The sequence below is a fragment of the Lissotriton helveticus genome, chromosome 9 (genome assembly GCF_964261635.1).
Source record: "Lissotriton helveticus chromosome 9, aLisHel1.1, whole genome shotgun sequence".
In the NCBI taxonomy this organism is placed as follows: Eukaryota; Metazoa; Chordata; class Amphibia; order Caudata; family Salamandridae; genus Lissotriton; species Lissotriton helveticus.
The window spans coordinates 1,280,455,274-1,280,743,631 of NC_136070.1; the positions used below are offsets into that span (position 1 = coordinate 1,280,455,274).

A 288,358-nucleotide genomic window follows, 5' to 3' on the forward strand; every position below is an offset into this window, starting at 1 on the left:
TGTGCGACAGGCATTGGCTGTCCTCACAGGGGTGGTCCTGCAACCATCTCTCACTCCTTACAGTTGATGCCCATGCACAGCAGGCATCTCACGCCTATAGCAGGGTGTGCAAGAGGCTTGGCCATGCTAATATATGTATCTGAAAGAAACAGGTTAGTGTTAGATTCCTTACCTTAGAATATCCCCAGGCATCAGACTGGATCCGGAAAGTTTTGCATAGCAGTACCCCTGCGTGTCTGTGGGTGCCGTCTGCGGCTCCGCGTCTGTCGTCGGCGGCGTGATCGCCGGGATGACGTAGTCGGAATATTTTGACGCCGCCCTGGCTCGCTGACGTCAGTTCTTCTTTTTTCCGCGCCAGCAAGTGCAGATCCTGGATGAGCAGTACTCCTAGTAAATTTTTGACTAACTTTTTGATCTGTTTTGGATCCTTTCTCGAGTCGACTTGACTCGCGGTGCTGGTAGTAATTCTTGGGTTTAAGCCCTGCGAGGACTGTCACCGCTTGATGTCGGTGACCGACCCCCACTGTCGGTGCCTTTACTGTCTCGGGGCCGACCACGATGACAAGTCGTGCCCCGACTGCCGGGCCTTGACCTCGAAGGCTAGACGGTAGCGGTCCCGTAAGCGGCTCGAGCTCCGGCAGTCGGCCCCGTGCCGTTCGAGGTCCCGGTTGAGGAGGAGGTCGAGGGACTGGTCGCGGCGCTGCAGTCATCGCCGCTCGATGAGTCACCACCGTTCGTCGGGCTCCAAGTCCTCAGGTAAGTCGAGGCACTCAAAGAAGTCGAAGAAGCGTCATCGCTCTACTGACTCCCCCCGCCGCTCGCGCGACACGGCCGGGGGTTCGGGCGACACCGCCAATGCGGCTCCGCTAGAGCCGCAAGCGCCACATCCAGCTCCATACCCGACGGTCCCTGGGCTGCACGCAACGCCGGAGGAGATAAGTGCCTTCCTCACAGCCATGAGGTCGCGCTTCCCTCCGTCTGACCCTGCCGAGGCGCCTTCGGGCCCCGCGGGTCCGTCTGGGAGCCCTAGAGGGCCGGGGCCTCCGGCCCCAGCGCCATCGGGTGCTTCGGCCCCGGCGCCGTCGACGACTCCGGTCCCGACGCCGCAGGGTTCCACAGGATCCAGGCGTGGATCCGGGACGTCGCCAGTCTACCTTATGACCCCTCCGCTGGCGCAGTTCCCAAGGGTGTCACCCACGACGCCGTCCCCGGATGACGTTGTCCCCGGTTCCAGCCCCGGTCCGGAATCGGCGGCGCCTTCGCCGCCGATGGGTGAGCCATTCAGCGACGATCCGGCTCCATCATTTTTCCCTGAATATCAGGAGATGGATGACGAGGAGGACTAGGAGGGGTCTGAGGACCCTCTGGCAATGCAGTGCAAGTCGAGCCAGGACTGGGCAGATGAGCTGGGGAGGCCAGTGGTCTGGACACTGGATTTGTCTCCCCTCCAACTGTGGCTACGGAGGAGGGGGCTGCTTTCAGCGTGGTGTTGACTAGGGCAGCCAAGGCCTTAGCTCTTGAGCTCCCAGTCGTGGCCGTGAGGACTAACCTCCTCACTGAGGTGCTCAAACCGCAGGCAAGCTACTCTGAGCCTCTCCTGCCGCTTAACAAAGCCCTCTCTTACATTCTGATGGGCACCTGGTCCAAGCCCTCTTCAGGCTTTCCTGTGGATTGGAACGTGGCCCGATGCCACCGCCCGGCTCCAGGTGACCCCAGCTTCCTGTCCGTTCACCCCACCCCCAAGAGCCTGGTGATCCAGGCCTCTACATCCCAGATTGCGTTCCCGACCACTCCTCCGGATCGGGAATCCAAAAGGTACGATCAGTTTGGGAAGAAATTGTTCTCCTCACTTAGTTTGGGGCTGCGGTCTGTCAACGCCGCCCGCCTTTTGGGCCACTACACCCACTCTCTGTGGGATACGGTTGCGGATTACCCAAGCCCTAGCGGAAGGGCGGGATGCAGCACGCTATTCCATACGGTGTGGACTTGATACCACGGACTCGCTGGTTAGGGCGATTGCAACGACGGTGGCGGTTCGCCGCCACGCCTGGTTGAGGCCTGCCAACTTTTCGGGGGATGTCCAGGCCACCCTCATGGACATGCCCTTTGATGGCCGTCGCCTCTTCGGCGACAAGGCGGACAGTGCGCTGGAGCGTTTCAAGGACTCCAGGGCTACGGCCAAGTCCTTAGGCCTCGGCCAACGCCAGCAATCTTCCGCTTTTTGCCCCTTTCGTGGCCAAGGAAGGTGCACCCCCACACGCCCAGCTGGCCACAGGCCGCAGAACCAACCTCAATGCGGTTGCGGACGTGGTAACCGCCGTGACGGTGCCGGGGGACAACGGCAAGGTCAATCCACATCCGCCCCTGCATCATCTGCCTCCAAGCCATCCTAGTCCGAGCTTTCAGGCCCATTCAACGCCAGTGGAGGGCAGGATTCGCCATCACCTCCTCCACTGGCATACCATCACATCGGACAGGTGGGTGCTGCAAATCATCCGAAGGGGCTACTCCCTCCCCTTTGAGGCGACCCCTCCAGCCATGCCACCGCAGTGCAACCGCATGTCGGGGGATCACTTGCAACTTCTGCAGGAGGAAGTTATGGCCCTCTTGGCCAAGGAGGCCATCGAGCGAGTGCCTGGGCCAGAAGTAGGACATGGTTGCTACTCCCACTAAATTCTGGTACCCAAGAAGGACAAAGGAGGCCTACGCCCTATCTTGGACCTTCGGAGCGTCAACGGCTTCCTCCGGAAGGAGAAGTTCAATGTGCTGACTTTAGCTCAGGTCCTAGCTGCCCTGGACCCTGGAGACTGGATGGTAGCGCTGACTTGCAGGACGCATATTTCCATATCCCCGTCCTGCCGGCCCACCGGCGTTACCTGTGGTTCACGGTAGGCCACGAGCACTTTCAGTTTACCGTGCTCCCCTTTGGCCTTACCAGCGCCCCTCGGGTGTTAACGAAAGTGATGGCGGTGGTCGCAGCTCATCTGCGCAGATCAGGGGTGTCAGTCTTCCCCTATCTCGACCACTGGTTGAAGGCGGGCTCACCCCAGGCAGTCGTCAGCCACCTCCAGACTACGGCCGACCTCCTGCACCTGCTGGGGTTCTCCATCAATGTGCCGAAGTCACACCTGTGCCCCTCTCAGAAGCTCCTCCCCATCGGAGCGGTTCTGGACTCGGCGCAGTTTCGGGTTTATCCTCCTGAACAGCGGGTTCGGGATATTCAGGCTCTGATTCCGATCTTTCAGGCTTTATCCCGCGTCTCGGTCAGGTTGACGCTGCGGCTTCTGGGGCTGGTGGCCTACTGCATCCTTCTGGTGCATCATGCCAGGTGGCGGATGCGGGCTCTGCAGTGGGACCTGAAGTTTCAGTGGGCCCAGCATCAGGGCAACCTGTCCGACCACGTCTTGATCTCGGAGGGCACTGCAAGACACTTGCAGTGGTGGCTCACGGACCGCAATTGGGTCAGCGGCAGGTCCCTCTTCCTACCCCAACCGGAGCAAGTAGTTGTGACGGATGTGTCCCTTCTGTGATGGGGGGCCACAAGGGAGAGGCGGAGATCAGAGGCCTCTGGTCTCCGGCGGAGTCCCGGCTCCACATCAACCTTCTGGAGCAGCGGGTGATTCGGCTTGTACTGAAAGCATTCCTCCCCTCTGTCCGGGGCAGTGTAGTGCAGGTGTTCATGGACAACTCCACCGCCATGTGGTACTGCAACAAACAGGGCGGGGTGGGGTCGTGGACCCTTTGTCAGGAGGCTCTGCGCCTTAGGCGATGGCTGCAGCACCTGGCAGGTTTCCAGGGTGGACGAACTCAGCCGCCGGTGCATGATGGATCACGAATGGCGTCTGAACTCGGACGTGGCGCAAGGCCTCTTTCACCAATAGGGAGAGCCTTGGTTAGATATATTCACCACAGAAGAGAACGCGCAATGTCCTCAGTTCTGCACGTTGGAATTTCCAAGGCGGCACTAGCTCTGATACTCTTTTCGTTGCGAGTGGAGCTGCAGTCTGTTGTACGCCTTTACGCCTATACCACTTCTGCCCAGAGTGCTGAAGAAGATCAGGTGCGACCGGGCCCAAGTCATCCTTGTGGCTCCGGACTGGGCACGAAGATACTGGTATCCCGAGCTACTCAGCATGTCAGTAGATCCCCCAATTCGTCTGCCTCTTCGGGAGGACCTTCTGTCGCAGCAGCAGGTGACCGTCCTCCACCCGAACCTGTCTGGTCTCCACCTCCATGCGTGGAGATTGAGCGGCGACAGTTGAGGCCATTTGACTTGCCTCCTGAAGTCTGTGATGTGATTCTGGCAGCCAGACGTCCCCCCACAAAATCGATATACGCCTGCAGGTGGAACACATTTGTGGCATGGTGCACAGCAAAGGCTGTGGATCCCCTTTCCGCCTCCCTTTCAGAGGTTCTCCTCTTTCTTCTTTCTCTTGCCCAGCAGGGCTCTGCTCTGGGCACTATCAAAGGCTACCTCTCTGCCATTTCAGCCTTCTTGAGGCTTCCTGATCAGCCCTCTCTTTTCAAGTCTCCTGTTGTAAATAGATTCCTGAAAGGCATCACACACGTTTCCTCCTGTTCCTTTTGTGATGCCTCAGTGGGACTTGAACCTTGTTCTAACCTTTTTGATGTGCGCTCCTTTCGAGCCACTTCACAATTGCCCTCTTCGTCTTCTAGCTCTTAAACCTGCATTCCTGGTTGCCATCACCTCTGCCAGGAGAGTGAGTGAGCTCCAGGCTCTGTCTTCCAAGCCTCCTTTCCTCTCTGTCCATCCGGACAAAGTTGTCTTGAGAACTCGTCCTTCTTTCCTGCCCAAGATGGTTACGGCCTTTCATATCGGGCAGTCCATCACCTTGCCCACCTTGTTGGACCCGGCCTCATGGCGTGGTCCTACTCCTTCCGCATGGCGAGCCCAGAACGACATCGGCCCTCCACCCAGCATCGGGCAGCCCTTTTGCCCGACACTGCACGCCCCCACATTGTTGGTCCGGCCACCATCCCGGACCCCCACTACCGACATGGCTCCATCGTGGGCCCCTCACGGCCTAAGCATGAGGCCGCGCCCGACTCCATCTTGGGCCCACCACGTCACGACCACGTGGCCTCTGCTCCGGCCCAGGCCCCAGCGAAGCCCAGACATCGAGGCACCAAGATCCACCCAGGTGGTCGAGTGGCCACTCGACAGATCCCGGAGAAAAGGGTGTTTCGATGGCCCTCCAGCCGTCCCCGGACGACTGGTTTCGATCGCCCTCCGGCCTCCCTGGGCGCTGGCTCCACCCCCCTGCTGGGTGTCTGGACACCATCATCCCGGCCCTTCTGACCCCCAGGCGCGAGGGTCCGGACATCAAAGGACTCCAGTCCTATATCTGGGCCAGCCCTGGATTAGGACGTCAGTTGTATCCTGGACTGGAAGCCCTGCTGACGCTGTTACGGCCGACACAAGACAAACTCATCCCCGGTAACCTGAACCCTCTGAGAGCCTGCTGGCGCTGCCGCGGCCTACCTTGCTGAACCATCTGAGAGCCTGCTGGCGCTGCCGCGGCCTACCTTGCTGAACCATCTGAGAGCCTGCTGGCGCTGCCGCGGCCTACCTTGCTGAACCATCTGAGAGCCTGCTGGCGCTGCCGCGGCCTACCTTGCTGAACCATCTGAGAGCCTGCTGGCGCTGCCGCGGCCTACCTTGCTGAACCATCTGAGAGCCTGCTGGCGCTGCCGCGGCTCGAACCCCTCGGAACCCCCCAGCTCGAGGATTGAGAGCTGTGCGTAGGGTATCCCTTCCTCCGCCCAGAGCTAGACTGTCCCGCTACCTACCCCCTTCTCCGAGACTTTACGGATCCTTCGATCCATCTGTATATACTGCCAAGAACCAGCAACCTTTTCTACTTATAAAAGCTTAAGAACTTGATCTCTTGTGTGGTGTCCGTTTGTAGTGGTGTGATTACTCGGCTGTACGATCCTCGGAGAGGACCCTCATTCAGGAGGCCCCTCCGTACGCTCGGCTACTTCTCGAAGGAGAGGTGGACCTAGGGGTGGTCAGTCAGACCTCTTCTGCCTCCCCCGGGGTTGCCTTTCTAACATTGGTGGCAAACGCCGAGATCCGAGCCCACGCAGATCGTACAGAGAGTAATTCACTCACTACCAAGAAAAACCCACTACGACCATGAACACAGAATTCCAGAAAGAGAAAATGGAAGACTACAGTCACAAGGAGCTAAAGCAATTCTGCAAAGAGCTAGGCATCGCTACCACTGGCTTAAGCACCAAAGAAGACTTTAAATCGGCTCTGCAGGCCTGGGTGGACGCCGGCGAGGCGCCAACCCGAGTGAAGATAACCCGGGCCCGAACGGAGGCCCGGAGGCCGAGACGAACCCAGCGGGAGGGAGACCCGCAAACCCAGACACGGGCCTCTCCCACGAAGACGCCAGAGAACGAGAGAGGAACCGGCTCCACGAGTTGGATCTTGCTCGACTCAGACAAGAAGGAGAAATCCAACTGGCAGAAAGGAAGTTAGCCCTCGAGGAGAAAAAACTCCTGCTCGAGCACGAGCGCGTCCTCAAACAAATGGAACTTAAAGCCAAGGCAAACGAGTCTGCCATCGCCGGGGGTAAGACCTCGCCCCCGCCGGTGGACACGAAGGTGCACATACCCAAGGATGTCGTCAAAGAGTACTATAAGAACGACGACATCCAACAGTGGTTCAAGGCCTACGAGGTCGCCATGGCCGCCCATCGAGTACCCCTCAAGGACTGGGGCGCCGGCCTGTGGGGGAAGTTTATCAACGAAGGAAGGGACGCCCTGCTGGAGCTCCCTGATGCCGAGATGACCTCGTACGAGCACATGAAGACCGCCCTCCTCACTCGCTACGGGCTCACCCCCGAGATGTACCGGCAGCGATTCAGAGACTGCAAGAAAATCCCCGGTACCACGTGGGTGGAGTACGTGAACTTTTACAGCAGAGCCTTCGAGGGGTGTGTCAGAGGCTGTCAGTCCACCACCTACCAGCAGTTAATCGACCTCATTCTATGGGAACATCTGTCCAATAACTGCTTCATCGAACTCCGGCAACACCTCCTCGACAGCAAATTGACTGAGCCACGAAAACTCGCTGTCGAGGCGGATAGATGGGTGAGCACCCGAGTTCCCCGGAGTCCACTGGGAGACTACGGCCGGGGATCCCCGGGAAACCACCGACCACGAGGCGGCGGAATAGGCCAGAGCCGGGGTCGAGACGTCCCCCAGGGGTCCTCCCCCACCTCCACGTCGCCATCCCTGGGCCAGAGAGGGGGCCCCCCAGCCAGACCGGGGCCCCGCCCGAACGTTACGTGCCACAGATGTCAGCGACTAGGTCATTATGCGAATGACCCCCTCTGCCCAATGAATCAGCGACCCGGCACCACCGGTCCCCCAACCCGCCAGATCGCAGCCGCTGCCCTGGGTGAAGAAAGGAGTGAGGAGGAGGATGACAACCCAGAGCAAGCCGAGTGGGAGCCCGCCGCCATGACCTTAGCATGCCTGGGTACTCACGACCTGATCCCCCGAGGCCCGATCCCCGGCAACACCCAGAAATACCACCAGTGGGTCACCATCAATGGACGCCGGACCGAAGCCCTCCGTGACACTGGAGCCAGCGTGATAGCGGTCCGCTGCCATCTGGTGACCCCGGAACAGATCCTTCCTAACGTCCTGTGTCCAGTCCGGTCCGCAGATAACTCAGAGACTTTGTGCCAGATGGCCCGCATCCCCTTCGAGTGGGGGGAAGTGTCGGGCGTGCTGAAAGTGACTGTCCGCGACGATGCCCCCGTGGACTGCCTCCTTGGGAATGACCTAGAAAGTTCCCCCTGGGCTAACGTCGAACGGAGAGAGCACCTGGGGATGCTAGGCCTTCCTGAGTGGGTCTGTGCGACCACCTGCTCCATGACCGCCCGAGCCGCCACCCCAGCGGGGGAAGCTCCCACCGAGGAGCCGGAGTGGCCCGCCCCTCCGCCGCCCGTCGCCCCCGAGGACGCCGACCCCGAACACGGCCCCCAAGGGCCCGACCAAGAAAATCTCACCGAGCTCGACCACCTCCCAGAACTCGCCCAATGGCGCCAAGAAGGTGGCCCCACCCGCGAACAGTTCCGGCAGGAACAGAAAACCTGCCCCTCCCTCGAAGGGATTCGACAGCAAGCCGCTACCCAAGCAGCTGGAGACCCCGCGGGGTCCCACTGGATCTATTGGGACAACCACCTTCTCTACAGTGAGCAAAAGATTGCTGAACTAGGGGCCGGCCGGGTACTGGTCGTACCCCTCCGATTCAGAGACTTCCTCCTGAACCTAGCACATGATGTGCCCCTCGCCGGGCACCTGGGGCAGGACAAAACTTACAGCCGCCTGGTGACCCATTTCTTCTGGCCAAAAATGCGCACCGATGTGCTTAACCACTGCAGGACCTGCCCGACCTGTCAAGCCAGCGGGAAGAGTGGGGGGAAAGTCAAAGCCCCGCTCCAGCCATTCCCCGTGGTGACTACCCCCTTTGAGCGAGTGGGGATAGACATCGTAGGGCCCCTGGACCCTCGAACCTCGCAGGGGCACCGCTTCATCCTCGTCCTGGTTGACCATGCTACCCGCTATCCCGAAGCCATTCCCCTCCGAACCATCACAGCCCCCGTAGTGGGCCGAGCCCTCATGAGCATCTTCTCCCGAGTCGGCTTCCCCCGAGAAGTCGTGAGTGATCGAGGCTCCAACTTTATCTCGAAGCATATGCGGTCCCTATGGCAACAGTGCGGGGTCGCCTATAAATTCACCACCCCGTACCATCCCCAAGGAAATGGACTAGTGGAACGATTTAACAGAACATTGAAGGGGATGATCAAGGGCTTAGAAGAACCCCTCCGGCGCAAATGGGATGTCCTGCTACCTTGCCTCCTGTTCGCCTACCGAGAGGTACCCCAGAAGTCCCTGGGGTTCAGCCCCTTTGAACTCTGGTACGGACACCCGGTCCGAGGCCCCCTCAGCCTGGTCAAGGAAGGCTGGGAGACAGCAGTTCGAGAGGCCCCACCCGATGTCTACCGGTACCTCCTGACCCTCCGCAATCAGACTCGGAAGTTCCGGGAACTTGCCGAGGCCAACCTGGAGGCTAGTCAGGAGGAGATGAAACGCTGGTATGACCAGAACGCCTCGTCCATCGAATTCGAGCCGGGCCAGCAGGTCTGGGTCATGTCCCCGGTCGAACCTTGTGCCCTCCAGGACAAATGGACGGGGCCCTTCAAAGTGGTGGAACGCAAGAGCCCCGTCACCTATCTGGTGGACATGGAGTCCCCCCGGAACCCCCTCCGGGTTCTGCACGCTAACCGGCTCAAGCCACACTTTGCACGCACTGAACTGAGCCTGCTGCTAGCGACCGATGACGGAGCTGAGGACGACTCCGAACCCCTACCAGATATCCTCAGCACCACCGAGAAAGACGGCTCCATCGAAGGGGTCACGCTCTCCTCTTCCCTGACCCCAGAGCAGCAACAGGACTGCCGAAAGCTGCTGGGGCAGTTTGCGGATCTGTTTTCCCTCACTCCGGGGGTCACCCGGTGGTGTGTCCACGATGTAGACACAGGAGACAGCCCGCCTGTAAAACACCGAGCTTTTCGAGTGCCCGACCGGGTCTGGGCCTGCATCCAATCCGAAGTGGCCAAGATGTTAGCTCTGGGGGTAGTCGAACCCTCCAACAGTCCCTGGGCCAGTCCCGTTGTCCTGGTCCCTAAAGCCGCCCCCCCCCCGGAGCCGCTCCGGAGCTCCGGTTCTGTATTGACTACAGGGGACTGAATGCCATCACCAGGACCGACGCCCATCCCATCCCCAGGGCGGATGAATTGATCGATCGCCTAGGGGCCGCCAAATACCTCAGCACCTTCGATCTCACGGCGGGGTATAGGCAGATTCGCCTTACCCCTGGTGCACAGGAGCGATCGGCCTTCTCGACACCAGATGGCCACTATCACTTCAAAGTGATGCCCTTCGGCATGAAGAACGCACCCGCAACCTTCCAGAGACTAGTGAACCAAGTGCTGGCCGGTCTAGAGGAGTACAGCGCCGCCTATCTCGACGACATTGCAGTGTACAGCCTCCACTGGGATGAGCACCTGACCCACCTCTGGACAGTCCTGACGGCCCTTCGGCGGGCCGGACTCACCATCAAAGCCAGTAAGTGCCAGATAGGCCAAGGGTCCGTGACCTATCTGGGACACCAAGTGGGGAGCGGTCAAGTGGCTCCCCTCCAACCAAAGATAGACACCATCCGGGCCTGGGAGCCCCCGGTCACCCAAACCGCCGTCCGCGCCTTCCTGGGGCTCACCGGATATTATCGGCGATTCATAAAGAACTACGGGAGCATTGTGGGGCCCCTCACAGAACTGACCTCAAAGAAACTACCACAGAAGGTACACTGGACCCCCGAGTGCCAGGCAGCCTTTGAAACTCTGAAGACTGCTATGTGCACCGCCCCTGTGCTCCAGGCCCCCGACTACAGCAGAGAGTTTGTGGTCCAAACCGACGCCTCAGAGCACGGCATCGGGGCGGTCCTGTCCCAAGTTAACTCCGAAGGCATCGACCAGCCTGTGGCCTTCATCAGCCGACGCCTACTGGCACGAGAGCAGCGATGGAGCACCATCGAGAGGGAAGCCTTCGCCGTGGTGTGGGCCCTCAAGAAGCTCCGGCCCTACCTCTTCGGCACCCACTTCCGAGTACAGACCGACCACAGGCCCCTGCGGTGGTTGATGCAGATGCGGGGAGAAAACCCAAAACTGCTGCGCTGGTCCATTTCGCTGCAGGGGATGGACTTCACTGTGGAGCATCGCCCCGGCAACGACCACGCCAATGCTGACGGCCTGTCCCGATTCTTCCGCCTCGGCGAGGAGAATCCTCAAGAAGATGGGTGACTCTCCCCTGCCTTCAGCTGGGGGGGACGCGTGTTGGACCCGGCCTCATGGCGTGGTCCTACTCCTTCCGCATGGCGAGCCCAGAACGACATCGGCCCTCCACCCAGCATCGGGCAGCCCTTTTGCCCGACACTGCATGCCCCCACATTGCTGGTCCGGCCACCATCCCGGACCCCCACTACCGACATGGCTCCATCGTGGGCCCCTCACGGCCTAAGCATGAGGCCGCGCCCGACTCCATCTTGGGCCCACCACGTCACGACCACGTGGCCTCTGCTCCGGCCCAGGCCCCAGCGAAGCCCAGACATCGAGGCACCAAGATCCACCCAGGTGGTCGAGTGGCCACTCGACAGATCCCAGAGAAAAGGGTGTTTCGATGGCCCTCCAGCCGTCCCCGGATGCCTGGTTTCGATCGCCCTCCGGCCTCCCTGGGCGCTGGCTCCACCCCCCTGCTGGGTGTCTGGACACCATCATCCCGGCCCTTCTGACCCCCAGGCGCGAGGGTCCGGACATCAAAGGACTCCAGTCCTATATCTGGGCCAGCCCTGGATTAGGACGTCAGTTGTATCCTGGACTGGAAGCCCTGCTGACGCTGTTACGGCCGACACCAGACGAACTCATCCCCGGTAACCTGAACCCTCTGAGAGCCTGCTGGCGCTGCCGCGGCCTACCTTGCTGAACCATCTGAGAGCCTGCTGGCGCTGCCGCGGCCTACCTTGCTGAACCATCTGAGAGCCTGCTGGCGCTGCCGCGGCCTACCTTGCTGAACCATCTGAGAGCCTGCTGGCGCTGCCGCGGCCTACCTTGCTGAACCATCTGAGAGCCTGCTGGCGCTGCCGCGGCTCGAACCCCTCGGAACCCCCCAGCTCGAGGATTGAGAGCTGTGCGTAGGGTATCCCTTCCTCCGCCCAGAGCTAGACTGTCCCGCTACCTACCCCCTTTTCCGAGACTTTACGGATCCTTCGATCCATCTGTATATACTGCCAAGAACCAGCAACCTTTTCTACTTATAAAAGCTTAAGAACTTGATCTCTTGTGTGGTGTCCGTTTGTAGTGGTGTGATTACTCGGCTGTACGATCCTCGGAGAGGACCCTCATTCAGGAGGCCCCTCCGTACGCTCGGCTACTTCTCGAAGGAGAGGTGGACCTAGGGGTGGTCAGTCAGACCTCTTCTGCCTCCCCCGGGGTCGCCTTTCTAACACACCTCCTTTCAGCCCCCGCATCCCTCGAAAGAGGAAGAGAGGCTCAACCCAAAACGTGCGCTCTCGTTCTATCTAGACCGCACACGCCAGTTCTGGTGGACGACCAGCTCTTTGTTGGTTACGTGGGCGCTAAGAAAGGACGGGCAGTGCACAGGCGGACCATATCTAGGTGGGTCGTGTTGTGCATCAAGGTCTGTTACTCCTTGGCGAAAAAGGAGCCTCCTGTTGGGCTGAGGGCCCATTCTACTCGGGCCACGGCGGCTACTACTGCCCTGGGTCGGGGAGTCCCCTTGCAGTACATCTGTCAGGCAGATACGTGGCCTCGCTGCACACGTTCGCTAGACACTACTGCCTGGACAGCCAAGTCCGGAGAGATGGCTTTTTCGGCCGTTCCGTTCTCCAGGACTTTCTGGTGTGATCTTGGTTCTCAGACCCACCACCGGGGTTGGTATTGCTGGGGTATCTATTCTAAGGTAAGGAATCTAACACTAACCTGTTTATTTCAGATGCACAAGTTACTTACCTTCGGTAACGATATATCTGTAAGAAACAGTAGTTAGTGTTAGATTCCTTACTGCCCCATGCATCCTCCCCGTTCTGCGTACCGATATCTAGGGTTACGGTCATTCCTTTCAGGGCCCTAGTTTTATGGCACCAGTGTCGGTCTCTGGCATGGCTCTGCGTTCCTGGTGCGGGAAGCTATGTACAAGAACTGATGTCAGTGCGTGAGGGCGGCGTCTAAATACTCCGACGTCATCCCGGCGATCACAACGCCGACGACGGACGCGGAGCCGCAGACGACGCCTACGACACACAGGGGTACTGCTACGCAAAACTTTCCGGATCCAGTCTGACGCCTGGGGATATTCTAAGGTAAGGAATCTAACACTAACTACTGTTTCTTACAGATATATTGTTACTGAAGGTAAGTAACTTGTGCATTAGTGAGTGGGCATTAATTAGGGCACCCTTTATAATCCTGCATGGTGACGGTGCTCTGCAAGCTGTGTCAGCAGTTTCCCAATTTCCTGCACATGGCCGAAGGCCTGCCCTCATGTGTTTGGCTGCCTGTAGAGAGTTGGGCCCGCCCACACCATGCGCAGTGTTGGCATTAATGATTTCATTTTAGATGCCGTAAGTAATGTTATCAGTGATGTAAATGTCATGGGTGGGCTACTATGTGAGGTCATAAGCAGTGAATGGTGATGGTACGAGTTATAGTTCCTTCTGTTAACTAACTAGTGAATTTCAGTATTTTTTTAGTTTAAAATGTTATTTTTAAGCAACATTTTAACTTAAGTATTAGATCACTCAAACCATTGTGATTTTTGTCCAGCGAATTTCTAGTTAAAAAATATATATATAAAGTAATGTATTATTTTACCTAACTATAACATCAGTATAACATTTGTGTTTTTCTAGTGAATTTCTAAGGTTTAAAAAAAATGAGGTATTATCATACCTAAGTATAACAGCACTTTAACCTCCGGTTGTTTTTTTAAATTTTTTTATGGAGAGTAACAATGTAAAGTGCTGTCATTTTAAATAAGACTGACCTACTGGCTTTGTCAAAGGGTCAGAACACACTTATAAAAGGTAGGCCTATTGTCTTTGTCAATAGATCTGTCAGCAAATTAGCGTATTTAAAGCTGGTCTATTGGTTTTATCAAAAAGGAAAATAGTTTATCAATAACCAAGCTGTAATGTATTCATGAAAAATACACAGATGGCAATTTATAACAATTTATGCCACAAAATTATTTCAGTCCACTAAATGCAGCCATAAGACCATCCACAAGGAGTCGCTGTACTCCAGCTAAATGCAGCCATAAGACCATCCACAAGGAGTCACTGTACTCCAGCTAAATGCAGCCATTGGACCATCCACAAGGAGTCGCTGTACTCCAGCTAAATGCAGCCATTGGACCATCCACAAGGAGTCGCTGTACTCCAGCTAAATGCAGCCATTGGACCATCCACAAGGAGTCACTGTACTCCAGCTAAATGCAGCCATTGGACCATCCACAAGGAGTCACTGTACTCCAGCTAAATGCAGCCATTGGACCATCCACAAGGAGTCGCTGTACTCCAGCTAAATGCAGCCATTGGACCATCCACAAGGAGTCGCTGTACTCCAGCTAAATGCAGCCATAAGACCATCCACAAGGAGTCGCTGTACTCCAGCTAAATGCAGCCATAAGACCATCCACAAGGAGTCGCTGTACTCCAGCTAAATGCAGCCATTGGACCATCCACAAGGAGTCACTGTACTCCAGCTAAATGCAGCCATAAGACCATCCACAAGGAGTCACTGTACTCCAGCTAAATGCAGCCATTGGACCATCCACAAGGAGTCACTGTACTCCAGCTAAATGCAGCCATTGGACCATCCACAAGGAGTCACTGTACTCCAGCTAAATGCAGCCATTGGACCATCCACAAGGAGTCACTGTACTCCAGCTAAATGCAGCCATTGGACCATCCACAAGGAGTCGCTGTACTCCAGCTAAATGCAGCCATTGGACCATCCACAAGGAGTCACTGTACTCCAGCTAAATGCAGCCATAGGACCATCCACAAGGAGTCACTGTACTCCAGCTAAATGCAGCCATTGGACCATCCACAAGGAGTCACTGTACTCCAGCTAAATGCAGCCATAAGACCATCCACAAGGAGTCACTGTACTCCAGCTAAATGCAGCCATTGGACCATCCACAAGGAGTCACTGTACTCCAGCTAAATGCAGCCATTGGACCATCCACAAGGAGTCACTGTACTCCAGCTAAATGCAGCCATTGGACCATCCACAAGGAGTCACTGTACTCCAGCTAAATGCAGCCATTGGACCATCCACAAGGAGTCACTGTACTCCAGCTAAATGCAGCCATTGGACCATCCACAAGGAGTCACTGTACTCCAGCTAAATGCAGCCATTGGACCATCCACAAGGAGTCGCTGTACTCCAGCTAAATGCAGCCATTGGACCATCCACAAGGAGTCGCTGTACTCCAGCTAAATGCAGCCATAAGACCATCCACAAGGAGTCGCTGTACTCCAGCTAAATGCAGCCATAAGACCATCCACAAGGAGTCGCTGTACTCCAGCTAAATGCAGCCATTGGACCATCCACAAGGAGTCACTGTACTCCAGCTAAATGCAGCCATAAGACCATCCACAAGGAGTCACTGTACTCCAGCTAAATGCAGCCATTGGACCATCCACAAGGAGTCACTGTACTCCAGCTAAATGCAGCCATTGGACCATCCACAAGGAGTCACTGTACTCCAGCTAAATGCAGCCATTGGACCATCCACAAGGAGTCGCTGTACTCCAGCTAAATGCAGCCATAAGACCATCCACAAGGAGTCACTGTATTCCAGCTAAATGCAGCCATTGGACCATCCACAAGGAGTCACTGTACTCCAGCTAAATGCAGCCATTGGACCATCCACAAGGAGTCACTGTACTCCAGCTAAATGCAGCCATTGGACCATCCACAAGGAGTCGCTGTACTCCAGCTAAATGCAGCCATTGGACCATCCACAAGGAGTCGCTGTACTCCAGCTAAATGCAGCCATTGGACCATCCACAAGGAGTCACTGTACTCCAGCTAAATGCAGCCATAAGACCATCCACAAGGAGTCACTGTACTCCAGCTAAATGCAGCCATTGGACCATCCACAAGGAGTCACTGTACTCCAGCTAAATGCAGCCATTGGACCATCCACAAGGAGTCGCTGTACTCCAGCTAAATGCAGCCATAAGATCATCCACAAGGAGTCGCTGTACTCCAGCTAAATGCAGCCATAAGACCATCCACAAGGAGTCGCTGTACTCCAGCTAAATGCAGCCATTGGACCATCCACAAGGAGTCGCTGTACTCCAGCTAAATGCAGCCATAAGACCATCCACAAGGAGTCGCTGTACTCCAGCTAAATGCAGCCATAAGACCATCCACAAGGAGTCGCTGTACTCCAGCTAAATGCAGCCATAAGACCATCCACAAGGAGTCGCTGTACTCCAGCTAAATGCAGCCATTGGACCATCCACAAGGAGTCGCTGTACTCCAGCTAAATGCAGCCATTGGACCATCCACAAGGAGTCGCTGTACTCCAGCTAAATGCAGCCATTGGACCATCCACAAGGAGTCACTGTACTCCAGCTAAATGCAGCCATAAGACCATCCACAAGGAGTCACTGTACTCCAGCTAAATGCAGCCATAAGACCATCCACAAGGAGTCGCTGTACTCCAGCTAAATGCACCATAAGATCATCCACAAGGAGTCACTGTACTCCAGGTAAAGAGCATTGTTTACAATGGTAAAGAGTCCTGGGTCTGGAGACCCAGGAGACTTACTGTGTATTTTTTAAAAAAGAATAATCAAATAATAAAAACCTTCCTGGTGTGCTGCTGTGTTCCCCACACACTGTTATTTGTAGCTGCTGGTGCCACTGCCCCTCTTTGAATGCAAGGAACAAAAAAATGGAAAAAGGAGGAACAGATCTATACTGTTTTCTCAAATAGGAGACAATCAATTCGCCTATTTCTATGACCTAAGTCCAATACTAAATTAATCAAACATTCTAGACACCATCACTCACACAAGGGGACATGATTACACATTTTATTTTTTTGTCATCAAACCAAATTATTTTTATCTCATTTCTTATTTTCTTTTTTTCTTCAAACAAACGAAATGTTTTACAAGCACTTTATGCACCATATATAAATATATACACACCTATATACAATGTATACAAACAATCAACAACATAAACACTTTTGCCAAAAATAAAAAAAATGACAAAAAGCAAGAAACTTGTCCTTTTTCACCCTAAAGAAATATTGCAGCAAAAGCTGAGTGCCCTCCTATTAACTCTAGGGGGTGCACTAGGAGGTAGTCGGACACCACTGGTTCAATGCACAAATTTACAGAACCTAAATGAAAAAGTGTGTCACAAGGCATTAATTTCCAAGATCAATTCAAAACAAGGACTCCTCCATATGGAAAGTGTCGACGCGGTCGCGTTTCGGCCTTCCGGTAAATCTGGCCCCTTCAGGACAGGGCGATAAAGAAATCAAAAAGGTCAATTCGGCAGCAGCAGGTAACCGGTCACTCAAGAGACACCAACTACTTCTTCTATAAAGCTGGCGTAGGTGCGTGTTCACTCGCATCTCAATCTCGTTCCTTAACAAGGTCCACAAGGTCTCTCAAATCAACGTGTATCTCCTCTATTAACCAACAAAAGGGGCCGCCATCATGGTCGGAATCTCTTTGAGGCACCATTATTCTATTCACCTGTTCTGGCTGGAAGCGTGTTTAAAGTTCCTAGGGAAAATTGCCTGGGAAAACGATTTTTGGGACCCCTTCTTTTTCTGAGCCCCTGCGTGACGGGTCCCCCCGAAACTTAGACCAGACTTTTTGGCTTTTCTAATGCTTGCTTTTTAACCTCTTCGAGGCTCATGACGAGCTGAGCTCGTCATGAGCCACGGCGCCCCGGTGCTCATGACGAGCTCATGATGAATTCCCCTGCTGTGCTGAGCGTTCCACGGCAGGTAATGCACCTGTGTCGAGCTGAGCTCGTCATGAGCACCGGAGCGCCGTGCCTCATGACGAGTCATGAGCATGCGAGCGCTGGGCGCGCCCCCTTCCCCCCAGGACACCGGGAGATTAACCCCCCCAGCGAAGGGGTTAAGGAGCCATATAATACTATTATTTATTTTTAATTTTTTTACATTTTCATTTTACCTTAACATTTATTTCAAATATTTAAATAAATCTCACCAAATGTCCGTATATTTTTCTGTAGGTATACCTCCTGGTGCAGAGCGCCACAAACAGTCGGAAAGTTAATCATAGAAAGTTTACACTTGTAAATTCAGTCGTCGCAAGCTCCCCCCTGTCTGTTGAGGTGCTGTCTCTACGAGTGGTTGTGAATCTCCCCTCAGCAATGGAGAAGAGCAAACATTTGGAGGTCTACGCCTGGGGGCAGGAGTAGGGTAGGGTCACTGCTGAGTAGATCTTCTGCACACGCAGAGGTACCTTTCTGAATCCGGCCCAGCTCGTTGCAAGCGTGCTCAGCAGTTGCATGCTGACTGCGACTTTATGAGTTCATTTATAAATTCTGTAAACGTCACCAGTTCTTTAAACCTGCTGCTGAGTCGAGGTATGCACCTTTGTTGGGGAGGACCCCTCAGCCCCCTCCGCTGGGGCTCACTTGCCCCAGTAAAGTCTCAAACTGCCCTTGAGCGCGCCACATAAGGGGAGTAAACTGTAAACACTACTAATATTGCGATAACTTTTACAGGCCACCAGTTCCAAAAGTCCCAGCCGTCATTGGTGTTGAAAACTAAGGTATTGAAGAACTCCGTATTTAGCACTTGAGGAGTTTCAAATGTTTGGTAATAGTGCCACCCAGTGGAAACATTGAAAACTGCATGGGTTAATTAAAATATTCATGATGGGCCCGATTCACAGAACTAATTTAAGACAAAATCCTAAACTTACTACTTTTGGTATTCACAGAAGTTAGGATTTTGTCTTAAATTTGTCTTAACCCCTTCGCTGCGGCGGCTATTCCGCCGCAGCGCTAAGGGGGTGGGGCGGTGGTTCCGTGCTTGTGACGGAACCGTTCCGTCACGGCTCGCGGGTGAGCTGTGCTTGTGACGGAACGGTTCCGTCACGGCCCCGCCCGTTCTTTAGAACGTTAGCGCAGGCGCGGAATTCGCGATGCACAGGCGCGGCGGCAGGGCCGTGACGGAACCGTTCCGTCACCAGCACAGCCCACCCGTGGCTCGTGACGGAACGGTTCCATCACGAGCGTCGAAGAGGTTAAAACAGACTTAAGACAAAATCCTAACTTCTGTGAATACCAAAAGTAGTAAGTTTAGGATTTTGTCTTAAGTTAGTTCTGTGAATCGGGCCATATGTTTGCTGCTTATATGATGCACATTACATTTTAAGAAGTGTCTTGGACTAATATATGGTGTACATTGGTCTGTCGAATTCTCTTCCATAGGGGCGCAGGATATGTTTGGTTCTGTCCATGAAATTAAGTTGAATGGTCGTTTGTTGCTAACAAATCAGAAACCCTTGGATATTTATTATTTTACTTGTTCAATGTTTTTATACTTGGATATTTGATTTTTTGAATGTATTTCTTTATAGTATTTTTTTTTCGAGCTCTACATGTGTCTTGGTTAGCTCGGAGCCCACGGATGGGGCAGGTGAAGTTGAATCCACAAAGTGAGAGACCCTGCAGTCAGTTTTCCAGTCCAGTGCTTAATTTGAGCCGGTGGGGGCCACCGGAACTCTAGAGAGGGAAAAACACACAAAGCGAAAGACAGAGAAAGACAGAACACCCGTCGGAGATGGATAAAGCCGAAATCTGCCACAGTGATATAAGGGGGCAGGAAGTGTCTGGTAGTGGGTTAAAAGGCATGACGTGAATTTGACTGCACAGCCCTGCCCCCACCCCACCTCAGAGATATCTGGTTTCTTGGACTCCCAGAGATTGGCCTCCATGTTTATTCCAAAGCCAGTCGTTGCAAGGGTTCTTTCTAGGCCTGGGCGGTAAGTTCCATTCCGGTAGCAGAATTTGCTGAATTTGGGTAATTTCGCGTTCCGCGGAGAACGCGAAATTGCCCAAAATTCGGCATTCCTCGACTTTGCAAAATGTTTGCTTGTTGGGATTCTCAAAATGCGTGTTCGCAAGATATTTCCCCCCGAGCACGCAAACAGCGATTGCGAACAGTAAAAAAGCATCGCGAACAAGCAATTCCGCGTGTTTGCAGAGATTTGTTACCGTTTCGTGGAGATTTGCGTAACGCGATTACGCAAATTCCTCCCACCCCTAGTTCTTTCTAGCTGGCTCCTCCGCCTGTCAACGTAGTGGGGTGTAAGGGGTCTGCAGAGCTGCAAAGATGCCCTTTAGTTTTGTATTCGACTGGGAATTGATAGAAATGTCCAGACTGGCAGCGAGGATGGGTCTCCTCTCACAGTTCAGATCGACTCTCTCCGGTTCTCGTCTTGCTGAGAGCTGCAGCTTTGGACACTGAACTTCTGCTCAAGTCCTGCCATGAACTCTTGCCCTCTGCCCCATGCTGTATAGGAGATTTGACCAATGCCAAACAATGTTTTAAGAAACTGGAGCACCATTAAAGCTGCTTGGTCACACCCAAGCAGCTTCTCTCACTCGGGGGCATATTATCAACTGCCAGTGATAATTATCGATGACCGTGCTTAGCGATAATTTTATTATCGCAGGCTATCTCTGGAATTTATCAACCCTGGTAGCAAGTTATTAACAACGCGTTTCCCCAGGGCGATAAAAATTCCAGAGATAGCGAGGTTATCGCCATTTTGCAGGGAACATCGCTGGTTTTCCAGCTGTGTTCCCTGCAAAACAGCGATAACATTGCTGATACGACCCACAGGGTTTAAGCCAAAAAAGCAGAGAAAAAGCCCTTGTAAATATGCCCTTGGTTTCCCTCGGATTTCAAAGCTCTCCACTTTAGCATCCCACAGAGTTCCTCTCCGATACGTCACTCTTCAATCTTTATGTGGCTCCCCTGGCCAATACCCTTACTTCATTTGGACTTCACTTTTTTATTCACATGGATGACACACACATTATTTTTAAATTTCAAGGTGCATCCATTTCTCTCTGAGATGGGTTTACAAATTGTCTTTGTCCTCTGGGAGAATGGATGAAGTCCAATTTGCGTTGTTTAAATTCTGACTGGGTTTTCTTCTTTGGCAGCTGTCAGCATTGTCCTCCACCTGGTGGCCAGCCTCGCGGGTACTTGCCCATCCACATGTGCTGTTTTAATTTTATGCTCCAACCTGATACCGGAGATCACTTTTGAAGGTCATATTAACAAACTTTCTACCTCCTGTGTATTTTTCTATTAGAAGTTATGTGTAAAAACATCCCTTTCATCCCAGGACTTCCAAACAAACTCTGATCCAGTCACTGATTCTCAGCAGACTCGTTTGCTTCAACTCTCTGGGGCATATTACCAACAACTAGCGATAATTTTTGTCTCTAACTTGTTTAGAGACAAAAATTATCGCCGCACATCGGCGATTTTTATCGCAGATAAACCTTGCTATTAGCAAGGTTTATCGCAAATGCGATAAAAAACAGCCGCAATGCATGAATATCGCTGAAAAGTCAGCGATATTCATGCATTATCGAGCAAATGCTCTTAGCCATGTTATCCAGCTCCCATTGGATAACATGGTGAAGAACTGCTCAGGGCAGGTGTTAGCTTTTGGAGATATTCGCGCTTAGCGCGAATATCTCCAAAAGTTGGTAATAGGAGATAGCGATGTTAGCGACTGTTTCCAGTCGCTAACATCTTGGCACGCCCACTTTGCATGTCATTAGTGATAAATATCACTGACATGCAAAGCGGGGCCCAAGATGGTTGCTATCTCCTATTAGCTGTCACTAACTGGTGTTAGCGACAGCTTGGTAATAGGGAGATAATGTTATCTCCGCTTTCTTGGCTTTTAAAGCCAAAAAAGCGGAGATAAACCCCCTTGATAATATGCCCCTCTGTTCTTCGGCCTTCCTGAAGTTCTGCACAAACTTCAACTGATCCAAACACAGCCACGCCTCGTCTTCAATTGCAATAGGACCTCCAGACGTTTCCCTCTCTTCGAAGCTCTCCATTGGCTTTCAACCTGCAAGCGTGCCACTTTCCAGGCCCCCTCTTTCTGTGGCTAAGTGATTCATCACCCTTCTCCAATATCCTAAATTATCCCTCTTTTTAAGGGAAAACACACCCTCTAGCCCTCCCCCGCCTTGTTCTTGTAATTCCTATTCGATCATCATTGCCAGAATCAAGAAATCACACTTGGGTGTCTCAACGTTTGCATTTCTTACTGCAAAATGCTCAAGCATCCTGCCTCTGCCCATCTTCGCCAAACTGAGGGGCATATTATCAAGGGGCTTTATCTCCGCTTTTTTGGCTTTAAAAGCCAAGAAAGCGGAGATAAAATGATCTCCCTATTACCAAGCTGTCGCTAACACCAGTTAGCAACAGCTAATAGGAGATAGTGACCATCTTGGGCCCCGCTTTGCATGTCAGTGATATTTATCACTAATGACATGCAAAGTGGGCGTGCCAAGATGTTAGCGACTGAAAACAGTCGCTAACATCGCTATCTCCTATTACCAACTTTTGGAGATATTCGCGCTAAGCGCGAATATCTCCAAAAGCTAACACTTGCCCAGGAGCAGTTCTTAGCCATGTTATCCAATGGGAGGTGGATAACATGGCTAAGAGCATTTGCTCGATAATGCATGAATATCGCTGACTTTTCAGCGATATTCATGCATTGCGGCCGTTTTTTATCGCATTTGCGATAAACCTTGCTAATAGCAAGGTTTATCTGCGATAAAAATCGCCGATTTGCGGCGATAATTTTTGTCTCTAAACAAGTTAGAGACAAAAAATATCTCTATTGGTTCGTAATATGCCCCTGAATCTTTTGAGATTTCACCAACTCTTGAAAACAGACCTATTCCGCCTAACTTTGGAAGCTTGTCCTCTCTACTTGTGTCAAGAAACTCAAACAGGGCGATTGTGCAATGTATTAAATTAAGTTTATGTTTAATTCTATTTAGATTCAATTTGACGCATTATTGTTGCTGCCTTCTACGCTACATTTGCTTGATCTTTTCAGAGTTGGGAGTCTTCTTCGCCGGGGGTTGGTCAACCCTTCAGGTTGGTGGATGGTTCCTTTAGCACAGCCATGATGGTGGCATGTTTCAAAGAGACCAGCACGACTCTGTGCAGAAAGGAGGCTGTGAACAGGGCTGTGAGATGCCTTAAGAGAATGGCGTCACGCTCACCGCTCTGCGAGAATGGCGTCACGCTCGCCGCTCTGCGAGAATGGCGTCACGCTCGCCGCTCTGCGAGAATGGCGTCACGCTCGTCGCTGTACAGGGTTCAGCTGGAAGGTTAGAGTGTTGCTTCTTATACTTTCCATCATGCTTCTCCTTTAGCGACTCGAAGCAGGAGGTGAAGGAACTACGAGTCACATGTGGGCTCACTGGAGGATGCAGTGATGTTTCAACGTTCACAGATCTTGGTAAATGTTTGTTTGCAGAGCAGCAGAAAATCTTTGTGCCAAAAAAGGCTGTTCCTCAAAGCTTCTGGATTTGCTATCTCCTGATAAATGTTAAAAATCTTCCTACTATGTGTTTGGCAAGGTAGAAACTTCTTTTCTTTCATGGAATGCGGTGGTTCCTCCTGTTTCCCTTGCAGAGCATCTTATCCTGGTTTGTCCATGATTGTCGCCATTGATGCTCAAGACTATGGTGGTTCAACCTCACCAAAGCTCTAGTTCAGCCATATGTTGTAAATTTGATCCTGGTGTTTTTCTGGTTCTGAAAGGAGCGGCTGTGACGAGTAGGGTGTGGTAGAGGCGTAATATCAAGATGATGCACGGTTTCTGGATTAGAAATATCCAGGCAGAGGCTTTTCGTTGCGGTGTAGGTTGCTTTGTACTGAGTGTAACAGGCATTGTAGGTTAAGGGAGATCATCGAATGGTGCAGCCATGAAGGAGGGACTATTAACCCCTTTGCTGCAGGGTGTAATTCCCCCGCTGTGCTGGGGGGCGCGCACAGCGCCCCCATGCTCATGACGAGCTCAGAGAGCTGGGCTCCGGTGCTCATGACGAGCTGAGCTCGTCACAGCTGCACCCGTTCCCGTGGAACGCTTAGCACAGCAGGGGAATTATTCCTGTGTGTGAGCGTTCCATGGCTCATGACGAGCTGAGCTCGTCATGAGCATGAAAGGTGTGAACACATTGTCAGCATTAGAGTTGTGTGTCAGCATTAGGTTCAACATGACCCAAAAAATTAACTTATTTCCTTGCTGCCGCTACGGCATCTCTTTTCGTTATCCCTCGTTGTTGTCGCTTTGCTCTGGCCGGAAGCAGAAAGCACACAGGCTCACCTGAGCCAATCACAATGCTGCAGTGCAGCGTTGTGATTGGTCTGAGCACCTGTAATGCAGCCTGTGCGGAGAACATGCAAAGTGAACATGACGGTTTGTCCGGTCTGAGGCGGCTGGTCAAACTGTCATGCACACTGATAACAGTGCATACCACGCCCCGTGGGTGCGTGTTATTCCTCTGGCCCCACCCTCAAGACTCTGGGACACAAAATAAAATGATAATAAAACATGGTTTATTATTGTTTTATTTTAATTTTGTTTACACTGCTGGGGGGGGGTGACGCTCCTCTGCCATACGGTCGGATCCGCCGCTGTATGTGCTTATAAGTGCAGAGGTTTAACGTGTCATCAACTCTGAGGCGTGATCAATGAACACAGACAGGAGCATACTTACACATGCAGAGAATGTGGGAAGAGCTCTGTCTCACATTAGCCCACGGCCATCAATGAATGAATCTTAGTATTCTACTTATATGTACAGGGTGCAACTCTGAGGGTTCACCAGTGAACACAGACCGGATAATCTGTACCGCTGCATTGAATGTTTGAAGTGCTCCCCTGTCTCATTACCCCAACAAGGCCATCATTGAGTGCATTGTATATTTGCACAGAGTTTTAATCCATCATGACCTCTGAGATGCCATCAGTGAACACAGACCGGAACATCTGTACACATGCGGTGAATGTGGAAAGACTTATTGTGTCCCGCTCGTCTCACGGGCCATAAATGAGAACCCATTCTGTCTCTTTATGTACCTCAATGTACTCCACAAAATTTACCTGAAGCAGCTGTATTGTGGAAAATGGTCCTTTATAAAGCATAAAAACCGTTGTATTAGTACAAATATATTTATTAATAAAGAAATATCACAAGTTATAAAATTGTGTAATGAACAGTCTTCATTAAGTAAAACAATGTATTGCGGAACAATGTGTGATATTAAATATGAAATGTTACCCGTGTATACCATGTAATTCAGCAGAATTTAGACATTGATTTTAAGTAAAAACCGTTCATATATTGCACAATTAATATTAGAAAAAACAATCAGTGATGTCTCACACCTGAGAATAATTTGCAAACCAGAAGTATGTACAACTTCCAGATTACATCTTTGAGTCTTGCCTGAGCTGACATAACCATTCACCCTTCCAGGGGCAATTAAAGGCATGAGAATGAGTCGAGTAATAATAACAGCTATTTTTAAGGACCAGTGGGTATTAGCATATATTACTTAAGGGCCAGTGTGTGATGGCATATATTACTTAAGGGCCAGTGGGTATTAGCATATATTACTTAAGGGCCAGTGTGTGATGGCATATATTACTTAAGGGCCAGTGGGTATTAGCATATATTACTTAAGGGCCAGTGGGTATTAGCATATGTTACTTAAGGGCCAGTGGGTATTAGCATATATTACTTAAGGGCCAGTGGGTATTAGCATATATTACTTAAGGGCCAGTGAGTGGTGCAGTTTGTGACATGTTGACAATAAGTGTTCAGCATTGTTAATAAAAGAACTTGCATGGTAACAGTAGGACGTCAGATTATGAATATATGATTAGAGCGCACCGCAAAGGGCTATACCGGTGCTTAAAGGCCCTGACCCAAGTTATAGGCCCGAGCCACAGAGAAGGGCCATTAACGAGGCTGAGGGCCTTTCACTACGGGTATAGCCTGAGGCAGAAGGGCTTTAAGGCTATTAGAACATTTCCCCTGTTAAATGTAGAATGTTCTAAATTAAAAAGGAAGAAACAGAAAGCCAAACATTGGAATGTTGGCGCGCCAGGCTTGTACCTGCCGTTATGAGCCCGGAGCTGCTCCATTGTCTTTAATGGCGCTCTCATCATTCGAGTGTTCTAATAAGGAGTAGAAAGTTTAAAACCACAATCGCAAAAACATTTTAACGTAATAGGTATATTTTAGGCAGCACTTTCATCCTCATGGGTCAGGATGAAATGCTGGGTTGACCTGCAGTATTCGAACCTAAGACCCAGCTTTGGAATAACGTCTCTTGTAGTAGATGCATTAATCCACCAAACCCCCCCTCTCTCCCCTCCTTCACTTTCTGCCCCTGGAGAAGGGGTGACTTAATCAAATAACGGACAACTCGTAATGAGGCCCAGAGTAGTGTATGTGAGACCAAGGAATTTACGGTGCACGCTAGCTTTTTCTAGAAGTCAGTGTAAGGTACAAGGAGAGCGTCATGCTTCATGTGGTGAAACATGAACCTGTATCCCCACGTTTGAACTCTTGTGAAGCACAGAAGGCTCAAAAAAGATACAATCAGCAATGAAAATGTTCACAGAATCCAGTTTCCAATGATTCAGTGGTTCCTCAACTATTAGTCGTAGCAAGGTTTGGGACACTTGAACACTCCTTAGCACACGTTACAATATTAGCGCAGATTTGCATATGTGTATTCCACTCATACATAGGTTATGCAAGCAAAACAAATAAATTTTGAGGTCCTTGTCAGTCAGGTTGTTCCGCAGGTGTTGTTTTTATTTTGATCGATGTTACAGCCAACACGTGTTTCGTCAATAGGGAATGTAACCCTTGACTTTTTCAAGGCTATTCTCCTCGAGTGTTCCTTTTTCTTCCTTGAGGTGATAATTCCAACCCTCGAAGGGGTATCTGTTAGGGGACTTTGGTATCTTTATTGAGTTGTTCTTAGGTCATTTGCCAAGTGTCGGTATGTTGTGAGGCAGCTTTCGCCGTTGTTGTTATCGTGTCCTTCTGTGTCCCCTCTGCTCCGTGTCAGGTGCAGGTTTGGGACACACCATTGACAAGATATAGAGCCTGATTTAGATATCGGTGGACGGGTTACGCCATCACAACGGTGACGGATATCCCATCCGCTGAAATATAAATCCCACAGGACAGAAGGGGATTTATATTTCGGTGGACGGATCAGCCGTCACCATTGTGAGGGAGTAACCCGTCCGCCGACATGTACATCAGGCTCATACGTACGTACTCTTAGTCAAGGTCTTTTACAATGGTGGCTGCACCCCAGAAGAGACAGCTTAGTGTTAATGTCAGGTCTGCTCACTATCGGTGTGCGGGTGAAATGACAGTCTGGGGTTAGCGAGAGATTCATGGATGGAGACGTTCATATTGAGCTCCAGGGGCCTCATTTATGAGGCCTTACGTCAGTTTTGCGCCTTGTTGCGTCACTTTTTGTGACGCACCAGAAAAATGCGCCTTGTTGCGCCATATTTAAAAAGTGCCGCATCTAGGTCGATGCGTCACTTTTTAAACCCCTGCGCTACATTATACCTGCATCAGGTATAATGTATGCAGAGGGGGCGTTCACCCGCAAAAAGCCTCGTAATAGTGACGCAGTGAAATCTATGAGATTTCACTGCATCACTTTTAGGACGCTGTTGCGTCAAAATCTTGCGCCTGCCTCACAGCAGGCGTAAGATTGACGCAAGCCCCTTCACATGGGGCTTTCCCCATGTGAAAGGAAGCATTGCTGGAGTTGCGTCACTTTTGTGACACACTCCAGCAATGCGTCACTTTTGCGCCTACAAATACGTCAGAAATACTGACGTATCTGTAACTCCTTGCGACATGATGCGTCATATTATAAATATGACGCATCAATCATGTCGCAGGGAGAGCGCAGTAAAAAGTGAATCATCGCTGTTTTCACGCAGCGGTGCGTCACTTTTCATAAATGAGGCCCCAGGAAATCAACATAGAACTCTGTAAGCCACCACAATCAGTCCACAATCCCCCCTGACCGCACATTCGCTGACACCAGCAGTCAACAGGTGGACTGCTCAAAGGTGCCACAAGCTGAGGCGAGATAGAGCCGGGTGAGCCGGAGGAAAGCCCTTCCTCTCCCATCACTAGGGTACTCTTCCAGACCATCACCTCAGTAGAGTGCCTAAAGCAGGTCCCAGCCCTGGAGGGATTCAAACCTGAGACTGCAAGGATACCCAAACCTCCCTACAACAGCCACACTAACCCACTGAGCTGCTCCTCTGCACCGTAACAGGGTGGCTAAAAGTGGAAAGACCAAAGGGAGGATGCACACGGAAATCAAGGTATGTTTCAACAGGTCAGGCTGCCGGGTCTCTTGCATGTGGGATACGTCAGGTGGACGCGATACATTAAAATGATTGTACAGATAAAACTGTCCCAGTGTTGAGAGAGCAACACACTAGTCCTTTATACGAAGCCGAAGAGATCCCCCAGCCAGTCTTCAGATGGCCTCCTGCAGCTCCTTGACGACCGCAATCTTGGAGGACACCTCAGGAAGTTCTGAAGCTTGACTTACAACTGTTGGTATTTCAGGATCAAGTCTGTGTTTTTTTAATAATATGCGTCTGTGTGTAATAAGGTAGTACCGTTTCACGTCATCCATAAATTTGCTATTTGCTCCAATTGCAGCTTTTTCCCATTAGTCCTTGATTTTCTGATGCACGTGGGCTCTGCTGGGGTCTGGTCCACCACATGACTCTGTAAAAAGTGCATCCATCTTTAAAGAGTGACTTTGCCTTCCACTGTGCTGTTGTTGCGAGTTGTTCAAGGGGAGAAAACAGCTCACTGTGTGTCTTGCAAGTGTTGTGGTCTTCTGCTGTGTGGCATTATTCATTAGCTGTATTCCCCGTTTGTAGCAAACTTAATATTAACTAGTTACAAGATCAAGCAAAGCAATGTGTGATTTCCAGATTTTAAAATGGTGGCTGCAGTTCTTTTACTTCCGGGTTATCCCTGCTCAGCATGTGGCTCAATGGTTAGAGCGGCAGACCCTGATGCAGAGGTCTGGCCCGGGACCAGGGTTCAATTCCTGCCTCTGCGGGTCTTGGGCTCAATTTCTCGGACCTGATAATTCTCGCCTCGGTGCCTATTCTAATCATGGGTCCCACTCTGCGACTCTGGGCAATAGCTTGCTTAATCTCCACAACAGCCCCAACAACGCTGAGGATGCCTGGCTTTCACCCTGGGGGTGCCCAGGAGTGGGCTCCTCACAGGGAAAGGCCAGGAAGGGTTCCTCGGCGGTATTCGTACAAGCGCCGAGATGCCTACGGGTAGTCGTGCGCTATACAAGTGTGTAATCATTTCATGTTAGTGAGGGTGTGTCAACACTGCACGTGTGCTGTTGTACGTTTGACCCAGAGTCACTGCTTTGCAGCGCATACGCTGTTACCCCAGGCACTTGGCAGGAGTGGTTTTTCCCTCGAGACAACAATGTGATTTGTACTATGGGTTGTGGCACTGACTGTTGTGCAGAAAGAGAGCTTGCTTGTTCATTCCACTAATTGTACTTCCAAAAAACTAAAAGATTTGGGTTTTACATGCTATTTCAATTCTTTGTTAACCCACAAATATTGAGTTTTCTAAATCATAAGACACACAAAGAGAACATGCAATTCGCTTTCATTTCATGAGGACACTCCTATAAATCCTTTTAAAATCCTAAAACTACACGTTTAAAAGCACCTAAACTCTACTTTAAAAAGAAAGTGTTCTCCAAGTTGAGGTCTCCAGTTATTTCTTTGTATGCGTCTTTAGTTCCACCTCGATGGGGTAGTGATCGCTGACGGCCAAAGTCTGGAGAGAAAAAATGAAGTTTGTCTTAATACCAACATATGCAGAAACCCACTACAGGAGTTTATAATACAACATTGACTGTGCTAGACAATAAAACATCTGTACTCTAATACGTGTGATTTTGGTATAATCAAATCAACAACTACCTGAGTAAATGAGATACTATAAATATCTGAAACACACAAAAGAGGCTGCTTGCAATAAGTCTTACCACTGTAAATCGCTTGCGGTACCTCTCCAACCCTTCGTTATTTTGCTCACCTCGGTTGGATCCAGGCACGGAAAGGTGATGGTACATGATACTGGTCCCGGGTTGCTTGGTTCCGGTCCAGGGTGGACCTGACCTGGCAGCCGGGCTGGACCGTTCCCATTGGGTGCAGGGTCAAGTATAATTTGCATGCGGCTGGGTCCAAACTGAGGTGGCATGGTGAGCAAAGGGATGCTTCCGGGAGCGATTGGCAGTGGTTAGAAAAACCGCAAGCAGCCTCCTATCACCTTTTGTGTGTTTCAAGTACCATAAACATGTATCATCTTTTCAAGTGATGTTCCATGAAACTTTGAAAGGAGAACAGACCCCGCCCGCAACCTGCCTTCCAATTACAGCGATACCTTTAACACTGCTCGTCTATCACCCTGAGACCTTTCTCCTCCCGGAATGTCTGGTCTTCCCTACACACCTTCACAAAGCATTGCTACATGCACTTAAATTAAGCAAGGAGGCACAGTTTGGAGAGAAGGTCCTCACACAAAAGGGGAGGGGCTTCCAGAAGAGAGCAGAGGACATCAGGAAGACAAGACAATTCTTTGCCTCTTTTGTCCTAAACAGAGGAGCTCCAGTATCCAAAAGAGCCATCGCAAGATGTTTAAAAATGCTCTGTGAGTGTTATAACTTGCAGCCTAAATATTGTCGCCATGTTTCAGCCCTCCTTCCGCAGGCCACTCAGGGTCCGGGCTTCATCAGGACTAATGTTAGTACCCCACTCTGTTCGTCGCTGCATCCCGCATCCCTGGCCCTACTGGTCAGGGCTCCTTAAGACAATACAAGATTAACAAGCAGGAGACCCTCTCTTTATCTAGAAGTCCATTCACTACTCCAAGGGCGCAGAGCTTTCTTTACACTAATTTCCTCTATTCTCTGTCCCGTTTGTAGTGGCTACTGAGAAGTAGCCTGTGTTTTTCCAGGATTCATTGCGATTGCAGCTCGCTGCGTGCTGCTATGTCATCCAGGCCGTTTGTGTCCTTCTACGTATGTGTCTCCTGGATTATGGGAATTTTATTTTTCTTTTGGTTACCATGCATATGTCTATAGTCTTAACATATGTACATCTTGTACGCGAAGATGTGTTCTTCACTGCGATGCTAGTTGGAATTGTGGTTCCTCGAGCACTCTTGTGAGCATCTCGTTACCGGTGGAATCCCATTGACACATCCTATAGTCACCGGGCACAACCCATTCCCAAATTTTTCTACGTATGCTATCACTCTTTTTATACAAATACAGATGCTGCAAATAGCATTGTTCTTACTCATTATTGTGTAACAGTACTCTTTTACAAAAAACAATGCCCTAACTTCATGATATAGAGTATTCACTATTCTAAAGTACATTTTAATATAATTTTTATCTATTGTATTAAACATTGTTCACAGTCCTCCTGTCACTAGCCCCACCCTAAAGCAATTGAGCAGCATGTCTTATATCCCTTCTCTGTAAGCTGTTCATCCTATGGAAGTTCACAGAGGGAATGCAGGGCTCTTTGAGCCTCCCCATTCAGTGAAACCCAAATAAATGTCATAATTGAGGCCATTTTGATGGGTTCTCAATCTATAGGCCACCTTTGCTCACATTCCAGAAGGGCTTTAGTCATATTCCCCTTCTGTCCCTGTCTCTCATTGCTGTCCATCTCAGGTCATTTCCATCGTGCCCAACTTGTTGCTCTGCGTTTACACCTAACAGTGCGTCGACGTTCACCAATCCTCTCTTCATCTTTTCTAGTAGACATTCCTACATCTTTTAGTCCACTGGGTCGCACAATCAGCGATATTCCTTTGACCGAGTTACTATCTGTATGTTCCCTGGGGTGCTCTAGTTCTTGATAAATGCTAGTGGTGTGTGTAGTAAGCACACGGACAGTGGACCCCTTGCTTCTGGTAGACCTCATAATTTGTTCTCCTCCTGTTTGTCCCTTCTTCTAGGTCTTGTGTGGACAACTCTGTCTCTGATGCCAGTGCTATGTTGAAAGGAAAACATATGGAGCTCGACATTGAGGTCACTGCTATTTTGTATACGCCAATTCTTAGTTATGGTACTTTTTACGGCATTAGAGGCGTTGGTGTTGGTGCCTACACACATTAAGTGGTGTGGTTCCACTTTATTGTTATCTGCAAACAAAGTGTCTCTGTGGCTATACCTGGCTCTCTTTTCTGCTTCCATTACTAGGCTGCTATGGTAGTCTCTCTCCATCAGTGTCTTTCTCAATAAATTAGTCTCAACTCTGTAATCAACAAGATCCGAGCAGTTGCGCCTTGTTCGAAAGAATAGACCTTCTGGTAGGTTTCCTCTAAGTGCATGAGGGTGGGCGCTGTTAAAGTGCAGCAGTCTGTTCTTATCGTTGGGCTTGGTGTATACTGCTGTTGTCAGTGTTCCCCTCTGACCCAATCTTTAGCTCTAGAAAAGGGGATTTATGATTACTCATTGTCAGTGTAAACCTCAAACATAAGTTTTGTTTGTTGAGCCAGTCCTTCGAGCCGTGCCATAGGAAAAACACATCATCGATTTATCTGCGCCATAACTTTATGTGCTCATGGTAGGAAGTGTTAGTCCAAATGTGCCGCTGTTCAAACTGTTGTACATAGAGACACTCAAAACAAAAACGTGTGGAGGGTCAAGGGGAATTATTTAATGACCTGTCTACTCATACCCCTAATCACAACATAAGACACAACAAGAGTAGACCAGGTCAAGGAATGGCGTGTAACCATGACGGAGACAGTGAAATAGGCAGGTGTGTGTGTATGTCAGCAAGTATTATTGCTTGACTGAAGCCCAATCAGTAGCTAGAACAAGTCCCATCAGACCACCCTCGTGGTGGTATTTCATCATGTGGGAAATACCACCACGATGGGTCTACTCTTGTTGTGTCTTATGTACATAGAGACACACCAGACTGGGAGAAAATGTACTACCCTTAGAAGTAACGTGTTGTTGTTCATAAATGGTCCCTTCAGACTTGAAATAGTTTCTTTTCAGTGCGAGAATGCATTGCATGAAGAATAAGCGGAAACATCTCGAAGCGCTGGCCCCTCCTCCCACGCAGCCGTACCAATGAATACCTGACCTTTTTATAGACATCGATAGGTGCTTCACCAGGCTCGCGGCACTACTAACCTCTTCATCCGTCAAATCATATTCTTCCTGGAAGTTGAACGGCTTCGCTGAGTTGGGAACGATCCCCTCGTACATCTCGTTTTGGACCACGATCCTAAGAGAAAAGCAAAGGAAACCCCATTAGTCAGGAAATGTAACACTTTTGGACTTTACTGTGAAATGTGTCCATAAAACTAAATTAGACCTATATGGACTCAGTGTGTAAAGATACTGGAGTCAAATAAGGGCCCTTAGTAATGGCAGGTCATCGATCAGGGATCGCAATCCTTGTGCTTCACTAATCGCGTCAACATTCCTCTAAACGCGGTCCCCAAACGAGATCCTGCGTGGAGGTGTCTCTTTAGGACAATGGTGACCAAGGCTCGACCAAATGATTTCTCTGGAATTCTAGGGCCTGATTCACAGAACTAACTTAAGACAAAATCCTAAACGTACTTCTTTTGGTATTCACAGAAGTTAGGATTTTGTCTTAAGTTTGTTTTAAGACAGACTTAAGACAGACTTAAGTTAGGATTTTGTCTTAGGTCTGTCTTAACTCTGTCTTAAGTTTGTCTTAAGCCAAACTTAAGACAAAATCCTAACTTCTGTGAATACCAAAAGTAGTAAGTTTAGGATTTTGTCTTAAGTTAGTTCTGTGAATCGGCCCCATTAAGGCTAGAGCAGTGTTTCAAAGGACTTTGGGGAATAAGTATGAGTTCTGGCGCATCTCTGCATATCAGCAGGGATGCGGCAGAACAAATGCGTCACACAAAACTACCCTTGCGTCACGGCAGATGCGCCGCATTTACAATGCGGCGTGCCGTGGCGCAAGGGTAGACAGATGCGTGATGCATCTCGTGACGTAAGGGCGGTGCATCGCTGGAGTCGCGTCGCAAGAGCGACGCAACTCCAGCAATGTTCAGGGCCACCCAATACTTAACATGTTGCGTCAGTCCATACGCCTGCTTCAAGCAGGCGTAAGGAATTGACGTAGCAGCGTCGCGGAAGTGCCTGCGTGAAATCTTGTAGATTTCACGCAGGCACTTTTGCGAGGCGCACAGGCGCCGGAACGCCCACCCTGCGTGGGAACGCCTCCATTGTGGCGCTGGGCTTTATAACGTGACGCATCTCCCTAGATGCGTCACGTTGTAAATGCCTCGCAGGGATGCGCCACGTTTACGCTGCTGTTGCGTCAGGCAAGGCGGCGTAAACGTGGCGCAAGTGCCTTGTAAATCTGCCCCTATATATTCAAAATATGCTGTGCCGACCAATATCAGCAGGCACCACACTAGGGGTAATGACTGACTGCTTCCGGATCGCACTGGATAGCTAGTGGGGTTGGTACAGGCCCCTCTCAGGGCACAGAGAGAGTAATGTACAATGAAGGCTCAACCTTCTTGATTGTAAAGGCAATGGAGAAACTGCTTGACCCAGATGCCTCTTGCTTCTGCTGGTCAGCTGGTCAAGGGTGATCTTCCAGCTCTTGTAGTGTCGGTTCCTTGTGATGCCCCAGGATGGTCCTTCCAGCCATCTTGGCTCAGGTCACTCCTCTGGTTAAGCCCAGTTCAGCTCCTCATACCGGTCGTTAGACCTGTCTTGTCTCCTGATCTCAAACAGCTGATTCTGCAGGTTTACCCAACTTAGGCCATCTGGAGAGACAACAGCAACAGCACAGAGGCCCAACTCCTGGTCCAACACTCTTCCTTCCTTGCACAGAGGGACAAGGCGCCTCAGGGTTTGACTGACGAGGGTGAGCCTTGTACTGGATGACTGGTTTAGGGCACACACTTGTCTTGTGGACAAGCAGACTACCAGATCCAACCAGTTGGGCTGCAGTTTTCTAAAGCCTTGGTGTTCCCACTAAAACCAGCCTGAGCTGCCTCAGGTGGGATGTGTGCTTGCCTCACCTAGATTCTACATTGTCTGGGGAGATTGCCACAACATAGCAAATAGACTGGGCGTCAAGGGTGAGGAGGGGTAGGGGGTTGCTTTGGTGGGGAGAACCCGCTATAAATCTAAGTGGCTCGAGACCTCCCCCATCAACCAGATACATTAGTTTCAGGGACATCACAGTGTGCAGGTGTAGAGGGGAGTTGTCTGAGGCGGACCTAAACAGCCCATCACCCTCTGAAGCAAGGGGATCAAAGTATTCAACAGTCCAGTTACACGCACAATCCCACACCCGCACACACCTTATGGGCATCCATCCATCATGCATGTTCCAGGCATGATGAAGTACAAGGACCCCAGTTATGAGGGTCTGAACAGACCTTTCTCTGGGAGAACTGCAAGGCACTCTTCCCACAGGTGTACAGGTAAGAGATGCGCTTCTGACAAGAACCCTCTGCTACTCCTGGTCACCGCGCGGCCTGGATTGAGAGAGAAATAGCCATTCAGAATCAGCATAGGGGTATGCTTTGGGTGTCCGCTGACATCAACGCACTGCTCCGCGTTGACAAGAATCTAAAAGACAGGGAGCAACTCCCATGGGCTTGCATGATTTTTAAAATCTGAGACGGACAGCCTGGCTTCTAAATCATTTCACTGGACAAAAGCTGCTGGCTTGAGAACATGCCAAGGGCACCCTGGGTATTGAAACTTGAGTGGGCCCTATTCCTGTTAGGGCGGTAGTTTCAAGCGCTCTGTCCTTCTGGAAGTGTTGTATTGAGAACTAACTAACAAGGCCTCCAACCCACAGATATACGCAGCCTTACACCTGGATCCGCAAAACGTAAGACCAGAGGGACAGCTATATGGAATTCATTTGTGTGTCTACCCTGCTCCATTCACTGCCTGATGTATACAATCTATAGTAAAAAGAGATGTCTCCAGAAGGTTTCTATGAACCCCAGAAGGCCTCACCTTGGGTTCAAATTGAAAGCAATTGGAAGAATGCTTGAATAAATAAAGCAGACCCTCAGGGTGGCCCGGGCTTCCTCTCCTGCCCAGCACACCAAAAATACTGAGCCCTCAGTCAGTGTTGGGAAACCATCTTGAAACCAAGGAGGCCAGAACATGAGTGCAGGATGAGACATCTCATCAGCAAAGAACCCAATGATAGTGTTTATACTCACTCCAGACTGAGCTGAAGTCTTGGAAGCGTGATGAAAGCCCTGCGGGCGTGACCACCTTACCGGTCATAAGAGCAATCCGTTGTTTTGGACGCGGTTGTGTCTTGATCGTCACAGATCAGCCAGTGGAAGCTGGTGTCCTCCCTCAGACGAATATTCTTCATTTTTTTCTTTGAAACATATGATCCCTCCGCGTTGAAGTCACCCAGAATCATCACTCTCTAGAAAAAAAGTAGAAGGTGGGAATGAGAGAAGAAGACAAAAGACCCAATGCCCGCAGCGCATGGATGCATGAGATGAGGAGACATAAGAACCAATGCCCGCAGCGCATGGATCCATGAGATGAAGAGACAAAAGAACCAATGAACGCAGCACGTGGATGCATAAGATGAGGAGGCATAAGAATCAATGCCCGCAGCACGTGGATGCATGAGATGAGGAGGCATAAGAACCAATGCCCGCAGCACGTGGATGCATGAGATGAGGAGGCATAAGAACCAATACCCGCAGCACGTGGATGCATGAGATGAGGAGACATAAGAACCAATGAACGCAGCACGTGGATGCATAAGATGAGGAGACATAAGAACCAATGCCCGCAGCACGTGGATGCATGAGATGAGGAGGCATAAGAACCAATGCCCGCAGCACGTGGATGCATGAGATGAGGAGGCATAAGAACCAATACCCGCAGCACGTGGATGCATGAGATGAGGAGACATAAGAACCAATGCTCACAGCGCATGGATGCATGAGATGAGGAGACATAAGAATCAATGCCCGCAGCACGTGGATGCATGAGATGAGGAGGCATAAGAACCAATGCCCGCAGCACGTGGATGCATGAGATGAGGAGGCATAAGAACCAATACCCGCAGCACGTGGATGCATGAGATGAGGAGACATAAGAACCAATGAACGCAGCACGTGGATGCATGAGATGAGGAGGCATAAGAACCAATGCCTTCAGTGCATAGATGCATGAGATGAGGAGGCATAAGAACCAATGCCTGCAGTGCATGGATGCATGAGATGAGGAGGCAAAAGAACCAATGCCCGCAGCGCATGGATGCATGAGATGAGGAGGCATAAGAACCAATGCCTGCAGTGCATGGATGCATGAGATGAGGAGGCATAAGAACCAATGCCTGCAGTGCATGGATGCATGAGATGAGGAGGCAAAAGAACCAATGCCCGCAGTGCATGGATGCATGAGATGAGGAGACATAAGAACCAATGCCTGCAGTGCATGGATGCATGAGATGAGGAGGCAAAAGAACCAATGCCCGCAGTGCATGGATGCATGAGATGAGGAGACATAAGAACCAATGCCTGCAGTGCATGGATGCATGAGATGAGGAGGCATAAGAACCAATGCCTTCAGTGCATAGATGCATGAGATGAGGAGGCATAAGAACCAATGCCCGCAGCGTGTGGATGCATGAGATGAGGAGGCATAAGAACCAATGCCCGCAGAGTATGGATGCATGAGATGAGGAGGGATAAGAACCAATGCCCGCAGTGCATGGATGCATGAGATGAGGAGGGATAAGAACCAATGCCTTCAGTGCATAGATGCATGAGATGAGGAGGCATAAGAACCAATGCCCGCAGCGCGTGGATGCATGAGATGAGGAGGCATAAGAACCAATGCCCGCAGGGCATGGATGCATGAGATGAGGAGACATAAGAACCAATGCCTGCAGTGCATGGATGCATGAGATGAGGAGGCATAAGTACCAATGCCCGCAGAGTATGGATGCATGAGATGAGGAGGCATAAGTACCAATGCCCGCAGCGCATGGATGCATGAGATGAGGAGACATAAGAACCAATGCCCGCAGCTCGTGGATGCATGAGATGAGGAGGCATAAGAACCAATGCCCGCAGCGCGTGGATGCATGAGATGAGGAGGCATAAGAACCAATGCCCGCAGCGCGTGGATGCATGAGATGAGGAGGCATAAGAACCAATGCCCGCAGCGCGTGGATGCATGAGATGAGGAGGCATAAGAACCAATGCCTTCAGTGCATAGATGCATGAGATGAGGAGGCATAAGAAGCAATGCCCGCAGCGCGTGGATGCATGAGATGAGGAGACATAAGAAGCAATGCCCAGAGCACTTGGATGCATGAGATGAGGAGACATAAGAACCAATGAACGCAGCATGTGGATGCATGAAATGAGGAGGCATAAGAACCAATGCCTGCAGTGCATGGATGCATGAGATGAGGAGACATAAGAACCAATGCCCGCAGCGCGTGGATGCATGAGATGAGGAGGCATAAGAACCAATGCCCGCAGCGCGTGGATGCATGAGATGAGGAGGCATAAGAACCAATGCCCGCAGCGCGTGGATGCATGAGATGAGGAGGCATAAGAACCAATGCCCGTAGCGCATGGATGCATGAGATGAGGATACATAAGACCCAATGCCAGCAGTGCATAGATGCATGAGATGAGGAGACATAAGAACCAATGAACGCAGCATGTGGATGCATGAAATGAGGAGGCATAAGAACCAATGCCTGCAGTGCATGGATGCATGAGATGAGGAGACATAAGAACCAATCCCCAAAGCGCATGGATGCATGAGGTGAGGAGGCATAAGAACCAATGAATGCAGCGTGTGGATGCATGAGATGAGGAGACATAAGAACCAATGCCCGCAGCACGTGGATGCATGAGATGAGGAGAAATAAGAACCAATGCCCGCAGCGCGTGTATGCATGAGATGAGGAGGCATAAGAACCAATGCCCGCAGTGTGTGGATGCATGAGATGAGGAGGCATAAGAACCAATCCCACCAGCGCATGGATGCATGAGATGAGGAGATATAAGAACCAATCCCCAAAGCGCATGGATGCATGAGGTGAGGAGGCATAAGAACCAATGCTCACAGTGCATCGAAGCATGAGATGAGGAGACATAAGAACCAATGCCCACAGCGCGTGGATCCATGAGATGAGGAGGCATAAGAACCAAAGTACGCAGCGTGTGGGTGCATGAGATGTGGAGACATAAGAGCCAATCCCCACAGCGCATGGATGCATGAGATGAAGAGGCATAAGAACCAATCCCCAAAGCGCATGGATGCATGAGGTGATGAGGCATAAGAACCAATGCTCACAGTGCATAGATGCATGAAATGAGGAGGCATAAGAACCAATGCCCGCAGTGCATAGATACATGAAATGAGGAGGCATAAGAACCAATGCACGCAGAGCGTGGAAGCATGAGATGAGGAGGCATAAGAACCAATGCACGCAGTGCATGGAAGCATGAGATGAGGAGGCATAAGAACCAATGCAAGCAGTGCATGGATGCATGAAATGAGGAGGCATAAGAACCAATGCCCGCAGTGCATGGATGCATGAGATGAGGAGACATAAGAACCAATGCCCACAGCAAGTGGATGCATTAGATGAGGAGGCATAAGAACCAATGCCCGCAGCGCATGGATGCATGAGATGAGGAGACATAAGAACCAATGCCCGCAGCGCATGGATGCATGAGATGAGGAGACATAAGAACCAATGCCCACAGCGCATGGATGCATGAGATGAGGAGGGATAAGAACCAATGCCTGCAGCGTGTGGATGCATGAGATGAGGAGGCATAAGAACCAATGCCCGTAGCGCATGGATGCATGAGATGAGGAGACATAAGAACCAATGCCCGCAGCGCATGGATGCATGAGATGAGGAGACATAAGAACCAATGCCCGCAGTGCGTGGATGCATGAGATGAGGAGACATAAAAACCAATGCCCACAGCGCATACATGCATGAGATGACAAGGCATATGAACCAATCCCTACAGCGCATGGATGCATGAGATGAGGAGGGATAAGAACCAATGCCCGCAGCGCATGGATGCATGAGATGACAAGGCATATGAACCAATCCCTACAGCGCATGGATGCATGAGATGAGGAGGGATAAGAACCAATGCCCGCAGCGCATGGATGCATGAGATGAGGAGACATAAGAACCAATGCCCACAGCGCATGGATGCATGAGATGAGGAGGGATAAGAACCAATGCCTGCAGCGTGTGGATGCATGAGATGAGGAGACATAAGACCCAATGCCCCGCGCGTGGATGCATAAGATGAGGAGGCATAAGAACCAATGCCCGCAGCGCATGGATGCATGAGATGAGGAGACATAAGAACCAATGCCCGCAGCGCATGGATGCATGAGATGAGGAGACATAAGAACCAATGCCCACAGCGCATGGATGCATGAGATGAGGAGGGATAAGAACCAATGCCCGCAGCACGTGGATGCATGAGATGAGGAGACAGAACCAATGCCTGCAGCGTGTGGATGCATGAGATGAGGAGGCATAAGAACCAATATACGCAGCGTGTGGGTGCATGAGATGAGGAGACATAAGAACCAATCCCCACAGCGCATGGATGCATGAGATGAGGAGACATAAGAACCAATGCCTGCAGCGCGTGGATGCATGAGATGAGGATACATAAGACCCAATGCCAGCAGTGCATAGATGCATGAGATGAGGATACATAAGAACCAATGCCCGCAGCGCATGGATGCATGAGATGAAGAGACATAAGAACCAATGCCAGCAGTGCATAGATGAATGAGATGAGGAGACATAAGAACCAATGTCCGCAGCGCATGGATGCATGAGATGAGGAGGCATAAGAACCAATGCCAGCAGTGCATAGATGCATGAGATAAGGAGGCATAAGACCCAATGCCCGCAGTGCATGGATGCATGAGATGAGGAGACATAAGAACCAATGCACGCAGTGCATGGATGCATGAGATGAGGATACATAAGAACCAATGCCTGCAGCGCATGGATGCATGAAATGAAGAGACATAAGAACCAATGCCAGCAGTGCATAGATGAATGAGATGAGGAGACATAAGAACCAATGTCCGCAGCGCATGGATGCATGAGATGAGGAGGCATAAGAACCAATGCACGCAGTGCATAGATGCATGAGATGAGGAGACATAAGAACCAATGTCCGCAGCGCATGGATGCATGAGATGAGGAGACATAAGAACCAATGCCCGCAGTGCCTGGAAGCATGAGATGAGGAGACATAAGAACCAATGCTCACAGCGTGTGGAAGCATGAGATGAGGAGACATAAGAACCAATGCTCACAGCGCATCGAAACTTGAGATGAGGAGACATAAGAAACAATGCCCGCAGCGCATGGATGCATGAGATGAGGAGACATAAGAACCAATGCCCGCAGTGCGTGGATACATGCGATGAGGAGGCATAAGAACCAATGCCCGCAGTGTGTAGATGCATGAGATGAGGAGGCATAAGAAACAATCCCCACAGCGCATGGATGCATGAGATGAGGAGACATAAGAACCAATGCCTGCAGCGCATGGATGCATGAGATGAGGAGACATAAGAACCAATGCCTGCAGCGCGTGGATGCATGAGATGAGGAGACATAAGACCCAATGCCCCACGCGTGGATGCATAAGATGAGGAGGCATAAGAACCAATGCCCGCAGCACATGGATGCATGAGATGAGGAGACATAAGTACCCATGTCTGCAGCGCGTGGATGCATGAGATGAGGAGACATAAGAACCAATGCCCGCAGTGCGTGGATACATGCGATGAGGAGGCATAAGAACCAATGCCCGCAGTGTGTAGATGCATGAGATGAGGAGGCATAAGAACCAATGCCTACAGCGCATGGAAGCATGAGATGAGGGGACATAAGAACCAATCCCCACAGCGCATGGATGCATGAGATGAGGAGGCATAAGAACCAATGCCCGCAGCGCGAGGATGCATGAGATGAGGAGACATAAGAACCAATGCCCGCAGCGTGTGGGTGCATGAGAGGAGGAGACATAAGAACCAATGCCCGCAGCGCATGGATGCATGAGATGAGGAGACATAAGAACCCATGTCTGCAGCGCGTGGATGCATGAGATGAGGAGACATAAGAACCAATGCCCACAGCGCATGGATGCATGAGATGAGGAGGCATAAGAACCAATGCCCGCAGTGCGAGGATGCATGAGATGAGGAGGCATAAGAACCAATGCCCGCAGTGTGTAGATGCATGAGATGAGGAGGCATAAGAAACAATCCCCACAGCGCATGGATGCATGAGGTGAGGAGACATAAGAACCAATGCCCGCAGCGCATGGATGCATGAGATGAGGAGGCCTAAGAACCCATGTCTGCAGCGCGTGGATGCATGAGATGAGGAGACATAAGAACCAATGCCCACAGCGCATGGAAGCATGAGATGAGGGGACATAAGAACCAATCCCCACAGCGCATGGATGCATGAGATGAGGAGGCATAAGAACCAATGCCCGCAGCGCATGGATGCATGAGATGAGGAGACATAAGAACCAATGCCCGCAGTGTGTAGATGCATGAGATGAGGAGGCATAAGAAACAATTCCCACAGCGCATGGATGCATGAGATGAGGAGGCATAAGAACGAATGCCAGCAGTGCATGGATGCATGGAATGAGGAGGAATAAGAACCAATGCCCGCAGTGCATGGATGCATGAGATGAGGAGGCATAAGAACCAATCCCTACAGCGCATGGATGCATGAGATGAGGAGACATAAGAACCAATGCCCACAGCGCATGGAAGCATGAGATGAGGAGACATAAGAACCTATGCCCGCAGCACGTGGATGCATGAGATGAGGAGACATAAGAACCAATGCCCGCAGTGCATGGATGCATGAGATGAGGAGACATAAGAACCAATGCCCACAGTGCGTGGATGCATGAGATGAGGAGGCATAAGAACCAATGCCCGCAGTGCATGGATGCATGAGATGAGGAGGCATAAGAACCAATCCCTACAGCGCATGGATGCATGAGATGAGGAGACATAAGAACCAATCCCTACAGCGCATGGATGCATGAGATGAGGAGACATAAGAACCAATGCCCACAGCGCATGGAAGCATGAGATGAGGAGACATAAGAACCAATGCCCGCAGCACGTGGATGCATGAGATGAGGAGACATAAGAACCAATGCCCGCAGTGCATGGATGCATGAGATGAGGAGGCATAAGAACCAATGCCCACAGTGCGTGGATGCATGAGATGAGGAGACATAAGAACCATTGCACGCAGTGCATGGATGCATGAGATGAGGAGGCAAAAGAACCAATGCCCGCAGCGCATGGATGCATTAGATGAGGAGGCATAAGACCCAATGTCCGCAGCGCATGGATGCATGAGATGAGGAGGCATAAGAACCAATGCCTGCAGCGTGTGGATGCATGAGATGAGGAGGCATAAGAACCAATGCCAGCAGTGCATGGATGCATGGAATGAGGAGGAATAAGAACCAATGCCCGCAGTGCATGGATGCATGAGATGAGGAGGCATAAGAACCAATGCCAGCAGTGCATGGATGCATGGAATGAGGAGGAATAAGAACCAATCCCTACAGCGCATGGATGCATGAGATGAGGAGACATAAGAACCAATGCCCACAGCGCATGGAATCATGAGATGAGGAGACATAAGAACCAATGCCCGCAGCTTGTGGATGCATGAGATGAGGAGACATAAGAACCAATGCCCGCAGTGCATGGATGCATGAGATGAGGAGACATAAGAACCAATGCCCGCAGTGCATGGATGCATGAGATGAGGAGACCTAAGAACCATTGCACGCAGTGCATGGATGCATGAGATGAGGAGACATAAGAACCAATGCCCCGCGCGTGGATGCATGAGATGAGGAGACATAAGAACCAATGCCCGCAGTGCATGGATGCATGAAATGAGGAGACATAAGAACCATTGCATGCAGTGCATGGATGCATGAGATGAGGAGGCAAAAGAACCAATGCCCGCAGCGCATGGATGCATTAGATGAGGAGGCATAAGAACCAATGCCTGCAGCGTGTGGATGCATGAGATGAGGAGGCATAAGACCCAATGTCCGCAGCGCATGGATGCATGAGATGAGGAGGCATAAGAACCAATGCCTGCAGCGTGTGGATGCATGAGATGAGGAGGCATAAGAACCAATGCCAGCAGCGCATGGATGCATGAGATGAGGAGGCATAAGAACCAATGCCAGCAGTGCATGGATGCATGAAATGAGGAGGCATAAGAACCAACGCCCGCAGCGCATGGATGCATGAGATGAGGAGGCATAAGAACCAATGCCAGCAGTGCATGGATGCATGAAATGAGGAGGCATAAGAACCAATGCCCGCAGTGCATGGATGCATGAGATGAGGAGGCATAAGAACCAATCCCTACAGCGCATGGATGCATGAGATGAGGAGACATAAGAACCAATGCCCGCAGTGTGTAGATGCATGAGATGAGGAGGCATAAGAAACAATCCCCACAGCGCATGGATGCATGAGATGAGGAGGCATAAGAACCAATGCCAGCAGTGCATGGATGCATGAAATGAGGAGGCATAAGAACCAATGCCCGCAGTGCATGGATGCATGAAATGAGGAGGCATAAGAACCAATCCCTACAGCGCATGGATGCATGAGTTGAGGAGACATAAGAACCAATGCCCGCAGCGCATGGATGCATGAGATGAGGAGACATAAGAACCAATGCCCGCAGCACGTGGATGCATGAGATGAGGAGACATAAGAACCAATGCCCACAGCACGTGGATGCATGAGATGAGGAGACATAAGAACCAATGCCCACAGCGCATGGAAGCATGAGATGAGGAGACATAAGAACCAATGCCCGCAGCGCATGGAAGCATGAGATGAGGAAACATAAGAACCAATGCTCACAGTGCATCGAAGTATGAGATGAGGAGACATAAGAACCATGCCCACAGCACGTGGATGCATGAGATGAGGAGACATAAGAACCATTGCACGCAGCGCATGGATGCATGAGATGAGGAGACATAAGAACCAATGCCCCGCGCGTGGATGCATGAGATGAGGAGACATAAGAACCAATGCCTGCAGCGCATGGATGCATGAGATGAGGAGGCATAAGAACCAATGCCCGCAGCGTGTGGATGCATGACATGAGGAGACATAAGAACCATTGCACGCAGCGCATGGATGCATGAGATGAGGAGACATAAGAACCAATGCCCTGCGCGTGGATGCATGAGATGAGGAGGCATAAGAACCAGTTCCCGCCGCGCATGGATGCATGAGATGAGGAGGCATAAGAACCAATGCCCACAGCGTGTGGATGCATGAGATGAGGAGACATAAGAACCAATGCCTGCAGCGCATGGATGCATGAGATGAGGAGGCATAAGAACCAATGCCCGCAGCGTGTGGATGCATGACATGAGGAGGCATAAGAACCAATGCCCGCAGCGTGTGGATGCATGAGAAGAGGATACATAAGAACCAATGCCCACAGCGCATGGATGCATGAGATGAGGAGGCATAAGAACCAATGCACGCAGCGCATGGATGCATGAGATGAGGAGACATAAGACCCAATGCCCCGCGCGTGGATGCATGAGATGAGGAGACATAAGAACCAATGCTCACAGCGCATGGATGCATGAGATGAGGAGGCAAAAGAACCAATGCCCACAGCGTATGGATGCATGAGATGAGGAGACATAAGAACCAATGCCCGCAGCCCGTGGATGCATGAGATGAGGAGACATAAGAACCAATGCCTGCAGCGCATGGATGCATGAGATGAGGAGACATAAGAACCAATGCCCGCAGCGCGTGGATCCATGAGATGAGGAGACATAAGAACCAATGCCCGCAGCGCATGGATGCATGAGATGAGGAGACATAAGAACCAATGCCTGCAGTGCATGGATGCATGAGATGAGGAGGCAAAAGAACCAATGCCCGCAGCGCATGGATGCATGAGATGAGGAGGCATAAGAACATATGCCCGCAGTGCATGGATGCATGAAATGAGGAGGCATAAGAACATATGCCCGCAGTGCATGGATGCATGAGATGAGGAGGCAAAAGAACCAATGCCCGCAGCGCATGGATGCATGAGATGAGGAGATATAAGAACCAATGCCCGCAGCGCATGGATGCATGAGATGAGGAGGCAAAAGAACCAATGCCCACAGCGTATGGATGCATGAGATGAGGAGGCAAAAGAACCAATGCCTGCAGCGTGTGGATGCATGAGATGAGGAGACATAAGAACCAATGCCCGCAGTGCATGGATGCATGAGATGAGGAGACATAAGAACCAATGCCTGCAGCGTGTGGATGCATGAGATGAGGAGGCATAAGACCCAATGTCCGCAGCGCATGGATGCATGAGATGAGGAGGCATAAGAACCAATGCCCACAGGGCATGGATGCATGAGATGAGGAGACATAAGAACCAATGCCTGCAGTGCATAGATGCATGAGATGAGGAGGCATAAGTACCAATGCCCGCAGAGTATGGATGCATGAGATGAGGAGGCATAAGTACCAATGCCCGCAGCGTATGGATGCATGAGATGAGGAGGCATAAGTACCAATGCCCGCAGAGTATGGATGCATGAGATGAGGAGGCATAAGTACCAATGCCCGCAGCGCATGGATGCATGAGATGAGGAGACATAAGAACCAGTGCCCACTGTATTTGGATTATATATTTCGCATTACAGAAAGGCATGTGCTCCTGAGCACCGATAGACAGCCTAGATTTGAAAACAATCATTGGTTAGTTTGTACTTGTAATTGTATGGAAGAGTGCGTAAATATGAGAATGAGTATTTGCTTAGATGAATAAGTGACTTAGCGCATGGATAATTAATGGTGCTTGAATGGATGACTGAATTGATGAAAGAATGGTTGAATAATTGAGTGGATGTAGATAGACGTGCATACATGAAAACATGGATGTATGTGGAAGGAAGGTTGGGAGAATGCTTGAATGTATGAGAGAGTGAACATATGGTCCCGCTTTCCAGCCGTGAGGGAAAAGGCACGCCAAGCAGCTCACTCACATTGGGAGCTTGCCGTGGGGGAACGGCTTTGCCCTGCGAAACTGCCGCAAGGGAAACGGCTCGAAACCCGCCTACATTCACCCGGAGCCACACGCAGCTGGGGAACTACACCACCCAGCTGCCCCGGGGCTCGGCGCGGCGGCTCTGACGACACAGACGTGCCCGGAGGCGCCTTATCAGAAGGGAACACCTCTCTCCCTGAGAGTCATGCGCGGGAGCACCCGGGAGAAGCCCGGGACAAGGGAGGGACAGTCTGTGGCAGTCCTGGGCAGGACGAGGCAGGGCTGGGCCACAAATCCTGGCCTGTACATCTAGGGACTTATCTGCCCAAATCGTGAGACACCTAAATCTATTATTTTAAAGACTCTTATATGCTATATTTGTGTCATATAATTGTATTGCATTATTTCTGATAGCTTTCGGCTTTTTAACTTAGTATTGTGGGCCTTGTTGGTCGTTTTAATAATGTCAAAACAAAGATTAGCAAAAAAAACCCTAGCGCCTGCTACATTGGATAACTATCTAGTTAAAGTAGTCAAGAAAATTAACAATGATCGGCGTATATCTCTGGGCCGTGGTAGCCCAACGACTCTGTCTACTTCTTTAGGTGTTTCTATATTAGATGATAGCTTTGAGGTGGAAAATGTGGATGTCAGTAACAATGAGGCACTAGTGTTAGTAGCATCTGACCAGGCTGTGCTGGATGACTCCTCTGACCCTCCTAATACACCAGTACATGCTTCCCCGCCATGTAGAGTAGTAAGAGCCTGCAGGAAAGCTCCAGTCAGACGAGGGGGAAACAGGAATAAAAAGAGAGTTGGAACTCCCCCAAAAAGTAAGGCATGCGAGGAGGATGCCACGGAAAGGGAAGGTACTGCTAAATTGGATACCGAGCAATTAGATCTATTGGTCAGTTTTATCAATTCTAAGATAGAATGTATTATTAAACCCCTAGTGGCCAAATTAGATCTGATTTCTGCCGAAGTAACCAGATTAGGAGGCCTTTTGGACTCCCACATTGCCCGGGAAGGAAAGGCTAAGATCATCGAGAAGGGCACAAGAGAGAGTAAAGAGGTAAAAACCACAGTAGAGGGGAGGCATAGTGTAAATGAGACAGTCACACTAGCTAACCCACCTGGTATCTGTCAGCTAAACAAGACCACTCCTGTGGCTGAGAACAAAGAAGGGTGGACTGAAGTGAAGAGAAGGCATTCTATCAATCTTCCCCCAGATTGTGCACCCTACGTGGTTGTCGTAACCAATATGCTGCCTGTCGAAACATGTATGAGCCAGTCCCAACAAGAAACACACGACTCTCTAAAAAATAAAACAGTTTCCTGGTTGCATAGGCAATGTGGGTTCCCAGTTGCATTTTCTGACCAAATTTTAACAACTAGAAGGGTTAGCTGGATCGGCAACTCTATAAAGATATGTAGGGGTGATTGTGTCATCGTTAACTTTAAACCCCCCCAACACGTAGCTACTGTTTTGCTGAGGGCAGCATCTTTACCATCTGCTAATAACAGTGTCTATGCCCGTCCACTTGGTTACTTTTATAGCCACCTTAGTAAAGTCATCCCCAATGATAATAACAATACTAGACAATCCCCATCTACATATCGGCCTGGTCTGTATATCCCACTGCAAAACCGATTTCATGCTTTAAACAGCTTGGATAGTAATGATTGACTCCCTCAGGTTCCCGAGCCCCCCCTGTGTGAGTTTTTAGATGCATTGGTGAGTGAGGCTAGCGATAACCCTATGGTAGTTGAGCCGATTCGGGTGGTAAACTCTGACCTGACTAACGACCTTGGGACCTTACCTAGTGGAAATCAAAGGGAGGAAGACAGTAGTAATGTAATTGTAACATCAGTTAGTACTGGGATAAGTAGTAAAGGGATAACAATTGCTAGTTGGAACATTGCAGGGCTGAAATCAAAGGAGAAAGCCCTAGGGTGGTTGGACCTGATTAATACTCATGATATACTTTGCCTACAAGAAACCTGGTGCCGGGAGGATGTTAATTTTGAGGGGTTTGTTTCCTACAATCTGCCGGCGCAGGGTACTGGACCAGGGAGAGCCAAAGGTGGTCTATTGACACTGGTGTCCATTAATCGGTCGATCGAAGTTAAGAGACATATAACTGTGGGAGCACATGTGCAGATTCTTTGGTTATTTGAGGATCAAGGATGCAACATTCTACTGTTAAACTATTATAACAACATTATTGATAGCTCAAGGGTTACAGTAGTAAATGATCTGGCAAGTACTATTGAAAAGTTAATTCTAGAAGCAAACGTATTTTTTTTAACTTTATATGGGTCGGTGACTTTAATATCCCATTATGTGAATTTTCTAATCAAAAAGTCTGTGGCTTCACAAATAATGCCGGATTTGATGATTCGCATTTTGGCCATAGCAGCTATGGTGAGGCTTTAAACTCATTTATGGGCTGCTATGACCTGGAATTTCTTGGTTTTGCGAAGGGCGAAGAAGGTGAAACTATCACTACCTTTAAGAACCGGCATTTTAGCTCGGTCATTGATCATGTTATTATTTCGTCTAACATCAATTCTAGCTGTGCTGTTCCAAGGATTGAAGAAACTTTAATCAGTGACCATAATCGTATCATCCTGGAAACAACCTTATGGGGTGGAAGTTTTGTCAAAACCGGTATTACAGTTAATAACGTGGAACCACACAGACCCAATGGGGTTAGACTAAGATGGACAGGGGACAAAGCCAATGAACTAATCAGCTCCATTGTCAGGGATTGTATGCCAGATATCACCTTTATACTTGATAATGGCCCTAATGACGAGCAGGTTTTATATTCTTTTAACAATATTAATACATTAATTGATGCCAAGTTCACTAGGCCTAAAAGCGCTCAGACTAGAAACGGCCCAGGCTGGTTTGACCACACATGCACTAGCTTATTAACTGAATTAAAACATGCACTCGCCAAAAGGCCGAGGGACACTAATTATATAAGTAATTTAAGAACAGAATATAAGCGTGATCTGAAATGTAGGAGGAGTGAGTTACAGCAGTTGGCCTGGTATTCTCTTAATGAAGCTGCTGAATTATCTAACGGCATCCTGTTCTGGGCTACTGTCAACTCCCCTTTTTTGAAAGAAGAAAATATGCCAGAGCTAACCTCAAATATTTCGAGTGATGGTTGGGTTGTTCACTTCTCAACGATTTTTGATTCAAATAACTGTGTGGACTCCAACCTTGGAAGGTAGGCTGTTTTACCACGGGATATTTCGGTCAAAGAGGTTGAACTTGCCATACGTGCTAGCAAGGGGGTAAAGCACAGGGCCCTGATGGGGTCCCTGTGAACGTCTACAAAGCAGCCCCTGAGATGTGGAGTCCTATCTTGGCTATCATTTTTAACGCCGCGATACGTACCGAGGCACCCAAATCATGGGGGGAATCCGTCATTATCCCAATATACAAACAGGGCAGCCGATCTGATGTGAAAAATTATCGCCCCATTTCCCTTCTTGACTCCTCAGTTAAGATCATGAGTAGAGTCATGCTGGTTAGGCTAGAGGAATGGGTCGAGCAAGAGGGTATTCTTGCCGACAGCCAGTATGGATTTAGAAAGGGCCGGGGAACACTCGATCAGTGCATCAACCTTGATTTATTGATCGGGAAATACACTGAAGCAAAACAAGAATCGCTGTACCTTTGCTTTGCAGATTTAAGCAGTGCTTTTGACATGGTTGACCACTCTATTTTGTGGCCAACCCTGTTACAGCTAGGAGCACCAGAGGGTATTATCTTTTTCCTCGCAAGGCTGTACGGGAAATTACAAACCTCCGTGCGCTACGGCGTAAAAGGTGAATGCACTCCTAAATTTAATGTAAGAAGAGGGATTAGACAGGGCTGCATTTTGGCCCCCCCACTTTTTATTTTATTTATCAATGGTATCGATGTAATTTTAAGAAATGTTAACGTGGATGCCCCTCAGATCAAAGGCGTACCTGTCCCTGTGTTATTGTATGCAGACGGAGCTGTCTTGCTCTCTAGAACCCCTCTGGGTTTACAGCGTCTACTTGATAGATTTTCTATCTTTATTAAGGACAGAAAATTGATCATCAACAAGGGGAAAACGCACACAATGACATTTGGGGCTAGAAGTACATTTTTAAATACCTTTTTTATAGACCAGGATAAGGTGCAACAAGTAGATACATTTTGCTACCTGGGTATAACCTTCTCTAAAGATAGAAAATGATCCAATGAATTCAGTAATATTCGTATTAAAATGTCTAAGAGTGCCCACGGTGTCTTTAGATTTGCTGCTAAGGTGGGGGATCGAAGAACCAGGGACATGCTTAAGATATACCAAGCAAGATGTATTTCTATTGCTCTTTATGGGGCAAGTGTATGGGGTCACAGAAGAGATCATATTTTGCAGCAGGAGGAACATTCTTTTAAAAAAAAAACTCCTGTCTTTACCAACCACCGCCCCCACCGAGTTAATTCACCGGGAACTGGATACCAATTTCCTAATTGATCTGCTATCCTTGAGACCACTTATGATCTGGCGGTCAATTTGGCTGCAGGAAGAAAAAACTTTTAATTTTAACAGATCGATTATTGAGGATTGTATCTCGCTGGATAAACACCTAAATATACCTTGGTTAAAATATGTCATTGTTTGTTTTTCCGAGATATTTCATGTAAATATCTTGACTGACCCCACTGCAGCTTCTCAGATACCCAAAATAGAGCTTACATCTAAATTCTTGGCTTAAACTGCTAGGAAACGGGCCTTAGCCTATGGATCTTTATCAACTGTTATGTTTTATAATAGTTATATCACTGTTGAAGGTGTCCCCAATTATCTGGTAGGGGTGACAAGGCCATCTCACAAGTTTGTGCTGACCAGACTGAGGTTCGGAATAGCACACCACCTAGTGGCTCTGCCGAATCTTAAGAGACACCCACTAGGGCCATGTACGTGTGATGGCGTATATAAACAGACCACTGCACTTTTTACTGTTTTGCAAACTGTACATGAATCTGCGTACTGCCTACCTGAAACCTATGTTTATTAAACATGGCGTACGTACAGTTAATCAGGTAATGAGTCTGCTTTTTAACTTACAATCTGTCGATATCTGTTTTTATACTGCAACGTTTTTAATTCAGTGTATTAAAATTTGGGAAAGTATGTGTTTTTAAACAAATTATGTCTGTATTATCTTGGCCGTTCTTTGCCCTGAAATTTGATGAATTTTTATACTATGTATGACTTTATATTATGTGCTTTTATGGTCATTTTATATGTGCCGAATAAAGCTTCATGAATTGAATTGAATTGAATCGGATGCAGATAGATTGCACCACTCTTTCAGGCTGAGGCCTCAGCAACAGTGAGAATGTTATTAAAATTACACTAATGATCACTATTATGCCAAGATAAATGTTAAACGGGACATGGGCACCACCAAACCAGCAACATGGATAATATGTAAACAATTACCATGAATATGCCAGTGCTAGCATTAAAAAAAAGTGGGCACCATCTTTATGTGGGTGCCTTGACCAGCACTGTGCTGGAGGTGGCACAAGCGTGCCTGCAGGCCCATGGTCTTTTTATGCCACTGCCACCATAATGCCTGTGACAGCATTTTGCCAAAAGTAGGTATCCTGTAATGGATTTCAAGAGTATGTTAATAACAATTGTTTTCATGGCTGAGCCTGAATTATCCTGTCTGTTGCCACCATCCTGCCACAGATGCCAATGTTAAATCAATAATCAATAGCTCATAGCCCTCTTCTCTGTCACCATCACCATCACCTACCTCTGTAAGCAAAGATTAATGGGGCGCCACCAGTAAAACACACACTGAGCGCAAACCACCATGACATCTTTCTGTAAAAAACAGAAGTATAAACATTGTCCAAGCTTCTTGTTAATTAAAAAAGGAATTTTAAAAATGTATTTAGAAAAATTCTTTTTGCCCTCATACAAGTGACAAATGTTATGATAAAATGTAAATGTAGTATACTTGTAAAGCGCACAGCTGCCCCAGCAACGGGGCGTCCCGGCGCTGTATAACTCTGGGGAACCCGTCCTGGCTTTCCCTGTGGGATGGTCCCTTGCTGGGAGTCCCCAAGGTGGAGCCAGGCATCCCCGGCGTTGATGGGGCCGTTGTGGAGATGAGGCAAGCTAATGCCCAGAGTTGCCGAGTGGAACCCCTGATTAGAGTAGGCACCGAAGCGAGAATTATCGAGTCCGCTGACCAAGGTCCACGACCCTGCCGCGTCGGGAATTGAACCCTGGTCCCAGGCTGACTTCTGCTCTCAGGCCTGCCGCCTCTAACCAGTGAGCCACACTACTCCACCCAAACTACAATGAAAATGACACATGACACCCTTTTCCTGTCTCCTATTACTATATTTCTTCATTTGTCCTAATATTCTTCCAACTGTTAGGTCAGGCTTGTCGCATTGTTCTACTTCTTAACCCCTCCCCTGCTGGTGACGCAACCACTCCGTCATCAGCTGCGGTCGCGCTGTGCTGATGACGGAGCGGTTCCGTCACGGCCCGCTCGGCACGCCTGCGTGGATTCCGCGCCTGTGCTGAGCGTTCCATTGAGCAGGCAGGGCCGTGACGGAACCGCTCCGTCATGAGCACAATGCAACTGCGGCTGGTGACGGAGCAGTTCCGTCACCAGCATGCGCCCGCCGCGTGGCCGCCCTGCCCCCTTAGTACTGCGGCAGAATAGCCGCCGCAGTGAAGGGGTTAAAGGACATAGCTCAGGATAACGCTAACGTCCATGTCAATCTCGGTGGCCTTGAAATTTCTGCTTCAACCCTCTACTCCTCGTCAATCTATAACTGAGGAAGCAGAGTTTGACAGATGTAGACAAGGTGTAAACTTATCGTTACATACCTAATGCCTCCTTTATGAGGAACTGGCGTAGGGCAGCGCTGCAAATGTTCTTGCTCCGCCACCCCACGCCAATGTGAAAGGGCAAGAATGCGCCGTATTTATGAAATGTGGTGCATTCCTGTCCCTTCCCCCAGAGTTTCATCTGTATCAGATTCATAAAACGAGGATCACCTGGAAGGCAATAATAGTGTTTTATAGTGAAGTACCAACTCAAGGCCTCAGGAAGAGGTGTGGTGCCCGGGCTAGGGTGAATGACTCCGGGATCTGGGGATCACGGTTCGATCCCCAGCACCATCGGCAGATTAGCACCATGTGACTCTGGGCAATAGCTTGCTTAATCTTCCCGATGGCCCCCAGCACCTAGAGACCCTTACGGGTGATTGTGCGCTTTACAAATGTGCATTCGGTTTGTCCAAATCTGTGTCAGAAGCCATGTTTCCGACTGACTCAGTAACATTTCTGACTGACCGATTACGATGTTAGGTAACCGTTCAGTCTTTCTGACTTGGTTCGGATCGGCATTCAAAGAAACCAAGTCGGTCGCAGCCGGCTTGTACAGCTCTACGGACTGCCTTTCCAACCGAGGCATTACTATGTCGGATTCGGTTAGCCTTTCCGACTCTGTCTGTCCGAGATGGATCGGCTGTGGGAAACTAACTTTAGGAGCCCGTAGCAGGCCCCCCTTCACCCGCAGGCCTCTGGTTGGGTCCTGTGGGGGTCATGGGTCGCCTCTTTTCAACCATGCACGGTGTGGCAGGCACCCCATGGTGCAAGGTTTTCCACAACCACCCCGTTTTTCAATGGGAGCCTGTGTTGTCGGTCGAAACACAGGCTTCTATTGAAGTCAATGGGAGTCAGACTGGACGGTGTTCGGAAGCATCCTAATCGGTTAGTCGGACTCCCTGAATCCGAGTCGGTCAGAAACCATTCCAAAGCCATCATAATGAGGCACTCAAATGTGGTCTGAAAATGGTCTAGTGTGTCGAACCAATGTCAATCTCCTCAGAAATGCAAAAGTTGGTAAACTGAAGTATTAGGGTTGTAAGATTTATATTACTTTGTATTTCATTACACCTAACTCTCCCTGACACAACTACTCCCAGAAGAAACTGCAGGCTTTGGAGATGCACAATACAGTTATGCCTATGAAGGTGTGCAAGGGTGGGAAACTTTATATCGTCAGCAAATTGGAAAGTTTATCACCTTTGTAAAGTTTTGTCTGTGGGTAAAAAAGACAGACAAAAAAGGTTTTGCACAATATTTGTTTTACAAATACTACTTTGTGCAAAGATTATCCTGCAAAAAGTAGGGTTTCGCTGTTGTTCCTCCCACAAATTATACCCTTTAGTCCATTTTCACACTTTATTAAAAAACGCAGAGTTGGTGAAGCTCAACTCCTGATATTCCTAGAAACATTTTTACCTCTGATTTCCTACAACTCTTCGGCCTCAGGGATATTAGAACCATAAGTTAAATAAATAAAAATGAGTCTAAGCCTTCCATTGCATAATATGTCTGTGTGGACATCCATCTTTGGGAGTGAGTCGTGGGTGGTGGTTGTGGCCATCATGTCATTCACGGTCTTACCTGCGTATTCCATTTCTCTTTCACCGCCAGGTACACATCGTAGAGTTCATCGATCTCCTTCACGGAATCTGTCGGCGTCGTGTGCACTGGAATGAGTGCAAAGTTCTTGAGAGCTGGGAAGTGGAAAACCATTCATTAGTGTTCTGAAAAACTGATACCTGTAGTGTCAGCGTGACAGGTACCAGCAGGCAGCGCACTGCATTTACAAAATATATCTCTTTATTGATCTTATAATATTGTAACCGCACAATGCACACATTTCTGACCCACAACAGGAAACCCACACTGGCACTATATAGTGCTGTATTGGTGTACGGTGAATTGAAATGACTGAGGGTGCAGATAATGCACACAGGGAGCAGAGCCCTTGAGCATTATGTGTGTGAGTAGCTTATCGAATCCAGAGAGCACAGTGGGCCTTGTTTATGAGACGTGTTGCCACACTGCATGAAAACAGCGATGCAGCCCCTTTCAGTGGACCCTCCTTGCGACACCATGGATGTGCCGTATTTACTGTACGGTACTCAATGTCTCAAGCATTTACCGATACGTCGGTATTCCTGATGTATCTATATGTGCAGTAATGATGCATTGCTGGAGTGTGTCGTAAAAGTGATGCTACACCAGCAATGGGTCATTACACATGGGCAAGTCCCTTGTGAAAGGGCCTGCGTCAGTCTTACGCCTCCTATGAGGCAGGCATAAGATTTTGACGCATTTGCGTCCTAGAAGTGGCATAGTGAAATCTCATTGATTTCACTGTGCCACTTCTACGATACAACCCTTTTTTGCAGGGGAACGCCCCCGGTGCATATAATGTAGCGCAGGGACTTACAAAGTGACACATCTGCAGCGTCAGAAACAGTGATGCAACGGCGGCACAAAGGGCTCATCAATAAGCCCCAGTATATATAGGGTGCATTGCCCTCCTCTGCACCATGTGCACCCAGGGCAGACCCGACAGTGCACATTGTTAGAGTTCATGCGCTGCCACCAGGGCAGCCGCAAGCGTGCACCTGTCCTGGAGGCAGCACATTTGTGAAAATCCGGAATGACTGTTTGAAGCAGGTGGCCCGTCTTTTACTTTGCGGGGATCGAGGCAGTCTGCCTTTCAAAGAGGGACAGAGATGATCCCCGACAATTGTGTCTAGTGAGTGACTGCACCTGCCTGCAGGAGCACGTTAGGGGGGTCCATTTCAAGAGTTTTCTTCAGGGATACACTGACTGCATGCCACACGTTGGGGTATCAGAGGGGGCCAAACACAGTGCGGTGGATCAAAGAAGTATTTTCTGCTCAATAAAAAAGCGTACTCCCACCCTTTTAAAATCTGAGCCCTCTCCGTCCATCCCCGTCCCGGGTGTGTGGTTTATTTTTTTGGGGAGGGGTGGACCCCTTCCCTGAGCTTTTTTAGGCCTCGGGGATCCTATCCCCTAAGGATGCTTTTCATTAAATGTGGAGGGGGTACCTGGCCCCCCTCCATAAGCCATTGTAGGTCCATGGGGACCCCATCCCTGGGGCCACTTTTCGTGGAATTCGGAGGGGGCACGCAGCACCCCTCCCTGATCCTTTTAAGACCAAGGGGTCCCCATCCCCCGCGATCGATAGTATTTTTGGAGGAGGGGACGTGCAGGCCAAAGGGGGCACTGTGGCTTTCTCTGCATCACCAACAATTTGGCCTGCTGAAGGTGTCCCAGGTGGGACCCAAGGCACCCACTTTTAAATAATTGCTGTTCCCACCAGCATCCTTTATGGGTGCTGGCCGGGGAGCCAGCAGGAGCGGCAGGGGGCTTTGGGGCTCCCTCTGTGACACCCAACATTTGGACATGTTGTGAGTGCCCCATGTGGGCACCAGGGTGCTCACTTAAAATATATATATGTATATCTGAGCAGCATGAGCCTCTCTTTTATTATTCACTGCTCCGTGCAAGGAGTGCCCCATTATGCCGTAAAGCTTTTTGAATTATACTTGTAATTCCTGTTGGTGCCCCTAGAAGGGCCAAGGGCACCACCAACACTTTTTTTTAATGTTGTTGGTGACTGCAGCTAGTTCAGTAGCCTTCCGGCAACATTAAAAAACACACAATTAGCCCCCTGGCTAATACAATCCATGACTAGGAGAGCTGACTATAGGTTTTAAAGCACGCTGAGCTAGAACTATATGTTCTTCAGCTGGAGTGGAGTGCCCTCTTGTGGTTAATTCTATGACTGCACTTTGTGGCCTGAAAGATGTTTTGAGGTTTTTTTCTTTAGTAAGACCTTATTAAAAACATTTTATGACAATCACTTTTGTTAAACATTGGAATGTGTGCATTTTTAAATATATATTTGATTATTGTTACTGGTCTGCTTTATATATATTGATATGCTGACCCTTTGATCAAGCCAATAGTCCTGTGTTTTATATTTTGGTGTTCTGACACTTCGACTGACTTTGTCCAAGCTCTGGAGGTTTCTTTTTTTTTTTTTAATTCCCGGGGAGACGCGGAAAATCTTCCACATCTCGCCCCACCTCCCCTCCTGCACATCCCGTTGCAAACCCCTAACGAAGTGGCTTGGCAGAAGCAGGTGAGTTCTGCACCGGCGTCCGGATGAGTTTAGGGTAATTGCAGATGCCCCCGTGTTTGTGGGAGGCATCGCTGTAAAGGGGAGAGTCTCCCGTTTCCAGCACTCTATCTCACAAAGAGATTCAAGCAGCACTGCGATCCATTAGCAGGAAATCCTACTAGGCCCCACGAGGCCACCAGTGACACTGCGAGAGGAGTCGGCTCAGTTAGTAGCGGCTGCCCACCTACCTGGGGGCATAATTATGAAAATACATATTTGTGTTTTTCCTCTGGGGGCACGATCGTGCACCCCAGGGGACTATAAAAGAATGTAAAAATTATTTTTAATAAATTGAAATTGTCAGGGGGTCGGCCCTCATACACACCGGCCAGCCCTCTTTGGGGGCCAAGCACACATGTCAGTCGTGCTGTCCCTTTGCAAGCACAGTCTGTGCGGCGAAACTACAGTAGCAGGTTAGAGCAAACCAAAGAGGAGGCATGTGCGGCCGCAAGCACAGGCGGAGCGCTATGTTAGTAGCGTCTGAATTTAGTTCAGCCCCAAATTCCGCCTTTCACTGGCAACGATGAATGTAAAGTCAATACGGCCCATTTTTTGCAAATTGACTACGTCCATGTCTTTCTGGATATTAACTTCCTTGAGCAAATTGTGTAGCAAACAAATTTCATGGCGAACAATTTCTGAGGGAGGGTGGAGGCACTCTCGGGCCTCATTCTAGGGCACACAAGTGGACTTCCACTTCATTAGGGAAGCTGAAGACATTTTGGGCCTTACACTTAAAATGGGGGTAGTGCGTAAACCAGCTTTGCTGTCCTACTGGTCTACTCTCAGGGTTTGGGTATCCCCCATCTTTGCATCATACATGAGCAGAAATCATGTTTTTGCTATCTCAGCGAATGCTGCATTCCAAAGATAATTCTGCTGCATTGCCCCTGGACTACCCATACCATGACAGGCTGTTCAAAATTCTGCCTGTCGTGGAATATTTGTCTGCCAGGTTTCCAGAGGGTAAGACTCCTCGAAAGAATATAGGCGTTGATGAGTCCTTGATTCTGTACAAAGGGCGGCTCCTGTTCAGGCACTGCATTCCGAGCAAACGCGCTCGCTATGGCATCAAGCTGTACATGCTGTGTGAGAGCTCGACTGGCTATGTGTACAGCTTGAGAGTGTATACAGGGAAGGACTCCACTCTTAACACTATAGGTTGCCCTCCCACGCTAAGACTCACAGGAAAGATTGTACTGGAGCTTGTCCAGCCACTCCTTTACAAATGTTATAAGCTGTACAAAACTGGCACTGTGGCCTGCTGTACAGTTTGTTGTTGTTGCAAAGGATTCCAGCAGGAGTGTGTTCGCAAGGAGCTCCAGAAATCCCAGAGTACTGTGCTGCGTTCCAACAAACTGCTCGTAGTCAAGTTCTCTGATAGGCGTGACGTGTACGTGCTCGCTACAATTCATTATGAGAGCACTTCCCTCACCACAGTTTGGGGACAGATGGCCGAAGTTCATAAGCCCACCTGTATACTTGATAACAAGAAGTATGTGGGTGGAGTGGATAAGCATGACCAGATTATTTAGCCATACAATGCGCGTCGTAAAACTCGCACTTGGTACATGAAACTGTTTACCCACTCGATTGAGTAGGAAACATACCATGCATATGTTGTTTATCGTCAGACAATCACATTAAGACTCATGTCTTTCCTTGACTGTCCCACTTTGTAAAACCCTCTCTGCTACAGAGCAGCAGGCTCCATTTTATATTCTCTGGAGGACCTGGCAAGGCTGCAGGAGCAACACTTTACTAATCACATTCCTGTAACAGCTAAAAAGACTTGACCATGTAGTTATTGTAAAGCCAGCTCTTGGCATGGAACAAGGCAGGAGAGTCGTATTACCGCCTCCAGTTCTCATCTCTCCCAGCCCTGTGTTTTCTTGATTGCTTTATATTGTACCATACAAAAGTGAAGTATTGGGAAATTGACTGAAGTGGAACTGCCATTAAGAAAACCTTTCAATGGCTGTGCGTGGATACCTACCTTCCATAGGCCACTATTTCACGAGGCAAGCTGCTGTAAAATGGTTGTGCCTCTACTTGAGGAAATCATGGACTTGCTTATGGCCTGCTCGACACTTTTATCTGACTTCAGAACGTGGTTGGTGTTCTGTTTGCCGATTGACAAGTGACTTGTAGTCCCCACACTGCACACAGTGGTGGATGGAACATAAGCCACGTTGTCACAGAGTACCTTGAGTGGCAGAATTGTAAAGTCTTGACTAGATTGTGAAGTGTTTTTTAGGGAACTTATGTATACAACACCAGGACCACCCTGATTGTCCACGAGAACCAGAGTAAGTGTAATACGTCGAAGAAATGTCCTGTGGGACTTATTCGTCAACACTTCTACTTGCTTTGAAAGTGTGCAAACTCAATTAGTAACTTGTATCATAACCATGTGTTTGAAATAGGGGTTCAAAATATAATATCGTGTATGACGCTTGTTTTCCCATCTTTAGTACTGCTTATGATACATGTTAGTAATTGGGTTTTCACACTTTCAAAGCAAAAGTAGAAGTGTCGGTGAATGAGTCGCACAGGAAATTTGTGTGGCTTATTACTTTAGGAAACGTATCACTTATTTCTACAGGGGACTTAGGCAGTATTCCACAGCATGTTTACCTTCTTTTCAAATGTAGATATGCTCAAGAGCTCTCCGTTGGTGGTTAATAAAACTGGGGCAGACGACCAGGGCCGATTCACCGCAATGACCTGCCAATGGGAGGGACGAATGTATAACATGGTCTCAGTGTATGTCCCTCCGACACTCTACCAGGCAGCCTTCCGAGACCTTGGGAAACTCTACTTGACCTTCCAGTGGGAGAATTGATTATAGGTGGGGATCTCAACACAGTAATGGATGCGACTATGGACCGTAAGCCGCCCAGAGAGGCGACCAGATCCAACCAAGCCCTTAGGGAATTCATAGACGCTATGGGACTGACTGACATTTGGAGACTTACGCACCCTACTGAACACCAGTTCACTTTTCACTCAGGGGCACATAACAGTCTCTCTCACATAGATCACATATTGACGCTGGCGATAACCCCGGAACGAATTAGTGCGGTTGAACACTTACCGAGAGGTATCTCTGACCACTCCCCTATCTAACTTACATACCCAACACAGCTCCCTGTAAGACAGAGAATCTACCAACTCTACCCGGGATACCTAAAGAATCATAAGATTGCCAAGGCTCTAATTAAATCCACTGAACAATACTTTACGGAGAATGTGCTGTCCGTAGACTCACCGTGCACTTTATGGGAGGCGTACAAGTCCGTAATTAGGGGTCAAACTATCTCGACCATAACCCGGCACAAACGAGAACACAGAAACCTTGATACCCTAGAAGAAGCAGTACAGAAGGCAGAAGTAGCCAACTCCATGCACCCCACAGACACCACAGCACAAGCCCTGACACTAGCGTCCCAAGAATTTAGAGCTTATGCGGAGGAAATGGCAAAAACTAGGCACACCGACACCCTACATAGAATATATGAACTGGGAGACAAGACAGGGAAAATGCTAGCATGGCTAGAGAAGAGGGAGAAGGCAGATAGATGGATAGCCCAGATAACGTTAGAGGACGATACTACCACCTCAGATCCCCAACTAATAGTGGAGGAGCTGGCAGCATACTACGAAAAGGTGTACACACTGTGCGCCACAGCTACAGTGGAGGAAAGCATACAATTCCTACACGAGATACCAATGCCCCCGCTGCCACTAGAAGACATGCATACACTGGAAGCAGACTTTACGGCGGAGGAAGTGGGGAAGGCACTGGCAGCACTTCACACGGGGAAGGCAATGGGATCTAATTGCCTACCAGTAGAGCTATATAAAAAGGTTGCAGGGATAGTCATGCCCCATCTACTTAGCATGTATAACGACTGTCTAGTGTAAGGGACCCTACCCAGAGATCAAAGGTTAGCTATGATCGTGGCGATACACAAACCAGGAAAACCCCCGGAGACACCCTCTTCTTATCGCCCGATATCCCTATTCAACGCAGCGGCCAAGATATTGGCTAAAACACTGGCTCTCCGACTGTAACACCACCTTCGGACGTTGGTCCACCCAGACCAGTCTGGCTTCATGCCTGGGCGAAACACCTCCCTTAACCTAAGGAGTCTTCATGGTGTACTGGTCCGGACGCCGATGATCCAAGAAGATGCGGCCATCCTCTCATTAGACGCCACAATGGCGTTTGACCTCGTGGAATGGCCATTTCTATTCGCAGTACTCCGGAAGATGGGATTTGGGCCCAAATTCTGTGGGTGGATCAAACTATTGTACACAGCGCCCCTAGCGCACTTGGTAGCGAATGGACGTATATCAAGGGAGTTCGCTTTGGGAGAGGGACGAGACAAGGCTGCCCACTGTCCCCGCTCCTCTTTGCTCTAATATTAGAACCGCTAGCGGCATGGATACAGAAGAACTCGTCGCTCAATGGGATAAAATGGGAGGCAGATTGGGAGGACCGCATCTCGCTTTATGCGGATGATGAACTAATATATATGACATCCCCGACAGAGTCCCTGGGGGACCTACTGGACATCCTTACATCATATGGTGCAGTATCGGGATATACTATCCATTGGACAAAATCATTGCTATACGTACTCCATGGCCCTGTACCCAGGCTACCTCCGGGTTGCGCATTGCAAATTTCGACCAGGGGATTTAAATACTTAGGAATATATGTTACCCCACAAGACACTATATTTATGGAAGAAAACCTAATGAGACCCCTAGCAGACTTAGAGCAGACGTTAAACACTGACGATCCCTCCCAGTGGAGAAGTGTGGCTCACTGGTTAGAAGCGGCAGACCCTGAAGCAGAGATCGGCCTGGGACCAGGGTTCAATTCCCGACACAGCAGGGTCTTGGGTCAATGTCCGCGGACTCGATAATTCCTGCCGAGGTGCCTTCACTAGCCATGGGTCCCACTCTGCAACTCTGGGCAATAGCTTGCTTAATCTCCACAACAGCCCCAGCAACGCCGGGGATGCCTGGCTTCACCTTGGAGGTGCCCAGGAGGCACCATCTCACAGGGAAAGCCAGGATGGGTTCCCCAGCGGTATACAGCGCCAGGACACTCCGAGATGGAGTAACAGTGCGCTTTACAAGTATACTTACCTACCTACCTACCTACCCATTGACGCTTCTGGGAAGAGCAGCGCTATTCAAAATGCTGGCACTCCCCAGGTTCCTCTATGCTCTCCAGAATACCCCTTTCCCGGTCCCACTTTCCTATTTTAAAGCAATTGACGCAGACATTTCCTCCTTACTATGGGACGGGAAACCAGCCTGGATAGCGCAACATAAACTAGTGCTTAGCTGGTATGATGGGGGAATTGCCTTGCCAAGCGTTAAATTATACTACTGGGCCGCACAACTGATAATCATAAATCAATGGCTACATGTCCCGCAAGACGACCCGGCATTCAGGTTAGACAGGAATATACTACCCGTAGACCGATTGATGAAGGCCCTCTACACTAACAAGCGACGACATGCACTCACAGGTCCCACGGCCCACACGATTAAAATCTGGCACACTACACAAAGAGCGCTGGGTTGGGAGGGAGTGCTCACACTGGCCACCCCACTCTGTGAGACTAGACGCCTGGGCACCCTGGCGAACACTAAAGGATTCCGGCAATGGGACCTCATTGGCATTACGAAAATCGGCGATCTTTGGGTGAGGGGAGAAATCCTTCCATTTGCAACTCTGCAAGAAAAATATGGAATGGCAGAAACTGAACTCTACTGCTATGTCCAAATCCGACACGCCCTCCAGGGTGCCATCCCCCTAGCCACCAACTTAGCTGACTCCTCACCCCTTGAAGACAGACTCCTCACAGACTACATGGACAAAAAAGCCATCTCGCAGACCTACCGAAAGCTAGTGAATAATCAACCAGACCCTATGGTAGTCTTGAGAGACAAATGGCAAGCAGAAATAGAAGACATTAAGGACTCCGCCTGGATGGACGCACTAGCGTCAGCCAGGGAAGCAGTGATCCCCTCGCGGCTAAAACTTATACAACTTAAAGTGTTACATCGCGTATATTACCCTCGCACCACACTCCATAAGCTTGGGCACACGCTCGATCCACTCTGCTTCAGGGGGTGTGGGCAAATAGGAACCTTTTTTCATATACTGAGGGACTGTCCAAAGATACAAGCCTACTGGGAACAAGTGTTGGGTGAGATCTCGGAGGTGGGTGGGGTGGAGGTCCAGCGAGATCCTGGATGCTGCCTATTAAATATTTGGCAGCCTACTGACCTTAATCTGGGACTACAGAATTGGGCAACGCTTGGGATGACGATGGCCAAGCGAAATATAGCCAGGAACTGGGGCTCAGGGGTGGTGCCTACACAGCAGCAGTGGGGGAATGACAAGGATGCCGCTATGGTGGCTGAAAGAGCGGTTTACACCCACAAGGGATGCCCCAAAAAATGGTCCAGAATATGGGGGAAGTGGAATGAATCCCGGGGGAATGTCTGTGAACCTCCGCGAGCGACGTCAACCCCTGAAGATAGCCCATGAATAGAGACGGGGCCTGGTGGTCTGTTTACACTAAAAACTCGAACATAGCGCTGTGGGAGGGACACTGCGGGAATGGTATCATCTGTTAGGCTATACGACATGTGGATCAAGATAAATTGTCACGTATGCAGTGGAACATGTAAGGTGCTACGTAATCACAACTGGAGACGATTAATGTTTATTGATGTATGTGAATCTATGCATATGAAATACCAATAAAAAAGTTTTGAAAAGAAAAAATAAATAAAAGTAGATATGCTCGCTCAGTTCGAGGAATGAGCCTTGGAGAAACGCATACTCAGACACCGCCAACTTGCAACCACAAACTGATAGAGTTGGATTTAGCACAGTAAGTGCGCTGATGGCCCATGAAGGACACGTGTTCTTGAGCTTCAAGTAGCTATGGACGGAAGGCATTAGTATAGGTTCACTTGGGGATTATACAGAATTATTCAGCACTCTGATGAGAACAGAGACATGAACTACTAAGAAAAGCATACAGTAGGTGTGCTTTCCCAGGGATAATGCATAGGTAGAAGGCACATATGTCATGACTTCATGTTCACCTATGGTTTCAAACAGAGGCGCAACTAGAGCCAAATTTCGGGGGGGGGGGCTAATAAAAATTTCGGGGGGATAATTCTTTCATTCATAGGCAGAGTGGAGATGCAGGGGCTCTAAGAAGGGGTGAAAAAACAGCAAAGCCTTGTTAACAAGTGAATGGTCTTTTAAAGACCTGTGAAGTACTCGGTGCGGCTGGCAGCTCAAAAACTGTCTGTTTGTGTGCCCGGAAAGCTGTCTCAGCCTGGGCTGACACACACAACAGGGGGGGCTGCAGCCCGAAAAAGCCCAATGGGTGTTGTGCGCCTGTTTTCAAATCCATTGGTTCCACACTCACATTGAATTACTATAGTACGTATGGGCCAATGCTTGACCAGCTTGCAATGTTCATACTCCGATAGAAATTAGTAGATGTTCAGTTTGCTGTATGATAAGTGCATTATAGTCACAGCATTGCACATAACAGTGGATGGGACATATGCAATGTTACATAACAGTATTAAAGAGATGCACACCTTCTGTACTCCTTTGGTTACTGCTCGCTTTGTTCAAATCCACTTTAACCGATGTTGGCGTGCAAGCTCTCCGCGCTCCGCCCAATTGCGCTGCCAATTAGTAAGAACACGCCGACATCAGTTAAAGTGGATTTGAACAAAGCGAGCAGTAACCAAAGGAGTACAGAAGGTGTGCATCTCTTCAATACTGTTATGTAACATTGCATATGTCCCATCCACTGTTATGTGCAATGCTGTGACTATAATGTATCTCTTCAATACTGTTATGTTACTCAATGATCTTTCGCCCTAAACGGAGAGATTGCACCCACGAAAAAAAGTCAAGTGCTGAAAAACAGAAAGGACAGTGTTGATAACATCGTGAATACAGGAAGTGTTGGTTCCCCGGCCACACATGTAACTAAGCAGTACAAATAAATGGACTCTGATAGTGAGATTACAGATTTCACTAGAAGCATCAGGACGCAAATGTCAATAAGAAATGCGCGTGAACAGTTTCATTTCCGTAAACAGTATTGTAATTGTTTTTACGTTCAGTTATTTCAAGATTAGTGAATATCTGTCTGGGTGGGGAGGTTGGTTTTTAGCGTTCCCGAGGAACAGTCAACTGAGGCCTTCTGGTTAATGTAGTTTATTGAGAGATTAGTGGCGGAATCTTGACTGGGCCTGCTTGGGAGTCCGTGGTGGTAATGTGGGAGGAGTTTTCTTACACATGACAGTGCAGCTGCAGACATTTGTGGTTAATAAAGGCAACTACCCAGTAACGCGCTTTTAATGAAGGCATTTTTGGGCTCAAGAGTGGAAGCAGAATTCAGCTACTTAACAACTAGTGAGATACGGTCGAAAAACATGATGAAAGTCTGAAGACGAGATCTAAACACCACATGCCAAGGTGAGAGCGGCATTGAGTTCGGCTTCACTAAGATTAATGAGGGGTTCCAGGGGCCAACATAATCGTTCAGTTACGGACTAACAACTTGCTTAGATGCTCGGGGGCATATTATCAAGGGGGTTCATCTCCGCTTTTTTGGCTTTAAAAGCCAAGAAAGCGGAGATAAAATTATCTCCCTATTACCTAGCTGTCGCTAACACCAGTTAGCGACAGCTAGTAGGAGATAGCGACCATCTTGGGCCCCGCTTTGCATGTCAGTGATATTTATCACTAATGACATGCAAAGTGGGCGTGCCAAGATGTTAGCGACTGGAAACAGTCGCTAACATCGCTATCTCCTATTACCAACTTTTGGAGATATTCGCGCTAAGTGCGAATATCTCCAAAAGCTAACACCTGCCCCTGAGCAGTTCTTAGCCATGTTATCCAATGGGAGGTGGATAACATGGCTAAGAGCATTAGCTCGGTAATGCATGAATATCGCTGACTTTTCAGCGATATTCATGCATTGCGGCCGTTTTTTATCGCATTTGCGATAAACCTTGGTAATACCAAGGTTTATCTGCGGTACAAATCGCCGCAGCTTAGTGGTAAAATTTTCTCTCTAACCAAGCAATAGCGATAATTATCGCTATTGCTTGGTAATATGCCCCTCGGTTTGTAAAAAGTTCACTCGGGTCGGGGACAATCGATATTTGCCCGGCAGTATTGCCTCTGTGACCCTCTAGTTATTTAAATCAATGAAGAGGCAGGCGCTGGAGACTGGAAAGCAGGAAACAAGGGTTTTTATTCTCTCCGGAGGAGAACACAACGAAACGGACAGAAGGTATCGTTCTGAGGTGCTCTAACTGTATTCCTGAGGCCTGGCCTCTTATACACACATTTATGACTTTATTGTAGATTACACATACATGTTAAAGCTTTGATGTACGGAAAAGACATTCTCGGAACTCCCCTTTGGGCCCGTTCCCACACACATTTACAGTTGAAGTCCCCACCCTAGTCACAACAGGTGATGAGCATCGCGCAGCTGGATAATCCGCCGATTCACGGAATGTGGGGGGTTTGATCGGATCTCATGGGGTGGGGGCTTTGATCAACCCGGGGATTCTTTGATGGGGGAAGCTTTCTATTGTACGGGGAGGGGCAAGGATGGTATCGGCAGAGCTGGGTGTCGGCTTGGGAACGGGGAGGACAAAACGGGCACACAGGGAAAAAAGGGTTTTGCATCTAAGGGCCGGAGATCATGAAAGGAAAGCAGGGAGGTGTCGCGCTGGGAACAGGATGAGGGCCTGGGGCAGAGCAGCGCCGAAGAGGGGTTTATGACTCAAGGCAGGTGCAAGCAGGGGGTGGATAGCGTGCAGGCTTAGTGAAGGCGAAGGGCTATGTCAGGGGCCAGCGGCATGCAAAAGGGTTCGTTCTGATCGGGGCATCTTAGAAAATGGCGGGCGCGCACGACAAAAGTGTGGCATCAGGGGAAGAGGCAAGATGGCGCAGATAATGTTCACCAAACGTACTAATTTTCAACAGTCCTCCCTTTAACATATTCAAGACATCTTGCTGGTTCATTTTCCACTCGGTTCTATTGTGGTGGGCATGAGAAGGAAAATGGTAGGAACCCTAGATAAAAAGAGTTGTAAACGATACATTTTAACTTTTCTAGTTTTCAGGAGGCGGGCCTATTTGATAAACTTTGATAAACTTGTTCAGCAGGAAAGTCATAGGAATGTAATACAAAAACGGCGAGCAGCAAGTACATATCATAACGTGAACTGGCAGGTTAATACATATTTCAGATTCGGATTGGAGCAGGATCAATACAATGGCGGCTGGGAGAGAAATGAGGCATAAAAAAACGGTGATTGAGGATGTCAAATGTTCGAAGTTTTACGAGTTCTCATTGTTCTTTGTGGTCTTTCGTTGGCGCTGTTGAGCACCGGCGGTGGAGCTACAAGTCCAGCTCTGTTCTAAGTTCTGCGTTGCAGGGCACGACCCTTTCCTCGCGTTTCTGGTCGGAAAGGTCCTTTTCGCCCTGTGTCCTTTGAGGTGATTGTCAGAAAGTTCGGATGGAAGAAGAGCGTACAAAACAGTCCATAGGGTAGGTCAGAGGGAAAGGGGGATGGAGCAAGGCCAAATTAGGAACAAACTAGGGGAACGAGAGACTTCAAATAGGCGGGCGTGTGACCGAATTCAGAGAGCGGGGACTTGTCGACAGGCATTGGACATCGAGCAGGGGCATCAGGTCGACCCTTTCTTCTCATGTTGTCGAAAACAGTGCCTCGTCCTGCAGCTCTTTTCAGTCGTGGTCTCGCCTTGGCTAATGTCGCAGGTGTTCCTTAGTCTGCAGTCGGGCCTCGTGCTCCCACATCCGGTCCTTTTCTCCTCCAACAGCGGTACCCTTAAACAAGTTTGAAAAGACAGTCTTTAGAAAATTTGCAGATGAAGATAATCAAAAAGTCTATTTCTCTCCCAGCTCCAGGCAAAGAATGAAAAATGCCCGTTATTTTAGTGTTCACAACTGGCATATGAATGACCGGTGACGGGTTCTGTTGGATTTACTATGACTTTCCTTCATAATTATTTATTACAGGCATGGCAGTTCATCTGATGGTAACCCACCCTTGTGAGACAAATCTGGCGAAGATATGCCGTTCTCTAGAGTTTTACATTTACAAAAGGGTGCAGTGAGTCGTCAACATGGTACTACACAGGTATTTTGCTGAGAGACGAACATGGCTAAACATTTCCTTTCTATCGGTGCATCCTGTTTTGCAACTACTGCGGGGTTCATTTCGATGATTTCTTTACCTTGAACTAGTCTGTTAACCTTGTAAAACATCATTCTGGGTCCTACGTAACCTTTTACAGCCCGATTACTTAATTAGGAAGGACAGGGGTTTTATGGGAAACAACCAGGGACATATACAGGGGAGGTAACGGGGGTGGTCATTTTTCCGGTTTGGGTATTGCGACAATTCGGGGAGGGGAGGGTCGCGTATTCTGAGGTCCTTGTCTTATACTATAGGAGCCGTTGACATGTAGTTCCCTTATTTTCGGGTCAGATTAGGGAACCTCTGTCGTTTTACCTGTCCTTTCCCTTACGGCCCAACCTGGGTTCATTGACTTCTAGCGGAAAAGGAGAGGTAATGACGCGGTCTCAGGGTGATTGTATTAAAGACAAGTTTTTGTGCAAATACTGACGGTATTTGAAGCCAATTAGGTGGGGTGCTAGGGGTGGCAGTCTGCCAATTTCGGGGCTAACCACTCGGAAGAGTGGGAGTGCAAAAATAGAGGGAGAGAGAGAGAGAGAGAGAGAGAGAGTGCAGCGGCAGGCTAAATAGTACACGTGCAACAGAGAGGGTGGCAGTGTATTCAAGAAAGGCTATTTAGTGCATTACACAGTAAAGGGCATTCACGAGTCTGCGTTAGAATCTTGTAATCATGCAGTTTGAGCATTAGACAGGGTAGAGGGGACGTGCCTTGAGAAAAAGGAAAGAAGAAAGGAGGTACCATGTTGTCGCACTTTCTCGCATTCTCGGTCCTTCGACCAGTTGGGCCAACGCCTCAGTCACACACACACACATTCCCTCATAGTTTCGCATCATACGTGACATGGGTTCATTCGTCCGGTCTGGTTTAAGGGTGATCACTTTTTATCAGGTTGTGCTAATTTTTCGGGTTTGTTCGGTACGTGAGTAGTCTGCAGGCGTGCTTAGACACCACCTTGCGGCGCTAGTCCGCTTCGTGTATTAGACGTGGCAAGGCTTCAGATCTTCGCCACACCTCAGCTGTAATCTCTGATGTAACCTGCAGAAGGAGGAAAAAAGGGGGGGGGGGGTGGGGGAGACAGCATTCGCGCGCATTCAAATACATGGATTCATAAGTCCTTTACTTACCTCTTACTCGTCTTTCCTCCTTGGGGCAGGGTCCCCGGGGATATGGTTTCTGGAGTCGGGGGGGGGTAGTGTGTTCATGTAGGGCGTGTGCGGGGAAACATAAAAAGGAAACCAGAGGTGCCTAGTGCGAGGTATCTAGTCAAAGGATGTATCTCACTATCGGGGTCCTTAAACCTCTTTCAACGCTGTGGCGTTCTAAGGTTCTTCGGTTCTTGGGTCCCTGCTACTTTGGAACGTTGTACTTTATAATATTTACATTATTTCATTTCACCCTCCTTTTACATTCCCTCATTTACACCATTCGTTTTACCCATCCTTGGAAGTCAAGGTCTTCCTCTACGCGAGAGTTCATGAGTCAGTCGCGTACCTTGAAGGCGGAGTGTCGTGTTGTCGATCCGATCCGTCCTCCAGGGCTGGGCAACCATCTTCTTTTAACCTTAAAGAGAGAGCAGAGTAGGGTGCACAGAAAAGAACTTTCCCACCCATCCCATATTTTTTTAAAATAAAGCATGCAATACCCGTCCATAGTTTCAAAGACTTTATTTTGCAAAATCATTTCAGCATATGGATTATGAGGGTGCCGTCGTATTTTGCCGGTCGTGGCAATGGCTAAAGTGCGTACAGTGGGGGGTGTCGTTTGCAGCAATAAAAACATCGGAAAGTTTTACTCATTCATTTGTAAGAGACTAAAACGTCTATTAATTGGCTGGGGGTTCGGGGGCATATATTTTCATAATTTAGAAGCATAATCATAACAGTTGTAATCAGATTTCCTATATGCATACCGTACGTGTGCGTCGTAAATGGGGTTTACATCAGTTATAAAAATATAATACATTGTACATTCGTAATCAACATTTGTAACGGGGATCTTTTCATACTGTTCGTCGAGTAAGTTCTCCTTGTCTTTTCTAGCCAAGTGTACAAAGGATCATATAAAATCTCAGAACATCAAGTTTATATTAGTGCGAAGGAACACCACGAGGTGTTCGCAAGTCCCTCTTGATACCGGCGCCATTTTGGGCGGGGCCGGCTCAGTCCGGAAGCAGCATCAGGGGGAAATGTTTCCATTACTGGCAGTTTGGACCAGAGTCCTTTTCGGCAGTTCTAGAATTCACGCTAACAGAAGGTGTGGCAATGTCATGTTTGTTTCGTCGGCGATCAAGGCAGCCGTCCCTTACCGGAAACCTGCAAAGGCCGAAGGTTCCGCCGGGGACCCTTGTAGGATCTTCAAGGCTGCGGAGATGCTGTCGGAGATGGGGGCTCGTGCTCCAGAGGGCAAATGTTCGAGTTATATTGCTGGTCAAAGTTACTCTAGTGGCCGGGGCCCACCTTCCAGCGGACCCAGACGCCATTTTGAGGCCCTACCGGGGCCACTCTCGTCGAGTTTGCAAGAGTGGAAGAGACCCTTCGGAGTGAAAGGAAGAGGTCCCTGTTTTGTGAAAGCGGGACGTTCGGCTGGGGTGCGGCTGTGATGCCCCCACCTGGGGGCAAGGGAGACTCGTTCGCATCGTCTCCTTCTCCCGGTGTACTCCATGCCGCTCCTTTTCATCGCCCCGCATGAAGGCCTCTCCACATCCGGTGTTCCCCAAGTGCCACCATTGTACGTTCGGTGCTGCGCAAGTACTGGGGTGGCACCATTGTACGTTCGGTGCTGCGCAAGTACTGGGGTGCCACCATTGTACGTTCGGTGCTGTGGAAGTATTGGCACCATCGCCTGACTGGGGGTGTTCGGCGTCGGGCTGGGGGCTGGGAAACCTCCTACCGGTGGAGGTGGGAGGGGCTCGTCCGCGTCGCCTCTCCCTCCCAGCCCAACTTGGACAAATTGTTGTGGAGGTACGTGCAGGACATCCCGCCGTCCAGGACTGCTGCGGCTGTGACGGAAGAGAAAAGGAAGAGGTGCCTCGTTCTCCTCTGGACATGTGGCGGGACTACCTTAGTCTTTCCAGGCCCGTTGCGGCCGGCCAAGGAGACATGTGGCGGGACTACCTGCAAATGCCCAGGCTGCGGGCTCCTGCCTCTCCTCCGGCTCCCCCATACGTTAAGATTTCCTGACCAAGAGTTGGCGGCCGGGCTCGCCTTATATGGGTTGCCGTTGGTTGGGCGTAGCCGTAACCCTGCCCTACTTTGGAAGGTTCCAGAATGGGGGGGGGCGAATGTTCTGTTTGACTTTCATTTTCTACAGTTTATCGTTATTATTCCTTGTTTGTTGTGTTAAATTAAAAGTTCAAGTTCATTAATGGTCTACGGATTTTGTTTTACCATTTCTTTCTTTCCAGGTTGCTTTTATGCTAAGTTTCTGCTAACAGAGGTTGAATAACACGGAAACACGTGTAGAGGGATGACGCAGATTTGCACATTACATACACACAAACTCAGACGGGGGACAGTACAAGTACGACATACAAAGACCCAAGACAAATATAAAAACAGTTATTGGTCATAATTATCTCTTTCCGTCTGTGAATTTTAAACGAGGCTGGGTTCCCGTCTTGACATTGCCCGACCTAGGAGAACGTGAGCATGCCGCTGAGATTTTCCTGGCGAAATCTGTGCCATCGGGCATAATCAAACGTGGTGGTTCTGTCTGGTCTGTCTATGTAAGTCGGGTTCTTCTTTGTCTCGCGCCTTTTCTCGTACCGTCGGTCTGTCGTTCTTGTCGGCCCTTTGCCTTTACTCACGCTCAGTAGAGTCGGGCATTGGGCTTTCCAGTGTCCGACATACCTACAAAAAGCGCATTGGTCTGACCCTAAGTCTGGTCGTCCTTTGCATAGTGTCGGGGGATAAGTCGTGGGTAGCGGTGTCCTGGGGTTGTCCTGTCGGTATATTTCTCTACTTTGTTTGTCCTTGTCTTTTCTCTGTCGTTGCATGGCCTCTCTGCGCCACATACCGAGACTGTCGAGCATAATTGGCGTTGTCTTATTATTTCGAAGGGCTATTTCTAACGTTTCTATTTTATCAAGGTCAAAGGATCCTGCCAGTGGCCACTGTTTGTCTTGGCTATCTTCGGTATACCTGTGCCATAATTTATTATAGGCTATGGTGACTAACCCATAGTTTATGAACATGTCCTTATTAGGGGTGCCTTCTAATGGAGCTATATGGTCCACCTCTAATACGCGGTCCGGGCTAAACAGGCTATTTATCAGTGGGGAGAAGACAGACATGACGGCTCGTAACGAGGGACTAAAAAGTCAGCACTGCCTATCTTATTACTAGGTGCAAAGACCGTACAGAATATTTCTATTCAACGTTGTTTGCAGGCAGTGAATACCTCATGGATCAAAAAAAAAAAAAATAACAATAAAAACCAAACGACCAATAAATAACAATGGGGAGAATGAGTAGGTCCGCAAAGATCTGCGTTACCTACCCTTTTCACTATCTGCAAAAAGGGTGGTCTCTTCCCTGTTTGCAGACAGGGAATCTCCAGGAAACAATAGTTTTGCGAACAACAGTTCAGTTTCAAGCAATTATTGAGTGGGGGAGAAAAATAAGCACGGTTGCTGCCCTACCTATCCTCCACTGCTTGCAAAGAGAGAGAGCCTGTTGTTTCTCCGTTTGCAGACAGTGAATCTCCAAAATAAACAAAAAGAGAGCAATACTAGTATTTTTAACAAACAAGCAATCAAGCAATTTTCGCAACTTGTCGTGGTAACACGACCTTACCCGGACCGCATGGACAGTTTCTTGTCTTCCGAATCCAGCGCCCGATCGTCCTCTTTTTCTCGTATTTCTCACGGCACTCCTGATGGTTCCCAGTCAGGACCGTAGATCACTCGAGAGAGGTCTGTTCGGAACTAGTGAAGTTCGGATGATCGGCTGCCAGACGAGGGTCTATTGGGCAAGAGCTCTCCCGATCGTTGCAGTCGTTCACTCTGTCGTCGGGACCTCTCCCACTGGATCCACGAGTCGCTGATGGGCCCCACGCTTGGGACGCCAATTGTAAAAAGTTCACTCGGGTCGGGGACAATCGATATTTGCCCGGCAGTATTGCCTCTGTGACCCTCTAGTTATTTAAATCAATGAAGAGGCAGGCGCTGGAGACTGGAAAGCAGGAAACAAGGGTTTTTATTCTCTCCGGAGGAGAACACAACGAAACGGACAGAAGGTATCGTTCTGAGGTGCTCTAACTGTATTCCTGAGGCCTGGCCTCTTATACACACATTTATGACTTTATTGTAGATTACACATACATGTTAAAGCTTTGATGTACGGAAAAGACATTCTCGGAACTCCCCTTTGGGCCCGTTCCCACACACATTTACAGTTGAAGTCCCCACCCTAGTCACAACAGGTGATGAGCATCGCGCAGCTGGATAATCCGCCGATTCACGGAATGTGGGGGGTTTGATCGGATCTCATGGGGTGGGGGCTTTGATCAACCCGGGGATTCTTTGATGGGGGAAGCTTTCTATTGTACGGGGAGGGGCAAGGATGGTATCGGCAGAGCTGGGTGTCGGCTTGGGAACGGGGAGGACAAAACGGGCACACAGGGAAAAAAGGGTTTTGCATCTAAGGGCCGGAGATCATGAAAGGAAAGCAGGGAGGTGTCGCGCTGGGAACAGGATGAGGGCCTGGGGCAGAGCAGCGCCGAAGAGGGGTTTATGACTCAAGGCAGGTGCAAGCAGGGGGTGGATAGCGTGCAGGCTTAGTGAAGGCGAAGGGCTATGTCAGGGGCCAGCGGCATGCAAAAGGGTTCGTTCTGATCGGGGCATCTTAGAAAATGGCGGGCGCGCACGACAAAAGTGTGGCATCAGGGGAAGAGGCAAGATGGCGCAGATAATGTTCACCAAACGTACTAATTTTCAACAGGTTTTTTAAATACGTAAAGGGATTGGGATTGCAGATATATAGGGCCCGATTCACAGAACTAACTTAAGACAAAATCCTAAACTTACTACTTTTGGTATTCACAGAAGTTAGGATTTTGTCTTAAGTTCGTCTTAAGACAGACTTAAGACAGACTTAAGTTAGGATTTTGTCTTAAGTCTGTTTTAAGACAAATTTAAGACAAAATCCTAACTTCAGTGAATACCAAAAGTAGTAAGTTTAGGATTTTGTCTTAAATTAGTTCTGTGAATCGGGCCCTCAGTGTAGGAAGTGCGCACAGTTATGAAATAATTCACAGACAAAGTGAACAATACTGTTTCGTCTGCATTGTAATATTGATAATATGAGCATGCTTTTTGCTTCGTGGATAATGAAGATTACGAAACTGATTAAGATCATTTCTTTGTATTTTAGAAACCCCCGAAGAAGGGATTGATTCCCGAAATGCATTGGGTGACTGATAATAAAACGTGGCACGTGGAATCAACGTTACTCCTGTGCTCTTTGAAAAAGAAGAAGCAATGAGTGTAATGGATTGAAAAAATTAAGAATATAGAAAATGAGAAAATAATAATGGTGTAAACGATGAAATATACTAATGGTGGAAAACGAATTTTATTCATTAAATTCATTCATAATAGGCTGTGCAGCCTGATGGGGACCAGAAATAGATTCCCTTGATGTTCTTACATTTGCTATGTTCTCACAGACAACCCTGTGTTTCAAAAACTACTGTACTTCAGTTTATGATGTTCTCTTTAGGAAACTTTGGAAAATTCCCCAGCATGTTAGCTTTAGTCTCAACGGTAGATATGCTCGCTAGGTTTGAGGAATAGGCCTTGGGGTATACTCGGACACCCCCAACTTGCATCCACAAACTGGAAGGAGTTGGATTTAGCACAGTGAGTGCACTAAAGGCGCATGAAAGACATGTCTTCCTCAGCCTCATGTGGCTGTCATGGTACACATTGGTGAAGGTTCACTAGGCATGCACTCAGTAATGTTCAGAAAGAAGGAGGCGGACACGTGACAGGCGGTAAAATGTAGTCAAACTCATTCCGTACTGTGGCGTATGAATGTGATGAGCTCTTTCATTGCGGCCGTATGTTGATGTGAGTGCATGATCTGCTGGGTTGGGCCTGTGTCCGGCGGTATGAAAGTCATTTGTGTGATGCTCGAATGGCATGTGAATGGAGCATAAAGTGGTTGGTGCCTTGAAGTGGCTTCATGGCTCGCCTTCAGAAGGATTGGCTTCAATATTCAGATACTTTGATAAGTATTTGTGCTTTGAAGCCAGAATTTCTGGAGGTGCTAAAACCAACCAGTGTACGGGTGGATTAACTTTAACAAATTAGTTTCAGATTTATCTCTGTGGCGGTAAGATGGTCATTAGTAAGAACCCCAAGGCAGCATCTAGGCAAACCTACCATTTTTTGAAAACTAGACAACCAGCGGAGTCCAGGGGTTCATGACTTGTGCAGCTTTCGCCATTTTTTTTTTACCCCGAATCCACAGCAAAGCTCAAACTTTGCCTAACAAAAACACATTTTCCTTGCATTCCCATGAGGAAAAAGCCACGAATCTGAAGGCAGTTGCAAATTTCCTACCACCCAGCATTCCCCCGAATATCCCGAGGAAAACAGTGTCTCACTTGTGTGGGTGGGCCAAGTGCCCGCAAGAGGGAAGGGCCAAAAGTTATTGTGGAGACATCAAAATGATCTATCACAAAACAACCTGGTTTTGCAAGGGGGTCACCTGAACTTTTTGTCCCCGGCTTGGCGTCCGTCTAGTGAAACCTACCAAACCCAGGGCATATTAGCAAGAACCTTGTTAAAATTATCCTGCACAACTAACCTGGGCTTCTATTGGAATTCTATAACGCATATTAGCAAGCCCATTATCGCCGTTTTAGCGGCAGTTTCCTGCCGCTAAAACTGCGATAATTTTAGCGAGGTTCTTGCTAATATGCCCCCCAGACATTTCTGAAAATTAGACACCCGGGGGAGTCCAAAGAGGTGTGGCTTGCATGGAAACAGCTGATTCACGGTTATGTCATGGTTGATTCAGTCTTGAGCATGGAGCCATACCTCCTCCTTTTGGACATGTCTAACCACCATTGGCGTCTTTTAACACTCCTGAGGCTGAATACCTTTCACCAACTGTAATTTCCAAAGGGGTCTGGTTTTCTTAGTCCACCCACTCTCCTCTCCGGCATCCATTTAATGTTCTCCTCTTTATCCCCTTCCTCAGTCTCTCATCCCCTCGTCTGCCTCTCACTCATACTCATCCCGTCCCGTCTCCCCTCATTTCTGGTTCCTTTCTCTTCTTTTTTTCTTGTCCACTTTGCTCATCCTTATCTCTTTTATTTCTTGCTCCACATTATTTCCTTTTCACATTCTATCACTTTTTCCTGCCGCCTCCCTGTTCTTTCACCCTCTCCTTTTCTTTCATCTGAATCCTCTCTTTTATTGTACCCTTATCCTCCACCCCCTCTATGCCCACCCCCTGAAATATAGACACAGCCAAACAACTGGCATGCTCTGTCTAAAAACAAAATCAGAAAAGGCCATCTCTAAAATAACACCATCTGGTGCTTGGCAGACTAGGCCCCTCCCACCTCTGGGCCTGGGTGCGCTGCACCAGCTGCACCATTGGTAGCCACATCCCTGGGCATTTATTCTTTTACAAATTAAGCACCTATGAGACTCTCTTCCTTGTGTGCACCAAACTCACCTGTTGTTTTAGACTGAAATCTCACGACGAAAGGCTCTCGCGCAAAGGCGTCTTCGTCCCCTTTTTGGGAATCTTCGTATTGGTAAACATCCTTCACTTTCACTACATCATCTCTGTAAACAAAACAGGAGTAAGTAACAGAACTGAGCACACAGGAAACACAGAGAAAGGAGCAAGAAGCATACATGAACCATAAACAGGGGACCAGACATGCAGGAAATATACAAGCAATGAACAGCCCCCCCCCTCCAATGAGAAACAAAGAAAAGAGCAAACACATTAGAAATAACACAGAAGGAGCTGGCAAACATGACACAACAAGGGAATGAACAGACACAGTGGAAGCAAGAATTGGGAAATGAGCAGACATGGAGGAGTTACAACACAGAACTGAGTGGAGAAAATCAGCATCAGAGAACAAGGCAGTCATGGTGCAGAAAACAGCTCATGAAACAAAAGGCAGATGTAAAGAACTCTCAGATCAATGGGCAGAAAGCAATCACTAAAATGAATGAACATGCAAAACACAACCCAGAAAAACACTTCGACAGATAGCACACCGGACGTTCTACCTATCATACGACGAAACGTGCTTCTTGTTGTTCAAAAGCAGTATCGGACCATCCGGGGTCGCACCTATGACTTGCGTCATACAGACACAAACGCTATCTGCGTCTCCTTTATTCTCTCCGCAGCAGGCGCATTAACCTGGGCTATCGCACCGCAACAAAGAGCAATGGGAGTATTCATGGGTAATGAGAGTAATCTCCTCGGGGATGGGGTACTCTCATCATCCCCGCAGGGACTGGAGGCAGATTACCGAGGAGTGGCGCATACTGCATATTAGCAGGGATGCGCCAGTAAACATCTGATACGTAGGAATACCCTTGCGCCACCACGGATGCATAACATTTACAATGCGATGCACCATGGCGCAAGGCTAGTCAGTTACTTGTCGCATCTTCTGGCGTAAGGGCAGCGCATTGCTGAAGTCGTGTTGCAAGCGCGACGCAACTCCAGCAATGCTCAGGGGCGCCCTATACCTAATATGCTGCATCACTTCTTACGCCTGCTTCAAGCAGGCGTAAGGTTTTGACGCAGCATGGACGTAAAAGTGACTCATTGAAATCTTTCACTGCGTCACTTTTACGGGGGTTCCTTGTGACGGAACGCCCACCCTGCATACATTATACCTGACACAGGTATAATGTACGGCAGGGCTTTACAACATGATGCATCTCACTAGATACGTCACGTTGGAAATCTGTCGCATAGTGGTGCATTGTTTACGACGTCGCTGCATCACAGAGGTAACGCAACACTGTTGTAAAGATGACACAAGGGTCCTGTAAATTCGACCCTGGGAGTTTAGGTCTTACTCACCACTGGTGGGTCACAGTAGTCGGGCCCCCCAAACACAGACGGGAAGCACATGTTCTCTGCCGAGACCCAGGGTCTGATGACAGATGTGCTCAGCAGCACTCCACAGAAGCTTATGTCTTCAAGAGCTCTACATATTTATTTATTTATTTTTAATATTTATAAAGCGCAGCATATACCCTAGGGCGTCTTGGCGCTGAGAAACCAGTTACTTGTGGTAGAAGACGAGTACATACCCCTGACCAAACAAGTGCACAGCGACTCACACCACGGGTGCTAGTGTTCCGGGGAAAAAGAAATGTTAAAAGAGTGCACTACAAGTATGAAATGGCCTGAAGCTAACTGAACCATGTAACAGGGCCTGTCGCCATGTCCGTGAAAAACACACCCAAAGGAAGGACAAATGGTACCACTTCACCACACAAAAGAAAGGCGGTTGGAAAGGTACAAGAAGGAACCAAGTGAAAGTGGTGGGCGTAGCCAAACCACACAAACAGAATACTGCATGCCTCGCAGAGCAGCGCATGTGCGCTGACTCTAGGCTCGACCTAAAAAGCATTTGAAGACCTGCCTCTCCCTGGCCTCTGATGCACTGTGCGACTCCCTCATTTAGCCATCCATCCGCCCCTTCCTGCACAAAATCAGCCCCACAGCGCAAGCACCCTTGAACCAAGGAGCAAGGGTGCCTGTGTTGGCGCACAGTAGCCAATTGTGCACTGGCACAGGGGAAAAGGACAGGAATGCATTGTATCTTATAGATACAGCACATTTCTGCCCTTTTCTTTTGACGTAGGGGTGCACAGCAAGATTCCTTGTGGTACTTCCCTACGCCAAAACCTTATAAATGATGCCCATAAATTTTAGTCCCAGAGTACTCCATTTTCAAAGATAGTGGGCCCTATTCACAGAATGAACTTAAGAATCAATCCTAAATGTACTACTATTTTGGCATTCACAGAATGAACTTACTACTTTTGGTATTCACAGAAGTTAGGATTTTGTCTTAAGTTTGTCTTAGGACAGACTTAAGACAGACTTAAGACAGAATCCTAACTTAAGTCTGTCTTAAGTCTGTCATAAGACAAACTTAAGACAAAATCCTAACTTCTGTGAATACCAAAAGTAGTAAGTGCATTCTATGAATACCAAAAGTAGTAAGTCGAGAAGTGTGGCTCACTGGTTAGAGTGGCAGACCCGGAAGCAGAGGTGGGCCTGGGACCAGGGTTCAATTCACGCCTCGGCGGGTCTTGGGTCAATGTCCGCGGACTCGATAATTCTCGCCTCGGTGTCTACTCTAACCATGGGTCCCACTCTGCAACTCTGGGCAACAGCTTGCTTAATCTCCACAACTGCCCCTTCAGCGCCGGGGATGCCTGGTTTCACATAGGGGATGCCCAGGAGGGGCCATCTCACAGGGAAAGCCAGGACGGGTTCCCCAGTGGTATACTACGCCAGGACACTCTAAGATGGAGTCACAGTGCGCTTTACACGTATACACACATTTTAAGTGCATTTTGTGAATACCAAAATAGTAGTAAGTTTAGGATTGAGTCTTAAGTTCATTCTGTGAATCGGGCCCACAGTGCTTTATGAGTTTGGGATTCAGTCATTCATTCATTCCTTTATCCATTATGATTACTAAGCCAACACCTGTTGATCACACTCACCGCTGCAGGCATACACACAAGTCGCCGGGCATGCAGGAAACAACATGGAGCGAGCCTGAGCGTGAACTTTAAGGGCACATACATGACAATGGAACACTGTGAAAGAGGTGTAGATCATATTTGTTGTTTTTCTCTGGCAGCAGCACAGATGAGAGGATTTAGAAGGTGATCTTTACGTCTGGCTTGACAGTGCAACTGTCACCCGACCCTTAGACGCACAGCAATATCATTCTCGAGTTCTTTGATTCCACACAAGTGCATGTCTGTTCCCATGCTAATTACTTGTAATATGTGGATTCCCGTACAGCGTTCCTTTAGAGCCAGTTATACTGGCATTGCCAATGCTTGTTCATCATTTCTCTTTTTGTTTTGCTAACTGAACATGTCAACCCAAGGACCACAGCTTTAATGCTTCCCAACAGTGACAGCCACGAGCCTTCGTCTGCAGACCTGAGGCCAGAAGAGGCCCATAAATAACTATTCATTCTTTTACTAGGACTGAGTTCACCAGAGCGCCACGCCCAGTGGTTGCGCCGTTTACGCGGCTCGAGTGCGTGCTCAGATCACCAGGAGGCATGAGCAAAACAACCCAGAAAAAATGTTTGGTTGGCAGGATGGTGGCTCGAGGGTTGATGGCAGGTCATAAAAACAATTCTAGAGGGTGACATTTGTATTTAAGGATTAATAATGAAAAGGATGATGGTTGGTTGTAAAATAGGTGCATGTTCCTTTTCAGTGGTACCCGAGCCCATCCCTTGAGTAAGGGACAGTAGGGAACCCACAGGCAGAGGGTCCTGGACTGACACAACCTTTAATGTTACTGGAGCTGGAGAGATGCTGATGGTACTGACAGCTCCTCTACCTCTATCAGTACCGAAGAGCTCTGCACTTTGAGCATGTCTTAGCGGAATAACTACGGGCCCGATTCACAGAACTAACTTAAGACAAAATCCTAAACTTACTACTTTTGGTATTCACAGAAGTTTGGATTTTGTCTTAAGTTTGTCTTAAGACAGACTTAAGACAAACTTAAGACAGACTTAAGACAGACTTAAGACAGACTTAAGACACAGACTTAAGACAAAATCCTAACTTAAGTCTGTCTTAAGTTTGTCTTAAGACAAACTTAAGACAAAATCCTAACTTCTGTGAATACCAAAAGTAGTAAGTTTAGGATTTTGTCTTAAGTCTGTCTTAAGTCTGTCTTAAGTCTGTCTTAAGTCTGTCTTAAGTCTGTCTTAAGTTTGTCATAAGACAAACTTAAGACAAAATCCGAACTTCTGTGAATGCCAAAAGTAGTAAGTTTAGGATTTTGTCTTAAGTTAGTTCTGTGAATCGGGCCCTACGTGTACTGCCTTGATGCTCTACGGCAGGGTGTATATGAAAACATTCTAAATAGAGGAATCACACACAGGTGAATCAGTTATTAGACTACTGAGAGTGCATACATTTCATTGCAGCCATTCCCTTTTAAGAAAGGTACCACTTTGGGAATTAGAATTTAATATCAGAAAAGTAGCTACAGGGGATAAGCATTCACAAATAGCGCATCGAGTAAAAAAGATGGCGGATATCTGCTTTTGGAACACTACAGGGTGGCCACCTCACTTCATATGATTACAGACGGCTTCCTGTCCTGACCTTTTGTGTGTCAGCCTAAAGCCTTCTGGGTATTGTAGTCTTGGTTTCCTCCCAGTGAACTTATTAGACTGATACATCTGATAGCAGCGGTGCGTAGGTGCAAAGGTCAGGACTAGAGTACGGTGGTGGTCACTCTAGAACACGCACAACAACGCTAGTAAGTCTTTACATTTCCCGTTTGAGCGCCTAGAAGCCATTTCTTTAACCGTGGACAGACAGACATACATACATAGAGGTGCTCAACGATTCTTCTTACCGATAAACAAAGAGGTACTGCTCCTTGTAGTCTCCGCGCCCCAGAGGCGTGCTGATGACGTACTTGTAAGGGCATCCCTGGGTACAACTAATCAGAAAGAAAGACATAGGTCAGGTTGGTGGGAGGACATGTGCCTGACACCAGCTGCATCACTGAATGATACACACGTCTCTTCTAACCACACCAGCCACCACCCACAGGGATTCTCCAACAACGTCAAGGTCGCAATATCAACTATTGCAATATTTTAAGGCAATTGTATACAATTAAAACAGGTAAAACAGATGTGTTGTTAATAACATCTGGGTACCTTGAAGATATAGTGTATGTGTGTATGTATATAAATATATACGTGCGTTTGAGTGTTTGTAAATTTATTAATAACATTATATTCACAGAAAAATCATAGGTTAAATTGACGTTATAGTTAGCTGAAAATTCCAGTGGCAACGTAACGTTTTGAACTCAGATAACCACTGAAATTCACCAGTTATACTTCTATCAAGTAACTGTAACTCGTGCACACACCAGGCACAGTTTTCTCATCATTATTAATTTAATTGCAAACATTGCAGTGATATTATCAATGATGTCACAGAAGATGTCATGAGTGATGTAATATGTGGGAGTAATTATCAGTGTTTGGTGAGGACGCAAGTTGTAGTTACCTTAAGGCACAGGTTGTAATTACTTGAGATAATTGCTGAATTTCTGTGGTTTTTAGAGTTTAAAAGCTTACGTTGTTACTGAGATTGTCACATAACTATAACGTCCCGTGCGTGGTCCCATGCAAATGAGGGAATCTCTTTGCCTCTGCTCCCCGCGCTTTATTATAGACATGGATGCAAAGGTAAAGGAACTGTCAGGAGGGACCCTGACACACAGTCCCATGGAGGGGGCAAAGCCGATCCAATGGACCCCCAGACTTCCCCTTGCAGTCACTCACTGCACCCGCCTGCAGGGGGATCTCTCACCCCTCTTAAGAGTGCAGGCAGGGTGCTGCCTGTACAGCGACTCAAGGAGCGGCTGCTTTAAAGCCGCTCCTAATCTCACTCGAATGCGCTGCCCTAGGGCAGCACGCGTTCACCGCTGCCCTAGGGCAGCACGCGTTCACCGCTGCCCTAGGGCAGCACGCGTTCACCGCTGCCCTAGGGCAGCACGCGTTCACCGCTGCCCTAGGGTAGCACGCGTTCACCGCTGCCCTAGGGCAGCACGCGTTCACCGCTGCCCTAGGGCAGCACGCGTTCACCGCTGCCCTAGGGCAGCACGCGTTCACCGCTGCCCTAGGGCAGCACGCGTTCACCGCTGCCCTAGGGCAGCACGCGTTCACCGCTGCCCTAGGGTAGCACGCGTTCACCGCTGCCCTGGGCGCAGCGTAATCAATCTAATATGGCGCATTCTCCTTGTTAGCGCCGACTGCACCTTTTGAAAGTGCGCCCATTGCTAAGAAGGAAAATGTGTTGCATTGTATAATACGGCCCCAGCAGGCTCATGTCTAGGTCTTGACTGTGCTGCTGCGTTATGTGCCCAGTTCTGGGGGGCTCCTCCCTAGAATAAAACAAAAGTCCAGAGTCATTGGCCAAACAGGCTGAGGAGCCAGTCCCTGTGCAAGCTGCAGGAGAGGGTGAAAGGAGGATTTGATGAAATATCCAAACTCCAAGGGCAATGAATTCTGACAGAAGTAAATGTAATGTTTTATGAGTCAAAGAACTTACTGTGTCCTGATTCAGTGCACATTTGAGATGTAAAATAGTCCCTCGTGCATTGCAGGCAGTGGAAGGATACACTATACAGACAATGACATCAGCTGAGAGGGGTGTTTTCCTCTGGTCTGTTCCAAAGCCCACACCAAGAGTATTTAAAGCATTGGTAGCCTTTGGTCGCAGACAGATGTGCTGCCGAGCTGGGCCCTTAAAGGCCTGGAACTGACAACGGGCGCAGCTGCAGTGAGTACCTGAGGGGGGCGTTGTAACCTGTTGTACTTCGCCTGCTGCCGCTTTAACTACAAGGTGTCATCAGGGAGATTCCTGAGTGTCGGAGATCCCTGAGGCCGCAGTGGAAGAGGAGAGGTTGACCCGGAAGCTGTGTACAGCGTCGGCTTGATAGGGGGGTGGGTGAAGCCCTGCTGGGGGGGGGGGGGGGGGGGTGCAGCCCTGCTGAGGGGTGGGTGCAGCCCTGCTGGGCTGTGGTTGCCGCCCTGCTGAGCTGTGGTTGCCGCCCTGCTGAGGAGTGGGTGCAGCCCCCCTGCTGGGGGGGGGAGGGGGGTGCAGCCCTGCTGGGGGTGGGTGCAGCCCCCCTGCTGGGGGTGGGTGCAGCCCCCCTGCTGGGGGGTGGGGTGCAGCCCTGCTGGGCTGTGGGTGCAGCCCCCCTGCTGGGGGGTGGGGTTGCAGCCCTGCTGGGGGGGTGTGCAGCCCTGCTGGGGGTGGGTGCAGCCCCCCTGCTGGGGGTGGGTGCAGCCCCCCTGCTGGGGGGTGGGGTGCAGCCCCCCTGCTGGGGGGTGGGGTTGCAGCCCTGCTGGGGGGGTGTGCAGCCCTGCTGGGGGGTGGGGTGCAGCCCTGCTGGGGGTGGGTGCAGCCCTGCTGAGGCGTGGGTGCAGCCCCCCTGCTGGGGGTGGGTGCAGCTCCCTGCTGGGGCTTGGTGCAGCCCTGCTGGGGGTGAGGGGGTGCAGCCCTGCTGGGGGGGGAGGGGGTGCAGCCCTGCTGGGGGGAGGTGCAGCCCTGCTGGGGGTGGGTGCAGCCCTGCTGGGGGGGGTGCAGCCCTGCTGGGGGTGGGTGCAGCCCTGCTGCTGGGGGTGGGTGCAGCCCTGCTGGAGGTGGGTGCAGCCCTGATGCTGGGGGTGGGTGCAGCCCTGCTGCTGGAGGTGGGTGCAGCCCTGCTGCTGGGGGTGGGTGCAGCCCTGCTGGAGGGGGGGTGCAGCCATGCTGGGGGGGGTGCAGCCCTGCTGGAGGTGGGGGGGGTGTAGCCCTGCTGGAGGGGGGGTGCAGTCCTGCTGTGGGGGGGGTGCAGCCCTGCTGGGGGTAGGTGCAGCCCTGGGGGGTGGGTGCAGCCCTGCTGGGGGTTGCTGGGGGCAGATGCAGCCCTGCTGGGGGTAGGTGCAGCCCTGGGGGGTGGGTGCAGCCCTGCTGGGGGTAGGTGCAGCCCTGCTGGGGGCAGATGCAGCCCTGCTGGGGGTAGGTGCAGCCCTGCTGGGGGTAGGTGCAGCCCTGGGGGGTGGGTGCAGCCCTGCTGGGGGTAGGTGCAGCCCTGGGGGGGGTGCAGCCCTGCTGAGGGGTGGGTGCAGCCCTGGGGGGGGGGTGCAGCCCTGCTGGGGGGGGCGGGGTGCAGCCCTGCTGAGGGGTGGGTGCAGCCCTGCTGGGGGGTGGGTGCAGCCCTTCTGGGGGGGGTGCAGCCCTGCTGGGGGGAGGGCGTACAGCCCTGCTGGGGGGGGGTGCATCCCTGCTGGGGGGGAGGGGGTACAGCCCTGCTGGAGGGGGGGTGCAGCCCTCCTGAGGGGGGTGGTTGCAGCCCTGCTGGGGGTGGGCGCAGCCCTGCTGGGGGTGGTTGCAGCCCTGCTGGGGGTGGGGTGGGCGCAGCCCTGCTGGGGGTGGGGTGGGCGCAGCCCTGCTGGGGGTGGGGTGCATCCCTGCTGGGGGGTGAGTGCAGCCCTGCTGGGAGGGTGCAGTCCGCTAGAGCATCACTAAAGGACACAGGTGGACGTGGCCCCTGTGGGACCCCGGGGACTTGGAGGGAGTCAACCTTTGTACGAGTAAGACAAGTGAACGTGCTCTGTCATGTCAGTGTGCAAGACATGGTGCCAGACCCTAGGTGGCTGCCTTACAGAAGAACCATGGCCTCAGGTAACAACACACAGCGAGACAGCTCATTGAAGTATGTGACAGCAGCAAACATCCCTAGGCACCTGTAGGACACAAGCTGCAATCCCCTGGGGTGCTCAGCATTTTATCATTCCAGACTCATAACATCAGCAATGGGATATGGGATATTGCAGCCCCTATTGTTTATGCGCCAAAGAACACTTCAGCATGTAGTTGGCGCTATAACACTAGCTTTTGTTAATGAATGGCCTCCATGGGCACCTGTTCAGCTTTTCCATCAGGAGCTTCGCCGCCTTCTCCTTGGAATCGAAGACCTCCAGGATGACCACGATGTCGTAACGCAGAATGATCTAAAACGAAACAAGCGCAAAGCGTGAGATTGAGACACAAACCGCGACAGAAGAGCTCACGACTTACATACTTCTGTACATCTTAGGCACATTGTGTTTTCTCAAACTGAGAGATAACCACAAAGGAGTGTGGGGGCTATTTAAGGCATTTTCCATCAATGATCATTCTTTTGAGTTGCATTCCATTCCATTGTTTTTTACACACTGTGCCACTACAGGCAGAGAGGAACCTTATGCCAATCTGATGTGGGTCTGTCTTATAGGGTCACTCCTGCCCAAAACTGAGAGGCCGCGTGACCTCTGAGCAGGAGCACCAGCAACCATCGACACGTTTCGGCCTTGTTAGGACTCTTCCGCCAGGAGGAGCCCGGTTGAGTCTCAGGGCCTCAGTGAACGTTGGGAGGGGTGTCTCGGGGTACACATGCCTCTTGGGTGGTCCAGTCAGAAGAATGTGGGGGCAGCCAGGACTCAAACCTGTATCTGGTTGATGAATAAATCCACCCTGACACCTAGCAGGGACGCTTCTGTTCCCACGCAGGGCACAATCCTCCAGAATTAGAAGGGGAGATTGCTCATTTTGTTAAAATGGATTTTGGGTAGGAGTTCCCCTTCGGAAACGACGCAGTGAGTAAATAAAAGAATGGAATGGAATGCACTCCGTAATACTATTACAGAGACTCTTGTCCGACCTGTATCCATGTGCTAGTGGCCTGAAAAGGGCTCAACACGCGGGCTGTGCCACAACAATGAGTCTTTCCATTCAAAGTTATACAAAACTCATCTTTCCATTCAAAGTTATACAAAACTCATTACTTTTTGTTAAAAGGTATTTTATCACATTCCTCATTTTCTCATATTTTTATGAAATGTTATGATTTATGATGTATGGATGTACATTCAAGTTGATAAAAGACATATTATGATTTATATAAACAAAGACATGTTATTTACAAGTAAAAAGAACACGGAAAGACATAGAGAATCATTTTTATACATTCATACATATGACCCCGAAACAAACCATCAAACAATCAATCTCACGAACCAAAACACTTTGGGCCCGATTCACAGAACTAACTTAAGACAAAATCCTAAACTTACTACTTTTGGGATTCACAGAAGTTAGGATTTTGTCTTAACTTTGTCTTAAAACAGACTTAAGGTAGACTTAAGTTAGGATTTTGTCTTAAGTCTGTCTTAAGTCTGTTTTGGGACAAACTTAAGACAAAATCCTAACTTCTGTGAATACCAAAAGTAGTAAGTTTAGCATTTTGTCTTAAGTTAGTTCTGTGAATCGGGCCCATCCACCGAAACTTACGTTGACCATTGCATGCTCATTTTTTGGAAACCCTCAAAAAAACCACAATAGTGGAACATTTTGAGATTGAGTGAGTCCACAGGACCACCATCAGTGTATGTCACATAAATGGACAGAAGTTTCCCCAGGATTGTTGTCTGTGAGAGAGAGATTTGGTTGGTGAGATTGATTTTTTGATGGTTTGTTTTGGGGTCATATGTATGAATTTATAAAATGATTCTCTATGGGCCAGATGTAGGTCGGCAAATACCGGTAGACTCCTAAGTGCCTTCTGTGAATCCCAAAATGAGTAAGTGCCTTCTGTGAATACCAAAATGAGTAAGTGCCTTCTGTGAATACCGAAATGAGTAAGTGCCTTCTGTGAATACCGAAATGAGTAAGTTCCTTATGTGAATACCAAAATGAGTAAGTTCCTTATGTGAATACCAAAATGAGTAAGTGCCTTCTGTGAATACCAAAATGAGTAAGTGCCTTATGTGAATACCAAAATGAGTAAGTGCCTTCTGTGAATACCAAAATGAGTAAGTGCCTTCTGTGAATACCAGAATGAGTAAGTTCCTTATGTGAATACCAAAATGAGTAAGTGCCTTCTGTGAATACCAAAATGAGTAAGTGGCTTCTGTGAATACCAAAATGAGTAAGTGCCTTCTGTGAATACCGAAATGAGTAAGTGCCTTATGTGAATACCAAAATGAGTAAGTGCCTTCTGTGAATACCAAAATGAGTAAGTGCCTTCTGTGAATACCAGAATGAGTAAGTGCCTTCTGTGAATACCAAAATGAGTAAGTGCCTTCTGTGAATACCAGAATGAGTAAGTTCCTTATGTGAATCCCAAAATGAGTAAGTGCCTTCTGTGAATACCAAAATGAGTAAGTGCCTTCTGTGAATACCGAAATGAGTAAGTGCCTTCTGTGAATACCGAAATGAGTAAGTTCCTTATGTGAATACCAAAATGAGTAAGTTCCTTATGTGAATACCAAAATGAGTAAGTGCCTTCTGTGAATACCAAAATGAGTAAGTGCCTTCTGTGAATACCGAAATGAGTAAGTGCCTTATGTGAATACCAAAATGAGTAAGTGCCTTCTGTGAATACCAAAATGAGTAAGTGCCTTCTGTGAATACCAGAATGAGTAAGTTCCTTATGTGAATACCAAAATGAGTAAGTGCCTTCTGTGAATACCAAAATGAGTAAGTGGCTTCTGTGAATACCAAAATGAGTAAGTGCCTTCTGTGAATACCGAAATGAGTAAGTGCCTTATGTGAATACCAAAATGAGTAAGTGCCTTCTGTGAATACCAAAATGAGTAAGTGCCTTCTGTGAATACCAGAATGAGTAAGTGCCTTCTGTGAATACCAAAATGAGTAAGTGCCTTCTGTGAATACCAGAATGAGTAAGTTCCTTATGTGAATACCAAAATGAGTAAGTGCCTTCTGTGAATACCAAAATGAGTAAGTGGCTTCTGTGAATACCAAAATGAGTAAGTGCCTTCTGTGAATACCGAAATGAGTAAGTGCCTTATGTGAATACCAAAATGAGTAAGTGCCTTCTGTGAATACCAGAATGAGTAAGTGCCTTCTGTGAATACCAAAATGAGTAAGTTCCTTATGTGAATACCAAAATGAGTAAGTGCCTTCTGTGAATACCAAAATGAGTAAGTGCCTTCTGTGAATACCAAAATGAGTAAGTTCCTTATGTGAATACCAAAATGAGTAAGTGCCTTCTGTGAATACCAAAATGAGTAAGTGCCTTCTGTGAATACCAAAATGAGTAAGTTCCTTATGTGAATACCAAAATGAGTAAGTGCCTTCTGTGAATACCAGAATGAGTAAATGCCTTATGTGAATACCAAAATGAGTAAGTTCCTTCTGTGAATACCAGAATGAGTAAATGCCTTATGTGAATACCAAAATGAGTAAGTTCCTTCTGTGAATACCAGAATGAGTAAATGCCTTATGTGAATACCAAAATGAGTAAGTGCCTTATGTGAATACCAAAATGAGTAAGTGCCTTCTGTGAATACCAAAATGAGTAAGTGCCTTCTGTGAATACCAACATGGTAGTAAGTTTAGGATTTTGTCTTAAGTTAGTTCTGTGAATCAGGCCCAAAGTTCTCAGGGTGGGGACCTTTGTTGCTTGGCAGACACCAGCAGGGGAGTGCTGTCTGCTCAACCACAGGGGCCTGTTTACTTTACTCTCAGACATTGTTAACCCTCCTGTGTCCGCGGTTGAGGTGCCAAAACCCTGCAAGGGTGTAACCATGGTTACAGAAAAGAGTCCAGTCTCAGTGGGACCAAAGGGCTGTGCACAGTAACAGAGTGAGCGGAGGCTTTAGACAACTTCCGATCGGGGCGGGGTCGTATAATGTGACGGCAGGCTCCTCCCTCCTCGGCTGCGTCACAGCACACCCTCTCATCCCTGACCTAAAGTCACCTGGGTGGGCGTCTGTGGACCAACACGTCTTGTCTACAAAGACAGTAGGGAATTAGGATACAGAGCCCACTGTCCTTGAGCCTTGAAGGTCAAACCACAGCCCGGTGCCCCCTGCCCCCAGCAGTTCGAGTCCCAGGATGTGACATCACTGAAAAGGACCATACGAGGCAGCATACGCCACTTTTTTGGCTTAATGCACCTTGTAAATATGGTTCCCATTAACCCAGTTTTATACATTAAAGGGGCTTGCATTGGGTGTTGCTGGGGGCGTTCCCAGCAACACCCATGGCTTTTTGACACTGCCCCAGATTTATGAGAAATCGTAAATCTGAGGCAGCGCCAAAAACGTACACCTCCCGAGGTTAGGTGAGATGAGGAGAAATATCTTTATTTCTCCTTGGTTTTCCTTTTTAGGTCTCACCTGAGCCAGCACGCATGCACTGCTCTGCAAGGCCTTTAGTATGACCATTAAACTCTGCTGTGCTGCATAGTGCTGTTTTTTTTTTAATCACCCGCTATTGGCCTTTGCATGCGTCTTTCTAAGAAAGACAGAACGCAATTGGCCAAAGGTAGGTGCATGTCCCGCCTTCTCTCTCCTCTGGTCTAGGGAGCAAGCAGGGAGCAAGCAGCAGCGTGGCCAGGTGCCAGCTGCATACCTCGCATTCCTTTCGGGGCCGCGTGGCCCGCTTGTTTGCTTATGGACTCAGGCGTGTTCGTGTAGGTTTTTTTCTTCCTAACGTGCTCGCATTTTAAAGTGTGTAAACCTTCTCATGGATCAGACTCGATAATCAATCAAACAGAGAGAAAATTGTAAGGGTTCCGCTTAGGGCCACACAACCTTTAAGTGTGGACGGTTCAAGTCGAGCGCTCTGAATGTTATGTTACATTTTCTTTCTCAAACAATCATCATTAGTTGCATCAAAAGCACGCTGACAAACCTGACTCTAGTCCTCCTAAGTCAGCAAGTCTTGATGTTATGCTTTCTTTTCAAAAAGACGTCATTATTTGCATGTGTCTGTCTCTTTTTGGGGACTGGCACAGGGAGAGCACACCAAGATTTCGATTGTGTTCTCCATTTCTAAAATTGACAGCTCTGGATGGTGTGCTACATTCTTTCTCCCAACTAATCGTCATTTTTGGCATCCCAATGCGATAATCCTGTGGGAATTTAGTAAGCAATGCCGCGATCAAAGTACAGTACTTACATTTTTAATTTCAGCATGTTTTTACCTTTTTTCTAGGGGTAGGGTGTAAGGTTAAAAAGGAGAGACCTATTGGCTATGCTTGTTCTGCAGCACGCATAGAAAGAGGAAAAAGCTTCTTCTGATTGTTTCTGTGCAGGAAGGTTTTCCTTCCTGCGCCAAATAATCATCCCCGCATCGCAGGCACCGTTGCACCATGGTGCAAAGGTGTCTGTGTTGGCGCGCGGCAGTCATTGTGTGCCAGCGCTGGGGAAAAGGCCAGGAATGCGCTGTATCTGACAGATACTGCGTATTCATGCGCTTTTTCGCTACCGTAGGGCAGCGCAGCAGGGGGGCCTGCAGCGCTGCCCTGCGGTAAAACCTCATTAATGAGGCCCTATACCTGGCACAGGTATAATGTAATGCTCGGCTCTATAAACTGGCGCATTCAACCCAATGTGTCCGTTTTTAGATATGACGCAGTATGGCACATTGATTGCACAACCGTTGTGTTAAAAAAGGAGTGGTGCACCGGCGGCACATGGGCTTGTAAATCAGACCCTCCATGTCTAGCTCTTTGAGGCACTTTGAGGCCAACCACAATTGAATTCACTTGAATAACCTTGCACTTTTCCACCTAGACTTCCGCTGCTGACGTGTTTTTAATATGTAATATTAATAGGCTGAGAAGTCATATTTCAAATAAACGTTTTAGGTCTCGCCTAGCGAAACCAGCGCATGTGCTGCCCTCGCTATTGCGAGAACCTTTTGGAATCGATTCTGCGGAGGGCTTGCATGCGCGTGTCTGCATGGACAAACATGGCTGCTCTTGCCATTTGTCCATAGCAACCAGCATGCGCGTGTCCGTAGTCTGTAGGGACTGTGGACAGCCCAACGCCATTTTGCATTGCCATAGCAACGAAAATGCCGCTTCAGCCTCTGCTTTAAATTAGAGTCGCTTTTGCGATCGCTTTCACTTTCGCAGACGCTTCTTTTATTGTCGCTTCCACTCCGAGAATTGTCCCTTCCACGTGACTTTTCTGCAGAGCAAGAGCTGTGATTCACGTTCGTCCTTTCAGCGTTTAAACGTAGAGGACAGTTCGTAAACAATGGGCTCCGGTGAAACCAGAAAGCGGGGGAGGCGGGGCGACTGCACGATGGTGACTGCTCCGATTGACCAAAATATTTTACTGGTCCCACCCTCTGACAGTTGCAAAGAACAGTTAGGACCAATTGCAGGCACGGCCAGTCGTGTGGGGTTTCTGCCAGTTAGCGCTGATTGGTTGAGCTGCGTGGACGTCACTGCTGGTCGAGAGCCCCCGCCCATCCCCGCTGAGAGCTGTCCTCACGCGCTGCTTCCTGCAGCTTGATTGTTTCTGTTTCACGCCTCGGGAGGTGGCTTTTCTTGTTGTGTTTCGTGCAATGGGCTCCGCGGTGCTGCAGGTAGACTGCGGAATGTGATGTCATCACCTGTTGCACCTTATCTGTAGCGAATAGGTCATGTTTGAAGTGCTCGCACACTGGTGCACAATTCACAGTTTCTGTCAACGATTGTGCAGATACTATGTCATTTGTGGACGAAATAAATAATCTCGTTTTTAGAGTGGTGTGGATTTTGCTCCAACGCAGCTTCCAGCTTCATTAGCAGGGTGTGAAAATAGACAGAGGCGGGAAATTATGACGACTATTCAAACAGGGTAGTTGTGATAACCAAACTGTGTGGCTAGATAGACACCGGGACCGCAGTCCCAGTCCACCTTTCTTAGGTAGTCTTTCAGCCGTGGTGTGTTGAATGCCAGAGCTCCAGAGGAAACTTTTCCTTGTCTGAGCCGCATCTTTGAAGATACAAGACCAATGGCACCTGCGTTGTCGAAAAGCTGATTTGAAAGTGCTGAGTTCTGCACTCTACTTTATTGTGAACAAATACGGTGTGGCACTCGCGCGAATCAACCCCGGCATGGCCCGTACCCAGCGTGGCCATCATCCATATTCTGGTGTTTATCACCCCCCACCCTGCCCTCCCCCGCCCTGCCTGCCTGCCCCACAGCAACTCCCTCCACGGGCCGCGGCTGCCCGTACCTCTTCCCATCAGATGAAAAGAGCCGCACAGCCAGAACATGGTTACAAAAGGGATTACTTGAAAGCGCCCAATTCAGTAACAAAGAGGTACAAAAGGGGGTGGTGATGGACGGAGCATCTGAACCAATCAAACACTCACACCCAGTCAACAGATCTGGGTTTAATCCACTGTGAAAGATCTATGGATAAGCAAATTACTCTGCAGACAGACCCCTGCTACCTATTTACTTACAAAGCAGCTCACGATGTGTCCTGGTGACGAGCTCCATTGTTGATTCCGTGACGTGCTTGTTAAAGGTGCTGCCGTCATGGTATCAGTTGAGGGATGCAGGGAGCGCTGCCTCAGTGAAAGTCAGGTCCCCATGAGTACCGGTTCTCTCTTCGTTCTAGAAAAAGTGCCGGTACTTAAGGGGAGAAAATGAAGAAGTGGCGGTACTCAGTGCCGGTGAGTACCGGCCCATTTAAAGCTCTGCATATAATGTATTTTCTTCAGTGCAGACTAAATCCAAGGAGAGCTCTACGCACTGTCCGTTTGTCCGCGTTCAGACAAGTCACCAGCCATCACCAGTGCTGAGGAAATTGGAAACGTTTCTTTTTTCACAACATTCTGTAAGATTAACGCAACATTTCAAAACTTCTGCAGAGTGAGCAAAGCTTACAGGACACAGCATCGGAACATCAAATGGACCGCAGAGGACGTGGAGCAAGGATTGGGGCTTTCACTTGGGGTTGTGAATATTTCATTACTCTTAGAAGGTTGTACTTCAAGCATTTGGTACCCAATATGGCACTGGGACAGTTTAAACAGTTCTTACAGAAAAAAACTATTGTGCCCAGGTTGGGAAGTTTACTGGTGTTTTAACTGTCCACTTATTATGACACAAGTGTATTTTAAGTAGTTTGCGGATTACGTCAGAATACTCGCTCATTTTGTAGGGCCCGATTCACAGAACTAACTTAAGACAAAATCCTAAACTTACTACTTTTGGTATTCACAGAAGTTAGGATTTGTCTTAAGTTTGTCTTAAGACAGACTTAAGACAGACTTAAAACAGACTTAAGTTAGGATTTTGTCTTAAGTCTGTCTTAAGTTTGTCTTAAGACAAACTTAAGTCAAAATCCTAACTTCTGTGAATACCAAAAGTAGTAAGTTTAGGATTTTGTCTTAAGTTAGTTCTGTGAATCCGTAATGTTTGTCTTCTGTTGGAGCAGCACACTGCGTGCAGATCCCGCCCCCGCCCCCCTTGCACCATCCCGTGTTGTGGTGGTTGTGACCACGTGACCGGATGGAGACCACAGCCTGCAGTCGCTTCCTCCTTGTTTGATGAAAGACATTTACAGAGAGCGAGAAATTCCCACGTACACAGAGAGGCTTCCCCAAAGCCAGCGTCTCTCCTCTGATGGGACGGGAGGGCTGGGGCAGAGCCAGTCTCACATCAGTTTCAGAGGTAACGTCAGGAGCATCACGCCAGGCGCCGCCTGACGTGTGAATGAGTGTTCTCTTCGTCAGGTGAATGTGACGTGACTGTTATCACACTCCCTGCCCCTTGCTAGAAATGAGTTTGTGACTGACTCTGCCCCCACCCTTCTGGATTACTGACTGACCCTTCAATGCCTTACCACCTTCAGAGGGGAGCCTGACCCATGCCTGACTTTACCCAGGTGTACCGGATGTTAAGTGTGTGTGTGTGGGGGGGGGGGGCAGTGACGTACTCTTTCCACCACTAAACTCTGCAAAGAGCATAGGAGACCCTACGTTTAGAAGAGGGGGAGGGGGTCAGGGGGTGGTTGGAAGCACATGGCAGGTGGCTAGAGCACAGCCAGGGGTCAGGCTTGGTTTTGAGTCAAAACACAAACTGAGGCCTCCAAAGATGAAAACCAGACAACAAATGCCATGAGAAAAACATGACAAAGGTGTTAAAATGAAAATATATATATATTTTTCTCAATATTTCTGAATGGCTCAATTAAGTTCATACGATCGTATCACTAAATTGAGTGACATTTATTTCAAGTAATCAAAAAACAAAACAAAAAGAAACTTCAAGAATACCCCCATGAATCAATTTGTGATTCTCTAATTGAGAATCGCAAATTGAGAATGTCTTCCCATTCATTCCTATGGGCCTTCTAGCCCATAGGAATGAATGAGAAGGTATTCCTCGTTTGCGAATCTCAATTTGCGATTCGCACATAAGGAATAAGTGGGATTTGCAAAATATTTTGCTAATCCTACCTACATTGGGTTTTGCGATTCTCTAATTGCGATTACCTAAAAATCACAATTTGAGAATCGCAAAACACAAATTACCTACATATGGCCCCTAATCATTTACAATTTGCGCTTCACCGAGTAAAGTGTCTTAATTTGTTTTTAGTCTATTAAAATGTCTGTTTCATCACACTCTAGAATTATAAAAACATGCTTCATTTATGCTTTTCTAACTGTTGATGTATATATATTGAAATATTTGCACAGTTCACATACAGATATTTACATGTTCTTCGGTGTTAAAAAAATGACACCCTACAGCCTTCCGTTCACACTCTCTCTACACAAGATTGTCACGTGGTTCATTTTACAAAATCCTCTCAATTTACAGTCAGAGAAAGAAAAGTAAACACCAATCTCCATCAAAAGACTAAGCAGCAATTTGCTGGAAGATATGCTCTGACATTTGAACTTTAGCTTTCAAGGAACAGCAACTGTGACAAGATACATTTAAAAGCTTCTTTAATGCTCCTTCACCTTCTGAACACCTGTGTTGTTATTTTGGTGAGGGTGCAGCCCCCTCCCATTCTACCGCACCCATACCTCCAGCCCTATGGGTGGGATTCTCCAAAAATGTGTTTTCCCCCCCAAGTCAGGTGAGTCAGGGGTCGCATTAACATAAAATGGCATTACCTGCCTTCCCTCGGCTGAATCAGCAGTCACATTTATATAAAACGAATGCCACCTCCTGCCTTCCCCCAGGTGAGTCAGCAGTCACGTTAACGTAAAATGTCATCTCCTGCCTTTCCCTGGTAGCTCCCTGGTGCGCGTGGGTGTTAGAGGGGAGCCTGGTGACTGACCCTCTCTATGAACACTATGGGCCCGATTCACAGAATAAACTTAAGACTCAATCCTAAACGTACTACTACTTTTGGCATTCACAGAATGAACTTACTACTTTTGGTATTCACAGAATGAAGTTACTACTTTTGGCATTCACAGAATGAATTTACTACTTTTGGCATTCACAGAATGAACTTACTACTTTTGGCATTCACAGAATGAATTTACTACTTTTGGTATTCACAGAAGTTAGGATTTTGTCTTAAGTCTGTCTTAAGTTTGTCTTAAGTCTGTTTTAAGACAAACTTAAGACAAAATCCTAACTTCTGTGAATACCAAAAGTAGTAAGTGCATTCTGTGAAAACCAAAATAGTAGTACGTTTAGGATTGAGTCTTAAGTTCATTCTGTGAATCGGGCCCTGAGTGACTGACTCCGCTCCAGCCCTGCCGGCATTCAGAGGCAGCAGTCTGGTAGTAAACTTTCTAACCCCATTGTAGCCCTCAGCCTCGAGCAGCCGGAAGCAGCACTTGTCACATTACTTGTGTTAGTTAAAGTTCTCGACTCACCCTCGTGATGACGCACATGACCTCTTCATTGTTGCACTTCTTGATCCCAAAGCGCCTGGCGTTGAAGGCCGCGATCTTCATGGCGCTGTCTGCTCGGGTTCCTGCCCTGCAGAGGCAGAGAGAGAGAGAGAGGTGTCAGGGCAGCGCTGTGAGGTGTGTGGCATCTAAGCGCTTCCTGTGCGTGACAGATAAGAGGAAGGAGGCTGCGGGTCACAGCAGCACGTGACGTCAGCAGGGAGCACACACGGGAGCTGTGCTGTCTCCCCGTGTGAACAGATCCTGCCGTGTGCTGGCCATGGAGGAGAACAGCGACCTTTCCTCTGGCACGCCCCCACCCCCAGGCCCCAGCACACATGCACGTGCAGTACAAATGTAGATAGATATGTTATTGTGCGTGTCACTCAAGTGTTTACCAGGGGAACTCACCTTCGACCCCAGGCTCACAATGACACACATTCTTAAAGGGAATGTGGCCCTTTTGTTCAAAAATACCATTTGTGCTTTGAGTTCAGCACGCAAAGATCAGAAGAGTGCAGAAAGGCGCGCCACAGGGATGTGTCTCTCTCGTGTCTGCTCACCACAGCACCCAGGCCTCATTTACAGGAATTTGAGGTAGGGCCGTGCCCGAGGCACCCTGCTGCTCTGCCTCAAGCCAAAGTAAAAGAGCAAGAATGCACAGTAATGATGAAACGTGGCCCATTCCTGTCCTTTCTGCCTGCACTTGCGTTGTTTCGACCGCCCAGCGCCAGCGTAGCACCCTTGCGCCACAGTGTGAGGGCGCCCCCGTTGCACGCAGGATTATTTGTGTGAGGGACGGGACACCTTCCTCTACAAACACCATCCTGAGAGGCGTCTTCCTCTTCCTCTGTGTGCTGCATATTACAGCGCACATGGGAAGTGTTAAACACGAGATGTAAAGATATTTCTACTCATTACACCTCACCTCGGGAGGCGTAAGGATCTGGCGGTTCCCCAGGTTTACACGCTCTTGTAAAGCTGGGGCAGCTTCAGAATCCATGGGTGTTGCGTGGGATAACACACCGCAAGGGCCATGGAACGCCTCCCTGGCGACGAGTAAGGTGATGCAGCGAAGCATTACTCAAAATGTATGAGGCTCCTCAAAGCCACGCCGAGGCTCTGTCTCGGAGCCTTGTGACACGCATGTACCACTGAACGTGGTGCAAAAGTGACGCTAGGGTCTCATAAATCTGACCCCTACAGTGCTTGGGACTAGTGACCTCTACCCTGCACTACCTCTACGTCCCACGGCCTCGTACCAGTCATTACAAACGAATGAGTCCTAAAAACAGCCCGCACATCCCTTCCGCGATCTTCAGGAGGGGCGTTGGAGCTCTTTGAAGAGGAGGAAGGACACTTCTTCTCCCTTAGAATGGCAGCTGCCTGGAATTTAACAATTTATTCAGGATAGGTTATACAGGAGTGCAGTGGTTGCAACCTTGAGGGCACTGTGAATGCCAGGCCTCACTCCCAGGGAACCACAGGACAATGTTAAGGAATGGAAACCTTGGGTTGGGAGGCTACTAAACAGTTGTTCTTGGTCTTGTCCATTGTCACACCCTGTAGCCCCAGCCGTGTTGGTTCTAACCCTGGGCAAAGCACTACGCTACGCTCGCGTAGTTTGCGAAGATTGTGCCATTTCGCACTATGCGAACTGCACGTAGCACAGTGCAAACACGCGTAGCGTAGTGCAGCGGTCATTTTGTGCTTGCTCGCGGTCCTCAATGTCAAGTTGTCGACCGCGAGCGAGCAAAATGACATCCCTGTGAGACTTTTTTCTAGTTTGCGATCAGCAACATCAAGTTGCCGATCGCGAGCGTGTAAAATAAACCTCCCGGCGAGATTCTCAACGCGGAGAGGTCAGGTTTCTCATTGCGAGTGGTCGTGTATGCTCACGACCGCTCGAGGTGAGAAACTACCAGTCCGAGTTGAGAAATCTGCAGCTCGAGTAGAAATCTACTAGAGCGGCAGAAAACTTCAGCTCGCACAGTGCAAGATGCCGTTTTCAATGATTGCACAGTGCCGGATGCTTGTCCGCACTATGCAATCATTGAAAACGGCGTCTTATACAGTGTGAACAGGGTACTACACAGTTCGCGTAGTGCTACGCGTAGCTCGCGTAGTGCGAAGTGCACTTCGCCTAGCTACGCGTAGCGCTACTTCGCGAACTACACCCAGGGTTAGCTGGTTCTTTAGTACGACAATCGCATCATTTGGTGCAAAGTTCTTGACTTTGAAGGTCTCTAATTGAGTAGCAGTTACCTTGACTCAAACGGAACAAGCTCTGGGTGCCCGCCTCTGCCCTCCATTTCTTTCTGTTAGAGGAGGAGCGATTCTTCCTACAGATCCTGCATCAGTGGTGAATGCATCTCAAGACATTTTCTCACCTGAATGTTTTCTTTTGCCATCATTTTGAGACAAAGAAGTCTGGCCTTTGTTGGATGGCTACAGAACTCTTATAATACATTTGAAGAGCACCGGGAGCTTTCAAAATTCAGATTTATTTTATTTGTGACATTGGGGTTGGTAACTCAAGGTCATAAAACATCTAAATTTACTGTAATCCGATGAATAATATCAGCCAGAGCCTGGGCCTATCCCTAGCTGGCATTCTCCTCCAGAGGACACCCATTGGAGGTCTACAGGAGGCTTGGCTGCCTCCTGCCAGGAGGGCCAGGTCCTGGTGCAGAGATCTGCAGGGCAGCCATGTGCTCTTTGGCAAATATGTTTCCACCATTGTAGGCTGCAAGGCTGGGAAACGGACAACAACAACTTTGGTGGAACAGTTCTATGTTCAAGTTTATCTTAAATGTAGTTCAATAATAAATCAGTGCGGTGTAAGCATGACGTGGTTTGTCATGAGTATTTCTTCTTTGTTTATCGTCGTCAGTCAAAGGCAAAATGATTGCTTTGGTATTTCTCATTTGTAATGACAGGTATGAGAAGCGAAGACATAGAGGTAAGGTCCTGATTACTTACTGGTAGTATTGTTACAATAAGTCCTACTTGTACTTGCACCAGTTAATAATGATTTTCTTAGGAGAAAATGCAGGTAGGAGCATTTTCGATTGGACCTAAACATTAACGTGCATTTTGTTTGGTTATGATTTTTGAAAAACTTTATTATTAGGAGGACTGCTAGGCCCCCCCAAATAAGAGAAAAATCATTGCCTAGCAGGAAACATATTTTAAAAAGTGCATATTGCAATAGTAGTCTCTGTACTGGCGAGTACTTCTTTGTGTGTGCATGTACTGTTTGTGAAAGAGAAGAAAGCGGTCGCACACAGTGAAGTTAGCCAATGGCTGAAGCGGCCTGCTGGAGGCAGCATACTCTAGTGAGCAGAACAAAATTGTGAATAACACAACGGACCAATGGATGAAGAGCGCTGAGGCCCCTATAAATAAATACATGCGTCTATCATTTAGTGTTTTCATTCAGTGATGCAATTTGAGATGTCATCAGCGATGTCACTGACCATGTCATGAGTGATGTAATATGTGAGGTCATAAACAGTGCATTGCGGGGGCGCAGGTTATAGTTAGCTCAGGTAACTATAACAGCTGAATTTCACTGGTTTTGTGTCGGTGATCTCTGAGCCTAACTATAACTTCCTTTTACCCTTTGGATTTTTCAATTAAGTTCTAAGGTTTAAAAAAAAATCTATTTCCTAACTATATTGTCCCTGTCTTTCAGAGACATGATGTATATATATATATAAATATTCACAGCAATTGTTTACCACATATCCAAAAGAAACGATGTCAAGGCCACTTAATCCATTTCAGCGTGTTTTATTTTCTTAAACGCCCAGTCACAAGGCGTTTAAGAAAATAAAACACCCTGAAATAGATTAAGGGGCCTTGACATTGTTTCTTTTGGATACGTGGTAAACGATTGCTGTGGATATTTTGGGATTCGCGACCCCGTCAAGGCCCGCCACTGCAAAGCGGCTGGGGTTTCTGCGCGACTATACATTTTTGGATATATATATATATAATATATATATATATATATATATATATATATGTATACCGCAGAATGCAGCACACATAGGAAGAGATAAAAATGAGGAGATATAAAGTTATTTCTCCTCATTACGAAACCCGTGGGGAGGCGCACAACATTGCCGCATTCCAAGATATACATTGTGTTGTTAATCCAGGAATGTGTCCAAATCCATGGGTGTTACGTGGGAACACCCACTGCAACACCATGGCACACCTACCTGACTCAGGCTTGTAAATAAGCACCCAAAGCTCTACCTTGTGGCATTTACCCGTAGAGTATCACTATTCTCAGTTATACCAACGCATTTCAGCGCCTGTCCCGGCATCACTGCCCGAAAACGCATTCGCTATGCAAATGGGCTCGACTAGAACTTGCTGTCGTCTGCTTTGCATAAGGCCTGAGGCGCTGTAGCACAAGCCTTTTTGAGCATCTGAGTGAAAGGTGGGTCCACTTTCTTTACCTTTCTCTTTCCTTCCTCACAGGATGCAGTGACTGAATCTTAGTCACCCCAGTCAGTTCTTGATCAAGAGCTCAGTTGTGTTTATTTCAGATATGAAGACACTAATTGCCAAATTGCATATTGCACCACTGGGCTGTGGCTTCCGGACACACTTTCAATACCAAGCAATACATTATGCAACTGTTGGCAAATCATGTTGTACAAGGTTTGTGAACATTAGGGACAGAGAAAAGCATCCAACATCAAAACAAACAGCACACTGCTGCTGAGATGGGTTGAAGCAGGCACAGAGAGCAATCCATCTAACTATTACTAGCAGGACAAAGTGGATTCCTGCAAAAGACATTAATTGAAGTGATAAAAGCATGACAGCTGTATAAGACCCAAAAGAAATGGCTTGGGATCTGCAGTTCTGATCTTAGGGTGCCAACACATTCCAAGAATCGAAAGTAAAATCTGGACTGGACGAGGAACTCAGGGCCCGATTCACAGAACTAACTTAAGACAAAATCCTAAACTTACTACTTTTGGTATTCACAGAAGTTAGGATTTTGTCTTAAGTTTGTCTTAAGTCTGTCTTAAGTTTGTCTTAAGACAGATTTAAGACAAAATCCTAACTTCTGTGAATACCAAAAGTAGTAAGTTTGGGATTTTGTCTTAAGTTAGTTCTGTGAATCGGGCCCTCACACATTGACCTGGGCAGCTTGACAACTCTAAGCATGTGCCCTCAAGAAGCATTGCAGATGTTTTAATGCTGTTTCTAGTCCACAGTATCTAATAGAAGGGTACACTCTCTGAATTCTATCTCACTAAAAGGACAGAACTGTTTTTTTTCTAATCGCTGTAAACTGTCCCTCTAATTGTCACACATATCGAATTGAAATAAAATAGCGTGATACGAAGCCTCTGGTCTTGACATCAATTGTGGATGATGTAAGTGTTAATAATGAAAATTCCTAATTCTATTAAAGACACAGAGGCGAGTATTATCCCACCACATAATACTTGGATAATTATAGAAAATTCTAACACGTACCATGATCTATATCATTTTAGAATATTTTTCATAAATTCATGGATCTATGTTTTCCCACCCTAATCGTTTTATTGACAGGGTTCCTATTAGTTCTTGTCCCTAAATAAACCGATCCCCAGTTTGGACAGTAACTCCTCAGAGGAAAACACTTGTATCACCTTTCTATTTATAATTAGGGCTCCCGGTTTTATGGTATTTCTTTTTTGAGCATTTCCATCTGTATTTATCCAAATTTATTTTTATGCAATTTTATTGGTATTTTCCATATTTATTTTCTGTTTTGTGAACAGATGAAGAGATAACTTGTATATTTCTGCATTTATTTACTGGATAACCATGGACTCATACTTTGATGTATATCAGGTTTTAACAAATTTCACAGCCAAAAACAATAAAATAATAAACCCACATTTAAAATAAATACTATAATAGCACATATACATGTTGGGATACACAGTAATTTATGCACATCTCATTCAGCTTTGTTACTCCCCATGCTGCCTTTATGTACTGCTATTGGCCTGAAAGTCTTTATTCTCCGCATGGTGAATCACTCAAAAGAAGCCAAATTATCTGCATTTTTCCACTTTTAAAAATAAATACAGACAGGAAAGATAGTGTTTTCTGTCTGTATTTATCTGTAAAAATCAGTAAAAACAAAAACCAGGGAGCGCTGTTTATAATTGCAGTACATGTTCTTTTAATTTCAACTTTAAATTGACTGTGTTTTCGCATAAACAAGGAGGAAGGACAATTGAGCGTCCTTATATAAAATAGTTGTTGTACCCCCAGTATCTCATGGGATTTGTGGTACATGTCGTTTTTTTCTATTTTCACTTATTTCGGCCCTTTGTAAGTAGCAGCTATAAGTCTCAAAGTAAAGACGTAATGCATTAAACAGTTTCATTGGTTCAGATTCACGAGGTCCAGTAGATCGAGAAAGGAAACAATGTGGTGACATAAAACCATATAAAGGCCTTAAACGTGTTAAGGACAGGACATGGGATTATTCCGCTTGATTGAGGGGCCCGCGCCCCTCCCTCCCTCTCAGTGTATTGTCCAATAGTACTAAATTCTGTAAGGTAGTAAATCGCCTCGAGAATCATGTGTCGTAATACTGAAGATAGATGGGCCTCTCATTTTGGAGGTACTTATCGTTATGGAAGACCCCCCTCGATGGGGGGTGAAGGTATCTCTTCATTTAACTCTACACCTCTTGCTTTGTGGGAGGAAGTAAAGGTCACTACTTTGAACACAGCGGCTAATAAGGCCCCTGGGCCAGATGGAGTACCATCAGATTTGCATAAATCTGATATAGTTGTCTTGGTTCCTATCCCTACACCGGCATCGAATGCCGCTGTTTTTACTGGAATCCCTCGCTCTTCGTTACATTCAATTTTTGTTCCAGTTTTTAAGAAGGGGGATAAACCAGAGCCTCGTTTCTACAGACCAATTTCTCTTATTGATATAGTGGCCAAAGTCTTGGGACAGGTATTTCTAACTCGTCTCTGTGCCTCGGCAGTGAACTAAACATCATATCAGATTTTCGATATGGTTTTAGGGAAGGTCTTAGTACTATTGATCAGTGCCTCTGTCTCCATCTTATCCTACTCAAGTACGCTACGGTCAGGATGGCTCCTCCCACATGGCGTTCATGGACCTGTCATCTGCGTTTGACCGTGTGAACAGAGGTAAGCTGTGAAAGATCCTGTCGTCCTTGGGGGTGGATACGAACATTTTCAATCTGTTAAGTGACCTCCATTGGAACAAGACAGCTGTATGATCAGAGCCGTTGCGGCTCTAGACGCTTTAACATCCATAGTGGGGGTTCTCCCGGGGTGGTTTCTTGCCCCCTTCCTTTTTTTTCTATATATAAATCATCTAGAATAGAACCTGTTGGAGGGGACTCATGGACTCGATGTGTACTGGCCCTGTTGTATGCGGATGACGCTGTCCTCAGTGATGTCATCAAGTATATAATTTGAGATTTTATCAGTGATGTCATAAATGATGTCACAGAACATGTCTGGAGTGATGTAATATGTGCGGTCATAAGCAGTGCATGGCAGGGGTGCAAGTTATACTTAGCTCTGCTAACTATAACTGATGAATTTCTGTGTTTTTTCAGTTTAGGTCTTGCACATTTTGGGTCCCGCTCTCCTGTTACAACTTGTTTTGAAATGATAAAACCCAATGCCTGCGCTGTTCCTTCTTGAAATATTTAAGGTGGCAGCAACTAATGCTGAGCTTTTGTCACCAGAAAAAAGCTGCTCCTGGATCTGACACTAGAGAGACGTTATGCAAAACTCTTACAAAGCTTCTGACATGCCTGTCTTGAATCTCCTTTTTGTAAAGACCTTGTGGCCTCTAAACAAGTCTTCGCACCCCTAGTGGGCAGGGCTTATTTTGAGTAGGTGGTTGCAGGTGGGGCGCCCGGCGCTTATTTTTCCCCTTCAGACTTTAGCCCAGAGCAAGAGCTAGGAAAACACAAAAGGGGGAAGAAGCCGGAAGAGAGATGAAAAACAGTGACAAATGGAGAAGAAAATGTTGAAAATAGCTTCCTGGTGTGAGATAAAGTAGCATGGAGCATCTGGGGGTGGATTAAAGAGGCGTGGACCATCTGGGGGTGGATTAAAGAGGCACGGACCATCTGGTCGTGGATTAAAGAGGCATGGAGTATCTGGTGGTGGTGGTTTAAAGAGGCATGGAACCTCTGGTGTGGATTAAAGAGGCATGGATCATCCAGGGGTGGATTAAAGAGGCACGGACCATCTGGTCGTGGATTAAAGAGGCATGGAGTATCTGGTGGTGGTGGTTTAAAGAGGCATGGAACTTCTGGGGTGGATTAAAGAGGCATGGACCATCTGGTGGTGGATTAAAGAGGCATAGGTGAAGTTTGTGCAATATAAAACTCTGTAAAAAAAATAATTAAAAACATGGAGCCTCTGGGATACATTAAAGTGGCATGGAGAATCTAGAGGTGGATTAAAGAGGCATGGAACGTCTGGGGTGGATTAAAGAGGCATTGACCATCTGGTGGTGGATTAAAGAGCCATGGAACCTCTGGGACTGGATTAAAAAGGCATGGAATCTCTGGGGGTGGATTAAAGAGGCATGGAATCTCTGGGGGTGGATTAAAGAGCCATGGAACCTCTGGGACTGGATTAAAAAGGCATGGAATCTCTGGGGGTGGATTAAAGAGGCATGGAATCTCTGGGGGTGGATTAAAGAGCCATGGAACCTCTGGGACTGGATTAAAAAGGCATGGAATCTCTGGGGGTGGATTAAAGAGGCATGGAATCTCTGGGGGTGGATTAAAGAGGCATGGAACCTCTGGGACTGGATTAAAGAGGCATGGAGCATCTTTGGGTGGATTAAAGAGGCATGAAACCTCCGGGGTGGATTAAAGAGGCATGGAACCTCTGGGGGTGGATTAAAGAGGCATCGAGTATTTTAGGGTAGATTTAACAGGCATGAAACCTCTGGAGGTGGATTAAAGAGGCATGGAACCTCTGGGGGTGGATTAAAGAGGCATCGAGTATTTTAGGGTAGATTTAACAGGCATGAAACCTCTGGAGGTGGATTAACACCATCGGTGCTCATGACGAGCTCAGCTCGTCATGCAGCACGGTGGCGCTGTGCTGATGACGACCACAGCGGAACGTCCACGCGGGGATAATTCCCCTGCTGTGTTGAACGTACCACGAAAACGGGCATGGTCATGACGAGCTCAGCTCATCATGACAAGCTCAGCTCATCATAAGCACAGCCCCACCGTGCTGCATGCCGAGCCAAGCTCGTCATGAGCACTGCGGCGCCGCGTGCGGCCACCCCTCCCCCCCGCGTCACTGAGCAATTAGCCCTGCGGCCAAGGTGTTAAAGATTAATGGACCATCTGGTGGTGGATTAAGGAGGCATGGAACCTCTGGGAGTGGATTAAAGAGACATGGAGTATCTGGTGGTGGATTAAAGAGGCATGGAACCTCTGGAAGTGGATTAAAGAGGCATGGAGTATCTGGTGGTGGTTTAAAGAGGCATGGAACTTCTGGGGTGGATTAAAGAGGCATGAAACCTCTGGGGGTGGATTAAAGAGGCATGGAACCTCTGGAAGTGGATTAAAGAGGCATGAAGTATCTGGTGGTGGTTTAAAGAGGCATGGAACTTCTGGGGTGGATTAAAGAGGCATGGAACCTCTGGGGGTGGATTAAAGAGGCAAAGGTCAAGATTGTGCAATATAAAACTCTGTAAAAAACAAATAATTAAAAAATTAAACCTCTGGGATAAATTAAAGTGGCATGGAGAATCTGGAGGTGGATTAAAGAGTCATGGAACCTCTGGGTGAATTAAAGAGGCATTGACCATCTGGTGGTGGATTAAAGAGGCATGGAGCATCTTGGGGTGGTTTAAAGAGGCATGGAACCTCCGGGGTGGATTAAAGAGGCATGGAACTTGTAGGGGTGGATTAAAGAGGCATGGAGTATTTTAGGGTAGATTTAACGGGCATGAAACCTCTGGAGGTGGATTAAAGAGGCCTGGAACCTCTGGGAGTGGATTAAAGAGGCATGGAGCATCTGGTGGTTGATTAAAGAGGCATGGAACCTCTGGGACTGGATTAAAGAGGCATGGAGTCTCTGGGGGTGGATTAAAGAGGCAAAGGTCAAGATTGTGCAATATAAAATTCTGTAAAAAACAAATAATTAAAAAATGGAACCTCTCGGTGGATTAAAGAGGCATGGACCATCTGGTGGTGGATTAAAGAGGCATGGAACCTCTGGGGTGGATTAAAGAGGCATTGACTATCTGGTGGTGGATTAAAGAGGCATGGAGCATCTTGCGGGGGATAAAAGAGACATGGAACCTCTGGGGTGGATTAAAGAGGCATGGAGTATCTGGTGGTGGTTTAAAGGGACATGGAACCTCTGGGGTGGATTAAAGAGGCATGGAGTATCTGGTGGTGGTTTAAAGGGACATGGAACCTCTGGGGTGGATTAAAGAGGCATGGAGTATCTGGTGGTGGTTTAAAGGGACATGGAACCTCTGGGGTGGATTAAAGAGGCATGGAGTATCTGGTGGTCTTTTAAAGAGGCATGGAGCTTCTTAGGGTAGATTTAACAGGCATGAAACCTCTGGAGGTGGATTAAAGAGGCATGGAACCTCTGGGGTGGGAGAAAATTCTCCACTAAAAAGGGATTTATTACTGAGGACTTGTGCAGCCCATGCAAAGGTGGTAGTGCTTACAAAGCTTGGAAGAAAGTTGGCAAAAATCTGTATTTATGCAAATATGAGGTATCTGTTCAGCACAAACGTAGTCAAAGTGAGTGAAGCGCTGTCCAGGGTCAAAGCAAGCACAGAGTCAACGAGTGATCAGAGAGGTAGCCGGGATCTGGGAGCAGAAATAGACTGTTTGTGCTTGTGATGCAGGTTTGAACACCTCTAATTATGATGCTGCCAGTCTAGAGAGATTAGCTGTGTCTGAGTCACATACCAGACGCCTCCACCCTCAGGCTTCACATTCTCAAATCTAACACATCTTTTAGTAGCCACACCCATAAACAAAACACCTACAGCCCCAGGATGGAGCCAGACTCCGCCCAATCACTTGTCTCTTTTGTGTGGCGGTGGAAGTCAAAGGACAACAACACGCACATCACTCACCGTGAACATCACTCACCGAGCATTCATCCCTCCCACTCTGCACTTTCACCCGCACCCAAGCTCAAAGGGCCCGATTCACAGAACTAACTTAAGACAAAATCCTAAACTTACGACCATTTTGGTATTCACAGAAGGCACTTACTCATTTTGGTATTCACAGAAGGCACTTACTCATTTTGTTATTCACAGAAGGCACTTACTCATTTCGGTATTCACAGAAGTTAGGACTCCTAACTTTAGGACTCCCAAATGCCTTCTGTGAAAACCGAAAGTCTTAAAGTTAGGATTTTTCTCAGTTTAGGAGTAGTAAAGTTAGGACTCCAAACTTCTGTGAGTAAGTGCCTTCTGTGAATACCAAAAGGAGTAAGTGCCTTCTGTGAATACCAAAAGGAGTAGTAGGCTTAGGATTTTGTCTTAAGTTAGTTCTGTGAATCAGGTCCACTTGGTCATATCAGGCACCCTACAGTCACTTCTCTCACCCTGCAGTCACTCCTCTCACACCGCAGTCACTCCTCTCCCCCTGCTGTCACTCTTCTCACCCCGCAGTCACTCCTCTCACCCCACAGTCACTCCTCTCACCCCACAGTCACTCCTCTCACCCCGCAACCACTCCTCTCACCCTGCAGCCACTCCTCTCACCTCCACTCCTCTCACCCTGCATTCACTCCTCTCACCCTGCGGTCACTCCTCCCACCTTGCAGTCACCCCTCTCACCCTACTCTCACACCGGCAGATCGCTCACTGTGCCCTCACATGGGCACTCCCACAGCTACCCCTTCACTCTCATGGGCACACCACTCGCCCTGCACGCCCACCACGCAACCAAGCACATCCCTGGAGTTGATCAATGAAAAGTTTAACATACGGTCGTAAGTCGGAAAAACACGTTTTAATCAGCTTTTTATAACTTTATTGGTGGAAATGCACAGATCATTGAATGCATTACCAGAAGTCACAATTAGTACGTAATTGTATATTGGGGTGATTGCTCGAATCTGGAAGAAGAACCCAAGCTCCTCCTTAGAGGCTTTGGGGCCCATTGGATAACAGGCGGATCCTCACTGCCGGGCCGGTGGTTGCGATCCGCCTGCCAAATGCTCCTGTTGCACCCCTGCCATATTAGTATGGCAGGGGCACCACGGCGGATGGAAAGAACGTCCACCGCTTTTCCTCCGGTTGGATTGCCGGCCGGGCGGAAAAGGCATTCAATATGGTGCAGGCACCACTATCCATATTACTGTGCCGGCGGTGGGATGCCTTTCCATGGCGGAGACTCCACCATGACAAGGCTGCGGTGATCACTTTGGGGGCCCGTTGCGGACCCCTGGGGGTGGGGGCTGCACTTGGGGGGTACCTATGGAACCCCCCTACATTGGAATGAACAAGGTGGTAGGCACCGTGTGGTGCCTGTCATGTGCAGGCCAATGCACAGCATGCAACTTTTGCATTGCAGCGGGTGCTGCTTATAGCACCACCTGCCGCAATGTAAAATATGCAGGATGCGACCGCCAGGGTGGCGGTCGCATCCTAATGGGCCTGGCGGGACTGCCGCACCTCTGGCGGTCGGTCCCGTTCACCGTTACGGTCCGCCATCGTAATATGGCCCTTTGGGTTTGATCTCCTGCATTAGGTGGCACCAACTCTTGCGAAAGAGGCAAACACCTTAAAGTTGCTGTCGGTTGACCTGCGAGCCAGCTGCAGGCCTGGTGCTTGTGGTGATGAGTTGCTGTTGACTCTACTCCACAGCCAGCATCACTGCAAAGTGTTTTGTGTAGTTGCACTTATAGACTAATCGAGAGATCAACCCTGCATGAGCTGCCCTGAATCAGAGGGCTGTGTGCTATGCTGCCCTCAACCAGCTTCCATTCTCACATGCCTAGAGCCGGCCCTGGCTGAGGTAAGAAGAACAAAGTAACTTTAGCATTCATTGCCAGAGGAGGATTCGATTCATGCAGAAGAGAAGGCCGTGAAAAAAATGCTACAATATGCAAACTACGTACAATTATCCATCCACCGCTATTTCACTGACGGACAAAGGAAGGACAAGACTCTATTAATAGCATTAACTAACTTCAGTTCTCTACAATAAAGAAAATCTCACATCAATAAACAGCAACAGCTAGCGCCAAGTTGAAACAACACGCAAGAGTCAGTGAAGAACACTGTCATACAATTACAGTAGATATACCGGAATACATCGGAAATGTAACTAGGAGCAACAGTCATTGCGTTACTTATTCAGCCAATATTTACAAAGATACAATAACAATATTTATACTACTATATATATATATATATTACCTACTGGCGGTCGCCAGTAGGTATATATAGTTAGGATTTTTTCTCTATGGGTTTTTTGAAAATTCTATGTCTAATAACTTTGGCGTTTGTGGACGGAATTGGCTGAAATTTTCAGGAAAATGGCATATTTTGTTATTTTGTTTCTGAGCAGCCCCTGAAAATTGGGGGGGGGGGTTCGTCCAGGGGGGGTCGAGAAAAAAGGGGGGTCCCAAAACGTGTTTTTAACATTGAGTTTTCCATAGGGCGGTTGGCCTCACTTTTAGCCCGAACGGCTGAATGGATTTGCACGAAACTTGGCAAAATTGTAGGGACTGGTAGCCCGATGTGCCTTTTGTAGGTCTCAATATATGTGGATTTTGAGAAATTAACGTTCAAAAAAAGATATATATCTGTAACAGCGGAACGGGCAGCGCTCCGGTTCGCGGACTTTTCGCGCAACGGAGCTTTGTGAAGCGAAGCTGATTCGTTCTCCGGCGTCTGTAAACATTCCAAACAGTCCGTAGCGGCCGCCATCTTGTCTCTCGGTAGGATCGAGAGACAAGAGGAGGCCAAAGCGAAGGGGCAAATGACCATAAGGGGGCATAGTAGATCCTCGCTGACCCCCTAGGTTTGATGTGGAGGTTTTAAAAGGGCCCCGCGGGGCAAAAAAAAAAATAATAATAATAATCGAACGGCTGAATGGATTTGCACGAAACTTGGCAAAATATTAGGGACTGGTAGCCCGATGTGCCTTTGCTAGGTCTCAATATATGTGCTCCAGTGGATTTTGAGAAATTAACGTTCAAAAAAAGATATATATCTGTAACAGCGCTCCGCTTCGCGTACTTTTCGTGTTACGGAGCTTTGCGAAGCTGATTGGTTCTCCGGCGTCTGTCAACATTCCAAACAGTCCGTAGCGGCCGCCATCTTGTCTCTCGGTAGGATTGAGAGACAAGAGGAGGCCAAAGCGAAGGGGGAAATGACCATAAGGGGGCATAGTAGATCCTTCCTGACCTCTTAGGTTTGATGTACCATTTTGCCAAGTTTGGTGTAATTCCGTTCAGCCATTCAGGCTGTAGACGTATGTAAATGTCCTATGGAAAATTGCATGGGGAAAACACATTTGAAAGTGTTGAAATTTAGAACCAATTAAAATGTTACTTTGGTTTTGTATTTGTGTGTGATGAAAGTTAATTGGTTATGTATATATGTCAAATGAGAGGAAACCACAGCCATTTTGTGATACTACTGTCTGAGGTACATTTGTGAGGAATTTTTGGTGGTGAATTTCTGGTGTTTGATTTACACAGTACTAACACTTCTCCTACTTTTAAAAAGGTGAGTTGTTAATTTGTAAGGGGAACTATGTTGTACACTTGAAGATAATTTGAAAAATGTTTTCTGTTATTTATTTGCAGTCCTTCTGTTATACTAAATACTTGATAAAGTTAGTTTTATATTATGTATTACTAAAAACGATAAATGAAAGTGATTATTTTTTTCTGCAATTTACAGCAAGCAATTTCAAAATAAAATGGCTCACAATGAAGAGACCGTGGCAATTTCTTTTGAATTGTCCACTACATTGATTGAAATTGAGAGCACCAATAATGAAATATTGTCACAAGGAGATGACTTGAATGATTCCACTACATTGATTGAAATTGAGAGCACCAATAATGAAATATTGTCACAAGGAGGAGATGACTTGTATGATTCCATTAGATTGATTGAAATGGACAGCACCAATAATGAAATATTGTCACAAGGAGATGACTTGAATGATTCCACTACATTGATTGAAATTGAGAGCACCAATAATGAAATATTGTCACAAGGAGGAGATGACTTGTATGATTCCATTAGATTGATTGAAATGGACAGCACCAATAATGAAATATTGTCACAAGGAGGAGATGACTTGAATGATTCCACTACATTGATTGAAATTGAGAGCACCAATAATGAAATATTGTCACGAGGAGATGACTTGAATGATTCCACTACATTGATTGAAATTGACAGCACCAATAATGAAATATTGTCACAAGGAGGAGATGACTTGAATGATTTTTTTGATCAATCTGTTGATGGCGAATTTATCGAATGTTTGGAGACCATAGAGTTACAAGAATCATCATTGCAGACTTTTCATGAGGAAATTGCTGATGAGGACATGTTACTAGTTCTTTCAAATTTAGAAAATTCTGAAGAATAAATTTATATTTAGAAATCAAAAATTGTTTGAGACATTATTCATTTTTATTTTTAATTCATGAGGTTGTAGCGAAGTGATTGTAGTATAAAATGAGACTTATAGTATAGAGTGCAACATTTTTATGTTACATGGTAAGTTTACTCATATTTACTTCCCTTCTGCCACTATATTATCTCCAATGTGTATTTGACATCTCTTCTTCATCTCCGGCCTCCTTTCTCTCACTGTGTGTCTCCGATGCATCTTATCGCTGCTATTTTGTGTAATTACAGAAGAGAGTAAAATAAAATAGTTCGGAACGTGAAAAGGGGGCAAAGTAGAGTACCCCTCACCCCCTAGGCCTTTTTAGGCGGTCCCAAAAGGATCAGTTTCTGCTTTCCTGAGAGATTATGGTATGAGTTCCATATACCACAATAACTTGCATTACAACATGCAAGATATCTATCTCCTATTACCAACTTTTGGAGATATTCGCGCTAAGCGCGAATATCTCCAAAAAAATAACACCTGCCCTGAGCAGTTCTTAGCCATGTTATCCAATGGGAGGTGGATAACATGGCTAAGAGCATTAGCTCGGTAATGCATGAATATCGCTGACTTTTTTGCGATATTCATGCATTGCGGCCGTTTATTATCGCATTTGCGATAAACCTTGATAATAGCAAGGTTTATCTTCGATAATTTCTGACGATGCTTAGCGGTAAAAAATTCGTTGGTAAGCATCGTTAGCGATAAATATCGCTTAACTTTGGTAATATGCACCAACGTCTGTTAACGTTCGATTCGAAGGAAATGAGGAAGTGTTGAAAAACATTGTCTGCGCCATCTTGCCTTTTTTGAAATGCCACACTTTTGTCGTGCTCGGCAGCCATTTTAGATGCCTTGACCAGACCCACTCTCTGCACGCTGTCGATTCGTAGCATGGCTCCCCACCCTCGCAAGCATCTTCCCCAGGCACTGGTCACCCCCGCTCTCTGTCTTATGCATCGGCAATAAACCTCCCCCCATCTGCGCTGCTCTTCCCTGAAAATCACACTCTGTGCCCGCCCGACACCTCCCTTTCGCCCTATTCACTACCGCACCCTCTGACACTCCTCTTCCTCTGTGTCCGATTGTCCAGGCTATCACCTAGCCCTGCAGATGTAGTTTATGGCCCCAGCTGTAAAGAATCACCCCTCTTCAAAGGAGTTATAGTAGATCAAGGCCCACACCCGATGAGATCCGTCACACCACACGTGTTCCTACTATCTGAAAACCATCCTGTATTGTGATTGGGGAGGGGACCGAGCCTGAAGCGGAAGATTCCAGGAATGACTCTTTGTACATCAAAGTTTTTACAATTATGTGTCACATTAAAAATATATAGCACTCCAACAAAGTAGTAGGAATATAAAACTTTAATAACATATAAATATATACAACAAAACAAAAACAGTAAAAACATTTAAACAACGAAGAGACCGTGGCAATTTCTTTTGAATTCCTGATGAGGACATGTTACTAGTTCTTTCAAATTATGAAAATTCAGAAGATGTTGCCTGGGGGTGGGTCGTCAGTAGCAGTCTGTTGTGCGAATAGTTCCAAGGCAGCAGAACGCGCTGAAATCTAGATGGCACGAAAGTGATGTCTAGTAAGTTGCCGCCCAGCAAATAACGGCGTGGGGCGCCGCGGGGGTGAGTGAGTCCAGTAGGCACCACAGCTATTCTTACCGGCATTGCAGAATTACTGCTGGGGACAATGCCTGTGCTGTAGCAGGGTCACAGCAGAAACAAAAAGGATTCTGTTGAAGATGTTGTTGGTTTTCAATTTGAAAACAGTTCTGGTGTCAACTGCTATGCTAATGTAGTGGTTAATGTTTTGTTTTCTCTAGAAAATGTAAAAGAGGGGGAGGCAGTCCAAAGTTCCGTTAAAAGGGCAAAGGAAAGGATCGGTGGTTTGAACTATCAGTCAAAAAGGGGAGGGGGTGCAACAATTTTTCCTACCGGTTCACACTGTGCTTTCACCGGAACTGAGGTCTGCAGGATTCTAGTAATTCAAAGTGAGGCTGGCGCCAGCATGGGAGCGCCGACGTCCCGCGGATACAGTTTCGTCACTCCACGGGCGATCATGGCAGTCATTCCCCATCGGGGGTCGGAGACTCCCGCGGCTCCTCTAGAATCTTCAAGGTCGTGGAGGACTACGGTGGTGGAGTCAACCAGTGACCGGGCCATTTCTTTATGCTGGGCCCGCTCTTGCCAGGTCGACCGCCATTTTGAGAGTTCGGTAGCTACTGGCGATCGCGGGGTCAAATGAGCGGACGGGCTCCACCCTGCCGGGCGAGACGTTGCAGCATGGCCACAGTGGAAGAACCCTTTTCCGGGCGCCTGGAGCGCTGAGGGTGCAGCTGGGAAGCCTCCACCTGGGGAGGCGGGAGAGGCCTGTTCGCACCGTCTCTCCCTCCCAGTGCACCCCACGGCGTCTCGCTTGAGATTTGTTATGGCCGGACCAGGCGATGAGGACGAGGGGGGGGGGTCGGAGGCATGTGCAAGACATCCCCCCCCAGTGTTGTCGCAGCCATTATTCAAGACAGAAGAAGTGTCCCGTCCGTCTTCGGGCCGGGCTTCCGGTAGATGTCGGCCGGACGCCCCTGGCTCTGGCCCCATGAACGGGTTTCTTGGTTTATCGGCTGCAGCCGGATCCCGTCGGCCTCGGCCCCCCGACCGTTGGTGGCCGGACCGGAAGAGCATGTGGCGGGACTACCTGCAACTCTCAAGGGCCACCGCGGCCGGACTGGGAGAGAGAGGGGAGGGTCGAGGAGACATTCCCCCCCCTGCAACTGTTCAGCTTTGTAAAGGCAATCCCCTGGCCGGGTCCCGCTGGCCTCGGCCTCTCCTCCGGCTACACCCTACGTTAGGATCTCCTGGCCGAGGCGTGGCAGCAGGACCCGCCTTATATGGGCTGCTCCCGGCTGGGCGTAGCCGCAACCCTGCCCCACCTTGGAAGTTTCCAGAGTGGGGGCGGATGTTCTACTGACTTGCATTTTCCCTAGTCTATCGATTTTTTTGGCGTGGCAGGCGGTGGGACAGCGAGGGGTGATTTGGTTTCTCTTACTGTTTTTCTGGTCTCTCACCACTGGCATATTTTAACGTTTTCTTGTTTCTAGGACATTAATAGGTTTTATCATTACGTTATGTTATCGTTTCTTTGTTCGTTGTTTAATAAAAGTTCATGTTCATCAGTGGCCTACTGATTTTCGTTTTCCTATTCTTTTCTTTCCAGGTTGTTTCATGCTAAAGTTTCTGTTAACAGGATACAGTGATCACTTCGTTATTATTGCATATGTCCTTTTCACTAGGGGTGCTCTCTGGTCGGGCCAGATGACGTATCTCTAGTAAATGGTCCGGGTGAAACAGGTGTATCAATCAGTGGGGAGTAGATAGGCATGACAGATTACAACGGGGAGAAAGGTCCGCATTACCTACCCTTTCACTACTTGCAAAGATTTTCCTACGTATATTTGCAAACAGGGAATACCTCCAAAAAGAACCAATTCCCAAACAGTCAATGTTTGGGCAAACAATCAATCAATGAGGAACGAAATAGGCACGACGTGTTAAAGGTTTGCGTTACCTACCCTTCACTATCTGCAAAGGGAGAGAGAATATTCCTATTCTTCCTCGTTTGCAGGCAGAGAAGATCCTTAAGAGAACCAACTTCGAACAATTCAATGCTCGATTCAAACAATCAACAAGGGGTACTGTGAACACAAATGGACGCCGCTTATGTACATACACATTGCTATTTTCAACAGGTTGTTCTTAATGTTTCTATTTTAGCGAGGTCAAAAAGAGATCCCATTAGTGGCCTACTGATTTTGTCCATTCCTTTTGTTTTTTTACACGATTTTTCGCTATCTGCAAAGACTAAACAGAGTATTGCGACTCTGTGCTTGTTTGTAAATAGAGAATGAACCAAAGAGAACAATCAATCAAATGGAGAGAGAAGCAGGCACGATGGATTACAACGGGGGCAAAGGCCTGCGTTAACTACCCTTCACTATCTGCAAAGAGAGAGTACTCCTAATAGAAATGAGGGGTGGGGGGCAGCATTCAAAGCAGATCAGTGTGCATAAACACGAAAATGTTTTTACTTACCACGTACTTGACATTCGACAGCTTATGATATTTGCTATTAAAAAACCATTGAAATTCACTGAAAAAACCATAGGTTATAGACCATATATAGTTAGGAATTAGCATTTAAAAAACCTTATTTTACTCACACAAAACCATTGAAATTCCATATATAGTTAGTTGCACTAACTATATATCGCGCACCCGCAATCCACTGCTGATCATGTCACATATTACATCATTCATGACATGGTCAGTGACATCACTGATGACATCACTGATGACATCTCAAATGACATCACTGATGACATCACTGATGACATCTCATTTGACATCATTCTTGTGCTAATACGATAAACCTCTTCAGACTCTAATATAACCTTAGATACACTCAGTGTATACAGACACTCACACACTGTCACTCATCCATGGAGTTACTCACACACCTAGTCAGTCATGCAAAGAAACAATCTCACCTCCATTTCTTCAACTATACAGTTATACACACCTTACTTATTCAAACATATACTAACACATATTTACTCTCTTATACAATCCCTGATACAAATTCACAATGATCCATACAACCACTCACACATTCAGTGGCTCTCATGCACAGTTATTTATATATGCCAACTCTCACATGTACTGTGTTTTACATATGTACTTACTATGACATGTAGCATTGAGATATCCATTCACTCATCAATACACTCATGCACACAGTCAACTGCCCATGTAGCTGTTTCCACATGCACTCTTGAACTCATACACCTAGTGAATCAACTGCTCACACATCTATGCACAGAGTCACACACCTCCCAGCCACCCCTACACAAACTCAATCTCCCATACAAATACTTGGGCAACCAATCAATAACACATATAGCCTCTCGTATAGCTAATGATCAACACATGCAGCAGTTTACATCACAACAGACATAATGATGCACAAATTAAGACAGTTCAGTCACTAACCCATGCATTCAGTGAGACACATTTAATCACTCACTCATACAGTCAGTCACGCACCTACTAAATCCTTCATCCAGACACTTATACATCCACTCATTCTTCAATATGTAAGACATATTTTAACTTTACAGAAACATACAGTCACTGGATGTTGTCATCAGTGATGTCATCAGTGATGTCATTTGAGATGTCATCAGTGATGTCATCAGTGATGTCACTGACCATGTCATGAATGATGTAATATGTGACATGATCAGCAGTGGATTGCGGGTGCGCGATATATAGTTAGTGCAACTAACTATATATGGAATTTCAATGGTTTTGTGTGAGTAAAATAAGGTTTTTTAAATGCTAATTCCTAACTATATATGGTCTATAACCTATAGTTTTTTCAGTGAATATATATATATATATATATAAAACTATATATATATATATATATATATATATATATATATATATATATATATATATATATATATATATACACACACTTAATTTTTGGGGTAGCGACTCACCAAGACCCACAACCTCGACACCAAGCAGGTCCAACAGGTCCTGCTCCCGGTCCAAAATGTCGGCCCAGCGGTGGGACAGCTGATGGTGGGTACGCCGGATACCGGAGCAGCGGAAGACTGCACGGCGCACCTTCGCCCACCGCCGGAGACGCTCTTCAATGCGCTGGTAGCCGGAGCCGGGCCTGCCGCCTGCTGCCAAAGTCAAGGGGAGGTGGCGCTGGATAAAAAAGACCAGGGCAGCCACCTCCTCCTCCCCAAAAAGTTGGCGGGGCGTCACTCCTGCGGGGCGCATTCTGCCGCAAGGCAGCCGTTTTTTTTTCGGCACAGCCGCCTTGCCCTTTGAGCCGCCGATGCTGCTGGCACCCTTCACCATGGTTCTGAGTGGAGGGGAGAAGGAAAGTTGAAGACAAAAAGGTAGGGGAAGGAAGAAGCAAGGTAAAAGAAGGAAGTAATATAAAACAAGAGAAAAGTTGCAAAAAAAGTTGTAAAAGTAAAAATAAAATGAAAAATATAAACCTAGGCACAGAGAGAGATAGGTAATAAGTAAAGAAAGTTTGAAAAAGTGAGTGAAAAGACCAGGATGGAAGAGATAGGAGTTAGATGCTAAAGTAGGCCCAAAACCATAGCCAGAGTGTGAAATCCAAGATGGCTCCGCCCGTCGCGACCGCCGGGGTAAGTTAGCGCGATATTTGACGCGATCACGCACTTTGGCAGTGCGAACGAGAAGATGAGTTCCCGAACATGTCTAACACAACGCGAACACGTTACTTGTGACCCGGAACAGGAAATAAGGGAACGCAAGCGGGCGGGACAAACCTCTTGAGTAACTTAGCGCGCTAGCTATCTCGAGCATGCAGGCAGCGCCCCGAACACGCGCACCGTGCTCCCGAAGACGAAAAACGGCGCGCGAACGGGTCTAGCAAGCAACTACGCATGTCCGCGGAGCTACGTGTAGCTCGCGGAGTGCAAGTGCGTCTTCGCGTAGCTTCGCTGAGTGCGGCTACGCGAACTACGCCCAGGGTTAGTCAAGAGTCACTGTGTACCGGCTGAGAGAAGAAATGGGCAATAACCACCGACCTTAGTTCTGATGTCCCTTTTATCAGATTGGAACCAACATCTGCATGTATTTATATTAAGGTATGTGTGCATCCCCATATATAACTTCATGTGTAGGACAATATATTCATGTGGCTTCACTGAGAACACTATACGCATGTATCCACGTTACTTCACTCTGAAGACTCTACATCAGTGGTTCTTAACCTGTGGTTCGTAGACCGCCGGAGCCGTTGACACCTACTCAGAGGGTTGGCAATTGCTTTGAAAATTAAATATTAAAAACATATTAATAAAGTGTGTATAAATACAGAAGTAAAACTGAAAATTGAAAATGTTATGTAAATGGGAAGAAATTTGAAATTGGAGGCTAAAAATGTTGTTGGTGTTCTCAGATTGATTCACGGGAGCAGTGCGAGTGCATCAAAAAGAATACAGTATGTATGATGGGTGGCCACACCTGAAATTAGAAACGCTTCACCCTTCCCATTAAAATGTTAATTGATATTTTTTTACTTTTTTATTTGTGAATTAATTTAAAGATCTCACCTTATGCATTTGCTTGATGAATGTATTTCTACATTTTTTTGTGTGTTATTCTGAGGTTCAAATAATAGCAGTTGCTTAGGCTAGAGCCCCGGCATTCAGTTATGTCTTTAGTGGGGTTCCCCAGATTCCAGTTATAATTCAATGAGGGGCCCGGATTCCAGTAATGATTAAGTGGAGATCCACAGAAGTCAAAAGGGTAAGAGCCAGTGCTCTACATTAAGTTCTAGGCGCGTGCAGAAAACGTGCCCATGAAGTCAAAGAGCTGGGCTTCATATGTTTCAAAAATCATAAATCCCCTCCATGGAAATGACTGCAATACATGAAACATACACGGGTTAAGTTACTGCACTTGTTCAGAATTGAAACTGGGGTTTTATTTGATTCCAAACTTACTGAAAACATTCACCATGTGCCCCAACCTGACCAACTATATTTTGAAACATCTGTTTTGTATTCAGTTTTTTTTCTCCAACAAGTCTTTCTGATGGAAAACGCAGAAGCTCCCTGTTAATAAATATCCAGAGCGATTTGAATATCGCGTCTGCTCCACACATTATTCATCAGATGAAAATTAAAAGCAAAACAAATATATTCTATCGATTACCCAGAACTCTGCGTTGAAATTAAATTCATCTGTCTGTAAAATGAGTGTTGACGTCAGTTTTTACTAAAAGAGTGTGTTAGTTCAGCTGGCATCCTGGAGTCACTTGTTTGTCCAAGCTCACACTGCACGTGCACTAACACATGCTTCAGGCTGGTAAACTAGTCTCCAATCTGATGCTAACCAAGTAATACACCTATAATCTCATGTAAAAAGACAATGGCAGGGTTTATTATTGTAAACAAGTTTTCAATGGAATTGTACATGAGTAATACACTTAAATACATAATGATAACGTAGTAGAACGCGCAGGCTGTACCTCTGAAAAGAAACAATTTAGTGTCATGCTTATTTAACCAAGAACGAAGACACTCATGGTTCCATGATGCCTGTATTCTAACTCGGCTGACCTATTTACTATTTCACCCTGTTGACCCATACATTATTTCACTCTGTTGACCTACATATTATTGCACTCATCCCTGGAGTACACAGTAGCTGTTCTTAAGGTTACCAGAAAGTAGGTCATGTCGATTGGGGGAAAGCAGAGACTATGAAAAGAAAGGGGAACATACTGGGAAGAAAACCAGCAAAAGGTTTAACTAAAAGAAGAAGAAATAAGAACCTTTTTCCTGGAGGTTATGGGCGGTCAGTGGCTGCAGGCAGTATGCCAATGAGCCATCAATCTTTCTGCACTCTATACGGACAACTAATGTTCTCGCTTGTTAAATACTATTCAAAATAATACGGCAACTCGCTAATCCTGAAGGAGCCTGGGTTTACAGTAACTACATCAGAAGTGTGCTCCTGGCAGAGGCAGCTCAAAGTCAGACGACATAACAACAACTAGAGACCAAACTGCTACAGACGGGTGGAAGTAAACAAAACAAGCGCGGGTGTGATATGAAAACAAGCCCGGCAGTGGTGCGTGCGTACACGCAGTCTGCTCTTTTTGAAAGCACATACTCGTGCTTGTGGCGGGCTCCTGCTCGGTCCTGCAAGGTGGATGCCGCCACAAGCACAAGTATGGGCTTCCAAAAAGAGCAGAGCGACGGCTAAAGGTCCTCCTATGCAGCGCATGCGCGGTGCGTAGGCGAGACCTAAAAAGCAGTTGTGTTCAGATACTTTCGGAGTGTGGGGACAAAAGTAAATTATTGTGTCCGTGTGTAATGCAGGTGGCTCCTGTACAGCACTTCGATACCTTTGGAGTGCAGAGGCAAAAGTAAAACAAGAGAAGGAGCAGGACAGAGGATGTGGCGTAGCGGGCAGAAGTTTTGGCTCTGGAGCAGGGGAGCAAGGTTCAAGTCTTGGTGTAGGCTCAACATCCTTTGATTGTATGTCAACAAAAAATTAACACGTTCTTGTGTCATGAAGAGCACTCCAAAACCTTTGGGTTGAGTTTGCGCTAAATACAAAGAAGCACAGCAGCACAAATCACATGCAGCCACCAAACACGCTTTCTCACAAAGAAAAAAGTAGGTAGAAAAAAGCGGGTGAAAAGGAGTTCTTGGACCAAGCTCCACTGATAAGAAAAACACATGAAGAACAGCACAAAATAGCATGGTTGAACCACAGAAACAAAGGAAAAGCAAGAGGCAAGCTCCCAAACAAATGAAAAGTAAAGGACGGCTGTAAGATATATATATATAAGCGATTGTAAAGCGCTGTGCAGGCGAATCCTAAAAAATGGAGTAGCCAGGTGGCAATTGGAGATGCCCCTTAGTCCATGGAAAACAACGTTTTTGTTTTATAGAAAGCAACAGTGAGGAATGAAAGAGCAATAGAGGAGTGGGTTGGGAGAAGATGGCAACAGTGGGGTGGGAGGAGGGACGTGCTGACAGGAAAAGATAAGCTGTGCAATTAAATTAAATAACATTTAAAGAAAAGGATGGGGCGTGGCGGAGGAAGCAAAATATGAACTTGGAGGGGATGGAAAGGGCAGCAAAACTCAAAATATGGGGTTGGAAATCTGAGGGTGGGGGAGAAAGTCTGTGCACTTTTATTGAGTGCTGAAAAAAAAGAAAAATGCAGTTCCCTGAATGTAAACTGAGGAAGGATACAAGTAAACCAATCAAAAGGATGGCAACAAAGCCATGCCCCAATCAGAGGGGCAGACACAAAAAGAGAAAGGAAAGCCATCCAAAAGCGAACAAAATTGACAAGCAAGAAAACTAATGGCAAGGAATGGGCCGACCCAAAGCCCAGAGTACGAATTGGTATTGTTCACAAAGGACCTGAGAGCTGTCTGTAGGCAACACCTAAAACATACACTATGTATTAGAAGTCAGCCGAGTCAGTGCCGCCAACCACACACCTGCTCTCAAAGTGCCATCCTCCGTGGACAGTCCACATCCAGACGTAGGCAGCTACTGATAGTGTGAACCTGGGCAGCTTAGTATATATCGACTGTGCAGTCTCCTGTATCGACCACATAGGGAGCACATTGCTGCAGGCAAATACATACATGAATTTAGCTGTCAGTCTTTGTAACTTTTTTCTCCAGTTCAGTGGTAAGTGTCTGGACAGACAGTTATGTAAAGAACAGCAAGTCCTGGGATGGCCTGCAGCCGCTCCGGAGGCAGGGCTGCCTCCACCATCATGGGGCTCAGAAGCATGGTGCTTAGTCATGAATGGGGACAGACAGAGTTTTACCCACAGTGCATTGCGGTGTTTAATAATTACTGGCACTGGCCTTGGACCCGAATTTACTGGTGGTGCTGGTATATTACCGGGCGGTGGCAACACTTCCTCCAATATCCCAGCTCAAGTATTGCGCTATGAGTGCCCCGAATGTCTAGAATTAAATTAAGTAAACATTCCAATATATTGTTGTGAGTGCTCTTTATGTCAAGGATTAAATTGAGTAAACATTCCAAAATGTTGTTGTGAGTGCTCTTTATGTCAATAATTAAATTGAGTATAAGTTTCAGTATTTTGTTGTGAGAGCTCTATATGTCAAGAATTAAATTGAGTATACATTCCAGCATTTTGCTGTGAGTACTCTGTATGTCAAGAATTAAATTGAGTATACATTCCAGTATTTTGTCGTGAGTGCTTTATATGTCAAGAACTACATAAAGTATACCATTCCAGTATTTTGTTGTGAGTTCTTGGTACGTCAAGAATTACATCAAGCATACCATTCCCATATTTTGTTGTGAGTGTTTTGTACGTCAAGAATTTTATTGAGTATACATTCCAGTATTTTGCTGTAAGTGCTCCTTACATCAAGGATAACATTGAGTATGCCATTCCAGTATTTTTTTGTGAGTGCTCTTTATGTCAAGAATTACATTGAGTATACATTCCAGTATTTTGCTGGGATTGCTCTGTATTTCAATAATTACATCGAGTAACCAATTCCAGTATTTTGTTGTGAGTGCTCTGTATGTCAAATATTAAATCGAGTAACTATACACTCCTGTATTTTATTGTGAGGGCCCCTTATGTCAAGAATTACATCAAGCATAAATTCTTGTATTTTGCTGTGAGTGCTCTGTATGACAAGAATTGCATCGAGTAAATATTCCAGTATTTTGTTGTGAGTGCCCCGAATGTCAAGAATTAAATTGAGTAAACATTCCAATATTTTGTTGTGAGTGCTCTTTATGTCAAGAATTAAATTGAGTATACATTCCAGTATTTTGTTGTGAGTGGTCTGTATGTCAAGAATTACATTGAGTATACATTCCAGCATTTTGCTGTGAGTGCTCTGTATGTCAAGAATTAAATTGAGTATACATTCCAGTATTTTGTTGTGAGTGCTTTGTATGTCAAGAATTACATTGAGTATGCCATTCCAGTATTTTTTTGTGAGTGCTCTTTGTGTCAAGAATAACATTGAGAATACATTCCAGTATGTTGGTCTGAGTGCTCTGTATGTCAATAATTACATCGAGTATCACATTCCAGTATTTTGTTGCGATTGCTCTGTATGTCAAGTATTAAATCGAGTAACTATACACTTCTGTATTTTATTGTGAGGGCCCCGTATGTCAAGAATCAAGCATACATTCTAGTATTTTGCTGTGAGTGCTCTGTATGACAAGAATTGCATCGAGTAAACATTCCATTATTTTGTTGTGATTGCTCTTTATGTCAATAATTAAATTGAGTATACATTCCAGTATTTTGTTGTGAGTGCTCTATTTGTCAAGAATTACATTGAGCATCCATTCCAGCATTTTGCTGAGAGTGCTCTGTATGTCAAGAATTAAATTGAGTAAACATTCCAGTATTTTGTTGTGAGTGCTCTGTATGTCAAGTACTAAATCGAGTATACACTCCTGCATTTTATTGTGAGGGCCCCGTATGTCAAGAATTACATCGAGCATACATTCTAGTATTTTGCTGTGAGTGCTCTGTATGACAAAAATTGCATTGAGTAAACATTCCAGTATTTTGTTGTGAGTGCTGTGGATGTCAAGAATTACATTGAGTATACATTCCAGAATTTTGTTGTGAGTGCTTTATATGTCAAGAATGACATCAAGTATTCCATTCCAGTATTTTGCTGTGAGTGCTCTTTATGTCAAGAATTTAATCGAGTATACATTCCAGTATTTTGCTGTAAGTGCTCTATACATCAAGGATTACATTGAGTACACAATTCAGTATTTTTGCTGTGAGTGCTCTGTATGTCAAGAATTACATTGAGTATAAATTCCAGTATTTTGCTGTGAGTGCTCTGTAGGTCAATAATTACATCGAGTATACCATTCCAGTATTTTGTTATGAGTGCTCTGTATGTCAAGAATTACATCAAGTATACCATTCCAGTATTTTGTTGCGAGTGCTGTGTATGTCAAGAATTACATTGAGTAAACATTCCAGTATTTTGTTGTGAGTGCCTTGTATGTCAATAATTACATTGAGTAAACATTCCAGTATTTTGTTGCGAGTACTCTGTATGTCAAGAATTACATTGAGTAAACATTCCAGTATTTTGTTGTGAGTGCTTTGTATGTCAAGAATTTCGAGTATACATTCCAGTATTTTGCTGTAAGTGCTCTATACATCAAGGATTACATTGAGAACACAATTCAGTATTTTTGCTGTGAGTGCTCTGTATGTCAAGAATTACATTGAGTATAAATTCCAGTATTTTGCTGTGAGTGCTCTGTAGGTCAATAATTACATCGAGTATCCCATTCCAGTATTTTGTTGTGAGTGCTCTGTATGTTAAGTATTAAATCGAGTATACACTCCTGTATTTTATTGTGAGGGCCCCGTATGTCAAGAATTACATCGAGTATAAATTCTAGTATTTTGCTGTGAGTGCTTTGTATGACAAGAAATGCATCGAGTAAATACTCCAGTATTTTGTTGCGAGTGCTGTGTATGTCAAGAATTACATTGAGTAAACATTCCAGTATTTTGTTGTGAGTGCTTTGTATGTCAATAATTACATTGAGTAAACATTCCAGTATTTTGTTGCGAGTACTCTGTATGTAAAGAATTACATTGAGTAAACATTCCAGTATTTTGTTGTGAGTGCTTTGTATGTCAAGAATTACATTGAGTATACATTCCAGTATGTTGTTGTGAGTGCGCTACATGTCAAGAATTACATTGAGTATACATTCCAGTATTTTTGCTCTTGATGCAATTTATGCCACAAATTGCCACCAGTGTGCCAGCTAAATGCTAATAGTGCCCCATATGACAAGAATCACCTCAACTTTATCAGTGCCATGATTTCCAAGGAACGCTGCTGCAGTGCCAACATTTTGCCTCAAGTGTCTCATTTTACAAGAATAACCTCTTGTATGCTAGTGCAGTATTTTTCCAGCTGCAAATTCTGTCTTTCTGTCCTTCTGTCTTGCTCACTTAAATTCACTCACTCACTCTTACTTATTTATTTTCTCTCACTAAGTTTTACTCACAAGCCTCACTTGCACTCACACTTCTTACTCAGTCTCACTCATTCATTCTCATTTACTAACACTCTATTGCACTCACACTCACTCTCATTTTCATGTATTTACTCTCACACTCACTAGCACTCTTTCACTCACTCACTCTGACTAATTATTTTGTACTCACTCTCACGTCCATGCAACTACTCTTATTCTCACTCATTCATTTCCACTCTCTGACACTCTCACTCATAAATATTTGCACTCAATCATTCATTCCCACTCAGTCTCTCTTATTCTCACTCACAGTTACATTGCCAGCAGCTCATGGTGCTCAGGTGGCCCACAGGGCAGGCACACACCTAGTTACCTTCTGTCTTCACCTCACTCTTTCTAACTTCTGTAACAAGTTGGGAAAGGGTGGGGTGGCAGGCGGATTGACAGGCAGCCCCGGGTACAGTAGGGCGTAAACCGAAACGTCTTGGGCAGCCTTTACCAACAGCGCTGTGGCATGGATTTAACCCAGATCTCTTGACTGGGGGAGAATGTTTGAATCAGTCAGCATTCCGTCCATCATTTGTTACAGTTACACTTTACCAATGATGCTGAATCACAGCAGCACTAAGGAGTGACAGGCATCTGAGCCGTGCTTAATTTGAGCTGGTGAATTCCGGTGCTCAACATCGGCATTTAATCATCAGTCCTGGCACTTTTCATGAGCACCATTTAAGAACACATTCATTTACAAGGAAATTAAGTGATTTGCCCAGAATGACAGGATGTTGAGCCGATGCCGAGACTCAAATCTGGTTCCCAGCTCCGAAGTCGGCAGCTCTGGCCATTAGGCAACATCCTCTCCCAACTTTCATGTTTAGTAATTGGTTCTGTTTTAGTTGGCGCTAACAGGAAAAATGGAGTTGTGCATGCTGCCTCCTGACGGGAGCCCCGGCACTTATTTAAAAAAAAAAAAAAATACTGCCCGTAAAGGCCAAGGCTGGGACTTCGCCAGCCATAGAACTACAGTCTGAGGGCTGGCACAGGCACCTCCACCATCAGACAGATCTTGTGGACGTGGAGTCCATAACATGGGGCCAGGGGCACAGCAGGGCCGGACTGGCTACCGGGCATTTTGACATTCTGCAGAGCTGGGGGCAGATTTTGTTGATGGGGACCTGCATGTGCAAAACAAAATTCGTTTTGCATTGTTGATTTCGAAGCACACGCAGGTCTCCATCTTCGAAATTAGCCCCCACCGCAGTGACATCAGCCCCCAGCTCTGCAGAATGCCAAAATGCCCGGTAGCCAGTACGGCCCTGGGGCACAGTCAAGATGGTGGTAGTTTAATCTCAGAACACTGAGTTCACAAATGTTGACTTACTACAATATTGACTACAGCTGTATCATGAGTAGAAGAAGATGTATTCAAGTGCATTCTGTCAATATTTAACTTCACATCTATGTACCTCGAATATATATAGATGTACAGGTAAGAACAGTGACTCTATAAAATTACCTACATCAGCATACCTTTACCACCTAATTGTAGTTTATATTCCAGAAGTAGTGCTAGAGCAATTTTCCGGGGAGGAGGGGGGTTTCCATCAATGTTACATCACCCAAGTCACAGGGATTGTGAACAATCCAAGCCTCACCCAACGAACAAGTGCAGCATCTGAGCCTCGCCCATTCATCAGGAGAGTGGTAAGGGTGTGGTATCTCACCAATAGTGCACTTTGGAGCACACGGTGACAGACATATTGTGGTAGCCACCCTCAGTTACAGACACAGCGGTTTTCACAGACATGCAGTTTTCCCAATAAAACTTAATACAGCAGGGGGCGTGGCTTGGTGCCGGATGAGCATGGCGACACTGGAGTGAGCGCTCCCCCGGTCTGAGAGAGGACCCGTGGTTCGAGGCATTCTCCTGTTTCAACGAGGACAGGCCCTGCTCTCGGAAGGTCGCGAGCATGCAGTGAGACCCTCTCCGATGCCCACCGAAGCTATTACCACTCCTTTTTTTCACGGAGTAAGTTCGGCCGGGGCTCTATGTCGGTCGCGGACGCCATTTTGTTTTTTCTTTTCCCTCATCTAGCGTGAAACGCGCAAATTGTCTCTTTAGCTCCCGGCTGGATTATGCTTTGGCTTGCTGCCCTCAATTGCTCTACAAACAACCTATGTCACTCGAGATATTTTCTTCTGGCCACTGGATGCATCTTTTTAACTGTTTGTTGACACTGACTCTTGAGGTGTTGTATCTCTTCATATGTGGCGGCCATTTTGTGGTGCTCTTTTCACTTCCAGTTACTGCTTGCATTTTTCACCGTCTGTGACTTGGAACACGCGCTTCCTTCTTTTCAATGATTATTACTTCCTGCTTGTGGTCAATTTTTGATTTATTTCTTGTGACCTTGTTCTGCATGACTCTCCTCCTTTGTCACAGCATTGCCTTCAACGCTCCTGCTGCTTGATTTTGCCATAACGCAGCTCATTTTCTTCAGTATTTATATTTTATGGGCAGAACGAGGCCACACTCTGACTCTACCAATTTGAGGCACACTTTTCTTAAAAATTCTAAGCTGTTTACTCTTGCCAAGTTTGAGGCTTCTCAGCTGCCCACCATACAGGACACGCAGCCTATGATGGAATCATCCGTGCCAACCTCAGGGAAAGCAACCTCCAAAAGACTGAAAAAAGATCATCCCTCTCCACCTAAGTCGCTGTCATCAGTCTCGATGGAGCTTTTACTGGAGGAAATATGGGCCCTCCGTCCTTTCATGTAGGAAACCAACGCTAAATTGCAAGTGTTGACAGACAATTGGTCACAAATGGATGCCAGAGTCACATCAGTGGAACAGAGTGTCTCTTCTTTTAAAGAAACGTCCACTAAAGTATCTCACTTGCATTCGCAGGTCTCTTCCCTTCAGAAGCAGGTGGAGGAGCTTGAGAATCGCAATAGGCATAACAATCTGCGCATCTACGGCCTGGTGGAGGGTTGTGAGGGGAACGACCCCATTGCTTTCTTTAAATCTTTTCTCCCTAAGCTTCTACATCTACCAGAGGATACTGTGCTCAACATTCAAGGTGCCCACAGACTTGGCCGGATTTCCTCTTCGACTTCCACTTCGTCAAGGCCGAGAGGAGTTATCATGTATTTCTTAGAATACACGGATCTCTTGAAAGTCCTGTCAGCGGCTCGAGCCTCTCCTCGACTCATTTGGTCCAGATCCTCTTTGTTCTTTGCGCAGGACTATGCTAAGGCTACAGCGAACCGACGCAAGGCTTTTCTGGACATGAGAGCCGATCTTCGGTCCATAGGTGCTAGATACGGACTCTTCCACCCTTGTCTTTTCAAAGTTACCTACAACAACAAGACTACAACGTACGAGGATCCTGTCCGTCTTCAAAGTTTCTTGAACTCCTGCAGAACAACTGATATGATTTTTCTGCTCCTTCTTCCTCCTTCCCTCCCTGAATTTCTTGTTTCTCTTGTGAGGTTCTCTTTAACCTGTTTCCTTTTTTGCATGCTTCCCAATTTTTTGATTACAATTCATACGTTCTCCATGATTGTTGAACAATTCTGAAGTGATTACATAATGGTTGCAGTTTCTATTGTTTATTCCTTTCATCTTTTATTGTTTCTGTTATTGCTGGTTTTCCTTCCTTTCTCCTTTCATGTTTTTTACTCATCATTCTCCTCATGCTTTCTATAGATTTGATCATCGTTTCGCGGTGTTCTCCCGGCTGTGCTCCCCGCTGACCCTGGATGTCACACCTGCTCTATGCGGTTCTACCCCCCCCCCCTCCCTCCGTGCCTGGTCTTGTTCCTGGTAGTGTTCCCTCATCTTCCCCCTGTTGTAGGTATGTTTTGCCTTCATATGATTCACATATTCTTTCTTTTGTATGTCACTCCTTCCTCCTTCTTCTCATCTCCTTTCCTATCTTTCACAGGTGTCTTCTTGTGTTTTACTTCTTCAACTCTTCTATCTCTCTCTTTCTTCTTCCGTCTGGTTTATTTATTGGTGATATTGTTTTCCTTTCTTTATACATTTTTTCTTCTTCTTGATATTTCTCTCTATTCTTCTTCGGTCTTTTCTATTCTCTTTTATCATGCATTGTGTTTTATTGCACTTCCCTTTCTTTTCTCATTCTCTCTTAGTTGTGTATTTTTATTGGTTATGGGCTTACCTCTTTTCATGGGTTTTCTCTGTGACTTTATTCAATTTGTCTGTCATATTTTGTGTTCCAATATATGTCGCTGAAAGTTATTTCATGGAACGTTAAGGGTCTCAATTCTCCAATTAAGAGACAAAGGATTTTATCCCATCTGGCCAAATTGAATGCTGATTTTGCATTTCTTCAAGAAACTCATCTCTCTGATGTTGAATCTGCAAAACTGAAGAGAGGTTGGGTGGGTGAAGGTTTTTACTCCCCTGGCGATGGTAAACGCAATGGAGTAGTAATTTTATGTCGCAAATCCCTTTCTTATTCTTTCGTTACTCAAGACTCAGATACTGATGGCAGATGGTTGCATGTCAAATTATCTTTAAGGGGTGTTCCAATTTCTCTGCCCCTACAGGAGGTGATCCCAGTTTTTGGCACACGATGGCCACTCATATCACCACATTTATGGATGATAATTTCATCTTAGCGGGAGACTGTAATCAGGCTCTTGATCCCTTTCTCGACAGAAATTCCAAGGTTTCCTTCATCCCCAACAAACCCCAAAAACTCTTTGCTCAGGCAATTTCACAACACAAGCTTATTGATGCTTGGCTCCTTTGTAATCCGACAACTAAAGAGCTTACTTTTTACTCTCCCTCCCACCATTCTCAATCGCGAATTGATTATATTTTTGTTTCCCATAATATTGCACAAACTCTTACTAACGCAGACATTGGTCCCATCCTATTGTCAGATCATGCTCCTGTTTCGATTAATATTGATATTTTGCCCACAATTGCAGGACCTAGGAGATGGCGCTTCAATAACACCCTCCTTTTAGTTCCTAAATTTAATACCTCCTTTACTCATTTTTTTAACACATTTTTTGAGATTAACGATACTCGCTCTCTCCCTAAACACACCATTTGGGACGCCTTTAAAGCTGCGGCAAGAGATTTCATAATTGGTTTTGTTGCCAAAAAAAGAAAATCGCCCGAAAATGCACTGGAGATCTTCTCCAGAGAATTAAGAGATTGGATCACTCCTTTTATACCTCGCACTCTCAAGATAGTTTGCTGGCTCTTATCAATGCTAAGATGCAATTTAACAAAAAATCTACAGAAGATGCTTCTTTGTTTTTGTTAAAATCTAGTGCCAAATTCTATGAGGGTAAGAATAAAGTGGGGAAGATTTTGGCCAATTATCTAAAAGTTAAACATAATAAGCTAAATATTGAATCTATCTATGATGATAATTCTGTTCCATTGCATAAGGATACGGATATTTTAACTGAATGTTCTCGTTTTTATACTACCCTTTACTCTTCTGACACTCAGCCCTCCACCCAGTCCCTTTCGGATTTCTTTTCACCATACATCAACCTCACCATTTCCCTCTTGATTTAACCTCTCTGGAGTCAGGCATATCCCAACAAGAACTACTCACTGCACTTCAACATATCAAAAAAGACTAGGCCCCCGGACCGGATGGGTTCATGGTCGAATTTTACCTCCATTTTTCTAAACTACTGATTCCAAAATTGCACTCCCTAATAGACTCATTTGTCACACTTGGTAGTTCTTCTGGCTCCTTTTCTGACGCTCACATCTGCCTCATACCTAAAGAAGGGAAGGACTCTCGATACTGTAAGAACTAAAGACCCATTTCTTTGGTTAACATCGATTATAAAATATTTGCCAAGTCACTTGCAACGAGATTAGATCTCTATTTACCTGACCTGTTAGGCATGGAACAATCTGGATTCGTCAAGGGGCGTTTTATCACTGATAATACCAGACTTTTGTTTAACGTTTTATCCAAATCCTCACATTTACAACACCCCCTTGCAGCGATTGCCTTAGATGCTGAAAAAGCATTTGATAGGGTTGAATGGACTTACCTCTTTTATGCCCTTAAATGGTTTGGTTTTGGCCCTAATTTTTTATTTCTTTAATTTCTCTTCTCTACTCCAACCCTAGAGCGGCAGTTTGTGCTAATGGCCTAGCCTCTTCTTTTTTTAACTTAGGGAGAGGCGTTCTTCATGGTTGTCCCCTCTCCCCGTTTCTTTTTAATCTGGCTCTAGAGCCTTTCCTTTCCAAACTTCGTCAAAACCCTAACATCTCTGGTTTTCAAACGCCGCACTCTCATATCAAACTTGCCGCATATGCTGAGGATATTTTACTCTTCATATCTAACCCCAATGAATCTATACCTGCTTTTCTAGATGAGGTACGTACATACTCCATGATTTCCGGATATCAACTAAATAAAGATAAATGCGAGATTTTGCCCTTGACAAAATTCACTTTTAAACCTAGTTTTAGTTCATCTAACGTTAGTTGGAGCCCCTCTTACATTAAATACTTAGGATTGCATGTCACCCCTTCCATCTCGGGCACAGTCTCACTTTGTCTAAACAAGTGCATTCAAAAGTTATCAGATTTGACAAGCAAATGGCACCCTCATTATTTGTCATGGTGGGGCCATCTTGATACAATTAAGATGATGTTATCCCCCATAGTTCTCTACACGATTTCTAATATCCCAGTCCCTGTCCCTACAAAATTTTTCAGAAAAATCAACACAATCCTTTCTACTTTTCTCTGGAATGGCAAGAAACCCCGGATGTCCCTTCTAAGAATAGTACGCCCCAAGTCGGAAGGTGGAGTCAATTTTCCAGACTTCCCGGCCTACCAAAAAGCCTTCCTCTTACGACAAGCCTCCTTTTGGTTGCAGGATCCTGTTGCTACCTGTCCTTTATGGGTGACGATTGAACGTCTTTCTCTCTTCCCCTTCTCTTTTGCTGAATACCTTTCCTTTTCTCGTAAACCACCCCTGTACATAGATTTACTACTAAACTACTTTTGTCTACCACCCCCTCTCCTCCCACCATGGTTGCTGACTTTCTTGCTTCCACCATCTGGCATAATAAAAATGTGTTAATCAACAATAAGCCCTTTTATTGGAAATCTTGGCACCAAAGGGGATTACTTTGGGTTTCTCAATTATTCCCACACTCCACCTTCATACCATTCTCAACACTTAGCCAATCTTTCAACGTACCTGCTTCTTTTGCTCGCAAATACCTTTTACTTAAAGAGGCGTAATGACGACTCATAACAGTCTCTTCCATTCTCAAGCTCTTCCCATATCTCCAAATCCCACCTCGCTACTGCATTCCTTCTTACGCACCACCTCCAAAGATTCCATTATCTACAAATACCTCCATAACTTACACTTTACCAGGCCAAAATCGAAGGTGGAAGATAAATGGGAATGTGATTTTGCTACGTCTTGGTCTGTGTCTTTGTGGAATTAGATATGGATCAAAATCCGCAAATCATCCAGAGCAGCAACCATAACACAATCCTTGTTCTTTATTTATAATAGGCTTCCCTTCACACCACATGATTTGAACACAAAGTTTCTAACAGTCCCAGACCTTTGTTGGACTTGTTCTTCCCCGCATGCCACTCTGTTTCATATGCTTTTTTTATGTAATACGGTTCATGATTTTTGGAAACAAGTCTGGTCCCAAATCTATGTAATTTTCAACACTCAAGTTCCTTTTTCTTTCACTCCTATTTTTCTGGGTAGCCTTTCTCCCTGTTGGGAGGACAGTGCACTTAATGTTCAAATTGTTCACTTACTACTAGCGGTTGCATTTCAACAGATTACAGTTAATTGGAAAAACTTTTCTAATATTTCTTTTAGAGCATGGTGGTACAATGTTTGTCACAATCACAGACTGGACACTGCTTTTGTCTTTCCTATTCATATGGCGACAAAACGTATAGATTTATGGCTTCCTGTTATGTTATATCTCGATGTCTGTGCTAAACGTTCATTTTGCTTACAACCTGCTCAACAAGAAGTTTCGAAACCCCCTTAATCGACCCTAACGTTCCCTATCTCTTCATTTTTCAATTGTATCTCGCCATTTTTTCTTTTTTTTTCTTTTTGACTTTGCTTCGTTTTTATGATGTTTTACTTAATTTTATTCACTACCATTGATGTATTACTTTGTTTAACCGTTATTACTTCTTCCTTGTATTGCTTTTGTATTTTATATTGACACCTTTCTTTTGATTAATAAAATTGTTTCTGAACTTTAAAAAAAAAAAAAAAAAAAAACTTAATACAGCATGACCAACATGTGCAAGCCGGAGATTAATTATTACTTGCACATTCCAGAGTAACATGTCTTGGTTTATTTTAATCCTATGAAAAATGTTTGCTTCAATCAAACTTCTGAATTGCAAAAATGTGCTTCGTTTGAACTTTCTTAACTGCTGTTATGTTTTGAAATATTTGTGCAGTCCATTTAAAGATATTTAAATGTTGTTGTGTTAGAAGGAAATTTCACCCTAAGCCTTTCCTTTCACACTCCCTGCGCTCCAGCAGGACTGCACAGTCTTCTTTGCAAATGTCTCTCAGTTTGTAGTCAGAGAATGAAAAGTAAACACTGCTCGCCATGTTAAATGAAGAAGTAGCATTTTGTTAGGCAACATACTCTGACATTAATGTGGTTTGTTTCAATCACAGGTTGGACACCAATTTTGTTACTCCCATTACCCTTGCAGTCAAACGAGACCTCCTGTGGCTCCCATTGACCAACTATCTGTCCTCAGTTGCATCCTCCCCTCAATATCCCCATTCTGAAACTGTTGAAGTTGAAGTTCGTAAACCACCATGATTTTCTTTCAATGACTTCACCATTGATTTTGCTATTTAATATTGTTCATGACTGTATATTTTTATTTGCCTTCAATTATTATGTTTTTTTTTTTTTCCATTGCCTCTTTCTATATTGCATATTTTTTATCTTCAATTGTTTCTTCTGCTTTTTTTACGTTTATTTTAGTCTTATTACATGAGTTGACCTTCAATTGATTGTAATCTTTGATTGTTTTTTCACTTTCTGTCTTTGCCTCTTTAATTTTTAATAAACTCAAACTTAAAAAAAAAAACCATACTCTGACATTTCACCTCTGTCTTTAAATGCACAGCAAATGTAACCAGATAAAACACAATGTAAGGCATCTTTATTAAGTATTCCCCTTCTGAACTCGGGCAAGGTTCGTTCTGGGGCTTCGATATTTTTGTAGGTTGATGTGAAAAACTCTCTTTTTGTTTCTACAAATTCAGGTGCACTCCTACAATGAGGTCCTTTTTACGCTCCGCCTGGGCAGCACTTGCGCTGCTCCGCTAGGCATGCCGTATTGGAGTATAGACTTGAAGCCCCGCCCACTCTCCACCCATGTTTGTCATTGGTTTGCGTCATTATGCTTTGTAAATGCTGGCTTCTGATCTGTTAATAAGCTTGTTAGTCCCTTCCAAGTACTGCCTTGTCATCATTTGTAACCTCCAATGAGGACTCGCCCTTTTACTTCTGTTGTTACACTTGATGTCTTATTTAGTCTGTAAGCACTATTTTCTCCTACTGCAGGCACAACATGGTTCCTGCAACATTCAGCGCGCAGTGCATGGTTTCACTTTCGAAGTAGCCCGGGACAAGGGCAGCCGCTTCTTTTAAATGAGATAAGTCTCACATTTACAAGAGTTTGAACTATTGGCATTGTAAACGACAATGCCTTTTATATATTTGTTAATTTTCAAAACAGATAAATAAAAGGCATTGTCTTTTACAATGCCAATAGCTTAAACTCTCGCGAATGCGAGACCTATTGAATTGCAAAGGCTTGTTCCTACTGGAGAGGGGATAAAGCTCTGGTAACCGTGGAAGGCCTGGGGGTATACATGAAGTGACTGTGCTTGGTGAGAGAGCCCAGCCCACGCACAGCCTTGCAGAGTCTCGGCTGTCTCATTGAGTGCAGTGTCTGGGGGCGAGTACACAATGTCCCAGTGCTGCTGAGCCTCACTGGGGCTCTGTTGCCAAAGACAATACCCTGAGCGTGAGACTGGCACTGCCCTCAGGGGCAGGAAGTCCTCAGTCTGGGAGCAGGACATACAGGCGCCAGCTATGTCTGTGTGTGTCTATGCAAGGTATTTACAAAGTACAGCTGCGTCCCCAGGCGGCGCTGTGAGATAGAATCACAAACTGGAGAAACCAGAAGAGAGGCTCGCAGACCAGAGGTGTTCCAAAGATGAAAAGGCATTGAATCCCAGAGTTTGTTGACCAGGAACCAGACAGAAGGACCATCCAGATGACTCCTCCTGGTAAACAGAATCGGAAGGAGGCCCTGAGATTCATCAAAATGACAGAGGTAGCAGAAGTGACATCGCATGCCCCTTGTCTGCAATGGCCGTGTCTGAACTGGGGTGGTGGAGTGAGCTAAAGAACGGTGATGGATTAAACCCAGTTCAGTTGACTGGGGGTGAGTGTTTGATTTGCTCAAGCAATCCATCCATTATCCCCTTTGGTATTGCTTTGCTCGTCCTAAATTGGCAGGGTATGCCCAGATGTGAGTCCCTTGCTCACTGTACCACTGGATTCAAGATAGCCTGGCTGATGAGGATTATGAGTCCGAAACCGGTCCCAGGATGCTTGTTTCAGGTCCAGGGAAGACATGGCTTGGCAGGTCGGACTGGACTGTTCCCATGAGGCACAGGGTCAGACTGATTTGCATATGGCCATGTCTGAACTAGGGTGGCAGAGTGAGCTAAAGAATGGTGATGGATTAAACCCAGATCAGTTGACTGGGGGTGAGTGTTTGATTTGCTCAAGCGCTCCGTCCATCATACCCTTTGGTATCCCCTTGTCTGCAATGACATCACAGGAAGTGACATCATATGACCTTTCTTGACTGCCTCTTTATATCCTCTATGACCTGTCTCCTACCTCTCCCCCACTCCCTCATCCGGCCCTTTCTCCCCTGCCTTTGTCTCTATATCACCTCCCTACTTCTCCCCCACATCACAGCAGTTGCTGTTTCTTTCTCACCTGTCTATTTATCATTGCTTTCTCATCTATCTCACCTTTTTTAGGTTTCGCCTGGTGATCCTCTGCGCAGCAGCCTTCGCGCAGGCGAAATGTTTTGAGAATAGTATGTGGCTTTGTCCCGCCTCTCTTTTCCATTGGCTAGCTCCATAAATGGAGGCTAGCCATTGGAAGAGAGAGGCGTCCGTCATTGTCCGAGGCGATTCGTGGGCGTTCCGGCGATTTTTTCCCTCTCCGCCCCTTTGTTGCCTTCATTGCGGCGGTGGGTGTTGTCTTATTTTTTTTTTTCGAAGGATTTTTGCGGCCGCCATTTTTTTCTAGGAGCTAGGGCGAGCGGGTGGGTTCACGTAATGCTCCTTTCTCGTCAGGAACCTCCTGCAGCCTCTCCCTGCCCTGCCAGAGCCGAGGACACGCAGCCGCGGCATTTCTCCCCGTTCCTACCACCCCCCTCCCAGTCCGATGCCTTCTCGCTGATCACGCAGCCGCGGCATTTCTCCCCGTTCCTTCCACCCCCCTCCTAGTCCGATGCCTTCTCGCTGATCTTTTGTCATCAGGTAAGTGCAAAAATGTGTGCTGCGATTGCCCGTCTTGCCACGAAGGATGACTCACCGGCTTCCGTGGGGGGGGGAATCCCGGCCGGCCCTGCCCTGACGGTGGGCGGGGCCGGCTGGGACAGAGTGAAGAGCCTCGCAGGCTCCATTTCCGCTTCCCCCGGCTGGGAGGAAGCTATTGGCCGAGAGAAAGGCAGGAAGTCCACGGGAGCCTACCCCGCGCTCCTCCACCACCGGAGTGTAGCCAGCGTCTCTCCCCGAGGCTCCCCCAGCGAGAGGCCGGCGAAGGAAGCAGACCAGCAGCCAGAGAGTCCTGCATGCCGGCAGCAGAGTGACCCGATCGGAGCGGGACCGGAGCAAGGAGAGAGGATTCCCCCCCCACGGAAGCCGGTGAGTCGAAGCCGGCTGGGGGGGAAAGGGAGTGAAGTGGCACTCCGCCGATGCCTTCACCCTGAGCAGCCCCACTTGATAGCGGGCCACTCCAACGGTAGCGGGGCATTCTTGTTTCTAGAGCCCCGAGAGGCTCAGCGCCGCAGTTGTTTCTTCGGGTCCCCAGGCGGGGGACTCTAGCGCGAGCGTGACTCCAATGAGCGGAAGCATTTGTGCCGGACCCACGAGGGTCCCGGGGGGCATTTTTATTACCGAGCCCAAGAGGCTCCTGGCCCACATTTGTTGCGAGAGCCCACGAGAGGCTCAAGGGGCATAATTGAGTGAGAGCCTGAGAGGCTCCCAGGGGCATTTCTGATTTAAAGCCCACAAGGGCTCCACCTGGGCATAGTTGGTACCGAGTCCCCCGAGGAGGGACTCCAACATCTGGGCATAGTTGCTTTAGAGCATGCAGGCTCAAACACAAGTAAGGCCCACCTGCACCCTATGCCAATGAAGACTTTTACACTGAAGGGCATCCTGAGGTTCTTTACTCTTCCCTTCGGTACATAGGTGATGATGATGTTTTTACAGTCATTAACCAGTGACTGGGTGATGGTAACTTTAATTGCGACATGGAATATTTAATTTTTAGTATTTTACTTTTAGTTCCCTGCCCCCTCGCTGTGCTTGCTTCCCTGCCCCCTCGCTGTGCTTGCTCTCCTGAGTGTGTGTGTGGCTCTGGGTGGGTGTGTGTGGCTCTGGGTGTGTGTGTGTGTGTGGCTCTGGGTGGGGGTGTGTGTGTGTGGCTCTGGGTGTGTGTGTGTGGCTCTGGGTGGGTGTGTGTCTCTGGGTGTGTGTGTGTGGCTCTGGGTGTGTGTGTGTGGCTCTGGGTGTGTGTGCGTGGCTCTGGGTGTGTGTGTGTGGCTCTGGGTGTGTATGTGTGGCTGGCTCTGGGTGTGTGTGTGTGGCTCTGGGTGTGTGTGTGTGTGGTAGTAATTGCTGTCTGCTGAGCTCGTCCGTAGGGTACAATAGGTCTCACATTTGCGAGAGATTAAGCTAATGGCAATGTAAATGACAATGCCATTTATTTATCTGTTTTCAAAACCAACACATAAACACAAATGTTGTCATTTACAATGCCAATAGCTCTAACTTTTCCAAAGGCGAAACCGTTGCATTGTAAATGCTTGTCCTTATTTGTTTAATTAGATCACCTCTTTCACCTCCCTCCACTCTTTCTCCGAGTTATCTCTCACACCAGTCTGCCTCCTTATCCCCTCTTGTCTCCACCTTTTCTAGCGCTTTGAACTGTCTCTTTATGAACAGCCTGTCATCTTTTCCTTTGCTGCCTCTCTCGTAAATCCGTCTCCATCACCTCCTTCTCGCACCTGTCTCTCACCCTCTCTTTCTGTCGCTCCTACTGTCTTTTGATCATCTGTTGTTTCAACCTGTGTCTTTCCCTCACCTCTCTCGGTCTCCTCTTCAGGTCTTGCTGGCTGTTGCTATCACAGTTGTATTCTCTTAGTCAGCTGTCTCTTTAGTGTCTCTCTTGCACTTATGCACACACACAGACACCTGTCTTTGTCTTCCTGTCATTGATCTGCACCTCTGCAGTGTCCTCCTCCTGTCTTCTTTCTGCCTCTCCTGGTCATCTTCCCCTTCTTCACTCTCTCTCATTCTGTCTCTCAATTTCTTCTTTCTCTCCTCTTTCTCATACTTTGATTTTTTTTCTCTCCCCTGTCGTCCTCACTGACAGCCAAAAACACAGAGATTCCTTTTTACCTGGACGCTCTCCACTAGGAAAATAAGTGAACTATATTACAAACTGGTTGCGTTCCACCATGAGATTGTTTTTCTTGCCTTCCTGGACTGCACACTCAGCTGAGATGCCCCTCAGAGTCGAGAGCCCAGCAGGAATGATGGCGTCATTGCCAAGTTTCACGTGGAACCCCTTTGTTTCACGATGGCCGAGAGTTCCACTCCTGATCGCATTTATTCTCATAAAGAGTCTGTCTCAATACCCGCTGCTGCTCAAAGTAACCCAGACTCACAAGGGCCCCCTGTTGAATGTATGTGGCTCTCACTGCCTCTAGCACATCTGACGCCAGGGGTCGCAAAGGCAGGCCCAGAGGTAGCAGGGGCAAGTCACGGGTCACAGCTGCGACCCTTGGTGACTCCTAAATGACGTCCTTTTCTGAGACGCAAAGCCAAGGAGTGACTCGGTGCATAAAACTGGACGTTGATTGAAGACAGCGAGGCCCTTTCCTGTGGACGGCGCAGGGCTCAAGTCCTAAAAAAAAGAAGTGGGGGAACGCTGAGCTCACGACAGGAAGTGACGTCACGAAAGGTGGCTTACACTCAGTTGCAGTTTATAGTTATCGAGCTCCCGGTAAAATAAGTGGGGGGACGCCGTCCACCCGCGTGGTACCCCGACTCGAGCCCTGAGGTGGCATAGTGCACAAGGCCGAGAGACCTATACATGGTTCTGTTCTTGACTGGTACCCAGTGAAGATGTGTAAGCTTGTCTGAGACAGCTGCAGTAGGAGGAGCTTAAGCCACTCTGGCAGCAGAATTCTGCCACTCTTGGATCTGGCGGGTTCAGTATTCTGGTTCCCCAGGTAGAGAGCGTTGCCGTAGTCGAGTCTGGGAGTGATGAGTGCATGAGCTGCCGAGGTTCTGGCCAGAAGCTCGGGCAGAAGGGGACGCAGATTGTTCAACATCGCTCGCATCGCGGATCGTTTGGCAGCCACCGCTCTGATTTCCTTATTGAGAAGAAGCTGGTGGTCTACCACAAATCCAAGCTTCTTGGCCGGTTGAGCAGGCACGGCGGCAGGAGTAGGCTCTGGTGGCCTCCAGCTCGGGACCGGTCTATCGATCTCTTACTGAACACAAGGCTTTGGAGCTTCACCCACTAAGCCCGAGGACATTCAGCCAGACACCGCGTGCACACAGTGGAGAAGCGTGGCTCAATTCTAATTTCTAATTTAAAACACTTGTAGAGCGCGGCGTACACCTTGCGGTTTCTTGGCGCTGGAGGTTCAGAACTGAGGGAGAAAGACCATGGAAGGGTGGAATAAGTATTAGGTGGGGAAAGCCTGGCTGAAGAGGAGCGTTTTCAGGTCTCTACGGAAAGAGAGATACTGAGTTGCAGAACGGAGATTGTCTGGAAGTGAGTTCCAGAAGGTAGGAGCCAGAGTTGAGAAGTTGGAACCGCCCCATTTTTTGCGTGAGAAGCGGGGGATCTGGAGAAGGGACTTGGAGGAAGACCGAAGATTTCTAGCGGGGACATAGGGTTTAATTAGTGAGGCGATGAAAGCGGGGGCAGTGCCCTGGCGGGCCTGAAAAACCATGCATCCTATCTTAAAAAGGGAGCGTTGTTTCACGGGGAGCCAGTGAAGCTCTTTTAGAAGGGGGGTGGAGTGGTGATAGCGTGGAAGGCCGTATATCAGCCTGGCCGCCTGGTTCTGGATGGTTTGGAGTCTACGCAGGCTGTACGCTGGAATGCCATGGTAGAGGGCGTTGGCGTAGTCCAATCGTGAGATTACCAGGGCGGCTATGATGATCTTAAGTGCCTGGGGAGAGAAGAAGCGGGAGACAGAGCGGATAGTTCGGAGAGTGAGGAAACAGGAGGAAACCACGGAACTAATTTGTGAGTGAAGAGTGAGCTGATTATTCATTTTAACACCCAGTGTCTTGACCACAGTGGAGGGGGATGGTGCCGGGCCAAGAGAAGGGGGCCAGAAAAGAGAATTCCAGGGGCTGGATGAACCACCAGTGAGAACCAGCTCGGTCTTGTCGGGGTTCAGTTTAAGATGGTTGTGGTTCATCCAGTCCCTGATAAATGTCATAGTCGACTGAAAATTAGAGACCGAGAGAGGAGAGGGGGACAGATCAAAGATGAGCTGGAGGTCATCCGCATAATTGTAAACAGTGACCTCCAGCTGCTGGAGTGCATAGATAAGAGGAAAGATATAGAGATTAAAGAGTAAGGGAGAGAGAGAGGAACCCTGGGGAACACCGCAGGTGACAGGGAGAGGGGTGGAGGTGAAATCGCCCAGTCGGACCGCCTGGGTGCGGTCCCTCAGAAAGGAGGAGAGCCAGACCAGAGCTGATCCCCCGATACCAGCCGCCTTGACACGGGCAAGTAGGATGGTATGGTCCACCGTGTCAAAGGCGGCGGAGAGATCAAGGAGGACCAGTGCCTGGTGGTTGTTGTCATCCATACCCTTTCTGAGGTTGTCTAGGACTGAAACTACGACCGATTCGGTTGAATGCCTGGGGCGGAATCCTGCCTGGCGAGAGGCCAGCCCCCCATTCGCCTCGGTGTGAGCGCTCAGTACCGCGGTGACATGGCGTTCCATCACCTTGCCCAGGAAGGGCAGCAGGGAGATGGGGCGAAAGTTAGCTGAAATGGACGGGTCCGCGCCGGGTTTCTTCAGCAGAGGCACTATGGTGGCGGCCTTGAGTGCAGGGGTCACGACACCCTGAGCCAAGGAGCTATTGAGAAAGGCGATAGGGGGATCAGGGCAGCTAGAGTATATTTGCTGTAAGATGCGTGCGGGGCAGACGTCCGCCGGAGACCCCGACTTAACTTTGGGGAGTATTGCCAAGAAAGATTCCTGAGTGAGGGGAGGGATGAGGGTGAGAGGGTTTAGGACAGTGGGGGGGGAGGGATCAACAAAGGCAGACGAGGGTAATGGGATATTAGCCTTGATAGTAGTGATTTTGTCCAAGAAGTAGTGATTGAGTTGATCACAGAGGGGCTGGGAGGGAGGGATTTGGGACGAAGTACGGTCAGAGAATGCCAGGTCATTCACGATGCCAAAGATTACCCTGGGTTTGTTATCGGCAGACGTTATTTTCGTGGAAAAGTGGTCGGTTTTTGCAGCCAGGATTGCTGATTTATATTTAGCCAGTGATGCCAGGAAGTGGGTTTTAGATGAAAGGCTATAATCTTTCCTCCACTGCCTCTCCGCCCGTCGGGTGCTCAGTTTGAGTTCTTTTAGGTGGTCATTGAACCATCTATTAGAGTCCTTGAGTCGACGGATGGAAATGCGACGTAGGGGAGCCACTGAGTCGCAACCTCCCGCCAGCCAGGTGTTTATGGCCTTGGCTTGAGAGGCAGATGATAGGCCAGAGAAGGAGGGAATGGAATTACGGAGCAGGGAGGTCAAGGAGGGGAGATCCAGCCTGTTCCAGTTCCGCGCCCAGGTGTTTTTGGCACGCGGGGTTCTGGAAATTGGGTTGTGGAGGATGGAGAAGGAGATGAGGGCATGGTCGGACCAGGGGCATGGAGAGACAGCCACCGAGGCCAATGGAAGGTTGAGAGACCAGACCTGGTCGAGTGTGTGCCCGTGAGAGTGAGTGGGGTCAGTTATATGTGAGACGAAGTTGAAAGATAGTAAGGATTCTGTAAATTCTTTTGAGGCCGAGCACTCGTGTGGGTCTGAGGGCCAATAATTGAAATCCCCCAGCACCAAAACCGAGGCATAATTGACCACCAGATTGGCCAGTAGGTCTTGAAAAGCTGGTAAAAATGAAGGTGAGGGCTGAGGAGGGCGGTACACAAGAAGGCAAGTGATGGGAGGGGAGGATAAGAGGGAGCGGACTACTAAGAAGTCAGCAGGGAGCATAGGGGGAAAAGGAAGTGAAAGAAAATGCAAATCGGACCTGGCGATTAAGGCGACCCCACCGCCAGCCCTGCCCGCCGGGCGGTCGGCACGTAGGGCCACGTAGGAAGGCGGAAGGGTAGCCAGGAGAGCGGGGAGGGAGGAGTCGCAGTACCAGGTTTCGGTCAGGAGCAGTAAGTCCGGTTTCTCAGAGTCCAGTAGGACGTACAACTCGTGTTGGTGCTTGACCGCTGACCTGGTATTAAGTAGGATGACAGATAGTGCTGGGGTCGTGGGGCAGGGATCGGCGAGGGGGGGGCAGGGTGACAGGGGGGTGCGTAGCGGGGGAAGCGGAGGTGTGGGGAGGGTAGGGGCAAGGCCTAGTGCAGAGACGAGTCTAAGGACGGAATCCGGGAGAGGCCAGGGGCCTTGGAGGGCGACGAGGTCCTTAGACGTATAGGACAGAATTTTGGCATAGTGACGTGCCCCTGGCCCCGTCAATGGTTAGAGCGGCAAACCCTGATGCAGAGGTCTGGCCCGGGACCAGGGTTCAATTCCTGCATCGGCGGCTCTTGGACTCAATTTCCCCGGACCTGATCATTCTCGCCTCGGTGTCTAGTCTAATCATGGGTCCCACTCTGTGACTCTGGGCAATGGCTTGCTTCATCTCCACAATGGCCCCAGCAGCGCTAGGATGCCTGGCTTCACCTTGGGGGTGCCCAGGAGTGGACTCCTCACAGGGAAAGCCAGGATGGGTTCCACAGCGGTATGAATACAGCGCTACGAGGCCTCCAGGTAGAAGTGCGCTATATAAATACAATACAATACAATATAATTGATGAAACGAGGCTGCTGTGGTAGACGCGTTCCCTGAAACAGAGAAATAGATTTCTTGTCGCTTCATAGGATGTAGCGTCAATGCCGAATGACCGAATGATGGAAATCAGAGGTTTGATGTAGAGGTTGAACAATGTGGGGCTCAAAGATGTGCCTTGGGGTATCCCGAGGTGACAACAAGGGTGTCTGAATGATAGGATCGTGGAGAGATTGTTTGGATTCTGCCCGCCAGAAAAGAGCCATCCACTGGGCTAGTGATCAGTGTAGAGTGAGATACGGTGTCCAAGGCGGAAGACGGATCCAAAAGGACCCGTGCCGCAGAACGACCGCTATGAAGGAGCATCGTGCGATCCTCAGTCACTGCCCAGAGGGCTGTTGTGGTGGTATGACCCGCACGAAAGCAGGATTCATCAATCTAGCGGACAGGCTCAAGCAGTTCAACAGATTCTGGCGTCCCATTGGTGGAGCGTGGGCGTTCCCATGCACCCACCTATGGATTCTGAAGCATTCCCAGATTTAACATCACTGGTGGACCTGGGAATGTGTCGGAATGCTACGCCTACCCAAGGGAGGCGTAATGAGGAGAAATGTCTTTATTTTTCCTAATTTTTTCCTCTTTCTACATGTGCTGCGTTCTGCAACAGACGTAAACAGAGGAAAACGCCTCCGAGGACTGTTTTTGTGCAGGAAGGTGTGGCGTGATCTCTGCACGCTCTTCAGCGTCTCACACTGGCCCTTGATCGATGCGATCATATTAGCGCTCCTGCAGGAGATCACACGTTCAATCTGCGGAGAATGTCACAGAAACGTTTAACGCAGTGCCGCTCATTGAGACAAGAGTATTTCAGGTAATCAACAGTTGCATGTCAGAGTTAATGGTATTTTGTATACCTTTAGGATTTGAACAATGTACTTTACGATCAGTGGAATTATAACTATGCTGACAGTCAAGCAGGCCTGGAAGCAACGTGTCTCAACCTCCTGCTTTCTTATCTGAGAAGGGGAACCTCGTTCTTTCCTGAAAACACTGGAAAAAACCGGTTAGATTCCAATTTATTGGCCATTGGGGGCGAGAGATGTTCTGCAACCGGAAAGTAGGCAACATTATTACATAATTTAGGAATTGATGGTTGCAACATATACGAAATAGTTGATGTGATTCTCTTATATATTTTTTTTAATTATTTGTCAAACCAAGAGAGAAGAAAGAAAAGAATAAAAATAAACTGAATCATCATAATCAGCACATAGACATCTCTGAGAAGTGATTACAATATAAAATTAAATAATTTTACTTGTAAAAAGAGGTGAAAAAAGAAGAGAGAACCGAGTACATTTCATATATCATTGGTTAGAGTTTAGAACAATGATCCCCAAATTATATTACATTTACGTATAGAGCAAACTCCCTTTGATTTAGCTAGCGCTTGCTCCATATCATATATTTGTCTAACTCATGTCCACCAATCCATTGCCGTAGGAGAGTTTGGTGAGATCCAGACCCAGGCTACTGTCAGTCTTGCAGAGACCAGCAAAATAGTTAATAAATATTCGGTATCAGATCCCGAGTTCCTTCTTCCCATCATTATTTACATGTTGGTTAAGGGTACTTCAGCCCCAAACTTTTGAGATAGAATTTGGCCACCTTCTGCCGGAATATAGAGAGTTCTGGACATGTAACGAACATATGTTTTATTTCCGCCGCAAAAAGACCGCATCTTGGGCATTTTGCCCGGACACTGGCCTGATTGTTAGGTGACCATTTTGCTATCCGATCCGGCGTATAATATAATAAACATATTGATCGTAACTGTCGCATTCGCAAATTGGAAGCATGTACTGCTTTACCCATTGTGCTAAGAGCGTGTGATATAGTGTCAACCTCGTTGACTGGGACTGGGACTTGGTTTGCCCAAGATGCCGCCCGCCTGCCCTTCGTCACTGGTGCCTGCCGTGGTGGCAAACAATCCACGAATCATCAAGAACAGGAGGCGGCACACCAGTAGCATCCACAGTGGGTTTATTGCACAAAAGAACAGTGCGTTTCGGCCAGCTGGCCTTCGTCTAATAATTGATTGATTACGCTATTCACTGCACTGCAGTGCCGACAACAGACAGATTATATTCTATATATGAATTGAAAATGTATAACAGTTTATTTACGCAATACAGTCAGCTTATAATTGTTAGATATTCTAAATTTAGCCACGATAATTTGCTTTTACATTTATTGTAAATGTCGGATGTTTTCTATGTCCATGATGACGGCATGTATACTTTAACGGTGCACGGAGCATTGACCTTTGAACTTGACGAAGGCCGGCTGGCCCAAACGCGTTGTACTTTTGTGCAATAAACCCACTGTGGATGCTACTGGTGTGCCGCCTCCTTGTTTACGCTTATTGTTCTTGATGATACATATATATATATATATTTACCCTCCAAAAGAAACGCAGCACTCACTGGGTTACCATATACATATGTGGGTTTATTCAATGCAAATGTAGACGTGTTTCGGTGAAGAGTCGCCTCCCTAAATGTTTTCAACATATATAGAGCGCACAGTGGTCAGAGTTGATTTAAATGTGGGAACCTCATCCTGATTGGCAGGTTCATAAGTGTGACAGTAACTGACGGACTTCCAAAAGTTTGTATCCACATCGCAGCCGCCATACTAACGGTGGACGCAATGCAAGTTTCTATCATACACTACAGGTGGGCCAGGAACCGAGGGGGGAGACCATTGATATATTTAGGAGGAGAGGATGTGTGTGACCCCCTCCCTAGGCTGCTGTCGGCCCCGGAGACCCCATCCCCCGGGGCCTGCCTTAATCAAAACAGGGGGGGTGCAAGTAGCCCCCATCCCTGGGCTGATTTTGGCACCAGGAACCCCATCCCTGGGGCCCGGCCGTATATAGAATTGGGAGAGGGGTCACGCGGCCCCCCTCCTCAGGCTGATTTTAGCCCTGGTGACCCAATTCCCAGGGGCCTGTCCATAACTACAAAGGGGAGGGGGTCTGCGTGGATCTCTTCCCTGAGCCATTAATGTCCCTGGGGACCCCATCCCCCAGGGCCAGGTCATATGCTAGGTCCTGGGTGCCTTTTCTTGGGATATAGAGGTTCGCCTGCCCGCACTGGCGTGGGCAGGAAAACGTGTGTTTGCTCTCGCTTGGCAGGGGCATTTTCATAACACATAGGGGCAGATTTACAAGCCCCATACGCCACTTTTACGACGCCGTTATGTCACTTCTGTGATGCAGCGACAGCGCAAATCCAGTGCCATGCAGTGGGGTATTTACAATGTGATGCATCTAGGCAGATGCGTCACGTTCTAAAGCCCTGCGCCACATGAAACCTGCGTCAGGTTTCATGTGGGCGTTTCGGCGCAGGAACGCCTCGGAAAAGTGGCAGAGTGAAATCTACACGATTTCACTCAGTCTCATCATCATCATAGTCCTTTATTCGGTATTTGAATAACACCATAAAAGTACACTTTATACAATTAAAAAGTCATAAGAAAATACACTTCATAAACTTCATGTGACATTTACCAATTCAGGTGCGAAGAAGAGGGGTTAACACCTTCAGCGCGGCGTGAATTCTCGCGCTGTGCTGAAGGTTCTAATGAGCCAACCGGCTCATGACGGAACGGTTCCGTCATGAGCACAGGCCAACCGACGCTCATGACGGAACCGTTCCGTCATGAGCATCGAAGGGGTTAACATAAGAAGGAAAAACACAAAGCAATCAATCAGCACTGCCCTCTTGTATTCCGGAGCCTTAAGGCAGCCCTAATAAAATTCATCACACAGGTCAACGTGAGGGGGTCATTTGCCTTTTGCAAGAACAGGAGAGCAACCTTAGCTTGTCGAAACTTGGCCTGCTTTAAAATACCTACTAAAAATCTACGTCTTGGAAGTACATAAAATCTGCATAATAATACAAAATGAAGGGTGTCCTGCGGAGACAGATTGTCGCAGCCGCAGGCGCCCTTCTGCTCAACAGTTGGAGTAAAACCTGGGGGATCAGCCAGTATGTGGTGTAAAAGGTTGAGCCTAAAACGGGTAATTAAAAATCTGTCCTGTGCATTAGGCATGAGAGTGAGATAGGGTTCCATGCTCTCCCCTGTTTGAACCAGGCTATACGCGCGGACTGTGGATTTGCCTCCTTCCTGTGCTGCCCTGCGCGAGGCTGCCTTCTCCAGGAATAATCTCTTTACTCTGGATTTGTTTTGAGGGATAATCTCTGCTGGATTTGTGAAGAGGTCCACACAGCCAATTTTTTCCAAAGAATTCTTAACGTACATTAGCCATGGGATTCTCATTCCCTTGTCCCTACCCCGACAGCCACTAATGATTTGTCTGCTAAGGTCAGCCTCTACATTCGTCCAGATATTAAGCCAGGCTATAAGGGGTCTGACCTTGACCAGGTCTTCGACATAGGGCCTTCCCAGTTACTCGTGGACGATCGAGGCTGGGGTACTTTTTGGGATTTGGAGGACTTTCCTGAAGTATTTGTTCTCCTCCACCTGGAGTTGCTGTGCAAAACCCCAAACTTCTGACCCCTAGGTCACTTTGGAGCAACATACAGAACTATACAAGTTCATGACTTGCTCTGGTCCCTCAGTCACTTTTCCGACGCCGCTGCGTCAAAACACTGCGCCTGCTTGTAGCAGTTGTAAGGAGTGACGCAGCACAGCTAGTACAGGGTGCCCCCGAGCAGTGCTGGAGTTGCGTCGCACTTGCGACATCAGATGCGTCACGCATCTGTCTATTCTTACGCCATGGTGCGCTGCATTGTAAATGCGGCGCATCCATGATGTCACAAGAGGTTTTTGCCGTGACGCAAAATAACTGGCGCATCCCTGCTGATATGCAGGGGTGCGCCAGTTATTGTAAATCTGCCCCTAGGTCCTCTCCCAGACGGCGGGAGCATGAAAAATGCTTTTCATCTGCGCTGAACCGGGCTGGGAAACAGATTAAAAGATTGCTTCCGCCCGCAGGTGCAATGCCAACTCCCACTGGAGGAGGGGAGCTTGCTGGGCTGGGCGGACCCTGATACTTCCTCCGTGGGCCCCCAACCATAGTGTGGTAGCTGCCCTTGGAGCACAGATTTTTAGCTTGGGTATTTTTAAGCCAAGCCCTTCATTACATTGGCCACGCCCCTTTGAGAGACCCCTTGTTTTTTCATTCCACTTAAAGCCCTGCATATACCTTTACTATATGAAATGCTCAGAATAAAATTCTTTTAGCACTTTGTGTCTCAATTCTAGACTTTGCAAGCGCTGTAAATATCCTTTATTTCTGCTTTGACTCCTATATATCTCCTTTCACCCCTTTACTTCCCTGCCTCTCCTTTTCTCCATCATTTTAGTTTACGCTTCTCTCCTTGTCATGTATTTCCTCCTCTAAGGAGGCTCGTTGGTGTTTCTCTATCTGTGTGTCTTCTATAATAAGAGCTGTCTGTGAATGAAGCCTCCGCCCTTCACCTGACGTCACGAGCTTTCAATGTATGATATGTGTATAATCTTATCGGCCCTCGTTCGTATTTCACATTAGAAAGCTTCTCTTTCTCTCGATATTTCCCTCCCCCCATGTTACCCCCCCCCCAGCAGGGTACATTAAGACCTCATCATTTCTATGCCGGGTCCTCCCTTCCCTCGTCATCTTCGGCGCTGTCTTTGCTTGGAAAGCGATCATCACCTCATCACTCCACTGAAGTAAACAGGCAGAATGGCTCAGCGAGTTAACCGCTTCCTGCTGACGGTGCCGCGTGAAGGGCTAAAAAGGCTGACCTTGGTGGTAAATTACAAATATTTCGGAGCAGGGTCCCCAAAACATATCTCGCCCCGGGCCCCAAAAACCTTGAACCGGCCCAATCCACCTGGTGGTCACACTCTGGATTTCACTGTGGCTCCCGCTTCGCTTCGTAAGTTTCTAGCCTCCATTCAAGCCCCATCCTTAGGTCTGGCTATTTTGCTCCCTTTTTTTGTGGCTTCTCTATTCGTTGGGCCAGTTGAGTGCGCCCACTCATGCTGTCCAGTTAAACGCCCCTGGTTTCAGTTAAATCCGGCTCTGACCTCTCTTGAGTCTTATGCGCCGCAGCGCCTCGTTAATACCTGCATGGACAAGCATGGACAAGGCGCTATCTGCAGTGACCTCCAGGCTCGCGCATTCCTGGGTGTGTTCCTGTCTGCTGGAGGATGGACGGAGGCCAGGCAGTCCCCCAGGTGAGCTGTGGACAAACAGCTGCAGGCAGGGGGGGGGGGGGGGGGAGAGGGGGGGTCCTCTGGCAGGAAACAGATCAATATTGTCCACAGCCCCCACCATCCAGGGGACCCCTGGAGAACGGAATGCTCTCTCTGTTCCACTCCTGTCTCTTATCTCTCTGGGGCCGATTCACAGAACTAACTTAAGACAAAATCCTAAAGTTACTACTTTTGGTATTCACAGAAGTTAGGATTTTGTCTTAAGTTTGTCTTAAGACAGACACATCTCCCAGATGCGTCACGTTGTAAGTACCCCGCGCCCCTTGCATCTTTTGCGCCGCCGCTGCGTCCCAAAAGAGACGCAACGGCGGCGTGAAAGGGGCGCAAGGGGCTTGTAAATCTTAGTGCATTGCATGCCCGCCCTGCTGCGACAAAGCGCGCTACGGATGCCGGATCACATTCTAGGCGCTATCTCCGAGCGTGGAGCAGAGCCCGGTCCGTGGACGCGCATCAGAGGGTCGGTCTGGGCGATGATTAACTCGCTGCTCTGAGCCCCCCCTCACCCCCGCGGAGATCTCTCTGGTAACCATGAGCGCCGGAAGCTCTAGGACCTCGGGGTTCTCATTAAATCTTTAGTACCAAGAGAACGAGCCCGTGTGCGTTCCCAGGCAGGAAACCCCGAAGCGCTGCGAAACCAGACACACGGCTAATGCCAGCCCCGCTGCTGTGGCGCAATGTGAGAGGAAGTGGCCACCCTCCCCTGTCTGGCGCCCTTCCTCCCCCCACCCCAAATTAAAGAGGGGCCCTGAGATGCCAGAAACCCACAGATATTCCTAGTGCTGCGGACCTTCTCAGGTGGTGTTTGGGCGCTAAGAAGCAGGTGCGCACCAGTAAAGCGAGAGGTGAAACCAGGAAGGGACATTTCAAGGCAAAAAACAGTAATGATGCATCGGTCTTAAAATGACCCCTATAATGTTTGAGCATCCTTGGGGTGGGGGGGGGGGGGCGGGGTCTGCCCGCGGTTTAGGACAGGACGTTATGTTTGGGTCAAAGTGCGCGGCCCAGGGCTATAACTTACGAAATGAAACATATTTTTATCAAGTAGCGCTTCGATGCCCCTGACGAGGCGCTGAAGCGGTTTCACTTAAACGGTGATATCCTTCGGGTGTTTTAAGACAAGGTAACACTCATAGTTCAACTGATAACTCAACGTTTAGAGGGGTCCCGTTTTAAGCCCACTGAGAGCGACATCATTTACTTATTTATTTATTTGTTTTTATATAGCGCGACCTTTACCCGATGGTGTCAGAGCGCTTTACAAGAGAATCGATTACATTACGTAGGGACCTCATAATACATGAATTACACAAAAGATACAGATAAACTATAAATTCACATACGAATGGTAGTAAGTACATAAGTCTGCTATAGATACTAGTAGTTAGAGATACATATATACAAGTTGCAAATTGACTCAGGATTACATTTTTAAAAGAGTTCAGCTGCGCGAGGCGCCGCAGGGTAGCTCAGCGTGTTGAGAGCCTGCTGCAGCGAAAGTGCGTGGTGTCGGTGGGACCACCAGCCGACATCTCACCAGCCACCACTAAGATAAAACAGTAAAGAAAGCTCGGGCAGGTAACAATAAATGAAATATACAGCTATACTTGTCTAGCGCCGGAGCATTCTGTTCGGACATCGGTGCGCTGTGCAAGTGGCTTCCATTCATACATAAACCCAGACGTGGGACTGCACAGTTCCGCAAACAATAGCGCCTGGAACCCACTGCACTGAGGTGGTCATCTCCATACCTGTGCTCCGGTGCCCCTGTCTGCAGCCGCTCTCTGTCCCTGCCACTCGTCTCTCGCAGTGAACACCAGCCCAGCAGACAGGGAATGTTAACACCCGCCCCTGGCCAGCACGCCCCCTCCCCCCCACCTTCACTTGAGGCCCAGACCAGTAAAACAGGTTTTCTTTGAAGATTCCTCGAAACAGAGGTTGGCGGAGCCCAGCCACGGACCACAGTGGCATAAACCCGAGGGGGCCTCCCTGCAAAGTACATGGAGCCCCTCCCCCTCACCCCCACTCACCACTTTGCCACACCACCAAAAAATCAGGTGTATTTTGAATTGAAACCTCCAACATTTAATGAAATGTCTCAATATTCGCAGGCTCAAAGTTCTAAAAAGAAAGTGACAAACACTCTTAGCATATAAACTACGCCATTTGTAACATTATTGTCGAGAGCAGAATATTTTACTGAGACAGAAATCAGAACAATAACAAGGAGCGGCCCTATGGTCTCAGGAACTGACCACGGCTGACGGCCCTATGGTCTCAGGAACTGACCACGGCTGACGGCCCTATGGTCTCAGGAACTGACCACGGCTGACGGCCCTATGGTCTCAGGAACTGACCACGGCTGACGGCCCTATGGTCTCAGGAACTGACCACGGCTGACGGCCCTATGGTCTCAGGAACTGACCACGGCTGACGGCCCTATGGCCTCAGGAACTGACCACGGCTGACGGCCCTATGGCCTCAGGAACTGACCACGGCTGACGGCCCTATGGTCTCAGGAACTGACCACGGCTGACGGCCCTATGGCCTCAGGAACTGACCACGGCTGACGGCCCTATGGTCTCAGGAACTGACCACGGCTGACGGCCCTATGGTCTCAGGAACTGACCACGGCTGACGGCCCTATGGCCTCAGGAACTGACCACGGCTGACGGCCCTATGGTCTCAGGAACTGACCACGGCTGACGGCCCTATGGTCTCAGGAACTGACCACGGCTGACGGCCCTATGGTCTCAGGAACTGACCACGGCTGACGGCCCTATGGTCTCAGGAACTGACCACGGCTGACGGCCCTATGGTCTCAGGAACTGACCACGGCTGACGGCCCTATGGTCTCAGGAACTGACCACGGCTGACGGCCCTATGGTCTCAGGAACTGACCATGGCTGAAGAACGAAGAACAGACACATGAGGTCAGAATTAGAAACGACATTGATGGAAAATAACTTGTAACGTTTTTTATTTCTTTTGACTAGTTTTTATTGGAGTTTTTATACATAAAACATATAACATATAACATATAATCATCAGAGCTATGCTGGTACATGGTAGCAGCCCAGCCTGGCTATGTTACTGGTAGTACAGGCTCGCAATAACTTGTAACTTTTAAAGACAATCGCAAACCTGCAATTTCACAGACTCGACTGACAATATACACAAGTAGTACACGAGAGTTAACTCAGTATCCTAATAGCTCCAAGAGAAATAAACTGGCATGAAATATGTGCATGGCACACAGTTGCGTCTGTCAGGGGGTGTGTATGACAATAACCACTCTATAGTATTTAAAATGAACTGAGGATGTAATTTAAATTTCTACCATCAGGGCATCATTAGTCAGCAGGACAAAAACAGGCAGAAAAACGAGGCTGAGGATGAAAACTGCTTGGATGCTTCAGAGCACTGATGCAGATGTCTGTCTGTATTTATCATTTCTGTAAACAATGCTAATTACAAGGTTTAAGGTGCACATGTTATAGACAGGTGCAAACAGCACCATAAATAGCACATTATGAAGGATAAAAACAAACCATATCAGCGAGTGTCCAATGACAGACTCTATACTACCTGCAGCTGGTGAAGCAAAGGAGAAGGCGCAAATACTTTCAAAGTGCAGAATAAAACAATCATCCATCCAGCAATATACAAAACGTAAGCGTGTTTTGTAAAGCAATCCCCCCTTCTTCTTGCATCAAGATGAAAACACTTACAAAGTGCCTGATAAAAACAAATCCAGCTGAATGCAGAAATGAAGCCAGGTTGGTCAAACAATTCCCCCTTCGGTTTGCGCATGAAGGCGCAAATACTTCAAAGTGACTGGTCAAACAACGACAAGCAGAGCAGCAGCCATGGCTCGTGCAGGTCGCTATAACGGGCGGTGACGTCAGGCAGAGGAGGGGCAGGGTGGGGGGTTGTAAAATGCCACATATGGACAATGTCAGGTAAGTACCGAAAAAAAAAAAACAACGAATTCCGTAACCCGCACCTCATTGCCAAATGTGATGCAGCGCAGGTAACGAAATTCGTTTTTTTTTTCTGTACTTACCTGACATCGTCCATATCCCGCATTTTACAACCCCCCACCCTGCCCCTCCTCTGCCTGACGTCACCGCCCGGTGTAACGCCCTGCACGAGCCATGGCTGCACAGCAGCATACACAAATCAAAGCAGTTTAATCAGACAATGGCGGTTTGGTTTGTGCATGAACGTGCAGATATTTCAAAGCGCCTCTTAAAACAATAACAGGTACAGCAGGCAGCAGCATACAAACATCCCTGTACTGTACCCTTCCCAGGCACACACACATCTGGCGCAGAGTCAACGCTCCGGCGCAGCACCGCACATCTACCTGAAGTAGGTCAAGGGTGAGTCGAGCACACAGCAGCTGAGCTGTTAAAAAAGTGAGTGAGCCTGTAGGCCTCACTCCAATGACACAGGGTTAAAAGGACCTGTTCACTACTGCTGATCACTACACGCTACGCTGCCACCACCGCCCTTGTGCTGCTTAACTCCTGGTGAAGGCGGTAGCCTTCCACCACTATGAGGATAGCACTTTCGGTGCCCCTACAATCCCAACAAGACTGCTTTTGTGAGACAGGCCTGTGTCATGACACACCTGAATGATCTGTGCTCACTTAAGACAAAAAAATCAGCAATAGGTATCACGACAACTGGGGAGGGGTATATATCGTTAAACATTCAGAGGACTTTCCCACGCCATATAGGTAGGGAGATAGATAGATGGACGGATAGACGGATAGACGGATAGACAGATAGACAGATAGACAGACGGACAGATGGACAGATGGATAGATGGATAGATGGATAGATGGATAGATGGATAGATGGACAGATGGACAGATGGACAGATGGACAGATGGACAGATGGACAGATGGACAGATAGACAGATAGATAGATAGATAGATAGATAGATAGATAGATAGATAGATAGATAGATAGATAGATAGATAGATAGATAGATAGATAGATAGATAGATAGATAGATGGATGGATGGATGGATGGATGGATGGATGGATGGATGGATGGATGGATGGATGGATGGATAGATAGATAGATAGATAGATAGATAGATAGATAGATAGATAGATAGATAGATAGATAGATAGATAGATAGATAGATAGACAGACAGATAGATAGACAGATAGATAGATACCATATTCTTTAAGGGGAGAAAAAGTAATCTGTAATGCAATTATTAGGGCATTTCATGCAGATTCAAGATCTTGATTGCAGGTTTCGAAAACCTCTCTTCGAAACCACAATAGTGTAGGCAAATAGCTTGTTACTCTTCTCCTTGAGCCGGAAGGTGGGCATGGTACCATAAATTAAGGTAACACTTAGGTTTTCTATATCATCTCATCTTACTTTATTGTCTATTTTGAGTTTCTTCCTGCTAAAAAAAGATCCTTAATATTTCTCTTCAAGATTACAATATTTTGCAATCTCTTTTGAATGCTCAAGTGGTATTTCTCACTATGGTTATAAAAGCAGAAAATGCAGCACTCATGGGTCGTCGGGTCGGCACTCGGGAGAAGGCAATTCTATATTTCACCAAAAATGGTGCAGAGAAAATGAATGGTTTTAAATCAAAGGAAACATTAAGCCCCTAATTACAAGTGGTTTGGATTGAGATGCCAGAATACCGTCTATCCAGAAAGAGCGATTCCAGACGGCATAGGCTGCTGTTCTGAGTACTGGTCCCTAGAATGTGAAATAACACGTGAACTGGGAATTACCTGGTCCAAAATGACATGTGGCAACTCCCTTCTGTGGATAAATCTGCTTCGATTCATGACCAGCAATTAGGGGGTGATTAATGGGTGTAGGACCAGGTCAGCCTTTGTTGGGTGAGTCGGGCTTCAGGGGGTATTACAGGCAAAGGGTTCTGATATCGTAGGAGGGGGACCAGAAAATGATGTGTATTCTTGGGGCTGATTTCCAAGAGTAAGCCAGGAGTTTTCCTGGTTTATTAATGAAATGCAGAAGCAAGCCAGGAGTACTGCAAGAACACGTCATACGTACTCATAGCAAACCTTTTGTGAATGAGGCCGTGTGTGTATTGAGCTCCATGAGACAATTCACAAAAGATTCGCTGGAAATAGGTGAGACGTACACATATAGGGGTATATTATCTTTTTTTTTTTTTCGACTCTCAGAGCTAGTCATCTCCAACATATGTTGTGTTATTTCCTAGTCTTCTGTCTTTTTTTAATTTAAATTTTTTTTATTGTTAGCCGGCTGACAGAAAAAGTAGAAGACAAAAAGAATACATAAATGGTTTCATAAATATACAGAGAGACATTTAAAGTATATATGTTTACAGACCAAATAATTTGATATAAGGAGACAATAAAGAGAGTTCCTATTACAAAATCAATCTATAAACGTATTCTTTCTTTGCAGTAAGAAAAGAAACAAGAAAAACTTAACAGTTATGCAGCGTTTGAGTAAACTTTTACTTTAAAAAGGTACCCCAGTTTCTATTAAATTTTATCAGTGAGCGTGTTCCCCTAAGATTTGCTAGGGCTAACTCCATGGCATGTATCTCTGTAACTAGTGTCCACCACTTCCAAACCGTCGGCGGTTCCGGATCTATCCAGGTCCTTGCCAAGGTTAATTTGGCACAAGAGATGAGTATAGTGGCTAGGGCTGATTGTGGGGGTGAAGAAAGATTAAGATCTAGTAAGACCGAGGCAGCCGTAATTGTGGAAAACAAAATGTTTTTTAATCTAAGAACATACTGTATATCCCCCCAAAAGGTCTTGAGTTTGGGGCAGGAATACAGCATATGCTCTAGATTGGCTGCGTCAGTTGAGCATTTAGGGCATTTAGTACGATTGCTAAATAAGGCATTGGTGGACCATCTAGAGATTCTTTCGGGTGTGTAATAGAGCATGCAGGTCGTTCTAAATTGTTGTAGCCGAAGGCTGGATGATCGTACAAGGCTATTTATGTTAGCCAGGGAGTGCTCAATCTGATTAGAAGTAATATTTAGATTTAGTTGAGTGTTCCATTTCGCGGCCAGTTTGTCGCCATCATTCCTTTTAAACATACTGAGTATTTTATAGGCTTCACTAATCACTGATTTGTTTTTTTTTGAGTAAAGACACGTCCATATGTCACATTCCGTGATATTTTGAATCTTTTTCTTATTAATCAAATAGTCGTGCAATTGCAGATGCTTATATCTTGTGGCTTCTGGTAAATCATATAGCTGTTTGAGCGTGTTAAAATCTAGAAACCCCTGTAAGCCATACAGATCCGCCAGTGTCTTAATCCCAAGAGACGCCCAGTTATAAGTAATAGTATCCGTGAAGATAGCCGGGAGACCTGGGTTGCCCCACAGCGGTAATTTCGGGTGAAAAAAAGTTGTTTTACAAAATTTTAATACATTGAGCCAGATCCTAACAATGTCTCTAGCAGTCTTAAATCTCACCCTCTTGTAGTAGTTCGGGTCATTAACTCTGAGTAGAAAAAATTGTGAGTCTTGTTTCAACATAAAAAAATGGAAAAAAAGAACTCTGTCTCCATGCAATAAGGAACGTAGACGTGTAAAAAACGCGGACCAGAAGTATAGTTTAAAGTCTGGGAAATTCAGCCCTCCTTTATTTGTATTATTTTTTAACATTTTTAATGATCTTCTGGCCTTTTTGTAACTCCATATAAAGCTACTCAAGAGTCCGTCTAGATGCTGAAAGAATTTATTATTTAGTGCAAGTGGAATAGATCGAAATAAGTAAACAAACTTTGGTAAAACTTTCATCTTGATAAGATTGATTCTGCTAATCAGATTCAGGGGTAATTTATTCCATTTTTTCAGTAGAAGAGTAGTTTTTTTAATCAAATCATTATAGTTTATATTATTGATATCTTGTAGTATGGCCGTTATTTTAACCCCTAGATAGGTTGCCTCTTTACAGATCTCGGGAATAGCCACGGTGGGGGAATAATTAGCTATAATTTGTGTCTTCTGTCGGTTAAGTTTATAGCCTGACACCTTCCCAAATTTCCCGGCCTCTATGAATATTCCTTTCAGCGCTTTAGCAATGTCGGTGGTGTATACAGCAATGTCATCCGCATAGGCTGTCAATTTCAGCTCCTGTGAGCCGGAACTGAAAGGCACGATCAGGTTCTGAGAATGAAGGGCTAGCAAGAATGGTTCTAATGAGAGGGCAAATAAGAGGGGTGAAAGGGGGCATCCTTGATGAGTCCCACGCAGAATGGGAAATTCTGATGAAGTCAGGCCCCCATAGCTAATGCGGGGGGTGGGTTTGTCGTAGAGTGCTTTTATACCCTTCAAAAAGTTCCCCCAAAAACCCATTTTAGACAGCACACTCCAGAGATAGTCCCACCCCACTCGGTCAAAGGCTTTTTCAGCATCTAATAAAATCATGCCGAGTGGGGTGGACTCAGTCTCCGCGACATCGAACGCTGTAATAGCCATATTTACATGTGTCGTTGTATCTCTCCCAGAGATGAACCCGTGTTGTTGCGGGTTAACTATTTTGGGCATAAATGGGGCTAATCTAAGTGCCATAATTTTAGCAAATATTTTCGCATCAGTATTTATCAGCGAAATGGGACGATATGACCCTCTCTCCTCCTTGGGCTTACCTTTCTTTAAGAAGAAAATTATTTTTGTCCTGTTCCAGGATTTGGGAGCCATTCCATTTTGTCCAATTGATTGCATGACTTCTAGCAGTAGCTGTTCTGGTTCTGATCTGCAGATTTTGTATAGTTCCAAGGGTATCGCATCCTCTCCTGCCGCTTTACCGATAGGTAGGTGTTAGAACCTGGGGTAGCCTGGCCTAGGGCAAGACATATATTTCAGAGGCACTGTGTTAGGTTGCAGACCACCCAAGAGTAAATCCACGCAATAGCACACCAAAAAGAAAACACTACACCAAAAATGTGGAAAAATAAGTACTGCTTTATAAAAATAATATACTCTGTTCTCTTAATATATATAGCTTATAACATTTCAGGTTACTTTAGAATCAGCAATTACCTTTTAAACTGCTAAGCAATTTATCAATTAAACTCCAAGGTACATTACATTTGCCAGGTAATCAATAATGGCACTTTCAAAAATAACAAATCACCACATTAAGCAGAATTAGCAGTACACCTCATTAAGCGCTATAATTATTTAAACTTTGGTATAATGACTTCCTATGACTTTCAAAGAGGCAGTATCAGCACTTTACATTAGATCAGCTTTCAGCATTTATCATTAACCAAACTTTTAATCAGAACCCAGCATTAACCAGATTTGACTTCAGTGGGGAAGTCCAGTTTAACCAGTAAACTCTATGAGAAGTTAATTCCTTCACTTTATCAGCAGGATCCTTTGTTCTACTCCCCAACCTAGGTGAAACAGGGTTGAAAACGACCAGTGTCTTATTTGCCTTACTGTAGGCACTAGCGCTGCTTCCCCCTGTACTTTCACCTCCTTACTTGAGTTTATTAGGTTGCTGGGTCCTTCCTTCGCCAGTCACTTGGTGGAATTCACCACCGATATGGCCAGGGAAAACGAGGGTGGAAAAGGCTCTCTCGCCTCACAGCGCTTTCCCCCCCCCCTCCTCACTCAGGCCAGCTCCTCTTGCCTAGCGCTAGAGTGGAGGGAAGAAACGATGGTAGTAAGCCCCCTCAGTTCCCCCTCTCTGCTCGGCCAGCTTCTCCTTGTGGCGTGTGAGCAGAGGGGAGAGGCGGGACACACGCTCTGGCTGCAGCGGCAGTCGGCGCTCTTCCTTCGTGCTGACCGGCGAGAGCTGCTACTCCCGCTGACATGCGCGGGGACGCCCGTGTAGGATCCGCCTCTCACGACGGCTGATCCCTGAGGAGACGCTTCTCTCTCGGGCCTGCCCACTTCGGTGCCCCTCCTTCCGGGGACGTCAGCTTCAGCCGGGGTATGCGCGTAGGCGCGTTCACTTTCTCCTCCACCGGGTCACTGCAGGCAACGCGTCAATAACGCGGAAGGCGCCCCCGGGGTCCCGAATATGAGGGTAAGCCTCGCCAGGCTTCACCGGCTCAGTGGATCCCGGGTCGTGATATTACCAGACACGAACGGTGCCCCAGGGGTCCCGGCCAAGGCGGCGCTGCCTCAGTAAGTCTGGCACCCTTCACCTCCAAAGCACCTCAGTCACAGTCCGGCGCCAATCTCTCCTGGCCACTGCTCCACAGCAGGTGAGAGGGGGCGCCCTATGGGATGATTAAATAAGGGGACAGGCGCTGAATCTAGGGCAGACTGATATTGGGGCCAAATTAAAGGATGAGAGCCACAAGGTCTAACTCTACACTGTTTTGAGGAAATCACAACAGAATTCCCTTCACTGGGCAGAGGACTGCACTCCGCAGCGCTGCAGTCTCCTTCTCCTCAAGACTTCCCCTATATGAGTTAGACAAGGGGCAAGCTGGGCGCCCAGGGTCTCCAGTAACTTCCCACAGCGGGGCCAAGACAAGTAACTAAAAGGGGAGTAGTAGGTTGGACCAAATAGGCAGCTTCCCAGTCCAGGAGGTCAACCCTAAGTCTAACCTTTTCCCACCCTTAGCCACCACCTGTCCTCCAGCTGACTTCCACAGGTAGACAAAATGGCTGCCCCGCATTCCGCCTTATATAGGCTGCCCTTCAGTGGTCCAGAATGGACCAGAAGGTTCTAGAACGCCCTATGCTAGGCTATGGCCAAGTTCTGAGTGTGACAGTTAGGGCAGTTGGTGGCCACCATTTTAGGTGGTGCCAACTTTCCTGTCAGAACAGGCCTCTGGGCCTGAGGTAAAAGATTATGGGGGGAAAGAAAGAACACCTATCCCCTTGACCAACACCTATAAAAAGTAGTAGACACAAAAATACTAAGGTTGTGAGGGGCAAAAAGGGGACAAAATAAAGAATAATGAGGAGGGACTGCGCAAAAAATCCAGACAGGTCTAACAGTAGGGAATTATTAGCCTGATGTAGTTCAGTCAATGATATTTCGTTAGACAGTGAACCCAAACCTAATAAGTCCTCTGTGTTCAGTAAATAATCATTAACATATTCCCGGACTAGGTCTTGATCTACAGGGCTATCTGGGGTATATAAGTTAGGGTATATTATCAAGGACCGGTGTTAAAATTATCGCCGTTTTATCGGCAGGAAACTGCCGATAAAAAGGCGATAATGGGCTTGATAATACGCCCTTGTTAATTCCCATAGAAGCCCATGTTAACACCAGAACATGGGCTTCTATGAGAATTAACAAGAGCCTATTATCAAGCCCATTATCGCCGTTTTATCAGCAGTTTCCTGCCTTTATCGGCAGTTTCCTGCCTGATCCTGCCTGGGACTGTTATCACTGGGCCGCTCCGCAGCCAGCACACAGCGGTCAGATCCTGCCTGGGGCTGTTGTCGCTGGGCCGCTCTGCAGCCAGCACACAGCGGTCAGATCCTGCCTGGGGCTGTTGTCTGTGGGCCGCTCTGCAGCCAGCACACTGCGGTCAGATCCTGCCTGGGACTGTTGTCGCTGGGCCGCTCCGCAGCCAGCACACAGCGGTCAGATCCTGCCTGGGGCTGTTGTCGCTGGGCCGCTCTGCAGCCAGCACACTGCGGTCAGATCCTGCCTGGGACTGTTGTCGCTGGGCCGCTCCGCAGCCAGCACACAGCGGTCAGATCCTGCCTGGGACTGTTGTCGCTGGGCCGCTCTGCAGCCAGCACACAGCGGTCAGATCCTGCCTGGGGCTGTTGTCTGTGGGCCGCTCTGCAGCCAGCACACTGCGGTCAGATCCTGCCTGGGACTGTTGTCGCTGGGCCGCTCTGCAGCCAGCACACAGCGGTCAGATCCTGCCTGGGGCTGTTGTCTGTGGGCCGCTCTGCAGCCAGCACACTGCGGTCAGATCCTGCCTGGGACTGTTGTCGCTGGGCCGCTCCGCAGCCAGTACACAGCGGTCAGATCCTGCCTGGGACTGTTGTCGCTGGGCCGCTCCGCAGCCAGCACACAGCGGTCAGATCCTGCCTGGGGCTCTTGTCTGTGGGCCGCTCCGCAGCCAGCACACAGCGGTCAGATCCTGCCTGGGACTGTTGTCTGTGGGCCGCTCCGCAGCCAGCACACTGCGGTCAGATCCTGCCTGGGACTGTTGTCTGTGGGCCGCTCCGCAGCCAGCACACAGCGGTCAGATCCTGCCTGGGACTGTTGTCGCTGGGCCGCTCCGCAGCCCGCACACAGCGGTCAGATCCTGCCTGGGGCTGTTGTCGCTGGGCCGCTCCGCAGCCAGCACACAGCGGTCAGATCCTGCCTGGGACTGTTGTCGCTGGCCCGCTCCGCAGCCAGCACACAGCGGTCAGATCCTGCCTGGGACTGTTGTCACTGGGCCGCTCCGCAGCCAGCACACAGCGGTCAGATCCTGCCTGGGACTGTTGTTGCTGGGCCGCTCCGCAGCCAGCACACAGCGGTCAGATCCTGCCTGGGACTGTTGTCGCTGGGCCGCTCCGCAGCCAGCACACAGCGGTCAGATCCTGCCTGGGACTGTTATCGCTGGGCCGCTCCGCAGCCCGCACACAGCGGTCAGATCCTGCCTGGGACTGTTGTCACTGGGCCGCTCCGCAGCCAGCACACAGCGGTCAGATCCTGCCTGGGACTGTTGTCACTGGGCCGCTCCGCAGCCAGCACACAGCGGTCAGATCCTGCCTGGGACGGTTGTCGCTGGGCCGCTCCGCAGCCAGCACACAGCGGTCAGATCCTGCCTGGGGCTGTTGTCGCTGGGCCGCTCCGCAGCCAGTACACAGCGGTCAGATCCTGCCTGGGACTGTTGTCTGTGGGCCGCTCCGCAGCCAGCACACTGCGGTCAGATCCTGCCTGGGGCTCTTGTCTGTGGGCCGCTCCGCAGCCAGAACACAGCGGTCAGATCCTGCCTGGGACTGTTGTCTGTGGGCCGCTCTGCAGCCAGCACACAGCGGTCAGATCCTGCTGGGACTGTTGTCGCTGGGCCGCTCCGCAGCCAGCACACAGCGGTCAGATCCTGCTGGGACTGTTGTCGCTGGGCCGCTCCGCAGCCAGCACACAGCGGTCAGATCCTGCCTGGGACTGTTGTCACTGGGCCGCTCTGCAGCCAGCACACAGCGGTCAGATCCTGCCTGGGACTGTTGTCGCTGGGCCGCTCCGCAGCCAGCACACAGCGGTCAGATCCTGCCTGGGACTGTTGTCGCTGGGCCGCTCCGCAGCCAGCACACAGCGGTCAGATCCTGCCTGGGACTGTTGTCGCTGGGCCGCTCCGCAGCCAGCACACAGCGGTCAGATCCTGCCTGGGACTGTTGTCGCTGGGCCGCTCCGCAACCAGCACACAGCGGTCAGATACTGCCTGGGACTGTTGTCGCTGGGCCGCTCCGCAGCCAGAACACAGCGGTCAGATCCTGCCTGGGGCTCTTGTCTGTGGGCCGCTCCGCAGCCAGCACACAGCGGTCAGATCCTGCCTGGGGCTGTTGTCTGTGGGCCGCTCCGCAGCCAGCACACAGCGGTCAGATCCTGCCTGGGGCTGTTGTCGCTGGGCAGCTCCGCAGCCAGCAGACAGCGGTCAGATCCTGCCTGGGACTGTTGTCGCTGGGCCGCTCCGCAGCCAGCACACAGCGGTCAGATCCTGCCTGGGACTGTTGTCGCTGGGCCGCTCCGCAGCCAGCACACAGCGGTCAGATCCTGCCGGGGACTGTTGTCGCTGGGCCGCTCCGCAGCCAGCACACAGCGGTCAGATCCTGCCTGGGGCTGTTGTCGCTCGGCCGCTCCGCAGCCAGCACACAGCGGTCAGATCCTGCCTGGGACTCTTGTCGCTGGGCTGCTCCGCAGCCAGCACACAGCGGTCAGATCCTGCCTGGGGCTGTTATCGCTGGGCCGCTCCGCAGCCAGCACACAGCGGTCAGATCCTGCCTGGGACTGTTGTCTGTGGGCCGCTCCGCAGCCAGCACACTGCGGTCAGATCCTGCCTGGGGCTCTTGTCTGTTGGCCGCTCCGCAGCCAGCACACAGCGGTCAGATCCTGCCTGGGGCTGTTGTCGCTGGGCCGCTCCGCAGCCAGCAGACAGCGGTCAAGTCCTGCCTGGGGCTGTTATCGCTGGGCCGCTCCGCAGCCAGCACACAGCGGTCAGATCCTGCCTGGGACTGTTATCGCGGGGCCGCTCCGCAGCCAGAACACAGCGGTCAGATCCTGCCTGGGACTGTTGTCGCTGGGCCGCTCCGCAGCCAGTACACAGCGGTCAGATCCTGCCTGGGACTGTTGTCGCTGGGCCGCTCCGCAGCCAGTACACAGCGGTCAGATCCTGCCTGGGACTGTTGTCGCTGGGCCGCTCCGCAGCCAGTACACAGCGGTCAGATCCTGCCTGGGACTGTTGTCGCTGGGCCGCTCCGCAGCCAGCACACAGCGGTCAGATCCTGCCTGGGACTGTTGTCACTGGGTCGCTTGGCAGCCAGCATACAGCGGTCAGATCCTGCCCGGGACTGTTATCGCTGGGCCGCTCCGCAGCCAGCACACAGCAGTCAGATCCTGCTGGGACTGTTGTCGCTGGGCCGCTCCGCAGCCAGCACACATTGGTTAGATCCTGCCGGGGACTGTTGTCGCTGGGCCGCTCCGCAGCCAGCACACAGCGGTCAGATCCTGCCTGGGACTGTTGTCGCTGGGCCGCTCCGCAGCCAGCACACTGCGGTCAGATCCTGCCTGGGACTGTTGTCGCTGGGCCGCTCTGCAGCCAGCACACTGCGGTCAGATCCTGCCTGGGGCTGTTGTCGCTGGGCCGCTCCGCAGCCAGCACACAGCGGTCAGATCCTGCCTGGGACTGTTGTCTGTGGGCCGCTCCGCAGCCAGCACACAGCGGTCAGATCCTGCCTGGGACTGTTGTCACTGGGCCGCTCCGCAGCCAGCACACAGTGGTCAGATCCTGCCTGGGACGGTTGTCGCTGGCCGCTCCGCAGCCAGCACACAGCGGTCAGATCCTGCCTGGGACGGTTGTCGCTCGGCCGCTCCGCAGCCAGCACACAGCGGTCAGATCCTGCCTGGGACTGTTGTCGCTGGGCCGCTCCGCAGCCAGCACACTGCGGTCAGATCCTGCCTGGGACTGTTGTCTCCGGGCCGCTCCGCAGCCAGCACACAGCGGTCAGATCCTGCCTGGGACTGTTGTTGCTGGGCCGCTCCGCAGCCAGCACACAGCGGTCAGATCCTGCCTGGGACTGTTGTCGCTGGGCTGCTCCACAGCCAGCACGCAGCGGTGAGATCCTGCCTGGGACTGTTATCGCTGGGCCACTCCGCAGCCAGCACGCAGCGGTCAGATCCTGCCTGGGACTGTTATCGCTGGGCCGCTCCGCAGCCAGCACACAGCGGTCAGATCCTGCCTGGGACTGTTGTCACTGGGGCGCTCCGCAGCCAGCACACAGCGGTCAGATCCTGCCTGGGACTGTTGTCGCTGGGCCGCTCCGCAGCCAGCACACAGCGGTCAGATCCTGCCTGGGACTGTTGTCTGTGGGCCGCTCCGCAGCCAGCACACAGCGGTCAGATCCTGCCTGGGACTGTTGTCGCTGGGCCGCTCCACAGCCAGCACACAGCGGTCAGATCCTGCCTGGGACTGTTGTCACTGGGCCGCTCCGCAGCCAGCACACAGCGGTCAGATCCTGCCTGGGACTGTTGTCGCTGGGCCGCTCCGCAGCCAGCACACAGCGGTCAGATCCTGCCTGGGACTGTTGTCGCTGGGCCGCTCCGCAGCTAGCACACAGCGGTCAGATCCTGCCTGGGACTGTTGTCACTGGGCCGCTCCGCAGCCAGCACACAGCGGTCAGATCCTGCCTGGGGCTGTTGTCTGTGGGCCGCTCTGCAGCCAGCACACAGCGGTCAGATCCTGCCGGGGACTGTTGTCGCTGGGCCGCTCCACAGCCAGCACACAGCGGTCAGATCCTGCCTGGGACTGTTGTCGCTGGGCCGCTCCGCAGCCAGAACACAGCGGTCAGATCCTGCCTGGGGCTCTTGTCTGTGGGCCGCTCCGCAGCCAGCACACAGCGGTCAGATCCTGCCTGGGGCTGTTGTCTGTGGGCCGCTCCGCAGCCAGCACACAGCGGTCAGATCCTGCCTGGGGCTGTTGTCGCTGGGCAGCTCCGCAGCCAGCAGACAGCGGTCAGATCCTGCCTGGGACTGTTGTCGCTGGGCCGCTCCGCAGCCAGCACACAGCGGTCAGATCCTGCCTGGGACTGTTGTCGCTGGGCCGCTCCGCAGCCAGCACACAGCGGTCAGATCCTGCCGGGGACTGTTGTCGCTGGGCCGCTCCGCAGCCAGCACACAGCGGTCAGATCCTGCCTGGGGCTGTTGTCGCTCGGCCGCTCCGCAGCCAGCACACAGCGGTCAGATCCTGCCTGGGACTCTTGTCGCTGGGCTGCTCCGCAGCCAGCACACAGCGGTCAGATCCTACCTGGGGCTGTTATCGCTGGGCCGCTCCGCAGCCAGCACACAGCGGTCAGATCCTGCCTGGGACTGTTGTCTGTGGGCCGCTCCGCAGCCAGCACACTGCGGTCAGATCCTGCCTGGGGCTCTTGTCTGTGGGCCGCTCCGCAGCCAGCACACAGCGGTCAGATCCTGCCTGGGGCTGTTGTCGCTGGGCCGCTCCGCAGCCAGCAGACAGCGGTCAGATCCTGCCTGGGGCTGTTATCACTGGGCCGCTCCGCAGCCAGCACACAGCGGTCAGATCCTGCCTGGGACTGTTATCGCGGGGCCGCTCCGCAGCCAGAACACATCGGTCAGATCCTGCCTGGGACTGTTGTCGCTGGGCCGCTCCGCAGCCAGTACACAGCGGTCAGATCCTGCCTGGGACTGTTGTCGCTGGGCCGCTCCGCAGCCAGTACACAGCGGTCAGATCCTGCCTGGGACTGTTGTCGCTGGGCCGCTCCGCAGCCAGTACACAGCGGTCAGATCCTGCCTGGGACTGTTGTCGCTGGGCCGCTCCGCAGCCAGCACACAGCGGTCAGATCCTGCCTGGGACTGTTGTCACTGGGTCGCTTGGCAGCCAGCATACAGCGGTCAGATCCTGCCCGGGACTGTTATCGCTGGGCCGCTCCGCAGCCAGCACACAGCAGTCAGATCCTGCTGGGACTGTTGTCGCTGGGCCGCTCCGCAGCCAGCACACATTGGTTAGATCCTGCCGGGGACTGTTGTCGCTGGGCCGCTCCGCAGCCAGCACACAGCGGTCAGATCCTGCCTAGGACTGTTGTCGCTGGGCCGCTCCGCAGCCAGCACACTGCGGTCAGATCCTGCCTGGGACTGTTGTCGCTGGGCCGCTCTGCAGCCAGCACACTGCGGTCAGATCCTGCCTGGGGCTGTTGTCGCTGGGCCGCTCCGCAGCCAGCACACAGCGGTCAGAGCCTGCCTGGGACTGTTGTCTGTGGGCCGCTCCGCAGCCAGCACACAGCGGTCAGATCCTGCCTGGGACTGTTGTCACTGGGCCGCTCCGCAGCCAGCACACAGTGGTCAGATCCTGCCTGGGACGGTTGTCGCTGGGCCGCTCCGCAGCCAGCAGACAGCGGTCAGATCCTGCCTGGGACGGTTGTCGCTCGGCCGCTCCGCAGCCAGCACACAGCGGTCAGATCCTGCCTGGGACTGTTGTCGCTGGGCCGCTCCGCAGCCAGCACACTGCGGTCAGATCCTGCCTGGGACTGTTGTCTCCGGGCCGCTCCGCAGCCAGCACACAGCGGTCAGATCCTGCCTGGGACTGTTGTTGCTGGGCCGCTCCGCAGCCAGCACACAGCGGTCAGATCCTGCCTGGGACTGTTGTCGCTGGGCCGCTCCACAGCCAGCACGCAGCGGTGAGATCCTGCCTGGGACTGTTATCGCTGGGCCACTCCGCAGCCAGCACGCAGCGGTCAGATCCTGCCTGGGACTGTTATCGCTGGGCCGCTCCGCAGCCAGCACACAGCGGTCAGATCCTGCCTGGGACTGTTGTCACTGGGCCGCTCCGCAGCCAGCACACAGCGGTCAGATCCTGCCTGGGACTGTTGTCGCTGGGCCGCTCCGCAGCCAGCACACAGCGGTCAGATCCTGCCTGGGACTGTTGTCTGTGGGCCGCTCCGCAGCCAGCACACAGCGGTCAGATCCTGCCTGGGACTGTTGTCGCTGGGCCGCTCCACAGCCAGCACACAGCGGTCAGATCCTGCCTGGGACTGTTGTCACTGGGCCGCTCCGCAGCCAGCACACAGCGGTCAGATCCTGCCTGGGACTGTTGTCGCTGGGCCGCTCCGCAGCCAGCACACAGCGGTCAGATCCTGCCTGGGACTGTTGTCGCTGGGCCGCTCCGCAGCTAGCACACAGCGGTCAGATCCTGCCTGGGACTGTTGTCACTGGGCCGCTCCGCAGCCAGCACACAGCGGTCAGATCCTGCCTGGGGCTGTTGTCTGTGGGCCGCTCTGCAGCCAGCACACAGCGGTCAGATCCTGCCGGGGACTGTTGTCGCTGGGCCGCTCCACAGCCAGCACACAGCGGTCAGATCCTGCCTGGGACTGTTATCGCTGGGCCGCTCCGCAGCCAGCAGACAGCGGTCAGATCCTGCCTGGGACTGTTGTCTGTGGGCCGCTCCGCAACCAGCACACAGCGGTCAGATCCTGCCTGGGACTGTTGTCACTGGGCCGCTCCGCAGCCAGCACACAGCGGTCAGATCCTGCCTGGGACTGTTGTCTGTGGGCCGCTCCGCAGCCAGCACACAGCGGTCAGATCCTGCCGGGGACTGTTGTCGCTGGGCCGCTCCGCAGCCAGCACACAGCGGTCAGATCCTGCCTGGGACTGTTGTCGCTGGGCCGCTCCGCAGCCAGCACACAGCGGTCAGATCCTGCCTGGGACTGTTGTCGCTGGGCCGCTCCGCAGCCAGCACACAGCGGTCAGATCGCTGTGTTCAGGCGCCGTGGGCAGCAGCTTCACTCGTCCATGACTAGGGCCGCTCCGCAGCCAGCACACAGCGGTCAGATCCTGCCTGGGACTGTTGTCGCTGGGCCGCTCCGCAGCCAGCACACAGCGGTCAGATCCTGCCTGGGACTGTTATCGCTGGGCCGCTCTGCAGCCAGCACACAGCGGTCAGATCCTGCCTGGGGCTGTTGTCACTTGGCCGCTCCGGAGCCAGCACACAGCGGTCAGATCCTGCCTGGGACGGTTGTCGGTGGGCCGCTCCGCAGCCAGCACACAGCGGTCAGATCCTGCCTGGGACTGTTGTCGCTGGGCCGCTCCGCAGCCAGCACACAGTGGTCAGATCCTGCCTGGGACTGTTGTCGCTGGGCCGCTCCGCAGCCAGCACTCAGCGGTCAGATCCTGCCTGGGGCTGTTGTCTGTGGGCCGCTCTGCAGCCAGCACACAGCGGTCAGATCCTGCCTGGGGCTGTTGTCTGTGGGCCGCTCTGCAGCCAGCACACAGCGGTCAGATCCTGCCTGGGACTGTTGTCGCTGGGCCGCTCCGCAGCCAGCACACAGCGGTCAGATCCTGCCTGGGACTGTTGTCGCTGGGCCGCTCCGCAGCCAGCACTCAGCAGTCAGATCCTGCCTGGGGCTGTTGTCTGTGGGCCGCTCTGCAGCCAGCACACAGCGGTCAGATCCTGCCTGGGGCTGTTGTCTGTGGGCCGCTCTGCAGCCAGCACACAGCGGTCAGATCCTGCCTGGGACTGTTGTCTGTGGGCCGCTCCGCAGCCAGCACACAGCGGTCAGATCCTGCCTGGGACTGTTGTCGCTGGGCCGCTCCGCAGCCAGCACACAGCGGTCAGATCCTGCCTGGGACTGTTGTCGCTGGGCCGCTCCGCAGCCAGCACACAGCGGTCAGATCCTGCTGGGACTGTTGTCGCTGGGCCGCTCCGCAGCCAGCACACAGCGGTCAGATCCTGCTGGGACTGTTGTCGCTGGGCCACTCCACAACCAGCAGACAGCGGTCAGATCCTGCCTGGGACTGTTGTCGCTGGGCCGCTCCGCAGCCAGCACACAGCGGTCAGATCCTGCCTGGGACTGTTGTCGCTGGGCCGCTCCGCAGCCAGCACACAGCGGTCAGATCCTGCCTGGGACTGTTGTCGCTTGGCCGCTCCGCAGCCAGCACACAGCGGTCAGATCCTGCCCGGGACTGTTGTCTGTGGGTCGCTCCGCAGCCAGCACACAGCGGTCAGATCCTGCCTGGGACTGTTGTCGCTGGGCCGCTCCGCAGCCAGCACACAGCGGTCAGATCCTGCCTGGGACTGTTATCGCTGGGCCGCTCTGCAGCCAGCACACAGCGGTCAGATCCTGCCTGGGGCTGTTGTCGCTGGGCCGCTCCGCAGCCAGCACACAGCGGTCAGATCCTGCCTGGGACTGTTGTCTGTGGGCCGCTCCGCAGCCAGCACACTGCGGTCAGATCCTGCCTGGGGCTCTTGTCTGTGGGCCGCTCCGCAGCCAGCACACAGCGGTCAGATCCTGCCTGGGACTGTTATCGCTGGGCCGCTCCGCAGCCAGCAGACAGCGGTCAGATCCTGCCTGGGGCTGTTATCGCTGGGCCGCTCCGCAGCCAGCAGACAGCGGTCAGATCCTGCCTGGGGCTGTTGTCGCTGGGCCGCTCCGCAGCCAGCAGACAGCGGTCAGATCCTGCCTGGGACGGTTGTCGCTGGGCCGCTCCGCAGCCAGCACACAGTGGTCAGATCCTGCCTGGGGCTGTTATCGCTGGGCCGCTCCGCAGCCAGCACACAGCGGTCAGATCCTGCCTGGGACTGTTATCGCGGGGCCGCTCCGCAGCCAGCACACGCGGTCAGATCCTGCCTGGGACTGTTGTCTCTGGGCCGCTCCGCAGCCAGCACACAGCGGTCAGATCCTGCCTGGGACTGTTATCGCGGGGCCGCTCCGCAGCCAGCACACAGCGGTCAGATCCTGCCTGGGACTGTTGTCGCTGGGTCGCTCCGCAGCCAGCACACTGCGGTCAGATCCTGCCTGGGGCTGTTGTCGCTGGGCTGCTCCGCAGCCAGAACACAGCGGTGAGATCCTGCCCGGGACTGTTGTCTGTGGGCCGCTCCGCAGCCAGAACACAGCGGTCAGATCCTGCCTGGGGCTCTTGTCTGTGGGCCGCTCCGCAGCCAGCACACAGCGGTCAGATCCTGCCTGGGGCTATTGTCGCTGGGCCGCTCCGCAGCCAGCACACAGCGGTCAGATCCTGCCTGGGGCTGTTATCGCTGGGCCGCTCCGCAGCCAGCACACAGCGGTCAGATCCTGCCTGGGACTGTTATCGCGGGGCCGCTCCGCAGCCAGCACACAGCGGTCAGATCCTGCCTGGGACTGTTGTCGCTGGGCCGCTCCGCAGCCAGCACACTGCGGTCAGATCCTGCCTGGGGCTCTTGTCTGTGGGCCGCTCCGCAGCCAGCACACTGCGGTCAGATCCTGCCTGGGGCTGTTGTCGCTGGGCCGCTCCGCAGCCAGCACACAGCGGTCAGATCCTGCCTGGGACTGTTGTCGCTGGGCCGCTCCGCAGCCAGCACACAGCGGTCAGATCCTGCCTGGGACTGTTGTCGCTGGGCCGCTCCGCAGCCAGAACACAGCGGTCAGATCCTGCCTGGGGCTGTTGTCTGTGGGCCGCTCCGCAGCCAGCACACAGCGGTCAGATCCTGCCTGGGACTGTTGTCGCTGGGCCGCTCCGCAGCCAGCACACAGCGGTCAGATCCTGCCTGGGACTGTTATCGCGGGGCCGCTCCGCAGCCAGCACACAGCGGTCAGATCCTGCCGGGGACTGTTGTCTTTGATCTAGAACATCAGTCAACACACTTAGGGGCTCATCTGTGAGACTGTGACGCCAGGCAGCACAGCAAGTCGCCCAGCTGCACTGTACTACGTGACTGGGGAAGGGCAAGAATGCACCATATTTAAGGCAGTACGGTGTATTCCCGTCCTTTCCCTTGCGCTGTCTCCCTTTTGGGAGAATAGCGCCAATGCAGGCACCCTTCCTGCACAAAAACAATCCTGGGAGGCATATTCCGCTTTCTACGTATGTTGCAGAACGGAGAACGCTTAGAACGAGGTAAAAACAAGAAGAAATAGAGTTGTTTCTCCTCATTACGCCTTTCCTGGGAAGGTGTAAGATTTTGGAGCATCCCCAGGTTTACAAGTTCCTGTAAATCTGGAGAGGCGTCAAAATCGATGCGTGTTGCATGAGAAAATCCACGCAACGTCCATAGAACCCCTTCCCAGGGCAGAGTAAAGCAACACCGCGATTTGTGCTGTGTTGCGCTACTTTAGAATGTTGGAGTCTTTTAGAGCCACGCAAACTGACTTTGCGTAGCTTCAAAAATCTGCCTTAAGGTTTGTGTCACTCTTGCACCACATTGCGCGGTGGAAGAAGGACGCAAACAGCCTCATAAACATGCCCCACAATTTCTCCTGTTGGAGAGGCGGATTTGAGGACCTTGGGCCTCATTTATGAAAAGTGATGCATTGCTGCGTGAAAACAGCAATGCGTCACTTTTCGCTGCGCCCTCCTTGCGACACCAATGATGCGTCATATTTACAGTATGACGCATCATGGCGCAAGGAGTTACAGCTGCGTCAGTATTTCTGATGTATCTGTAGGCGCAAAAGTGACGCATTGCTGGAGTGTGTCACAAAAGTGGCACAACTCCAGCAATGTGTCCTTTCACATGGGGCAAGCCCCACGTGAAAGGGCCTGCATCAGTCTTACGCCTGCTGTGAGGCAGGCGTCAGAAATTGACGCATTTGTGTCCTAGAAGTGGCACAGTGAAATCTCATAGATTTCACTGCGTCACTTCTATGACCCTTTCTTGCGTCAAAACGCCCCCCCTGCATACATTATACCTGGCGCAGGTATAATGTGGCGCAGGGGTTTACAAAGGGACGCATCTACCTAGATGCGTCACTTTGTAAATATGGCGCAACAAGGCGTATTTTACACGCCACTGGTGCGTCACAAAAAGTGACGCACTGGCGACGTAAAAGTGACGCACTGGCGACGTAAAAGTGACGCAAGGGCTCATAAATGAGGCCCCTTGTTTTGAGTGGGTTTGTGGGGTGTACAGTCCTTGTGGTGCGGGTACCCCTGGCACAAGTGCCCCGTGCACTCTATACTTGAGTCACACTCCCAGTGCTGTCGGTGATCCTTCCACCGAGCCCTGTTGGGCCAACAGCGCAGTCACCACATTCGGTCACGCATAGCAACCTGTTATTTATTAAACTGAATGAAACATAAACAATAGCGATGCGTCATGTGCATTGTGTATTGTTCACAACTATGTTCCTCCCTAGGGCTGGAGCCTCTCAGACTGTGTTAAGAAAATATTACCACATGGAATAATTGGTTTGGTTGTTAAGCTGCCCTTTGTGGCTTGCATTGTGCAGTGATTGTCTCTCACTGTTCCTTGCTTGGAATCACCCCTCCCTCCTCAGAAGAACCAGGGCGGGGCTGATCACCTTCTCATCCTTATTCCCAAAGGTCCTTTGCCCCATCTTTACAGGAAGTGCAGTGTGCAGTAAACAACAGACATTCGAAACTGTAAATTGTCTCTATATAGCGCTTGTTAATGTTGTCGAGGAGTTGAAGCACTTTGTGACAAGCAGCAAGCTTCCCCTGAACACCAGATTAGAGTGAAGGTTATCTGTTTTTCCTTGTGGATTAGTTGTGTTAAGTTTGTGCTTTTAACTTTTGTTTTTATCAGTGTTTTGAAGCAGGGACAGAAGGTTGACAGGAATAGTTTGGAAAGCTAAATTCTTAATTTGATTTGATTTTTTTGGATTTGTATAGCGCTTGAATGGCCGGGGGCGCCTTGGCGCTGCTGCAGACTAGTGCGGCGCTGTATGAAAAAAGTTGCTGCTAATTACCGGCGCGTGAACAGCCAAGTTTTGACTTGCTTTCGAAAACTCAAGAAGTCGGGGCATTTCTTGATTGGCAGGGGTAGGGTGTTCCAGAGTGTAGCTGCCTTCAGTAGAAAGCGCCTACCACACGCCTTAGACGTTTTAAGCAACTTTATAGAACCATGTATGCAATATGCAATATTCGAATTACACCGTATTAGGTGATTTTAATTTTCACTTCAAAGACTTAAATAGCAAAGAATCGGCACTACTCAATGGCAGTGTGAGCGACTTCAATTTAAAACAAAACAGCTTCTGAATACCACCACTCACAGATCCTGACTTAAAGCGGGAAGCCGCACTTAGGGGCATATTAACCCCTTCCATGCTGATGAAGAACCCCAGCCGTCACGCTCCACGGTGCTCGTGTGCTGATGACGGCTGGGGTTCGTCACGGCCCCGCCCTGTTCGTTTGTTTACCGCACAGCGGCAGAATCGGTCCAGCATGGAAGGGGTTAACAAGGAACAGGGAAAATTAACGCTAAGGGCGCTTAGCGTTAATTTTTTTAACGCCCGCTATCGCTGGATAATATTGCCTGGTTATCGTGTTATTAACAACGCTAACCGCCTAGGCGATAAAAAATCCAGTGCTAGCGGCATTTTGGGAGGTTTTCGCTGGTAATGCAGCGATAAAACTACAAGGAGAGGGATATCCTTGTTGATAGCCCATGGTGGACTTAGCCATGTAATCCACACCCCATTGGATTACATGGCTAAGTCTGAAAATTAGCAGACGTAAAAAAGCAGCGTTAACCGTGGTTAGCGATGCTTTTTTGTCTCTAACAGGGTTAGCGTGAAGCTTGATAATAGGAGAAATGTCGCTTAGCGACATTGCTCCTATTATTTTGCTCTGGAACGCCCACTTTGCATCCCATTAGAGATGCAAAGGGAAGCGTAGTGAAAAAGGGTGCTAACATGCGATTTTGCACCCTGTTGTTGATAAGGCGATATTCTTATCTCCACTTCTTTGGCTTTTAAAGCCAAAAAAGCGGAGACAAAGCCCTTGCTAATATGCCCCTTTATCACCTGGTCAGACCATATGGCGGTAGACATTAGTTTAAAAATACCAGACATTAAACCTTTAGCTAATAAAGAAGACAGGGCAAAATGTTTCAGGCACGAAAAATAATGAATCGGACGGAATTGATAGGCATGCTGTGTGTTACCGGCCACCAGTTGTGGGATAAGCGAGGCTGCTCCGAAGAGTTGTTTGGCTGAAGCTTTGCAGTTTTAGCCGCAGTGAAACAGTTTGAAAGCACTGGAAGCTTTGCCCAAAGTGAGAGGTCGGTGTGTATAAGTGGTTACACGGGTGGTCCATTTGTCAGTATACTAAATACTGGTCCTAATTAATGTGCTCTCTAATTATTTTACTCTGTTTTGGGAAACAGTCTGGTATGATTGTCTGTAGACTACTTCACCCCAAATTCAGCATCTCCAATGCACTACCCTATATCTCACCCTATACATCTCTCAATATATCCTGTACCCTCTGATTCATTCCCAATCCCGTTCCACTACTATGATCTGCAAAATAACCCTTTCTAGACTCCTCTATCCCTGTTTGCACCGCCTAAAACCTCATTTTGCATTTCAGATCTCCCAAACAACCCTTTCTAAACCCTTTCCTCATTTATCCTTTCTAGACTCATCCGATCCCTCACCTTTCTCCCTCATCCACTTCTGGAGACTCTTCCCTCCTCCAGATCTGCGTCAGTGGCGGCTGGCACGGATTGGGGGCGGGGAGCAGGTAGGCGGCTGGGATAAGGGGTTGTTAAAAAAAAAAAAAGAACAAAAACGTACCTTTTTCCTCGTCTCTCCTCCGTCTTCTCTCCCAGCCGAACAGGAACCAGGAGGCACACCCAGGCTCCCCTGAGATGATGCTGCAATCCAGCATTGTGATTGGTTTGATCACCGTGGTTAGGTGCTCAGCCAGGGACTGGGGGCCTGGGCCTGTTCTCCACCCAGGCTGTAATGCAGCCTGGGTGGAGAACGTGCAAAGTGTGCATGACGGTTTGGCCGGCCAAAGAGGGCAGGCTAAACAGTCATGTGCACTTAGGAGGGGAAAACCACTCCTCCCCTGCTCCTCTGTCATTAGAGCAGCCCCGCCACGCAAAGCTGCAGCAGAAGGACACATAAGTGATAAAGACCTTGAGTAATTATCATTTTATGTTTCTTTTATGTCACTGCTGCAAAGCAGTGGGGCGACGCTCCTCCGCCTTAGCGGAAGAGCTGCCACTGCTCTACTTTACTCATCCCAACCTCCACTACTGCTCATCTCCCAAAAAACACTTTCTTGACCCTGCCCTCTTTTTTAAATCCCACTAACAGACTCGCCTGTCCACCGTTTAAATTAATGGCATATTTCCCTAGACCTATTTCCCACGAATCTTTTTTGGGTTCCGTAGTATCGTGCGACTTGCTGAAAAGCGCTTCGATGTCTCATCAGGGGTAGTAAGCGCTATATAAATGTGATTACAATTATAACCATCACGCACCAGTGATTTCAATGTAGCCGCAGTGAGTTACTCTGATTGGATCAATGTGGGAGTTGCCAAGTTGGCTCCTTTAAAATATGTCAAAAATCATCGTAGCCGGCCCACGGCACCATGGTTTCCACCACGCTTAGGGCACTGAAACAGAAATGTGGAAGGAAGGAGAAAGTATGGTGAATCCATTACTGCACAGAGGAAAGAAAGAGGTACACACAATATATTCAGGACTATGATTATTGCTCAGAAAACCAATTATTTCACTGAAAAAATTAATTTAGTAAACACGTCCACAAGAGAGTTTTTTAAACAGTTCAGGTGTTTTCCTGCCATTCCACTGTTAACACCTTGGTTCCCAGTCAAATTTGTGCAATAAGTTGGCGGAATGTTTTAAAACAAAGTAGGGGCAGCGGAAATAAACCCCTTCCTTTAGGGAATGACACTCGAAGTCATAACACTCTGGGCACCGCCGGATATACCAAGGGCCCGATGTAGGTATTCCCAGATTACCGATTCGTAAATACCGAATCATACCAATTCGGTATTTAAGAACAGGCAAATGGGATGTAGGTAATTTTACCGAAAAAGTTACCGAATCGGTAAGTTTCGGTAATTACCGAATCGGTAAATACCGATTTGGTAATTGCCATTCATTCCTATGGGACGGGAGGCCCATAGGAATGAATGCCAATTACCGAATCGGTATTTACCAATTCGGTAAAAGGGGGAATTATTGTAGGGTGGCAGGGTGTCACTTTGACACCATGTTGCACCCCTCAATTGTGTATGGGTGCACATGTCTGCAACATGGCTTTTTCCAAAGTTTTCATTATTTACCACCAACTTGTAGTTGGTGGTATATAACGAATCCTAAAAGGGAAAAGCACTCATTTGAGTGCTCCCTACATAGCAAAATCGGTAATTTACCGATTCAGTATTTTAAGGAATCGGTAATTTACAGATTCCTTAAAATACCGATTCAGTAAATTGCCGAATCAGTAAAATGCCCACCTACATCTCATTTTCCAAATACCGGTCGGTAACGGCCAAAACACGGTAATTTCGGCCGTTACCGACCAGTATTTGCCTACCTACATCTGGCCCTAAATCAGGAGTCACTTCTGACCCCGGCACACCGAAGATTTGTAGCAGGAATGGCAGCTATCCCTCTTGCCACTTCACTGAGTAGCATTATCAATACGGGTGTCTTTCCTATGGATTGTAGGAAGGCCTCATTCTCCATCTGCTAAAAAAGTTCCCCCTCAATTGTAATGAGGAAAATGCTATTGTCCCACCTGTAGTGTCTTATAAGAGAAAAAAAAGATGGCTGGAACACTTTTGGGGCCAGATGTACGAATCATTTTACTAGTCACATAAATGCATTTTGCCGTGTACAGAAGGCAAATTGTGACTCGGTAACTTGTTGCCGAATCACATTCGGTATATAGGAAGGGGCGTGTTTAGGACGTCCCTTCCTAATACTAAATAGCACTGGTATGTATGAATGTTTTACGAATGAGAATACGATCGCAAAGCTTTCACAGTCACAACCAAGTTCAAGTTGGTGATGACCCATTCGCAAATGAACGGGAAGGGGTCCCCAAGGGACCCCTTCCCCATTGTGAATGTGGGGCCAACATTTTTAGGTTTAAATCTTTGTATTATTGAATCTTCCAAAAAATAGCATCTGTGGACAGGTCATATGAATCAGGGCTTTTGTAAAATAGAAAAGGAAAAGCGATGAAACCCCAATCCCAAATCCCCGCCCTCCCCTCCTTCCCGGACCCCCCCGAACCTTCCCCCTGGTAAACCCTGTGTGAGTATTGGAAGGGAAAACGGAGTCCCCTAGGGCTTCTTACTCATCAACGCAGATCTAAGCTGTATCAGGAGGGGGCTCTGTGAGTCGTGGGAGCGTAGGTACCTGAGACAGGTGAGCTCCCTTAGCTGTGTGCATGGTAAGGAAAGAAATGGGTACCAGGGATCCGAGAAGGTGGATCCATTTCCTTGTAATGAGAAGGATATGCGCTCCGTGCCCAACACGGGCCACGTTCTATAGAACCACCATAGCTGGTCTGTGCCCCAAAGGGATAATACATTTTGCAAGGCTGTGCCCAGGGCTATGCCTATTTGTTAACCATTGTGAGATTTAAATGGGAATGTAAGTGCATTGGGGAGGTCTTAGACAACGTATGCTGGGAAGCGGGGAAGTTGTGTATCGGAGTGTTTGTCAATGTCGTCAAGGATCTATTCTCAATCAGATGTGAGAATGGAGCAATCCCTCAGCCGATGAGTCGGTGTGCCTAAGGACCCGCAGTGTCGAGCCTAAGGACCCGCAGTGTCGGGCCTAAGGACCCGCAGTGTCGGGCCTAAGGACCCGCAGTGTCGGGCCTAAGGACCCGCCGTGTCGAGCCTAAGGACCCGCAGTGTCGAGCCTAAGGACCCGCAGTGTCGGGCCTAAGGACCCGCAGTGTCGGGCCTAAGGACCCGCAGTGTCGGGCCTAAGGACCCGCAGTGTCGGGCCTAAGGACCCGCAGTGTCGAGCCTAAGGACCCGCAGTGTCGGGCCTAAGGACCCGCAGTGTCGGGCCTAAGGACCCGCCGTGTCGAGCCTAAGGACCCGCAGTGTCGAGCCTAAGGACCCGCAGTGTCGGGCCTAAGGACCCGCAGTGTCGGGCCTAAGGACCCGCAGTGTCGGGCCTAAGGACCCGCAGTGTCGGGCCTAAGGACCCGCAGTGTCGGGCCTAAGGACCCGCAGTGTCGGGCCTAAGGACCCGCCGTGTCGAGCCTAAGGACCCGCAGTGTCGAGCCTAAGGACCCGCAGTGTCGAACATTTTTTAAAAGCAGGCAGTGGTCCCATGGAGTTGACCAATGCCTTCTCTTAAAAAGTGAAAAGGTAACTTTTCATTTTTATTTTTGATATACATCCCGTTTTCCTTAAGGAAACTGGACTGCATTAAAATAAAATATGTATTGCTTTATTTAAAAAGCAATCACAGGCATGGTGGTCGAATGACCCCAGCAGGCCACCATCCCTGTGATTGTAGCCATTCATCATGGGTCCCAAATTTTAACCTGCCTTGTGAGTATTGATGAGGTAGGCGCATTTGCAAGCCACTGCAAATCCCTAACAGTGTCAAACACACTGGCGTACATCGCAGTTTGTGATTTCCTAATAACAAATCGCTAAAATTCTCTATTATTAAATTTCGAACACGCAATTTAGTGCATCTAGCCTTTGGTTTCCACTGTACACCATAAGTTTGCAAAGGAAGCATTGGAGAGATGAAGTGAAGGTAGGCTTAGAATGTTGAGTTCTGACTTACACGCAGCGGAACATAGACGTGTAAATGTACTCCCTGTGTGTAGCGTGGTTATTGGCAAGTACCTGGGCTGGCAGGATGCTACAAATGGCAACGCGATAGGGGATACAAAGCCCGTACACCTAAAGCATTCTTCCAGAGGGATGCCATAGTCCAGAAAACTGCTTGTGCGTTACACGTGTGCTGAAGTCAAAGTGCAGAATCAACACTGGCACTGGTGGAGTCTCAGCGTAATGCCAGCCTGTATAAAACGCTTAAAGATAAAGAAAACAACATTGAAAGTTTACCTGTTGGTGGCCAGGAGCTGAAAGACATGGTCGCAAATAAAAGGTGCATCATCATTATGCAAATTAATGCCATATGCTATACGGAGTAAGAACGCTAAAGGCGGATGCAACCAGGTTACGAAAGCAGCGCACAGCAATATTCCAGTACAAATCAAATTGAAAACCTTGTGCTACAAAGCAGAGAATAATCATGTGATTGTGAAGAAATATTTAAACACAAAGCGGGCGAATGTTATCCGCTTCCATGGACTTGTAGTGTACTGTGAGAAGTTGGCCTGGTATATGCTGACCACTAGTTATAGTGGGCACCTTGTACCAGTCCAAACAGCCCTTATTGATGATTAGGTTAAAAACAACCTTTATTGAAAGCTATCCTAGTGGTAGCCATGGAGAGCAGCCTTCGGGCTAAGTCTTGGAAGAATGTAAAGCAGCTTGTTTTACCAGATTGTAACCTCCTGAATGACCAAATAAAAGGAGAACTACACAGGTGTTATTAGAAAAATATGTAGTTGTTACTAAACACTCCCTACTATCTCTTTATGAGATTAGAGCGCAAAGTACACAATATTAAATCACTAGAACAACAGTAAATAGCACAATACACAGCGGGCTCCAGGGGGAGACCAAACCATATACTAAGAAAGTGGTATAACAACCACGACTTGACTAGACACAGTGCCTAGAGCATGTAGAATCGCTGGGACCCCAAGGAACTACCCAAGGTAGTGACACAGGGGACCCACGGGGGACATGTGCAGTGTGAAGACACAGACACGATCTCCGTACAACTCTCAGTACATTGCTGATATGATAACTCAATTGAATGGTAGCAAAATTCTTCTGTCGGCTCTACCTAAATAAAGGATATCACCAATTGGAGCTTGAAGTAAAATCCAGCTACATTACAACCATTTCAACGTATATTGGTTTTTTTTTATACAAGCGATTGAGCTTTGATATACCCTTCCAAGACGTCATTTGACTCTATGGGAAAGTTGTGGTTGGAAATTTAAAAGTTTAAGGACACTTAGGAGAGGACTTTGAGCAAACCCTTTTAAACACAGAAGGTTCTAAGGCCAGCACCCATGTGAGCACTGGAGTACTTGTGTTACCTGACCCAGGGAAGCCGGATGGATAGGTGTCAAATGGTGTTGGGAATCTTTGTCGTTTTCAATGGCGTGATGCTGCAAAGTGCTGCTGCCGTGAAGAGGAAAAGTTTACGGTGTGACCTAAGCCTGGATCAGAGATGAGAAGAACCTGAAAGCAGAGGGGACAGAGTCTGGGTCACTTGCCACCGACCAGGGGCTCAGTAGACGAATGCCCACCGATGTCGGGTGCTTCAGGTGAGAAGAGGTGAAGCTTGACAATGCAGCTACGTGGACCAGGAGACGTTGAGGTTGACCAAAGTCTGCAGACGAGCTGTCCCACAAAGTTAGGAGTCCTAACTTTAGGACTCCTAAACTGAGAAAAATCCTAACTTTAAGACTTTCGGTATTCACAGAAGGCCTTTAGGAGTCCTAAAGTTAGGACTCCTAACTTCTGTGAATACCGAAATGAGTAAGTGCCTTCTGTGAATACTAAAATGGGAGTAAGTTTAAGATTTTGTCTTAAGTTAGTTTTGTGAATCGGGCCCAAGAAAACGGTGGTACAAGCGCTTATTCATGCACTTCAAGGAACAGCTTCAAGTTTCAACACTGCTGCTGATATGGGACTGAAATCAGTGAACTACAATATGAATGTTTATCATGAAATTGTAAGTCAATTTCCTTCATTATTTGATGGGTCGAGAAAAATCAAAACAATGAAAATAAAGTTACACATAAATGAGGATGTTAGTCCTGTTGCTCAAAAGCAGACAAGTTGCATTTCACTTGCAAGAAGCTATTGAAAAATAACTTAATTTATTGCTTAAACTTGGCATAATTGAACGCTCCACTGGTTCAAACCATGGATTTCTTCTATTGTACTAGAGAAAAAAAGAGACAGAAAATGAACAGTTCACATATGCATCAACATGCGCCAGGCAAGCGAATTGAGAGAGAAAGGCATCCAGGTCAGTACATTGCTGATATGATAACTCAATTGAATGGTAGCAAAATTCTTCTGTCGGCTCTACCTAAATAAAGGATATCACCAATTTGAGCTTGAAGTAAAATCCAGGTACATTACAACCATTTCTACGTATATTGTTTTTTTTATACAAGCGATTGAGCTTTGATATATCCTCTGCTGCAGAACTTTTCCAAGACGTCATTTGACATATCATAGAGCCTGTAGTAAATACATTTTAATCTAGTAATGACATATTGATTTTCAGAGCTATACAGAAAGAGCATGACAAAGCTCTCATGCAAATATGTAGTTTGCTGAACAATGCAAGCTTAGCTCTGCATGCTGACATAAGTGAAATTCACAGGACAAAAGAGCTAATGGTGAAGCATCTGGCCACTGCAACTCTATGGTCCCCTAATTATTTGCCAATTTAAGTTTGAAAGTACCATTGTACTTTTCAACTAAGCCTTCTGACTGTGGATGATTGGCAGCATGACATTTCTCCTTAATACATAAACCATCACAAATCAGTTTTATAATTTTGGCATTGGAATGACTTCCGTTATCACTCCAAATCAAACGAGGCAAGCCGAAGCGAGGAAAGAACTCCTTCAGGAGTACCTTTGCAGTCGTAACGGCTGTATTGTCTTTAGTGGTATAAGCCTCGAACTATTTACTGAATGCACAGACAACCACCAAAACATACTTCGAATTATTGCACCTATCTAGCTTGATGTAATCCATCTGAAGGACATCAAAAGGAAAAGTGGGTGGTGCAAAATTACCGGGTGGTGTAGGGGTACCCTTTCCAGGATCGTGCATCATGCACACCACCAGTAATTCACTATTTTTGAAATCGAAATATTATCATTCTGCCATACAGGGTCTAACAACTTGCAATACCTTTAGCACTAATATGGGACATTGTGACCACTGGGAGAATATATGCAACTGGCAACATCCTTCTCTGCTTCCCTGACTTATCAATACAACATCCTTCATCGTTCAATTGTGCTGTACGTTCTTGCAACATTGCTAATTCCTCTACTGTGGCCTCACTTTGTATCTCCTTCACATTCATGATTGAATCCTCAAACATGGTAACTTCAGGCACCCACCGAGTGGGACCTGCTACAAACATTCTTTTCATTTTAGTCCGGGCTGTTTCCTTAGCTGTCTCATCAGCAAACGCATTTCCCCTACCTACATAGTCAGTGACTTACCCAGTGGGCACTACACTTTATTATGGACAATTTCTTAGGGAGTGTCAAAGCAAACATAAGCCTCAAAATGAGGTGCCATTCCTGAATCTTTGTGCCATGCGAAGTAAGAAACCCTCTCTCTGCAGAGAGTCACCCAAAGTTATGTGCGACTCCAAAGGCGCACTGGCTCTCAGTATAAATATTGACAAAAAGTCCCTCACTCAATTCGCCAGCTCTTATTAGGGCAACAAGCTCAGTAGCTTTTAGCAGTTCTTTAAGGAGGTGTACCTTGTGCCCACCAGTAGTGTTTTTTAAGGAATTGTACCCTGCGCCCACAGTTGTGTTCTTTAAGGAATTGTACCCTGCGCCCACAGTTGTGTTCTTTAAGGAGGTGTACCCTGCACCCACCAGTAGTGTTCTTTAAGGAGGTGTACCCTGCGCCCACCAGTAGTGTTCTTTAAGGAGGTGTACCCTGCGCCCACAGTAGTGTCCTTTAAGGAGGTGTACCCTTCACCCACCAGTAGTGTTCTTTAAGGAGGTGTACCCTGCACCCACCAGTAGTGTTCTTTAAGGAGGTGTACCCTGCGCCCACAGTAGTGTCCTTTAAGGAGGTGTACCCTGCGCCCACAGTAGTGTTCTTTAAGGAAGTGTACCCTGCCCCCACAGTAGTGTTCTTTAACGAGGTGCACCCTTCGCTCACCAGTAGTGTTCTTTAAGGAGGTGTACCCTGCACCCACCTGTAGTGTTCTTTAAGGAGGTGTACCCTGCGCCCACCAGTAATGTCCTTAAAGGAGGTGTACCCTGCGCCCACCAGTAGTGTTCTTTAAGGAGGTGTACCCTGCGCCCACTAGTATTGTTCTTTAAGGAGGTGTACCCTGCACCCACCTGTAGTGTTCAATAAGGAGGTGCACCCTGCACCCACCAGTAGTGTTCAATAAGGAGGTGCACCCTGCGCCCACCAGTAGTGTTCAATAAGGAGGTGCACCCTGCACCCACCAGTAGTGTTTTTTAAGGAGGTGCACCCTGCGCCCACCAGTAGTGTTCTTTAAGGAGGTGTACCCTGCGCCCACTAGTATTGTTCTTTAAGGAGGTGCACCCTGCGCCCACCAGTAGTGTTCAATAAGGAGGTGCACCCGGCACCCACCAGTAGTGTTCTTTAGGGAGGTGTACCCTGCGCCCACCAGTAGTGTCCTTTAGGGAGGTGCACGCTGCGCCCACCAGTAGTGTTCAATAAGGATGTGCACCCTGCGCCCACAGGTGTGTTCTTTAAGGAGGTGCACCCTGCACCCACAGGTGTGTTCTTTGAGGAGGTGTACCCTGCGCCCACCAGTAGTGTTCTTTAAGGAGGTGTACCCTGCACCCACCAGTAGTGTTCAATAAGGAGGTGCACCCTGCGCCCACAGGTGTGTTCTTTAAGGAGGTGCACCCTGCACCCACAGGTGTGTTCTTTGAGGAGGTGTACCCTGCGCCCACCAGTAGTGTTCTTTAAGGAGGTGTACCCTGCACCCACCAGTAGTGTTCAATAAGGAGGTGCACCCTGCGCCCACAGGTGTGTTCTTTAAGGAGGTGCGCCCCGTGCCCACCAGTAGTGTTCTTCAAGTTCAATCTATACGGTCAACCTTTGGCAGCAGTGGCTAAAAGCAGAGGGCTTACAGCAGTGTCTTATGCGGACGACACACAGTTGGTAGTGGCACTCTCAGATGACTCTGGGCAGGACGCATGTAAGTTCCAGAGGGATCTGGAGATCATCTCTAAGTGGAGGACTACTAACTGTCTTTAACTCAACCCCAACAAGTCCGAGGTACTGCTAGTTGTGAGAGACACCGAGCTGTGGATTGATCGCTGGCGGCCTGCTATGCTGGGCTGTGCCCCCGTCCCCAAACAGGTGGTAACAGATCTGGGTGTGTGGGTAGACTCTGCTCTTAGCTTTCAGACACAAACAAAAAAAGTAGCAGGAACATGCTTTGGCATTCTATGGGGGCTCAAACTAGTGCTAGGGGTCTTTGACCCGTCCATGAGGCAGGTGATTGCCCAGGCTTCCATTCTGTCTAGACTGGATTATGCCACTTCACTCTACTTGGGAGCCAATAAGGCGGAAATTACACAACTGCAAAGGGCCTAGAACGCTGCAGATAGAACCCTGTTGGGTCTGCCCAGGACATGCCCCACTTCAGTGCTATCCGTCGGCTACATTGGTTGCTTGTGGCTAAACGCATAGAGTTTAAGATCCTCTGCATGTAATTTAAAATGTTAAATCTCTCCTCTCCAGACATCTTGGCCAATCTGCTTACACTATACACCCCCTCCAGCCAACTCCGGTCTATGGGCCAGCATCTGGCGGTTATTCCACAGGCTAGGAGGGTTTGTGCGGGTGGACGCTCCTTTTGTGTATTGGCAGCCCAACTCTGGAATATGCTCCCCATCGCCATATCTGGCATTTCGTAAGGCTATCAAAACGCACCTCTTTCCTCAACTGTAGGCTGCTTCTGCTGTCTATTCTGCAGTTTTCTGCTTCAGCGCTGGGACTCCCCTTTGCTGGGGCAGCTATGCGCTATATAAAACCGCATAACATACCATAACATAACAGAGGTTTTGGCAGCATGCAAAAATCAGAGATTACCAGCAGGCACAAACACGTAGATACTCAAACAGGCGCTAGCCCTGGAGACGAGTCATCGGATAAAGTAAATTACAGGGGTTGGAAGGAGCCGACAGGGCTGGATGAATAACATACTTGTTACCCTTAGTGATTTCCTAATTACACCTCACCTAGAAAGGAAGTTACTTAATCAATCTTTATCTTTCAACTCACACACTGTGTATTTACACCATGTTTTTACGAGGACTTCCTGATGTGGAATGTTGTGCCCTTGGGCCCTGAGCCGCTCATGAATTCTGTATTTGCAGCTCAGCCTTGCCCCAGATGTATGTTCGATCTCGTTGATGTTTGACCATCAGTCAATCAGCATTTGGTAGAGCACACTACTCACCCGAGAGGGTCGCAAGGCGCTCGGGGTGGGGGTGTGAGCAGCTTCGTGGTCATCCGAAGAGCCAGGTCTTGAGGTCCTTTCTGAACTGGTGAAGTGGTGGTCTTCGTCGGATGTGAGGGGGAGTTTGTTCCAGATCCTGGCTGCAAAGTAATGAATCTGCCACCTGCCCTGGCCTTGTGGATGCGGGGGACAGTGGCTAGGGTGAGGTCGGCAGAGAGAGAGGTTTCTCATGGGGGCGTGGAAGGAAATTTGTTTGTTAAGGTATTGGGGTCCGGTGTTGTGGAGGGCTTTGTAGGCGGGTGTAAGCAGTTTTAAGGTTATTCTTCTTTCATCGGGGAGCCAGTGGAGGTCACAGAGGTGTTGGGTGAGGTGGTCATGTCGTGGGATGTCGAAGATAAGACTGGCTGCAGTGTTCTGTACTGTCTGGAGTTTGCGGAGGAGTTTTTTGTGTATTACGTCATTGAGAGCATTTCCGTAGTCGAGTCTGCTGGTGAGAACGTGGGTGACGGTCTTCATGGAGTCGGGGGGATCCACTTGGAAGTCTTGTGAAGTATTGGGAGGATGTTGAAACAAGTGGAGGACACAGCACTGATCTGGCGGTTCATGGTGAGTGAAGAGTCGAGTATGATGCTGAGTTTACGTGCATGGTCCGTTGGGGTGGATGGGTTTCCATGTTGACCATGTTGATTATTTGTATGTTTGACCATGCTGAAGTTTTGTATGTTATACCATGTTGATGATTTCTATGTTAGACCATGTTGAAGAATTTATGATAGACCATGTTCTTGTTTTATTAGTTGGCATGATAATATTTTACTGAATGCACTTTGTGCTTATCCTTGGTGATGCTTTGAACAGCTTGGTCCTATTTCTCAATTTTGAAGAGGCTATTTTAATACCTGCACTCTATGGAGAGAAGAATTTAATAGTGGTGTGTAATCCATCTCACCAGAAGCTATGTACAACCTTCCCCTGGAGGGTAGTGGTGAATTCTGCACTGTAGTGGCACCATTGTTTGGTGCTGGAGCCCAGTTTTTGTCATGGACACTAGGACCTGTGGATACAGTACTGTAAGACGAGAAGTCAATAAAGACAAGATACTCACATTCAAAAACATTGGAGAGGAGCTGTTGAAACAGAACAAGGATTACTCCCTCGTGGCACCAGAATAATCATATCACAGACACAAAGGGCCCGATTCACAGAATGAACTTAAGACTCAATCCTAAACTTACTACTATTTTGGTATTCACAGAATGCACTTACTACTTTTAGTATTCACAGAAATTAGGATTTTGTCTTAAGTTTGTCTTAAGACAAACTTAAGACAGACTTAAGACAGACTTAAGACAAACTTTAGACAGACTTAAGACAGACTTAAGACAGACTTAAGACAGACTTAAGACAAAATCCTAACTTAAGTCTGTCTTAAGTCTGTCAGAAGTCTGTCTTAAGTTTGTCTTAAGTTTGTCTTAAGTCTGTCTTAAGTCTGTCTTAAGTCTGTCTAAAGTTTGTCTTAAGTCTGTCTTAAGTTTGTCTTAAGTTTGTGTTAAGACAAACTTGAGACAGATTTAAGACAGACTTAAGTTAGGATTTTATCTTAAGTCTGTCTTAAGTTTGTCTTAAGACAAACTTAAGCCAAAATCCCAACTTCTGTGAATACCAAAAGTAGGAAGTGCATTCTGTGAAAACCAAAAGTCGTAAGTGCATTCTGTGAATACCAAAATAGTAGTAAGTTTAGGATTGAGTCTTAAGTTCATTCTGTGAATCGGGCCCTACATTGGCAAATCATCAACCTCGCACATAAGACATAAGACTCATCAAAGGACAGTGGCGACCAAAAAGACAGTTGGCTCCCGGACAGGACTGTCTACTAGAAGAAATGACTCAAACATGCCACCTATGTCCTAGCAGCAGACAATGCTCAAGACCCGAGCATCCACAAATGTCTGACCTCCCAGGGGCCCTGTGGCCAGTGATGGCCACTGACGTTTATGGCTCCTTGGACTCCAGGGGATGCCTGTTGGTCGCCATTGATGGGCACTCTTGCTTCCTTCTGGTTCCCCAGTTGCCTTCAACATTAGCAGCTCCCGCACTACTCATCGTAGATGAACTCTTTGCAGCCTGGGGTGCCACCCTCACACTCCAGACAGACAATGGGACCCCTTAGTGCGCTCACAATGTGCAAGTAGCTGCCCCCACTGAATAGACTCACAAGGGGCGAGACAACTTCGATTACGGTGTAGCCAAAGTGTGGCCCCTTATCTTTACTCACACAGCATCAGTGAGAAATCAGAACCGTAGTTCAGCAGACATTATAGTTATGAGAATACAGGATGCAAGGGCAGTAAAACAGCTCAAAGATTGTATAAGCAGCACAATGATTGTCTTCACTTTCCTTTATAGCGCAACAGTCCAGAATGCAAAGTGCCAGAAGGACCCTATTCCTTGTCCATCACCCATACCCTACACCAAGGGCATCCCGGGGTGTACTGGCAAGCATACCTTAGTGGCAACTTCCCCTTTGTCTCACAGAGGGATGGGCAATACCCGCAGTTCCATACCAACACATACACCAGGGCACCACATAGCGCTCCCCCTCTGCCGGGGTACCTGTCGCCAGGTAAATCTCCCCGGAATGTTCAAATCCAGAAATCCTGGGTAGGGCAGAAAGGTCCAGGACCACCAGCAGGTCAGTCCCCCCTTATGCCTGCCCAGTGCCCACACACTTCAACACCTCTGACTGGTGTCAGCTCAGTAAATAAGTCCAAATATATTGTTTGGGTAGCCCCCTTTTTCTGCTGCTAGCAATTCCGCCTTCCAGGAGTGGGTGGGTGGGTGTTTGATCCGGTATGCTGGATGCTGGTGCGTGGTGGAGAGAAAAAAGGTGAAATCCTCGCCTCTCAACGCTTGAAAGGCTCTCGCCCTGGGTATCTCTCGATAAAGTCACAACCCTCCTTTTGTGGCAAAACTGACAAAGGGCTACCCACCTTGGCTCCCACCCATGGAGCGACTAATGGCACCCCTCTGTAATTTGCAGGGGGCGCCTGTCCATTCTCGGCCGAAGAATTTCACAGGTTGATTGTGTACTGGGGACTACTTCATCAGAAAATGACCCCACTGTGGTCACCGGCCGATGGCATGAAGGAAAGATTCATGGCCACTATAAAGGCAGTGCAGAGGGCCAGGGTGATGCTGATCTCAGCTGGACAAGCAGTGTGTCAAGTTCCTCATGACTGTAATAACACACCCACAGCTCTACAGGGAAGTGCCCATTGGAACCTGTACCAGGTAGAAAGAGTTGGGCCTGAATTCCACAGCTGGAAGTCAAGGCTCACCAGAGCGTGACAAGATGGCATCTCACTACCCAGATGCCAAGGCAAAATGAAAGAGTAAACCGACGCGGGCACCACGCATTCATATCCACCCTTACACCTTCTGAGTTTTCATTGGTGCCACAATGACAAACCCAGAAGTCAGACACACCGTTTTTGACCCAGCCACTGACTGTTTCCAGGGTCAAATGTATCCTTATAACAGAGATATCTGAGTCTCACTCCATCACCCAGACAAGCTCACACTTGCTTTCTTGTTCAATTTGTCAGAAAAATGGGTGGTCCATGAGAACCCAACTGATGGGCAGCTGGTGGGGACCAGGAAGAAGTTGGGACAGGAAGGGGAGGGGCAGGACAGTAGAATCAAGGGACAAATAGGATGGACCTGGTTGAGACACCCGACACTTGCCATAAGTCAAGCAAATAAAGACTCTGAAGGCACCTACCTGCCTCCTGTGTGACCTTGGTCCTCTGAGACAAGGCAAGGTTCATTATAAAAACGGTGTTCCTTGTACACAGATCACAGCATGCACATGGCCCAGTCCGTCCACCGAAAGTGCTGCTTCATGAAATACTTGGATTTGTACGGTGCAGCTAATCACGCGTGAAGGTATCTAGGCACTGTTCCGAGGCACATGGAAATGTAGTAAATTGTCCAGAATTACAGGATGTTGACCTTGTGCTGAGACTCGAACCTGGGTCCCCATCTTCAGAGTTGTTGCCGACTGAGCACACACAAGAATAGCAAAATGCCATTAATGATTGTTTATGTGCAGGAAGGCGTGGAGAAGCTCTGTCCAATGGATCTATGGTAGAGCACGTCTTCTAGGCACCTCCCCAAAAGAGAGCACGGGCAGCATCAAAGGATCAGTGGGATGTGTATTAAAGAGCCTTCGTTGAAGCTTCCACTCTTGCTTGGTACCTCATACTAGAGCCCCCAAGAGAGGCCCCGAGGGTCACTGGAGTGCGCACTGAGGCACACACAGGTTACACGTCCTCTGGGTAGATCTGGGGACAGGGAGTCTTAGATTTGGATCAGCCCTTTGTTCAGGGCATAGCACCAGGCCTGCTAGGATGTGAGTGCCTCTTCTCCAATCTCTGCCCAGTGATCTACCTGCCACTGAAGGCAGAATCTTAATGTATGTTGTCAGCACTTACATGTGTAATGACTACGGGTGGGCAGAATGATCCGTTCCGCCAGCAGAATTGGCCACTGGGCATTTCTCTTTAACGCAGACTTCAGGCCAAATTCCACTAGTCGCTGCGTGGTGGAATGTTTCCCTTCTAAGGGGTCCATTAGGATGGCGGGCGGATTGCCCCCGCCAGGCTGGCGGTAGCCACCGCCAGCCTGGCGGGGGCAATCCGCCCGCCATCCTTCCCTGTATTCCCCCCCGCCATATTTGAATGGCGGGGGGACCACGGCGGAGCAAAACACCGCCTGCCACTTTTCCGCCCTGGTCGCATTGCGGCCGGGGCGGAAAATGATTAATATGGTGGCGGTGTCAAGCAGAAACCGCCAGCCATATTATGATAGGCATTTTGGCAAGCGATCTTCACTCTGGGGGCCCCCTGCGGGTCCCCAGAGTGAAGGTGGGTAGGGGCATGCACACGGGGGGTACCTGTGATACCCCCCACATTTGCATATACAAAGCGGCAGGCTCCGCGTGGTGCCTGTCGCTTTGTTTATGTAAATGCTGCAAAGCAATTTTTGTATTGTGGCGGGCGGTGCAGAGGGCTCCGCCCACCACAATACTAAAAATACAGGATGTGCCCGCCACTGTGGCGGGCACATCCTAATGCTCCCCACGGGCGGTCCCGTTTACCGATGGGATGGCGGGTGGGCTAAGTCCGCCCGCCATCCTAATGGACCCCTAAGTCTCCAGAATATGCGAGCTGGCCAGTGTTTAATTAAAAAATACATTTGTGCCAGTGCCCTCATCAGGAGGACACTACAGCTTGCCCCATCCATTGCCCCTGCCAGCGCTGCCAACCTAACAACTAAACATCACACTCTTACAAGTGTGACAATTCATACTACTTCAGGCCCCCGAAGCTGTGAAAATGGCTTGGGTGGCAGGCTTTAGTCAATTTCAATGTATAGTATATCAATAATAAACTGGTGTTCTGCTGATCTCTAAATTTGGGAGACAGCGCCACCATGTGGTAGACTGTCATAAGTGCCGGTGCTGGCAATTAAGTGCCGGTGTGGAGCTCCAGAAACCACTGGTTCAAATTAAGCACTGGAGCTGGCAAGGACAAGTGAGATTCGGTGTCCTCTAGTGTGATGATTCACACTACAAGCACTAACTGCTCGTTGGCGGAATTCCACGGAATCTTGCAACGTTTTTCTGTAACTCTGCGAAAGTCTGCAGAGTAAAACTCTGCGATTTCTGCCCACCCCTAGCAAGGACCTTCCCCAGCTGAGCCTCCATCTTCGACCACAGTGACCTTGCTCGCTCAGAGCATGCCATCATACAGTTCATGCGCATTCAGCCATGTAACATTGACCACATATCTTTGCCTCAACCTACCAAATGTACTCAGAGGTCGATCTGGTATTCCACCAGAGGGTTGTCAGTCTGTCTCTGACGGAGTAAATTAAGCCCTGTGGGCCTGAACCACTAATTCAGCCTCCACCAATCATCCGCGTCCTCGCTTTGTGATGGACAGCGGCCACACTCCACTGTTAAGGGGGATTGAGGGAGGTTACACCTTTGCATCCACTCGAGAGGCGAGGTAGCACCCTCAGTGGACTCAGGGATGCTGAGTTCACCAGATAGCTACTAGAGGGTGACAAGAAATGCCGCAATAACGTGGCAGGAGCCACAGTTGTACCAGTGGGCCATGGCTGCTGCCCTTTTCCTTTGGAACTCGTTACCAGTGCTCCTCCGCCTTCAGACATCTTTCAGAAAGTTCCAAAGAGTCGTGTAAACTCCACTTCTCTTTTTAAGTGTGAGAAGGTACCCGAAGGATTCCGTAATGTCATGGTTAGTGTGTAGGTTGTTAACTGCTCAGGAATGCTTGACCTAACACTCATGCATTTCAAATTCTGAAGTTAGTAAATTGAGCACCATTACAATTAAGTGACAGTAATATCTGCAATTTCCATCGCTTTGAAACTCTTAAATGTATTGCATTGTAATTTCAGTTATATAGCACTTAGTACCCCTGACGGGGCGTGAAATATGTTTTTTCGGTGAGTGGCACGCTACTCCAGAACCCATAAAGGATTAGTGGTGAATTAGTATAGTGAAATATGAAAGTAATTTGAGTGGTGGAAATGTTAGTCAGTTATTTGGATTGAGAAGGATAGCAGAAGGATAGAAGAGGGAAAAAGGTTTGCATTTATTTAGCACTTGCTACCCTTGATGGGGTGTTGAAGCGCTTTTTCGGCGAGTAACACACTACTCTGGAACCCAGAAAGGATTAGTGATGAATTAGTATAGTGAAAATAGGACAGTAATTTGAGTGATGGATATGTTAGTCATTTATTTGGATTGAGAAGGATAGTGGAGGGATAGGGAAGGGTAAAGGGTTTGCATTTTTATAGCTACCCCTGATGGGGGGGTTACAGATTTTTAGGTCGAGCCTAGAGCAGCGCATGCGCTGCTTGCTCGACTTTTAGTAAGTGGGAATTCAAAGTGCTACCCACCGCTGTCCTAAAGCTTGCGTTCACGTGAGTGTGAACGCGCACAGCTGCCAGCTTTCAGTGTGATTACTTTAACTTTTGGCGCTGCTGCGTGCACCACTCGCGTGTTTGCTGGCGTGCGCGCGCATGCACTCCTCCACCCCTCCCACTTGTTTACTTTACCCCGGGCTGCTTTTGTTTTTACTTAATGATGGCTGATTAGGGTGATGGCTTCCGGGACGCTCACCATACTCTCTGGTGCTTCCTGCAGCACGCTTCTCCACACACCATGCACCACAGGTCAGGGCTGCGGCTCGCGCTCAGCTGTGAAAGTCCGCTTGTGTTCTCGCTTTAGTGATCTATAAAATAGTTTTGCTTTCAAAGGTAAGTGAAGTTGAAAAACACCCAGAAGTTGTATGTTTTCAGCCCTGGCTGCTGAGGTTCACTCATTGGGGGTTAAACTAACGTGAATGCGTCATTGTCTCTGCATTCCCGCGGTAGAATATTTAGTCATGCAAAATCAGAAAATCAGTTGCTCAAATTATTGGGCCCATACAAATTATGAGGCATGGGTGCCCTTAGAGTGGAGACTGACTTGCTGTCATTTCACTGTTTAGGTTTTCTTGCTAGCAGTTTTGTGATAGTGCCCAGAGCCGAGGATAGGTCTGTCAGGATCTAAAAGGGGCATCGCTTTCTAAGTGGCGGTAAGGACAGAACGTTTACTACCATTTGCTACGCTCTCCTGAGGTGATCCGCCTTACAGTGTGCACAACGTCATAGCTTACCTAAAATGGCGGCTCCGACTGCTGCGCTCACCGTCACACGTCCATCTGGGGTACTCAGTCTATGCCAGAGGAGGGTCAAGATCGCTCATGTTTCTGGCGGAGGTGTGCTGCTTAAGTGGTAGTAAGGGAACAGCGTTCACTCTTCAAGCGCTCCGCGCTGAGGAGGCACTGCCAGAACTTCTGAACATTGCAGTCAAAGTCATTCTTTCCAAGTGGAAATCATTCAACCATCTATCCCATCACACATGGTAGGCATGGGTTTCATATAGCACGTAGCTTACAGTCCACGAACCAGTCCGCACCCCATCCCCACATTTTCCAGTGCAGTGTGGTGATGATTCCTTCACAAATACATAGAACTTGGGGGCATATTAATAAGGCCAGGCGATAATTATCACTCAGCGCTCTTAGCCCTAGGATAATTATCGCCGGCCAACTCTGAATTTTATCGCAGAGATAGCATGATATCAGCAACACTTATCTCCAAAGCGATACAATTCTGAGCGCAAGCTGCCTATTGTGAGATTATCGCTGGAAATACAGTGATAATCCCACAAGGTTTGGCGAAAGCTTGCTGATAGGGATAGACATACTTAGCCGTGATCTCCACCTCACATAGGAAGTCATGGCTAAGTCAGAAAAATACCAGACGTAAAAATAGGAGTTGTAGGCCTGAGCAGGCCGTCAGAGTTAAGGGGGGGTGGGGGTCGAGGTCAGGGATGGCCATCAGCTCCTTGGCAGCGTTGGTCAGGGATAGCAGGTGATGCCAAGCACCCACTGTAGTCTACAACAGGTGTTCCCAATTGTTGTTTATTCTACCTTTCTTCTAATATTCTTCGGGAAAGAATGTTGGCTCAGCAAATAATTCAATCCGCTGACCCAGAAAAACATGTAAATAGATAAAATATTAACTGTGTGCAATTTGTAATGCTTTTCAAATATTTTGGGTTAAATTATTTCGGAAAGTTTGGATTTTGCGCATATTGAGGCCTGTAGAAATTGCATTAATGTGCATCTCAGTTGTTTGAGGCATGTTGGTACTAACATTGTACATGTTTCATCAACATTAAAGGCCTTACTTTAGTTACACAAGCCACATGTACACTGTGCAGATTCTAGCAGTGACAAGTGTGCTGTATTAAGTGTGAAACGTGCACAATTGATCTAACTTTTTGTGTTTAAACTGCAAGACCCATCTTCTTGTTTTCAAAGGCTGGGTGTGGAATTCAAACATGCAGATCTGAATTTTAAGCGCCACTTGCATATTGGTCCAGAAAAGCCTATGCCTCAAAAGGAACAAGCATTGGCATAGCCAATAGGTCTCCCATTTGGGACCTTATATGTATATAGGTATCCATCACAATATCCTTGGTGCAACAACATCAAGTGTTGCATGGTTAAACACTTATAAGGTCCCAAAAGCAAGACCTAGTGGCTATGCCAATGCTTGTTTTTCCGGTGAGTAGCACGGTACTCTGTAACCCATACAGTGTTAGTGGTAAATTCGGTACTACAGAAGAGAATACATTTAGTATTATTTCAATTCACCCCTAAAGAATCTCTGCAGGAATTTCTCACTTTTCCTTAATTGCAAAGCGCCATGAAACAGCTGGCTGGCTGTGTGAATGAATCAACTTTCTCCTGCTGGCAATGCCAGGACTCATTACAAGATAATGTGATCAACACATTTATAGCGTTGTGTGCTCAGCACACAGAGACCAGAGTGTTCTGAACATGTCCTTCCAGACATGGAGCACAGGTCGAGGTAACACGACAGTTCTCAACCCGCAATGTTTATTTAGAAATACCGAACATAACAAATGGATTATTAAGATCACGGTCAACACTTGGGGCAGCTTAGCTCTGAATAACAGATATGTATTGCTACCCAAGTTAATGGTAGTCATTTTATCGACCTCAGAAGGTTGAAAGGCTGAGAGTCAGAACGACCCTGTGACCTTTGTCTCAAACAGAGACTCTGAGTGGATGCAGTGGTCCTTTGAGCCATCAGGTAGAGGCGTCGTATTTGAGTGGCCCTCTCAGTAGTCAGGATGAAGTTGAATTAATTCCCCTTGAATACTGATACTGAGGGTCCCTGGGGGCCAACTAGCCCACCAGGTACCTCCAGTATGCGCCTGGGAGCTGCGCTGCAGAGAGGTGTTCAGAAGCCACGCCCCTTTTTACACCTCTCTGCGACGCAGCTCTGTGGCGCTTACTGGAGGTACTTCATGGGATAGTTGGACCCCAGGGACCCTCAGGATTCAAGGGGACTTTATCCCCCAATTCAAAACGCGCCACGGGTGCGTTTGCATTGTAGTGAAGGGAGGAGGCGGGGCATGAGGTGACACGTGTGCAAATACACCCTGTGGCACGTTTTAAGTTGGGGAATAAATTCCTATTCAATCCTGAGGGTCCCTGGGGGCCAAGTAGCCCACCACGTACCTCCAGTAAGCGCCGCTGCGCTGCGCTGCGTTGCAGAGAGGTGGTGCACGCCATGCCCCTTTTTATATCTCTCTGCTGCGCAGCTCGTGGCGCTTACTGGAGGTACCTAGTGGGCTAGTTGGACCCCAGGGACCCTCAGAATTCAAGGGGACTTAATCCCCCAACTTAAAACGGCCACAGGGCGTGTTTGCACACATGTTACCTCAGCCCCCCCCCCCCCCAGGGCGTGTTTGCACACATGTCACCTCAGCCCCCCCCCCCCCAGGGCGTGTTTGCACACATGTTACCTCAGGCCCCCCCCCCCAGGGCGTGTTTGCACACATGTTACCTCAGCCCCCCCCCCCAGGGCGTGTTTGCACACATGTCACCTCAGGCCCCCCCTCCCTTCACTAGTGTGCAAACGTGCCCCGTGCCGCGTTTTAAGAGGTAGTTTGAATCCCCCTGCCCTATTATGTACTAGGGGCTTACAGAGGAGGTCAAGCTAATCACAGGGGTACCCCAACGCATGGTGTTCCCTAGTGTATATAGGTATTTTCACTGTATTCTAAATGTCTTTTAGCATAGCACTGGCTCTAGGCCTGGTTAGTCAGATTCAGTTACCACCAGTACCCGTCTGAAAAAGTTGTGGGCACAGGAGGACTTTCTTCTCCTCTGTTGGTTCGTTCTGCGTATCTCTTCTTCTTCCTGCACTTCTTTGTGGACTTCTGTTGCTTCTTTCTGCGTTACTTTTTTTCTTTCTGTGCGTTGTTTCTTCTTTCATCACATGACCTACCTCTGTATGCATAGTTAGAAACTAGCATTTAAAAACCTTTGAAATTCACGGAAAATTCTATAGGTTTCAGGCACATTTTATTTAGAAGTTAGCATTTAAAAAAAACGTAGAAATTCACTGACAAAACCATAGGTTTCAGGCACGTTATAGTTAGTTGGACATTTCACTTGTACAAAACCATTGAAATTCCCCCATTATAGTTAGTTCAGCTAACTATAACTTGCGCGCCCGCAATGCACTGCTGATGATGTCACATATTACATCACTCATGACATGGTTAGTGACATCACTGATGACATCACTGATGACATCTCAAATGACATCACTGATGACTTCATCCTTGTGATAGAGTGGCAGACCTCACCCTTATATAACCTTTGATACACACACTAAAAAATAAAAAATAACATTTTCAAAACAATGGAGATACCAATACCAGTTACAACACACCTATTCAGTAATTCCATGATCTGCACACACATACAGTCATTCACCAACAGTCCTATACAGTCACTCATACATGTACTCACTCATCATATGTACTCATACACCTATACATTCTGTTACACACCACCACTCATTCATAGAGTTACTCACACACATAGTCGCACATGCCAAAAAAATCAAACATCCATTTACTTGCATATACAGTTATGCACACACTACCACACTTACTTCTACAGAAACTTACACATACTTACTCTCTTAAACAATCACTTATAGAAACACATACTTATTTATATAGGAACTCTATATAGCAGTGCAAAGCGGTCCTTTATAAACTTGTAACCCAACCCCCGTGGACGTGGCAACAGTCGCATAGCCTCGTGGTTACTGCAGTCCGCTTCAGTATTCCTCGAGTGAGGCTGTTTTATAGTCCGATCAAAGTTTATAACGGACCGCTTTTCACTGCTCTGTTTTCCTGTATCTGCCACTGATGAAGGGTTTGTCACGAAACACGTATGGCTTGTACTTGGATGTTTTGGCCAATCCTGCTTGCTTGCAGCCTTCACAAATAAAAGCTTATTTCACCTACGGCGTGGCACTTACGGGTAACTTCTTGTATGGATTATGTAATGTGGCTGACCCGGCTGCAAAAGTGCCGCCACCGCAGGAGCGGGCCCGCGGAGTCACCGACTGTGTCCAGCTTATGCGGGAGTAGGTTTGCTGATCAAAGGGCAAAGACATGCAGCACACAGTGCTTCGGACATAGCATCACCCCACTGGGGGTTTGAAAATACTAATTTGATCGGACTATAAAGCAGCCTCACTCGAGGAATACTGAAGCGGACTGCAGTAACCACGAGGCTATGCGACTGTGGCCAGGCCCACGGGGGTTGGGTTACAAGTTTAGAACCGGCCGCCGCTTTGCACTGCTCTGTTTTCCTGTATCTGCCACTGATGAAGGGTTTGTCCCGAAACACGTATGGCTTGTACTTGGATGTTTTGGCCAATCCTGCTTGCTTGCAGCCTTCACAAATAAAAGCTTATTTCACCTACGGCGTGGCACTTCAGGGTAACTTCTTGTATGGATTATATATATATATATATATATATATATATATATATATATATATATATATATATAAAACATTTAATTTTCAGAAAAACACACATTCCCTGGATGATGTCATCAGTGATGTCATCAATGATGTCATTTGAGATGTCATCAGTGGTGTCACTGACCATGTCATGAGTGATGTAATATGTGACGTCATCAGCAGTGCATTGCGGGCGCGCGAGTTATAGTTAGCTGAACTAACTATAACAGGGGAATTTCTTTTGTTTTGCACGAGTGAAATGTCCAACTAACTATAACGCCCCTGAAACCTATGGTGTTTTCAGTGAATTTCTAAGGTTTTTTAAATGCTAATTTCTAACTATAACGTGTCTGAAACCTGTTTTTTTTCAGTGAATATATATATACATATATATACATACACATATGCAGTGTAGTGTTTGTGTTTTCGCACCGCACTTTGGGTGTAATCCCTTCATGAGTTGAAGTGCTATTCATGGCACACTAAATGATTGTCAAATGTAACCGTATGGATAATTTTTGTTATGCGATTTACTTCTTCACATTACAGGTCGTTATTCCCCCCCATTGTATTGCTTACCAGTCAAAGCTTACATACAGGTAAAAAAGCACACTTGGTTATTAGTAGAAAATTTTGAGCAGATCAATAAGGAAAAACAGCAGTTCTAGCGCCTTCCCCATCTACAACAATCTCCAAACAGTGCAAGTCAAAGCAGTACTTTACAATATCCGCGATCCATACCCCCTTCGTCCTGACCTCCTGATCGCATACTTTCTTACGCAGTTTACTCCGGCCCATCTAGTGTATGAGCAGCTTCATTTCTAAGGTGTGCAGCAAAGGGTTCCCAGATATCTAATGGTCTGACTCGCTCAGGCATGAGCTCCCAGTACGTATTGAACTGTTCCTGGCAATACGTGACGCCATGCAGCGTGCACGGGTGCTGAATGCCAACCCCAGTGTATTGCTACGCTGCGCTTATCTAATTGAAGCATTGCTACAGCTGGCGACATGCCACAGGCACCTTCTCGACATATCCCAGCAGGCAAGTCACAAGGTGTGGTGCCAGGCAATGCACTAATTGTCTTGGAAACCCTTTTCCAGGACTCCGCCACCCTAGGGCACTCCTTGGCTAAATGAAGAAACATGGTGCCTTCTACATTACGAAGAGTCACGCAACCCTATTGTGTGTAACTGCAGTGGTGTGCAATATAGTTTGTTAAGATATTTGAAGTGGATCAGTCGCAGTCTGTAATTGGGGGATAAACATTCCGTTTGCCAACAGCAATACGCCCAACTAACTTTCGGGAGCTCGCTGTCCAATTCCCGCTCCCACTGCTCCCTGACCCGAGAAGCATCCGACTGGGAGGATTTCATCGTGATTCGGTAGATCCTGGTGACTAGTTTCCTCGGGGAAGCAGTGACATTATAGGTTGGTCTTTGGTCTCACTTTCGGAGGTATTTAGAGTACCCAGACAGATATTCTCTGGTTGGTTATTTATTAGGGGTGGGCAGAATTTGCGTTATTGCGTTACGCAAATCTCCGCAAAACGGTAAAAAATCTCCGTGAACACGCGGAATTGCTTATTCGAGGTGCTTTTTTCCTGTTCCCAATCGCTGTTTACGTGCTCGGGGGAAATATCTCACGAACATGCACTTTGAGAATGCAAACAACCAAAACATTTCGCAAAGTTGTAGAATGCAGAATTTTGGGCAATGTTGCGTTCTCCTCGAGACGCAAAACTTCCCAAATAACGAGAACGGAACTGAATTTACCGCCCAGGCCTATTATTTATTAAACTTCTCCACACAAGATTCCAAGTACTCTGAATGTAGATTACAGGTCCTGATGAATTGCCACCAGATCCTTGTAACTGATTGGGCATGAAACATGTTGACCCACCAGCTATCACAGCCATTATTCCTGATAATAGCGACCACATTTTAAATTAGGAAAGTGGACTTGCTCATTAAAACTTCTTTAGAGACTGGTTGCCCTATTTTAAACTTGCACATTTCTTTCTCTTACAAAAATACCAAAACAATGCCAATCTAGACTTTTAACCTCACACCTAAGCTTCAGATATGGCACAAAGAAAAGATCTCCGGTAAAGAGCTCCCTTGTGGGTGCCCGGTGGGCCCTGCAACACCAGCTCGACGTGGAGCACGCCCAATGATGAAGCATGACACCAATCCAGGTGTGTGAGAGCACTTGCTCCTGCGGAGTCATTCTCCCCGCTGACTCCCCTAGGTAGCACTGACCTGTTATCCATTTCCCCCGTTGATCTTCACTAGGAAGTGCATACTGTTTCTCTTATATTAAAATAGGACATAGACAATGGATCCTACAAAATCAAATACAAAAAAAGAATTGTATACTTTTTTGGAGAGCACGTTATATATGGTATATGTTTTAACGCATCACTTGTTGTGGCTTCTTTGTTTGATGCACTTTGTTAGATATTCCATGAGATGTGGAACCTGAGTCGGCCTGTGAGAGAGTGGAATAAAAAATTTATAAACTTGTTTGTTTATGTGACATACGTAGGCTTTGAAATTAATTTATTAGGCCTTAGCCAGATTGCACTGAAAATGTGGTGCTTAAATGTTGCACTGTGCACTTGGTTTATGTGTTCATTTACACAGGGTTTTCCTCTCATCATAAAATTGTTAAAATGTCCCCTTTTGTGTGGTGATGTTTATTTTTCACAATATCAATTCATCAACTCCAGAGGAAGCCTACTTGTCCTGCTGGAGATACATTCATGATGTTTCAATGTCCAAGGTTGATGCCTTTGCTAGTGGAAGTGTGTTTTATTCATATTTCCAAACAGCTGTTGTTTGTCATTTCCACTTGTATGTAGGTTAAAAGTCCTACTTACTTATTATTTTTGGGAGGGTTTCTAGGATGAGCTTGTAGTATGTAATGACACTGGCTTTCATTAATGCAGTACTTTCCACCCATGGTGCCACTTCACTCCATGCTTAGGGCCTGGACCCGATTCACAGAACTAACTTAAGACAAAATCCCAAACTTACTGCTTTTGATATTCACAGAAGTTAGGATTTTGTCTTAAGTTTGTCTTAAGACAGACTTAAGACAAAATCCTAACTTAAGTCTGCTTTAAGTCTGTCTTAAAACAAACTTAGACAAAATCCTAACTTCTGTGAATACCAAAAGTAGTAAGCTTAGGATTTTGTCTTAAGTTAGTTCTGTGAATCGGGCCCGTTGATCTTATATTATCCTCCCATTGACAGGCCTATCTTTTTATGTGCCTACTTCTCTATCGAATTGTTTGTTTGTGAATACGAAAGGAGATTAAACGTACACAAAAGTGTAAGTTTACCTTTGTGATTGGGACTTCAGTGTTGTTTGCATTCTGAAGTGATGAAGTTTAAATCTCCAACTAAAGTTTACATTGATTTTCTTTTTCAGTATAAGCGGTAAACCCATTTTCTGCTAATGTTTCTGCAGTGGCCATAAAATAAGTGGATTTTAATGATAAAATATACATTTCTGTAAAATTCAGTTGTTTGTTCAAAGCTTCTATCCTAAATATATGTTCTAATGTATAATAAATTCATGTGCACTTACTTCAGCGAGACTTGCAGCTCTGAATGTTTGGTATCTCTTCAATAATACACCTCAGTAATGAATTGTGCTTTTCTCTTTGTCAATTGTTTCTGTTTTGAATGTGATAGGTTTAGTAAATATTGTTTAACCCCTTGCTAAGGGGGAGGGGGGCCTTGCAGCGCTGTCATGCTGGTGACGGAACCACTCCGTCACCAGCCACGGGCGCGCTGTGCTTGTGACGGAGTGGTTCCGTCACGGCCCCGCCAGCTCAATAGAACGTTCAGCGCAGGCGGGGAATTGACACCGCGCAGGGGCGGCAGCGGGGCCGTGATGGAACCACTCCGTCATTAGCACAGTGCGTCCGTGGCTGGTGACGGAGTGGTTCCGTCACCAGCACGGAACGGGTTAAGTTGATTTTTTTGCTGATTGCTCAGGAGCAAGGGCCCTCACACACCCCGGTGGGTGCCACGCTTCCCCATCGGGCACCTCCTCGTTTGACAAGCACTGCAATGCCCAACGGGTCCCTCGGGGGGACTCTTTGCTAAATTTCTTTTTGTATTGACGATGTAATGTATGTGAGTCAGTGTTCTATGTGTGATGAGAAGTAGATTGCTGTAAAGTGCATCTAAAATTACAAATGAGTACCCTGACATCTATAATATGTCAGTTCTCTTGTTAAGGTTAAAACAAGAAGTTGGTGGAAGTGGATGCAATGGTCAAATATAGCTCAGAAGAGCGTGCAGAATATGGTCGACATGTTTCGTGCCAATTACTGTTGTTGTAGTTCTCTGCACTTCATCAGGACCAGGAACCTAATCTGTAAAGTGTTGGGTGACTGAAAGTGCATAAGCATGTGGGTTGCACCCAATTGTAATCACAAACTGTATATATTTATACCTTATTTATAGAAACCGACCCTGTTTCAGTACGTAACTAAACCCATCAGTTAGTGGCAGGGGTCGCACTTATTTAGCGAACTGAAAACAGTGTCCTGGTGCGCGACTACCTACCCCTGTCTCTGCCACCACAAGGGTGAGCTAGGGGTAGGTCATCACGAGGAACTGCATTTTAATTGATAATGGTGGCCCTGACATATGGAGATTATCTTTAGAATACTCTCAGCATCCGTGTCATTATAGTTAACATCCCAGAGATAGTTATAAATAGGGCTCCCGGTTTTATGGTATTTTTTGTTGTTGCCATTTCTGTCTGTATGTATCCATATTAATTTTTTGCTAATTTGATCTGTATTTATCCATACTTATTTTGGGTTTTGTGGAAAAATTAAGCTGAAATTAGTATATTTCCACATTTATTGAACCGATAAATATGCGCTCATGCTTGAATGCCTGCCAGGTTTCAGTGCTGTGAAGACCCGTAGAAGATAAATCAGTGCACTTATAAGAACATTTGCAAATTTCAGTACCAACCATGTGCATATCTACCGCTGTTAAAGCCTCTTTCCTAAAATTACTTTCTGTTTTTGAACCCCCTTATCTATCAATACACACATCTATTGGCCAGGCAGTCATGGCAGACATTATTTAGAAATACTCAAAAAGCAACCCCATTTCCGTTTTTATCCACGTTTAAAAATAAATACAGAAAAGAAAATGAATGTTTTCTGTCTGTATTTATCTGTAAAAATCAGTAAAAATGGAAGACAGGGAGCCATAGTTATAAACACCCATGGCAAACGTGGGCACCGAAGCCTGTAAAATAAGATTAGAGTTACCTTAAAGATATATCATCTCAACCTGTGAATCCTGAGTGATCCAGCGCGAACCTCTTTCGTACTATGAATTCCCAGATAACGCTTTCCAAACTCTTCCCTCCTCTATCCATCCTTTGTCCTATTCATCCAACTAACTGACTCCTCCCAAACCTCTTTTACTCTAGGAACTCCCAAATAATCCCTTTAAACTCTACCCTCCTCTATCTACTCTTTATCCAATTCATCCAACTAACAAACTCCCACCGCTCCCACCACCCCCAATAACAATTTATATTTCCCTCTAATAATCCATCAATAATCCCCCTCTGTGTTCAGGAGTAGAGTGCTACTCTCTGAAAAGTGCTTCAATGCCTTGTCAGAGGTAGTAAGCGCTATATAAATACAATTACAATTATAATCTGGTGTCTGAGTTGTATTAGCTGTCTAATCTGAGAAACAACACTGCTGGCTGCTGATTCTGCAAAACATTTAAGTAATCCACCCTTTTACTTGCAAGACACCTGTCAGTGTTTACATGTGACACAAAATCTACTTGAAACCAACAAATGGGGACATGAGAGGAGAATGAAGATAGAAATGAATGAACATGAAAATTGTCAATGTTGACTACTGGAGAGGCGTGGCCAGTGTTAGTGTCACGTGGACACGCTAGTGGAGCACTCCCGACCCGACGCGTCTGTAAGTATACACGGTTTCTAAGTTAACCTTTTCGTATGAAAAGGGGTGAGCAAGAGCCAAGAAGCCATTCCTACTTGCTGTCTGCTCATAGTGATACTGAGTGAAGCAACTGGGAGAGCCGATCGAGCGGCGGCCATCTTGTAAGCTGGGAAGACACATATGAAACCTAGCAAACAGTGGCCTCATGCAGAAGACAGGCCCTCTCCAGAGCTTGAAGGAACATGTGGAGCCGACTGACACACCTACAGAGGCCGGCAGGACAGTAAGCAGCGAAAAGAGGAGCACCCATGAATTTAAGACTTTACAACGCATACATTTACAATGCATGCCTTTACAACGCAGTTTTTACATCGCAACATCCTTTACAATGCATTTTTTTACATTGCATGTCATTACATCGCATTTTCAGAAACTACCTTTACAACACATTCCATGACATCGCATTATACCTTTACAATGTATACCATTACAATGCATACCATTACAATGCATACCATTACATCACATTTAAGGTAAGTGTTGGATAGTATAGGGGTAATAATTACTATTCTAACTCCAGGGGGTGCCACAGTAGGGAAAGTGTTGGATAGTGTAGGGGTAAAAATCACTATTCTAACTCCAGTGGGTGCAACAGTAGGGTAAGTGTTGCATAGTGTAAGGGTACTATGCATTGTAATGGTATGCATTGTAATGACTTGCAATGTAATGCCTGCATTGTACTGACTTGCAATGTAATGCCTGTGTTGTAGTGACATGCAATGTAATGGCTGCGTTGTAATGGCTGCTATGTAAAGGATGTTGCGATGTAATGACTGTGTTGTAAAGGTTGCTCCACACCCACACTGCACTCCCTGTCCAGGTGAAGTATCCTGTAAATGGGATAAAACAGTGGGAAAGCTTGTTTAGATCTCTCCCACACTGTGACCTGCAAAAGCCTCGTAAACGAGAGAGTCATACAAAAATGACACACGTCACAGGGGTCAACGGAAGGCGCTGAGGCACGCCACCGGAGCCACTACTGGATGAGGAATATATCAGGGATGGGCATAACTGGCGTCATTCTCTCTAATGTAATTATTTGTAATGATGCATAATTATGTGAGAAGAGTAGTCCAGCATTTAGAGCTGTTTTCCAAAATAGGCCTCAGGATGTATTCTGAGCTACAAAAATAGCACTAAATGCTACAGGACACGAACAGCAGTAGCCACAGCTGTCCCTCTATCTTAGTTCCTGGTTCACGCAGTAGGGTTTTTGCCCCAAATTACTCTAAATTACTTAAGCTGGCATAATTGTATCATTTTGATAAATCACAAGAGCAATGCCTAGTTACCGAAAGAACTCTGGCAGAATTAAAATTTCTCCCCGACCTAGAACATGTACTGCAGTGCAGTTCCATTGATTATCGACTCCTGGGAAAGTGCAGGACCTCTCTTACGATGTCTCACATCCAGGGCTGGACTGGGAACCAAAACCGGCCCTGGCAAAGTGCTCGGCCTGTCCCAGCCGCCCCTCCGGGGTTTGGGGGTGCTGCCGAGCTTTTTGCCAGGGCCAGTTATCAGCCGATTTTGTTACAGGGCCGATTTTGCAGCAATGCTGCTAAAACGGCCCTGTAACAAAATCGGCCCCAGGGGCTCAAAACCGGCCCCCACCCGTGCGGCACACCGGGGGATTGCCCGGTGCCCGCTACGGCCAGTCCGGGCCTGCTCACATCACATTAAGCCCTAGGAGCACTTTTGTAAAAACACACGCCAGCGGAGCGTACCTAACTTCGTGTAATACCCCCAGGGTAGTTGTTGATGCCTTCCTACATAAGACATGCACTCATTATTTTCTGAGATATATGAGGCTGCAACACTGCTCAGAACAGAAGCTGTTGAACAAAAGGCTGGCTTATGAAGTGCCGGAACAGTCTTTGAGTAGCTGTTCTGCTATTTAGATCCCCCAAATAATAATAGTAAATAATAATTAGGCCTGGGCGTAGTTCGCAGAGTTTTGCTATGCGGAACGCCGCAAAGTTACAAAAAATTCAGTGAAATTCCGTGAGTGGCGGAGTGCAGAGCGAACTGCAGTTTGTGCTGGTATTTCTGCTGCTCGGGTAGAAATTCTGCCCAAGCAGCAGCTCGCGAACTTACTGTTCACGATTGCAAACTTACCGTTTGCGATTGCGAGCGGGGAATAAACTCCGCTGGACGTCGCAAAGCGGAGTTTTCTGCACTCCACGAGCTCCGCGGAGTGCGGAGTGCAGAAAACTCTGCAAACTCCGCGAATGGAGCCACCAGGCCTAATAATAATGCTAAAGTGCGTAGACACTCCCAAAGGACAGCACGACCTAAGGACCTGCTGGTCTAATAGACACTTTGCAACACAGCCACCACATCCCACTGTCCATCAAGCCACTTAGAAACATGACTGTGCAAGGGCGATAATCTGGTGTGCATAGCAGAACTGTAAGAGAAATGGCAAAGACCCTTTCTGAGCAAAGCTGTGAAGCTGAATGGCACAAATATCGATTCCAAAATAGCATGTAACTTAAATATTAATAATCACAGTATGGCAGGAAGTATATGTGTTTTAAATGCATTTATTTTGCTTTTTAAATTTTAAACTTGTTTTTATGATTTGTTATGTCTTTTCATCATTGTAATCAAAAACTTTATTTGACGAATAAAACCATAAGAGTCATACAAACATAAGTAAACCTTCGCATAAATACAAAATTGCAATACAGTACATCCAGGGCAGTCGAATCACAGAGTAAAAATTGTAAATCCCGATGCCAAGATCAGTCACAGCTTATCAGTCAGTCAGTCAAAATACACTTTATTCGATTTGATTAAAAATCATAAAAGGCATAAAATTACATACATAGTTAAAAAGAGACAATTCATAGAATGTACAGAGTCAGTGCTGGGTCCGAGTAAACAATTACACTACAAATTACACAGGGGTAAAATCGAAATAGAAGGTGCCATAATTAATGTAATGCATTTGGCGGCACTTGTCTGTGCTTACTTCTAAAAGCCGCCGCTAAAAAACTTGGCACGCAATAAATAATGCGAGTATTACTCAACATCTGGAGGTAAATTAATGCTGGCCTGACTTGGATAAAGCCGGCCTCCCTCAAGATAGGTAACAAATATCTTTTCCTACTACCCGCATAGAACCCACAAAACATAATAAAGTGCATGGTGTCTTGATTGGAAAACATATCACAATTACAAGGGGGAGCTCCCTCAGGCTTGGCCCACGATTGATAACTGCCCAGGGTAAAATTGATCATGTTAAATCTAAATTTTGTCAATAAAAATCTATGTAGGGGTTTGGTAACAATTTTGAGGTAAGGCTCGAGTGACGGGGAGGTGGTTAGCATAAAGTGTGATCTTACTGTGGGTTTCGCTAATTCCCTCTCCTCTCTAGTCAAACACACCCTCTGGTGTTAGAGGGTGACAGAAAGAGTTCTGGTCTCCCTAGAAGTGTAAAAGTGTTTCTAAGATAATCCAACCAGGGTATTTTCGTGGCGTGGTCAAGAGACATAACATCAAGCAAAATTGCGTGGTTCAAGGTTAATTCAGGGTTAACCATGTTTTCGCCCAGAATACCAGGGGGGCCAATTTCAGTCTATCCGTTATGTAAACCATACCCACCTCAGAATGGATTGAAAAGATGGGGGAAGACTTGGGAATAGACAGAACTTGTCTTAATAGCCCATTTTCTGCCCTTTGGATTTTATCTTGGGCGACATACCCCCACAAAGCTGCCCCATAGGTGGCAATAGGGATGCATTTGCTGTCATAAACTTTCAGGAGGGCCTCCATCGGCCTAGTCCCTAATCTCTTTGAAAAGCCCATGAGGGCAGACGTAGAGCGGGCCAGGGATAAGCTCTTAGCTTTTATCTGGGGCACCCACGTCCCCCTCTCATCAAACAAGACCCCCAGATACGGGAAAGTGGTGACCCTTGAGACCACCTCGCCCTTACAAATAAAAGTTTTAAAGTTCTGCTTGCTACTCTGCCGGCCCACCACCATCGAGTGAGATTTTTTTGCATTGACCCTTAGATCCAAATGCTCCATGAAGAACCCAAAAAGGTCCAACAGTGTCTGAAGTCCATTGCCAGTACGTGCAATAAGGACTGCGTCATCCGCGTATAGGAGAGCCGTTACAGGTGCTCCTCCTACACGCGGGACGTCAGCCCCCCCGCCTCAAGATGTTTTCCCAGCCTATTGATGTAAATCGTAAAGAGAAGGGGGGCCAGGATACATCCCTGGCGCACCCCTTTCTCTAATTTAAATCTGGTCGTGCACCTGCCCTCCTTATTGACCCTAACCGAGGCAAATAGGTCCTGGTGAAGGGAAGCCATGAATGTAACTAATGAGGGATCAATTCCAATCTCCAACAAAATCGACCATAACTTGGACCTATTTACTAGGTCGAAGGCCGAAGAGAGGTCCATAAAGGCCAAAAAAAGGGACCCCTCCTTGGCTACCGTGTATTTTGATATTAGAAGATGCAGATTGGAGCATTGGTCCAGAGTTCCCCTTTTCTCTCTAAACCCATATTGGATATTCGAGAGCCCCCCACAAACCTCTAGATTAGCCCTCAGCTTGGACAGGAGGACTCTGCCTAAGATCTTGATGGCAGAGTCTAGGAGGGAGATCGGTCTGTAGCACGCTGGATCATCGCGCTGCCCCTTTTTAAAGATGGGCACAATGATCGAGGTTGCCCAGGTGGTCGGGAATGTAAGGTCATTTGTAGCACGAAAGACATTCGTTAGCACCTCTGCCCACAATTTCGACAAGTGTTTATATAGATCGGCCGGTACGCCATCTGGCTCTGGCGCCTTGTTTTTCGAGGTCTCTAGGATGGCCTTCTCTACTTCATCCTGACCAAAGGCTAAGGAGGCTAAGTCAAGGGCTGCCAATAGGCCGCTGGGAGCGACGCAGTCAAGATCACCATATACTTCTTTAAAGTGTAAAAGCCACCTCTCATCGGGGATAACGCAGTCAGTGACAGCGTTATCCGAGTCTGCAAAAAAGGGCTGGTTTATTGTAGCCCAGAATTGTCTACTGTCTCGCAGTGTATCTATTGAGAGCAGCTTATCCCAGGCCTCCCTTTTAATGGCATTTTTCCTACTGGTCATGGTTCTTTTGTATTCCCTCCTCAAATTGGTGACAAGGGCCTTATCTCTCGGGGTGGAAGTTAGGGCTTGCTTAAGTGCCCTATGGGCTCTCGAGCAGTTAGCATCGAACCATTTATGAGGCTTATCCCTATTCCTGTCCAGGTTCAACGTCAAGTCTTTCGAGATTTGTGTACATACCCGCTCAAATGCCCCTATGATGTCTATGTTGGGTGCATCTTGGTCCAAGCAGGTTGCTATGTACCCCTCCATTTTAGGGAGTAAAGACGCGATGAAACTTTCAGGGACCACTTTTCCCCACTTAAGCCTTCTCCCCTAGTCTGTGGGTACCACTGTAGACCCAGGCAAGGAGGGACCTACTGGTTTGGCCATTGATTCGCCCCACAGCAACTCCAACAGCAATGGGTTGTGGTCACTATGGATCGAGACAATTACTTTATACGTCCTGACCTTAGCTAAGATCCCCGGGGACAGAAAAATATAATCTATGATAGAGCCGCGGTCCGTGCCCTTGTATGTGCATAGTCTCTCGCCACCCCCTGTATAAGTTGGTTCAAATATGTCATTATTAGCTAACAGTTCTTTCAGGGCTTCTCCTGGCCTTGTATGCTCAAAATGAGGGGACGTTGCATCTGGGGGGCCCTCGTACTCCCCTGTGTAACAGATTGCTGCAAATATGGATGTTAAAATCACCCATTAGGATGAACTCGAAGTTAGTGTAGTGATTTAGACTGTAGTTGACTAAACATTTTTCTAGGGAGGCAATGTGATCCTGATCCACTACCCTACCCCAGGAATTATAAAAATTAATTAGAATTAATATACGTGCGGGCGAAACTGCCCACTCCACAATTAAAAGGTTCGGTGAGCCTGACTCCAACATCTTACAGGACCCGGTAAGTTTTAGTGAAAAGAGAAAGAGGAGGCCCCCCTTGGCTCTACCTGCAGTGCTGGGAATGGCGGGGGCGGCAAAGCTGGTAAAACCATCCAGCCAAAAACTAGCGCTGGAATCCCATGATTCCTGTATGGCTATAACATCGTGACTCTTAATGAAGTCGACCCAACCTGTATCTGCCCGTTTTGCTTGGATACCCGCGACATTCCAGCTAATGAGCTTGCATACTCCTGTGCCCTCTGCGGTCGAATTGCCATCCGTAGAGAATGGGTTTGGGGCTAGTTGTCAGTCCATATCTACTGCATCGGCAAGTAGGGAGAATCTATTTTGCAGGACTGGACCGAGTCCCACGCTAGATGTTTGGGTTGTCTGAGGGGTGGGGGCCCTTGCGGTACTGGGACCCATGTGTGTGCGGTACTCCCTTCTATACCTACCCGCTCTAGCCCCTTTTTGTACAGTTCTCCACCCGTTATCTGCCGCGGCCGTGTGGCATGGCCTACGGTATGACTCTGGGGGAGTATGGTGTATGGCATGCGGCGGGTAAAAGAAGCCCAAGGGAACCGGTCTCATGTTTCCTATGTCTGAGATCGCTGAACCATCCCAAAACAGAGTATCCGCCAAGTTGGAACTATCAAAGTTGACTATGACGCAATCACCCTTCACATATTTGGGGCAGTGACCGATCCAACCCACCCTTCTGACCATAATAATCCTGTTTGAGATATTTACCCCTCCGCTGCTGGTATCTGTGCACCATTGTCTGGCCTTGTGCAGTAATACCGTGTCGGGTTCTTTCTCTCCATTCGCGAGAGGGGGGACCCCTATAAATACAGCAACTAAGGGGGCAGCATCCGGTGGCAGCTCTATAGTTAGTTGACAGCCCTTAGCCCTTGCACTAGGAGCTGGGCAATGAGTCTCATGTGTGGTTTCAGAAGGACCCTGGGTGTTGACTTGTCTGCGTGTTATATTACAGGGGGCCCCTGAACTAGGGATATCTACAATCCCCCCATCACTTGTCACTGTTGGAACCATAGAACATACTACATTGTGAGTGCTGAGATCAAAGCCATTCCTAGCCTCCCTTAGGGGTTCCTGGACAGCGGCCAGTTTCTTAGCCAGGGAGTCAATGAGTGCGCACTTTGTTAACAAGCCAGCGAGGCAAGTGTTCAATGTGTCAACAATGTCTTTCGCTATGCCCACTAGCAAGGGTTCAATACGGGCAACGAACAGCGCCTCTATATGTTCGCCAATATTCTCTTTGGCGCTTTGTTCGCAGGAAATAGGTCTCTCGGTCGTTTTCCTCCTTTTAGTGATGGATTTTTTCGCCTGCCCAGACCCCAGGGGTTAGTTTAGTAGACTAGAGGCAGGGGAGTTGGCTGAGATTGGGCCGACTGTTGTGGATGAGCTAGGCTTGGTGTTAAGCACAACCACTTCAGGCTCTAAAGGGATGCACAGTGCTTGGGCAATGTCCGAGGAGGTGGACGGGTTTAGTTGTGACGGTGGTATCAAGCCCAACTCCTGTTGTGCTGTTGCAATTTCCTTAGTTAAGGCCCCCACAGCAGATGTGAGGTAGGAAATGATTGTCTCTGAGTGTCTTGGTACCTTGGCCTTCTTACCCCCCTCTTCCATATTTGTAATGATTTTACGCTTACCCATTGTCAGATGTTAAGGGGGTAGCCCGGCCCGGCCTCCTCTGGCCCCAGATGGCCACAGATGGCCCCGCCCTTGTCCCGGGCTTCTCCCTCACGCGACTCGCGAGGCGAGAGGCGTTCCGCTCCTTTCAAGAACCTCTGGGCGCGTCTGCGGTGTCACAGGCTAGCCGGGGCAGCTGGGAGCTGTAGTTCTTCCGCTGCTGCTGGTGAGTCCGGCATGCAGTCCGAGCGTCTTTGCTGCCCGAGCCGTTTCCCTCACGGCGATTCTGGGGGCAAGGTGAAGGCCGTTGCCCTCACGGCGTGCTGGCAGATAAGTGCCTGTGTGTCCCCCTGAGCGCTACGGTGCTCCGCACTTTTCAAGCGCCTCCGGGCGCGTCTGCGGTGTCACAGGCTAGCCGGGGCAGCTAGGAGCTGTAGTTCTCCCGCTGCTGCTGGTGAGTTGCCAGAAACCGGTGCTCGGAAGCTTGTTTCCGGTCCAGGGAAGGCATGGCTTGGCAGTTCGGGCTGGACTGTTCCCATGAGGCACAGGGTCAGACTGATTTGCATATAACCATGTCTGAACTGGGGTGGCAGAGTGGGCTAAAGAACGGTGATGGATTAAACCCAGATCTTTTGACTGGGTGTGAGTGTTTGATTGGTTCAGATGCTCCGTCCATCACCACCCCCTTTTGTACCACTTTGGCCGCCATAAGTGTGGCAGGGTATGCTCAGACGTGAGTCCCTTGCTCAGTTTGCCACTGGATTCAAGCAAGCCGGGCTGAAGATGGCTGTAATGCCAGAAACCGGTCCTTGGAAGTTGTTTCCGGTCCAGGGAAGGCATGGCTTGGCAGTTCGGGCTGGACTGTTCCCTTGAGGCACAGGGTCAGACTGATTTGCATATAGCCATGTCTGAACTGGGGTGGCAGAGTGGGCTAAAGAACGGTGATGGATTAAACCCTGATCTTTTGACTGGGTGTGAGTGTTTGATTGGCTCAGATGCTCCGTCCATCACCACCCCCTTTTGTACCACTTTGGCCGCCATAAGTGTGGCAGGGTATGCTCAGACGTGAGTCCCTTGCTCACTTGTCATGTATTCCTATAGGTCCTGAATCGATCCCCCTATTCCTGACCCTATTCTAGTTAAACAAACCAACAAGTTAACTAGCAGTCAGCCCATGAGGCAGAAAACCCCCATGATGCAGATACCGTTATCTGACGCAGTCACACTACGGCACAGGAACGTGTTATCTGATTAGGTCATAACGCTTGCGATCTAATTAGACAAGCGATATTCCTCCAGCCCCTGATAAGGCATACGGAGTTCTCATAACAAATCAAACCTATGACAACCTGGGCAAAACCCTGCGGCCATTGTTTTGATTTCACCGAGAACTTTAGTAAAAGAATGTGCTAACGAGCAAATCGTATGACATCTTTATTGACGTATCTATGTCCATCCTTACGTCAATCTCGGCACCTTAAAGGTATAAATATTACCGATCTTGCCATATGCAAACACACGCGTGGTGACGAGACGGAGCAGCCATACTTGCCGAAGCCGAGAGCAGAGCAGACCCCGCTGGCAGCAGCCCCGCCTTCCTGACGCGCTGAGACGCGCTGCTTTCTCCTGCCGAGAATCCAGCACCGGCGTTTCCGGGTAGCCCTCGCAGGCAGCCTGGAATATCGAGACCAGAGAGAGAGATACCATTCCTCATTCATCCTAAATTCCAGGTACAGAACTGAATAACCCCTCACAGAGAATTCTTTAGTTATTCACTTGGCAAAAACAAACTTAACTTAAACTGTAACTTTCTATTCCCGCCCACGTATTAGGCTTAGGTCAGGTACACGGGGTAGGCGTATCTAGAAACACCAGTTGAATACGTTCAGTCAAATGTATATGTGTATGTAAATATATTTTATTCATTTTAAACATCATATGGCTTAGAAACCATATCAATGTTTTTACAGTATTATTTTATACTATTGCTTTTAATGTATGCACTTTACTTAGCTATAAGTATTGCAATAATATCGATCCATTTCTCTTGTATGAGAAAAGAGACTGATCAATAAATACCATCTTTTATTGAACACGCCCGTCTCTTCCTTTTCTCTACATTCTGATGAGACTAAGAATGCACGTACTGACTGAGTAAAATAATTTGCCTTTTGTTCACACGACTCTCGAGATTGACTCTTGATTAGGGGAGAGCAAAGTTGTCATGTTCTACGGTTGTCAGAAACTAAATCCCTTCTTGTCTAATCAGGGAAGTTAATTCCTCCTTGAACATTCGAGAAAGTTTCTAGTGAACTCTGAGCTACGCTGGCAAACCCAAAACTTTAAGTCTTGTATCGACAGTAGTAGACCTAGTTAACGTCTGGCCTAGGCCTTTACTGCTGTAGGTATTATTCCAATGCGCAGAGCCTATTGGGAAGATAGGAACTACACTACATGGCGCCCAACGTGTTTGGAAAGGGCGATAAAACTAACGTAAGACATTTAGAGTAACTCAGTCGTGCTTTCTCACTCAGACCCCTTTTCCCATAATACTCCAAAGACGTCTGGAGTGGGTGAAAGGTAATATCCGCCAAACCTCGCAGGAGGAAACTCCTATGTATGGTACTTGGTTTAGTCAACGTTGAAGGATAAACAGTTCCAAAATATTGTGCATCTAATCTTTTTTTCCACAAGAAACCTGATCTGCAAACAAACAAAATAACCATCCTGACAGTAAAATGTCAGAAAGTGATGAAGAAAGAGAGGCAGTTAGATTAGCAGCTGACATAGCAGAAGCTGATACTGCACTACAAAATGCTGACCCGGAGATAATACTCATCCCGGTCATCAAAAGGAAATCTATAACCTTAAAACTTATAGAAAATGGACTGACACCTAGAGGTGGCACAGTCATATTCGTAATTGAGGCACACGAATATCGGCAGACAGAGGTATACTATTCATGGATACATTTTCCAGCAGCAAATGCTGTAACAAAGTACTTCCACTATTACAAAATAGAGGAACCTCCTAATGAGTACACTCCTTTCGAGGAGGTGGAAGTACCACTCAAATTCCAAGAGCATTTGCTCTTATTTGATGGCGCCCTAAAACATAATAATCACATCACCAGGCTCGGTCCTTTAGGTAGACCAGGAGCAACGTGGCCGGTCCTAGCCGGATACACACCACATCCAGACATCAATGGGATGTCTGCAGCAGAGCTGTTAACACAGCTAAAACAATTAATAAAAATTCATAGACAATTAGTTCAGTATGTGATGCGGACATCAACAATTCAGCCAGCGATTAAACTTCCACAGCTGACCCCTCACCAGGGGAACACAAATAAAATTACACCACAGAACATCCAGTCCTGCCTAGGTAAAGTACCGGCTAAACGGGAACAAATACCATTCTGGTTGGCACAGAAAATTACCCAAATAGAGGCGGTGTTTCCTGACACCACCCCATTAGAAAAACACAGGATTCTGACTATCTGTCTTCCAATGGGAATCGCACCACACATTGAGGACTGTGACACTTGGGGTACAGTCTTTGCTTCCATCTACACAAAAACGCACGGTGTTCCATCCATTTCGGTAATACCAGATGTGCTAAAACAAATTCAAGACGAATACGGTCCAGAGCCCGCTTTAACTCTTGGTATGAAATTACTGAAAGACTTCAAGCAGGTCTCGGCTATATTATTAGCCAACATAAAAGGTGAAGCAGCAAACGTGGCGATCCGCCAGAGGTTAAAGGAGACAGATATAGCAGACCAACCAGCTGAAATTGCCAGAATCATAGAAAAATCCTATGAGGAACTAGGTAGGGACAGTTTAGGTGGAATACCAGTAAAACCGCAACTGACTGAAAGTCCTGAAAAAATATTTTTTAATAATAATTCACCAAAAAAGAACTGGGATGGAAACAAACAATCCAATCCTAAAGAAAAGAAATTCCAGTCCAGAGGAAGGTCTCCTAGGCGAAGGGAGAAATCTCCGAACCAGAGACACAGGTCACCCCAGAGTGACCCCTCTGGGAAAAGATATAAACTTAGAAATAGGGATAATATAAAAAAGCCTGATAGATATCAAGACATTGATATGCGTCCCTCTCAATCTTTTCAGACTTCCTCGCAGAAATCGGAAAGAAGAGGACGATCAGAACAAAGAGAAGAGAACGCCAAGTCCAAAGACAAGGAACCTGCTCAACTAAAAAAGAAATTACAATTTCCAAAAAAGAAGGTAGCCAGTATCAAGGTAGTTAACAATGCCGAGAATACTGAGGACACAACTGAAAAACGGAGAGTGGGCTCAGACAATGCTAGACAGCGCAGCAGAAGTGAGCATAGCTCGCAAAGTCCTTATGAATCATCTGGAGACAGTGGACACGAATGAATATCTTCAAGTGGAAACTGCAGACACCAGGGTTAGCAAACCTCACAAGATATACGAGATAACATTACGTATAGAGGGAGATAAGACTAGGAAAATAAGGGGACTATTTTGGGATAATCTCTCCAAGGGCTATGATATCCTTCTAGCTGAAAAAGACTGGCCACCAGAGTTTGTCAGGGAGTGCCCTCATGGCGAAGAAGTAATTATGCCTGCCTTCTCAAATCAAATTCCAATTCATAAAAAATACACACTTGCTAGAAAGTGGGCAGTGGCTCTAGCACCTGCTTTATATAAAAATCATGTAGGATGGGATGAGGACTCCCCTCCTCACAAAATCCAGTTAAAATCACAACCTACTGCACAAAGGCAGTACCCAATTAAGCAAGAAGCTAAAAAACAGGTAAATGAAATACTAGATCAGCTAGAATACCAGGGGGTGATGGAAACTTGCACCTCACAAATGAACAATCCTTTGTTTCCGGTCTCCAAACCAGACAATTCATATCGTCTAGTTTTGGATTACCGACACCTTAACACATGTTGCAAAACTTTTGCAGTGCAAAACTCACACAGTGCTGCACTAATGAATAACATAGTGCGCAAAAAATACAAAACAACCTTGGACATCTCCAATGGATTCTTTTGTCAAAACATAGCACCAGAGAGCAGATATTTAACTGCATTCTCAGTAAATGGCACTCAAAAGCAATTCTGTCGGTTAGCCCAGGGGTACAAGAACAGCCCGGGGGTATTCTCAGCGAGAGTAACAGAATTACTACAACTATATGATGATGAAGCATTATCTTATGTCGATGACATTTACTTAACAGATGATGACTTGGATACTCACTTGAAAAGAGTGAACACCATAATACTTGGGTTCGCTGCAGAGGGTTACAAATTCAACTTTAAAAAGTCCAGAATTGCCCATCTGACAGTCCTGTTCTTAGGATATGAATTATCAAGTGAAGGCAAAAGCCTGGCTGACAATTTCCTAGAGAAATGTGCCGTACTCCAAGCACCTAGAACACTAAAAAACTTACAGTCAATTCTAGGCTTCCTAAATTTCGGAAGAACATACATTGCAAATTACGCAGAAAGGGTCAAACCCCTTTATGATCTAATTAAACCAGATTTTAAAAGATCTAGTTGGACTCAAATACACACAGAAATGTTGAGATCCTTACAAACAGACATGCTAATTAAAACAAAATTAGAAACACGTGATAACACACGCAATCTTGTGATTCGAGTCATCCCAGGGAGATGCGGATTCACATACCTGACCTCTAATGAGGGAGAAAAGGTACCGATTGCATTCAAAATCACACTTGTACACTAAGGCTGAAATGAAATTTAGCCCACCGGAAAAAATTCTTACAGCAACACAGACAGCTATAGCAAAAGAACGAGCCCTGGCACAAGGTAAACGAATAATAATCGTGACACCAATACCAGCCCTAGAGGCGGTAACAAAGGCAAGCATTCCAAATGCTAAAGCACTGCATCCGAGATGGATACAATGGGCTAATTCTCTTGCTGCAACAGACGTGGTGTACGAATTTGATCCTTACTTAAAAACACAAGAATTTCTCCAATATGAATTTGAATGTCCTCCGCCAACCGAAATTCTGCCTCTAGACCACTACGGCTGTATAATATATACAGACGGATCAGCACAACCTGCAGTGGGGGGTAAGCAAGCTTACAGTGCTGCGTGCGCGATCGTTAAAGGTCGCTGGCACGAAGGAAAATTTAAACCAGCAATCACTAAAACACAATCTTTAGGAGATTGTACAGCTCAGCGAGCTGAACTACTGGCGTTCAAGATGGCACTTGAAAATACCGATCGAGAATTCCCCACACTCATAGTGTGCGATTCGTATTATTGCGTTCAATCTTACAATGAATACTTGCAGATCTGGCTTCAGAATGGTTTCAAGGATGCGAAAGGTGGCACAATCAAGCATAAAATGCTCTGGGAACAAGTAGTTCTTTTACAAAAAGAACTACCAAAGACTCACGTGATACATACACTGAGTCATCAACGTGATGGCGATCACGTTGCAGGGAATTCATTGGCTGATGAGGCCGCGAAGGCAGCTGTGCAAACGGCTTCCGTAGCTGCCGTCACCCGGTCAAAAACAAAAATAGACAGCGAAATATTACAAGCTGTCAGCGCTTCAGAAAAGGATTCGATAGAACCACTCCCTAAAGGCTTTCCAGTAAAATACTCATACATAACTGATGCAAACAATGTTCCTTTTGCTCGAATCCCTGGAGTGGGGGATAGGGCAATTCCAAACATGGAACATAGGTTAGGACTAATAATAGCGGCACATGAAGGGCTTGCTTCTATTCATGCTGGCGTCTCAGCCACAGTATCATTATTAAAGCAGAGATACTGGTGGCCACAAATGAGACGACAAACAAGGAACTATGTTCTAGAATGTGAAATATGTCAAAAAATGAAAGTATCAACGGTGAGACGTCCAGCGCAGACGCCCCTTCTAATCTCGGATAAACCATTAGCCTGTGTTTATCTAGACCACTGCGGTCCCTTACAAAGGGATGGTAACTATAAATATATCTTGGTCGCAGTGGATTCGTGCACGAGATTCATATGGATGTGGCCCCAGCGAACGGCTGACGCCAGAACTGTTATAAAAGATTTGCGAGTCTTTATCGGCACATACGCAATTGGCATGCTGCATTCGGACAATGGTCCTGCTTTTAGCTCTCGGGCTTATAAGGAGGCCATGGTCAGCATGGGCGTGCAATTGCGGTACTCTTGTCCATTTCACCCTGAGGGGAACGGAATTGTTGAAAGAAAAAACCGTGACATAAAGCAATCTATAACGGCAAAGGTATTAGGTTCGGGAGCTGGGTGGGTCAAACATCTAATAAGTGTCCAACGTAGTCTCAATAACTTGCCAAGAAATTCTCTGAAGGGATTCAGTGCGTACGAATTATTATTTGGAACTAGGATGATGATCTCTGACATTGATAGTCAGACTTCAGTGGTGAAAGAAAAAACCTTTGATATCAAAGACCGTTTGGCTATTTTGCAGGACTTAAACAAAACAAGAAAAGACCCGAGCAACATTAAGTTGAAACAACAGCCAACAACCACTGAAGAACCACCACCTGTCCCAGCAAGACCTGTCTGGATTCCAAAAGTCGGGATCTAGTCAGGGAAAAGATCGCGGTAAAGAAGGAATTTGGGCCTTCTTACAGAAAAGCAGTTCCTGTCTTGTCTGTCAACGGGACAAGATCAGTTGTACTACCGCCACTTGCTGGAAAAAAGGAGAATCGAGTTGTATCCATCGACCTGGTAAAACCACAACATGTGGCCGATAACAAACAGTAGGCCAAGTGGACTCCCAATAAGTAGCAGAACACCAAGGTTTGCTACCAGTACAGAGGTCCTAACAAAGAGGCTCATCACATTCGACACGCCTACAGAAGAACAACAAGGACTATGCAACAATGCAATAGAACTCAGACCTCTGAAAACCCAAATAAAAACATTTAGCAGAGACACACCAATCTATAATGAAGTACCAAGTGACAATGCAAGAAACAAAAATCCTGAACCAATTGGAACAATTGACAGAACTGCATCCGGCTACTTCATAAACTTCGATGATTCCTCTGAAGGCTTCAGTGAATCAAAGACACAGCCATCATCAAAAACCTTTAAAAATAAAGCGAAAGAACTTTTGAAACAACTAAAAGAAACATATCTGATTTCTCCATGGATTGAATTTTGGGTGGGTTTTGGTGCATTTATCCTCATACTTTGGCTCATCATGGTACTTACTTTGGGACGCTTCATTGAGGGAAAATATGCTAAAATGGACACAGCAAGTCAGAAAATCAACTTGATCCTCAAACCACACACATCTTCACACGTCGAGAAAAGAGAACTTTCTTCAGCCAACTTCACAGCCAATCCAATACCTGGTGGGGTAGCCTGGGACAACACTGACTATGAAATTTATGGTCCGGTCGAGATCCTGAAATATCCACACCAAATTAAGATCTCATTGAGTGACTTTGCAAAACCAAACTCATTTGCTGATGATTGGGACTTCGAAAGCATTAACAACATGATGTCTGACTTAGTAATGTCTGCTAAATTTACCAAACATGATTATTTGCAGGGTTCTACAAATTATGATAGTATGTATTGCTATAACCACTATGGTAACCATTTTTTACACAGATCTGCACAACCTAGAAATGTTTTAAATTATAATCAATGGGAACATTGTGCAACACCTCCAATAGGGAGCTCAAGAACCGTTTACGACAAATATTCATATTTTTCAGGTTTTAACACAAGTAATGCTGAAGCATTTTATTTTAAATTGTCAAACAAGACAGGAACCAAAACCATGATAACCAACACAAAATTGTTATATTCAGACTCATTTTTTGAACAAATGAATACTTTTGGATTTGATTATTGGGACAAAAATGTTGAATTGAACAGTGTTTGGGGTACAAAAGAATGGCAAGTACAGGGTATAGAAGCTTTGTTTAGAGCCTGCATGATCCCAGAACAAATGATATTTTTAAATGACACTGTTCAACAGACCACCTGTCTTGGCTTAGCCAAAATCAAAGATTTAAATAAACCGTCTATTCCAAAGCCAATAATGTTTAGCAATAACTCTGATACAGATAAAGAGATAGACGTAAACCATATATTAAACCAAAACAGAACACATCCTGATTGGAAACAGTGGTTGATCTGGCCCACAGATACTAATAACTGTCAAGACAGATTCCTGAACAAAACACAGGGTTTCAAAATGACCAGGCCAGCCCCTAGATATCCCCAAAGACATCACCCATGGATAATTACCACCTACAGTGTGGGCAAATTATGCCTTCAATGGCTACAAACTTCCACACTGCCTGAAATTAAGCAACACCTGACTTTACTTACTGATGGTGCTGACTTGCGTGATTTCACTTTGGGACCACGCAAACAGCGTCAAAAGCGTTTCATAGCAGCCTCTGTATATGCAGCATACAATGAGGCCTGGAAGGTTAATCAAATTGAAACAGCAGAGAGAATACGGGAAATTGACCGTATTAATTTGGAAAAATCACTTTCTGTAGTGGACAATGGGTTAATGACTCTGTCCTCCAGAATTTTTTCATTGGACAGCATTGTGTCTTCAGCAATCGATATATTATCGCAAGACTTACTGTTATTACAACATGGTCAGTCACAATTGCGTTCTATTGTACAGCTTGGCTGGACGTTACAAAATCTGCGTTCAGGCTATGTGCCTTGGCGTCTAATCAACACAACGTCACTATTCCAAATCTTTAACCTTACTGATAGACAAATCGGTATGGCACAAAAGGGTGCTGATTATACAATCTTGAGCATTGAAAAACTAGAAAGATTACCAATGACAATGTCAGAACGACCTGTCAGTGAATGGATAATACACGGAATCATAAATATTCCAATCTCAACCTTCAGGTTTCAATACTGCCAAAAATATATACAGGCTGGCATGTACGAGAAATTGGGAAAGGGGTATCTTAAAACAACATGGAACCTGCCCTATTCACATGCATGTGTCAGTAATAAAGGACAGAAAGTGTTTCTTAGTGGCAACAATTGTGCGTTGTCACTAAGCGGCACGCTTCTGTGTAACGGAATTAGTTTGCATGGAGCCTGTGAAGGGAATTCATACAACCTTTCATGTCACCAGCAAGGCGCACCTGCAACAGAAATAGAACCATTCTTTCAAAGACTCTATAATGGGAGTTACATTCTTATTGTAGACCGCAGATGTTGTAGTCTTATGCCCGGGACTCCTTATCTAGTAACTACTACTGCGAAGGTCAAGTGCTGTGGACGCTCATTGTTCCCCAGCTCCTTTCCAGACAGGGAGGCAAGGGCATGGCCCGATTTGAAAATTACTTCTATTCGAATAGATACTTTAAGCAGAATGAAAACAGTCCTTCTTCAGACGCCTACCAGGCTCTCGTCATCAAAAGAGACGTATGATCTACAAGTCGCAAGGACGACTGCAGAGATACATACATTATTATCAACTAATTCCCCCGTACATTTCGCGGAAATCCTAAGTGAAATCTTAAATATTTCTGATACCAATGGGATCTCAGGGGTATTTAAGACAGTATTTTCGATGGCATTAACACCATTCAAAGCCATACTGGGTATTTTTCCAGATTTCGTCCATTCGATTTTTGGCGGACTTCCCCTGATCCTGGGACTAATTGCAGGAATCCTATTCTTAGTCCTTATTTTTCGTTATGGCAACCCATGTCACAGACAAAACTCTTGCGACAAGGGAAGAAACAATCCTAGCCATTGGATACCGGGACCGGATATCAAAAATCCTGGGACTCTCCCGGCTTAGAGACCTGAACATGACTTGGTTTCTATCATTTCAACCAATGTGGCAAAGATGTGTTTTACCTGTATTGAGGTGTCTGCTATGCGGAGAAGAATGCGTGTTAGACACCTGTCTGACGCTACAATCGGATGCGCCGATGGATGCAGAAACATTGTTGAGCCCGATTAAGGTTCATGCTTTGTGCTGCCCTCAAAGGCTACCAATCCTGATGACGGCATTCGTGGAAGCTTCACCACTACGATTGATGGGTAGTGAAGTTCAAGATGAAAGCAGCATCGAACAGGTACGACCTTCTGTCAGTAATGCAAATCAGAATGTCAATGGAGACAATCATGCACAAGAATGCATGATTACACCTATTTCCGAGTTAGTGGAACTTTCCCAGGAAGCTGTTGACAGTTTTTTCGAAAGCCTAAATGATATGATGTTCTCACCCGAACAGAAATAGAGACTTTTGAGCAAGCTCGCACACGGCGTTCCCTGAATTCGGCCTTCAACTTTAAAAATAATGTCACATGAACATTTTCGCTCCAGTTCACGGACAGCAGTTTTTTCAGCAGCCCCAAATATTTTTGCATATTTTTCGGGACACTATCTTCTGCTTAAAGTAAGAACTATTCTTAGAGAACTAAGGTTTCTAAATTTTAGATAGCTTATAGACATTAGCTGCCCGCTGGCATGTTCATAAAGATATTTTATTCTGTGATGGAATGGTCTCGAAACTTTTTTCTGTCAGAAACCATTTCATGTGTAATTCTCATATACCAAATAAGCAATAATGTATACAAATGCAGTTACTTTGGCATTTTTCTACAGCTTGAGTGCATACAATATATATGTCTGCAATTTTTCAGTATATTTGAAAATTTCAAAATGCATTTATGTATTTTGGGGTGGTAAGGTATACACACTACTCTATAGTATGTTGTACTATGTTATACTATGCCTAGATTAGTAAATATGTCCATAGTTAGCGTGGAGTGGGTGTCATGTATTCCTATAGGTCCTGAATCGATCCCCCTATTCCTGACCCTATTCTAGTTAAACAAACCAACAAGTTAACTAGCAGTCAGCCCATGAGGCAGAAAACCCCCATGATGCAGATACCGTTATCTGATGCAGTCACACTACGGCACAGGAACGTGTTATCTGATTAGGTCATAACGCTTGCGATCTAATTAGACAAGCGATATTCCTCCAGCCCCTGATAAGGCATACGGAGTTCTCATAACAAATCAAACCTATGAAAACCTGGGCAAAACCCTGCGGCCATTGTTTTGATTTCACCGAGAACTTTAGTAAAAGAATGTGCTAACGAGCAAATCGTATGACATCTTTATTGACGTATCTATGTCCATCCTTACGTCAATCTCGGCACCTTAAAGGTATAAATATTACCGATCTTGCCATATGCAAACACACGCGTGGTGACGAGACGGAGCAGCCATACTTGCCGAAGCCGAGAGCAGAGCAGACCCCGCTGGCAGCAGCCCCGCCTTCCTGACGCGCTGAGACGCGCTGCTTTCTCCTGCCGAGAATCCAGCACCGGCGTTTCCGGGTAGCCCTCGCAGGCAGCCTGGAATATCGAGACCAGAGAGAGAGATACCATTCCTCATTCATCCTAAATTCCAGGTACAGAACTGAATAACCCCTCACAGAGAATTCTTTAGTTATTCACTTGGCAAAAACAAACTTAACTTAAACTGTAACTTTCTATTCCCGCCCACGTATTAGGCTTAGGTCAGGTACACGGGGTAGGCGTATCTAGAAACACCAGTTGAGTACGTTCAGTCAAATGTATATGTGTATGTAAATATATTTTATTCATTTTAAACATCATATGGCTTAGAAACCATATCAATGTTTTTACAGTATTATTTTATACTATTGCTTTTAATGTATGCACTTTACTTAGCTATAAGTATTGCAATAATATCGATCCATTTCTCTTGTATGAGAAAAGAGACTGATCAATAAATACCATCTTTTATTGAACACGCCCGTCTCTTCCTTTTCTCTACATTCTGATGAGACTAAGAATGCACGTACTGACTGAGTAAAATAATTTGCCTTTTGTTCACACGACTCTCGAGATTGACTCTTGATTAGGGGAGAGCAAAGTTGTCATGTTCTATGGTTGTCAGAAACTAAATCCCTTCTTGTCTAATCAGGGAAGTTAATTCCTCCTTGAACATTCGAGAAAGTTTCTAGCGAACTCTGAGCTACGCTGGCAAACCCAAAACTTTAAGTCTAGTATCGACAGTAGTAGACCTAGTTAACGTCTGGCCTAGGCCTTTACTGCTGTAGGTATTATTCCAATGCGCAGAGCCTATTGGGAAGATAGGAACTACACTACACACTTTGCCACTGGATTCAAGCAAGCCGGACTGAAGACGGCTGTAATGCCAGAAACCGGTCCTCAGAAGCTTGTTTCCGGTCCAGGGAAGGCATGGCTTGGCAGTTCGGGCTGGACTGTTCCCATGAGGCACAGGGTCAGACTGATTTGCATATAGCCATGTCTGAACTGAGGTGGCAGAGTGGGATAAAGAACGGTGATGGATTAAACCCAGATCTTTTGACTGGGTGTGAGTGTTTGATTGGTTCAGATGCTCCGTCCATCACCACCCCCTTTTGTACCGCTTTGTCCGCCATAAGTGTGGCAGGGTATGCTCAGACGTGAGTCCCTTGCTCACTTTGCCACTGGATTCAAGCAAGCCGGGCTGAAGACGGCTGTAATGCCAGAAACCGGTCTTCGTAAGCTTGTTTCCGGTCCAGGGAAGGCATGGTTTGGCAGTTCGGGCTGGACTGTTCCCATGAGGCACAGGGTCAGACTGATTTGCATATAGCCATGTCTGAACTGGGGTGGCAGAGTGGGCTAAAGAACGGTGATGGATTAAACCCAGATCTTTTGACTGGGTGTGAGTGTTTGATTGGCTCAGATGCTCCGTCCATCACCACCCCCTTTTGTACCGCTGGTGAGTCCGGCGTGCAGTCCGAGCGTCTTTGCTGCCCGAGCCGTTTCCCTCACGGCGATCCTGGGGGCAAGGTGAAATCCGTTGCCCTCACGGCGTGCTGGCAGGTAAGTGCCTGTGTGTCCTTAGCCTAACAGCTGCCCCTAACAAATGAAGCGCGTACATATAGGTGCTATTAGATAGGAGTTGTAAAAAGATAAAAGCAGGTCTTACCCTCCAAAACAGGCCTTTTTAAGAATGGTGATAATAAATAACTTTCTAGGAACCACATAAAAACTGCAAAACATTATGTCCGTAGAAGAATGACCGTCGCAGCCACAGGGCATGAGGCACTGGTTGTGCCAGGAGATAGCGGAAAAGATCAAGCCGAAATCTAGTCAGTAGAAAGCGATCATGGATACTTTTTAGCCCTAAAACATATGGTTCGGTGGTTGGTACAGTTTTTAATGCGATGTACCTACGCACACTGGGCTGACACAGCTCCGTTACCACTCTGTCACAGCAGCTCCTGCTACAAAAACACTCTTTTGCCCAGGTAAAGTCCCTGTTGCATATTATCTCTGGGTTATCAAATAATTCTGCCCTTCCCGGCCTACAAATGCCTGCTCTTATTTACTGGAGCCATTGGATGCGAGTAACGGGGTCAAGGGAAAGACAATCCTTTAAAATTTATTTGCTAAGTGCATTATCTTGCTTGGCCCAAATCTTTAACCATAATGCTAGTGGGCGGAAAGCCAATTCATCTGCGCGAAAGGCCACCCCAGCTCTTCAAGCACAACATAGAATGAGGGACTTTGCGGTACAGAGAGAACCCATCTCAGAAAAGTATTTTCAGCAATTTGCAAGGCCCCCAACCCGATGCAACCCTATATCTCACTCCCATAACTGGCCTTTGAAATGCATTTTGCTCTATAAATCTTTAAAAGGGCCTCTCTCGGTTTCTCCCCCACTCTGGAAGCAAAGTTAAAAACAGCTGCAGTCACTTTGACCAGGTCCCCTTTCTTACAAGTGATCAAGGGGTCCAAACTCAGAGTGTCGTCAAACACTACCCCCAGATAGCTGAAGACATTTGTCTTAGGTATTGACAAGGTTCCTATCTTAAAGGTAGACGGCTTCACTTTGCAAGATCCCACCTGCAAAACAAAAGATTTGGTATGATTAACCGTCAGGTCCAAGTTCTCCATAAAATGAACAAAGGAGTTCGACAGGCGTTGTAAACCCCTGGCTGTCCTCGCCATGAGAACAGCATCGTCTGCACATAGGAGGACCGGCTGACTACGCTTACCCACCTGGGGGCTATCAGATGTTGTATCCAAAATGGCCTTCTCCAGGAAATTGATGCAAATGTTAGTGAGAAAGGGGGCCAGTATACACCCCTGACGCACCCCTCTCTTGATGTCAAACTTGCGGGTCACATTGAGATCTTTTGAGTATCGGACAGCCGCTTTTGAATCTCTGTGAAGGTCCCCTAGAAACAAAACAATATCCCTGTCAATGCCAATAGAGAACATCAACTTCCAAAGCTTCGATCTGTTTACACAATCGAACACTGAGGACAGGTCCACAAAGGCTAGGTGGATACAGCCAGGGCGAGCCATGGTGTACTTGTTCAAAACCATTTAGATTTAAACATTGCTCCACTGTGGAACAAACTGGATGGAAACCATAATTGAACCTTGGCTAAAATGATGTTTTCATCTGCCCAAGTCTCTCCAATACCATACAACCTACCACTTTCACCACAGAATCTAAAAGAGAGATGGGCCTGCAGCAAAGAGCCCTATCCCAATCCCCCCTTGTTAAAGACTGGGACTATGGTCGATAGGGCCCAGGAGTCAGGGTGGGTGGGCGGGCGGCCGGCCTGGACTGATGCATTAATGACAGCGGTAAGTACAGGTACGCAGGTTTCCACATGCACGTTGTAAAGATCCGGGTGGATCCCACCTGGGCCTGGGGCCTTATTTTTAGACAGTCCCATAATACCGGCTCTTACCTCCTGTGTTGTAAAAACGAGCTCCGCTTTGCCTTTCACCCTTTCCTGCCCTTCGGTCAACAAAGTGTCCGATTGAAAGATACCCTCAAAATGATTTACCCACTCATCCTCTGTGCTGTGGGCATCCAGTAAGTTGCTGCTGTCCCCAGCTAAAAGGGACTGTTACCAATGCCCAGAACTTTGAGCTATCGCTCAATGTGCGGCCTCTGCTGGATCTAAGCAGGCCTCCACCTTCAGGGCAGACTTACGTTTTATTAAAGTAGCCTTGTAGGCTCTCCAGAGGCTTTGACAGCCACCTGGTCTCGAGGCGTCTCTCCCAAGGCCTGTTTCAATTTCCTAGATGCCTGAGAACACTCCGAGTCAAACCATCTCTGCCCTTGGCGTGTAAGGTGCCCACTTGGGGTCCGTAATGACTTCCCCATGGCACTGGACATATTTCAAATGCACCCATGATATCCGATGCTCTGGCTTCACTATCTTGACAGGTGGCAAGCTCTCTGTGACACTGGGTTACAGGGAACTCATGAAGCTGCTCCGGGACAATTTGTCCCCGCTTTAGCCTCCTGCCCACTTCCACCACTTTTAAAGGAACCCCCAAACCCTCCTTAATATGCTTGTATACTCGAGGCCGACCTGTTGAGACGCAAATGGGATTGTAATAGCTATATACACTCGCTTGAACTGAAAAATCAGTGATCTTGGAATAAAACGGTGTAGAAACAAAGATAAAAACAATAATAGTATCACTCCCTCTCCTGATAAAAGTTGGAGTAATGTTGGTTTTCCCCAGAGGCAGCTTATTCCTGGCGGATGTTAGATCAAATTCTTGCAGGACAGTATTATGTGTGGTACCCTGAGGTGTATGTTCCATGTGCAAGCCTGCTTGTCATGCGCAGCCTATAGCTTTCACCCCTCCCTGCCTAATATCTCCACACAAGTAGGGCACGATTCACAGAATGAACTTAAGACTCAATCCTAAACTTACTACTATTTCGGTATTCACAGAATGCACTTACTACTTTTGGTATTCACAGAAGTTAGGATTTTGTCTTAAGTTTGTCTTAAAACAAACTTAAGACAGACTTAAGACAGACTTAAGACAAACTTAAGACAGACTTAAGACAGACTTATGACAGACTTAAAACAGACTTAAGACAAAATCCTAACTTAAGTTTGTCTTTAGTCTGTCTTAAGTTTGTCTTAAGACAAAACCCTAACTTCTGTGAATACCAAAAGTAGTGAGTGCATTCTGTGAATACCAAAATATTAGTAAGTTTAGGATTGAGTCTTAAGTTCATTCTGTGAATCAGGCCCGTGGATATTAAAATCCCCTGATAAAAAAATGTTATGGTAACCCTGCCCTCTCAGATCGATATCCCGGAGTACAGACCCCAGCCGTGTTATGTTACTTTTTTTCCAAGTGTGCGACTCCTGCATTCTAAAAATGTAGGAGCGGGAGCTTGCTCTTTCCGCTGGATATTAATATCACATGTAGAGTGGAGGAGGCATGGAGCCATGTGGCAGAGCTTCTGTGGACTGCTACTGAAACAAAGGTAACAAGCCCCCCCTTGGCTCCTCCTAGCCTAGAGGGGATAGCTGGCACGAAGAAGGTTTTATAGCATTCCAGACGGTAACTATTCTCTACAGCCCATGTTTCCTGGAAGCAAATCACATCTAAGTGTTTAACAAGGAGTATCCGTTCAGGGTCGTCGATACTACTCGCAAGCCCTGCAATATTCCAAGAAAGAAATTTACACACTTAACACTCAATAATTGCCTGATATGAGGGCCCTGCCTTACCCTGAGGTATTGGTGCGTCAAGGTCCTGAGAACCAGCACTCCGTCAATCACACCCTTCCAAAGAGCTGAGGGAAATGAACCTGTTTACTGAGCTTACTCTTGTTATGGCCTCCTTTTGACTCCGGAGGCCCACTCCTTGACACCGCTCCTGTTGGTACCCTGGTTGGTAAATTCTGTGCCTGTAAAAGTCGGCCAGCGGGCAGGCCTGGCACCAGGCAATCCTCCAATGCACCGCACGGGTGGGGGCCGATTTAGGGCCGTTTTTGTTACAGGGCCGTTTTTGCAGCTTAGCAAAATCGGCCGAAAACCGGCCCCGTCAAAGAGCTCAGCAGCACTCCCAACTGGGGGGGGGGGGGTAGCTGAGCACTTTGCCGGGGCCGGATAATCGAAGTAAGTTCGGATCTAATTTGGTGTCCAGTGCTGAGAGCAGGGCTGCTTTGAACATGTCAAACGAGATGGTATCCAAGCTGGGCCCTACTTGGGGCATTGCTGAATTTCTCTGTGGGCCAGTATTCTTTCTGCGTTTACAAGGACGCCCCATTCAAGGGCGCTTCTTCTTTGCGCCCCCCATTCCCATCCCAGCTCCAGGGTTCACAGCAGTACTTGCCCTAGGTACAGTTAGCTGGGCACTATCCCGCGAGGATAGGTATGGACGAAATTTGCGAATTCGCGTTCCGCAAATTTGCGCGAAAACAAATTCGCAATCCGCAAAATCCGCAAATTCGTGCGAATTTGCGGATTTTTGTTTTTTGCGCGTTCACGGGGCTTTTTGCGTGTTTGCGGGCCGCTTGCATGGCGAAGTTACCCATGCAGGGGTGTATGGGCACAGCACCCTCTGGTTCACCACTGCCACCCTCTGGTTCATCACTGCCACCCTCTGGTTCACCACTGCCACCCTCTGGTTCACCCCTCCCACCCTCTGGTTCACCCCTGTCACCCTCTGGTTCACCACTGCCACCCTCTGGTTCAGCACTGCCACTCTCTGGTTCAACCCTGCCACCCTCTGGTTCAACACTGTCACCCTCTGGTTCACCACTGCCACCCTCTGGTTCACGACTGCCACCCTCTGGTTCATCACAGCACCTCAGGTTCACCACTGCCACCCTCTGGTTAACCACTGTCACCCTAAGGTTCAGCACTGCCACCCTCTGGTTCACCACTGCCACCCTCTGGTTCACCCCTGCCACCCTCTGATTCACCACTGCCACCCTCTGGTTCATCACAGCACCCTCTGGTTCAGCACTGTCACCCTCTGGTTCACCACTGCCACCCTCTGGTTCACGACTGCCACCCTCTGGTTCATCACAGCACCTCTGGTTCACCACTGCCACCCTCTGGTTAATCACTGTCGCCCTCTGGTTCAGCACTGCCACCCTCTGGTTTACCACTGCCGTTCTCTGGTTCACCATGCCACACTCTGGTTCACCCATGCCACCCTCTGGTTCCCCACTGCCACCCTCTGGTTCACCCCTGCCACCCTCTGGTTCACCCCTGCCACCCTATGGTTCACCACTGCCACCCTCTGGTTCACCACTGCCACCCTCTGGTTCACCACTGCCACCCTCTGGTTCACCACTGCCACCCTCCGGTTCACCCCTGCCACCCTCTGGTTCACCCCTGCCACCCTCTGGTTCACCACTGCCATCCTCTGGTTCACCACTGCCACCCTCTGGTTCAGCACTGCCACTCTCTGGTTCAACCCTGCCACCCTCTGGTTCAACACTGTCACCTTCTGGCTCACCACTGCCACCCTCTGGTTCATGACTGCCACCCTCTGGTTCATCACAGCACCTCTGGTTCACCACTGCCACCCTCTGGTTAACCACTGTCACCCTAAGGTTCAGCACTGCCACCCTCTGGTTCACCACTGCCACCCTCTGGTTCACCCCTGCCACCCTCTGGCTCACCACTGCAACCCTCTGGTTCACCACAGCACCCTCTGGTTCAGCACTGTCACCCTCTGGTTCACCACTGCCACCCTCTGGTTCACGACTGCCACCCTCTGGTTCATCACAGCACCTCTGGTTCACCACTGCCACCCTCTGGTTAACCACTGTCGCCCTCTGGTTCAACACTACCACCCTCTGGTTTACCACTGCCATTCTCTGGTTCACCACTGCCACACTCTGGTTCACCCATGCCACCCTCTGGTTCACCCATGCCACCCTCTGGTTCCCTACTGCCACCCTCTGGTTCACCCCTGCCACCCTCTGGTTCACCACTGCCACCCTCTGGTTCAGCACTGCCACCCTCTGGTTCACCACTGCCACCCTCTGATTCACCCCTGCCACCCTCTGGTTCTCCCCTGCCACCCTCTGGTTCACCACTGCCACCCTCTGGTTCAGCACTGCCACTCTCTGGTTCACCCCTGCCACCCTCTGGTTCACCACTGCCACCCTCTGGTTCACGACTGCCACCCTCTGGTTCACCACTGCCACCCTCTGGTTCATCACAGCACCTCTGGTTCAACACTGCCACCCTGTGGTTCAGCACTGCCACCCTCTGGTTCAGCACTGCCAACCTCTGGTTCAGCACTGCCACCCTCTGGTTCACCACTGCCACCCTCTGATTCACCCCTGCCATCCTCTGGTTCACCATAGCCACCCTCTGGTTCATCACAGCACTCTCTGGTTCACCCCTGCCACCCTCTGGTTCAGCACTGTCACCCTCTGGTTCACCACTGCCACCCTCTGGTTCACGACTGCCACCCTCTGGTTCATCACAGCACCTCTGGTTCACCACTGCCACCCTCTGGTTAACCACTGTCACCCTCTGGTTCAGCACAGCCACCCTCTGGTTCACCACTGTCACCCTCTGGTTCAGCACTGCCACCCTCTGGTTCACCACTGCCATTCTCTGGTTCACCACTGCCACCCTCTGGTTCACCCATGCCACCCTCTGGTTCCCCACTGCCACCCTCTGGTTCACCCCTGCCACCCTCTGGTTCACCCCTGTCACCCTCTGGTTCACCACTGCCACCCTCTGGTTCATCACTGCCACCCACTGGTTCACAACTGCCACCCTCTGGTTCATCAAGGCACCTCTGGTTCACCACTGCCACACTCTGATTAACCATTGTCACCCTTTGGTTCAGCACTGCCACCCTCTGGTTCACCACTGCCACTCTCTGGTTCACCACTGCCACCCTCTGGTTCACCCATGCCACCCTCTGGTTCCCCACTACCACCCTCTGGTTCACCCCTGCCACCATTTGGTTCATCACTGCCACCCTCTGGTTCAACCCTGCCACCCTCTGGTTCACCCCTGCCACCTTCTGGTTCAACACTGCCACCCTATGGTTCAGCACTGTCACCCTCTGATTCACTCCTGCCACCCTCTGGTTCAGCACTGCCACCCTCTGGTTCAGCACTGCCACCCTCTGGTTCAGCATTGTCACCCTCTGGTTTACCCCTGCCACCCTCTGGGTCATCACTGTCACCCTCTGGTTCAGCACTGCCACCCTCTGGTTCACCACTGCCACCCTCTACCGTGACCTTTTGTGACGCAGGGGCAGCACGAAACCATGAGCAAGCGCGACGCAGCTCCAGCAATGCGCTGCTTTTACGGCACAGATGCGTGACGCATCTGTGCCGTTTTTGCCACATGGTGAACCTGGGGATGCGCCAGTTATTGTAAATCTGCCCCTATACATTTAGCCAACGAGGGAGCACTTACTGATTAGACAGTAGAAAGTACTCCGGTTGAGTAGAGGTATTGCACAAAAAGGTGGCATCTTCATGGACAAACATGCAGGGCGGGATTCATTCTGCCCCCTATTAGACTCTTTTTTTTGTGCCCTTCTGCCCTCTGTTATTCCCTTGTTTTTGTACCCTTCTGCCCTCGGTTAGACTCGGTTTTTGTGCCCTTCTGCCCTCTGTTAGACTCGTTTTTGTGCCTTTATGCCCCGTTAGACTCGTTTTTTGTGCCCTTCTGCCCTCTGTTAGACTGGTTTTTCCCATGTTTTTCTGCCCTTCTGCCCTTTGTTAGACTGCTTTTTGTGCCTTTCTGCCCTCTGCATCACCACATCATCACTCAGCGCTACCCCAGCATTACTCAGCACCACCACATTATCACTCAGCACCACCACAGCATCACTCAACACCACCACAGCACCACCCCAGCATCACTCAGCACCATCCCAGTATCACTCAGCACCACCACAGCACCACTCAGCATCACCACAGCACCACTCAGCACCACCACAGCACCACTCAGCACCACCCCCAGCATCAATCTGCGCAACCATTCAACAACAACTGGTTCAAATATGTTCTCCCAATGTTTGAAGCTTTATTACAAATGTCACAAAAAGATGTTAATATTTCACTTCTGTTCTTGGATTTTCGTCACAATAAAATACACTGAACATAATCTTCACAAAAGTCATTTACAAAAGTTTAAGCTATTGCCATTATAAATTAAAATCACTTTTATTTAAGTATTCATTATTTAAAAATCAAAAGCCATTGTAATTTGTAATATCAATACAGCTAAGTCACGTAAATACAAAACATGCGAGACCTATTGCATTGCAAATGCTTGTTTGTACTTTGTCATCTATGAGATCTTTGCAATGTTTCAAAAAAGAGAAAGAGATAGAGAGAAAGAGAGAAAGAGGGAGCGAGAGAGAGAGTGAAAGAAAGAAAGAAAGAAAAAAGAAAGAATAGAGAGAGAGAAAGAAAGAAAGAGAGAGACAGAGAAAGAAAGAAAGTGAAAGTGAAAGGGAGAGTGGGAAAGAGAGGGAGAGAAAGAGAAAGAGAGAGTAAGAGAGAGAGGGGAAAGAAAGAAAGAAAGAAAGAAAGAAAGAAAGAAAGAAAGAAAGAAAGAAAGAAAGAAACAGGGAGAGAGAGAATGAGAGAGAAAGAAAGAGAGAGACAGCGAAAGAGCAAGAAAGTGAAAGAGAGAGAGAAAAAGAGAGAGAGACATGGAAAGAGAGAGAGAAAGAGAGAAAGACACACAGAGGGAGAGAGAGAGGATGAGAGAGAGAAAGAGAAAGAGAGAGAGAAAGAGGGAGAGTGAGAGAGAAAGAAAGAGAGAGCGAGAAAGAGAGGATGTGAGAAAGGGAGAGAAAGAGGGGGAGAGAGAAGAGGAGAGAGGGAGAGAGAAAGAGAGAACGAGAAAGAAAGAAAGAGACCGAGAAAGAGCAAGAAAGTAAAAGAGAGAGAGAAAGAGAGAGAGAAAGAGAGAAAGACACACAGAGAGGGAGAGAGAGAGAGAGGATGAGAGAGAGAAAGAGAAAGAGAGAGAGAAAGAGGGAGAGTGAGAGAGAAAGAAAGAGAGAGAAAGAGAGAGCGAGAAAGAGAGGATGTGAGAGAGAGATAGAAAGAGAGGGAGATAGAGAGAAAGGGAGAGAGAACAACGGAGAAAGAAAGAGATAAGCAGAGAAAGAGGAAGAACTTGAAAGAGAGAGAGAAAGAGATAAATAGAGCAAGAAAGGAGAGGAAGAGAGAGATAGATAGAGAGAAAGAGAGGGAGAGAGAGAACGAGAGAAAGAAAGAGAGGCCGGATCTCTGAAGGGCCAGATTCCTGAGTTGCCCCTACAGAATATACAGCTTTTTATTTTTAGCAAAATGCATATGAAAATTGTGCTGTAAAGGTCTCTTTTTGTTTAACCCCTCCTGACAACTCAAAATGGGTGTATTTGCCATCCTCTCCCTTCTTCCTGTTTTTTTATATCTGTAAGTGCTTCCTGATGAGGTTTAATTCCTGGGACAGGTGCCTTGTTGCCTACTTGTAACTATTCTCTATCCCTGCTTCAAGGGTCAGAGCAGGGTCAGAGAATAGTTGCAAGTAGGCAACTGAGGCACCAGGAAGCACTTAGCAGCAGGTGCCCAAGTTGAAGTTAATTTCTTTGTAACCCTTTTGTAAAAGGTTACACAGAAATTAGGTTCAACTTTTGCACCTGCTGCTGTAACCCTTGCTTGGCTGAAAAGTAGTCCCCGCTGGATCGCGGATTTTACCGCGATTTCGCGAGATTCGCGGATCGCGAAATTGCGGAAAATCTGCAAATTCGCCCGCGAAACGGATTTTACGCCCACCCTTACGCGAGGAGGCCTCTGGCGTAGAAAGGGAGGTAGTCCCACCCTTATCTTCTGCCATGTCCATCAGTCCGACATGTAGTACCTCTGCCTGTACTAGGGACCCTTCACGTGGGGCTGCAGATGAACCCTGTAGGTGGGGGGATAGGTGAATGGGATAATCACCTGGCAGCCAGTTTGATCTCCTTGTCTAGGACCCCAACAGCTCGCTGCAGGAAAGCATCCACAATGCTCACAGTAGTCAAGGGATCTTTAGATGGGGGTCCTGTCACCCCCTACGTTTTCCCATTGTGGAAATACTTGAATCAAAGAGCCCCCGGTCGGACCCAACAAGCGCCAATCAACTGACGGCCTACCTTAATAGAGGAAATAGGACTATTGTGGTCCACAAAATCCACCCAGTCGCAGGTGAACTGCTAAACTAAAGGAACGGGTGAAGGGTGGAGCCACAGGTCCAGGGCAAGTACAGCTCAGAGCCCGCACCCTGGTAAAGGGAAGACGGTACTCTTACCTACACGTCCGACGATGCGCGAGTCCAGGCCCAGGTGTGAGTTCCACAGATCCAAGTAATCTTCTATTGATCTAAATCAGAGGCCAAAACCAAGTTCCAGGGTTAAAGGGAGATGAGATATATAGGCCAAGAGGGGGGCCCAGCCCAGCCTCCTCTGGCCTTCGACGGGCACGGATGACCCCGCCCTTGGCCCGGGCTATGACCGGGCACAGCCCGCGCCGCGGGAGATGAGCAGCGCCTTTATGGTGCGCGCGCGGGTCAACTGGGGGCAAAGCTGGAGATCCCCCTCCTTGTATCTCCAGACACTGGGATTCCCAGTCCTGACAATGAATGGTGTTTAACAAAAGCAAATAAGGCGTCTTTATAATAATATAGGACCCGATTCACAGAACTAATCTGAGACAAAATCCTAAACTTACTACTTTTGGTATTCACAGAATGCACTTACTACTTTTGGTTAAACTTACTACTTTTGGTTAAACTTACTACTTTTGGTATTCACAGAAGGCATTTACTACTTTTGGTTAAACTTAACTACTTTTGGTTAAACTTACTACTTTTGGTTAAACTTACTACTTTTGGTATTCACAGACGGCATTTACTACTTTTGGTTAAACTTACTACTTTTGGTTAAACTTACTACTTTTGGTATTCACAGAAGGCATTTACTACTTTTGGTTAAACTTAACTACTTTTGGTTAAACTTACTACTTTTGGTTAAACGTACTACTTTTGGTATTGACAGACGGCATTTACTACTTTTGGTTAAACTTACTACTTTTTGGTTAAACTTACTACTTTTGGTTAAACGTACTACTTTTGGTGTTCGCAGACGGCATTTACTACTTTTGGTTAAACGTACTACTTTTGGTATTCACAGACGGCATTTACTACTTTTGGTTAAACTTACTACTTTTGGTATTCACAGAATGCACTTACTACTTTTGGTTAAACTTACTACTTTTGGTTAAACTTACTACTTTTGGTATTCACAGAAGGCATTTACTACTTTTGGTTAAACTTAACTACTTTTGGTTAAACTTACTACTTTTGGTTAAACTTACTACTTTTGGTTAAACTTACTACTTTTGGTATTCACAGACGGCATTTACTACTTTTGGTTAAACTTACTACTTTTGGTTAAACTTACTACTTTTGGTATTCAATCAATCAATCAATCATGCCATTTGTATAGCGCACTACTCACCCGGGAGGGTCTCAAGGCGCTTGGGGGGAGGGGTATGCTACTGCTCGAACAGCCAGGTCTTGAGTTGTTTCCTGAAGGCGAGATGGTCCTGGGTCAGCCGAAGGTGGATGGGGAGGGAGTTCCAAGTCTTGGCAGCCAGGTAAGAGAAGGATCTTCCTCCGGCGGTGGCTCTTCGGATGCGTGGTACGGCTGCGAGGGCGAGGCTGGTGGACCGTAGCTGGCGGGTGGGCCTGTAGAAGGTCAGTCGGTCGTTGAGGTACTTGGGGCCCAGGTCGTGGAGAGACTTGTGTGCGTGGGTGAGGAGCCGGAACGTGATCCTCTTGTCGACGGGGAGCCAGTGCAGGTTCCTCAGGTGGCTGGAGATGTGGCTGCGTCGGGGGACATCCAGGATGAGTCGGGCGGAGGCGTTCTGGATGCGCTGGAGTCTTTTCTGTAGCTTGGCTGTGGTTCCGGCGTAGAGGGCGTTTCCCTAGTCCAGTCAGCTGGTGACGAGTGCCTGGGTGACAGTCTTCCTGGTCTCGGTCGGGATCCAGCGGAAGATCTTGCGAAGCATACGCAGGGTGTTGAAGCACGATGAGGAGACGGCGTTGACTTGTCTGGTCATCGAGAGGGAGGGGTCCAGGATGAAGCCCAGGTTGCGTGCGTGGTCGGTTGGCTTGGGTGCGGTGCCCAGGGCTGGGGGCCACCAGGAGTCGTCCCAGGTGGAGGGCGAAGATCCCAGGATGAGGATATCCGTCTTGTCCGAGTTCAGTTTCAGGCGGCTGTCCTTCATCCACTCGGCGACGTCTTTCATCCCTTCGTGTAGGCAGGTTCTGGCGGTGTCGGGGTCTCTGGTGAGGGAGAGGATCAGCTGGGTGTCGTCGGCGTAAGAGATGATGTTGAGGTTGTGCTGGCGTGTGATGGCTGCGAGAGGTTTCATGTAGATGTTGAAGAGGGTGGGGCTGAGTGAAGATCCTTGCGAGACGCCGCAGATGACTTCGGTGGCCTCGGAGCGAAACGGGGGGAGGCGAACTCTTTGTGTTCTTCCGGCGAGGAACGAGATGATCCACTCCAGTGCCTTCTCTTGGATACCGATGTTGCTGAGGCGCTGGACTAGGGTGCGGTGGCAGACCGTGTCGAAAGCAGCAGAGAGGTCCAGGAGGATGAGGGCCACTGTTTCCCCCTTGTCGAGCAGGGTCCGGATGTCGTCGGTGGCTGCGATGAGGGCGGTCTCGGTGCTGTGGTTGGCTCTGAAGCCGGACTGCGAGGGGTCGAGGGATCCGTTCGTCTCGAGGAAGGCGGTCAGCTGTCTGTTGACGATCTTCTCGATGACTTTAGCAGGAAAAGGGAGGAGCGAGATGGGGCGGAAGTTTTTGAGATCGGTGGGGTCCGCTGTAGGTTTCTTCAGGAGGGCGCTGATCTCGGCGTGCTTCCAGCTCTCCGGGAAGGTGGCGGTGTTGAAGGAGGCGTTGATGATGTTCCGGAGTTGGGGTGCGATGGTGGAGTCGGCCTTGTTGAAGACGTGGTGTGGGCAGGGGTTGATCGGTGATCCGGAGTGGATGGTGTTCATTGTGCGGACTGTGTCTTCGGTGGTCACCGTGGTCCAGGTGCGAAGGGTGGCGGTGGGGGGCGTTGGTTCGACGGTTGGGTGCGTGGGTGGGGCGCCGAAGCTGTTGTGGATGTCGGCGATCTTGTGGTGGAAGAACGAGGCGAGGGAGTCGCAGAGGTCTTGTGACGGAGTGATGGCGTTGGTGCCGGTGCTGGGGTTGGAGAACTCCTTGACGATAGTGAAGAGCTCTTTGCTGTCGTGGGCGTTGTTGTCCAGTCGTTCCTTAAGGGATTTATTCTTGGTGGTGCGGATGAGCTGGTGGTGCTTGCGGGTAGCGTGTTTGAGGGCGGTCATGTTGTCGGTGGTCCGGTCGAGGAGCCAGGCTTTCTCGAGGGTGCGGCAGGTCTTCTTGGAGTCCTTGAGGTCGTCGGTGAACCAGGATGCCTTCTTGCTTCTGGGTCTGCTGGGAGGGTTCTTTAGTGGCGCGAGGTCGTCGGCGCAGGCGGTCAGCCACTGTGTGAAGTTGCGGGCTGCTTCGTTGGGGTCCGTTGTGTTGGCGGGTGGGCTCTGGCTGAGGGAGGTGGTGAGCTGATCTGCGGTGATCTTGCTCCAATTCCTGTGAGGTACCTGTTGCAGGTGGTGGTGGGTCGTGGATCTTTTGAAGCTGAAATGGACGCAGCTGTAGTCGGTCCAGTGGAGTCCGGTGGCGTGGCTGAAGTTGATGTACTTGCTGGAAGAGAAGACGGGATCAAGCGTGTGGCCGGCGTAGTGGGTGGGGGTGTTGACCAGTTGCTTGAGTCCGAGGTTGGCGAGGTTTTCCAGCAGGGCGGTGGTGTTGCGGTCCTTGTTGTTCTCCAGGTGGAAGTTGAGGTCCCCGAGGAGGATGTAGTCAGTGGAGGGGAGGTCGTGCGGGCTGATGAAGTCTGTGATGTCTTCGCTGAATTGTGTGCGTGGTCCCGGGGGTCTGTAGACGAGGGTGCCTCTGAGGGTCGTCTTAGGGTCGGTGTGAATCTGGAAGTGGAGATGTTCGGCTGCGGCGAAGGAGTCGTTGGCGTCGGTCGTGATGCGGATGTTGTTACTGTGGACGATGGCGATGCCACCTCCGGTCTGGTTGATGCGGTCCCTCCTGATGATCTTGTACCCGTCCGGGATGGCGATGGTGATGTCGGGTGCAGAGGAGGCGTTCATCCAGGTTTCCGTGAGGAAGGCGACGTCCGGTGATGTAGCGTTGAGGAGGTTCCAGAGTTCCACGGCGTGTCTGTGGACGGAGCGGGTGTTGATCAGGATGCACTTGAGGTGGTTGCTGCTGGTGTTTGTCTTGGCGGGTGCGGGGCAGGTTCGAAGGCAGGTGAACTTGCAGGTGCAGCAGGTGAAGGGTCCGTGGGTGCGTCTCGAGGTGGCTCGGCAGCAGGCGTGGGTCCGGCCGGCATTGAGTGCGTTGAGAGCGGCGGCGTCGTAGGTCAGTCGGGTCGTCTTGCCTCGGCGGGGAGGGCCAGGGGTCCTGGCGCTGGGCACGGGCCAGGCGCGGACGGGCTCAGACGGGCTTACCTTTGGCGCACCTTCGGCGCTCAATCGGCGCTCCCGCTATGCGCGGTCGCTCTGGGGGAGTCATAAGTAAGGAGCCGGGAGGGAGGAGCAGCTGGGTGGCGGGAGCGGGGCGGCGAATGGAATCACAGGGGGGCGGGGCCGCAGGGAGGCAGCGGCGGGAAATTCCAAGAAGCAGCGGGCAGCGGGAAATTCCCAGGAGCAGCGGGAAATTCCCAGGAGCAGCGGGCAGCGAGCGAAGGAATCTGCAGGCAGGAGGCGGCAAAGGCAGGCAGGAGCGGCAGCAGTGACTGGGGCGACCAAGCCCTGTGGAGGGCTGAGCGGTCACACTCTGTGGTCCCCTACGGTCCCCTTAAGTAAGGAGCCGGGAGGGAGGAGCAGCTGGGTGGCGGGAGCGGGGCGGCGAATGGAATCACAGGGGGGCGGGGCCGCAGGGAGGCAGCGGCGGGAAATTCCAAGAAGCAGCGGGCAGCGGGAAATTCCCAGGAGCAGCGGGAAATTCCCAGGAGCAGCGGGCAGCAAGCGAAGGAATCTGCAGGCAGGAGGCGACAAAGGCAGGCAGGAGCGGCAGCAGTGAGTGGGGCGACCAAGCCCTGTGGAGGGCTGAGCGGTCACACTCTGTGGTCCCCTACGGTCCCCTTAAGTAAGGAGCCGGGAGGGAGGAGCAGCTGGGTGGCGGGAGCGGGGCGGCGAATGGAATCACAGGGGGGCGGGGCCGCAGGGAGGCAGCGGCGGGAAATTCCAAGAAGCAGCGGGCAGCGGGAAATTCCCAGGAGCAGCGGGAAATTCCCAGGAGCAGCAGGCAGCGAGCGAAGGAATCTGCAGGCAGGAGGCGGCAAAGGCAGGTAGGAGCGGCAGCAGTGAGTGGGGCGACCATGCCCTGTGGAGGGCTGAGCGGTCACCGAAGGCACCGAATTCACAGAAGGCATTTACTACTTTTGGTTAAACTTAACTACTTTTGGTTAAACTTACTACTTTTAGTTAAACGTACTACTTTTGGTATTGACAGACGGCATTTACTACTTTTGGTTAAACTTACTACTTTCGGTTAAACTTACTACTTTTTGGTTAAACTTACTACTTTTGGTTAAACGTACTACTTTTGGTGTTCACAGACGGCATTTACTACTTTTGGTTAAACTTACTACTTTTGGTATTCACAGAAGGCATTTACTTCTTTTGGTTAAACGTACTACTTTTGGTATTCACAGACGGCATTTACTACTTTTGGTTAAACTTACTACTTTTGGTTAAACTTACTACTTTTGTTATTCACAGAAGGCATTTACTACTTTTGGTTAAACGTACTACTTTTGGTTAAACTTACTACTTTTTTTATCCACAGAAGGCATTTACTACTTTTGGTTAAACGTACTACTTTTTGGTTAAACTTACTACTTTTGGTTAAACTTACTACTTTTGTTATTCACAGAAGGCATTTACTACTTTTGGTTAAACTTACTACTTTTTGGTTAAACTTACTACTTTTGGTTAAACTTACTACTTTTGGTATTCACAGATGGCATTTACTACTTTTGGTTAAACGTACTACTTTTGGTTAAACTTACTACTTTTGGTTAAGCTTACTACTTTTGGTATTCACAGACGGCATTTAGTATTTTTGGTTAAACGTACTACTTTTTGGTTAAACTTACTACTTTTGGTTAAACTTACTACTTTTGGTTAAACGTACTACTTTTGGTTAAACTTACTACTTTTGGTTAAACTTACTACTTTTGGTATTCACAGATGGCATTTACTACTTTTGGTTAAACATACTACTTTTGGTTAACCTTACTACTTTTGATTAAACTTACTACTTTTGGTATTCACAGACGGCATTTACTACTTTTGGTTAAACTTACTATTTTTGGTATTCACAGAAGGCATTTACTACTTTTGGTTAAACTTACTATTTTTGGTATTCACAGAATGCATTTACTACTTTTGGTTAAATTTACTACTTTGGTATTCACAGACGGCATTTAGTAGTAGTAAAGTTAGTTTACTACTACTAAATGCCTTCTGTCAATACCAAAAGTAGTAAATTTTGGATTTTGTCTCAGATTAGTTCTGTTAATCGGGCTCTTACTTTAGGTAGTTATTTAAATATTTTGCTCACGTTGAAGTGGCAGTGGTAAACCGCACCTCTCCAAACTGTAACACTTTTCTGACTTTTGTCAGGTTACTCTTGTTTGCTACTAGACTAGATAATATGAATTTGTGAGAAAGGTAATCAAATATGAAATAAAAAGTGTTTTTTTTAATTATTTTTATTGCACATTGCAACATAAAAAAGACACACGAGGAGAATAACGCTGTTAAATACCTAGAATTATAGAAAAAAGAACACAAGCATAATTAAATTCATTAAATAAAAAATCATCATCCAATTCATAGCCTGATAGTAAATAGCTTCGAGCCTTAAATTCCATACAGTGTGGGAAGAACAAACATAATTGTGCTTGTTGTCCTAGGCAGCTGCGAGCTCTCTCATAAAAGTATCAGCCACATGCAATGCAACCAATATATAGTGCAGACATTAAAGGGCATAACCGCAATCCTCATTGTCAGGTACTGATATTCCTAATTCATTTACACCTGGTTACAAAAGACAGACAGTATAGAGCGGCCAGTAAAGTGCATAAGTGCTGTCCTCCTTATCAGTTATTCTTATTCCGACTACAATCCTACAAACGGTAGTTAGTGGTAGTACTTTGCAGGCCCTACCAGAGACCAGATAAACGATTAACACAGCCTACGGGACCCCTCATATCCAGCTCCCATGGGGCCCCATTCTCTCCAGAGACTAGGGGCCCGACTGGCCAGCAGCCCAATCCAAAGAAAGGTGCCCAGACTCGTTTCCCCTTCTTACTAGCCTTGTTGTCTTCGCACACATACAGAGAGGTCTCCAAGTTTCTGGGGACCCTGTGCCTTTGATTTAATATATTTATTCATTTTTTCGGAGTTTTATATAGTGCAAACTTGACCCGAAGGTATCAGGTATCAGAGCGCTTTACACGAGCTCCAGTTGCGTTACAAAGGGGCACATTTTTTTTTCCTTAGGAACAGAGGGCCACATTTACGCCGCTGGTGCTTCACTTTTTGTGACGCACCACTGGCGTAAAAAATGCGCCTTATTGCGCCATATTTACAAAGTGACGCATCTAGGTAGATGCGTCACTTAGTAAACCCCTGCGCCACATTATACCTGTGCCAGGTATAATGTATGCAAGGGGGGGCGTTTTGACGCAAGAAAGGGTCTTAGAAGTGACGCAGTGAAATCTATAAGCTTTCACTGCGCCATTTCTTGGCCGCTAATGCGTCAAAATCTTACACCTGCTTCATGGCAGGCGTAAGACTGACGCAGGCACTAACAACATGGGACTTGCCCATGTGAAAGTACACATTGCTGGAGTTGCGTCCCTTTTGTGACACACTCCAGCAATGCATCACTGTTGCGCCTACAGATACGTCAGAAATACTGACGTAGCTGTAACTCCTTGCGACATGATGCGTCATTGATTTGAGGTTGACCACCCTAACCGTTAGGCCACATCCTCTCCCATAAATTAGGAAATTGTTTTTATGTAGCTCTTCATATCACGGTTTTGGCTATTTCCAAGCACTGTGAATAACCGTTGGCATTCCCTTATTTTCTGGGATTATATGTTAAACCCCATGGCCTCTCGTCCAGCCCAGAGCAGGGGTTTCGCGTCAGCTGCTGAGGCCCTGCTGTCACGGGTCACACTCGCGATGAGGTGTTGCTTGGCACCAGTAAAGGTGAAAACAGCTTGTTCTGCTCTGAAGGGTTTGAATGCGCTTCTGTCATCTCATCTCCATACACTGTGGGGTTTATTTACGAGCCCTTTGCACCACTTTAACGTGTGTGACCCTCCGGCGGTGCAAATTACAAAATCATATCTTTGAGGCCACGCAAAGACACCCTGCGTGGCTTTGCGAGGCCTCACAGATATGGGGTAAGGCAACGCAGCGTAAAGTTCTGCGTTGCCTTGCTCTGCGCCCGGGACACATTCAGTGCCGGATTGGGAACCAAAACCGGCCCTGGCAAAGTGCTCGGCCGGCCCCCCCCCCACCCTCTGGAGGGTTCTGGGTGCCACCAAGCTCTTTGCCCAGGCCGGTTTTCGGACGATTTTGTTACAGGGCAGATTTTGCAGCTATGCTGCAAAATCGGCCCTGTAACAAAAACAGCCCCCAGGGGCCCCAAACCGGCCCCCACCCCTGCGGCGCACCGGGGGATTGCCCGGTGCCCGCTACGGCCAGTCCGGCCCTGGACACTTTGGGGCAGATTTATGTTGGGAATGCGCCATGTTTGCGTCACGCAACTGCGGCGTAAACGTGGAGCATCCCTACGACCCATTTACAGCGTGACGCATCTAGGCAGATGCATCACGTTGTAAAGCCTGCGCCACTTGTGGGCGTTCCGGCGCAGGGTGGGCGTTCCGGGGCAGATGCGCCTCGCAAAAGTGGCTGAGTGAAATCTACAAGATTTCACTCAGTCACTTTCAGGCCCATGCTGCGTCAAAACCCTGCGCCTGCTTGAAGCAGGCGTAGGACTTGACGCAGCATTGTAAAGATGGGGCACCCCCGAGCCTTGCTGGAGCTGCGTCGCGCTTGCGACGCAACTCCAGCAATGCGCCACCTTTACGGCACAGATGCGTCACGCATCTGTGCCGTTTTTGCCCCATGGTGCGCCGCATTGTAAATGCGGCGCACCATGGGTGGCGGAGCAGCGGCGCAAAATAACTGGCGCATCCCTGGGGATGCGCCAGTTATCATAAATCTGCCCCTTTCCATGTAAACGTGGGAATGCGTCAAAAGCCTATGACTCCCGAGTTGAGGAGTAACCAGGAAAAATATCTTAATTTCGCCTCACTTTTTCCTGTATGGACTGTTTTCGTGCTGGAACGGGCCCCTTCCTGCACAAAAACAATCTTGCATGGAATAAATGCACCCTTGCACCGCGGTGCCTACGTTAGAGCTAGGATGCCGAGACAGCGCCAGTGCAGGCAGAATGGACAGGAAAGCACAGTATTGGGTGAATACGGTGCATTCCTGCCCTTTCACTTCGGTGTAGGGCGGCGTTGCTGCTGCCCTACACCGAATCCCCATAAATAAGAACCTAAAGATGTTATGTTACCACTTGTGCGGTTGTATCCTAGACAAATGAGGTAAGATGTTTGCAGTGTTACCGCGTTGATGTTACCGCATGGGTGTTACCGTGTGGGTGTTACCATGTGGGCGTTACCACTTGGGTGTTACTGTGTGGGTATTACCATGTGGGTGCTGACATACATTGCATGATTAGCAGGTGTAGTGCGTATAGGTGATGGGTCTTTTACCACTACAATTGGACTTATCTTTATTTTGTTAAAATATTAGAAACCAACTGAGGTGGCGTATGGCACCTATATCAGTTTGCTGCAACAAGATGTTATGCAGCGTTCTAACCAGTTATGGGTGGCGTTGGACATATTTAAGATAAGGGTACTCATATATGGTGTTTTGGTGTGGATTGTCTTGTAACAAACCAATTGTTTCTCCTTCCAGTGTGAAGTTTTTCTTTTTTCATGACCCTATTTCAAGATATGGAGGCTTAGAGCGTAGAGCTGCTACTTTCACCATATGTATTTAGACTTATGTTTCCTGTGTTAGTAGGTGGTGGTACATCATAAAAATATCAGGTTGAAATAGCCCAATGCTATGCAGGGTTAAAGTATATTTAAATATGTCTGACTTGATGCAGATTGCATTTAATGAATGATTTCTCCTTTGTTTGAGGAAGGTTGTCTCCCCTTCTTTTCCAAACCATTTGTGCTTTGCCGTTTTCTTTGGGTGTTGGATTATATATCAAATAACTAATACGGTTGTTGTGTCCTTGTGCCTTTACTACCTGACTACAGACAGCTGCTTTGTGCTAGCCTTAAGGGAGATTGTTTTAAAAAATTCAGATTCAAGTGTCCTGAATGAGACAATTATTGAAGCCACTTAATGGCAGTAGAGCAGTGTATAGACAGGATTGGATTTTCAGTGCAACGTTTCGGTGTTCTGAGCTCCTGATGAAGGCCACGGCTCACAAAAGGTTGGCAAGCAGTATCTTAACGGGACAGTTACCATGTGAGCTGCGATTACTTTATTAGTTTCCCTGTTTACCAGGACATCTGCTGAGCCTTTAGAAACTAAGGGCCTGATGTAGGTATCCCAGATTACTGATTCTTAAACACCGAATCATACCGATTCGGTATTTAAGAACAGGCAAATGGGATGTAGGTAATTTTACCGAAAAAATTACCAAATCGGTAAGTTTCGGTAATTACCGAATCGGTAAATACCGATTCGGTAATTGCCATTCATTCCTATGGGCCTGGAGGCCCATAGGAATGAATGGCAATTACCGAATCGGTATTTACCGATTCGGTAAAAGGGGGAAACATTGAAGGGTGGCAGGGTGTCACTTTGACACCCTGTTTCACCCCTCAATTGTGTATGGGTGCACATGTTGCAGACATACATGCCCTAAGGGCATGTATGTCTGCAACATGGCACTGTTGGGAAAGCAAAAAAAAAAATGCTTTTTCCAAGGTTTTCATTATTTACCACCAACTTGTAGTTGGTGGTAAATAACGAATCCTAAAAGGGGAAAAGCACTCATTTGAGTTTTCCCTACATAGCAAAATCGGTAATTTACCGATTCCTTAAAATACCGATTCGGTAAATTACCGAATCAGTAAAATGTCCACCTACATTTCATTTTCCAAATACCGGTGGGTTACGGACGAAATTACCGAATTTCGGCCGTTACCGACCGGTATTTGCCGACCTACATCTGGCCCTAAGTCCAAGTCAAGTGGGCATATTTTATGGTATTGGGCAATGGTATATCAAACTGTAGACTAGAGCACTGTTGGACACTTGAAAGTAAAAGATTTAATGGATTGGATGTTTGTCCTAGTACTGCTGCCCAGAGTGAATTGTGCAGAACAGTACTTACCATGCTGTCTGTTTGATGGATTATTGATTAGTTAAAGTGAATAGGACATACTATTGATGTTGACAAATATTTGTTGTCCTATGTCTCTGGGGGAACAGAATAAAGGAGTTATTTCTTGTCATTGATGGGTAAGCTTTGCGAAACAAAAATCATAGATGGGATTATTTAATCAAGTAGTATTTGTAGAGTGCTGCTTGTCACCGGAGAGGGTGTCCAGGCGCTTGCTGCAGGTCTCAGTCGAAGAGCCAGGTCTTGCATCATTTCCTGGAGTCGGTCAGCGAGGTCGAGGTATGGAGGCGGAGGGCGTTCCAGGCTATGGAGACGAGATGGGAGAAGGAGCAGCTTCTGGCGCGGCAGCAACATATGCAAGGGATTTGTTTTTAGGGCGAGGTGAGCGGAGGTTTCCGGAGGGTCGGTGGAAATAAAGCAGTGGTTCAAGTAGGTGGGTCCTTGGTCATGGAGGTCTTTGTCCGTGAGGATCAGGAGCTTGAGATGGCATCTCTGCTGGACCGGGAGCACTCAGGGCCCGATTCACAGAACTAACTTAAGACAAAATCCTAAACTTACTACCATGTTGGTATTCACAGAAGGAACTTAATCATTTCGGTATTCACAGAAGGCATTTAGGAGTCCTAAAGTTAGGACTCCTAATTTCTGTGAATTCCCGAAATGAGTAAATGCCTTCTGTGAATGCCAAAATGAGTAAGTGCCTTCTGTGAATACCAAAATGGTAGTACGTTTAGGATTTTGTCTTAAGTTAGTTCTGTCAATGGGGCCCATGGAGGTTTTCCGGTGCTGGGTGACATGGGTTCTCTTGAGCAGGTTGAGGATCAGTTTGGCGGCTGCATTGTAGATCGTCTGGAACATTTTTAATATCTGCTTTTTCACGTTTTATTGAGACCATTGGACATTCTGTGGATGTCAGCGAATGTGGTTGTTGCTGGTTTGTGTTGTATAGTATGTTTGTTTTATTCCTGGATAAAGTTAAAAAAGAAATATCTGAGCTGCATTCTGGGTGGAGGTGTATGTGACTGTCCGCTACTCGTGTCATATGATTTACTACAACACCTAGGGCCAGGTTTATCCAAGGATTGAATTGCTCTTGCCTCACGCAAGGTGATGCAAGGGCAACACAATCCTTGAGTTAGATTTTCCAAGCCTCGCAAAGCCACCTTGCTCGGCACTGCGGTGCCTGGTAAATCTGGAGTGACACAAGGCAGTGTGAGTCGTTGGCTTGTGCAGCTCTGCGTCAGGAAGGATTTACGTGGGTGGAGTGTGGCAGGTCCCACCCGTCCACTCATGTAACACAATCCCACATTTCCCAAGAGTAGTAAACCTGGGACGGTGTCAAAATTGTGTGCCTTCCCAACAGAGGCGCAACAAGGAGAATATATTTATTTCTCCGGGTTGTTTCCTCTTTCTGAGTGTGTTGAAAACGCCTCTAAGGATTGTTCTTGTGTAGGAAGGCGCCCCCAACTGCACAAAAACAATCCTGTCTACAACACAAGCACCGTTGCATCATGGCGCAAGGGTGCCTGCGTTGGCGCTAAGCAGCCCTCAGTGTGGCAGCGCAAGGAGAGAGCAGAAATGCACACCATAGAAATAAATATGGCACGTTCCTTCCCTCTCCATTTGACACAGCGCAACAAGTTGTTTTGCTGCGTTGCACCGCGCCTGATATTGCCATTTGTACCTATTGGTCTTATTAGGGTTTCTTCTAAAGAAGGCTCTCGATTTATGAAACAATAAAGGAGAGATATAACGTGTTTTTTATTCAAAATGGAAGCATATCTGTTATTGTCTTATGTTTTGTTATGATGTGTAATAGATTATTATCAATCATTTTGCAGCCCTGAAGAAGTGGTGCCTCCTGCGAAACACGTGTCGGCTGCTCATTTCCACACAGTCCATTATTAGGACTGTTAATCGCCACATTGGATGCCAATATTGACCTGGCGTGGCATTTATTAGGAAACTTGAAGGCGGCTCTATCTGTTCATGCGTACCAATGCCATTGGTGTCTTGATATGTTTTTCTGCTCATCTAAGCATTGTTTGGAATACTAAGGGCTAGATGTAGGTGGGCTAATACCTGTCGGTAACGGACAAAAATCGGTAAATATCCCGTTACCGACCGGTATTTAGCCCTTTGAGATGTAGGAGGCTGGATTTAAGGATTCGGTAATTTACTGATTCGTTAATTTAAGGAATCGGTAAAATTCTGATTCCTTAATTTATGGAATCAGTAAAATATCGAATCCTTAAATCCTATGTAGGGAGCACTCAAGTGAGTGCATTGTTGGTTTAAGGATTCATTATTTACCACCAACTACAAGTTGGTGGTAAATACCGAATACCTTTTAAAATGTTGTGCTTTTTTAAAAGTGCCATGTGGCAGACATACATGCCCTTAGGGCATGTATGTGCGCCACATGTGCACACATGCACGATTCGGGGGTGCAACAGGGTGTCAATGTGACATCCTGCCACCCTTCAATATGCTAACGCTATTACAGATTTGGTACTTACCAAATCGGTACTAGTGAATGGCTTCCCATTCATTCCTATGAGCCTCCAGACCCATAAGAATGAATGGGAAGGTATTCCTTATTACCGATTCGGTAAATATTGAATCGGTGAGGAGGAGCTTGGCGGGCATCCGTGATGGCCGCGTGAGCACAGCGCTCTCCGGACCCCCGCCACTCCCGGCATAATATCCTGAACATATCCTGATTTTTCCCGAGGATTTGTGTAGAGGACACTGGGCTGATCTTCCTGTGGCTTTTGAATTTTGATTTGGGCCAGGGACACCGAAGATACGACGACTCGAACTTTCGGGGTCCGCCCTGGAGGTGCGCCCGGGTCTGGGTGAGGCACAGTGGCCGTGTCTGAGTTGAACAACAACGGCAGGGGGATTCGACTGGTGGGTCCCCCTCTTAAGTTTCGGTTTCGATTCTGCCTCAGACTGTGCATCTGGCAAAGGAGTCTGGCCCTTGCTGGGTCCGGCGGCACGAACCTGCTGTTGTGCCTTTGGCTAGCTTATTGCCCTTCCAGGCTGGCTCACACCTGGAGGTACCCTCGCCGCTGCCTTTCGGCTACAACGCCCTGCTCTCCTGTGGCCATTTTCACCGGGTCGAGTGAGTCCCCTGGGATGCGGTCTCCAATTTGGCGGGCAGAGGGGACCGAGAGACACGGAAGACCAAAACGCCCCTTCGCGGGGGCCCGGTCCAGTCTAATGTCATGGACCGGTACACCCATTCGAAGGGGTCCCCTGGAGCCGCCTTGCCTGGCCCGAGTGCAGTTGGCCACACTGTGGAAGAGTCGACGGAGCCTTCCTTGCAGGACATCATGGGCGCCATTTCTGGCATGAAGGAAACATTAGGCCTACAGTATGAAGCTTTGGCCCACAAAATCGACACCGTGGCCATTGACGTGAACTTGATTCGGGCCGACCTATCTAAAACCAACGAGAAGGTGAAGTCATTGGATCTCAAGTCATCCAGCCTTACGGCCGACGTCTCGGAGATACAGACGGAGATTGGCAACCTCCGAAGGGTGAACGATTTCATGACCCGGCGCTTGGAGGACTTTGAAAACAGAGCACGTCGTTGTAACGTGCGTGTGGTTGGTGTTCCGGAAAATCCGGACCCGCATTCTGTTGATCTCCTGGTCGAGGACCTGATACAGAACTACCTCTCTCCGTCTGGGTTGAGTAAATTCTTCGCAGTGGAACGTGCCCATCGTGTTCCGGGAGGCCAGGGCAAGCCTGGCGCCCCGCCGAGGCCTATTGTTGCGAAACTCTTTCACTATAGGGATCGGGACGCTATCCTGCAGGCATCGCGAGTGAAGGGCCCGGTGGCCTTTGAGAATGCCACGGTGAACTTCTACCCGGACTTTTCTCAATTGGTGCAGAAACAGCGTATGGGCTTCCGTGGAGTCAAGAAGCGTCTCCGGGACTTGGGACTGCGCTACGCTATGCTTTTTCCAACCAGGCTGCGAGTTGAATACAATGACCGGACCTTTTTCTTTGATCGGCCTGATTCCGTGAATGACTGGCTGGACTCTCTGTCGGACCGACCTCCTGGGACTGAGCCCGCCGAACACCTGGGTGGTGCCGAGGGTGGTGTAGAGAGCTGAACTTGTGGTCTATGCCTCGGTCACCGTGCCACGTCACTTCTTCTGTGATTCTATGCCTAAGTGCCTCTATTTTCTGTGTGTTCTCCTCTTTCTTTATTTTGTTCGGGGTGGCGGGTGGGACAGGGCCTTTCCTCCTCCGGGGTCTTTTTGTAGAATGGGGGTTTCTGGGCGACAGGCATACTGCATGTTGGGGTGGCTTTTTAGCTTCTTGCAGGGGTGCAGGGTGGGGGGTGTTTTCTTGGTCGTTGGGGGGTGGGTTGAGGGGAAGTTTGATGTTTGTGTTTTGTTGTTTCAAGGCGATTCTATTTTGCTAATGGTATTTTCGATGTCATGCTCATTGGGGGAGGGGTCCGGCATCACTGTGTGGGATGGGGGGTAGCGGGTTGAGGTTTATTTCGTGGAATGTCAGGGGTCTGGGGGATCGTATAAAGCGGGGTGTGGTGTTGCAATGTCTACGACGTTTGTCTCCTGATATTGTCTTTCTGCAGGAGACTCATCTAGTGGGCAATACTTGTCGTGCAATGAACAGGTGGGGCTATCGCCTCGTCGCACATTCGGGGTTTACCACGGGTTCCAGGGGGGTGGGCATCCTTGTCCGGGCTTCCCTCCCCCTGGCGATTGATGATGTGATCCTTGATGATCGGGGGCGTTACGCCGTCCTCGTGGGGCGCTACGAGGGTCGGACCCTTTCCCTGTTTGCCGTTTATGTGCCACCCGGTCTACAGACCTCTACCTTTTCCGATTTGGGCCGAGTGTTGTTGAGCCTCCCAGATAGTACTCTTTTCATGGCGGGTGACTTTAACTCTGTGTTCTCCGGTCTACATGATCGTCACCCCCCTAGGGACACTCCCTCGGGCCAACAGTGGCTGGGTGGGTTTCTGGATACTTTTGGGTTGGTGGATTGTTGGAGACTCATGCACCCTACTCAGCTTCAATACACTTTCCATTCCGGGGCCCATGGGAGTCTGGATTATTTCCTGATGCCTGCGGCGCAGTCGTCGGCTGTTCGGGAGATTAGACACCTCCCCCGGGGCATCTCTGACCATTCTCCGCTTTGGCAAAAAATAGAAATTACCTACATCTAGCCCTAAGTGTCTTATTTGTATTCGTCATAGTAAGTATAAATAGATGACTCATGAAATAACACCCTATTTTTTATGATTCAATGTGTTTCTAGGTTAGTTTGATATCCAATGAATTGGTGATACTGTTAAATCTTCCCTGGAACCCTTTTCAAATGATGTTACTTTGCCTATCAATGGACACATAGGGGCCGATTCACAGAACTAACTTAAGACGAAATCCTAAACTTACTACTTTTGGTATTCACAGAAGTTAGGATTTTGTCTTAAGACAGACTTAAGACAGACTTAAGACAAAATCCTAACTTAAGTCTGTTTTAAGTCTGTCTTAAGCCTGTCTTAAGTTTGTCCTAAGACAAACTTAAGACAAAATCCTAACTTCTGTGAACACCAAAAGTAGTGCGTTTAGGATTTTGTCTTAAGTTAGTTCTGTGAATCGTGCCGATAGATGTGATTTGTACACAGGCTTAAAAACATAAGAGAATTCCTAAGCAAACATTCAAAAATGAAGTTCCACCCATCAAGCTTTCTCAGCCTGCTTAAAAAAACAGCATTTCCAAACTGTATACACTAAGTAATGTCTCAGATATGACAGTGTCTAGTCACCTGGCCGCCGGCCAAATAGTACATAATCTCTGCTATTTAACTCTCCTACTGCCAGCTACACCCAACATTCTGAGAGAGCAAAGTTTGTTTAAAACTTCATGTGAGTCCAGTCACTCTGGACCATATGAATTCCTTGAATTTGCTCTCGGCACGCCCAACGTCTCTATGCACGCCACTGGGGTGGGCGTCTCCAGGCATGCGACTGGGGTGGGCGTCTCCAGGCATGCCGCTGGGGTGGGCGTCTCCAGGCATGTCACTGGGGTGGGCGTGACCGTCTTATTATAGTTGAAGTAGATTCCTTCTTTCTTCTACTTCTGGGTGCTGGGGGCATTATTTGCAGCTCGCGTGCCAAGAGATGTAAACTCGTGCTCACCTGTCAAAGTTATGTTCTTACAATAGTTGCCCCACAAAGCATCAAAGGATGGGACAAGTGGCGGCAAGCCTCTCTCTGATACTTCGAACACTCACCTGTAGATGCTCCGGGGCAAAGTTCAAACATCTACACCCTTTCATCAAACTGAGAACTGGCAGTGCAGTTAACTTCATATTAATCAAACATAATTTATTTCACTTTTTTTATACAAACGTTCAAATGTTGTTGTTACATCCTTTTGACAGCCTATGTGCCAACATAGGTGTGACACACACTTTTAAAGCCTATTTGTCAGAAGTGTTTGATAACATAATTTTACTTTTATAAACTAATATACCAGCATTGGAAGCTGATATCAAATGCCCCGTCCATTCAGATTTTAAAAGCAGTGACAAAGCCAATTCTTTTTGGCTTTTGTGCAGTGAGAAGAATTTACCAATATAACTCTGCACAGAGCACAGGTACAGCATGATGCACAGTAGTGCAAAGAGTACAAGGGAAGCCTTGCAACCAGGCTGTGACCCTGACCTGGAGGGGAGAAATGAGCTGGCGGTGACTCATCAATAAAAGTGATACATTTGTACAGCTCCCTGTGTCAGGAGATTCACTCCTTCTGACATGGCACCCGGCAAAGGGACACTGTGTGTGGGAGAGGTTAGCTCTCTAGTGTTTCATTGGCAGAGGGTCATTTAAGCGGTGTCAGCTTAAGTTAAGTTCAAGTTCAGAAATTTGTATAGCACACTACTCACCCAGAGGGTCTCAAGGCGCTTATGGGAGGGGGTGCATTATTTATCGAATAGCCAGGTTTTAAGTTCCTTTCTGAAGGAAATGTGGTTCTGTGTGAGGCGGAGGTGAGTGGGGAGAGAGTTCCAGGTCTTGGCCGCCAGGTAGGAGAAGGATCTTCCTCCCATGGTGGAAATTGGTAAATTTAAGACCTTCCATTATAGAGAATCCTTTTCTCCATGACTATGAAAGTGCCTTACCAGTGTGTTCTGCCATTTATTGCAGTATTACCCTTTTACCTGTGTTTGGTACTCTTTTGTAACATGCACACGTCACTTTTCTCTTGTAACACACTGTTTGCTACCTCTTTCGTTTTGTTTGCTTTAGATACTTGCACAAGTGCCACCATTGCCTACGTAACGTTTGTTCTTGTGTTTGAGTGTCTGCCATTTATTGTAGTACTATACCTCTACTTGTACTTTGTTCGCTTTTGGAACCTGCACACGTCACTTTTTCTTCCTGTAATGCACCTTTTGCTACTTCTTGTATTTTGTTTGCTCACCATTGTCACTTTTGCCTCATGTAACTTAACGTTTGCTTTTGTAATTTGTTCACTTGTAATTTTCTCCTCATGCATCAGTTCTGTTCCTATTGTGAAGCGCTCTGACACCTTCGGGTAAAGTCCGCGCTATATAAAAACGCATAAAATAAATAAATAAATAAACCCTGACCACCAACGGTTCGCCTCTGCTGCAACATGCAAATACATTTGTTTTAAACAAAGAAATCAATCGCTGTATCTGAATTGTCCTAAATAACACGGGCAGTTTACAACACATGGTTATAAACGTTTTATTAATTATTCACAAGCGTTTCTGGCAGTGCTTAAAATGGAAACCTCCACGTGCTGATACTCAGTACCGCACAGTACCTGCCCATTTAAAACAATAGTTTCTAAGATGACCGATTCATCTGCAGCGCGTCTTCGACCTATGCCACTGGCGGCAAGCTCCAGAATCTGCTGAAACCCTCACCCCCACACCCGGTTTTGTTATGCGGCTTGCAGTTTAGTTCTAGTTTTAATTTTGATTAATTTGATACTTATCATGGGGAAATAAATTGGACACAATCATTTTCCTCCTCCCTACCAGTTGATTAATTACTAGTTTTAATGTAGCCTCATTTTTTATTTGTGGTTTGCACATGTTTTCCTATTGCGAGAATGGCCCTTGCACCTATATATATATCTGTAGTCTGCACAATTAGTTCCAGGGTCGCACAGTTTCAGAGCATGAGGCATTGTTTTATTTTCTGTGCTTGCAAAAAGGCACCTCTTGTGCTTCAGTCTAATTAAAACACTGCCCTTTACTTTTGACACATTGTGATTAGTTTCTGTTTTTTTCATTTAAACTGCGTCCGTGCTGAAGTCGGTGAGAGGTGCACTTCTATTGGAACCATCATGGAATGCAGCTTTAAGATGCAGATCAGCTGTCCTGACCTTCATCCTGAGAAGCAAGATAGCTCTACCCACGGAGGTGCATCCGTGGATGCGCTGATCCTGACTTCCTGACATACAGCACCAAGGTATGGGGTTTGGTCATCAAAAACGCAAACTTCCCTCACGACCTTCTAATTTCTACAAATCACAACATTACTCCTTTTAATAAAAGTTATCAACACAAGGTGGAAATTTTCTCATTTAGAGTATTTTATTATTTTATATTTTTGTTTTTTTTGTTATTTCTTAGTATTATTCTTATTCGATTTGAAACATTATTTTACAAAAGATACATATACTTCAGCATTTAGACAATTAATATGCAGATACCAAACAGAGAAAGCAAAAACTAATACATATTTACCAAAATGTCATACACACACTTTCATACACTCCACATTCATTCTTAATTCTGTATCGGAGGAATCACAAGTTGTTGTGTGATTAGTACGCAAGGTCGACGCGTTTCGGTGGGATAGGACCACCTTCCTCAGGACCTCTTAGCAGAATACCCAATCTTTCCCAAGAAAATGATATGCTCTGTATGGATATCTGTAATAATAAATAACATTGAATGTAGTGATTACTTTATATCCATTTCATATTATTTCATGTTTCTAACATATATTCTATAATTTCTACAGTAGTGACAATTAAAAATACACACCCTGTGAAGAGTTCATGACATGATAATTCCTATTTTCAATATATTTCTTTTTAACTTTTGTCAAAATGCTCCGCTGGTCAGCAATAACAGCACAAATGTCATAACACAAGTATTAATCATTGATTTCCGTCACGGAAAGTCCAAAGAGCACCATGAGTATTAAAATGTATAAGTGAATAAAGAAGTGAAAAAGAGAAAAGGAGAACAAAAATTTCAAAAAGAACTAATTAGAAAAAACATTTAATTAACGCTTTTCATTACACAGATTATGTATTGATCTTACCCAGATTAATCTGTGGAAATCACCACTTCTATTTGGACTTCGTATATTGTCAAAGTGAATACTGTAGGGTGTACCTATAACAGTCTGTGAAGAGTAAATACTTATTTCAGAGACCTGCTCTAAGTTTCAAAAATACGTTTCTATTTACAAGCACTACTAACCGCTTACCTAGGTGATCTTGTTCCTAGGCAAACCACTATGGAAAGTAGAGAGCTGTAGCCTTTTGTTGTATAGGTTACTCGAATAAAAACATATTTTCTGTAAGAAATATAAGAAGAGGGTGTTGCTAAGTCTAGTGAGCTTAACCATCGTGGTTACATTACTCGTGAAAAGGGAGACTGACCTTTTACATAGATGAATAGCCGCTTATATTCTGTCCATTTGTATTTTTCAGATCTTTTTGACGTTTTCACCAAGTCTGTGACAGTCCACTAATATTTTGAATTTAAAGACTGAAACGAGATGATAAGCAAGCATTACCACGAATGCATTTCGTTTCTGTTCGTTATGGTACAATTGTATTTGAATCGCAGCTGGTTTATTTAGCCCCAATATTATGATTTAAATTGGAAGCAATATAATCTTGATAATGCAACTGCATCTTGGAGGGGCCATAAATCTTTCCGGGCTTGGTATACGCACCAGAAGACATGGCCTCGGTTTCCTTCGTTATAGGGAACCTCATAGTTTCAAGTTAAGGCATGTTTACTCTAAGGTTCACCTATATAAGATGATGTTAACGCCACACGTTGTAATTTTAAATCTTCACGTAAATGTGAAAGTTAAGTTTGCGCGATCTTGAGAGAATGGTTCATATATATACAATGATTTACGTGCCACACGTTTTAATTGTAAATCTTGACATAAATTTTATAATAAAATGTACGCGTTTTTAAAGGGACTAGGACCTAATGATAAGATGAGTACCTTTTCTCCGTCTTAGCGTTCAATGGTATAATCACTCAAATATCTCTCCCGCATATTTCCCAGTTAACAGCTTACCTCAGCCATCGGGCGGCGTGGACGCCAAGAAAACCACGTTACAAAATCCCGTAGGTTAGGACATCACTGAGCACGAAGGGTTGTTTAAGTATTTTAATTTGCGCGCCAAACGTGTCTAACCTTAATTGAAAAGTGGCTTAAAACACCAGTGCCATTTGTAAGTGGTGTGTCAGGATTCAGTGCACACAATTTACGCGTTGTAGTCATAAATATTGATTTCTCATTTATCAGCTCAGTGTGATGTCTAGACGAGTCAAATATAGAGTTTGCACTCGATAGTTTTAAATTAGAAACAGTTTCTCTCTATAGAACAATAACATGTTTGTGTTGGTGATACAACTAACACCAACATGGGCGCCATTTTTAGACGGGATCGGATTCTGACATTCGTACCGTCATACAAATTTTATGTGAATATAGAAATACAATGCGTGTGTCATGTCCGGTTTAAGCGCCAATATAATTCAGGGTCTCATTCTAGAGCTTGCATTATTTGGCAAGTTTCGTTCAAGCAAAGATTCATATCGGTTTATCCAAACCTAATATGAGTTTGAAAGAACAATCCAATTATGATTGTTATTTCTCTCCCATGTTTTAGACTTATCCAGAAAGTATGTTTAAAACAAGAACAATTATTTTGTAAGTATCAACCAACCAATGTTACTGATATTAATTCTTATTTATTCAAAATCGATCTCAAAATGGTTTGTATAATGCATACAAAATAATTTTCATGTTATTGCATTCTCCTTCAAAAGAGGACATATGCATTATGACATATTGCCATGATTATTGGTTGTTGCCTAGACAACACCCAAAGCATGTATATTAATTGGTGTCTGAATCATGATATTACTATTTACCAATCCTGGCAAAATTATTACAAGATCAAAAATGAAGATGCCATATGCTATTATTCAAGGTATGTGAAGATTGTTTATTCTGTTATATACCAAGAAATATGTTCATTTAGGCCTATTCTTACGGTATCCAAACGAAAAATCCAGAAACATTCTCGTTTTTTTCTAGTCCTTTCCATTAATTCGCCATTTTTATGTTGGACTTTTTCGAGAATACTCCACCTAAGATCTGGTTCGTTATGATTCAAATCAATACAGTGTTGAGTCAGAGGCGCTGTCAATTTAGTAGTTCTTACAGCAGATTTATGGTCATTCCAACATCCCCGAACAGATGGGGAGTCCTGATGCGCTCTCTTTAGCATAGAAGCTAGCAATAGATAAGAGTAACTTTAGCAGCATCATCAACAATTGCCATGATTGAATTGTTTGCATTTTCACTATTCTAATAACGCTCATTACAATAATGTGTCTCATCTTTCTTGAAATCGCAGTTCATGTTTTTTATTGCAAAAATGAGAGCTTTTCAATAAATGTTTGAAAATGTAATTTTTTATCTTTTCTTTGTGAACAATTTGGACATACGATAGCGACAAACGAAACGGTCAGATACGTGTCTATGATTCCTCGAAAATCTGAGAGTCATGTTCTAGGTTACTGACGACATCTATAACTCTGTAGGTTTAAAAGTTTGGATGCAGTACTGTTGGCTAGCCACATAGACCAACATTTACTGATTATATAAGAAGACTCCAGCTCTGTACTATGTAGTTTTGTTGTTCTAAATACACTGTCCTACTAGAATAGTCAGAACCGTATAACAGTTTAGAATGTACAATGCCAGAACAAGCACACCGACACAGGGTTTTATCACTTGTGCACTACCAGTGACACTACATCTCCCTCTCAATTAGAGGAACAGCTCAGTCGTTCACAGTGACGTATTACTAATGGGATTATGTGCATTCGCTATATTGAGGGTGAGCAGCTTCTTGAGGTATGGTGTGCCAGGGGACAGATGAGGTACACCTGGATGTCGGGCTCATGACCCGTGTTAAAGATTTCTCTATCACGCAGGTCATGGCCTTCGGCATCTTCACGCCACGGGATCTCCTTTCACCCGTCTTAGGAGTGACTAGTTTCAGGGCATGTCTTTCTTTCTTTGCGGTGACCATGCAGGGATCTCGGTCCTCTCATGAGACCTTTCCTGTGGCCATCAGCAGGTCCCCCCTACCAATGCATGATATATGGATCATTCGTTCCTTATCTGTCTATTCCTTCATTTTCAGTTTCCTCCACGATGGTGGTTCTTCACGTCTGTTCTTGAGGATGGTGGAGATGCTTTTCCTCAAAGTCTGGGTGTGAATCTTTCACCCATGAAACAGCAGTCCTAGAGACGTCCACTGGCGCTGTATGATGTATCAGAATAGCCCCATAATCACTGGCTAGTACTCGAGAGATTGGTTGTTGCATCAGTTTGAAAATCTGTATGTAGCACAGTTTGTATGTTCCACAGTTTGTATGCATCACAGTTTGAATGTATGTAGTTTGTATGCTCTGCAGTTTGTATGTATGCAGTTTGTATGTACCGCTCTTTGCATGTACCTCAGTTTGTATTAACTGCAGTTTGTATTAACTGCAGTTTGTATGCACCGCAATTTGTTTGTACCGCAGATTCTATGCATCACAGTTTGTGTTCACCACAGCTTACATGTACCGGAGCTTGCTTGTACTAGGTCTGGGCGGTGAACACCGCTCCATTCACAGAGTCTGTGGAGTTGTACGCTCTTCGCAGAGCTCACAGAGTGTTGAAAAACTCCACTCTGCATAGTGGAGTGGAGTTTTTAGAGCAGAGTTTTTCCTCACTTGGGCTCGCCAACAGAAAGTTGGAGAGCACAAGCGAGGAAAATCCAATGCAAGACAGCTTCCCAGCGAGATTTCTCAACGGGGGCGGTCACAGATGGTCATGTTGAGAAACCTTCCATTTGTGTTGAGGAAGCTGCCACTCAAGTAGAACTTCTACTCATGCAGCAGAAAGTTGCAGCGCCCTCTTGCGCTGTGTGTGATGCTGTTTGCGCTGATTTTACAGCTCGGGACAAAAACCCAGTGGTAAAAATCAGCGTGAACGGCGAGAGTTAATGCACTCAGCCGCTCACGGAACTCTGGTCCGCTAGGCGGAGTTATTTTGGGACTTCGATGAGTTTTGCGTGGTGGTACTCCGCGTTCTATGCCCAGGCCTAGTATGTACCACATCTTGAATGCACCACAGTTTGTGTTCACCGCAGTTTGCATGCACCACAAGGCAGTCTTATTAGAGCACCAGTACAGGCGATGGCAGCAGCAAGAGGAGGTCCATCTTATAAGACATGGCTCGGAGCTATTTATTCTCCCTTGCACAATGCAGCACAACAAGTTTGTCTGCGGCAATGCATTGTGTGAAAAATTTGTAAATCTGTTCCCCAGATGTACCACGTTTTCATCAAGTTACAATATGTTGTGTTCATAGGAGTACCACTTTTTTCTTAGCTACACTATGAGGGATAATTCTGCATGCCTACCCTACCAGCCCTCTCCTGTGTTGTTACAATGGATTTCTCTGCAATGGTGCTGAAGTGCTAAATAGCCCAAAGATAAGCAAGCATTGGCAATGCCAATCATTTTGGCATTTTATTGTGAAAAGTTCTTGAAAAGCTTCACTAGGACATATATAACCATCCGAATACAATAAACAGTCACATACAGCACCCCACACCGACCCTCACATCCTCCCACTCCCCCTCCACACACACTATGGGCCTGATTCACAGAACTAACGTAAGACAAAATCCTAAATTTACTACCATTTTGGTATTCACAGAAGTCACTTACTCATTTTGGTATTCACAGAAGGCACTTACTCATTTTGGTATTCACAGAAGGCACTTACTCATTTTGGTATTCACAGAAGGTAGGAGTCCTAACTTTACGACTCCTAAACTGAGAAAACTCCTAACTTTAAGACTTTCGGTATTCTCATAAGGCATTTAGGAGTCCTAAAGTTAGGAGTCCTAACTTCTGTGAATACAGAAATGAGTAAGTGCCTTATGTGAATACCAAAATATTAGCAAGTTTAGGATTTTATCTTAAGTTAGTTCTGTGAATCAGGCCCTATGCCTCTATAGCTACCAAATGTGCCACCACAGTTCAAGCTTTTCAGTTCTACTACCAGGAGCAGCGTGAGCTTCCTATGACCATGAACATCTTTGAATATTGAGACTGGATGACCTCAATGTTGGGGAAATATTTTTTTTTAAATCAGTGGAGAAAAGTGGAATTTTGGGGTGTAAAGTGAGAATAATATGGCATGTAGGATATGTCAGAATTCCGTTTTTTCTGAAGAATTATATGACAGCGTCTTGAAACAATCAACTCAGCTCACTTAAGTGCTTTTAGGTTTTTCCCAGTACATGGGGGTTATTTGTGGACTTATTCTTAAAGGGCCTCGCATGGGTGACAAGGCAGTCCCGGACTCGAAAAAGCCATACAGGCATGATGCCTGAGTATTGTTATGACAAGTACATCTCCTCTGACATTATCTCCACATGTGTGAAGCCGTCATGAAACCTCCAATTTTATTACAAGACCGTAGGCTACCATTATGCAATTACTTTTATTAGTTGCTCCAACATGCAGCCCTTTAAAGTATGTTCATACATCATAAAACATTAGAATGCTCATAAAACTATAAATTTCTAGTGCACAATCTCATCTTCCACTTTTATTGGCTGCTCCTGACACACATATAAGTATATACTGCTTTTATAGCTCTATTACCTTATAACACTTTAATAGTTTGTCCTTTATACATCATAAAGTCCTTTGTATTACTAAACATATAGCATTTTGATTGTTTTTTAATATCAATCCAAACAGCTAACGTTTCTATCCCTACCAGGACATCATAGGCACATCCAATTTATGGTAGGGCCAGGTAAGTCTCCTTTGTCTTTACCATTGGGAGCGTATTATACACGTTTTCACCACTGAAAAGAAGGAGTTATGAAGCGGGATTTGATCATGCCCGCATCTCCTAGCAACGAGCTAGGAGACATGAGTCATCGTAGACTAGGAGGAAGTCCCTCCTTTGTTTTTTCCACCCCTGTCACCTCGACAACAGTTCCTTCACATGAGCCTTAAATGGTCGGGCTAATGAGGCAAAGGCTTCACACTGCCTTGTCAACACAAATGTGTAATTTCACACCATCTAGTGGCTTCTTTTTTATAACAAGTGCATAGAGATATAAAAATACCTTACATCGAAACGAGCTATCTAGAAATCTGATAATCCTTTACAAATATATTTTTGCAAAAACCGTGAGTAAAGTCCCCCAAAAATCATAAAGAAATAGGACTATTCTTTTTTTTAATTTGTTTAAGAAGTTTTTATTAAGTTTCAAATACAAAAGATAACAGAGAACATGGGAACATGAAAATGGGGTAAGGGTTTAAGCAGTAAGAAAATCTAAATAACATGAGCAAAATATATCAATATTAAAATAACATATTAAACTAGGAATACTATATATTAAAGGAGAAAGAGGAAAGAAAAGAAAGTAAGAAAAAAGAAATAGAAAGATAGGATGAAAGACAAAGAAAGAATGAGGAAGAAGAAGAGAAGAAAAAGAGTAGAGAATAGTACAGAGAAGAAAGATATAACACTAGTGTATAGGAGAATGAGAAGAAAGATAAGTAGTGAAAGGAAGCCAAAGAAGATCAGATTTAATTTTTTGAGAAAGAGAAGCAGAAGAAACAGTAGCAATCCTATGTTCATCACAAACGAAATTCCACCAAGTTAATAAAGATATTGTAGAATTATCTTTCCAGGAAGAAAGAATAACTTTAAAGGCTAATGCAATGAAAAGGTCAAATAGTCTCGAAATCGAAGGTACATCAATGACATCAGGTAATAAAGAACCTAAAAAAACATTCTGAAATGTAAAAGTAGCAGTAAAGTTAAAAACTAACATGCAAATAATCCAAACAGAATTCCAAAAGGATAAAACATGGGAACATTCATAAAGTTGATGAATTAACTTACCCGCTGTAGTAGAACATGACCAACATAATGGAGAAGAAGTAGACGAAAATTTAGAAATACTAACAGGAGTAATAATAGCTCTATGATAAATAAAATATAACGATTGGGTTATACGAGCAGCAGCAGAAGTTCTAAATAACTTAGACCATAATTTATCCCATGACACAATGGGAAGAGAAATGGACAAATCAGTTTCCCATGCAAGCTCAGTAAGGGACTTAGGTCTTTCATTAACATTTGACAGTAATAACTTATAAACAAGAGCAGCTTTAGGTCTATGAGATGAAAATAGGGGATAAAGAGGAGTAGAAGGGTATAAAGATGGTGTATGAGATGGGAGAGAAAAAGTATTTAAACGAGATTGTATGGCATTAACAATAATAGTATACTCATTAAGAAACGAGTCAGGTAGTTGATAACTTGTTTGTAATATATGAAAGGGAACAATAGAAAAATTGTAAAGGAACTGGTGAACAAAAATAACACCCTTTTCTTTCCAGTACTTGTAGTAAAATGACTTGCCTTTATATTTAAGAAATGTATTATACCATACAGTGGAGTACAAAAAACACTGAAGAGGTGAAAAATCCTTAGAAAAAGTATTATATAATAAGGTTTGGGAGTATCTCAAAACTGGATTAGTAGACAGGAAGGTGCAATTGGACATGTAAATTATGTTAATGTTATGTTAATGTTAATGGTATGTTAGGTGGTGTTTTATATAGCGCTTGGCTACTCCGAGGACAGGAGTATAAAAGTTTAATATAAGAAATAAAAGAGGGTCCAAAACCAAACCTTTGGAGAGTTTGAAACATAAATTGCCAATTAATGCGGTCAAATGCCTTTTCGGCGTCTAAAGATAATAAGGCTGCAAGGGGAAATTCGTATTTTTTGCCATAGGAAATAATATTAGCAAACATCCGAGCATTATCAGCTGCCAATCTGCCTTTCACAAAACCAACTTGATCAGTTTTAACGAAAAGTGGAATAATAGATTCAAGGCGGGATGCAAGAATTTTGGCAAACATTTTACAATTATAATTAATTAATGAAATAGGACGGTAATTTTTACAGTAGGAATGGTCTTTGTCAGGCTTGGATATTATTACAATTAAAGCATCCATAAAAGAGCCCGATGCTTTGGCGTCTGAGATGAATGAATTCAAAAGTTTGGCTTGGGAACGAAAATGGAGTTAAAATTACTATAAAATTCTATGGATAAACCATCAGGGCCGGAGCTTTTGATTTTTTTAAAGATTTAATTGCATTGGTTATCTCCTAAAGAGTGATATCTTTCTCTAATGCTTCAAATTCATTAGGGAGAGATGGTGGTGAAGGGAGACCTGAGAAAAAGGTATGCAAATCAAAATTTGTGGGAAAAATATCATCAGTATAAAGGGAGTTATAGTAGTCATGGAAGACACGCGCAATGTCTTCATCCGATGATACTAGTGTATTAGTGGATTCATTAAGTATAGGTTAATAGTTTTACGTTCAGATTTCATTTTTAAATAATTAGCTAAAATTTTGCCTGCCTTGTTCTGACCTCCATGATATTTAGATTTAATTTTGAGTAAGATATTACAAGCTTCAGTCGTTGCCAATTTGTTAAGCTCTGTTTTAGTGTTGATCAAATCATGAAGGGCAGAGGAGGAACCGGGAGTAAAATACGTGTGTTCCAAGCCTTTGAGTTTTAGTAGTTGATCTTCCTATTTTTTCCTTGTGGCTTTCTTTTTTTTCGATACATAGGAAATAGTAAAGGCCTGAAAAGCTGCCTTAAAAGCATCCCAATTATTAGGAACAGAGGTATCAACTGGGTTATTAAATGAAAAGAATTCATTAATAAAAGTGGTAGCCTCTTTAATAAAAGTCGAATCAGCAAGTATAAAGGTATTAAGCTTCGAACGACTAAACTTCCAACGACTAAACTGAGAAGAGGTAAGTGAGAGGTGCAAAAAACATAGTTGATGGACAGAATGTAGAACAATGTCATACATTCACCCCAGTACAAGGATCTGGGCCTAAATCCATCGTTTTTTTTGTACTCCACACCACCCTGGGTTAGACACTGGCTATATGCAAATCAGCTCTGACCCTGTGCCTCATGGGAACAGTCCAGTCCGAACTACCAAGCCATGTCTTTCCCAGACCGGAATCAAGCATCCAAGGACCGGTTTCTGGCTATCAGCCTTCATCAGCCTGGATAGCTTGACTCCAGTGGTGTGGAGAGCCTGGGACTCACGTCTGAGCATACCCAGCCCACTCGGGGTGAAAATTGCAAAAAACACAGTTGATGGACAGAATGTAGAACAATGTCATACATTCACCCCAGTACAAGGATCTGGGCCTAAATCCATCGTTTTTTTGTACTCCACACCACCTTGGGTTAGACACTGGCTATATGCAAATCAGCTCTGACCCTGTGCCTCATGGGAACAGTCCAGTCCGAACTACCAAGCCATGTCTTTCCCAGACCGGAATCAAGCATCCAAGGACCGGTTTCTGGCTATCAGCCTTCATCAGCCTGGATAGCTTAACTCCAGTGGTGTGGAGAGCCTGGGACTCACGTCTGAGCATACCCAGCCCACTCGGGGTGAAAATTGCAAAAAACACAGTTGATGGACAGAATGTAGAACAATGTCATACATTCACCCCAGTACAAGGATCTGGGCCTAAATCCATCGTTTTTTGCACTCCACACCACCCTGGGTTAGACACTGGCTACATGTAAATCAGCTCTGACCCTGTGCCTCATGGGAACAGTCCAGTCCGAACTACCAAGCCATGTCTTTCCCAGACCGGAATCAAGCATCCAAGGACCGGTTTCTGGCTATCAGCCTTCATCAGCCTGGATAGCTTAACTCCAGTGGTGTGGAGAGCCTGGGACTCACGTCTGAGCATACCCAGCCCACTCGGGGTGAAAATTGCAAAAAACACAGTTGATGGACAGAATGTAGAACAATGTCATACATTCACCCCAGTACAAGGATCTGGGCCTAAATCCATGGTTTTTTTTGCACTCCACACCACCCTGGGTTAGACACTGGCTATATGCAAATCAGCTCTGACCCTGTGCCTCATGGGAACAGTCCAGTCCGAACTACCAAGCCATGTCTTTCCCAGACCGGAATCAAGCATCCAAGGACCGGTTTCTGGCTATCAGCCTTCAACAGCCTGGATAGCTTGACTCCAGTGGTGTGGAGAGCCTGGGACTCACGTCTGAGCATACCCAGCCCACTCGGGGTGAGAATTGCAAAAAACACAGTTGATGGACAGAATGTAGAACAATGTCATACATTCACCCCAGTACAAGGATCTGGGCCTAAATCCATGTTTTTTTTTGCACTCCACACCACCCTGGGTTAGACACTGGCTATATGCAAATCAGCTCTGACCCTGTGCCTCATGGGAACAGTCCAGTCCGAACTACCAAGCCATGTCTTTCCCAGACCGGAATCAAGCATCCAAGGACCGGTTTCTGGCTATCAGCCTTCATCAGCCTGGATAGCTTGACTCCAGTGGTGTGGAGAGCCTGGGACTCACGTCTGAGCATCCCCAGCCCACTCGGGGGGAAAATTGCAAAAAACACAGTTGATGAACAGAATGTAGAACAATGTCTAAGTGAGTGGTCCAAAGCAGCATGGACAGGAGCATGATCAGATAAAAAGATGGATCCAATTTCTGATTTTTGAATAGAAGGGAGTAAGGATTTACTAACCAAGATATAATCAATCCTAGAACGGGTATGATGTACATTGGAAAAAAAGTAAATTCAGATAAATCTGGGTTACAAGTTTTCCAAACATCATACAGTGGACGAGCAGCAATGGCAGATTGAAAAGCTTTGTGAGTCTTATCAGGATGAAATTTACACTTTGACAGTCTGTCGGAGAAAGGGTCTAGCCATTGATGAAAGTCACCGGCAATAATAATATTGGGACAATCAATTGAGGATATTAGGACCTTGATATCATTCCAGAATTTAGGGTCTGGCTTAACAGGACCATCAATATTCAACAAAACTAAAGATTTGTTTTTTAGCACAATCTTTGCCATTACCCATCTTCCGTCATCATCATGTTGTGTGGACAAAATCTGTACATTTAAAGCTTTATGAAACAATATAGCAACACCCCCTTTTTTATGTGATGCAGGGGAAAACAACCTGACCCACCCATTGCCTTTTTAATTTCAGAGACTCTACATCAGTGCAATGAGTTTCCTGTAAAAAAGAAATCTGAGAATGAAGTTTTGACAAATGGGACAGTACCTTTTGTCTTTTGACTGGACTCCCAAGACTACGGACGTTCCACGTGACAAAGTTACACATAATGGAGGGAGGGAGATGGAGGTACAGCACAAGTGGAGATGATACACTTCAAGGGTATAACTATAAGAGAAAACACACCACAAGAGAGGTTTATATATGGGAAGGAATCTATGAACGTAGAACACTACTACAAAATACAAAAGATCTAGGACTATTCTTTTAACTTGTAGAATCCACTTAGCCTAAGTGGACACCACATTTATTAAGAGGAAGAGGGTGTTTGAAGAGTACTATTTCTCGCTCTCAAATGGTGAGTCCCCTACTACCTCAGAGCCCCCACGAAAGGGAAAAGTTTCACAAAAAAGGAAACACAAAAAGGAACGATCTATCCATGCTGATGACCTTGGTAGCCCTCACACTACAATTAAAAATGGTCTTCATTGCAGCACAAGAGATAAAAGTCACCCTAATGGGGCACAGAGAAAGGTTGCCCGTAGCGGATGAAAGAAAGAAGTGCCTTCATGGCACAAAAGACACTAGAGATAGTTTCAACAACTCAGCAGAGATTCTGGATTATGAGGAGACGTGAATGGATGAATTTATATTCGATTCACAAGATAGTTTTGATACTTTTGAAAACCTAGTCCTGGATTTGGAGCAGCCCCCTACATCCACAGCTATCAAAGACCCGCTGGGCGGGGAAATATTTAATCCCACCACCATTAGGCACCCACGCAGCGCAGAATGGTGGCCTATGGACCACGTGAATAAGTATCTAAGTCAGTGGGGGAGGAAATCTCAGGACAGAAACTCGTAATCTACTACAAAATGAATGCCCAAGACCTTCCACCAAGGACAAAGTGTGCAATGCCCCCAAACTTGACCCCGAATTGATAACCTTCCTATTCAGGTTTGGAACAGACCCTTGGAAAGGGATAGAAAAATGCTTAAATCAGTGCCAAGACAAACTACTATACGTTCTAGGCCCACTAAAACAAATCCTCAATATAACAGAGGAAGCAAGGGGAAAAATATACCCATGAATATTGACCTCCTGAGAGGCTGGTCCCAACGGGCCAAATGTTTATTGGGGAATGCCAAAGCAAACTTAATAACAGAAAGATGAAGGGCAGTCCTCTTGAGAATGAGCCCCAAGTTGGCGGATTTATCCTCTAGAGAGGATATGGGAGACACCAATGGTCTTCTCTTCGGGGATAACTTCGTAAAATATTTGGGGAAGTACATTTCCACTTTCACAGCCTTTAGCAAAGCTCAATCTAATGTGCACAGAGGCTTCGGGACATGCCCCCTTTTTGGACGGGCTGAACGGAGGGGACTGGCTGTCAGCCACGCTACCTACAGGACCCAGTTCCTCCCACAAGAACAGAGATGCCCTTCCAACTATAACAGAGGCTATCACCACAACTCCAACTTGTACCCCCAGAGACGGAGCAACACAAGAATCCGTGGTGGAAGAGCCAGACCATCAAACCAAGGTTACCAAGGTAAGCAGGACTTCTTATTCCCACCAGTGGTCCAAGTGGGGGAAAAAAAGTAGGGGAACTGTGAGCGGAGAATAGGAAGGCAGGAATAACGCATGGATTGGATCAGTGGGCGGAGTCAGACGTGTGGCAGAAAGAGAAAAATATCCCAATTTGTAGTATTTGTTTCCCATTTCACTAACTGGCCACAGCTTATTAAGCTATTTATTTTAACCAACAGATACACATGTTTATTTAAAGTTTAATACAAGTTATTGACATTAAAATACATTCAAAAAGTGGGATACGTTTCCAATCACAGAATGTCCGAAATATCCTTAAAAGTGGAATCGCAAGCCATTTGTCTCCCAGCCATGGAGTTTCTGTCATCAGCACTTCTCCTCCCTTTTTCCACAAGAGCACTTCAAACATGAATGGCAAAATATCCTAGTCTGCAAATGTTTTCCACATAATTATGGCTCTGCCATGTTTGCCACATAATACATCACCTGCTGCATAATCTGACGATTTTAACTAATAAATTGTTTATAGCTCAAACCGATCAAAAGTCACTAAAAAATGTGACTTGTGCTGCTGTGAAGTGGAGGCCCTTTGCAAAGGTTGACTGGTCTCCTTCATCACTGCTGCAGTTGTATGTTTCACTGGTACTAATAAAGAAAAATCTTTGCAGCAACTGTTAGCATGTGTAAAGATTTCAAAATAATAACGTATCAGAAAATGTACAGCACCACTAATACCAGTGTAGGGTGTCAGAGCACTTTCATCACACATATTACACAGAGACAGTCATTCATACATGTGTAAATTACTGTATAGGAAAAGTTACATAAAACAAAGAACTACAAGGTGTAGGAGTCACATGACAACCATACTAGTAGGCAGCATAGTTTAATAGTGATTGGTCTGGAGAAACACAAATTCATATTTTAAAACGTAATACCATGGTTGGGGGTTCTCTTTAATAATCAGAATTTATTTCTACCCAAATTAACCCTTTTTTGCAAAATTAAGATAATCAAAGACTGGGGAAAAAAAAATAACCCTCTAATTTATACTTTGCAGTTTGCATGTATCTCTTACATGACAGTTAATAGCTCACTGTTCTATGTTAGTATTTTTACTTATTACCTGCAAGTAACAATAGGGTCTCTCTGAGAAGGCAGTAACCCACTGACCTATTTACATATTGTGCACTTTGTGATGTGCATGGTACATGTTCTTAGCAGCAGGCACATTAACCCTCTGCACTTCCTTTTAATGGGTAAAAACTTCCACTAGACAAAACACCATCTCTCTCTGGTAAGAACATTGATCACTGGAGTTATCATGACATTTTTATTGCTGCCGAAAATTATTGGAGGCCAGGAAGCAGGCAGCAAGAGCTTTTAAAACCATATTATACTTACAAACATGACGCCCCCACCCGAATTCAGCGCCTGGTGCAGTCGCTCTGCCCCAAAGCCACCCTGCTGAAGGTTCCTGTGACCTTAGTAACAGAGTCACTGTCACTCTATGGTATACTGCTTCCTAGGCCTGTCCCAAGACTGGAGGTGAACTTCATAGATTGTGGAGGACAGGCCTTCAAGGTTAACCCACACTTGCCACCGCTAGGGTCCACCTGCTGTGTTGTATAGCTCCTATATATCCTTATATCGTGTTAAGTTAGCATAGGTACATTTCGGATTTAAACGCCATTTTTCCTTTCTTGCAACTTCTGCACACGACCCTTATTTGTTGACTTAGCTTTCAACCTAGTGGTTTGCCGTGGTGTATGTGAGAATAATATGTTATTGCTCTGATATCAGTCTTGTTTAATAAACCATGTCTGCACGGAGAGTGCTGAAGTTTCAGGAGCAACACGATATGGAATTGTTATGAGGTCTGATCTCCACGCCTTCATAGTCATAACACAAGTGCAGCCTTTGCCAACTTGGGCTTGAGGCGGGATTGATATTGCTTTGCACGAGAATTGTTAACACACTTGATGCGGTGCACATGCAGAGAGAGCTGGTGTATGCTGATGTGATTCCTTCATGCTAGGACACTAAGGTATGGGCCCGCCCTAAAACAACCCGAAGAGACCTTCTTAGCTAATAATATAATATATGTGTTAGGGAGGGTGAGATATAAGTGTTGTTAACTCTTATTCATTACAGCATGTTAACATGCTGTCACCATTCGCTTTTTATGTCTTAGTAACTATGCTGATAATTTTGCTACTGATAATAAGTATACTTGTATTATCAAAGATACTGCGCCTGAGAAGACGGCATTAGTAAATAAACATTTCAAATGCACATGTGTCTTCTTTACTCCATGTTCTGGTTTGTAATGATAATATAACGAAAGAGTGTTCATGAGTTCCACGTACCCTGAGGTACTGTAAGTTCATGTTCTGGTTTGTCTAAACATTGGGTGTTTGATATGTCCAATGAGACACTGTAGCTAGCTCGGTAAGGGGTGAGTTGGTTGCTAAGGTAAGTTTTGGGACATCCTAATTTGCCGAGGTTCCACTCCTCTGTGCACAGTTCTGTGTGAGTACAGAAACCCTGCAACATGGCGCCCAACGGTTTCGGTGGTCTTATATCATGACACTCGAGTAGTTTATCGTTCATGCCTTAACCCCTTCACGTCCGTTTCCGGAAAACGGGGTGTTGGTGAAACCTACCTATTTTTTGAAATAGGTCTTTATTCAAGCTTGATTCTTACCTAAACGGTTTCTTTGAATTCCTACCCAGTTGTGCTACAAAGTATTCTTTGTTTTTTCTTGTTTCCAATTCTGTAATGGCGGCAGCGGTGGCTATTGCACAGCATAGTCGCGTAGCGGTACGCAACCATCTTCAGACGTATCAGGTCCCAGTAGATGGGATGGCTGTGATTTTCGTGGTAAGTGCAGATCCGGCGTTTCCTTACGAGTTGTTTTACTCTTGGGTTACGTTTCCGGCTGTGGACGCTAATTCTGGTTTGTACCACTCCTACACCGCCTCGGATGTCCCGGCTGAATATACGCCATACAGGGCATTGGAAATACCTATTGATCATTGGCAGCATCGAGTTTGGTTTGATGGCGCCCTCCCCCACTCTTTGTCCCGTGCGAGGTTAGGTCCACTCTCGATTCCAGGTACGAATTGGCCTGCATTGGGTGGCTTTACCCCGCACCCGAATCACGGGGCTTGTACCCTGGCAGAAATTCGCAGGCTACATGTAGTTTCCATTTCCGTGATTCGTGCTTTAGTGCAATACATTGGTCGACATCTTCCTGGTGGTCCCCAGGGGGGTGCGGCCGCTCCCATGGAACGAGGCGGAATGCGTCTCAATCCAGTGATGGTAAATTCGGTTTTTGGTGCGCGTCCTGTTGACAACGATGACTTCCCATTCTGGCTAGCGGAGAAGTTTGATCAACTGGAGGCGGTTTTTCCGAATTCTACTCCTGCTGATAAACATAGAATGTTGACGATTACTCTACCGAAGGATATTACTCCTGAACTTGCTGACTGTGAAAGCTGGGGAAAAACTTTTGCGGCAGTTTATACGAGGTGCTTCGGCACCCCGTCTATGAATGCCCTGCCTGAAATCATTAGACGTGTTCAGAATGATCACGGTCCAGAGGCAGCGGTGGAATTGGGTATGCGCCTGTGTGGTTCTTTTGAGATTGTAAGTGATCTCATTCTCTCCAATGTTAAAGGAGATGCAGTTAACTTTCAGGTGTCGAATGCTTTGGCTGCTCTGCCCGATGCCGACAAACCCCGCCAGTTAGCAAAGATTGTAGTGGCCGCTTATAAAACGATTGGCCGCACAAGTAGAGGTCTGAAATATTTTCCAGTGAAGGATAAAAAACAACCACAGGGACAATCTGCAGTGACAGATGCCCAGCCCAAGTCCAAGAAATCGAATTGGCCTAAAAAACAGATACAGGGGAAGCAGACAGTGCAGACTCAGGGTACTTTTCCTGCAATACAAGCTCCTGCGCCATCCGAAAAAGTTTATGATTTGCGCGACCGCGCGATGATTAAATCACCTGATCGTTTTCAGGGTTCTGGTCAACGCTCTCCTCGTTCCTTTCAGGACACATCGGCCCCGAAGACCGGTGGAGGAGGAGGGGGTGGACGTGGACGTGGTGGCCAACAAGGACGTGGTCAGTCCCGCCAGACGGACGGCGCAGTGAAGCAGGAGGATTCTACGCCTAGGCGTCCGCAGTTTGCGAAAAAGAAAGTCGCAGCCTTAACAGCGCATCGATATGCCACAGATAGTGAGAACGCGGCTTCGGAATCTGACGTGGGCTCTGACCTTGCTGGACAGCGCGGCGGAGATAACCATAGTCAGAGAGGCGCTGCGTCCACTACTGAGGGTGACAGCGACTGATGTCTACGTTGTGATAGAAACAGCGGATACGAGACTTGCTCCCCCTGAAAGACTATATGAAATTGTCCTGTTAATTGAAGGTGACATACAGCGTACCGTTAAAGGTGTATTTTGGGAGAATCTGTCTTCTACATATGATATTTTGCTTTCGGAGGCTGACTGGCCCCCACCTTTTGTGCTCGCGGCGCCGCGAGGGGAGGAGGTAATCCTACCCAGTTTCGCGAACACTGTCTCGAAAGAGCATGCGCAGCATTTTGCAGAAGAGTGGGCTCGGGCTCTCGCGCCGGCTCTGTACCGTAACCAATGTGGTTGGGATAAATTGTCACCTTGCCACGAAATTCCGTTGCGGTCTCAGCCGCAGCCTCAACCTCAATATCCCATTCGGCGTGAAGCAAAATCTTCCGTCGCGGAAATCCTTGAACAATTGGAATATCAGGGAGTTATTGAAACGTGTGTGTCACCGATGAATAATCCCCTTTTTACTGTGAATAAACCTGACGGATCATATCGTTTGGTTTTGGATTACCGGCATTTAAACTCGCATTGCCGTAACTGTGCAGTACAGAATACCCACGGCTCTGCCCTAGTGGATAGTCTCGTGCGTAAGCGTTTCAAGACAACGCTTGACATATCCAATGGTTTTTATGCCCACAGATTGGACAGCTTTAGCTCCCAATGGACCAGTTTTACAAGCGCTGGAGTCCAAAAGCAATTCCGGCGTCTTCCAATGGGCTACAAGAATAGTCCTGGTATATTTACCGCTCGAATTGTCTCTATTCTGGAGGCACTAGACCCTGATGCTTTTTCGTATGTGGATGACATATATCTCACAGACGACGATATTTGGGAGCATCTGTGTCGTGTAAATTCTCTTGTTTGCAACTTCGCAGACATGGGTTACAAATTCAACTTTGCAAAATCGCACATTGCTGAACACACAGTGTTGTTTTTGGGCTATGAGCTCAACAATGAAGGTAGAGGTTTAGCTCCTCACTTCTTAGAGAAGTGCGCACAATTGCGCGCACCAACGACACTGAAAAAATTACAGTCTTTACTGGGCTTTTTGAATTTCGGCAGAACTTACATTCCGGAATATGCCCAGCGTATCAAGCCTTTGTATGCTTTGATACAACCAACTTTCTCAAAATCATGCTGGCTGCCTGAGCATTCAGCCATTTTGCAATCCTTGCAGGCTGATCTGCTCGCTTCTAAATATTTACTGACTCGTGATAACCACACCAACCTGGTCATAAGAATAATTCCTGGGACGGTGGGTTTCACGTACCTCACTTTTAATGAAGGTGACACGGTACCTATTGCTTACAAGTCACACTTGTACACTTCGGCTGAGATGCGGTTTCCCACAGTGGAAAAGGTTTTAACTGCTGTACAGATGGCAATTCTAAAAGAACGTGCTCTGTCACAGGGGAAGCGCATGCTAGTGGTAACACCCTGTCCTCATTTAGAGGCAGTCACGAAAGCCAGTGTACCAAATTCAAAGGCTTTGCACCCTCGGTGGATTCAGTGGGCTGCGTCATTGTCATCCGCAGATGTCATGTTTATTTTTGACGCTTCCTTACGGTCGCAGGAGTACTTGCAGTATGAATTCGTTCATCCTGCTCCTCTGGCGATGCGACCTTTGGAAGACTTCCATTGCATCATTTACACTGATGGGTCGGCGCAGGTTGCGCATGGCTCTAAACATGCCTACGTTTCCGCATGCGCCATTGTGGTCGGTGCTATGTTGAATGATGAGTTCATTTCCAGGGAGGTACACACGTTGCCCCTGGGCGATTGCACCGCACAATTGGCAGAGCTTCGTGCTCTCTTACTAGCTTTGGAGTACGCAGATCCAAGTGTTACTACTCTAATTGTAAGTGATTCTTACTACTGTGTCCAGTCTTACAATGAAAACTTGTTCTTTTGGATTCAAAATGATTTTCATGATTCCAAGGGTAGCACAATAAAACATAAAATGATCTGGGTTCGAGTGGCAGAGCTTAAGGCTATGTTGCCACTCGTTTATGTGATTCATACTCTCGGTCATCAGCGCGTGGGAGTACACGCTGTTGGCAACTCGCTTGCTGATGAAGCGGCGAAATCAGCAGTATCTACATACTTAGTTGCAGCAGTTACTAGGTCTAAAACCAAGATTGATAGCGACATCTTGGCAGCGGTTGCTGCCTCTGAGAAGGGAAGTAAACATCCTTCGGGATTCCCTTCGAAGTATAAATACCACTTAAGTCCCGAAAAGGTTCCTTTTGTGACAATTCCTGATGTTGGGGAACGGCTGATTCCCAACACGGATCGCAGAACAGACTTGATTACAGCGGCTCATGAAGGTGTGGCGTCTGCGCATGCGGGCGTCTCAGCCACTGTAACGCAACTACAACAACGTTTCTGGTGGCGGGGACTGTACAAACAGACGCGTGATTATGTCCTTCTTTGTGACATATGCCAGCAGATTAAACCTTCAACTGCTACGCGTCCGCCTCAGACTCAGTTGTACATTTCTAATAAACCACTAGGCTGTGTTTATTTAGATCACTGCGGTCCATTTTCATCTGATACTGCGTATAAATACATCTTAGTAGCAGTTGACTCATGCACACGCTTTGTGTGGGTATGGCCACATCGCAGCGCTGATTCCCGGACTGTCATCAGAGATTTGCGTATCTTTATAGGGATTTTTGCCTGTGGTACCTTCCATTCGGATCAGGGTCCGGCTTTCGCCTCTAAGGCGTATAAGGATGCCATGACTTCGATGGGGGTCCAAGTCAAGTTTTCGTCACCCTACAGACCTGAGGGTAATAGTGTAGTTGAACGAATGAACCGTGATTTAAAGCAATCTTTGACAGCCCGAGTTATAGGCACTGGCAGAAACTGGCTGGCTCACCTCTATGGCGTGCAGCGTGCTCTTAATAATCTCCCTAGAAGGTCTCTGGGTGGGCGGACCCCATACGAAATGCTCTTTGGCATCAAGATGTTCGTCCCTGACCTTGACGGTCTAGACTCGGTGGTTCGCGCCACTTCCTTTGACGCAGATGAACATTGCAATGTTTTACAGAATCTACAAAAGACGAGAGACACTCTTGCAAAGGAACATTTGCCCTCCACATCGGATGATGCGTTGCAGATCCCGGTAGTTGGCTGGCTACCCCAAGTTGGAGAACTGGTTCGAGAGAAGATCGACAACAAGAAAGAGTTTGGTCCCTCCTATCGAGCTCCGGTCCCAGTGCTTGGAGTGAAGGGCACAAGAACAGTCATTTTACCACCACTTCCAGGTCGTAAGGAAAACAGGTTTATTTCTATTGACAATGTCAAGATACACAGAGTGGCCGATTCTTCTTAGCATGACACCGGCTGTTTCCTGTCCTTCCATTGTGAGAAATTCAATTATGCCCACTGCTTCTAATAATGAACCTGAGGTGGCCATCGAATTACCTGCTGTTTCCAGTCCATTATTGAATAATTTACCAGGAACTAACCTTGATGAGACAGACTATACATACCCCACTGATTTGTCCATGCCTGACCTGCAAGCTCGTTTAGCCACGGAATCCAGATTTTCATTTGACTCTGCTTCCCTTGCCTCGAAAAAACCCTCTAAAATTGCAGTATATGCTAGCCTGTTTAAAAAACATTTTTTGATACCTCCTTGGATATACATTTGGCTGGTCCTTTTTTCAGTTTACCTTTTTATGTCAATTGGTTTTGTGTTTTATTTTTTTCGGATTATGAATGGACACTATGTCGAGGAGAGAACTTGCATTACTCATTTGAATGGAACTTTGGCCCCACTTTCCTCTTCACATTCTACACACAGATTAAAAAGAGACTTGACTTTGGTTAACATCACAGCGTGGCCTGTTCTGGATGGAATCGCGTGGGATGCAGTTCGTTTTCAGATTCATGGCCCAACGGAAGTCGTTAATGTCCCTAATGTACTAAGAGTTAATATGGGGGATGTGGTGAAACAAAACATTCGTTCTGATGATTGGGATGTTAATGCTGTGGAAAGTTTGTTTTCTGATTTGAAATATTATGCTGCTTTTGATGCTGAGGATTTATATTTAGAATCTGCTAATTATGGTGAATTGTTCTGTTACCAACATTATGGCAATCACTTCTTACACAAGACATCTTCCCGAAGGGATGCGGTTAATTTTACTCAGTGGGAACATTGCCCAGCACCAACACAAGGGAGTTCAGAAACGTTTCTTAAAAAGTATACTTATTTCACTGACTTTAATCAGTCCAATCCCGAGTCCTTTTATTTTAAATTTCACAAACAGCCACTGTCCAAGGTTCGACTTACAAATACAAAATTGTTATATTCAAAGGCCTTCCTGGATCAATTAGTTACTGGAGGGTATGAGTTATGGAAGGATACCATAGACCTTAAATCAGTTTGGGGCTCAAGGGCCTGGCAGGTACAAGGCACTGAGGCTTTGCACCGTGCATGTCTCATCCCAAATCATATGTGGTTTTTAAATGAAACCATTTCCCAGACCACGTGCTTTGGATTGGCTACATCTAAAAGGTTAAACACCCCGTCTTTCCCGGAGTTGGAGGAATATGAGAATTGGAGTAATTTTACTAAATTGTCCATTAGAGATATACAGACTCTGCTTCTGAATTCCTCCTTTAACATTTCCAGTATGAATCCCAAGGGTTGGCTGCTTTGGCACCGTAGTGCTGATTCTTGCCAAAAGAGATTTTTAAATATAACTGACGGTTTTAAGACTGTTAGATCTGATCCCCGTTTTGATTTGAGTCATACTGTCACCTCTTACTCAGTGGGCAAGTTGTGTCAAGCTTGGCTGAAACATTCAACTTTACCTGCGGTTAAGTATCACCTTTCCAAACTGAATGCAGACGTGGATTTGAATGATTTCATTAAGGGCCCAGCTAGTGGCAGGTCGAAACGTTGGTTATATGGTGTTTACAATGAAATTTGGAAACTCTCACAGATTGAGGCTGCTTCACGCCTTAGGGCTATTGATCAGGCAAATCTTGAGAAAGTTCTTGCAGTTGTTGACAATAGCATTAACGTGCTTTCCTCTAGAATTTACACATTAGATAATATTGTGTCGTCTGTTGTTGATATTGTACATGATGAAGTATCTGTATTATACCATGGTCAAAATCAATTACGTTCAATCATGCAGTTTGCATGGACACTTCAGACTCTGAAAATGGGTAAAGTTCCCTGGGGATACATGAATGTTTCTTCTTTATTTGCACCGTTTAATTTGACAGACAAACAACGCTTGCTTTCAATGCGTGATGCTTCCTTTTCTATGCTCCATATTGAAAGGTTGGAATCTTTACCTTTTTCTGTGGCAGAAGCCACTGCTGCTACGTGGCTTATCCACGGTTTAATAACGCTGCCTTTTGCTTTATATAAGTTTTCAAATTGTATGAAGTATGTGCCAATAGGTCGTTTTGAACCCTTAGGTAGCGGTTTTCTTCATGAAGTCTGGTCACTCCCATACACATACAGATGTTTCAAGGATGAACAAGAGGTTTATCTAACAGGGGATGAGTGTACTGAGACGCCAGATCATTCTTTAATGTGCAGACACATACAGTTACACGGTTCATGTAACAAGGACCGACCGAATATGGCTTGCGTTTTACAGGGCACGCCAGTTCCTGCTATCATCCCCACGTTTAAATTGTTAGAGAATGGTAGTTATTTAATGCTCAATAATGAAAACTGCTGTGGTTTAATTAAAGGTATAGCTTTCATAGTAACGGTTAGTGAGCGAGTTATTTGCTGCAGAAATGTTCTTTATCCTCCCACACGTGAACATAGGGAGTCTTCCATTTGGCCACAGATACCGACCTTGGGAGCAGAATTCAGCGGCATGGCTAGAATAAGAGCTCTATTGTCCCAGAAAGAGGTGGCCTTGAGCTCGGCCCGTGAAACTTTCGTGCTTCACATTGCTAACACCCGTACGGAGGTTCAGGCTCTATTAAACACTGATTTGCCTTTGCATTTCGGAGCCATGGTCCGTTCTATCTTTAACGCATCCTCCACAACGGGCCTAGCACATTTTTTTAAAGTTGTTAGCGGTGGTCTCGTGACTTCCTTTGAGAAGATATTTGGAGTCATCCCTGCCTTCTTCCATTCTATTTTTTCATCCTTATTTGGAGGGTTCCCGTTTTTGCTTGCATTAACGGCTGGCGCATTGGTGGTTTTCTGCCTTTTTAAATATGGATGCCCTTCCTGTGCTAGACCACGAACAGCTACTACTGACGCGGTTTCGCAACCGCATGCTTGATTACTATGGCACACTGCCGTTGGCGACTCTAAGCACGGCGTTTGGATTATCTTTTCGGTTCTCCTATTTCACCTGTGTCCAGCCTGTATTTCGCTGTCTGACCTGCGATTTCCTTTGGGCCATTGATTTGTGTCTCTGCGGACCAGCATCTTCTGACGTCGATTTTGATCAACTGATGAGTCCTATCATTGCTCACGAGTTGGTTTGTTCTGACGAAAGGATTATGGCCTTGGCGGTGGCACATGGACTAATGGGTCCCTGGGATGTGTTGTCGGCAGCGCAAAATTTCTTGGAACTAAGTTTTCTTGAGAACCCACCGAGCTGTCCTCTGATGGTTATAGAGGATCCGGTGCTGGAAGATCACGTATGTTCCTTTCATCTTTTAAATTGGATGGCTGAACTGTTTTCGGATGAGGACAGTGACTTCCTCCTGGAGGCTGTTGCAGCTTACTTTTCATATACAGTCTTATCATAGACACTGCCTCAAATTGACATGCTGATTGATAGCATTTCCTTGATTTTATTGACTTTTGGTCAAGACATTTTATTTTTGCTTGCCTATTGGCTTGAGCCACATTGTATTTGTGGGCTATTTTTTAGCATTAGTTTTTATAATTGAATTTTTATTCATGCTCGTTTATAAATGGATTCTGCTCTCATGTGATGGCACTTCTGTTACCTTATTTAGTCCGTTCTCGGATCATGGGGGGGTGTTGTATAGCTCCTATATATCCTTATATCGTGTTAAGTTAGCATAGGTACATTTCGGATTTAAACGCCATTTTTCCTTTCTTGCAACTTCTGCACACGACCCTTATTTGTTGACTTAGCTTTCAACCTAGTGGTTTGCCGTGGTGTATGTGAGAATAATATGTTATTGCTCTGATATCAGTCTTGTTTAATAAACCATGTCTGCACGGAGAGTGCTGAAGTTTCAGGAGCAACACGATATGGAATTGTTATGAGGTCTGATCTCCACGCCTTCATAGTCATAACACAAGTGCAGCCTTTGCCAACTTGGGCTTGAGGCGGGATTGATATTGCTTTGCACGAGAATTGTTAACACACTTGATGCGGTGCACATGCAGAGAGAGCTGGTGTATGCTGATGTGATTCCTTCATGCTAGGACACTAAGGTATGGGCCCGCCCTAAAACAACCCGAAGAGACCTTCTTAGCTAATAATATAATATATGTGTTAGGGAGGGTGAGATATAAGTGTTGTTAACTCTTATTCATTACAGCATGTTAACATGCTGTCACCATTCGCTTTTTATGTCTTAGTAACTATGCTGATAATTTTGCTACTGATAATAAGTATACTTGTATTATCAAAGATACTGCGCCTGAGAAGACGGCATTAGTAAATAAACATTTCAAATGCACATGTGTCTTCTTTACTCCATGTTCTGGTTTGTAATGATAATATAACGAAAGAGTGTTCATGAGTTCCACGTACCCTGAGGTACTGTAAGTTCATGTTCTGGTTTGTCTAAACATTGGGTGTTTGATATGTCCAATGAGACACTGTAGCTAGCTCGGTAAGGGGTGAGTTGGTTGCTAAGGTAAGTTTTGGGACATCCTAATTTGCCGAGGTTCCACTCCTCTGTGCACAGTTCTGTGTGAGTACAGAAACCCTGCAACAGCTGGTGCTAAGACACCAGGGCTTCTAAGGTCGGGCGGGGGCTTCTAAGGTCTAGCACAGGAATCTGCTCCCTCAGGAGAGTGGTCTGGTGGACTGGTCATGAAGGCTGAACCTGGTTCCCCAGTTCCAAATTCAGCAGCTCTGACAATAGAGCCACATCCTTTCCCCCACTCAACGCCATACTGCCCCACTGAGAGAACCTTGCACTGCACTGACCCGCTATAAACACCTGGATGTGACTCAATTCAAATTACGCACTAGATAAGAGCAATATGCTGCCTAAAACAAATTAACAACATCCTAGAAAAAGCAAACACTCATAGATAATGCAAGATTAAGTAAAGCATGTGAAATGTAAGCAGGAACAACATGGTTACCTTTTTCCTTTTACAATCATTATTTAGAAATTAGTGAGTGCTTTTGCCTGAAAAGTTAAGGCCATATCTACAGGGCCCGGAAGGGACCCGTTTCAATGTCCATTGCTTATATCCTTACAAAACATAGGGCCCGATTCACAGAATGAACTTAAGACTAAATCCTAAACTTACTACTATTTGGTATTCACAGAATGCACTTACTACTTTCGGGATTCACAGAGTGAACTTACTACTTTCGGGATTCACAGAATAAACGTACTACTTTCGGTATTCACAGAATTGATTTAAGAATACTAACTCTAGACGACCAGGGACGTTTTGCAGCGATCAGTTGCCAATGGGAGGGATGGCCATACAATATACTAACAGTATACATCCCCCCGGCATTGCATCAAGGAGCCTTCCGAGACCTGGGTAACTTACTACTTGGATTCCCAGAAGGGGAATTAATTATAGGAGGCGACTTCAATGCGGTGCTAGACGCTGCCATGGATCGACAGCCTCCTCGAGAGGCTACCAGAGCAGACCACCTGTTGCGAGAATTCTTGGATGCGTTGGGACTGTTAGATGTATGGAGACTCAAACATCCACGGGATCGACATTACACATTTCTTTCGGGAGTACATTATAGTCTTTCCCGGTTAGACTACTTACTGACACTAGCCGTTCCCCCAGAAAAGATTGCATCCATAGAACATCTACCGCGGGGGATATCTGACCATTCCCCAGTGCTACTCACCTACACAGTGCACCCCACCAGACGACAAAGGATTTATCCAGTCTATCCTGGGTATCTTAAAAATCATGCCATTGCTAAAGAGCTAAAAACTGCTACCGCGAATTACTTCGAAGAAAATGTGGGCTCGGTCGACTCACCGTCGGTCCTATGGGAGGCCTACAAAACAGTGATCAGGGGACAAGCCATCTCCACTATCACTAGGCATAAAAAAGCACAAAGGGCAACCATAGAGTCGCTCGAAACAGCGGTCCACACCGCGGAGTTGGCGCACGCCTCTGACCCCACGGAGGACACAGCACGTACGCTGACGTTGGCGTCACAAGAATTCAGGGCGTACGCAGAAGACATGACAAAGACAAGATTAACTGATACATTACACAGGGTCTATGAATTAGGAGATAAGACTGGGAAAATGCTTGCATGGATTGGAAGGAAGGAAAGGGCGAGTAGATGGATAGCCGCATTAACACTCTCAGACGGTACGCACGCAACCTCTCCCCCTAAAATAGTGGAGGAACTGGCTTCTTACTATGAATCAGTGTATACAGCACGTGCTGGAGTGTCAGAAGACGAATGCACACAATTCCTGCATGACATACCTCTCTCCACACTCTCGCAGGAAGATGCACAGACACTAGAGGACGACCTAACGGGGGAGGAATTGGGGGTGGCCCTGGCGGCCCTAAACACTGGAAAGGCAATGGGACCTAACGGTCTACCAATCGAACTATATAAGACAATGTCGCAAACCCTTACCCAGCATATGCTTCCCATGTATGCTGACTGCTTGGAACGGGGCTCCCTCTCGCCGGATCAGAGGTTAGCCACAATTGTCACTATACACAAGCCTGGCAAACCACCTGACCTGACATCCTCGTACCGGCCGATCTCACTAATGAATGCAGATGCTAAAGTGTTAGCGAAACTCCTGGCTTTACGTTTACAGCCTCACCTCACAACACTGGTGCACCCAGACCAATCAGGCTTTATGCCTGGGCGAAACACCTCCCTTAATTTGCGGAGACTAAACGGAATACTACACCGCATTCCCTCACTCCGGGAGGATGCCGCAATTCTCTCATTAGACGCAACCATGGCGTTCGATCTTGTGGAGTGGCCGTTCCTCTTCGCGGTGCTCAGGAAAATGGGCTTTGGCCCTAAATTCTGTGGCTGGGTTAGGCTCCTTTATACGGCACCCCTAGCACAGGTCATTGCGAATGGGCACACGTCACGCGTGATCACATTGGGTCGCGGCACCCGACAGGGATGCCCCCTGTCCCCGCTATTATTCGCCCTTATACTGGAGCCACTGGCGGTGAAAATCCGTATGGATCCACAGATCCGGGGCATCTTGTGGGGAGAGGGCTGGGAAGACCGCATCTCCCTCTATGCGGATGACGTGCTGCTGTATTTAATGTCTCCAACCCCGTCCCTAACAACACTAATGGCCATACTTAAGACTTATGGAGAAGTCTCGGGGTATACAATTAACTGGGCCAAATCGCTCTTGTATGTTTTACGCGGTTCAACGCCCATACTACCCCATGACTGCACCTTACAAACGGTGACCAGAGGGTTTAAATATCTCGGGATATACGTCACCCCATAGGATACAGTCTTTATGGAAGAAAACCTACTGAAACCTCTACAGAGGCTAAAGTCGGATGTGAAGCACTGGCGTTCCGTTCCTTTGACTCTACTGGGCAGGGCGGCCCTCTTTAAAATGCTCTCACTTCCTAGACTCCTCTATGCATTACAAAACACCCCATTTCCGGTCCCGCTCACATACCTAAAGTCGATTGATGCGATGATCGCCGCGCTATTATGGGACGGTAAACCAGCCCGTATAGCACAATCTAAATTGACACGTAGTTGGTACGATGGGGGCATTGCCTTGCCAAACGTCAAATTATACTACTGGGCCGCACAACTTGTGGTGGTGAATCAATGGATACATGCCCCGCAACAAGATCCGGCCTACGCTCTTGACAGGACCCTCCTCCCCCCAGACAAACTTATGAAGGCACTATACTCGGACAAACGTCGGCACACGCTCACAGGCCCTACGGCTCACACAATCAAGATCTGGCACACTGCACAGAGAGCTCTAGGGTGGGAGGGAGTCCTTACGCTAGCCACACCACTCTGGGATACACGCAAACTTGGCACGCTGGCGAATTCGAAAGGTTTCAGGCAATGGGATCTAATTGGCATCTCGACAATTGGAGACCTATGGATAAGGGGGGAGATTATTTCATTCCCAGCCCTACAAGAGCAGTATGGAATGGGAGACAATGAACATTATCGATATGCACAAATCAAACATGCCTTGCAGGGGGCCATCCCATCAGGTACAACTCTTGCCGCATCCTCCCCCTGGAGGATAGACTCCTCACGGACCACTTAGATAAGAAGGCGATCTCCCTTATATATCGGAAGCTCGTTAATAATCTCCCTGACCCCACGGTAGTCCTACGCAGTCGGTGGGAGGTGGATCTGGGAGACATAGCGGATGAGGACTGGTTACATGCACTGGCATCGCCCAGAGAGACCACCATACCTTCACGATTGAAACTGGTACAATTAAAAATACTACACAGAGTGTACTATTCACGTACTCTGCTACACAAGCTAGGGCACACCTCGGAACCGACTTGCCTCAGGGGTTGTGGATCCCCAGGGACTTTCTTTCATATATTATGGGATTGCCCCAAAATACAATCATATTGGGAGGAGGTTTTGTTTGAGATCTCTGAGGCGACGGGGGTTGTATTGCAGAATGAACCTAAGTGTTGTATAATGAATATTTGGTCACCTACTGATATGAACAAGGGATTGCAAATCTGGACGACATTGGGTATGGCCATTGCAAACCGTAACATTGCTAGGAGATGGGGATCAGGTGTGAAACCCTCATGTACACAGTGGTGTAACGATATGGACTCAGCAATGGTAGCAGAAAAGGCAGTATATGTACATAGAGGGTGCCCTGGGAAATGGTCGAGAATATGGAATAAATGGAACGAATATCGAGGGAACTTATGTGAGCCCCCGGAGGAACTGCCAGAACCTGATGATGACCCGTAGTGGGGGTGATACAGTGACTTTGCTCTGTTATGGCCTTTCGATATGTTGTGGGGCACAGAGGGGAATGTCTTT

At 47.4% G+C, this 288,358-nt stretch overlaps 1 protein-coding gene across 1 annotated transcript; it reads right to left on the reverse strand.

The window, feature by feature from the left end:
* Nucleotides 1-24,915: 24,915 nt before the first annotated feature.
* Nucleotides 24,916-153,750, reverse strand: LOC144782486 (deoxyribonuclease gamma-like). Its single transcript, XM_078661872.1, has 9 exons — nt 153,678-153,750; nt 97,889-97,994; nt 87,169-87,257; nt 83,093-83,179; nt 78,149-78,261; nt 55,534-55,646; nt 36,156-36,313; nt 33,043-33,136; nt 24,916-29,654 (listed from the first exon to the last, which is right to left on the reverse strand). The coding sequence occupies exons 2-9, from the start codon at nt 97,967-97,969 to the stop codon at nt 29,592-29,594; spliced, it is 798 nt and encodes a 265-aa protein (XP_078517998.1). The 5' UTR covers nt 97,970-97,994; nt 153,678-153,750; the 3' UTR covers nt 24,916-29,591.
* Between the last annotated feature and the right edge of the window lie 134,608 nt (nt 153,751-288,358).

Bases quoted from the DNA above. Each gene is read 5' to 3' on its own strand.
- LOC144782486 (XM_078661872.1), bottom strand. From the start codon at position 97,969: ATGAAGATCGCGGCCTTCAACGCCAGGCGCTTTGGGATCAAGAAGTGC. The intron at 36,314-55,533 runs GTAAGACCGTGA...CTTTTTTTCTAG, and splicing joins AAGAGAAATGGAATACGCAG to AGAGTGATGATTCTGGGTGA. The intron at 33,137-36,155 runs GTAAGGTGGTCA...CTTTTCTCTTAG, and splicing joins ACGGATTGCTCTTATGACCG to GATCGTGGTCCAAAACGAGA.